Source organism: Furipterus horrens, unplaced genomic scaffold, assembly GCF_987537825.1.
Source record: "Furipterus horrens unplaced genomic scaffold, mFurHor1.1.pri manual_scaffold_5, whole genome shotgun sequence".
NCBI lineage: Eukaryota > Metazoa > Chordata > Mammalia > Chiroptera > Furipteridae > Furipterus > Furipterus horrens.
Window position 1 is genome coordinate 159,140,908 of NW_028327175.1, and position 275,076 is coordinate 159,415,983.

General features: G+C 40.3%; 6 protein-coding genes, 1 long non-coding RNA gene, 3 other non-coding genes and 4 pseudogenes across 15 annotated transcripts; 12 read left to right on the plus strand and 2 right to left on the minus strand.

The window, feature by feature from the left end:
* The first annotated feature begins 15,146 nt into the window (after nt 1–15,146).
* On the plus strand, nt 15,147–76,132 carry STOX1 (storkhead box 1). 3 transcript variants are annotated; one of them, XM_090279429.1, is made up of 4 exons: nt 15,147–15,544; nt 67,600–67,752; nt 69,744–69,940; nt 75,747–75,833. In XM_090279429.1, the coding sequence occupies exons 1-4, from the start codon at nt 15,235–15,237 to the stop codon at nt 75,765–75,767; spliced, it is 681 nt and encodes a 226-aa protein (XP_090135555.1). In that variant the 5' UTR covers nt 15,147–15,234; the 3' UTR covers nt 75,768–75,833. The 3 variants fall into 3 exon arrangements, with proteins under 3 accessions (XP_090135555.1, XP_090135557.1, XP_090135556.1); XM_090279431.1 differs by having other exon boundaries at nt 15,199–15,544; nt 69,744–72,108; nt 75,747–76,132; XM_090279430.1 differs by lacking the exon at nt 69,744–69,940 and having other exon boundaries at nt 15,199–15,544; nt 75,747–75,801.
* Nucleotides 49,690–51,241, plus strand: LOC150010193 (L-lactate dehydrogenase A chain pseudogene; annotated as a pseudogene).
* LOC150010194 (interferon-inducible double-stranded RNA-dependent protein kinase activator A pseudogene) lies at nt 65,210–66,340 on the minus strand (annotated as a pseudogene).
* Nucleotides 76,133–83,416: 7,284 nt separating the features above from the next.
* DDX50 (DExD-box helicase 50) lies at nt 83,417–114,733 on the plus strand. 2 transcript variants are annotated; one of them, XM_090278114.1, is made up of 16 exons: nt 83,417–83,589; nt 87,704–87,757; nt 88,104–88,400; nt 90,708–90,783; nt 91,138–91,316; nt 93,246–93,363; nt 93,482–93,667; nt 94,137–94,282; nt 98,074–98,223; nt 106,405–106,566; nt 107,015–107,134; nt 107,882–107,955; nt 108,175–108,334; nt 110,300–110,434; nt 112,364–112,408; nt 114,237–114,733. In XM_090278114.1, the coding sequence occupies exons 1-16, from the start codon at nt 83,503–83,505 to the stop codon at nt 114,513–114,515; spliced, it is 2,268 nt and encodes a 755-aa protein (XP_090134240.1). In that variant the 5' UTR covers nt 83,417–83,502; the 3' UTR covers nt 114,516–114,733. The 2 variants fall into 2 exon arrangements, with proteins under 2 accessions (XP_090134240.1, XP_090134241.1); XM_090278115.1 differs by lacking the exon at nt 87,704–87,757.
* A 1,234-nt stretch (nt 114,734–115,967) lies between these two features.
* On the plus strand, nt 115,968–116,103 carry LOC150010196 (U8 small nucleolar RNA). Its single transcript, XR_016511538.1, has one exon. It is a non-coding gene; the product is annotated as a U8 small nucleolar RNA (small nucleolar RNA).
* A 7,543-nt stretch (nt 116,104–123,646) lies between these two features.
* Nucleotides 123,647–147,732, plus strand: DDX21 (DExD-box helicase 21). Its single transcript, XM_090278116.1, has 15 exons — nt 123,647–123,817; nt 125,739–126,188; nt 127,637–127,712; nt 129,068–129,246; nt 130,630–130,747; nt 132,822–133,007; nt 133,951–134,096; nt 135,200–135,349; nt 136,354–136,515; nt 137,706–137,825; nt 138,941–139,014; nt 140,978–141,137; nt 142,720–142,854; nt 145,388–145,432; nt 146,058–147,732. Exons 1-15 carry the CDS (start codon nt 123,731–123,733, stop codon nt 146,325–146,327), a joined length of 2,358 nt encoding a protein of 785 aa, XP_090134242.1. The 5' UTR covers nt 123,647–123,730; the 3' UTR covers nt 146,328–147,732.
* LOC150010198 (small nucleolar RNA SNORD79) lies at nt 138,627–138,716 on the plus strand. The gene has a single exon (XR_016511430.1). It is a non-coding gene; the product is annotated as a small nucleolar RNA SNORD79 (small nucleolar RNA).
* Nucleotides 147,733–162,189: 14,457 nt separating the features above from the next.
* On the plus strand, nt 162,190–191,222 carry KIFBP (kinesin family binding protein). The gene is made up of 7 exons (XM_090279440.1): nt 162,190–162,661; nt 171,080–171,178; nt 173,618–173,697; nt 174,002–174,185; nt 176,793–176,877; nt 185,398–185,513; nt 189,784–191,222. The coding sequence occupies exons 1-7, from the start codon at nt 162,236–162,238 to the stop codon at nt 190,657–190,659; spliced, it is 1,866 nt and encodes a 621-aa protein (XP_090135566.1). The 5' UTR covers nt 162,190–162,235; the 3' UTR covers nt 190,660–191,222.
* Nucleotides 191,223–192,332: 1,110 nt separating this feature from the next.
* Nucleotides 192,333–192,462, minus strand: LOC150010200 (small nucleolar RNA SNORA33). The gene has a single exon (XR_016511578.1). It is a non-coding gene; the product is annotated as a small nucleolar RNA SNORA33 (small nucleolar RNA).
* Nucleotides 192,463–197,321: 4,859 nt separating this feature from the next.
* LOC150010201 (DNA-directed RNA polymerases I, II, and III subunit RPABC4 pseudogene) lies at nt 197,322–198,380 on the plus strand (annotated as a pseudogene).
* A 12,415-nt stretch (nt 198,381–210,795) lies between these two features.
* Nucleotides 210,796–222,299, plus strand: LOC150010202 (uncharacterized). Of its 3 annotated transcripts, XR_016511388.1 has the most exons (4): nt 210,796–210,875; nt 216,971–217,304; nt 217,993–218,082; nt 221,890–222,299. It is a non-coding gene; the product is annotated as an uncharacterized LOC150010202 (long non-coding RNA). The 3 variants fall into 3 exon arrangements; XR_016511387.1 differs by lacking the exon at nt 216,971–217,304; XR_016511389.1 differs by lacking the exons at nt 216,971–217,304; nt 221,890–222,299 and adding an exon at nt 218,762–219,179.
* LOC150010203 (large ribosomal subunit protein uL1 pseudogene) lies at nt 219,344–220,564 on the plus strand (annotated as a pseudogene).
* Nucleotides 222,300–234,150: 11,851 nt separating the features above from the next.
* LOC150010204 (NADH dehydrogenase [ubiquinone] 1 beta subcomplex subunit 1) lies at nt 234,151–234,416 on the plus strand. Its single transcript, XM_090279447.1, has one exon. It carries the CDS (start codon nt 234,174–234,176, stop codon nt 234,345–234,347), a length of 174 nt encoding a protein of 57 aa, XP_090135573.1. The 5' UTR covers nt 234,151–234,173; the 3' UTR covers nt 234,348–234,416.
* A 22,137-nt stretch (nt 234,417–256,553) lies between these two features.
* SRGN (serglycin) lies at nt 256,554–271,164 on the plus strand. The gene is made up of 3 exons (XM_090279448.1): nt 256,554–256,700; nt 266,255–266,402; nt 270,228–271,164. The coding sequence occupies exons 1-3, from the start codon at nt 256,625–256,627 to the stop codon at nt 270,451–270,453; spliced, it is 450 nt and encodes a 149-aa protein (XP_090135574.1). The 5' UTR covers nt 256,554–256,624; the 3' UTR covers nt 270,454–271,164.
* The last annotated feature ends 3,912 nt before the right edge of the window (nt 271,165–275,076 follow it).

Consider the following 275,076-nt stretch of genomic DNA (forward strand, 5'->3'; position numbering starts at 1 on the left):
GTCTTTCATTTTGTTTATGTGGTGTATTACGTTTATTGATTTACGAATGTTAAACCATCCTTGCATCCCTGGGATGAATCCTACTTGATCGTGGTGTATGATCTTTCTAATGTGTTGCTGGATCCGGTTTGCCAATATTTTGTTGAGGATTTTGGCATCTATGTTCATCAGTGATATTGGCCTGTAGTTTTCTTTCTTTGTTGTGTCTTGACCTGGTTTTGGAATTAGGGTTATACTGGCTTCATAGAATGAGTTTGGCAGTCTTCCCTCTTCTTGTATCTTTTGGAATAGTCTGAGAAGGATAGGAGTTAGTTCTTTCCTAAATGTTTTGTAGAATTCACTTGTGAAGCCATCCGGTCCAGGGCTTTTGTGTGCTAGGAGTTTTTTGATTACTGCTTCAATTTCACTAGCTGTTATTGGTCTATTCAGACTTTCTGCTTCTTCTTGATTCAGTTTGGGAAGACTATAGGTTTCCAGGAATCTGTCCATTTCCTCTAGGTTGTCAAATTTCTTGCCATACAGTTGTTCATAATAATTTCTTATAATCCTTTGTATTTCTGTGGTATCAGTTGTGATTTCTCCTCTTTCATTTCTGATTTTATTTATTTGGGTCCTCTCTCTTTTTTTCTTGATGAGCCTGCTTAAAGGCTTGTCAATTTTGTTTATTTTTTCAAAGAACCAGCTCCTACTTTTGTTGATCTTTTGAATTGTTAGTTTAGACTCTATGTCATTTAATTCTGCTCTGATCTTGATGATTTCCTTCCTTCTACTTGATCTGGGCTTTGCTTGTTGTTCTTCCTCTAGATCTTGTAGCTGTAGGGTTAAATTTTTTATTAGATATTCCTCTAGCTTTTTTAGGTAGGCCTGTATTGCTATGAACTTTCCTCTTAGGACTGCTTTCGCTGTATCCCATAGGTTTTGGGTTGTTGTGTGTTCATTATCATTAGTTTCCAGAAACTTTTTGATTTCTTCCTTGATGTCATTGTTAACCCATTCATTATTTAATAGCATGTTATTCATTCTCCATGAGTTTGAATGTTTTTGAGTTTTTTCCTTGAGGTTGATTTCCAATTTTAAGCCATTGTGATCTGAGAAGATGCTTGATATAATTTCAATTTTCTTGAATTTGTTAAGGCTTGTTTTGTGTCCTACCATGTGGTCTATCTTTGAAAATGTTCCATGTGCACTTGAGAAGTATGTATATTTTGCTTCTTTGGGGTGAAAACTTCTATATATATCGACTAAGTCCATTTGATCTAGAGTGTTGTTCAGTGCCTCCATATCTTTGGTGTTTCTTTGCTTCGAAGATCTGTCCATTGTTGACAATGGGGTGTTAAAGTCCCCTACTATGAGTGTGTTGTTGTCTATATCTTTCTTGGAGTCTTTCAAAAGTTTCCTTACATATTTGGGTGCTCCTAAGTTTGGTGCATATATATTTATAAGGGTTATATCTTCTTGATGGATTTTTCCCTTAAGTATTATGAAATGCCCTTCTTTGTCTCTTTTTATGGACTTTGCTGTGAAATCTGTTTTGTCTGATATAAGTATTGCTACCCCAGCTTTTTTTTCATGTCCATTTGCTTGGAATACATTTTTCCATCCCTTTACTTTCAGTCTGTGTAGATCTTTTGTTCTAAGGTGGGTCTCTTGTAGACAGCATATATGTGGGTCATTCTTTCTAATCCATTCAGCTACCCTATGTCTTTTAATTGGAGCGTTTAATCCATTTACATTTAAGGTTATTACCGATAAGTACTTATTCATTGTCATTTTTCCCCTTTGTACTCGTGTTCTTCTCTGTCTCTCTCTGTTTCTTTATCTTCTTAGAGCAGACCTTTTAGCATCTCTTGCATTGCTGGTTTGGTGGAGATGTATTCTTTTAGCCTTCTTTTGTCTTGGAAGCTCCTTATTTCACCCTCCATTTTGAATGAGAGCTTTGCTGGGTATAGTATTCTAGGTTGTAGGCCTTTGTTTTTCATTGCTTGGAATACTTTTTGCCATTCCCTTCTGGCTTGTAGTGTTTCTGCTGAGAAATCTGATGATAGCCTTATTGGAGTACCCTTGTATGTTATTAGTTGTTTTTCTCTTGCTGCTTTTAGGATCCTCTCTTTGTCTTTGAATGTTGCCATTTTAATTATGATGTGTCTTGAGGTGGGCCTGTTGGGGTTCATCTTCATTGGGACCCTCTGTGCTTCCTGGACTTGCGTGACTCTTTCTCTCGTCATGTTAGGAAAGTTTTCTGTCATTAGTTTTTCAAAGAGGTTTTCTATCCCTTGCTCTTCTTCTTCTCCTTCTGGAATTCCTATGATACGGATATTATTACGTTTCATGTTGTCCTGCAGCTGTCTTAGAACCTCTTCAGTCTTGTTCAGTCTTTTTTCATTTTGTTGCATTGTCTGGGAGTTTTTGTGTAGGTTGTCCTCCAGCTCGCTGATCCGATCTTCTGCTTCCTCTAGCCTGCTTTTAATTCCTTCTACTGTGTTCTTCAATTCAGAGATCGTATTTTTCATTTCCTCCTGGCTCTTATTGATAGCTTCTATGTCCTTTTTCATGCTCACGTAATTTTCTGTGAGTTCCTTGTAGTTTTTCTGGAGTTCTTTGTAGTTTCCGCTGAGCTCATTCAGCTTCTCCATAATCCATGTTTTGAATTCCATATCTGATAGTTCGCTCCCCTCTATTTCATTTAGCACTCTTTCTGGGGATTCTACCTTTCCTTTTGATGGGAGGTTGTTTCTCTGTCTCCCCATTTTTTTGACTCCTATTGTTTGTTGGTGCTTCTTGGAATGATCTGCACTTCCTGGATCTGCCTCTGGTGGCGTCAGATCATGTACCAGTCTGGCCCTAGGCAGCCTGTTGGAGACTTCCAGGGATCTACTGCTGTTGTCTGTCTTCTTTGATTGTTAATCTATTCAATCTGTGATTAGCTGTCAGGCTTAAGGACTGTGGGTGTGGCAGCTTAATTCCTGTAGGCAGGGCTTTTGCTTCCCCTCAGGCTGACGCCACTTGGAGGGGAATGGTCTACCCGCAGTACTGGGGATGAGTCAGCACTGGGACCCAATCAGCTGCTCCTCCAGTTCTCCCCTCAAAGCCACCGTGCCAAATTCTCCCCAAGTGTCTCCAGTCCTCTCTGCCTTCCCTCTGCTTGAGCCCAGGGTAAGTGGTGGCCAAAATATTTTCGTATGTGATCCACTTAAGAGCTCTTTTTCTCCTGCTGTTTCTCTCCGGCTAGCAAGAAAGCCTGTGGCTTTTCGCTTTTCACAGCTGATACTATTTTATTTTCCACTCTGTTGCTGTAGGCTGGGAAGCCCAGCTGGGGGTTTAGACCCTGCCCTTCTCAGGGGGAAACCCTGGCTGCTGAGCTGTTTCTCAGTCCCTTCAGCAGCCACCCGTGTGAGCCCAGCCAGCCCTTCGGTGTCTCCGCACTCCCTACCGGTCACGTTGTGATGTAGCGGCCTTTTCTGTCTCTCCGTGGTTATAAGACTTCTTTCCAGCTAGTGTTCCGTTGGTTATTCCAGATGATTTCTCCAAAATTAAGTTGTAAATCCAGACTGGTCCTGGGAGGAGGTTAGTGTAGCTTCCACTTACTCCTCCGCCATCTTGGATCTCCCCTATGTTTCAATTCATTAATTTGAACACTGGCTTTCTTCCATTCACTATTGGTTCCTTGTGAATTTTTCTTTATTTCACTTAGTGTAGCCTTCATTTCTTTCCTTATGTATTTGCCATACTAAATGAGTTCTCTGAGCATCCTGATCACCAGTGTTTTGAACTCTGTGTCTGATAGGTGGGCTATCTCCATTTCACTTAGTTTTTTTTCTGGAGTTTTGATCTGTTCTTTTCTTCGGGCCATATTTCTTTGTTTCTTCAATTTGGCAGCCTCTCTGTGTTTGTTTCTGTGTATTAGGTAGGGCTGCTTTGACTCCCATCTGGGTGCACCTGTTATATTGTAAGGGGTGGAGCCCTAGGTATTCATCAGTGCAGGGCAACCTGTTTCACCGCTTTGTCACACTATATGTGGTGGAGGGGTCGGAGAGAGAACAATGAGGCTTTCTCTGCACTTTCCCCTTTTCCAGTCACTTTACCCACTTCCTGTATGTGACTTGTACCCCTCTAGTTGCTGCTGTGATTGTGATTCCCAGAGTGAATGGGCTTACATATGTTCTAGGACCATGGGGGCCCACCAAACAGACTCTCCTGAGACAGGCAGTTTCTTCTGCTTCCCCAACCCCCACTGGTTTTCACAGCCAGAAACTGAAGCTTTATTTTTCCGGCGCTAGAACCCTGGATTGCTGACCTGGGGCTTAGATCACTCCCCAGGTGTCTCTCCCAGCTTTTATCTGCAATACATGAATGTGGGACTTCCCATTCCACTGGCCACTGCCTTGCCACTGCCACACTGTGTCCTCTCTGCCCCAGCTCCCTGTGTCTGCCCCTCTTACCCTTCTGGTAGAATATTTCTTCTTTAAATACTTGGTTGTCATATTCAATACAGTTTGATTTTCTGGCAGTTCTGGTGGCTCTTTTGTTTTGAGATTAGTCCTGATCCTTCTTATGATTTGGCAAGGAGGCAAAGCATGTCTACCTACGCCTCCATCTTGGCCAGAAGTGAGGAAATAAGATTTTGGCCTAAAATGAGGAACAATGTCACAACTCTGACAGCAACCAAAATTGGTAGTTTCCTAACTGTATTTGAAGTCTCAGAACACTTCCTTGTGTTTTCTAAGGCTCTATTTTTCTTTCTTGGGTGATTGTTTATTTGTTTTAGTTTTTATGGGTGGGGAGAGTATAATTCCACAGTTTATTAAAAAAACAGATATTTTTCTCCTTCAAAGATGTTGTTTTAAAATATTAATGTTTCTCTGTTTCTGGCAAGTATATTTTATAAGTTCTCTCCTACCCAGATGTACCTTATTATAAGAGGTGATGACTGAGGGTCAGTAATCATTTTTATGAAGAGCAGAAAAGAAAATTACCAACTTATCTAACACACTGATATATATATTTTAAAGGTTGAGGTATTTTGTGGGGTTGTTGGGAGGAGGACAGAAGATGAAGGAGGAAAGTGGAGGTATTTTAAGAGCATATTTAGACTTCTAGTCAAGATGAATGTGTAGGTAGGCCACTTCACCTCCTTGTACAACAACAAAAAGAATTACAACTAAGTCTCAAGACAAATAAAACTCATAACTGTCAGAAAATCAAACGAAGGATTTAAAGAAGCCACATTCATCCTGACGGTTAGGAGGAGTGGGGATGGGTAGAGAGGTGCAGGGTGAGACTGACAGGAAATGGCTGTGCCGGGACAGGCACAGGCAGTCCCACATTCATGTGTGCTGGATAAAAGTTGGGAAGGATATCTCGGGATCAAGTGATCTGAGACCCAGGTCAGATTGCACAGCCCAGGGTTCCAGTGTCAGGAAGGTAAATCCCCATAATTCCTGGCTGTAAAAACAAGTGGGGGTTAGGGCAGTGGAAGAAACTGCCAGATTTTCAGAAAACCCTGCTTAAAGGACCTGCATGGTCTTAAAACATATGCAAACCTACTCACTCTGGGATTCAACACAGGGCAACAGCTGGAAGGGGACCAGTCACATACGGGGAGTGGATGAAGTGACTGAAACAGGGTGAGTGCTGGGAAAACCTCCAGAAGCCAGGCAGTGGTACAGTCCCCTCCCCCCACACAGAGCCACAAAACAGTGAAGCAGGTTGCCCAACCCTGGTGATTACCTAAGTCTCCAACCCACACGATTTCCTGGTACCTTTTCAACAATAGGCCGTGCTACCAAGACAGGGAGTTAAAGCAACTCTATGTATATAGAAACAAACACAGGGAGGCTCCCAATTTGAGGAGACAAAGAAACACGGCCCAAATCAAAGAACAGATTAAAACTCCAGAAAAAGAACTAAGCAAAATGGAGATAGCTAACCTATCAGATGCAGAGCTTGAAACACTGGTGATCAGAATGCTCAGAGAACTCATTGAGTATGGCAACAACATAAAGGAAGTAATGAAGGTGGCACTAAGTGAAATAAAGAAAAATCTACAGTGAACCAATAATGAAAAGAAGGAGGCCAGGATTCAAAGCAAAGATCTGGAACATAAGGAAGAAATAAACATTCAACCAGAACAGAAAGAAGAAACAAGAATTCAAAAAAATGAGGATAGTAAAAGAAGACTCTAGGACATCTCCAAACACGCTAAAATCGGAATCAGAGATGATGAATGAGAAGAGTAAGAGCAAGAAATTGAAAACTTACTTGAAAATATAATAAAACTTCCCTAATTTGGTGAAGGAAATAGACATACAAGTCCAGGAAGCACAGAGTCCCAAACAAGTTGGACCCAGAGGGGACCACACCAAGGCACATCATAATTAAAATGCCAAAGTTTAAGACTAAGAGAGAATCTTAAAAGCAGCAAGAGAAAAGCAGACAGTTACCTACAAAGGAGTTCCCTAAGACTGTCAGCTGCTTTTTCAAAAGAAATTTTGCTGGCAAGAAGGGACTGGAAAGAAGTATTCAAAGTGATGTAAAGCAAGGACCTACAACCAAGATTACTCTATCCAGCAAAGCTATCATTTAGAATGGAAGGGCAGATAAAGTGCTTCCTCGACAAGGTAAAGCTAAAGGAGTTCATCACCACCAAGCCATTATTACATGAAATGTAAAAGGGACTCATTTAAGAAAAAAATCAAAATGATGAACAGTAAAAAGGCAACAAATTCACAACCATCAGCAACTGAATCTAAAACAAAACAAAACAAAACAAAAACCAAGCAAACAACCAGAATAGGAACAGAATCATAGGTATGGAGATCATTTGGAGGGTTATCAGCTGGAAGGGGAGAGGTGGAGAATGGGGGGAATGGGGGGAATGGGGGAAAAGGTACAGGGATTAGGAAGCATAATTGTGGGTACAAATAAGACAGGGGGATATTAAGAACAGTATAGAAAATAGAGAAGCCAAGGAACTTACATGCATAATGCTGCACATGAACTAAGGAGGGGTAGGATTGCTGGAGGAAAGGGGATGGCTGGAGGGACAAAGAGAAAAAAATTGGGACAATTGTAATAGCATAACCAAGAAAATATACTTTAAAAAGTAAAGTAGAGCCTATTTATTTCTTCATAAATTATATTTCATGCATTCCTTTGTTTTTCCTTTCATCTTTATATCAAATATCCATTCAATGTTCAAATTTCTAATAAATTGTTTTACATTTCGTTTGTTCAAATTGGGATCCAAATAAGGTCCACACTTTCCATTGCGTTGGTTGACATGCCTCTCAGTCTCTTTTAAGTTCCCTCTTCCCCTGCTTTGTTTTTCTTGTCATGAATTTGTTATGAAGGCTCTGATATTTTGAAAAACACTAGCTTGGCCCTGGTTGGTTCACTCGGTTAGAGCATCAGAGCGTCGTTCCAATATGCCAAGGTTGTAGGTTCAATCTCAGGTCAGGACACATACAAGAATCAACCAATGAATGAATAAATGGGTGGCACAACAGATCAGTGTTTCTCAAAGAAAGAAAAAAACAAAACTACTAGCTTGTAAGCTATTTGAACTAATGAAAATGCTTATCTTTGTGTCTTCCTTTTTATTACCCAAAGCAGTACCTGAAATTTAGCAGGCTTAATAAATATTTCTACAAAGTCTCATATTTCCTTTGGATCCTCTGTAGAATGCTGAATGAACTACATCTGTTTAGTACTAAGCCAGGTTTGGTTGGTACTAACTTGAAGGGCTAGGGCTCCCCTCTCACTCTTTTGTTCTTTACCATTTTAGTAAGGGGGCCATTTCCTTGCTTTTGAGCAGAGCTCTGTGGAGGCATTCTGGAGCATGTATGTGGATGAACAAGAGGTAATCCTGGATTCCTGCTGTTAAGCTTAAACAACTGGTAACAGGTGGATTGTGAGAACAGGGAAAGCAACAGTTTGTTTCCCAAACTCTGAGAATTTCAGTGCTTGAGTGAGATGCCTTAGTATCTTTTCTTCCCTCCCTTCATAAGAACACAGAGGAAAGAGACTTGTAGCTAGAAGGCAGTGGCCTTCTGGAAACAGTTCCTTTGAGATCTGAGCACCTGGAGCTGGGCCAACTCATTTTTTTAAATCTGATTTGCATGTAAATAGTGGAGTTTGAGGCCCAGCTTTACCCCCTTGGCTGTAATAAAACTGAAGAGAAGTGGTTTCTCCTTTAAAATCCTGGGACTGGTTTTGGCATCTTGCCTCAGACCTCCATACTTTATTCCTTTTGGGGGGTGTAAAGGGTGCTGTCAGGAAAGAGTTAATCTGATTTTCCCTGTTTCCAATTTTGCTGACTTGCTCTGGCTCCAGGGCACTTAGTTGCATGCTTTTTTGACAGGCTGGTGCTCCAACTTTCTTTCCGGAAGTAATTTTTTCCACCTCTGAGATCTGCCCTCTGACCCTGAGTTTAATGGGGAAGTAGAGTGATGGAGTCTCTTCATTTTGGTTAGAAAGTTTATTGGCTTTGACGGCCCCAGTGTAGGAGAGCCAGCTGCCTTAACTTCTTTTCAACCGAAGTTATTGGGGCTTTCGTTTATTATAAAATTTTTGGAAAGTATAGAAATAAACTCGAGTAAAAATTGCTTGTAATCCCACTATCTAGATAAAATTTCTGTTAATATAATAATAATTATCCCAGTTCCCTACTTCTCAAACAAAAATGGGATTATGGGATGTTTTATTTATTTTTTCCTTTTTATTGAATTTATTGGAGTGACCCTGGTTTACAAAATTAAACAGGTTTTGAGTGCACAACTCTGCAGCACATCATCTGTACCCTACACTGTGTGTTCATCATCCGAAGTCAAGTCTCCCTCCATCACCATTTATCCCCTCTATATCCTCCTCCACCTCCCCCCAACCTATGGGAAGTTTTTAATTTTTTTTAGGTATTAATTCTTTAATATAATGGGGAGGGGCAGAGTAACAAGAAGTTTTTAAAGGCTCCCAACAAAGGCTCTTGACCATACTTTGGTCAGGTTCCTATGAGGCTTTGGCCTTGGGCCCCATCCTGTCTTCTGCCTGCCCAGCCAGTCTTATCAAGAATCCTGCTAAATCAATTTAATTGAGATCCTCCACCCTTGATATCTGATCAGTTCATCCCCCACTTTTGATGTATAAATCCTTGATCTGCCATTAGCAAGATTTCTGTTAGGTCAGTTTAGCAAGAATACACCTACTCTTTAAGGTCTTCCATTAGTAATTTTCTATTCACTAATGCACTCATTCTGCTCATTGGCAAAAATCCCCTGCTCTTTGCTGTATTTGTTTTATAGCTGTCTGCTGTCTAGACTTCGTAATAATTATTTTATTTTTTTATTATTTTTCTATTATAGCTGTCGCATCTTTTAGCCCATTGCTCTCCCCTACTCTGCCCCACTCCCACAGTCAATCCCCAACCCCGTTGCCCACGTCCATGGGTCATTTATACATGTTCCTTGACTAGACCCTACCCCTTCTATCCCCCCTTTTCCTACCCCCCCTCCCTCTAGACTTTGCAATAATCTTGAATAAAGTCTTCCTTACCATTTTAACAAATGTCAGAATAAAATTTTTTTTCTTTTCTAAAAAATATTTTGTTTATTTTTAGAGCGGGGGAAGAGAGGGAGAAACATCGGTGTGGGAAAAAAACATCTATCAGTTGCCTCTGGTACATGCCCCAACTGGGGATTGACCTGTAACCCAGGCATATGCCCTGTTTGCAGGACAATGCTCAACCAACTGAGCCCCCCCGGTCAGGGAAGAATAATTTTTCTTTAACACTTGTCGCATCAGAACCATGGGATTCCTAGTATTCTTAGCCTTTTCCAAGCTAAGAACCTTTTTTTCTCCAATACTATTTTCTTTTTTGGCCTTTTGCCATTGGAAAGATAAAGAAGTGAATTGTTTAAGGCAAATCAGAGTCAGCTTGGGGGGTACCTAGCTCTTACTACCTCATTGGATTCAATGACTATTTGAAATACATTAGGTTTCTATCTTTGGGTGTGAAAGTGGAGCTGTAGAATCCTGAGCCTGGAAGGGACCCTAAGAAATCCTTCAGGTCAGCCAAATATTTTTACTCCCATTTTACAGATAAAGCTAGTGTGGTCCAGAGTCCTATCTAAGTTAAGCATATAAAAAGGTTAATAATAAAAAGAAAATTTTTTTAAAGAAATGGCATTAATTGTCATCTCCTGCCCTCACCTCCTTTTTTCTGCCCTTTGAATCAACACAGTTGCTTAGCAAAATCTCACTTTTTCATTTGAGAAATAGAAACAAAAGCCTCCAGGGCTTTTTTTTTTTTTTTCTTTTTTCTTTTTTTTTCCTGATAAAGGAAAGAAAGGTGTCAGAGAAGTGGAAATGATTATAATAAGGAGAATCCAAATAGGAAGTGCTTTCTAAAGCAGCCTTAGTGTTAAGGCTTAATTTTTCCAAATTAAGGCATAGGAACTTCAGTCTGATGAATTTGATGTGGAAAAAATTTTAAGGTGATTAATCCAAACATCATCCTCAGTGTAACATGTGTGTTGTGAGCAGACTCCAGACAAGTCACTGAAATCAAGGTGCCCGGGGGTGTGAGTCCTGGGTGTGCCTGTCCTTGAGACTTTGCCCTGGGCATTGAGTGTTGAACAACCAGATCTTCCTGTGATTCACCCTGAAACCAGAAATGTGTTTGTGTGTAGTGACACCAGACCAGTGAGAAAGCAGCAAGGGCACAGTTATCCTGGAAAAAGCATTAGTTAAATTAGATTTGACTTAGGTGGAATGAATCTATAGCCCAGCCATGGGGCTATGTGTTGGGTCACAGAGATGAATCAGGCAGGAGCCTGGCCCTCAAGGACTCTCAGGTTGACCGATGGGACAGGTAACTAAATCTTATAGTCCTCAACACATGTGTTAGCAATGTACTCCAAGAATAGATGAAATCTTTCTGGATGTGTCACAGGCTTTATAAGCTAGGCTTTGTAGGATACTACCTGGTAGAAAGAGAAAAGGCCTTCTAGGCCGATGGAATTGTGTAAGCAAAGACATGGGAGCATCTGCTTGGGAAGGTGTGTAATTTTGGGTTGCTGGATCACAAGATTCTTGGTGAGTAATAAGAAAGGAGGGCAGGAATGGAAATGGAGAAGCTAGGAAGACAGGCTGGAGTCAGGGTGTGAAGAGCGTTGAATGTTCTGCTTAGGAAAGGCACCAGGCACAGGTGAGCATCAGTGATCCAATTTACCTTCTATAGCAATTATAATGTACAAGTGTGAACTTCTTTTTCAGGCCCAGTTTTCTAAACCAAATAAAATCAATTTCCAAATACCATTTGCCAGACTTGGCCAAAGATTGACTCTTAATCATGTTTTGGGGTTGTCAAGAAACAAAAACAAATACAAATACAAAAACACAATGTTGGGATTTGTAGGGTATGCAGAAACTGGGGAAAGGGGCCTGGTCTTTTCCCAGGATGCTCATTATAGTTACCTTGGCACATACTGCCACATTGTACTGATGTCAAGGGCTGCTCCTTCACCTCCACTGACTACCAAGCTCTGAAGATCTGTGTTTGCTCCGAGAGGGCCACACAATGGTTTATGGTATTGCTTCAGAGACCCTTTCATTGTTGTTCTCATGGCCAACCCCTTGGTCTAGTCTCCGAAAAAGTATCAGCAAGTACTCGTTCATATGGGCTAGTCTTTAGAAAAGTATTTCCCAGCAATGTCACTACATAATTCAATTAAAGGCACTAGCTTCCCATTCCCTCCTCTCTAGGACAAGCCATGTTAATCTTCCTCAAAGGTACTGAAGCCCCAAAGCTCTTTACAGATCCTGTGTCCTGTCCCATGCAAGGCCACTGTCCTTTTAAAATCAACAGCGAGACCTGATGGGTGTGGCTTAGTGGATTGAGCGCCAGCCTGTGAACTGAAAGATCACTGGTTCAAATCCCTGAAGGGGCACATGTCTAGGTTGCAGGACAGGTCCCTGGTTGGGGGCGTATGAGAGGCAACCAATTTGATGTATCTCTCACACACCAATGTTTTTCTTCCTCTCTTTCTCCCTCCCTTCCCATCTCTCTAAAAATAAATAAGATCTTTTTTAAAAAAAGATTGAAAAGGAGAATAGTTAAAAAAAAAAAAAGAAAGAAAGAAAGTAATGAACAGCAAATTGGATGAGCTAAAAGAATCTTCACAGAAATGTGATAATGGGATGTGCCTTATCAGTGAATCTGGAGACACGTCTTCCTAGGTTGGGATTATCTGGACAGGAATTTCAGACATGATAAGGGGGACAAGAAAAGGATCATCTGGAAATAGGAGAGGAGAAAAGTGAAGTAAATTGTGAGTTGTTAAAATTCCCATTTGCCAAAATGACCAGAGATAATATCTTAATGTCCTGATATGTATTTCTGAAAGTATTTTTTGAACAAGTATTTACACATGGTAATTAATGCACAGTGAAAAAAAGCTTCCCTTTACCCTATTCTCTGTTCCTTTCTCTAGAGGTAACCATTGTTATCACCAGCTTCTAATGCACCCTTACCCTTCTACAGATTTTCCAGCTACAGTACATGAATATATGTGCCCATTTTTTCTTAAAAAAAAAACACAACTTTTATTATTTTTATTTCTTGATTTTTAGAGAGAGGAAGGGGAAAAGAGAGAGAGAGAGAGAGAGAGAGAGAGAGAGAGAGAGAGAGAAACATTGATTTGTTGTTCTACTTATTTATGCATTCACTGGTTGATTCTTTTATGTGCCCTGACTGGGGATCGCACTCACAACCTTGGTGTAATAGGATGATGCTCTAACCAGCTGAGCTACCTGACCAAGATAAGCTATTTTTTATTTTTTTAACACAGTAGTTGGTCTAGCATACTAGACCTACTATTCTATTTGCATTTTTTTTTTGCTAAAAATATATTTGAGATATTGTCTTGTGTAAGTATATAAATTTCTGTCAACTTTTTAAATGACTTGCCTAGCATACCATTTTGATTTGTATGTAGTGTTAGTATTATTTTGTCCTTTCTCAAGCATGGAGTCCATTGAAATTGTAAAAAAATTAAAAATCCCCCTATTCTGAGAATTTTTAGTTTAGTTAACTAGTCTGTGCCTCTTAAAGTGGAGAACGAATGTTTCTGCATCTTGTGTGCAAGGACCACAAAGATGGAAGGTCCCTGAGAAGTTCCATTTCTCTACTTTCACCATGTAATACAGGCCATTTAGGTTGGAGGCCTGTAGTTTTCCTTTTAACATTTAAGACATGTTCCATTTTGTGGGAGTTTGAGAATTTGGGGATGGATAGGTAGCTGATCCTTAGAAAAAATGAGTGGATACATATTTGGCTGTACAGTTTAAATTTTTTATTTTAACTTCCTTTCCCCCTTCTTTATTAACTGGACTAGATTAAATAAAATAAGGGAAAAATTTGAACATTTGAACAAAAGTTTCCACAGCTTAGGACAATTCTATCTCATAACTTCAGGCCATGAAACTTCATAGCTGGGTCTACCTTGGGGCATCCTTGCAGCTACAGGTCCTTCTAACAAGGGTCTGATTGTCTCTGGGTATTTCCAGTTAAAATTCTTGGGCAAGAGAATCAAGTTCAGAACAATTTTTTCACACCAGGCAGGTCCAGTGAATCAGGGTGACGTCTTCCGACCTCCCCTTCAAGCCAGGTGAGTGGGTAGGGAGATATTGGGATCTCTGTTTCACCATCTGTTAGTTGTGTGCCTCAATTTTCTACACTTTTGTTTTTCTTGTGGAAGATGAGGCTTAATAATATTACCCCCTTTCAGAGGGTTAATTTTGAAAATAAACTTATATCCCACATGTAAAACCCTAGGCAGAGAGTAAGCTGAAAGTAAATGGGAATCACCATTGTCATAATTATTATGTAGAAAACACTATACTGGATGCTACTCTATGGAGTTCAAAGTCGTAGTTACTCATGATGAGAGAATTCTGAGGAGGAGCTTTTGTTCTCCCTGTGGATTATACAGACTGAGGAGTTTAGTTCATTTGGGCTCTGTGCTGTATTTATCCATCCATCCATCCATCTTAGAGTCAGAATTCAGATGTAAAAGTGTTCTCTCAGGCTTGCATGCTTATTTGAACTGAAAATTTTGTCATATTTATTTGTCAGAGGGAACCTTGGTTTGGCAGTTTCCTGACCCCATTTCTTACTACCTTCGTGACTGGGATACACATCTTGCTCGAACCTAGCTGCAGTTTCCTCATTTGTAAATCATAGATGCTAACAGAAGTTAATACGGAGTTGTGACATTAATGCCCCAGTATACAGTGTTCAATAAATGTTAGTGATTGTTATTTAATAACTTCATCTATAATTTATTGTGATAATGGCTTACTAGGGACCAGGTATAATGACCTCAGATTACTACAGTTGTAATTGGTGATGGGTAGTGAGGGAGTGGGGCGTCTGCAATGAGGCCCAGGTCTTGCCAAGCACCTCTGCGCCCTCTTCTACTGCCCGTTTGTAAAGTAGTAATGCCCTTCCTCTCTGCCTATTCTTCCTCACCGAGCCCCCACTCAGTGCATCTGGATTGTCTCTCATTGCTCTGACGCACTGGCTACAGCGCTCTGTCAGATCACAAGTATCCCCAGATCCAACCCAGGGCACCTCTGGAACACTTTATTTTCCTTATTTCCAATGTCCCAGGGGCGGGATCAGATCCTAGAACCTTAGAAAGTTGGGCGAAAAGGTCTTTAGGCTAGAATCCCAACTCAACATTTTACAGGACAGTACGCCGAAGCTTAGAGAGAGGGTAAGTAAAATGCCGTTGGAGGCGGCTCAGCTCTCTGGGGGCTGCGGGGCTCCTGTAGGACTTGGCACAGGTCCAGTGCAGGCCCATGGGAGCAAGGGGAGCTCCGGGCTGCTGGGAAGTTGGGAAGTAAGGGGAGTCGCGGGGCGGGGAGGGCAGAGCCCTGGCTAGGGTGTGGAGAGTGACCTGGTAACTAGGTACTGGGAAACCCTTATTGGGCGCCTCGTGGGTGAGAGCAGCAGCCAGCCCTACGGCCACACGTCCCGCCCCACCCCCTGCCCCGCGGAGCATCGCTGACCCCGCCCCCTCGAGCCCAGTTCTCTGGACAGCAGGCGCCGCGCGCAGTAAACCGATCTCTCCCGCCAGGCGTGCGACGCTTCAGTCGCTAGGGCTGCCCGCCCTGCATGCCCGCTGGCCCGCCAGCCTGCCGATGCGCTAGGCTGCAGGCGGCGACCGCCCTTTCAGCATGGCCCAGCCCGTGCAGCTGGCGCCGGGTTCGCTGGCGTTGGTGCTATGCAGGTTGGAGGCGCCCAAGGCGCCGGGGGTCGCGGAGGACCCCGGTGGGCGCGCGGTGTTCTGCGCCTTTCGCCGCGCCAACTCGCGCTGCTTCTGGAACTCGAGGCTGGCGCGCGCCGCCTCGCGGCTGACCTTCCAGGGCTGGCTGCGCCGAGGGGTGCTGCTGGTGCACGCGCCCCCCGCCAGCCTGCAGGTGCTGCGCGACGCCTGGTGCCGTCGGGCGCTGCGCCCGCCCAGCGGCTTCTGCATCAGGGCGGTGGGTGAGTGCGGGGCCAGGAGGGGAGGGGCGCCCCGCGAGATCTGTGGGGACCGAGCCATGGTTACCGGGGCGCGCGTAACTGCCGGCTTAACTCTAAGGGAGCGGGAGCGGGGCGGGGGTGGGGGGAATGAGGGATGAGAAAACAGGCCCGGTTAGCTGGAGGAGGACTGTCATCCCAAGGCATTCGCTCCAACAGGGACACTGAAGCTGTGCCCTCTGAGCTACTCCTGGCCGCTGCCCTGGGCCAACTCCAGGAGGCCTCCATTCTTTCAATCTTTTCAGCCAGGGGCGCTCACAGGTTCCTGGCCAAAGGAACTTTCTACTTAGAAAAGCGGTGCTTTGCGGAGAAAGACTTTGTGTTTGAGGAGCCAGAGGTTCGGTCAGGAAATAGGGACCTCTGTCTTTGCCCCATGGGGAGCCCTAAGGGTTGACCAGAATTTACCGATTGTAAACTGACTGCCTTTTTTGTTTGTTTGTTTTTGTTTTAAATTTTATTACAGACTTGGAGCAAAGTTTGTGGTTTTCATATACTGCTGTATGGGATGGTGTGCTGGTCTTGGATCAGGGCCTAGCAGAAGGTTTGGGGGTGTTAATTGCTTGGGTAACAGAAATGACAAATGGCTCTCTGGACACATCCCATCGACTAAATAGAATTCCTCCTTTCCAGTCTTTTCAGAGAGCCCATTTGTTCAAAGACAGACAGCAGCTTTTTGCCCGTGAAAATAGCTTCTCATTTGAGAAACTAAACCACTCTACCTTTGAATGAGTGTTCTCTGGCACCGTCCACCAAACTCAGGCAGGCTGTCAGCTCCCTGTCACAGCCTGGTTCTGTCCACCTGCATTTATGTGGGCTTGTGACAACGATTTGGTGGTGTGCTGTTGACAAGTCACCAGTTGTTCCAGCCCAGAATTTTGACTCCTACCAAGGAACCCCACTCTCAGTCCATAAATCCTCCTCCTCAGAGGAGGAGCAGCAAATAAAAAACATTTGTTTTAGTCCCCAGGGGTAAGAGGCACTTGATGTTGTGCATCAGCTACTCAGAGATGATGTCTCTACACCCCAGGTCAGTGAGGTTAAACCTGGGCTTGTCACCTCCTCCATGCTTTACCATTCTGTCTGGTATCACCCCACCCCCACCCCACCACACAGCCTTTTTCTTCCCTTATGAGCAAAAAAAGAGCTCATTTGCAAAGCCACATAACATTTCATCTTTTACTTGCAGGACTGAGTGAAGAAAATAGGTTTTTGGCTCTGAAAGCCAACATTCTCACTGGGAAAGGGGTCTTTCAGACAGGCTGAATGAAAAACTCTTTTCAGTTCTGTGTTCTCGGTTTTTCTGGTTTGAATTAGCAGTTGCATTCTCTGGTTCCCCCACCCCCTTTCGGAGGATAAGCATGCATGTATTGCAGAAAGGGGGTAGGTGGAGTTGGGGTCTAGACCTGAGGGTGAAATAGAGAGGGCTTGTGCGGAGCGAGAGGCAGCCATGTTGCCACTACCTGGGGTCCAAGGAGCAGTGGTGAATGCTGGGTCCTGGGTTGGCCCTGTTTGCTGTCATCTGAAAGATGCAGTGGACAAAGTGAATGCATCACCAAATGCTCCAATTCTCCACTGACTAGGTAATGCTACCTCATTGCATAACTATGGATGCAGTGGGCACTGTACTCTATGGAATGTACAATAATACAGTGGTATTTATGCTGGGTCATCACCCCTGACTTGGGTGTCTTGGCAGAAATGATTTTGAGGTTTTTAACAGAGTCCTGATTAGAAATAAGACATTTAGCTGGAATTGTACAAAACCACCTATTGGGACATTTTGAGGAGCAAAATAGGGAAAGAACTTTATTTGGTGAAGGTCAGTGGATTCACATGGGGAGAGGTTGTTTTGAATAGAATGGCTAATTACTAATCTAACTTGGGGTCCTTGGGTCAGGGCAGAAGAGAGAAGGCATCAACGCAGCTCTTGGGCCATCGCAGAGCCCCAGAAGGTCGTGAAGGCAGGAGGAGCTGCCTTGCCCAGAAGAACTTGGGAGTTTCAGTCCACTTGCTCTCCTGAATCTGGCAGCATTCGCTTCCAGAAGCTAAAATGGGTTTCCAGGGATGCAAGGGAAGAGCAGCTGTGCACTATTCCAGCTTGTTATTTTGTGGGAACCAGCAGAATACTAGAAAAAGACATGAAAGATCAGTTTGGTTAGATCAATGTGGTCTCTTTGATATATTTTTTTAAGGTGTACTTACTCCTTCATAAAAGTATTTGGACATAAGGAATATTCCCTGAGACAAAATGCTGGCAGGGAAAGAAGTATGGCCATGAGATTTATAAACCCACTGTGCTCCCAGGGTTCTTCTGGACCTGAGGCTCATGGGACCTCATAAGATATGATGACCAAACAGACAGAAGTGACCCCAGCTGCAGATGCAGACCTGATTCTGAGTTCTGTAGGAGTTTGTTTTATCCATGTTTTGTGCATTTTCTTTCCCTCTTCACTTTCTCTACCTCATCTTCCCGCTGGTAAGAAAATATTTCCCAGGCTGAGAGCATTTCCCTAAACAGAAGGAAATAGGATCTTTATTTTTTATATTATTTTCAATTACAGTTGACATTCAGTATTATTTTATATTGTTTCAGGTGTACAGCATAGGACCTTTAGCATGGTAACCTGGAGCTAACTGTTCTTTTGTGCTCAAGTGTTTTCTTTTTTATTTCTTTCCCTTTTCTTTCTTTTAAATTAGCAAATGACATTAGCAGATGAAAGAGGTGAGCTCTGGAAGCTGGAGGGAAACACATCTGTTTACCTAGCTGAGCCACTGCAGGTGGTAGGGGTGGAGGACACCTGTATTTGTTTGGGTGAATCAGTTGTTACTCTGGATCCATACATACTAGGTAAGTGAAAGATTGATGATGGCTTCCCAGGGTAAGGGAGGGGAAGGCCACTTGGCCAAACAAGTTTGTTCCCTTCTCCTGAAATTTATAGCTGAGGTATCTACTCTTTCATCCCCATTATGGCCTTCCATCTTTCCTCATTGAATAAGAATGCCTATGGCTCTTAAAATACTTGCTTCATTAATTTGTTGTCTCATTAATTCATTGTTTCTATGTTTTTATGTATCTTTCATTCAGAGTTGCATGTTCTCAAGGAGGAAATGGAATCAATTTGTTTCTTCCACATTCATTTCAAGGTGGGGTAGTTGGCCCTGACCTGTGTGTCTCACTTGGTTTGATTCCCAGTCAGGGTGCATACCTGGGTTGTGGTTCCGTCCCCGGTTGGGGCACATGTAAGAGGCAGCCAATTGATATTTCTCTCTCACATTGATGTTTCTCTGTCTCTTCCTCTCTTCCTCTTCCTCTAAAGGCAATGGGAAAAATATCCTTGGGTGAGGAAAAAAAGGAAAAAAAAGAGGGGATGGCAGAGAGGGAAGCTATGTTCAGGAAGCTGGCTGGTTCACAGTCTTCTCCATTGCACAGAGATGTGTGGGCAGTACAGGCTCTGCCTCTGGTTTAGTTAGGCCAGAGTTTCCTGATGTGCACTTTGGAAGCTGGATACTACAGATCAGGCAAAACTGCAAGTGCCCTTGAAGAGTAGAGACCAGTACTCTTTCCTGATGGCACCAAACATCCAAAATGTTGTCTGACTTATTCTGTGACTTAGGGAATGGCATAGGGAGTGCGCAGAGATAGTAAAGAGAGAGAGTGGTCCAGCTCCTATTCTGTCTTGTTTCTGAGGTCCTGCCTTGAATGGCAGGCAGTAGAGCATCTTGTAGGTTTTAGTAGCCGATTCAGTTTTTAAGATGAAATTTATATTTAATGAAATGCACAAATCATAAGTGTAGTATTTGATGCATTTTTCAAATATATAAATAAATGAGTGTAACCCAAACTTTTTTTTTTTTTTAAGATTTTATTTATTTATGTTCACAGAGAGGGGGAGGGAGGGAGAAAGAAAGGAAGAGAAACATCAATGGGTGGTTGCCTCTCACAACCAGGGACCCTGCCCACAACGCAGGCATGTGTCCTGACTAGAACCAAACCAAAGACCTTTTGGTTTGCAGGCTGGTGCTCAATCCACTGAGGTATACCAGCCAGGGCTAACCCAAACTTTAAGCAGGATTTAGAACACTATCATTACCCAAGAAAGTTCTCTTTTGCCCCTTCCCAGTCACCTCTGCTCCTGCTCTCATAAGTAACCACTCTTCTGATTTTTTTTAACCATAAATTTTGCCTGTTCAATAACTTCATGTAAATGAAATCATTAGTATGTACTCTTATGTGAGGATTCTTTTATTCAGCTTTATGTTCCTGAGAGTCATCTTTCTTGTATTGCTAGTTTGTTCCTTTTTATTGCTGAGAAGAATTCCATTTTATGAATATACCACAGTTTATCCATTTTCCCTTCAGTGGACACCTGGGATATTCCCGGTTTATGGCTATTATTAATAAAGCTTTTGTGAATATTAATGTACAAGTTTTTTTATGCTTCTGTTTTTCTTGGGCTCTTACCTAGCAGAACTTACTGAGTAGGTTATGTTTTTTGTTTTTTTTAAATTGATTTTGTGGGAGGGGGAACATCTATTTGTTGTTCCCTTTATTTATGCCTTCATTGGTTGATTCTTGTATGTGTCCTGACAAAGTATCAAACCCACAACCTTAGCATATCAGGACAATGCTCTAACCAACTGAGTTACCTAGCCAGGGCTGAACACTTTTCGTGTGCTTATCAATTTCCATTGTGAAATGCCTGTCCAAGTCTTTTTCTTTCTTACTGGATTGTTTGTCTTTTTACTAATATTTATTATTATTTGTTATTATCATCAAATTGTATGAGTTCTTTATATATCCTAAATACCAGTCCTTTGTTAGAGATATGCTTTGTGACTGCATTCTAGCCAGTGGCTTGTTTATTCAGTTTTACTGTGGTATCTTTTGGAGTTCTAAATTTCGATTGTCTGAGTGATGTATTTACTCCTTTATGGGTTGTACTTTTGCTTCCTCTATAAAGAAATTTTGCCTAACCCAATAATTTTCTTCTAGAAGTTTTATGGTTTTACATTTAGGTCTCTGACCCATGTTGAGTTAATGTTTGTCAATGATATGAGGTCTAGGTTGAGGTTTTTGTTTGTTTGTTTGCATATAGGTGTCTGATTGTTCAAGGATAGTTTGCTGAAAAGACTAGCCTTTCTTACTAAATTGCCTTTGCAAATTTTTTGAAAATCAGTTGACTGTATCAGGGTCTGTTTCCATTGAACTTGAGTCTATTCTTTCACCGATACCATACTGTCTTATTGTACCTACTATAGTAAGACTTGAAATCAGATTTTGTGAGTCTTCCAACTTTCTTCTTCCTAAAAAATTGTTTTGGTTACTCTAGGTTCTTTGTTTTCCCTATATATTTTAGAATCAGCTTACCAGTTTCTTTAAAAAAATCCAGCTGTGATTTTATTTGGGATTGTATTGAAACAGTAGATCAATATGAAGTTAGACGAGAAACTCATCCTGGTTTGCCTGAGATTGCCCTGGTTTTAGAAGTTATAGTCTTGCCATCTTGAGAACTCCTTCATCCCAGGCAGACTGTGAGAACTGGTCACCCTAATTTTGGGAGAATTGACATCTTAATATTTCATGAATGTGGTATATCTCTGTTTGAGTGTCCTTAATATACTTTTTAGTGTACAGGTCTTGAATATATTTTGTTGTTTATATTCCTAAGAACTTTATAAATGGTATTATTTTAAAATAAATTGTATTTTGGAATAATTTTAGATTTATAGAAAAAGTGCAAAGATATTAGAGTTCTATATTCAGCACCCAGTTTCCCATAATATTTTACCTCACCTTTAAAAAAAAATTGAAATATAATTCACATAGCATAACATTTACCATTTAAAAGTGCATAATTCAATGGGTTTCAGGATATTCACAATGTTGTACAACCATCACCATTATCTAATTCCAGAGCTAGCAATCCCTTTCTATTCCGCTCCATAACTGCTGTCCACCACTAATCTACCTTCTGTTCTGTCTCTATTACTTTGCCTGTTCTAGATATTCTGTTTAAATGGAATCACAATATGTGGTTTTTTTGTGCTTGGTTTCTTTCACTTAGCATAATGTTTTTAAGGTTTATCCATGTTGTATCATGTATTAGAACTTCATTCATTTTTATGACTGAGTAATAAAAATCCATTGTGTAGATATACCACATTTTGTTTATCCATTTATCAGTGGATGCGTATTTAGGTTGTTTCCACTTTTTGGCCATGAATAATGCTGCTGTGAACATCTCTGTGCAAATCTTTGTATGGACTTATATTTTTATTTTTGGGTAGATCCCATTTGGTTATCTTAAAATAAATATCTTAAAATCTCTCATGGTATTTCCAATTTGTTCATTACCAGCATATCTGATCTCTCAGCATAGTTATATCAGTTCCTTTAAAATACTTATAATTCTAACAGCTGGGTCATCTCAGGGTTAGTCAGTCTCATTGGTTGCCTTTTCTTTGAACAGGTCACATTTTCCTGTCTCTGTATTGTCTAGTACTGTGGATTATACCTCTGGCATTATGAGTGATGTGTTGTAGAGACTCTGGATTGTATGTCCCTCTATATGGTATTGTTTTTTGTTTGTTTATTTTACGGGGTACTACATTTGGCTGGACTCCAAACTTTGAACACTATCTCCCCTGCAGTAAATGGCAGCTAAAATCTCTTATGGTGGGCTCCTGGTGCCCATTGCATATGTAGTTCATATTTTAGCTATAAAGTCAGGCTGAATTTTTTTTTTTGTATTTTTATATTTTTTTACACATTTTTAAAAAGATCATTTATTTATTTATTTATTTATTTATTAGTAGAGAGAGGGGAAGGGAATGAAAAAGAGAGGGAGAGAAACATCAATGTGTGGTTGCCTATTGCACACCCCTAGCCATGAACCCGGCCTGCAACCCAGGCATGTGCCCTGATTGGGAATCAAACTGGCGACCCTTTGGTTCGCAGGCTGACACTCAATCCACTGAGCTACACCAGCCAGAGCCAGGCTGAATTTTTATGCAAAATTTGGGGTTTCATATCTGTGATTCAGTCTTTTCCAACACTACTTTCCTTCTGCTGTAGCCACTCCAAACTGTGTCCTTAGATTCTTTAAGTTAATAAGACTGTGGGTTTCTATCAAAGTTTTAGCCTCCTGGCCTGGCTCCTGATGGGGCCTGCATTTAGGTGAAGAGCTGTAAAAAATGAAAACGTATCCAGTGCCATTTCTTTTCAGGAGGACCTCTTCAGTTTCTACCTGGTTTTTGTTGCTCTTTAGTACCTTCAGGTAAAGGTTTTCATATTTTGTCCAGAGTTATAGTTGTTATTGGCAAAAGGGTTGGTCTAACAGGATCTCGTTCACCATTACTGGAAGCAAAACCCTAGTAATGAATGTTTTTAATTCCTGTCTTTTCTCCCCTTCTAAAATGTCATTCTGTTAATGAGCAATGTCTAGGTTGTAGAGAAGCTCCTGGTCATGACAAGATCGTTTAGATAGTCATCAAGAACAAATGCCTATGTTCCATTTCTACCCTCTCCAGACAGTTCTTGGTTTCTCCCCCATCTTTTCTAGCTTGATTATCCCTTTTCTTCTGTTAGGTGGTAAACTGGAAAAATTCTGCCCATTTTGCAGACAGGAAACAGAATGAAGGCTGTGATTTGACTGGTGTTGCTAGGGTTTCTTGCCTTTCCTTCTATTCACCACCAGCCCTCCCAGGGTTCCTGTAAAGGCCCTGGTTTTTTTCACCAGCACTCATGCTCCCTGAGAGGCTATCAGATTCCCACCAGGCTTTTTAGTCCACTCCAAGGCCCAGAAAAGGGCAGAAACAGCTGCTCTGACCATGCCCCTGCTCTCACCTCCCTCCTTCCCACCCACGATCTTTCCAGCCATATTTTTCTGGCTTTGTTCTGCCAGATGTTGCCTTTTACCTTATTCCGTGCAGGGGCAGTTGAAGGGTTCAGTTTTAAAAAGCCAGAGGGCTCACACCAGGGTGTCTTGTAGAATATTGTTGTTATCAAGCTGGATGATCTATATTAGCATCTGTGTAGTTAATGAGAATCTCCGGCTCCATGTTTTGATTAAGCAACTGGTAGGTAAGAGAAGACACCTCTAGTTGCTACCATGTAGTATTGAGGTCTAGTGGGATAAAAAGAGCCATTCACCTGAAAATCAGCTTGGATTACTCTACCTTGTTTCTGTTGCCCCAGGCCAGTAGGTCACCAGGTTGCATGAGGTTCAGTCCTCAGTGTCCTTCAGATCCATCCCCTTTTCTCCATTTCCACTACTGGGCTTTTGTCCACCCAAGATCACACCGTTTCCTATGTGAATTATGGCTCCAGCTTCCTCCCTTTCTGTGGTGCCATCTCCTGTGTGACCCTGTACGCTCTTGTTCATTCTCCATCCTGCAGGTAGACAGGCTCATGATGCTCTGAAAGACAGATCTAATTCTGCTCTTTATTTGCTCAGATCCCATCTGCTGCTTCCCTTAGTCTTTCAGGAAAAGTCCAGAGCCTTTAACATGTACTGCGAGGCTCTCTAAGACATTTCCACCCTAAGCCTCCTCTTTCTTTCCACCTTCTAGAAAGATGCCTGCCTTCCTATATCAGTCAAGGTTCAATCAGAGAAACAGAACCTACTGATTACCAGGAATTGACTCTGTGTGATTGTGGGGGCTGGCAAAGCAAGTCTGAAATCTGTAGGTCTGGCCATCATGAAGGGCAGGCTGGAAATCTCAGGCACAAGCCAAAGATGCTACTCATAGGTAGAATTCTTCAGTTCTGCTCTTAAGGCCTTTCAATTGATTGAAACTTAGATTAGATTATGTAGAGTAATCTCCCTTACTAATCACATCTATAAAATAGCTTCACGGCAATGCCTGGGTTACCGTTTAAAAAACAAGGCTGTAGCTTATGTAGGCTAACATGTAAAACTGACTATCACATTTTCCCTTCCGCCAAAGGTGGGTGCTGTCCTCTTAACAAGCTGGGCTCTCATGTAGGTTGTTTTTGCATGCTGTTCCTTCTGCTGGGTGCCTGAGTTGGGTCCTCTTTGGTTTTCCCCATGCCTGTCAGTAGTAGTGTCTCTTACCACTGGTGTACTTACATGTCTGTTGCTCTTCAAGGAAAAGGAAAGTATTGAGTCATTCTTGAGTTTTAGCAAGACTTTTTTTTTTTTTTTTGAGAGAGAGAGAAACAAACATTGATTTGTTGTCCCATTTATTTATACACTTACTGGTTGATGCCTACATGTGCCCTGACTGGGGATTGAAACCACAACTGTGGCACATTGAGACAATGTTCCAACCAACTTAGCTACTTGGCCAGGGCTCATTCCTGAGTTTTAGACATTTTCATTATTTCTTCTGCTGCTGACTGAGAGGTGAATGTTCTAGAAAGTTTGTTGGTCAGCTCCATGCTTTTGTTTGTTTTCAAACATGGTCGTCTTCCTTCTCTCATTGTACCAGGCATGGAACTTTTGAAATACCCTTGTGAATCTCATGTGCATTACTACTGAAGAACACCAATGCAAAATTATTTTCAGGTGCAGATGGCAAAATTGAGACTTGAAGTGTCACTAAAAGCTATAGTTTAAAATTTTCACATAACCCAGAACCACTCTGGTTAGTGGAGAAAACCTGGGTTCAAATGCCTGTGCTGCCACTTAAGCTATGGGACCTTGAGCTACTTACTTCATGTTTCTCAGCTCTATTGACTTCATGGTACAAATGAGGATATAATAGCTACTTTGCAGGTTGTTTTGAAAATAAGATACCCAAGAATTCTCAGCTTGGGCCTTGTCCAGAGTCAAAGTCTGGAAAATAAACACATGGTATCTCCAGCATGGAGAAAATAGAAAACGTGCCTCTAAGTTCTTGTTCTCTAGATCGCCTGTCTTCTCTGGGATCTGTGCTAATTATTGCTAGTCTGGCACATGTTTATTTTCAAGATCTCTGTCTTTTTGTCCTGTCCTTCCTGTTATATTCTAGACTCCTTGGTGCTGGTCAGGTACACAGCTCTCTTTTGTCCTGTGCCTCAGCACAGGTCCCAAAGGGTGCCTGGTGCTGCAGGAGGAGGCCTGAACTGGGAATCCAGTGCCCAAGTGTGGAACTAAACCTGTTGCTAAGTTGCTGGGAATCTTCAGGTCAGTTAGCTCACTTCTCTGGACCTCTGAGTCTAAAGTTGAGAACAGGTTACTGCTCACTTTGGCTCTGTTGACTGGATGAGGCTTCCCTGCTCCTGGCTTTGCAGCAGCCTGTGGCTGGATCAACCTCCTTGTCACCTGTATCAGGAGGTCAAGGGAAGAACAGATGAAAGCTCACATTGAAGTCACTTAAGATATCTTCCACAAGCAGGGAAATTGTACCTTCCCCTTAGTCCTGCCCAGACAGTTTGATTCTGTAATACTGTTCCCCCTTTTGAAGCATCTGTAGTATTGCATCTGTTGGAGCAACGGAGCAACAACATCATCCTGGGCCTCCCTTGCTCTCACATTTGTTAGGTATGCATCAAACATTTACTCTGTGCCTGGTCCTGCACTGGTCAATGCAGAGGGGGAAAGGGCTCATGTCCTGACCTCAAGGAGCTCATAGTCTAGGGGTCAGATGGACGAATAAGTGATACAGAGTTATAGGGAGCAATAGAAGCTGACCAAGAGTTGTGTGTGTGTGTGTGTATATACACACCTGTTTTCAGGAAAGACTTTCTGGAGGAAGTGATGCCTAAACTAAGAACTAGTAGATGTTAGCTTGATGAGAAGTGCATTAAAAAACTTTTTAAAATTAATTATTTAGTTTATTGATTTTTTAGAGAGAGAGGAAGGGAGAGAGAGAGAGAAAGAAAAACACTGATTCATTGTTCCACTTATCTATGCATTCATTGGTTGATTTTTGTTGTGCCCTGACCAGGGATCAGATTGGGAATCTAACTGGCAATCTTGGTGTATCAGAACCATGCTCTAAGCAACTGAGCTACCCAATCAGAACAAGAAATACATATTAAACAAAGAGGGAGGATAAGTGTCCCAGGTAATGACCCACATGGGGAACCATAGCAGCTGAGCACAGTCAATGCATGGAGTGGGAGGTAGGCAGTGGCACGAGGGCCTGGAGAGGGACTGGCCTGTGACAGGCCTTGACTGCTATACTGAGGGGTGTGGATTTGAGCCTGAGGCCACTGAAGAGTATTTAGTAGTAGAGTGTACATCTGTGTATATGATTAAATTTATAATCTGTTTAACATGAGCCATAGAAAATACAGGGCAGGGCAAAAGTAGGTTTACAGTGGTGAGTACATGAAAGAGTTTATTCTTTTTTTAAAAAAAATAATTTATTTGTTTGCTCATTTATTTTATTTTTAGAGAGAGGGGAAAAGAGAAAGAGAGGGAGAGAAGCATCACTGTGTGGTTGCCTCTCACTTGTGCCCCCAACTGGGGACCTGACGTGCAACCTAGTAATGTGCCCTGACTGGGAATCGAACCAGTGACACTTGGCTCACAGGACGACGCTCAATCCACTGAGCCACAGCAGCCAGGGCTTATGAAAGAGTTTATTCTTGTATTATTTTTTATTAATTATGATATTATTTTCCATACGAATAACTGTAAACCTACTTTTGCCCCACCCTGTATTTCCCAGCCTTGTGTGGGCATTATCTTCCATCAGGATTGTTGCCTGCAGTGGCGGTACCTTTGAGGGGTTATATAACCCCTATGGACCTGCTGTGCTCTATGCCATTGGTGCTCATTAAGTGGTGGTCTGTCATCTGAGTAAGACCATAGAAAGAAACTGAGGGCTGTGCAGATCTAATCCTCTGTCATTGATCAGTTGAGTGACCAGCCTCTCATCCAGACCTATTGAGGCTTTGGATTCCTTGTCTTTTGGTGAGCATTTATCTGCCCTTTCTACTTCACAGAGTTGGCATCAGGCTGGATGAGATACTTATCTGTGAAAACACATTGAAAAGTACAAAGTACAAGCACCAAGATGTCTGTCCATTTATTTATTGTGTCTGCTTTATCTTTCATCAGTGTTTTATAGTTTTCAGTTTATAGGTTCTTTCATTTCCTTAACTTTATTCCAAAAGATTTTATTCTTTTTGATGCTATAGTAAATGGGATTCTTTTCTTAATTTTCTTTTTGGATAGTATATAGAAATGTAACTGATTTTTTGTATGTTGATTTTGTATCCTGCAACTTTACTGAATTTGTTGATTATTTGTAAAAATAGTTTTGTGGAGTCTCTAGTGTTTTCTCTACATATGATCATGTAATCTGCAAATAGATAAATTTACTTCTTTTTTAATTTGGATGCCTTTTATTTCTTTTTCTTGCCTAATTGTTCTGGCTAGGACTTTCAGGACTGTTAAATAGACATGGTGAGAATGGACATCCTTGTTTTATTCCTGATCTTAGAGGAAAAGCTTTTCAGTTTTTCCCCATTGATTACTATGTTAGCAGTGGGCTTTTCATATATGACCTGTATTATCTAATTTAATTAAGGTTAATTTAAGGTTATTTTATCTTATTCTTATGGAATAAAAGACTTGATATTTTAAAAATGTCTATGTTACCCAAAGTGATCTACAGATTTAGTGTAATCCCTATCAAAATCTCAATGACATTTTTTTACAGAAACAGAAAAAAACAACAAAATTTATATGGGATTGCAAAAGAACCTGAAAATCCAAAACAACCTTGAGCAAGGAAAGCAAATCTGCAGGCATTGCACTTTCTGTTTTTAATGTTACAATGCTACAGTGATTGAAACAGTAGGATACTGGCATGAAGACAGACATAGACACCAATGCAGCAGAATAGAAAGTCCAGAAATAAACCCATATACAGTCAACTGATTTTTGATTAGGGTGTCAAGAATACACTACAGGGAAATGATAGCTTCAACAAATGGTGCTGGGAAAACTGGATATATCCACGTGCAAAAGAATGAAATTGGACCCTTGCCTTACACCACCATACACAGAAATCAATTCAAAATGGATTAAGAGCTTAATGTAGTACCTGAAACTGTAAAATTCCTTAAACAAAATAGAAAAAGACCCTAATGACGTAGGTCTTGGCAATGATTTCTTGACTATGACACCAAAATCATGGGCAACTAAAGCAAAAATAGACAAGTGAGACTGAAGTACAACACCAAATATTAACAGTGGTTATGATATCTCTGGTGTTGATTATGGCTGGTATGTGTGCGTGCATGTGTGTGTGTGCATGTGCGTGCACATGCACTTGTGAATGTTTTTATATATTTTAAAGTATCACTATTTTTAGTACCTGTTTTATTTTATTTTTTATTGCCTTGAGAGAGAGTGGAAGGGAGAGAGAGAGAAACATCAATTTGTTTTTCCACTTATTTATGCATTCACTGGTTGATTCTTGTATGTGCTCTGATCTGGGATCAAACCCACAACCCTGGTGTATCAGGACAATGCTCTAACCAACCCAGCTACCCATTCAGGGCAGTACCTATTATTTTAATTTGATTTTAACTTAATGGGTTGCTAGGTAACATATCCTCATGATACAAAATGGTACACAGTAAAAAGTCTCCCTTTCCCCTGACCCGAGCCACCCATTTCCCTTCTCTAGAAACAGCTACAGTGACCAGTTAGTTCCCTAAATCGTTCCAGAGATAGTTTATACATCTACAATCAATATGTATAGAAGTATCCTCTCCTACTTTTTACATAAATGCTAGCATATTACATGAATATTTTTCTCTTAGAAATAAAAAGTTCCCTTTTTATTTAAAAAGGAAAACTATAAATGCAAGGAAGTTAATAGCACTGACCTAAATGTGTATAGAAACACTAGCTCCATGACATGTAAATAGGTATTACATGAAAGAAAGTTTCCTAGCTAAGTGAGTTTGGAAACCACTCTTAAACAGGTTTCTTTACTGAAATATTTCTGGGCGACCTTGGTTTGCTGATTGTCTACATCCAGGATGCAGGAAAAAAATCCAGTGCTTCACGCTTATTCTACCATGGAAACCCCTCTTCCCTAACTCCTCCTTCTGGGGCAGATGTTTGAGGCATTCTTGGGAAGTTCTGGGTTCCTATGGAGCATCTGCCTATGGAAGGAGTTGATCAGCACATAGAGCGGACCCAGAGGCCTGCCCTACAGAGGGCCACAATCTCAGAGCATCTGTGATGGTGGGATGGAGAGAGAAAGTAAAAACTGCCGAAGTGTCTCTCCCCCAGGGAGGTAAGTGTGTTGAAGGATGGAGGTGGGGGGAGGCTGGGCTATGGGAGCAGCGGACAGAGTCCGGGTGGTTTGAAGAGTATTAATCATGTGACCTGGGGCAGAGTTTTCCCAGCACTCTGATCCTGCAGCCCTCCCCATCTGAATGACCATTGCCATGCTTGCCCCTGCTCCCAACACACACGTACACACACACACACACACACACACACACACACAAAACTATGGAGGTGACAGGAAAGGGTAGAGTTTGACTTCCTTTGAATTCACAGGTTTCATAGATCAGAGGATTTTCAAAGGCCCCCTGGAGGTTCAGCTAAGTTGTGCTAGTAGGGAAGTCAGACTTTAAGCTTTTACAATATAGAGAACTCTTTAACTTTTTACAGATGAGGAAACCGAAACTGCTTGCCCAAGATCATTTGTAATATTGATCATTGACTTAAAAATTTTATCTGTTGGCAACTCTCCGCTTCTCTCTTGCTGCTTTTAGGATTCTCTCTTTATCTTTCACCTTTGGCATTTTAATCATGGTGTGTCTTGGTGTGGTCCCCTCTGGGTCCAGCTCGCCCGGGACTCTTTCTAGACTTGTATGTCTTTTTCCTTCACAACATTTGGGAAGTCTTCCTCCATTATTTTTTCACATAAGTTTTCAATTTCTTGCTCTTCCTCTTCTCCTTCTGGCACCCCCATGATTCGGATGTTGGCACTTTTAAAGTTGTCCCAGAGGTTCCCAAGCCTCTCCTCATTTTCTTCAATTCTTGTTTCCTCATTCTGTACTGGTCGACTGTTTTTTTCTTTCTTATGGTCCAAATCATTGATTTGAACCCCGGTTTCCTTCCCTTCACCATTGGTTTTGTGTGGATTTTCCTTTGTTTCACTTAGCATAGCCTTCACTTCTTCTCTTATGTGTTTGCTGTACTCAAGCATGTGTGTCAAGCCTGTGAGCATCTTTATCACACGTGTTTGGAATTCTGCGTCTGTCAGGTTGGCTATCTCCATATCACTTAGTTCTCCCACTGGGACCTTGATCTATTCCCTCCTTTGGGTCATTCTTCTCTGTCGTCTCATCTTGACAGGCTGCTGGGTTTGTTTGCCTCTATGTCTTAGGTAGAGCTGTTGCTCCTGTTATGTTATACTGGGTGGAGCCTTAGGGATTCGTTACTACAGGGCGACCCATTTCACCACCTTGTGGTGCTGTATGTGGGGGAGGGGTCTGAGAAGGAACAATGCTGCTTGCCCAGCACTTGCCACTTTTCCAGGCACCTCTCCCACTTCCGCATGGGACTGGTGCCCCTCTAGTGTTGCCTTGGCTGTCATTCCCAGAGTGAGGCAAATAAATAAATAAATAAATAAAATGGAGAAAAGATTTTAGTACACACTTCAAAGAAGATACAAGTGGTAAACAAGAACATGAAAAGAGGCTCTACTCACTAAGCTTTGGGGAAATGCAAATTAAAACCACAATGAAGCCCTGATGGGTGTGGCTCAGTTGATTGGGTACTGTCCCCTGCAAAGGGAGAAAGTACAGGTCTGATTCCTGGTCAGGGCACATGCCTGGGCTATGGGTTCATTCTGTCCCTATAGTTTTGCCTTTTCTGGAATGTCATATGAATCACATAGTATGTCATCTTTTATGTCTGGTGTCTTTCACTTTGGATAATGCTTTTGAGATTCATTACCATGTGTATCAGTAATTCATTCTTTTTTGTTGCTGAGTGGTAGCTGGTTATGAGGACAGTCCACAATATGTTCATCCGTTCACCTAGCTGATGGACATTTAGCTTGCTTACTGATTTTGGTGATTATGAATAAAGCTGCAATAAACAGTTACTAACAGGTCTTGGTGTGACTATATGTTTTTATCTCTCTTGGGTAAATACTTGGATGTGGGATGAAAGGGCTGTTTTCCAGAGGACTGTACCATTTCACATTCCCACCAGCAATGTATTCCAGTTAAGCATTTGATATTTTATTTCTTAGCTATTCTAATAGGTGGATAATGGTATTTCATTGTGTTTTCTTTTTTTAAGACTTTATTTATTTATTTTTAGAGCGAAGGGATGGGAGGGAGAAAGAGAGAGAGAAGCATCGATGTGCGAGAGATCCATTGATCTCTTGCCTCCTGCATGCTGCCGTACTGGGGAACGAACCCACAACCCAGGCATGTGCCCTGTCTGGGGATTAGCCTTGTAACCTCTCCCTTTGGGGTGACAATACTCAGTTAACTGAGCCACACCCATGACTCTTTTCATTATTATTCTTACCAGTGGCTTGCAAGTAAGAGTTTTTAATTTTTAATGGTCTAATTTATGAGTTTTTTCTTAATCATTTGTGTGTTTGTCAGGTACCAAGAATTCTTCGACTAATCAAGGTCACAAAGATTTTTTTCCTATGTTATCTTTAAAAATTTTTTGTAGGTTTATATTTAGATCAATGATGCATTTTATGTAAATTTTTGTATATGGTGTGAGTTTTGGGCCTATGTTCATATTTTTCTTGAAGGTGTATGTCCAATTTTGTGAGAACCATTTGTTAAAGAGACTGTCCTTTTCTTCATTGAGTAACCTTGGCCCTTTGTCAAATATAAATTGACTGTGTATATGTTGGTCTATTTCTGGACTCCATTCTCTTCCTTTGATTTATATACCTATCTTTTCACCATTACTGCACTGTCTTGATTACTGTAGCTATATAGGAAGTCTTTAAATTAGGTATTGTAAGACCTCTAACTTTGTTTCTTTGTTTTTGGCAACTATAGGTCCTTTGCTTTTCCTTATGAACTTGAGAATCAATTTGTTAATTTACAAAGGAAAATAATTTTTAGGCTTTTTATTAGGATTGTGTTAAATCTATAGATCAGTTTCAAGACATTTCACACCTTAATATCCAGTCTTCTGATGTAGGTACACAATAGATCTATTAAATCTTCTTTGTTTTTGACTGTGTGTTACAAATGTAAATTTTGGCCTTTGACTTCTGAAGTCCTTGAAAGGCTTCTCTGAAAGCAAATGCTTTCCAGACACCAAGGAGTAAGCAATGCAGGTGCCTGAGGAATTAGACAAAAGGGAGCCCTCAGAAGATCCATTTAAATTCTCAGGAGGCTGAGGGACACAGAGGATAACACATCCCTTGGGTAGAATTAGGACATTCATATCCACTGAGGGGGCAAATATTTTGAAACGCAACAAAAGATGGCCCCAGGCTTAAGTCTTAAGAGCATCAGCGGGTACATGTTTATGGTGATGGCTTGGGTTGCTGGGGAGTATGTTTTGTCAGGTTGGGTGTGGGCTTGGAGAGGGAAAGAGAAGTATTTTCACAGTTTATCTTTCCCTGCCTGCACCTTGTCTAGAAAGGATTGTGGTCTTTTTTTAGTTGTTGATCAAGGACCACACTAGGCCACCTCTGACCTGGGTGCCAGGCAGGACACAGTGAGGGATTCTGGGTCTCCCTGCCACATGGGCATAGGCTGAAGGGCATTTCCACCACACTGAAGAAAGCATATATATTATATTTCTTTTCATCTTCATCAGGTTAGAGGCAAGAAGCCTGTCTCTAGTCTGTGCTAATTGACCATAACTGAAGGTGATAATTCTGGCCAGACCTCAGCCAGGTCAGGCCCAACCCAACTTCACTGGCTGCCTTCCTTCTGAGCTCCAGTGGTCCAAAAGGCTTTTCACCCAGCCTTTGATGGGCTGTTGAGGGGACTATGGTGCCACTGTTCAGGGCTGATATTTAAGAAGGAGGAAGAGGTAATTTTAGAGCATAGTGCTCAATAAATGTCAGTAGTCAAGAGCACCAGCTCTGGATCTAAACTGCCTGGCTTCAAGTCTGTTAGGGCTACTAACCGAGACAGTAGGCAATTGTCTTCATGCCCCTGCTTCCTCTCTGTAAAATTTAGATAATACAACTACATTGGGTTGTTGGAGGATCGCATGAAATATATAAGTAAAGTACTTGAGTACCCAGCAACAGTGAAGTCTTAATAAGTGTTAGCAATTCATTATAATTGTGCACCTCGTGGGGTGCCAGGCCAGGCAAAGGACTGGCCTGACATCTGAGACTGTCCTGGAGGCCTCTTCCTGTCACTCAGAATGTGTGCTTTGGCTCTCTTCATTCCATGTGCTGAAAAATCACTACATTGTGAAAACAGACATAGAAAGAACTTTTATCTTTATTAGGACTCTATTAGTGTGGCCCAGGCTTTGCTTTTTCATATTCAACCAGGCATTATTGGCATATGAGGCTGTGAGACCTGAATTCCAGTCCTAACTCCTCCCCTAAATGGCCAGTCCCTGACTGTCTGGACTTTACCTTCAGTCTGCAGATGTATTCCATACAGCAATGTACTGTTCTCATCCCATTGAATAACTGGATGATTCTCATAGGCCAGTAATTCCTGCCTCTTCCTATTGCTTAATTTATAAATCAGTATTTTCTAAAATATGGAATACAAATTATATTTTGAAAGACTGAAAATTGTGTGATTTCCGACCATTCCCCACCCAGCAGAGGCACTTTCAACCTCTGAGAGCAGCGGAAGAAGTCCGCAACCAGGGGAAGTTCACCTCTGGATCAGACTGAAGAGAACCAGGGCACCAAAGCTGTGTCTTCTGTGTGAGGCCTCTGCCATCCGATTGGTCCCTAGGACCTCTCACACAGAAACAGAAAGCTAGGAGGGGTGGGACCTCAGCAGGACAAGATCTGTGTGTTTGACCCTCAAATTCTTTTCATGAATGTTCTTTTATCCATGTTTCAATTTTTGATTCTTATTGGAATACAGGTAAAAAAAAAATGTACACACAAGGAACAGTTTTGGTGTTCATTTTGTTTTTTGTTTTTATCCCAGCCTTTGCCAGAATCTGTTTCTCTCCACAACCCTAAGAAAGGGAATAAAGGAATGGTGTGCCCTTTAAATGGTAATAGTGTCACATAAAACGGGCCACCTTTGGAGAGCAATAGCATTAGGCATGGTGCTTTTCAGAAAGCGCAGGGCTATATGTGTTTTTAAACTGGGCTTAATTGTCTAGCCCTGCAGTGGTCTATAGTTGTATTTGCTGATTGAAAGCCTTGGCAATAACTTCTTTTTAGTGTTCTAACTGAATCAAAGCACTGTGGTGGAGGTGAGTGGTTACTTGATGTGCCTTTAAAAAGAAAGTAAGTTGAAGACAATTTTCTGAGAAGGAAGCCTGGTTCTCAAACCCAGGGCATTTCATGAGACAGTGCCTTCTGTTTCTGTTCTTACTCTTTCATTCCACACAATGGAGAAGTGCATTATTTCCAATGTGTTCTATGCATAGTATTGACACAAGCTGATTCAGGTATACATTTAATTGTTAATTTCTTTAAGACAAACTAAGAAATGCCTTCTATTTAGCACATGGTACAGATTTTCCACTTAAAGTAAGGACATAAAGTTCCTTCAGTAATGATTTAATTTATTTTTGTTTTTAAAGTATATTTTATTGATTATGTTGTTACAGTAGTCCCATTTTTTTTCCCTTTGCTCCCCTCTGCCCAGTACCCCCATTCCCTCCAGCAATCCCAACCCTTTTAGTTCATGTCCATGGATTGTGCATATAAGTTCTTTGGCTTCACCCTTTCCTATGTTATTCTTAACTTCCCCCTGTCTATTTAGTACCAACAAATTATGCTTCTTAATCCCTGCACCATTTCCCAATTTCTCCCCCTTCCCCCTCCAAATGATCCCCATACCTATGATTCTGTTCCTGTTCTGGTTTGCTAAGTCGGATTTTGTTTTTATTTTTTAGATGCAGTTGTTGATAGTTGTGAGTTTATTGTCATTTTAATGTTCATAGTTTTGATCTTCTTTTCCTTAAATAAGTCCCTTTAACATTTCATGTAATAATGGCTTGGTGATGATGAACTCCTTTAGCTTTACCTTGTCTGGGAAGCACTTTATCTGCCCTTCCATTCTAAATGATAGCTGTGCTGGATAGAGTAATCTTGGTTGTAGGTCCTTACTTTTCATCACATTGATTACTTCTTGCGTGCCCTTCTTGCCTGCAAAGTGTCTTTTGACAAATCAGCTGATAGCTTATAGGCACCCCTTTGTAGGCGACTCTCTGCTTTTCTCCTGATGCTTTTAAGATTCTCTCTTTATCTTTAACATTTGGCATTTTAATTATGATGTGTCTTGGTGTGGTCCTCCTTGGGTCTAGTTTGTTTGGGACTCTCTATGCTTCCTGGACTTGTATGTCTATTTCCTTCACTTAATTTGGGAAGTTTTCCTTCATTATTTTTTCACATAAGTTTTCAATTTCTTGCTCTTCCTCTTCGCCTTCCGGCACCCCTATGATTTGGATGTTGGCACGTTTAAAGTTGTCCCAGAGGTTCCTAAGTCTCTCCTTTTTCTTTTTCAATTCTTGTTCCTTCATTCTGTACTGGTTGACTGTTTTTTCTTCCTTATGTTCTAAATCATTGAGTTGAACCCCGGTTTCCTTCCCTTCACCATTGGTTTTGTGTGGATTTTCCTTTGTTTTACTTAGCATAGCCTTCATTTCTTCCCTTATGCATTTGCTGTACTTACATATATCTGTCAAGCCTGTATCTTTATCACCAGTGTTTTGAACTCTATGTCTGTTAGGTTGGCTATCTCCTTGTCACTTAGTTCTTCTACTGGAACCTTGATCCGTTCCCTCTTTTGGGCCATACTTCTCTGTCTCCTCATCTTGACAGGCTCCTGTGTTTGTTTGCCTCTGTGTCCTAGGTGGAACTGTCTCACCTGTTACATTGTAAGGTGCAGAACCTTAGGTGTTCATCAGTACAGGCGACCTATTTCACCACATTGTGGTGCTGTGTGTGGGGGAGAGGTCTGAGAGGGAACAATGCCGCTTGCTCAGCACTTGCCCCCTTTTCAGGCACTTCTCCCACTTCCGTATGGACTGGTGCCTCTCTAACTGTTGCCCTGGCCATCGTTCCCAGAGTGTGTGGGTCTGCGGATGTTCTAGGACTGTAGGGGCGCTTTAAATAAGTGGACTCTGCTAAGAGACTGGCAGTTTCTTTCTCTGCCCCAAGCCCCATTAGTTTGCACAGTCAGAAGCAGTGAGGCTTTGTTTTCCCCGGCACTGGAACCATGAGCTGTGCAGTATGGTCTGGAGCTGGGAGCACTCCCCAGGTGTCCCTCTCCATTTTTTAAAATGTGTGACTGTGCTTTCCGCTGGCCTGCCACTGCCGCCACCACCACCGCCACCGCCACTGCCACTGCTGCCACTGCCACCACACTTCATCCTCTCTGCTCCGGCTCCTCCCCTCCTACCTGTCTGGATGAGTATTTCTTCTTTATATATTTGTTGGACTTCCATGCAGCTTGATTTTCTGGAACTTCTGGTTGTCTCTAGTCTTGAGGTAGTTGTATTTCTTCTTAGTTCTGGAGGGAGATGCACCGTGTCTGTCTACGCCTCCATCTTGGCCAGAAGTCCCTCAGTAATGATTTTAAAACAACTGATTTAAGATAAAGGTATATGTGGATAGTCCTAAATCCCAAAGGTGACCCAAATGGTTTATGTCTAGGAAACAATGGACTAAGGTCTCTAAGATACCAACTTTTCAAGTTCCTTCAACTATAAGGTAACCTCTGGGGGGTTTTCTATTACAGGTTTCCTTGGAATTGAATACTGTGTTACAACTAATTTTAAAGTTGACACTTTGTCAGTAGCTGAGATCCCATGACATCTTGTTTATTTATACTTGTGTGGGTTCACCAGACCTCTTGGAGTATGGGGGCAGTAGCAACAGAAGCAGTGACTTGGACCACCAGCCTTAAGTACAGAGTGGAGGCATATAGAATGAGGGGAAAACAGGAAGCGTGAATTCTCTAATTTATCTACTCATTCTCTCATTCTCTGCAGATGCCAGCTAGGTGTCCTGCAATTCAATCCTAACACTACCTGGAGTTAGCATCCAACTCACAGGTCTGAGGTTCAGTCCCACAACTCTCCCTACTTCAGATGCCAGTTGAAAGTATTGGGTCCTCCCTGTACTCAGGGACCTATGCTCCTTCAGGCGGAGTTCTTCCTCTCATCTTCCCCCACTTTTCTAGGACTCGCCCTGAGTACATCTCCTACACCTCCATTCTCTTGCCCTTCTGGGGGCACCTGGTCCCAGGAAATACGCTGCGCTGCTCCCTCATAGGTCTCTTTCTTCATTTTTCTCTGTGGGGTAAAATGCTGCCTCGGCTCTTGATTTAGTTTCGCCCACGGGCATCTGGGCCCTGGGAAGGGGCTCTAGGCTGCAGTTGCCAACGTGGCTGCCTGCTGGGTAGCCCCGGGAAGCCATTCCCATTACCTGGCACTCCTTGTGCTTCTCTCACAAACTCCATTTCTGTCACATTTTTTATAAGAATTTCCCTCATTCTATGGGGCCATAAGCCTATTTAGTTTGGAGCGAAAGGGATGCCCTATCTGAAGGAAAAGGGTGTGGAGTCCGGTCAAAACTTGTTTTTTTCCAGTGGTTTTCTTTGCTGGCTCGGAGCGGTGGTTGATGCCCTGGAGCTGGGAGGGAGAGACTGGGTCTCTTATCTCTTAAAACTCCTCACTTCCTACCACTTGGATTTGAAATTCAGTCCTGCACTTTTCTTCAAAGCGAACCTTTCTTTAAAAAAAAAAAAGAGGGAGAGACTTTGAGTTTGATATTAATATTTTAAACTTAAAATTGGCTGGATGTGCCCCATGATTGGGGAATGGAGGTATTGTCTGTCCTTCCTCAGCTTCCTCTCCAGCTCCAAGGATCATAAATTTTCCCTTTTGCTGACTCATTCTATAACTGGAGAAAGAAGTTCCATTCATTGAAACCATAGGGCAGCAAGGAAGTTTAAACTTTTCTTTTAAATTAAAAATGCTAAGGATAAAGCTGGCTGCTGTGGGGAGGGGCTAGGGAAGTGGAGAACAGGAGTGGACTTCTCCAGATGAATGCACCATAGATGCATTACTGGCCTTTTGCCTGTAACACTTTATTTTGACCCTCTATGCTCCCAGTTTAAAGAGGACTATGTATTTTACCCACTTTCCAGATGTCCTGTATCTCCTCCTCTCTCTGGAATTGTATTTTCTAATAAGTGACATTTGAGGGGGGAAAAAAAATGTATTGGGTTCTCAGCTTTTGTCCAACCTGTCTACAGCCGCTCTCCTCAGGTTCAATAATTTGCTAGAGCAACTCACAGAACCCAGGAAAATGCTTTACTTAATGTTACCAGTTTATTATAAAGGATACAGCTCAGGAACAGACATGAAAGGGTTGCAGAGGGCAGGGTAAAGGGGAGAAGGAAGGGTTCAGAGCTTCCATGTCCTTTTCAGTACCTTGATGTATTCAATACCAACCCAGAAGCTCTCCTACTTCATTGTTTAGTTTTTATGGAGGTTTAATTATAATGACATGATTTATTACATTATCGGCCATTGGTGATCAGTGCAATGTCCAGCCGCTCACCCATCCCCAGAAGTTAGGAAGTGGGGCTGAAGGTTCCAAGCTTCTAATCAAAGCTCAGTCTTTCTGGCAACCAGCGCCCATCCTGAGGCTGGCTCAGGGCTCACCAATGACCCTTACCACTCAGGAAATTCCACGGGTTTTAGGAGCTCTGTGCCAGGAACTGGGACAAAGACCTCATATCTTTCCTGATTTGATAAGGGGAAGCATGTCTCCACATGAAGTCACACACAACTCCATCTTGCAAAAAATGGGAGGAGGAGCCTCAGCATTGTGGGAAGTTTGAATGTTCCATGATTAAACAACCATGTGAGTCTTAACTCAATTTCTAATATAATCGTCCTCCAATTGTGTCAGTGAAAAGTTATTAAATTTATATATCTTTTAATTAGAGCATTGTTGGCTTTTAATATTCATCTTTATTAATTTAATCTGGAATGCACACATGAGGTATTTTGGATAGAGACAGATTATTCTTTCATCACTTTAAATATGTTATCACACTGCTTTCTGGCCTCTGTTATTTCTGGTGAGAAGTCAGCTGTTAATCTATTTGGAGCTTCTTTGTATGTATTGAGTTGTTTTTTTGTTGCTGCTTTAAAGATATTTGTGTGTGTGTGTGTGTGTGTGTGTGTGTCTTTGGCTTTCAGTGTTTTCATCCTCTGATGTGTGTGTGTAACATTCTCACACTTGGAAGTTCTTTGAGGTTTTTGGATGTATAGATTGTTTTTCAGCAACTTTGGGAAGATTTTACTAAAATTTCTTCAAATATTTTTTTTCTTCTCCTTTCCCTTTCTCCTGTCCTCCTGTTATTCCTCCCTACACACAGACTGGTGCACTTAAAGGAGTCTTGCATTTCTCTGAGGTTCTGTTTTTCTTCATTCTATTTTCTTTTTGCTCTTTGGATTGCTTATATAATCTCTGTTGACCTATCTTCAGGCTCATTGATTCTCCTGACAGTTCAAATCTAATGTTGAACCCCTCTAATGAATTTTTAATTTTGGTTATTGTACTTTTCAACTCCAGAATTTTTATTTTTAAAAAAATAATTTCTCTTTATTGATATTCTCTGTTTGGTGAGAGACTGTATTCATACTTTTCTGTGCTTTTGAAAGAATGGTTTTCTTAAGTTCTTAGAACATATAATGGCTATGTTGAAGTCTTTAAATCTGATATCTGGTCCCTCTCACAGGCAATTTCTGCTTTCTGCTTTTCTCCCTGCATATGTGTCACGGGTTCCAGGTTCTTTGCATGTCTTGTGATGTTGAAAAGTGGACCTTTCAGGTGATATATATTATAGCAACTCTGCATGCAGATTTCTCTTTCCCTTTTCTGGGACTTGTATTTGTTTGCTTTTGTAACTTGACTAGGCTACTGTAGCAAAGTCTATTTCCCCAGCAGCATGAAGCCTTTGGTGTTTGTCTTCAGAGAATGCAGCCTAGGTCTTCACACAGTCACCCTGGGATGATAGTGGTTTTTAGCAGGGCTCTCTTTGACTCTTTGTTAAAACATCTGCTTCATTTGGTATTATACCACTCCTCTGAGGTTCTAATAATTACTAGCTGATTGCGCTATTGTTTTTAACAGTGCTCTCTCTGGGCCAGAATTGCTCAGCAGTCTGATTCAATGAAATTCTGGCAGGGATCATTTCTGAGGTCAGCCTTTGAGGTTTTATCTGACCCCAGGAGTGTTCTCCTTAGCAGTCTCCTTTTCTGGTTCTCTCTGGTGCACACACTGGTCTATAGTTTACCTCATTGTTCCTAAGAGGAGGTAGTTTTTTAGAAGTACTCTTAGGCTTGAACTTTCCTGCACACTTTTTCAAATAGTCAGTTCCTTTGGGGAGTGTTTTATTTATTTATAAAGATTTTATTTATTTTCAGAGAGAGGGGAAGGGAGGGGGAAAGAGAGGGAGAGAAGCATCAATGAATGAGAAATATCAATTGGTTGATTGGTTGCGTCTCACACTCACTCAGCTGGGGACCTGGCCCACAGCCAGGCATGTGTCCTGACTGGGAATCGAACTGGAGACCTTTCAGCTCACAGCTGCCACTCAGTCCACTGAGCCACACCAGTCAGGGCTGGGGAGTGTTTTAGAACTCTTTCTGATGGACTGCCTCTCCCCCTGGGCAAACTGGGCGACTGTTCTGGTGCTGGGCGCCATGGTAGCCTATATAGTCTTCTCAGCCTGCTCTACCAGGATGGAACCTATGCCCTATGAATGAGCTGAGGTGAAGGTGGTTGAGGTCCAGTATTCTTGGCCTGCTGCTCCTGGGGTAGAGCCAGGACTAGGTGGGTAGGGACTGGGTAGAGGAAGGGAACCCCCAATTTCTTGGCCATATTCTTCAGTAATTTAATGTAGCTTATTCATTTTGGAGTAGGAAGGATGGGAAATGCAACAGCCTGACTCTCCTAATGAGACATAGTAAACCTTGATCAGGAACTGAGAGAGAGGGAGCCCTGGAGTCTTGGCCATATTCACCTGGACTGGAGCTTTAATCAAACTGAGCTGGAGTTGGGGGAAAGGGCAGGGGATAAAGCATGTGGTGGCTCAGTTGCCATAGAGACATTGTCCTTAACAAGCGTTACTAGATTTTCTTTCTTTTTTTTTCAGGGTCATTTTATTTTTGCATATTTTTAATTTATTTTTTATTGTATTTTTTTCCATTGCTATTTATCCCCCCTTACACCCTCCTCCCTCCCGCAATCACCACACTGTTGTCCCTGCCCATGAGTCCTTTTTCCTTTTTTCTTGATCGCTCCACCCCCTAACCTACCCCCCTGCCTTAGCTGTCATCCTGCTCTCTATCTATGAGTTTGTCTCTATTTTGCTTGTTAGTTCAGTTTGTTCATTAGATTCCACATATGGGTGAAACTATATGGTATTTGTCTTTCTCTGACTGGCTTATGTCACTAGATTTTCTTGAATAAATGTTTCCTCATTTGGTGTATGCCCTTAGAACAATTTCCAGAGACTTTGAGTGGTGGTTTTTTTAATAGTATCCACCAACTTTGTTTTGGTAGGAGGTGGTCCATGGAGTCCCTCACACTAACCAGATTAATTATTACTTCTGTAACAACTACATCAGTCCTGAGGGGACGCCATGAGAAGCAACTGGAAAAACCTCCCACACAAAATGGTGGAATATTCCATAGGCATGCAATTGAGAACAATTGATTTTCTCTGCTTATACACAGGAGAAAGGCAATAGCCTCCCCTTCTTCAGAAAGGAGAAAAACCTTTGCTACTTAGAGTCAAGATAGAAAGCATTCTGGCTTCTCTAACCTTTTGCAATGTAAACACATCTCTCCAGGGGTCAGATAAGCTTCAGCTTTTTGACCTAGCCATGTACCCAAGGTCCTGGGCCTCATTTTCCCTTGAAATATAAACACATACCTCCTGAGTTAGGTAAATCTATCTGGAGTGCTCTATTTATACAGTTGCAAATTACTTTTCCAAGACTTGCTCTTAACCCAGGATCCCAAGTTTTCAACAAATTTATTTAGAAAACTCCAAACACAGAACTATTTTTTCTCTACCCCATGATTCCGCCTCTCACGTTTCTCCTTAGTTGTCTACTGGTAAAATTTTCCATAATATGCCACTCCATTGTCATTTTGTTTTAATCTGACCAGAAGGAGCTAGAACAAAATCCACTGGGTTTGTTTTAAGCACCCAGCTATTGCCAGCAATACTCTAAGGACAGGATGAGGTCAATCCCACTGTATCAGTCTTAGTATTGGCCTTCAAGGCTCCTCCTCGTTTTAATCAGTTGAACAAATTTTATTTACCATAAAGGTCTACCTTAGAATGCCTAGTGGCTTCCTCAGGTTTCTGTATTAACCTGACCTACATGGCCCGAAGCATATACTCAGGCCCAGCTGGATATGTTAATACTTTGCACAGACTTTGCCATGGCCTGCAAGAAAGAAATCTATGGAAAATTCTGTCGTATATTTTGTCTGAGTAAGTTGAGGCTAACTTGAATGCCTTTGAGCCTGAGCTAAAGTGAGAAATAAATTTCTTCCTGCATTTCTAATGGAATAACTCACATTGTAGATAAGCTGCTCACAGAGTTCATGTCTGAGGGCAACTTGGCCTACGTGGGATGTTTCCTTAAACACTTGCAAGTTTCTTATAATACCTCTAGGTGTAAACCAGTGTTTTCACCATAGTTAAGTTCATGCCTGCCTTTCATAAACACAGCCCCAAAAGCCACATGTGGACCCCCCCCCCAGAACAAAGTTTACAATTGTTGGGGCCCCCAAGTGGGTCTATACATCATTTAGGCAGCAAAAATGGGTAGAATCCCTAATGTGACCTCCCACCTCCCACCAGTTAATAAGTTTGGGCGCTTCCTACCTCAGCCTAAGTAACGCAGGTCACTGCAGTTCTTGTTTTCAGAGGGACTGCCTGCAGGCAGTTTCAAGCAGTCCTACTTACTTAGGACACCAGCTCATCTTTTTCCAAGGTTTGGACAACACCTGGAGGTGGTCTGCGTGGAAAAATGCAGGAGCTTGGACCATCCCCTCCGGCCTGTGGTCAGCTGTCAGGCAGCAAGAGTGTGCTCAGAGCTCAGTTTGAATTCAAAGTGCTCACAGCATCAGGGAAGGCAATTAGGAACTCGGCACAGGACAACAGGTGGAGAGAGCAGCATGCGAGGCCCTCCTTTTCCCAGGAGGGCTCCAGGAGCAGACGCTAATGAACAGAGTCTCTGCAGTCTAACGTTTTCTCTTCCCTGGTGCTTTGCTTTTTGCTTTTCTTTCGTTGTTAAACAATCAGTGTGTCTCACTGCTATGACTTCTCAGGTTTTTTCCATCACCCTCTCCTCTCACCCAGATCTTTCTTACCCAGGTCTTTCTTCCAGAAGGGTTGGGTGCAAGGGAGACAGAAAACCTCTTCTCAGAATATTTCCCACACAATTCAGACAGACTTAATTAAATCTAAATCTCCTAAAACCCCTTCCTGGCAAGCTGATCTAGGATTCTTGTTAGGGGAGGGAGAGAAAGATACATCATCATGTTTAGGAGAATGGCCAGGGCAGAATTCTGAAGTTCTGCTGACAGAGCAGGACAACCACATGTTTTCAGCTTAACAAAGCTGAAAACCCCAACAGGCACGAGTGAGCCTGGCCCCCCAGCGATGGAGGGAAACTTTGTGAACCTAGGACTCCCTCTGATTTTCCCTAACGCCAGCCAGCGGCTTCTTCCTGCTTGTGGCAGCAGAAGGGAATAGCTGCCCCTTTCTCATGCAAACCTAAACTGCTGCCTGGCTAACAGGGCCTTTCTTGCAAGGACTTTTTTTTAAAAAGCTCCTCTCCGAATCTATTTGTATCTGTCAGTTGTAGAGTTGAGTTGACCCATTCTGCACATAGGCACATCTGATTTCCACAAGAGCCCATTAGCAAGCTTCAAAGGTTGCTTTTCCAAAAGGCACATGTTTCGTAACCGTGGCTGGAAACGACCTCCCTTCTAGTGTTCTCGTGGCACCCTGCTTTCCTACGACAAACATCACAGCAAGAATTCTGCACTTGTTCTGTCTCCCACACCTAGAGGCCGAGAAGATTTCAGACTTCCAATCTGATGGCAAGAAGCCAACAGTTTTCTCCTCTTTGCCAGAACCTCAGGGTTAAGAAGCATCTGTTTTGCCCACAGGTGGCAAAAAACAAGGGAGTCCCACCCACACTTTTCTTTGTAGCTTTTCCTGATCAAGACAACCATCTCTAGCCCTGGCTGGTGTGGCTCAGTGGATTGAGCGCCAGCCTGCAAACTGAAGGGTTGCAGGTTTGATTCCCTGCCGAGGCACATGTCTGTGGTGTGGGCCTGGTCTTCAGTTGGGGGGCATGTGAGAGACAACGGATTCGATGTATCTCTCACACATTGATGTTTTTCTCTCTCTCTCCTTCTTCCTTCCCGTCTCTCTTAAAAAAAAATAAATAAATAAATAAAGAACTGTCTCCAGAACTTAAGATAAGCATGTAACATTCAGATTAGTTTCTGCCATAAATTCTGATGTAATAGCACAGAAAACAATGCAAAGTCATTTAAAAACTTTTTTCCCCACTGCAGAGTTTTGCATGAACTCCTAGTAGCTCAGGTTAGCCTTTACAGGGATAAAAATCACAGCCGCAGGAGAAGCTGTAGCCGTTTCCTCCCCTGTGGCGAGTGCATCAGTGAGGCACAGTGCAGGCAGCAGGGTGGCATTTTGAACAGCCCTCTCCTTTCCCCGTCCATCCCTGGCCTCTGTGAGAAGGCCCCAGCACTCTTTCTGCTCACTCACGGAAGTTTCACTCTGCCTTCCGTGGCATATCCATCTACGCCAGGCCCCCTCTAGTATCCGACAGGGTGATCAACATTAAAAATCTCCCACCTAATCCCTGTTTCCACCTGTGTAATGGGACTAGTGGTGTGTTTCTTGAAACAGGAAGACCAGCTCGGGTAGAAAGGGAGCTAAGGGTCAGAGGGGAGCAGAGAAGTGCCCCAATGTAGCCAGCTAGACACTGCCCTGAGGCCTCAAGCAGTTTAGCTCTGCAATCCTCATAGACTTACTCTGGCTGAAGGAACTGATTAACGCTCTCTCCTCTCACCTGTAGGAGAGAGCAACATAAGCTTCTCTTGTCCCACCTTCATCCCATCTGTAAGAGTTTCTAGGAGGAGATAAGAGAGCAAAATCCAAAAGTGCCAACCCTTTCAACAGTTCTGCTGCTGGTTCCCATGGGTGTACTTCAAATCCTGCTAACCAGCCTCAGGGCTCTCATCTATCTCTCCTAGTAAAGGATGTGACAAATGGGATCCCATCATCCTTGCTGCCATAACTTTTGGGCTCCATTTATATTATTTTTTACATAGTTTAGTTGTAAATTAACTTAGCTGAGGATCAGAAGATTTCAGCCTCACCCAAGGACACATTCATTGATTTTTAGAGACGGGGGAGAGAGAGAGAGACAGAGAGACAGAGACAGAGAAACATCAATGTGAGAGAGAAACATTGGTTGCCTCCTGTATACAACTTGGCCTGGATCAAACCCACAACCTAGGCATGTGCCCAGACCAGGAATCGAACCCACAACCTTTAGGTATATGGACGCTTCACTCAACTGAGCCACAATGGCCAGAGTAAGATTCAGCAACATTTACCAGAAAGCCCCAACTCTTCAAAGCCAAACATTCTGTTTCTCTTGTTAACAGTTTGCTCCATTGGGCCACATTGGAAGCAAAATGGATGCGTGACTTTCTTAACCCAGCAGTCTGTCTTGCTCCAGGCAATTCTGCTTTTTGTCTTTACTTTCCTACATCTGAGTTGAGGCATCATGACTGGGCTGCCAGGCGTACAGCCTGAAGTGGCAGTGGGAAGGTGGGGTGGCTTGGGCAGGAGGGTTGGTGAAGTAAGCAGGAGTACCAGCTATGCAACACTTGGGAGCGGGGATATTACATGAAAAATGGAGAATGTCAGTCTTAGACTAATTTAAAAAAAGAGGGTATTAGGGAAGAAATAAGCCAGGAAACAAGTGTACAGTAGTCCCTCTCTATATCGCAGTTCACTTATCACAGTCTCACTGTATCGCGGGATTTTAAAAAATATTATATTTAATTATTTATCGCGGATTTTTCGCTGTATCGCGGGATTTTGCGGTACTGTATACGTATGTTGTTAAAGTTACGTAGGTTTAAGAGTGTAGAATATGTTTAAGAACATAAGCAGTGTTTATAAAAGTGTGGAAAAGGTTAATAAGGGAGTGGGAAAGGTTAATAAGGGACTGGGAATGGTTTATAAGTGTGTGGGAAGCGTTTATAAAGCCTTAAAATATATATAAATACTAAAATAAATGTAAGGTTCCTACTTCGTGGATTTTCACCTATCGTGGGGGGGTCTAGAACGTAATAACCACAATAAGTGAGGGAATACTGTATTTGGAAGATATGTTGGGAGCACCTTCTCTGGGTTGAAACCCACGAGAGTGAGGAACAGAATATTTGCTTTTGTTTTGCGTGGGATTGGGGAGCCATATATCTGTGTGAAAGCCAGAGAGAGAGGTCAGATGACCTCTGCAGATGGACCCTGGTGGTTTCTGCCTGGACACACAACATGATGGGCATAAACCCACACACTTTCTACCACCATGTAATCTGAGAAAACGTCTGGCTGCTTTGGGTCAACGTTACAGTGATGGATGGCTTAGGCTGAAGTAAGTAGGTGGTCGGCTCCTAGAAGCAGTGATCAGATGACCCTCATGTGTAGAAACCAGAGCCATTGATATTAAGCAAGACCTACAGCTTTTTAAAAGATTTCTCAGGGTGGAGAACTTTGTATTTCATTTCTAAGGCAATGACCTTGTGAAAATTTGCTGAAGTCCTGCTGAGGCACAGTCACATCTGCCCAGATTTAACATGAAGCCTTCTGTGCTGAAGAAAAGGGAATTCACAATCTTAAAATTGAAAAGTTTGTCTTTAAAGTTTCTAACAGCCTAGAAATACTTCTCAGTAAAACTACACTTACGTGAATTGTATCCCTAGAGTGGCTTTTATCTTTTAAAAGTTAATATTTCAGGAGGCCAAAAGAGTCTGTAATCAACTTGAAAGCAGCTGGAGCATAGCAGACCGTCTGGGAGAAGTGAAAGGGACCATTGATGCAGAAACTCAGCGATGCTTTCCAGATTGGTGCAAGAGCAGTTCAGGGTGGGAGGCAGGATGGCTGACTGGGCCAAGCAGCATTGCTGAGGGGGCACCTCTGGGCATGGATTCTGGGGAGGACCCTGTTCATTATTCTGGGCCCCCAACCCCCACCTTCATCAGTAGGAGAGGAGCAGGCAAGGCTGCAGTTTTGGTGATGCTTCTGGTTAAGTATGTATGTATGTATGTGTATGTATGGTCTGGGGTAAAAGTGTGTTGATCTCATGATGTAATAAAGTAGAGCTTTCTCCCAGCTTCTGTCACTACGGAACCCTCCTGTTGTTGGCACAGGAGGCCACTGCTGGGCTCACTCCACCACCACACAGACCCAGCCATGGAGACCTGGGGCCTGGGTGGATCCAGGCTCTTTCAGGACCAAACACTCCTTCCTTCAACAAATGGCAGGAGGGATTCCCTGCCCCTGAAATATAAGTGGGGTTATTCATTATTTGTCTCTTTAAATCCCGAGTTAATCTTACATTGATGTTAACAGTGATATTGACTTTTGGCTCCATTTCACAGGACTTCCTTTCAGGAGAGATCGAAAGGCATCCCGTTCTCAGGGCTGTAACTGTAGATTCCCATTCTGAGCATGGGCTGTACAGCTGTGACAGTTCTTATCTTCCCCTCTGGTTTCTACATGCAATAAGAAAGGGCTGCCTACTGGAGCCCTTTTAGTACAAATTTTCCCCAGCAGTTAAAAATAAGCAAAACTGGCTAAAGCTTCTTTCTGCATCTCCTTCTTCTCAAGGCATGTCTCAGACTTGACATGGTCAAGCAGCAGCAGCCCTGACATCTTTTCTGTAATTACTCGTCAGTATGTCATTCCAGCTTCACAGCAGTTAAGGTGCTAGACTAAAAGCATTGGCTGGTATAAAATCCAGAAGCTTTAATCAAGGCTTTATGAAGACAAAGATTTTGCTAACGGCAGAAAATATGAGGAGGAAGTAAATGTCAGATGTCTCTGCCTAAGTATTTTGGTTAGAGATGTGTTTTACTGCGGCATGAACAAATGGGGGTTAGATTGGTCTCATGACAAGTTTGAAGGTAGTGAGCCTGGGGCCAGCACAGCAGATCAACTAGGCTTCCGGACACCTGGGCTCGCTCTTTTTCTGCTTTGCCTTCCTTAGTGGGTGGTTTTTTTCACATCGTGTTTGTCACTTCACAGTCACAAGATGATTGCATCCTCTTCAAGATCCAGGCTGGAAGAGAGGATCAAGAATGTAAGGGTAAAAGATAAAGGAAGGGCCTTTTCCTTGAGAGGCCTCTCCTGGCAGGGCCAGCCAGATGCCTTAATCTCATTGACCATGGTGATTCCACTAGTTTCAGCTGAGGCTGGGCCCTGGCTGGTGTGGCTTTTTTTTTTTTTTTCAGTGGATTGAGCACCCCTGCCTGTGAACCAAAGGGTCACTGGTTCAGTGTCCCCAGTTGGGGGCATGTGAGAAGCAACCAATTGATATTTTTCTCCCTCTCTCCCTCTCTTTCTCCCTCCCTTTCCCTCTCTCTAAAAAGAAATAAAATATTTTTAAAAAAATTTTAGAAAAAGAAGTTTTTTTTTTTTTTTTTAAGTGAGGCTGGGAAGTCCGGTAACTTGCTCTCCTGCATCCACACTAGAGGAAGGCAAGGAAAAAAATTATTGGGAACACATGTTGAAAGTGCCAATCCTAAAATATCTGCCACAAGGGTAACAATAAGATGTCACCAAATAGGGTAGTACCCGCACTGCTGCTGCCAAGTCCGGAACCATCTCTGCGCGCCACTGACGCCATCCCGCCGTGCACACCCGATTCCTTTTGGTTCTAAGTCCAATATGGCAACTCTCAAGGATCAGCTGATTGTGAATCTTCTTAAGGAAGAACAAACCCCCCAGAATAAGATTACAGTCGTTGGGGTTGGTGCTGTTGGCATGGCCTGTGCCATCAGTATCTTAATGAAGGACTTGGCAGATGAACTTGCTCTTGTTGATGTCATGGAAGACAAATTAAAGGGAGAGATGATGGATCTCCAATATGGCAGCCTTCTCCTTAGAACACCAAAAATTGTCTCTGGCAAAGACTATACTGTAACTGCAGATTCCAAGCTGGTTATTGTCACAGCTGGGGCACGTCAACAAGAGGGAGAAAGCCGTCTGAATTTGGTCCAGCGTAACGTGAACATCTTTAAATTCATCATTCCTAATGTTGTAAAATACAGTCCCAACTGCAAATTGCTCATCGTTTCCAATCCAGTGGATATCTTGACCTATGTGGCTTGGAAGATAAGCGGCTTTCCCAAAAACCGTGTTATTGGAAGTGGTTGCAACCTGGATTCAGCCCGGTTCCGTTACCTAATGGAGGAAAGGCTGGAAGTTCACCCATTAAGCTGTCACGGGTGGGTCCTTGGGGAGCATGGAGACTCTAGTGTGCCTGTGTGGAGTGGCGTGAATGTTGCCGGTGTTGCCCTAAAGACTCTGCACCCTGATTTAGGCACTGATGCAGATAAGGAACAGTGGAAACAAGTTCACAAACAGGTGGTTGACAGTGCTTATGAGGTGATCAAACTGAAAGGCTACACATCCTGGGCCATTGGACTATCTGTGGCAGATTTGGCAGAAAGTATAATGAAGAATCTTAGGCGGGTGCATCCAATTTCCACAATGATCAAGGGTTTCTATGGAATAAAAGAAGATGTCTTCCTTAGTGTTCCTTGCATCTTGGGGCAGAATGGAATCTCAGATGTTGTGAAGGTGACTCTGACATCTGAGGAAGAGGCCCGTTTGAAGAAGAGTGCAGATACCCTTTGGGGGATCCAGAAGGAGCTGCAGTTTTAAAGTCTTCTAATGTCGTACCACCTCACTGACTGGGCTACAACAGGATTTTAGTTGGTGATTGTGCATATTGTCCCTTTTATCTGATCTGTGATTAAAAACATCAATTTCCTAAAGATAGAAGATAGAAATGATAATGGTCCATAAAACCCTGCATCTGTATCCTGATGCTGGAAGGTATTTATCTTGTGTAGCCCTAACCTGTTTAGTGTGAAATTGTTCCACCTCCTCAAAGGCACCACTGCCAGTGTTGCACACACTACAGTTGCCCTTCAAACGGGGTGTGTATTCACTCTGTGCTATATAACTTGTGGTTCCTTTACCCAATGTGCCTAGTCCAGCTTTTTTTCTCCAGTCAATCCCATCCTGGGATCCAATGTATAAATCTAATATTGCATGTCTTGTGCATAACTGTTCTCAAGGATCTTATTTTGTGTACCATATGAATCAGACTAGTGTACATTGCCATATAATGTAAAATGAAAAGTCTACATATAAATAATGCAACCAACGATCCAAGTGTCATACCAACTAAAACACCAAGTAAACCTTGAACAGTGAAAAAAAAAAAAAGATGTTACCAAAAAGAACAAAGCAGGACTAGCTGTAAGCTTTACCAACATAAATTGTCATTTTCCAGGTTTTCTCCAGATCATGGTCAGGACTGGTTTCTGGTCAATTAGGCTGTGGGAGTTGGGAAAAGTCAGAATTGGCTAAGAAATCCATCCATGTGCAGGACCACTGCCTTACAAGAAAAATAATGACATGGAGCAAGGGATGGTCGAGTTTCATATCCATATTTTGAGAAGAAAGCTAAAGAGTTCCAATATTGATAGAAAAACTATGTGTCAAATCTTATCCCAGGTACTTTTGGTGATGTTTTCCCACAATAACGTTTTGGCTAGATACTGTTAATCATATTGAAAAGTTATGGTCACATAACAAAAGTTATGGGCACACAGTCTGGAAGTAGAAGTGGATGATTTGGGTCCAGGTCTGCCTGACCAATTCCAGGGCTCCCTCTGTTATCCTGTGCCTAGGTACCCCAGGGCCCCAGAGGGACAGACCTGACTCTTCTTCCTTATGAAAGTCCTCCCCAGACATCCACACTCTTCTGAAAATGGCATTCAGCAGAGGGACCCAGGAACACTGAGTCCCAGTCTTACCAATTATAACTCTCATGTTTGGTTACGATTGCCTCACACCACTGCTCTTCCACTAGAATTGGAGCCCCTTGAGGGCAAAGACTGTCCTGTGTCCCCAGTAACTGGCATATGGTAGGTACTCAATAAATATTTGCTGGATAAGGGAAGGATTGTTCTCTTACTGTCAGTGTGTGTGTGTACGTGTGTGTACGTGTGTGTGTGTTGTTGATTTTAGAGAGAGGGAGAAGCATAGATTTCTTGCTCCATTTATTTATGCATTCATTTTGATTCTTGTATGTGCCCTAACTGGGAATCAAACCCACAACCTTGACTTATCGGAATGATGCTCTACACAATTTATCCGTGTTTTCTTAGTACCTAATGCTACACTATAGTAGTCACTTGTTAAGTTTTTCTTAATTGATCCATGTAGGAAGGAGAATATATCTATATTTGATGGACTCAGAGAATAATTCATGGGAGAGCCTGTCAGCATTTGAGCCACTCATCATGAGAGAGTTTTTAAACACTTTGGTGTGGGGAAGAGTGATCTAGGAGGAGGAAATAAGGACATGGCTGCTGAGATGAGAAAGTACAGATTATGGGGGGGGAGCAGTTAAAATGGACAGAAATCACAGCAGTTATAGGTATTGCAGAAAAGGGATTGTTGCCAAATATAACTGGAAAACATTGGGGTAAACTAGGTTGTCCATTACAGTTCTCAGAGCCTTTAACAATGCCCCTGTGACTCCAAGCAGTATTTCTCAAAGATGTGATCTTGGGACCTCTTTCTTGCAGAGCATTTCATAGAATAACTTTTCCACAGAACACATTTTAGGAAATGCTAATCTAGCTCAGTCCCACATTTATAGACAAGGAATCTGGGACCCAGAGAGGTGACTTACTCAGAGCCACATAGCTCTGGATTAGAACTCCTATCAGATTACTTGATCTCCAGTGTAATGCTCATTTGTAATGTAAGACTATGTGTATATAAAGGACAGCTTCTTCACTGCAGGAAACTTTTATTTATCTTTATTCAAATAACAGCCTTGGGCTAAAATTTCCCCCCAGTTTTATACACTGTTTTTTTTTTGTTTTGTTTTGTTTTATTTATTTATTTATTTATTTATTTATTTTGGTCATTTTTACTTTGATTAGCATTGATTTTTATGCTAAATTTACTTCTGGGTCCTAAGATTTATTTTTCTTCTTAGATATCTTTTTCTCCTGTACAACCTCTTCTGGTTTAGGAACAACCTGCTCTTTTTCAGGAAGGACCCTCTCAGTGGGGCAGGAAGAGCTCGTGTGTGGGTGAAGCCGCCCACGGGCTCTGTAAATTCTGGGCTGCACCTGGGGAGCTTTGTTACCTGGATGTGCTCAATGACCAGGAATCTGCATCTAAACCCTTAAGTTCAGCATTACTCTCTGCATTTTTAAGCATGTGCAGCAAAAACTCCGCACTCTTGTTGAGCCACCCACCCTTTGTCCAGTCCCCCTGTTTGGCCTGGGCACACCTATCAACTCCATTGTAAGGATGGAATGGCACACACTGCTTCTGTAAAGTGACATTTTTCATATACTTGGCGGCTTTTTGGGTGTGCTACCCTTGATGGCCTGGGCAGTTTCACACATATTCTTAAAGTGAACAGGAAAATTTGAACATCTTGATTTGTGTGGTTTTGTGGGCTTTTTTTTTTTTTTTTTTTTTGGTTAGTTGAATAGTGAACCATTTTCAGAGGTCACCTCAGGCTGCTTATGGGAAGAGGTGTACAGTGGTATTTTATATCCACCACCATGGCTCTGAACAAAGGTGACTGCCACCGCCTGTGTGGCCTCCAGAATCTTGGAAAGAAGGTTCACCTTAAATCAGTCCCAGGCTTGCCTGGAGGGCAAAGAAAGGATGGTCTCCTGCACAGCCATTTCTAGGGAGACACTGCAGCAGTTTACAGTTTGTGCCTTTTTCCACAGCTACTCCTCGCCCCCAACCCTTATACCTAGTGTGGTAGGCAGAATGGCCCCCCAAAGATGTCCATATCTGAATCCCTGGAATATGTGAAATATTCCCTTAGGTGGCAAAAGGGACTTTTCAGATATAATTAGGTTATAGACTCTAGGGAGATTATCCTAGATTATCTGGGTAGCCCCAATCTCATCACATGAGCCCTTAAAAGCAGAGAACTTTCTCTGGCTGAAAGAAGAAGCAAAGCAACTAAGCAATAGGAAGAGCTAATCTGAGCATGAAGATGATGCCGTCTTTGAAGACTAAGAGGACAACATGACAAGAAATGCGTGTCGCCGCTTTAAGTTGCTGAGAAGAGGTTCCCCCCTGACAGCCATCAAAGGGACAGGGACCTCAGTCCTCTGTCCTATGACCACAAGGAACTAAATTCTGCTAGAAATCTGAATGAGCGTGGAAGCAGAGTCTTCCCCAGAGCCTCCGATTATAGCCCAGGCAATGAGACCCAGAGCAGAGGAGCCCACCAGATTTCTGACCTATGGACAGTGAGATAGTAAATTGGTGTTGTTTTAAGACGCCTCGTTTATAGTAATTTATTTTGACAGCCTTAGAAAACGAACACACTTGGGTAATATCCAAAATGGAAGCCTTGAAGGGAAGAGAAGTTAGAAAGCACACCCCCTTCCCCCCACGCCCCACCTCAGGGCTTTGAAACTGAATGAGTTTTAATGTTTTTAAAAAACCAAAGGGGTTGAGTCATTCACATCCATCCCTCTCAGTCTGTGGTCCCTCTATCTCTACCCAAAGTGAAAGTAGTGGCCATGGGGGAGGCTGCTAGAGGTTCAAAGGGCTCCCTGAGGTAGGACCACCCCTGTGTCTCTCCTGTGACAACCAAACTGTGGTGCCTCCAAGTCATAAGTGGCCCACGGGCTCTGCACCTCAACTGATAGTGGGTATTAATGAATATATCACTTGATGGTTATTAAAGAAGATAGTATTAAGGGCCCCTGCTGTTGAACAGCCCAGCCTTCTCAGGGAAGCTTTTAGCTTTTCAATAGAGGGCATTTCCCAGAGGGGGACCATTTGTCTAGAAGTCCAAAATAAACATCATCGTGCTTGAGAAAGAATTTCAGCTGCCATGGTAGATAAACCTACTACCCCCTTAGACTACAGCCAATTTCTGAGTCTTGGTACTCTTTTGTTTCTAAATGTGGAGGAAAGTGTTTGCATTCTTTTATTTTACTAAAATAAAAGGGCGGCAGGGATAGGGGCTTGGTTTTGCTGGCCTGAAATCTTTCTTTTTGTTCCCATTTTGTTTGATTTTTTGAACCTATTTAGAGTTATAACACAATAGGTCTAATTATTTAAAGCCATAGAAATTTTTGCACAGCATCTTATCTCTGATGAGATGCACATTGTTACAAAATACTTTCATTTTTTAAAAGGTCAGGATTAATTTTAATGTTAAAGAAATTTGGAAATTCTGTATTGGATAAAAGTACAGTTTAAAATCAGGGAAGCTTCTTGGATTACTTAGAACAAAACATCCTTTTTTATTAAACTCGAGTGTATCTGCAGGCTGTTTTATTCATGCTCTATTGTCATCTCTAATGCACATAGAAGATACCTTTCCCACAGTGTGATTCAATACAGGCGCCCAAAAAAGATGGTCTCAGATTTCATGTGTCCAGGTAATTAGCATAGTTTGAGTAGCTCAGTTTAACCGTTTGAAGGTCAATATTGCATGAATTTTTGGCAGACTGCCTAGCACAGAGTTCACAAACACATTTGTATAAACTAAATATTTTTATACTAGAGAAAAGTTTGTGTTTTGAATATGAAACAAGGCAAGTTAGGATTTGTTTTGCCTAGAATTTAATTTTATGACAAATTCATGTTTTAGTATGACACAAAAAAGTTCTGATGTGAATGTTTCCCAAATTTCCAAAGAACTTTGTTTTGCATATTTGGTAGTGCAGTCTCTTATGGACCTTAAAATCAAATGCAAGCATCCCCGATTAAAGTGTCAGAATTTCATTCCCATAAGGAGACCCTTTGGCAATTTGCTTAGATGCTTTAAAATATAAGATAAATGTAAATATAAGATAAAATGTAAATATTACCTTTCCCTAAAGGTAAAGATCTTTTTGTATTTAATTTAACTTTATTATTTTTTAAATTTCTTTTTTTTTATTATTGTTCTATTACAGTTGTCCCATTTTTTCCCCTCGTTGCTCTCTAAAGGTAACATTTTTGTGTAAAACTAATTTGTCCCTGAAATTTAACTAGAGTATCAGATATCAAAAGAAACACACTCAAAGAAAGATGGCGGCTACAGTGTGGAAAAGAACTCAGCTCAGTGATTCTGGCAGCTGTCCCTTCAGCGCTTTCCCCAGAGCCACGAACCCCAGTCTCTGCTCATACACCTCTAGTCTGCTCTGCCCTCTCTTTGCGGGAGCCCAGTAACCAGAATCTGGTGCAGCTCCCATGATGCCTCGCAGCCCAGGAAGTCCTTCCCCTTTTAAGGCAGTGGATGAGAGCAAGAAATTCTAAAATGCCAAAGTAATTAAATGACAAAAGGAGAATCTTTCAACAAATGATGCTGCAAAGAAGGACACTATTTGCACAAAAATAAACTCATCCTTTACCATTCAGTTTTTACAAAATTTTATTCAAATTTAATCATAGACTGAAATGTAAAACACAAAACTGACATCTTTATTGGTAATATACAAATTATTTGTGATAAGCTGGATACAAAAATATAACAACTATTTCTCTTATACTTTCTACTGTAACAAAACTACTATCGGAGGAACACTGGTCTGGAAATAGGTTCTTGCGATGTCAGGGGAAACGCAGGATTTGAATGATAGTGGCAAGATTTATTAGAGCACAAGAGTATAGCTGGATACGCCATGCCCGATGTCTCATCCATGATCAGGTGGTTTAGCTCCGTCTTACTGAAGAAGGAGTCCAGCTTCCAGAGCTGCAGGCCTGCACTTGTGCCCACCAGGCCCAGGAGGGCAGCGCCCAGAGCTGCAATGCCTTCACTGCCTCCCTCCCTCCCCCGAGGCTCCAGTAATCCAGCTCAGTCTCTGTTCCCCTGGCATCAAAATTCTTAGCTGTGTGATCTTAGCAAGTTACTTAACTTCTCAGTAAGTAACATTTCCTCATCTGTACATCTGCTGCCAAGGCTCAATGGCACCTGGGCAGTAAACTGCACTAAACCCTGGCCCCCATGGCTACCACCCCATATGGACCTTTGCTTAGCTTTAATTAATTACCTTGGGTTTGAGAAGGGGTAGGATTTCCTTCAAACTATCCAGTCTCTTTTCTGGTTTTTCCTGGGACTGTGCTAGTGCCCTCCCCTTAATCTAATCCTTTTTCTGGATCTTCTGGGGTTTTGTGCCCTTATCCTATCCAGTCTTTTCCCCAGATGTTCCTAGGGAAGTCTCCTCCCCTTTATGGGCACCATTTTGGCTCCTACTGCACATGGACTTAGTAAAGAAACTGCCACCTTCACTGTTTCTCCTCCTTCTTTAATCTGGGAGAACAGGCAGGTTGTTGTGATGGAAAAGCCAGTCTTTCCTGCCCTCCAGCTATTCCCTAGAGTGTCTGTGAAGCTGTCATTTCCCAACTTAATCAGGCTCAGCCTGTTTTCTCCCTTTTGTTAATACCTAACGAACTGCCTTACACTAACAAAACCTCATTCTTTTTTTTTCTTCATTTTTTAATTTATTGATTTCAGAGTGAGAGAGGAAGCGAAGGAGGGAATGAGAGAGGGAGGGAGAGAGAAAGAAACGTTGACTTATTGTTTCACTTATTTGTGCATTCATTGGTTTGTTCCTGTATGTGCCCTGACCAACGGTTGAACCCACAGCCTTGGTGTATCAGGCTGACACTTTAACTAACTGAGCTACCAGGCCAGAGCAAAACCTCATTCTTTTAATAACAGTTGCATAGCAACAGTGTGCCTGATACTGGAAAGAGCATGTGGAGGGGAAAAAAAAGTATCTTTGCTTATATGGAGTTTACAATTTAGGGAACTGTAACATTAATCAAACATTAATCAAATAATCAAAAAGTTAATTATAATAAATAAAGTAAATCTATTGAAATCTCATATTCATTTTCATTTGACTCACAATCTCAGGAATGTATCCCAAAGATACACTGACAATAACCAGAACTTCCACCTTCCATCTTACAGTTGAACCAGTACTCCAGAAGATAATAGTTATAAAACCTGTACATAAAAATATTTTAATTACTTGGGAGAACTATAGGGTGACTCAAACTAGCCAGATATTGGGTATCATACAGAGATTGTTCTCATTTGTTTTAAAGACTATTTATTTATTTTTAGAGATGGGGAAAGGGATGGAGAAAGGGAGAGAAACATCAATGTGAAAGAGAAACTGATCGGTTGCCTCTCATACATGCCCCAATTGGGAACCAAACTTGCAAACCAGGCATGTGCCCTGACTAGGAATCGAACCGGTGGCTTCTCACTTTGTGGAACAACGCCCAACCCACTGAGCCACACCAGTCTCGTTATTTTTTATACCTCCACAGCACACCACTGTGTTTGCCATTGCTCAATTCACCAGCCGCCTCTTTATAAACAAATGTTTTATTTTTCCCTTTAGTCTTTTGCTATAATGACAACAAAAATGCAACAATAAATAGCCTTGTGCATGTCATTTGAAAGAAAAAAAGAAACACACTCAATTTTGCTAAAGATAGTTCACTTCAAGAGTTTTCTCAGTGGACAAAGCAAACACAGGTGATTGAGCCAGGCTGACTGTAAATTGATTTGGGTTCTGCCTTTCTCACTTGGAGACCTGAGGTCACATGTCTTTTTGCATCCGGCTGTTGCCTCTCAAATGCTCATGGTACAAAACCTTGCCTTAAACTAATTGATAATCAATCACCTTTGAGATGTGGAGAGATGTTGTTTGAACCGTGGGAATGCTTTACACTTCTTTTGACTTGTGCTCCCTCCTCACCAGCCCTGAGGAAAATAACCTGCGGGACAAGCCACTATGCTGACACCAGTGCTTCCCATTAATGAGGGTGAAAAGTTGAGGCTTGCTTTAATTTTACTAAAGCTTCCAACTGATGATCTGTAACTGGCAGGTTTAGGAGTCCAGTATCCCTGGTTGGAGATTTCCCCAGTACTACGGCTAAGGGAGGGTTTGCTCGGGCTCCTTCAGCTGCTTTCTCTGGGTCTGGTGAAAGGCAGCCTTGCTGTGTCCCTCTTTGTCATGAATGTACCTCTTGCTGTTCTACCTTGGGGCATGAGTTTTCACACCTCTTGAACTGGCCAGGAAATGGCTCTTTCAGCCCTTTTCTTTGCTGTTAGAGAACAGCCAGGATAGGATATTCATCTAGGGGCTTCCACCTGAGGCATAATGGGGTGGAGTGGGGGGGGGGGGCAGCGGCGTTGTGTCCTGACATAAACCATCCCCCTTTCCTTAGAAATCTGATGAGATCTTTGACTGCACCAGATTATTATGGAACTATTGTCACCAACTCCAGGAGCAAGCCACACTTTTCCAGGGCTCTGCTCCTATTGGCCAGGGGCTTCCTAGGCCATTGTCATTAGGCACCAGGGGGCAGGGACTGCTTGCCTAGGTTCACATGAATTTATGCCCACACAGGACGCTGACTACTCACAGTTTTAGGATCCCAAGCTATAACAGGCTTGTCCTGGACTTTACTGGATATCATAAGTTTTGATAGTTAAAGAGTTCTGTGTTTTCACTTGCTGATTGGGCATCTACATGCTGAATACATTTAATCTGCCTTGCACTATTTTCCCCCAAAACAAGACTTACAAAAAGTAATTGTTTTAAAATTCATAACTTGCCTTATCACAACTTAGAAATTTAAACAAATTTTTTATACCAACTAAATCCTTTGGAAGTCCAGCGAGGTATCAATAAGTTAATAAAGATGTTCTTTGCAGCAAATGTGTCATTAAATGTAGCAGGTACTAACCTAGATGATTCTCCTTTGTGCTATTTTTTGTGAAACCAGTCTTTCAGCCTAAACACTTTTCCCATTTCCGGAAAACCCAGAATACAACTGTGTAAACAGAGGCATTGCTGTGAACTGTTTACTCTGCCCCACAGCCTCTCCTGGCCTTCTGATCCCTGCTCCTTCTCAAGGGTCAGGGGTCCACAGCAGGCCTGAACTTAAGGGTGCTCTTCAATTCTCAACAGTAGTTGAGGGTAAAGCTACAGGGCTGGCCTTCTCTTATTGTGAAATCTATAAGTGGGATCTTATACACAAAAAATTAATTTTCATGTTTTAGTTATTGTATCCTAAAACCCCAAGAAATGCAGAAGTAACCAAAACAAACTGGCTGTAGTTTGAAAATGATTGCCGCATTCGTCACAGATGTTCCCATGTCAGGGTTCACTCCGCTTTCCTGCACAAGAAACTCTTGATTTATGCACCTGCAGACGTATCTTAGCAACGGCTGTGAAGGAAATGTACTGAGAAACTTCTGAGTTTTGTCTAGAAGGGGGTTCCAAAGCAGAGGTTAACTGTGATTTAGCATGTTCTCTAAACTGCAGCTGACTTACAGCTGTTTAATTTTAAGGAGGAAAAAAAGGTAAATTGTGTTCCTAGTTGGTAGTAGATTTGTTTACACTTGTGATGATCACTTCATAAGGTGTATAAATGTTGAATCCGTGTGATGACACCTGAAGCTAATATTGAATGTCAACTATAATTAAAAATAAATTTTAAAAATTAAAAACATAAAGTTAAAAAATGAAATACACATTCCCCACCCCAGTAGGATTATGAATAGTTCCTAAGAGTGTTTTTGGATTTACCAAGCAGTGTTAGGATTATTTTTAAGAAGCTTTTTTGGGTTTTAAAAAGAAAAGAAAAAGGTTCTATTTCTCATACATTTCTGCTTGTCAACCAAAAGTACTGCTTTCTGAAAAATCTATTTTTTAACTTTTATTTTGAAATAATTGTAGATATATAGGAGGTTGCGAAGAAATGTATAGGAACATTCCATGCACCCCTGCCCCTAGCCCCATAGAAACTATTTTGACTATAAGTTTTCCTACAAAAAGAGGACAAGCTTAAGGATTGAACTAGAAAATGGGCTGCTTCAGATCTAGCCCAAATAATGGACCCCAGTAACAACTTCCTTGTTTCATTTGCACAGAAACGAAGGAACTGCCACTGGTATTCCCCCCCCCCCCCCATCTCAAAGTTCAAAGTGCCTAGGGTTAGGGTAGGGGTGAAGTGAGCCTTGAAAGTGTATTGTGTGCTTGAGCAAGAAGGCCTTCTTAGGTGTTGCCCTCTGCTCCAGTAATTCAGCCCATATCTCTCCAAGAGAGGAGACCTTTTCTCCCTTCTGTTTGAATTAAGGATTTCTAGTCCACATGAAGTCGGGGCAGGCGATCAATTTAAGATCACATACAAGAAGAAAGTCACAGCGTTTGGGAGATGAGGAAGAGAAATATATAAAAGTTTAGTCACTTATTTTAAATAAGCACATAGAGTTATGTTAAAGAAGTATACAAATATGTGAAATTGTACTTTAATTTTATGTTTGTCTGGTTGAGGAGGGAGGTGAAAGAGAAGAAAATAAATCTCAGATGTGGAGGGGGAAAAGAAAGGCGGAGAGGAAATGAAGTTAAGGGGAGAGGCTTATTACCGTTAGTTTAGAGGTAGAGTTTCTAGGAGGATTTTGAGTTTCGGGCAATTACTGTCCCACTTGGACAGTTTCAGAGCACCCCCGCCCCCATCACTGCCCTTTGAAATTCTAATTGCTTAGCCATTCATCCTAGCTACTCAGAACCCAATGGGATAGCCACAAGCACACATAGAGGAGGTCCTTCCCTAGCTGTCAAAGCAGCAGTGCTGCCCTGTGTTGTGACCTTCCAAGGCTAAAGTGCCCCAGCGTGCCAGACAGAGAAGCTTAAGTAAACAAGAAAGCAGACCAGTGTGAGCTATAACAGCAAACTGCTTTCAGTTTCCTTAAGGAATTCCTTTATCTTAGTGCAGATACGATAGGTATTATGGGCTGCTCGCCAGTTTTGGTTGCAACCCTTCCCACCTCGCCAGTCCTCACCACCTTCCTTCCCCCTCAGCAACCAGCGCAGGGTACCTGCTTCTGGACTGTCACTGCAGGATATGTACCGCCAAGTTTTCTCAGTTCTTTGGCTTCCTTCTGGCTACACTTGACTCCCCCTGTCATCCCAGGGCCATGTTTATTTTTTGAATGGTTAGCTACTTTAACATTGCTGTCGTTAACACCCTAGCCCCTATTGCTCCAAAGAATGGACATCGCCCTGGGAGGTTGTAAGAAAGGCAGAATCACAAGTTCCGCTTCAGACCGTCTGAATCAAAATCTGCACATTAGCACAATCCCCTGGTGATTCTCATATACCCATTAAACTTTTAGAAGCACTGCTGGCCTCTCGGACTCTCACCACACTTAATTCACCTTGAGACTCGGGGCTCCTTCATAATCTTCATATTGGTTTTTAAAATTTCCTAATATACTCCGAGAACAGCTCCTCAAACTTCCTTTCCACCCTTCATGTTGTCATTCCCATTTTTTCCTCATCCCATTCCCATCCACTCTCTCCCGATCTAACTTTACAGGGATCAGAAAACCTTGCTGTGCTCATTTTTTCCCCTTCTATGCCCTGACATATTTTTGGTCTTCTGCCACCCTCGTTTTTTTCCCTTGGGTCTCAGGTGAAGTAGTATCTTCCTCATTTCTAAGCTAGTCCTTCTACCTGTGCCTTTAATCTCCCGGATATTTGGCAATGCAGACATTTTTGGTTGCTGCAAATGTAGGAGATACTTCTGGCACCTTGTGGGTAGAGGCCAAGGGTGCTACTAAACATCCTACAATGCACATGACAGTCCCGCACAACAAAATAATTATCTGGCTAGGGTGACCTGTTTGCCTTCGACTTTCTCAGGTATAGCACTGAAAATCCTACATCCCAAGAAATCTCTCAATCCTGGGCATATTGGGGTAGTTGGTCACCCTGTATCTCTGGCCCAGAATGTTAAGAAACCCTGCCCTACAAGGAAATCCATTTACTTCACTTTTTCCTCCAACTCCCTTCCCTTCAACCTATATTTCATTTGTGTTCTTTTCTATGGAAGCAGTTTTTGTGAAAGTCCCTATTGGTCATCTTTCAATCAAGAAATCCCATGACCCTTTCCCCTCCTCAACCATTTTGATCTCTTTCAAACATTTGACACTGTTGTTTTGCTATTCATTTTGCAGTGCTTTTTTCCCCCTCATATTTTTTGTTCGCTCCCTCCTACCCTCATTACTGCAGTTTCTCTCTTTTGTGGGTTACTATTTCTACTATCTCTTAAATGTAGATTAGTTTCTTAGTTAAGTGTTCCTTGGCTCTCTTCTTTACTCTTCTATTAAAGAATTGATTCTGCTACTTAGCTTCCAATCTCATCTCTGTTAGATGATTCCCAAATTTCTTTCCCGAGTCCAGTCTTTTATTTCCAATGAATTGAGGGGTTCCCTTGGATATCCAGCAGAATCTAAAGCTCAGCCTGAGTAATGGAAAGGTAAGAAGAACATATAATAAGCTGGCAAGGAGGAAAGTCAATATAGTATAGCTTACATTTCCAGCCTTATCTTCCATTTTGTTCAGATGTAACTGTTAAACTGTGTCAAACCGAGGATAACTCTACCCATGCTCTTAAATACTTTGTGTATTTTTCCTTCCATAGTTTTACTCCATGTCTTCTTGCTAATTGGAAAATACTTCTGCCCTTCCTTTTTAAAAAGATTTTATTTATTTGTTTTTAGAGAGAGGGGAAGGGAGGGAGAAAGAGAAACAGCAATGTGTGGTTTTCCTCTCGCGCGCCCCCAACTGGGGACCTGACCCACAACCCAGGCATGTTCCCTGACTGGGAATCAAACTGGTGACCCTTTGGTTGGCAGGCCAGTGCTCACTCCACTGAGCCACACCAGCCAGGGCTGCCCTTTCCTTTCTAAAGTCTTTTTTTCCTCTCTTTTCCCCAATACATTTATTCCATTTAAAAAATATCACAAATACGTTTGAGGAATCATCTGGCATCTTTCTGTTTCTGTAGCTGGACAGCTTAGATCCTATTCCTCAGCCTGCTGAACTATTCCTTTTTCAGAAACAGCTACCATCCAAAAATTTTCTGATATCCTTGTTTTTAACTGTTGTGGCTTGCTGCATTTGATACAAGTTCAATGTCATTTCTTTCAAGAATCAACTCATCTTTCTGGGCTTCAGATACTGAACAAGTAATGCTTGACCTCATCCAAATCTCTTGGATATATTTTCTACCCAAGAAATTTCTGATTTCAACAAGGGAACCATTCTCCTGAATAATGACATTGTGAGTGTACACAGACCTCATCTTGTAACGGAAGCCCACGGTCACTAACACCCTGGATCATGTTCTGTACATGACTGCAGATAGTGCAAATGTTGGCCACTTCCTTTCTATTTGCCTGCCATTTGTCAACCCACAGTCTCTTCTTTTTCTTTCCAAGGAGTCTGAGTTCTACACTGATGTGTTTGAAGTCCTCTACAGGGTGCCTCTGGGGCCCTTCACAGTAACTGTGTGTCCCTTCAGAGTGATGTCGACATTCCACAGAATGTCGACAGTCTGACTGCTGAGAATGGTCTTCATTCTTGCAGTAGATGTGGCAAAGAGTTCAAGTGTTTTTAGTCATTCCAACCAGGAAAAGTGTAGAATGATGAAAATACTGGATTAGGCATTAGAAGACCTATTTCTGTCACTTGCTTTTAGACCTTAGGACAATTATTTGAGCTTTTATGGCTTGATATATTTTATTTTCATGGCTTTATATATTTTATTTTATATTTTGACTGCTGTTAGCAGTTTTATTTCATCATCGTCATCATCATCATCATCAATAGACATGGAGTTTCTTCCTTGTACATGGCTACATTCTGTCTGTGGTACAAGATTTATAAATACAATATATGAATACAAAGTTGAAGCCATTAAGAGTTTAATGTCAACTAAGACATAAATGTGTAGTGTTGATGGAATCTGTGAAAGATTTATAAACAACACACAATCTCAAATATTACAGTAAATGTTTTACTTGGGAAGGGGTAAAAGAGGAACTTCTTATGTGCTGCTGAAGAGTTTTCTAAGTTGCTCCAAGTTTATTTTCTGCTATTTTTTAAAACAAATATTTTATTTATTTGTTTGTTTATTTATTTATTAGAGGCGAAGGGAGGGTAAAGAAAGGGAGAGAAACATCAATGTGTGGTTGTCCCTTGTGCGCCCCCAACTGGGGACCCAGCCCGCAAGCCACGCATGTGCCCTGACTGGTAATCAAACCAGTGACCCTTTGGTTCACAGGCTGGCACTCAACCCACTGAGCCACACCAGCCCAGGGCTCTGTTATTAATTATCTTTAAATACCACAAAGCATTGTGAGTGGCATTGTTCTGTGCATTGTCACAGGAGATCCCAAAGCCATGACAGTGATGGGACTTGTGGACAATTCGGCGAGACACTGATACTGTCCATTGGCACTCGGTTCTTCTATATCCAAATATGCTGTATTGAAACCTTGGTGCTTGGCGATTTCCCCAAGCATTTGGATGTAATCTGTATTTGGAATACTGAAGAGGCTTCTTTTGAGTAGGTTGGTCTTTTCACCAGGAGAATTCCTCAAGGAATGCCAAGTACATCCTAAAGAATGTTGTACTGCCCTGATTGGTGTGGATTCATTGGTTGGGTGTTGCTCAGAAACAAAGGGTCATTGATTGTTTCCCAGTTGGGGTACATGTCTCGGTTGCAGGTTCGGTCCGCAGTCAGGGTGCATGTGGGGGATCACCGATGATGTTTCTCTCACAATATTTTTATTCCTCCCGTCCCCTCTCTCTAAAAATAAAAATAAATAAATAAATTCTTTAAAAAAAAAAGAATGTCCTGCATTTGTTAGAGAAATGTGGTTCTCTGGAGAAATATTACTGAACTTGGCAAGAAATTTCTCAGCAGCATTTCTCTTGGCTTGTTTTTTTGATGCCCCCTTTCCAGTTTCCACACATGACTGTATCCTGTACCTTGTGGTGTATTCTCTCTTATGAGCAGGTCCTCTCTCCTGGGGAGGGGTATATGCAGGAAGTCTCTAGCCACGATGAATGGCCAGTTCCTGACATGAACCAATAGAATTAAGCTGGTTCTTTGGTTGCTTGGAAGGGTCAGGCATTAAGGGGTCAGGCATTGCAATGCAAATACTTGCATTGGCTTTCAAAATGCTTCTGGCAGCCTCTGCAGCTCTGTATTTCCCCAGCTTCTTGTACCTTCACCTATGCACGTTATGTCACCACCAGTTACTCTGAACGTAAAAGTGGACACGTGTATTTGCACATAGGATCTTTTGCATTCCTAAACCAGGATGTTCTTGGTCTTCATTTGGTATTTGTGTAATATTGAATCAGTGTTTTTCCTGCTTTAGCAGTAATCATTTTCGCCAAACTGAAAGTCCCACAGTCCTTGCCACTGCCCCGCGCAGTGCGGGCTCTGGGACTAGGGGAGAAGGCGAGGGGAGAGGAAGAGCGGTACAGATCCATGTTTTCCTTGCTCCTCTGGGCGGAGATCCCGGGAGGAGTGCTCCAGCGCTGCCGCCACCCCCTCCTTCCCTCTTCCTGCCGCCTCCTGGGTCTGCCTTTATATAGTTTAAAGAAATAATCCCATCCCTGTCTGTCTCACGTAGCTAATATTAAAAAATGCTTTTTAATTAATCTTTTATCCTCACCAGAGGACTTTTTTTTTATTGCTTTTAGAGAGAGGGGAAAAGGGAGAGAGACAGACATTGATTCTTTGCCTTCTCATACTCATCCCTACCGGAGATTGAACCCACAGCCTAGGTGTGTGCCCTGGTAATCAAACCTGTGACTTTTCTGTCTACCAGATTATGCTCCAACGAACTGAGCCACACCAACCAGGGCTGAAAAACACTTAAAAAAAAAAAAAACACACAAAAAAAACACCTCACCCAAGGACATGCTTTTTGATTTCAGTGAGTGTGGAAGGGAGGGGGAGAGAGAGAGGGAGAGAAACAACCATGTGAGAGAGAAATATTGATCAGTTGCCTCTTGTACTCACCCTGACCGGGGATTGGACCCACAACCTAGGTTTGTGCCCCAACTGAGAATCGAACCCACAGCCTTTCAATTCACAGGACAAGGCTCCAACCAAGTGAGCCACACCAGCCAGGGCTGAAAATGATTAAAAAAAAAAAAATTATTAACTGATTTTTAGAGAGAGAGGAAAGAAGAGAGAGAGAAACATCAATTTGTTGTTCCACTTATTTATGCATTCCTTGGTTGAATTCTTGTAGGTGCCCTGACCAGGATTGAATTCACAGTCTTGATGTATCAGGATGATGCTCTAACCAACTGAGCTACGCGGCCAGGGCAAAAAGTGCTTTGAAATAGTGAATTGTCATATAAGTATTGTCTGATCTGAACTATGATAGCACTTTGTGCCTTTCATATGGAAACTTTTTCTTGTACTGACAAATACTACAAACTTCTTAAAAGTAAGGACTATAATGTAAACCTTTTCCTTCTACAATTTATATTCTTCTGCATGTCATGTTAACAGATTCTGAGTACTGAGGAAAGAATAGCACTTCCACCTGCTGCTGTTCAGTCTTTATAAATATTCTTGATTCACTAATTCCAAATGTTTTACATTTTGTCAAATTTATCACCATTTCTTTTCTTTTTTTAAATCTCCAATTTAGGTGATGTCTTTCCAGTGCAGATGAACCCAATAGCCCAATCACAGTTTATACCTTTGGCTGAAGTTCTTTGCTGTGCTATATCTGACATGAATGCTGCTCAGATTGTAGTAACACAGGAATCACTGTTGGAGCATTTGATGAAACATTACCCAGGTAGAGTAACAAGTTTTTCTCTATTAGTTTGGTGGTTTCTATTTATAAATCATCTTAAACACAAATTGGGTGATATCTATTTTTAAGATTTTGTTCATTTTTAGAGAGAGGGGAAAGAGAAAGGGAGGAAGAGAAGCATCAATGTGTGAGAGATATATGGATCTGTTGCCTCTCACTCACTCTCCAACTGGGGAACCAGCCTGCAACACAGGCATGTGCCCTGACTGGGAATTGAACTAGTGACCTCTTGGCTTGCAAGCCAGCGCTCAATCCATTGAACCACACCTGCCAGGGCCTTTTTTTTTTTTCTCTCTTATAGAATCTTATATTAAAGCCCTGCCAGAAAAAGGCCTACATCAACAGATTTGATAAGGGTATTTATTTTATGTTCCAATAAACTTTTTAAAAAACAATGCTAAAAAAACCCCAAAACAATGCTTATGGCAATAAATAAATCAGATTGTGGAGAAAGGAGTGCAGAGGAGAAAAAGTTCTTCTCCCCCCACTCCTATTTTTCCATTGACACTTCCCAGAGGAGATTATCTATTTATTATTTATTTTTAGAGAGAGAGAGAAAAAAAGGGAGAAAGGGAGAGTCCCCAATCAATGAGGACCAAAACTGCAGCCTAGGTATGTGCCATGACTGGGAATTGAACCGGTGACCTTTTGGTTTGTGGACAACATTCAATCAACTGAGCCACACCAGCCAGGGCCAGGATGTGATCATTTCTATTGTCTATAGTTTCTTATGTATTCTTTCATAAATTGTATTCTAGTATATGTATTCTTTTTTAAGATTTTATTTTATTTTATTTTTTTATTTTTAGAGAGAGGGAAAGGGAGGGAGAGAAGCACTGAATGGGGATCAGTCGCCTCCATTCTCCACCCCATCCCATCTCCCAGGCTGGGGATCTGGCCCGCAAGCCAGGCATGTGCCCTGATTAGGAATTGAACTGACAGCCTTTCAGTTTTGCAGGCTGGTGCTCAGTACACTGAACCACATCAGCCAGAGCTGATCTCATTTTTTTCATAGCTGCATGATATCACAATGTGTGAATGTAGGAGAGTATTTTTTTATTTTTCTCAGTATAAAATGAATATGCTTATTATAGAAAAATCTAGAAAATATAGAAAAGTAACCACTTACAGTGTCACTGGCCAAAAAAAATCAAGGTTAACATACTGATATATTTTCTTCCAGTGTTTATACTTACACAAACATTTTGAACATTCTTTTCACCATATAAATATAATTTTGAACCCTGCTATTTGGAAAAGGAAATTTCTTTTAAAATTATCAGTTACCTTTCCAGTTTGAAAAACCACCATAATCCAGATCTTAGGTAGTTTGCCCTCACCCAAGCACGAACTGGTTTTCATTTTCTCCTTAGATTCTTAAGAGTTAAGCTACGAGTCTGTTTTCATTCTTTTTTGGAAAAGAGATTCTATTTATTTTCAGAGAAAGAGGAAGGGAGAGGGAAGGAGGAGGAAAGAAACACCCAATGTGTGAGAGAAACATCCATCTGTTGCCTCTTGCACGCCTCCAGCCGGGGACCTGGCCTGTGCTCTGACTGAGTATTGAACCAGTTACCTTTTGGTTTGTGGGAGGATGCCCAAGCCACTGGGCTACTCTAGTCATGGCTGAGACTGGTTTTCAGAAACTCCCATGTTTGCATTTACAAATGCTTCTCTTAGGCAAAATTGAATTTATAACAGGCGTATAACTTAGTGTTTTATTTGAGTGAACTCATATTATTTTTCTCTACTTAAGTATTAGCCTAGCCATATGCCTTTGTGTGGACCACATTGTATTCCTAATACTCAATTAAATGATGATTGTTAATGCTTCTTTGGCATTTTAATTATGTATATAAATTGTGTTATAATTAGCTCTAGGTTCATCAAATGTATGCTCATTTCTGTGTTACTGACTTTACTCATTAAAATGTTTCTTATTCAAAATCTATCAGTGTATAATGTTTTTGTTTTAGGCATTGCAATTCCATCTCAAGATATCCTCTATACCACTCTGGGAACTCTGATTAAAGAAAGGAAGATTTATCACACTGGAGAAGGGTATTTCATAGTTACTCCTCAGACTTACTTCATCACAAATACAACCCTCCAAGAAAATAAGAGAGTCCAGTCAGATGAAAGGCATGCGATGCCAACTTGCATCACATATCTGGTGAGCATGGAGAGCTGTGCAGAGTTTGCAGAGTTAGCCAAAGAAAATGCTGTCCCTGTTTCCCATTGTCAGTCTTGCCAGTGTTTCCCTGATGTGTGCACTCAGGATCTACGGGAACCACCAGCTGCTCCAGAAGTGACTAGAAAAGGCCAGAAAGGTCTTGGGGAATCCAAACCTTTGGTACAGAATCAAGCAGTTTCTGTGTCTGAGGAGAATCATGTCTCTGAGAGCACCAAACCTTTGTCATACATAAAAGATAGAGAAAAAGGCAAGAAGTTTGGCTTTAGCCTCTTCTGGCGCAATATATCCAGAAAGGAGAAGTCCAGAACAGAACACAGGAGTTTCTCTGCCCAATTCCCACCAGAAGAATGGCCTGTCCGAGATGAAGATAATTTGGACAATATCCCTCGAGACATTGAACATGAGATAATCAAACGAATTAATCCCATTCTTACTGTTGACAACTTAATCAAACATACTGTCCTAATGCAAAAATATGAACAACAGAAAAAATACAATAGCCAGGGCACTTCCACTGATGTGCTGACAGTCAGGCATAAATATCCTTCAAGAGAAGGAGTTAAGAAAAGGCAGGGCCGGTCTGCAAAGCCTCGAAGGCGGGGCCATTCTTATAGGGATAGACTCAAAGTCAGGAGTCAGGAAAGTGAGCCTCAGCCAGCAAGCATGAGACTGGAGAAACACCCCAAGCTCCCTGCTACACAGCCCACCCCCAGAATTAAAAGCTCAAATGAAACAGTAGTTCAGAAACCACTTGGTGAGAACTCATCAGAGCTAGGTTCCCATTTGATTTACAAAAAACGAATCAGTAATCCTTTCCAGGGTTTGTCTCACCGAAGGAGCCCAATAACCAAAGGGCACAACATCCAGAAGACCACTGATCTCAATCCCAGTCAGATCAGACCAAAGGGGAAGTCTTTCCAAAGGTCAAGATCTTTAGATTCCTCACGAATCTTTGAGAGGGAGGCCACACAGCCATATGCTGAACAATGTAATGAAAAACTGAGGGCAGAACCCATTTATATGAATAATTCTACTGTCAAAGCTATCAGTGATGACTTTAGAGATCACCTCTTAAATTACTCTCAATGTAGTGTTTTGCAAAATGATAGTCAATGCTGTTTCTTTAGGGAAAGCATGTTGACATATGATGCGTATGACAGAGAAAACAAAGTAATCCCTGAGGTCTTGAAGAAAAGTTATTCTCATTTTGACACACGAGGGGAGGCAAAAGAAACACAGAATGTCCTTCCATCATCAGGTTCCTTCTCTTTAGACCAAGCATCCTCTGCTTGTAAATTAGTTGACAAAACAGCACGTCAGTTCCAAAATCTTGGTCTTTTGGATTATCCACTTGGTGTGAACCATTTGAGACAATCCGAGAGAAAAGACAGAGACTCAGAGGAAACGCTAATGAGAATGGCATTTGTGCAGGAAGCAGAGACTGTGAGTCTAGAAAATGAAGTCCTTTCTGACGATGACCAAGCCTTATTTCAAAATAAAGTGGAAGATGATGATGGTGCCTGCAGTTCATTATGTCTAGATGAAGATGACTTTTCTGAGAATGATTTGTGTCAAATGCTGCCTGGCCACATTCAATATTCCTTTACTGGGGGAGGCAAATGGAATCCTTTAGGAAAACAAAAGGTCACTGAAAGATCTCTGACTGAGTACAGCAACAGCAAAATACAGAGTTTTGAGCCTCGTGTGCTTATTAAAGAAAATGAATGTTACAAACCCTCTGGGTTGCTCACTAACCCCGGTGAAAGCCAAAAACCTAATCTCTCTGCTGAAAGCTGTGGCCTCAATTCAGGGACCCAGTCTAGTTTTAACTATAAAGAGGAACCCAGTGTTGCTGAAGGTACACAGGCCTCAGCATCTGCTGATGGAAGTATATTTGATTACTACAGCACAAGGAAAGCCGGCTCTGAGGCTGAAACCCCACAACACTCTGTTAGTGACACCGAAAAGCAATCAGCTAGCTGGACTCAGAGTACTCAGGCAATGAGAAAACAGTTCTCACAAAAGTTAGAACCTTTCAGCACTCCACGGATGCCAGTGATGACTCAGGATATCCAACATGAACACAGTCACTTGGAAGGAACAGAAAATCAGAGCATGGCAGGAGATAGTGGAATAGATTCTCCACGGTAAGTGCACATAAAGTGATTAGCCACTATCCCACTAGAATTATTAAAATCAAGGGCATATTGAGTTACCTAGTGGGAAACTCCTGAGTAAACTTTTTATAATGATATGATTCTGCCAGCTTTTATTTTACTGAAAAAAATTGTATAACAGTACAATGAAATCTCTTATATAATAAGATATAGTTCATTAAAAAAAAAACTTCACCCAAGGACATGCTTATTGATTTCAGAGAGAGGGGAAGGGTGGGAAGGAGCAAGGGAGAGAAACACTGATGTGAGAGGGAAACATTGACTGGTTGCCTTTTGTATATGCCTTGACCAGGGACTGAACCCTCAACCTAGGCAAGTGCCCTGACTGAGAATCAGACCCACAAACTGTCAATTTACAGGATGACACTCCATCCAACTAAGTCACACCAGTCAGGGCTGATATAGTTCATTTTTAATGGGGGCCAAAATTTGACTGTGCCACTACTACTAAATCTTGAATTATTTCTAAAAATAGGAAGTAACTGCTATAACCCAAGAAGCACTGCCTGAACTAAGGGTTGGACGTTTTCACTTATATTCCTGGTTCTACACAGGTTAAGAAAGAGATGTGGCTACTTTCCACTAATATTTCCAGACCAATTTGTATAAATAATACTGTTCAGATTATAAAATAGAATATTTGAGAAGTATTGAAAAGTATTTTTTTTAAATACCTAACATCACCCTATCATCTACATACTTTAAAAAGTCCTTTTATATTTAGTATATTTATAATGCTTCAGTTTGAATATATCAATCTATATATTTTGTCTTTTGGGCTCATATTGTAGTTACTATTTTGCATGTTGCTTTGTTCAATTAATAGTATATCATGAACATTCCTCTCATGTTATTAAACGGTTTTCTAAAGGTCATATTAAAATTTGCCATATATCTTTATTAGCTTTTCCATTATATGAAAATATTGTGCACCTCTTGCCCTGACCAGTGTGGCTCACTTGGTTGGGCATCCTTCCGCAAAGCCAAGGGTCACCAGTTCATATTCCCAGTCAGGACATGTGCCTGGCTTGTGGGTTCAGTCCTCATCTGAGGTGTGTATGAGAGCAACCAATTGATGTTTCTCTCTCACATTAATGTCTCTCTTTCTCTCTTTCTCCCTCCTTTCTGCTCTCCCTAAAAAAACATAAAAAATTTAAAAAAATTATTGTGTACCTCTTTTAGAAAGGGTAGACTAATACAGAAATGTAAAAGTAAAACTGGAGGTCTCCATTCCTCAACCTTTCTATTCCTATTCCATAGAGGTTATTTAACTATTGTTAGTAGTTTGGTATATATTCTTTTAGACTTTTTCCTATGCATTTGTAAATATAATTATTTTAAACAACAAATCATATGGAGCTGTGGCTTTCTTTTTTTACCTACCTTATCATGGCTATCTTTCAATCAAAACATATATACCCAACTCTTTCTTTTTAATGGCTGCTTAGTATGCCATTATGTAGACTCCATTATGTATATAACCATTATTTCCCTTCCTTTGACTTTTTGATTATTCTAATTTTTTTGCTATAATAAATCTGCAGTGAATGTTTTTACATAAAAATGTTTGCAGACATTTTTGATTATGTATAAGAGGCTAAGTATCTGGAAATCCGCATTATTTTTATTTTTAAAAATTTTTTAGCAAGGTTACTTTATTTTATTTTATTTATCTGTTTTTAGAGAGAGGGGAAAGGAGAAAGAGAGGGAGAGAAACCTCAATGTGCAGTTGCCTCTCATGTGCCCTGGGGACCTGGTGTGCAACCTAGTCATGTACCCTGACTGGGAATCGAACCAGCGATACTTGGTTCGCAGGCTGATGCTCAATCCACTGAGCCACAGCAGCCATGGCTGGAAACCTGCATTTTTAAAAATGTTTTTACTTCTTTATTGGGGAACATATCTTTTCTGCTTGAAACAATACCTTGATTCATATTAAGTCTTTAATTTATCAAAATATATTGCCTCCAAAGTAGACAGTGGTAGTGGTAGTGAATAAACCATTGCTTTCCTGTTTTTCTCTGTCAAAAGCTAAACAAAATAAAAAACAAACCCAAAACAGATAAGAGAAATTATTTCTTGACATGCAATTGAGAGTTTAAATTTGTGAAATCTTGAGAAATTTAATTTCTTAAAAATTGCTTATGGTTTAAAAAGAGAACTTGTAACTATAGTCCTTAAAGACATGTAGAGAATAAAGGAGGGAAGATAGCATTTGAAATCCAACTATGTGCCATATTGTTATAAGGATTGGGGAGACAGAGATGAACAAGATACTGTTGCTACCTGAAGGAAGCTTACAATTTAATTTAGTTATGGAGATCAACAAACAATAAACAGGCAAACTGAACTCAAAACAAAGCATAAGCTCTTCATAACTGCCAAAGAGATGTGGGATTAAAAGTGATGGGCTGTTTGGGAGACATATTGGAGGACACATTTTAAAAAAGATTTTATTTATTTATTTTTAGAGAGAGGGGAAGGGAGGGAGAGAGGGAAGAACCACAGTCAGTTGCCTCTTACAAGCCCCCAACCAGGGACCTGGCCCACAAGCCAGGCATGTGCCCTGACCTGAATGGAAGCGGTGAACTCTAGGTTTGCGGGATGACGCCCAGCCCACCGAGCCACACCAGTCAAGCCTGGAGGGACACATTTTTGAGACATATCTTAATGTGGTGGAGATGTGATAAAGAGGAGGCAAAGTAGAAAAAGGGGAATGTCAAAAGCAAAATGCCCAGTGTGGCGGAAGCAAGGTAGATGTGTTAGATAAGGGACTGACATAGCTTACAGCTCCAAGGCAGGGAACGTTTTCAATATGAAAAATATTGTAGTTAGCCCTTACCTTCCATATGACTTCTCAGAAAATAAATTACACAGGATTATGTTGGTTACTTCAGTAGTATAGAAGAGTTTTTCAGGAACTTCTTTTTCTTTATTGACTGATTTTTAGGGAGAGCGAAAGAGATAGAAATATTGATTTGTGTTCCACTTATTTATGCATGCATTGGTTGATTCTTATATGTGCCCTGAGTGGGGATTGAACCCCTCAATCTTGGTGTATTGGGGCGATGCTCTAACCAACTAGTTACCCAGCCAGGGAAGGAACTTATTTTTGACTAGAATATGCTTGATATTGGCTCTGAAAACAGATGTTGTTGAGAAAATATGAACTTCTTGGAAAGCAGCTGTCAAATAATTGAGGTGCTATTGTAAAGCATTTAAAATATAAACAATAAAATAAAATAAAATATAATATAAAGAATACTTTAGCACTGGCTGGTGTGACTCAGTGGATTGAGTATAGGCCTGTGAACCAAAGGGTCACCGGTTCAATTTCCAGTCAGGACACATGCCTGGGTTGCTGGCCAGGTCCCCAGTTGGGGGCGTGTGAGAAGCAACCATACATGATGTTTCTCTCCCTCTCTTTCTCTCTCCCTTTCCCTCTTATTAAAAATAAATAAAATCTTAAAATATATATATAAAGAGTACTTTAATTTTTAAGAAGTTAACTTATTTGATAAGTGCACCTTAGTATTAGTAAATGTTATATTGCTACAAAGAAATTCAGCCCCCTTTGAAGGTAATAATTCTATTTTTAATATTTTTAGGACACAGAGTCTGGCATCTAATAATTCAGTCATTCTGGATGGACTAAAAAGAAGACAGAATTTTCTGCAGAACTTTGAAGGCACAAAGAGCAGTCAAACACTCACACCCAGTTCCTTACTACAACTAACTCCAGTTATAAATGTTTAATAGTTATTTTTCTTTTGGTAACATTTTTTCTCTAAAAATGTACAGCATCATATAGGATGTTTTAATCAACTGAGTATATAACAATTCTCTAAAGACAAGTCTGTATTTTATTAACCTCATTACATATTTTGAAGCAGTTACTGGCTTTTTTCCTTTTTTGACATTTTGAAGCTTTTTTAAAGCTTATTTTACTATGAATTTGTTTGCAATTAAAAAAATGGACTTCTTTGTCCTCTTCCAATTAAATGTAATCACCTTTAATTTTCATTAGTTTCTCAAATACATAGGATGCTAACTTACTACCCAGTGTGATATTCTCTACCCACACTAATAGTGGGTCCTTCTGTTAAGTTGAAAAGTGGATCTCACTAGATTCCAATAGAAAAATCCAGAAAATAGTGTTTTAGGGTTGCAAAGATACTTGTTTACAACTCAAGACTTTTATTGTTATTAGAAAGAATTTTTATAGGTGTGTTGGGTACTTTGCAACAAGAATTCCTCATGTCCTATCATTACTGCTTATGATCTTTGTGATCAGCTTGAACAATAACAGATGGTTCCACATTGTGATTGGCCATGTCCAAAATACCTGTGGCAGTAAACATCTGGCTCTATTATTTCTCTGGTTCCTCCCCACATTTGAGGCTCTTTCTATAGCATGGCAGTGGGAAGTCAGTCTGTTCTCAGAAGGTGTTGAGATAGAAGGGAAGCAACGTGGTTGCAATGGTTTGTGAGTAAAAGAGAGGTTCTGAATTAGAGATTTAGAGAAGAGAAACCATTTGATTCATTTCCACTCATGGTAAGGCCTACATAACTTTGCCAGAATTTTTTCTGGCAGGCCTTTTCAGACCAAACAGTGGAATAGTCAGTTCTCTTGGGTTTAAGGAACGTGGATGAGTTAAGAGAGGTTTTATGTAGATGCTATACTGACGTATGGTTGAGGAATGTTTCTTTTAAGAGGTTTCTAAAGGTTGTTAAGGACTTAGATCTCAAGGATAATTGAATAATTGGAGTGTGCCTCTCCAACTCTCACTAGCAGGGAACAGTGAAGGCCAGGTGAAGCTCAGCACTGTAGAGAGCTGCCTCCAAGTTCTGTGGGAATGCAGAAGAGGGAAAATCAGATACATTGCTTTGGTTTGCAATGGGTGGACCACTCAGTACTGACTTGGTTTTCAGTGGCCCTCACCAACCTATCCAAGAAGATTAGCTATGGTGACAAGGACGTTCGAAACCATGGGCAAAGTACTAAGAAGGGTAATCTGTGTAGAAAAACCTTTGGGGGAGGCATTGTTTAGGGGTCTTGTAGCTTGGAATTAGCATCAGTGAATAGAATTTAGGAGACTCAGCTCAGTAGGAAGAATGTTCCATTACTCAAAACTATCTGTAGATGAAATAAGCAGCTTTGTAAATGAATGAATTTCCCATTATTTAGAGCACTCAAGTAGAGGCCTGGTGATCCATGGACTGACATTGCAGAGATATTTCTAGTACTTCGTTTAGCAGGATGGCTGAACTAAATGATCTTGAAGATTTCTTTCAACAGTAAGGTTTGGCGCTTCAATGAGGGTTACATGTCAAATATATCTCAGTTTAAAAAAAAAGATTCCGTGAAATACTGAACTCATGTAAGATTCTTGATTATTGCTTTCAGTTCTCCATTCCTGCACCTATCCCTGCCAATCCTTGGAAAAAGGAGCACCAACTGTGTTTTATCTGATTTTTTTTGGATCTGGACAAGTTTCTTAAGAGAGTGAGAAATCCGAAGTTTTTTGTGGCTTTAGCCACATCTAGGGATCAATGAAAGCCATCTAATTTTCCCACTGGATGCATTATTACACTCTAAATGTATTAAATGGAGCCTGTTATGAAACCAATAAACCTCCATTCTATTAAACACAACATATGACTACAGATTAAAGGTGAGTTTATGTGTTATTAAATTGTTGTTCGGGAGATTATTCTCTAAAATAGGTGACTTGCATTTTTCCCCAATATTAATTTTTATATGTGGAAATTTTAGTTCTTGATTTCTCTTCCCCATTACAGCCTATCCTCTAATGAGAAAACTGGTCTCTTGAGGCAGCATGATGACCTGAGCTTAGGAGAAAGACAGGTTTGAATCTCAATTCCAATACTTGGTAACTCTGTAATGCAGAAAGTTGCCAGGCTTTCTCACCTGTAAAAGAAAGATAGTAACAATATCTATGTTGTAGATTAAGATTTGAAGATAATTTACTGAAAATACCAGTGCAGGAGGCACGTAATACAGTATATGTGTGTGTAATTCTATACATTCAAAAAACTTGTGTGATAAATAAATACATGGACTACTATACAGGTCTCCTGTTTTTGCCCAGGTTGTCTGGAGTTCCTCCATTTAGAGTTCAATTTATTTAAAGATTACAGAAAGTATTGTCAATCAAAATTTAGATATGCCTGGGGAAGTTATGCTTCTGGCATAACTATTGATGCTATCAATAGGAATAAATTATACAAAGCAGGGGCTTATTGTAGACATTCATACAATGTGAGATCCTGTTTGCTCTCTCAATCTTGGAACTCACACCCCTAGGAATCCTCAGAGAGCAGCTGGCTTCTGTAAGCTATTTTTTAAATTTATTTTTCAATTACAGTTTACATTCAATATTATTTTGCATTAGTTTCAGGTGTATAGCACAGTGATTAGACAATCTTATATTTTACAAAGTGTTCCCCCCCAATATTTCCAGTAGCCACCTGGCACCATACATAGTTATTACAATATTATTGATATTCCCTATGCTATATACTTTACATCCCCGTGACTATTTTGTAACTACCAATTTGAGTGTAAGCTATTTTCAATATTTCAAAAATACTAACAGAAATTGTACATTTCCTTTGCCTAACTCCTTGTTAACTAAAATGTTAGTTCTGTCAATGGCTCAAATGATACTAGCTCAATAATACAACACTATCATATGCTGGTGTGACACTGTAAAATTGCATTTGTATTTTACTTATAGACTAGAAGGATGATTATGAATCAATTATTACTAAATGAAATTTAGCATACAGAATTTCTCAAAATGTCAGATCCGTGAGATAAAAACAATGGAAAGAGCTGTAGTAGTGAAAAGATTGGGAACCACTCCTTTTTGAAAAACCCATCCTCATGTTCTCTCTTTAATCAGTAGCAGCTTCCATTTCTTGGGTAATGGTGCCCTCTTCTGGGGTAAATGATATGACTACTCCCATCACTTGATTCAAAATATGTATAAAGTAATTAACCAAAGAAACAGGTTAGACCTTTCTCCATATTTAAAACTCTTTTCAACTAGTTTGGACTACCGGCCAAGATGAAGGCTTAGACCGACAGGCTCCGTCTCCCTCCACAACTCAGAATACAACTACTGCAAAACCAGAAATAACCAGAAGCTCCAGAAAATAAAGCTACATGGAAGTCCAAAGTATGAAGTTATAAACAAGTGGTGCTCATCTGGATGGGTAGGAGGGCGCGAAGCTGGGGCAGAGAGGTCAAGCTGTGCTGGCAGTGACAATGGCGGGACGGCGGTAAGCACAGACACCCATATTTAAGGGGAGGTGAGAAGCGCCTGGGGAGCACCCTCAGCTGCAGACCAAATCCATCAGCTCATGATTCCAATGCTGGGGAAGGCAGACTCCCATTGCCTCGGACTGTGAGGGCAGGAGGACATGGGGACGGAGGAGGAGGCTCCCGGTCTCTCAGCAGAGAGTGAACAGCAGAAATCCATCTTGAACCCCCACCCCCACACAAAACGCCACAGTGTGGTGAGAAGGGTTGCCCTGTAGTGATAAGTGCATGGGACTCCGCCCCCTATAGTGTAGGAGGTGTGATAGCCCCACACAGGAAGCAAAGTAAACACAGATCTAACAGCAGATCTTAAGATGGGGAAGGCATGAAGGCTAGTCCTGCTGAAATGAATGAAAACACATACAAAACTAGTGGTGAGGGAAAGAAAACCAGGGATCAAATCAACAAATCGGAACATAGGGAAGGAACAAACAGTCAACCAGTGCAGAAAGAGGAAATGAAAAGTGAGGAAAATGAGAGGCTCAGAAACCTACGGGACAGCTATAAGTGAGCCAACATCCAAATCATAGGGTTGCCAGAAGGTGAAGAAGAACTAGAACATGAAAAATTATGTGGAAAAAAAATGAAGCAGAACTTCCCTAACTTGGAGAAGGAAATAGACTTACAGGTCCAGGAAGCACAGAGTGTTCCAAAAAAACTGGACCCAGGGAGAACCACACCAAGACACATAATCAAAATATCAAAAATTAAGGATAAAGAGAGAATCTTAAAAACAGAAAGAGAGAAGAAGAGAATTACATACAAAGGGGTCCCAATAAGACTGTCAGCTGATTTCTCAACAGAAACTGCAGGCAAGAAGGGACTGGCAAAAAACATTCAAAGTAATGAAAAGCAAAAACCTACAACCACGATTACTCTATCCAGCGAAGCTGTCATTCAGAATAGAAGGGCAGAGAAAGTGCTTCCAGGACAGAGTAAAACTAAAGGAGTTCATCAGATCCAAACCACTGTTATATGAAATGTTAAAGGGACTCGTTTAGGAGAAAGAGGATCAAAACTCTGAACATTAAAATGAAAACTGTATCACAACAACCAACAAGAGAAACTAGGGAATCCAAACAGAGGCAAACTAAGGCAATGACAGTGGGAAAAGAATTATAGGTATGGGGAACATTTTGCGGGGAGGTCAGCAGAAAGGGGGAAGGGAGAAAGGGAGGGAGATGGTACAGGAATTAAGCATAGTAGGAGGGAGTGGAGTAGACAGGAAGATGTTGAAAAGAACTATATGTACAACTAATGGGCATGGACTAAGGCGGGGGACAAATGGAGGGAGGGGGGTCACTGTGGGAGGGGAACAAACGGAAAAGAAATTGAGACAACTGTAATAGCATAATCAATAAAGCATATTTTTTAAAAAACTAGTTTGAATTAGGAGCTAAATACATACATAAATAGACATGTGCTAAATGTGTTCACAATGGTCCCCAATGCTTTCTTATCAGTACAGAGGTTACTTATTTATTTGTTTATTACACTTATCAGGTCATGAATTCATAGGGAATGGGTTCCAGCAGTTCAGGTCCCTTTCCATTGGTTCCCACAAAGTGTGCTTCTCTGAGTGGAGCAGGCTGATGCTTCAGTTGAACCCAGGTACCTTTCTCTTTGCCTTGCTTTTTTGATCATTTTCCTTCCTGTTTGAGGAACTATCTCAGCTCCTAGAGTGCTTACTATGCTCAATATATTCATTGATTCCCTTGGCAAGTTTCTTGCCCTTCACTTGTTTGTTTACAACAATGCCCACCGCATGCTGGGTGACATTGTAGACTCTTCCAGTTTTACCATGGTAACAATTGTGGGGCATCCCTTTTTGAACAGTGCCAATGCTACAATATCACCTTTCTTGTAGATTCACATGTATCTACAGGCTAAAGGAACCACTCTGTGTTTTCTAAAAGACTTAAGAGAACATATAGTGGGTGCCTCTCCTTTTTCCCTTCGCGTTAGTGATTTTGGCGAATTACTGGAAGATGGCAGTTATAGTCGAAAAGTTCCAATGCTACCCTGGCTGGTGTGCCTCTGTGGGTTGAGTGCTGGCCTGTGAACTGAAAGGTTGCCGGTTAGATTCCCGGTCAGGGCACATGCCTGGGTTGCAGACCAGATGTGCAAGAGGCAACCAATCAATGCTTCTCTCACACATCAATGTGTTTCTCTTTCTCCCTCCTTCTCCCCCTCCCTTCTAAAAAATAAAGGATTAAACGAATTTGGGGCTTAGAGTTAGGCAGTTTGTAGAGTGTCCTAAATCACAGAAGGTCGTTCTGAAAAACACTAATAGAAGTCTCTTGCATAGGAAGAATAGAAGTCTAGTCCTTTTTTTAATGGACGTGCTGTATGACCTTTGACATAAAAATGAATGCAAAGAATAGTCTAAAAAGTTCACTTCTGTTCCTTTTATCCCAATTTTGTGTGACATTATTAACCATATCCACTGTGTTCCTCTGCACATTATACCCTGTTGTAGGGCTATGAACTTCACCATGGTAGAATTGAGTGTAGGTGTTGAAAAAAGCAGATTTAGAGATGCATAGCTATTTTCGTCATCTAGGGAGATACATTTTTCTACAATCATTAGCTGAACACTCCTTTGATTCACAGTATTGAAACCACAAGGTAATAGCCCTTGACTTTAGGCCCTTTCGTAATTATGTAGAAGGCCTGTGGCAAGCAGATTTAACATTTGTGGTTTCAGTTACTCAGGACCAACCCCTAAATTCCATGACATGTAGCAATTTGTAATTTTGCTAAGAAGTTTGATGCTCAGGTTACAAGAGGTTTGTGAGGTGCTCCTGCACCTACATCTCAATTTGGCTTCTTGTTTTCCATTCAAGCATAGCCGGATTGAAGAGAATATTAAGAGAAAAGAAATGGCTCTGAAAAGAAAGCCAACCACCTAACATAGATGATGTAAGAAAAAGTATATGTTAAGGAATTAACCCTTTGTATTGTCAAACGGTTTCTAGTTTTGTGTAAGAATGTATGTAATTCAGGGACAGTAAAATAAAACCTTTTTATGCACTTAAAATACATAATGTATTGAAGACATTTCGGCTTGTTTTCTCTACAAGTTCTCCTACTTATTACTTATTCTGTTTCATGAGAGCAATCTTCCCCAAAATGCTTTGCTAAGAAACCCAAAGCTTTCAGGTTGGTGTGGCAGAAAAGGCACTGATCTTGGATTCAGGAGATGCGTTCTCTAGTCTTCACTGTCACTTAACTGATTGTGTGAGTTCAGACGAGTAAATTCCTTTCTAGGAGTTTAGTTTCCTCAACTTCAATGGGGAATGTGGGGAAGACCTAAAAGGAACCAACGACCAACTTCATAACAAAAAAAACCCTAAGCCTTGCGGGACCATTGTCCGGTCCCGGCCTTTAGGCCCGCTTAGCCCCTTCCCAGCAACGCAGAGCCGCAGGCATCGCGCGAAGCCGTTGGACGTCAAAACTTCACTCCCAATAGGCGGGCGGAGGCCTGCAGCTTCCGGCGGCGAATGGCGGGGCGGCACGTGACGCTCCCCATTGGCTCCGAAGTGGGCTGTCCATGCGCCAGCCCGCCGCGCGCCAGTAGGCCGTTTTAGCCGCCGTTGAGGGGCTTCCTAGTTCCCGCACTGAACGCTGGGAAGTCCAGAAGCGCCTTCGCGGCGCCGAGAAGTGTTTGGGCGGGGGATGAGAGCAACCCCCGGCCCTCACAAGCATTTTATGCTAATCAGCTCTCGTGTCCTTTATGGGGATTGGCCGTTTTTACTCTTAGAAGCCAATCACTTTAGAGCAAGGGTAGGCCAATCGAGCTCTCTCACACTCATTGGTTGGAGATTGTAACTCAAGGGAAGAATTTAAACCAAGAGTATCCGGGATTACTTTCTCCCGCCCCCACCGTGCGGTGCGTGTCCCGGAAGTGACGTATGGCTTTGACCGGGCGGCCGCCCTTCCCCCGCTTCCTTTCACGCTGTGGCTAGCTGTAGGTGGTTGTGTCCACCGTGACCAGAGGGAGGCGGCGGCTACCGATGATGCCTGGGAAACTCCTCTGGGGGGACATTATGGAGCTGGAAGCACCCTTGGAGGAGACTGAGAGCCAAAAGGAAAGGCAAAAGGTACGCTGAGGATGGGCCGCGCCTCCTTTTGGGCTGCGCCGGCTAGGGCGGGGAGGGGAGTTGTCCCTGATAGCCTGTCACTGCCGGGCCAAAGCATCCGAGGGCCGCCCTTCGCGCATCACTTGTTCCCCTGATGTTGTTCCAGGACCGTTCCTACCTCCACACCCCCAGCCTGGAGAAGGGCGGCACTGGGCTTTGGTCGGCGCCAACATGGTGGGTAGACTCAGGCTCGCGTCGACGCGTAATCTGTTCTTATTCCTTAAACAGCGAGGCCTGTCATTTGGTTCTTGGCCGTCTTAGAAAATGGTTAAGAAAACTAATTGCCTTGAATGTGTGTTACTTCTCCATTCACCCTGACTTTTGTGCGAGAATCTTGAGAGCGGCCCTAGGTTTAAAAACCTCAATAACCAGTCGTTAGAGGCTTAACCAAGAGTGCCATAGGCAGCGTTGCCAGGATTTGGCTGTGGCGGAGATCGTGTGGGTTGTATTAATAGACTTTATTGTTAGTATTTCCATTCAGTTCACAAGTATTTATTGAGCCTAACTTGTGCCTGACTCCTTGCATCAAGGAATTTAAGTTCCTGCTCTCAAGGAACCTGTAGAGTTGTAGAGTCTTCCCCTTTCACCCAGCCCCTCCAAAGAATGAGACCTGCAGAAAAAAGCTGAGAAGGGTAAGGAAGCGGTATTTGATGGCTGATATTTGACGAAAGAATGAAAATATTCTGTATAGTCCCCAGAGAGCAGAACCTTATCACTAGGTAAACTTACCAATCCAGCCAAGCAGTCTTTTCTAATTTATTTTTTTATTTAAAAAAATTTATTGATTTGAGAGAGAAAGAGAAAGGAAAACATCAATTTGTTGTTCTACTTTTTTATATATTCATTGGTTGGTTCTTGTATATGCCCCGACCTGGGCTCCAACCTGCAACCATGTCTGATCAGGACCATGCTCTAACCAAGCAGGCTTCCCCGCCAGGCCAGTTGGGGTTTTTTGTTGTTGTTGTTGTTACTAAAATATATATATGCAACATAACATTTACTATTTTAACCACAGTTTTTCCCTGGCCGAGTGGTTCAGTTAGTTGGAGCATCGATCAGTACACCAAAAGTTTACGGTTACATCCTGGGTCAGGGCACATTCCTAGGTTGCAGTTTGATCCCCGTCAGGGCGTGTACTCAGGCAACCATTTGATGTTTCTCTCACTGCCTCCATTCCTCTCTCTAAAATCAGTAAACATATTCTCAGGTAAGGATTAGAAATAATAAAACAAACTTTACAGTTTTGCAGCATTAAGTACATTTTTATTGTTCGGCATCTATCGCTGCCATTTATCTCCAGGACTTTTTCATCCTCCCAAAGTGAAACTGCTCATTAGACACTGGCGCCCCTTTGCCTCTTCTCCTCAGCCACTGGCAACCACCATTCTACTTTCTGTCTCTATGAATTTGATTACTCTAGATACATGTGTAAGTGGAATCATCTAGCAATTATTTTAATTTTGGCTCTTCCTGAAATACTTGTTTCTCTTTTCAAATTCAAATCCTATCCATTAAGGTTTAATATATGTTCTAACCACTCCGTTGTGTACACATAATCTCATTCCCCTTTGAAGTCTTGTTCCAGTGCTGTCTTTATCATTCGATTGACATATATTATGTACTTCCTTATAAAGTTAGCTCATTTTTTCCTGTGTATACCTTTTTTTAAAAGATTTTATTTATTTTTAGAAGGGAAGGATGGGAGAGGAAACATCAATGTGTGGTTGCCTCATGTGCCCCCAACTAGGGACCTGGCCCACAACCCAGGCATGTGCCCTGACTGGGAATTGAACTGGCAACTCTTCGGTTTGCAGGCTGGTGCTCAATTCACTAAGCCACACCAGCCACGGCTCCTGTGTATATATTTCCCAAATATTCTTGAGGGAAATGGCCATATATTTGTCCATTATTACATTTCACTGTATTCTTGTAAACTGTTGGTTTTCAGATTGTAGATTATCCAGAAGCACTTGCTGCAAAACTGTACAGTTTAAAATGGCTAAAATGGTAAGTTTTATGTTGTGTATATTTTAATATAATTAAACTGCGTGGCTGGAATGGCAGGTTTACCTTGGTGATACGGTCAGAAGGTGGTAAGGTTTCTGCTCTTGGGGGCTATACGGTTTGGAAACAGATCGGAGTACTAAAGGAAATAACTTGAAGAGAACTTTGGTTTTGGGTATGTTGAGCTATGGAGCTGGGCCTTAAGTTCTCAGAATTCAAGTGCAAGTGAGAAAGGAAGCCTGGCAGTGTACATGGAAGCCATGAAAATGTTATGAAAGTGTACATAGAGAACAGACTTAAAGAGCATCCACAGAAAGAGGAGGAAGAGGAACCACCACTGAAGGTGGAGGTAAGAGAATAAGGAGAGAACAGAGTGTTGTGGAAGCCAAGGAAATGGAGTGTCAAGCACTGTGGATCAGATGTGGAACAGTGTCTTTCATCACCTTGCGATATTGCTGGGCTTGGACCTAGAGGTCTCACTTTACCTTGCTTCATTTCTCTGAAGTGCATGGCCCAAGAGCAATTCAAACTCCAAGGCTGGCTCTGTAAATAACCTTGTATTTCTATAGAAGCTATTGATCTGGGGAGATGTGGGCTAGTTCACTTAATCAAAGATCAAATGCTGTGACATATAAATGTATAATTTAGGTTAATTTAAAGCTCTACTGTTTACAAAGCATTTTCATACGTTATTCTGTTTTCACTGCATCTCCTGTTTTATGGATGAGAAAATTGTATGTGAAAATACTCTAAAAATTGTATAAATTATGGTGGAATTTTTGATGGTAGTAGCTTTTACTATCACTAATCAGTACTAATTTATTTTGAACATTTGATCAAGTAATCATGAAGTCCTACATTTTCAAATCATTTATTGCTGTTTGCAGATATTAAAACACTGGCCACTAGTCTGATGTTTTAAAACTAAATTTGTGGAATAGTCCTTTAAAAAAGAAATGTTAACTAAATTTGTAAAACTTTAAAAACTTGCCAAGATTTCTAATATACTTGTCCTTCTATGGGAGTATAACAGTTGGAGTTTTACATGGATTATTTCCTATTCTGCAAAATTATAGTCCTAATTACTGGTACAGTATTCCCTCACTCCCTCCGCTGCCTTGCGGCATACCTCTTCAGGGGAAAGGCTAAGGGAGTAAACCCCGACAGAAAATCCGGAGCCGGAGTCCCTAAGGCGGTTTGACGTTATAGTCAACACCGGCAACTCCTGCGGCGCACCTGAAGCCAAGCTGTATTGACTCCGTCTTTCCCTTGGATCCTTCAGCTGCGAAGAGAGGGGGGTCTGCTGCATGGGCAACAGCAGACCCTCCATATTACCCTGCCCAGGCTCTGTAGCTTCAGCGTCATCGCAAGATGTCGATTCAACACGGGAGGAGACAGATACTATCATGTCACTCCCGAGTTGGACTGCACAGCCATTCTCGGCGGTGCAGATAGACTCTTAAGAGGCTACACCATCGTCTCTCGAGACGGACGGCTGCCGACGACGACGACGATAATTTTATTTGGTTTATTTTTTTATTAACCTATGTTTATCAAAATTCAGAGAGGAAGCATGGTGTAAAAAGATAATGGGTTTTGAAGTCAGATGGGTCTTGACTTCTAGCACTTCCACTTGACTTCCACTTGCAGGAAATTTAACATGTGGGTTTTTGGCAAGTTACTTACCTCTAAGTACTTTTGTTTCCTCATCTGTAGAATGGCAAAGGTAATACAGGTTCTCTATCCCTTATCCAAAATCCTTGGGGCTAGATGTGTTTTGGAATTCAGAAATCTGGGGATTTTTAGATGGTTAACACCCCAGTAGGGTTTTTGGGCCCCCAACCTATAATCAAACACCTTAGTATTGTTAAATATGAATATTTATACTAAGTATAATAAATAAGGATTATAAATAACCTCATATTAGTTCAAGTCAAATTTTGCTGCCAAATGAGTTCAGGTAAGGTAAGGTTTTGTCTCCAAATAAGTTACAAAAAAACTTTCGGTTTTCAGAGCTTTATGGATATCGGAATTTCGGATAAGGGATTATGGACCTGTACTTCCCTTATAGGGTTGTTATGAAGATTTAAACAAGATAAGCCGAAAACACATTACACAAATCTGGGTAGGTACTCAATAAGTATTAATATTTTTTTCTCTTGGAGATATTTGAAGTTTTTGTTTGTTTTTTAACTGATGAATCTTGGGTTTCTCATTCTTTTTCTGAAAATGAGCTATTTTAATTTCCTCTAAGTCTAATAATGGAATTTGAGAGGGGCTAGAAGCCAAGTCTTGAGAATATAAGAGATGAGAGAGGAAGCAATAAATGAGGCTAAGGCTTGGCATTAGAAACCAGTCTCCATTACTTTTCAAGATAATTGTAGATTGAGCTTTGCTGTTTGGGGAGTCATGCACTAACTTCTCTTAAAGGAGAGTTGTGACTCTTTCGCTGCTTCTTTGTTTTTTCACAGAGTGATAGAAGGAAGTCAAGGCACCATTATGACTCAGATGAGAAATCAGAAACAAGAGAAAATGGTGTTTCGGATGACCTGGATGCTCCCAAGTCCAAAAAAGCTAAAATGAAAGAGAAGCTAAATGGAGACACTGAAGAAGGATATAATAGACTTTCAAATGAATTTTCTAAATCTCATAAATCAAGACGAAAAGATCTGTCGAATGGAGATATTGATGAATATGAAAAAAAATCAAAGCGAATATCTTCCTTAGATAGTTCCACCCATAAATCAAGTGATAATAAACCAGAGGAGGTATGGATTTTTTTTTTTTTTTGCATTTGACATTATCCTTGAAATACAGGCAAACTTGATTGTTTAGACTTACTAGAATTAATTTTATAACATTTCCTTCTTAGTATCCAGTATTCTCATTTGGATCCTGGAATCTCTGCAGCCGAAACCTGAGCCTCTTTTTTTTTTTGTCCCTTGTTTCTTTTAAGGTATTATATTGCCCTTTCTTTGGGATGGAGGTGGGAGAGTCAGATTTAAACCTTTTCTATACATTTGTGTTCTTAAACATTTTTTCCAAATTGCTTATTGATGGTCACCTACTTGCATTCCTTACGGTTTTTTTGGTCCCTACCCACACTCATGAATTCACTTCTGACTTCCTGAAACAAGGTACATAAGCCCTCTTGACTTTGTGTTTTGCCTTCTGCTTTTTCTGCTTTTATAACAATAGGAACTTTAAATGATCTTTGTCTTTGTAACTCAATATTCAAGCTGCATTATGAAAATGAAACAAAAGTGATGTGAAAAAGTCTGTTCTCCTGGGTATTTGGGGGGAAGTGTAGAAAACATATGTAGTATAGAATTTTTGTTGCTTTTGCCCAGTACCTGTTAGAGTAGTTATTTTCTTGCACAGAATTTGTTCTGTTTTCTCAGAGTTCATAGGTTTTTCTAGGTATTACAAATTGTCCATAAATTATTTATGTCCTCAGAAAGAAACAGTGTTGATATTCTTAATAATTCTTGGTAATTAATAATTCTTTACATTTTAAAAATCTGGTAGTTGCTGATAATTTAAATACATTCAAGCTTAATTTAATGTGTAATCTTGGGGAGCTTTGGGAAAAGATGTTGAATCTTTGCCTTACAGTATGGTGTTTTTATATTTGTGAATTTGCTATTGGTCAGGAAGCACATATGTTAGAGAGTTTATCTAAATAAGGCCCTACAAATCTGTGTTTGGGTAAAGGACTGTACAGGTTGCTCTTGCTCTTTTAGGATTTTGCCTGATATAATGCTCTGTATTGTAATAGGCTTACCTGTTTATAATTTTATTTAGGTCATGTTAAATTCAGTAATTCTACTTCTAGAAATTTATCTTCCTAAGGAGATGAAAATGAGGTGTGCAAAAATGTATAAATAAGTACTCTTATCATAGTGACATTGTTGATAATAGCCAAAAATTTAAACATTCTAATTGTTTGGTAGTAAGCAGTTGGCTTAATAAAATATGCTATATCTATGCAATAGCATACATCTATCCTAAAGGTCATAGGAGAGTGTTAGGAAGGCATTCAGTGTCTCTTATTAAATGAACAAAGCAGATTACAAAACAGTATATACAGTGTTGTATTATTTTTACTTTAAAAATTTATATGTGCAGAGTGAGGACTGGGAGAATGTCTGTTTCAAATGAGGCTTTAGCTGACTAGATTATAGATGAATTTTTTTCTCTGTTTATATATCGTTTCTAAAATTTCTACAGTGAAAATATTACTTTTGATATATATATATATATTTTTAGTCTTAAAAACGTGATAGCATTGATGTTTGCTTAATGCCTTACAATTTGATTTTGCTATTAATGTCTTTTATCTGATTCCCTATTTGAAAATTGCTATTGTGTGTGGTTCTGGAACTACTTTCTTTAAACACAGTAATAATAAAGTTTGTGGATAGTTATATTGTCTTTGTTCTATATGCACATTGACTACCGGTACAAAAGTTTTTAATAATTGTTAAATGATAATGTCATGCTAACATATATATATATATATATGTTAAAGAAATGTTCAAGCTTATGGGAACTGTTCTTTGTGACCTAAAAAATGCTTTGTAGGGCTGTAGAACGACTTCCTTTTTTTTTTTTTTATAATGGAACATTTTGAAAACGATTTACATTGCTCTGTGTATAATTTCTTTTAGGGTTGTTTTATTAGCTAGTGTTAATCCTCATAATATTGTTTGTATTTGTGAATATGATTTAGATGATTAAATAGCTCTTTTGTAATATCTTAAAGGGCACTATAATTTGGTTTATGTAGTAGATGTATTTCTAAACAGAATTTTATGTGTGAATTAATTATTTTTAAATGTATTATGGGAAAATGTATTAAGTAAGCTTGCTACAATATTTAAAGGGATACTTTTGAAATTAAAAGAATTTCCCGCTAATTTATCTTGTAAATTAACCTCTATAGTTTTTGCAAGTACTAACTAAAGTTGATTTGTTAACTTATTTAGTAAAACTAAAAATAGTAAATGAGTAAAAGATTCTAAATACCTAGTCAGATATAAACTTTATTAGAACTTTTGATTTCATTTTGACAGACCCTAACACGTGAACAGAAAGAAGGAGCCTTCTCCAATTTCCCTATTTCTGAAGAGACTATAAAGCTTCTGAAAGGTACTATGAATTTTAATGGATATGCAGTTGAAAATCTAAATCTAAAAACTAGATTTTCTGAACAAAAGGAGAAGATAGAAAGCATAAATAGCTCTTCTTCAATTGCAGTTATTTCTACATCATCCTTTTTGGTATTCTGTTCTCTTTTTCAATCTAAAGAATCATATGTACTTGTCAAAAGTTTCGACCATTTTTAAAAAATAATTCCTCTTTGGGGTAGGAATAACTGTAAATGTCACTAGGTGGTATATCTTTAGACAGATGTTGACGAATCAGGATTATCATTTTCAAAGAAATATATTTTTTCCTAATTCTAGTTTTAAATAAATATTTCAATGAAATCTCATTTTACAGGTCGAGGGGTAACATATCTCTTTCCTATTCAAGTTAAAACCTTTGGTCCTGTATATGAAGGAAAAGATTTAATTGCTCAAGCACGGACAGGAACAGGAAAGACATTCTCTTTTGCCATTCCCTTGATTGAAAGACTCCAAAGAAATCAAGAGACTATTAAAAAAAGCCGCTCACCAAAGGTAACCATTATAGGGAGTAAAAGGTTTTAACGTTAATGAAAAGGGAAAAAAAGAGCGTACTGGTTTTAAGTTCAAGGCCTCCCAGGATAGAAAAGTTAGCCCTGTGGCATAAAGTAAAAATTTGGGTCCTAAAGCAAACATTTATTGAATTTTTCTTTTTTAAACAAAAAATATTTTATCCTGACCAGTGTGGCTCAGTTGTTTGGGGAAAGTCCCTCAAAGTGAAAGGTTGCTAGCTCCATTCCAGTCAGGTCACGTGCCTGGGTTGTGGGTTTGGCCTCCAGTCGGTTGGGACATGTATGAGGTGCAACCAACCAATTGGTTTCTCTCACATTGGTGTTTCTCTCCTCTTTCTTCCTCTCTCCCCGTCTCTAAAAAACAAATAAATACATCTTTAAAAGTAAAATCTCAAGTAAAGCTAAAGTGAAGTAGTTATCGTGTATGAATGTAATGTTTTTGGACCCATAGGTATTTTTGATAAATGTATAATTATTATGAAGCCAGCATATCTGACTTCAGGAGCAGTTATAGTTAGAATATTTAGTGAGCTTTCTCTTCTCTTTCTTTGTCATAACCTTTGCTTTTAAATAATGAATTTGCTAAAGAGGTGTTCATTTATTTGGTCATTCAGCAAATTATCAATTTTTTCATTGGTTGACTTTAAGAAGAGATTATAGAAATGATATTGCTGGTCTCTACATTATTGGGGTGTTGGAGATCTGTCTTAATGTATAAGTAGTAAAGAACAGAGGGGACCTAGTGAAATTTTAGCTTAAAATTTGACCTTTTTAGAACCCATGTTTATTTTAAGATTCCTAAAAGTTAAGAGCCCTGGCTGGTGTTGCTCAGTGCATTGAGCATTGGCCTGTGAACCAAAAGGTCACTGGTTTGATTCCCAGTCAGGATGCATACCTGGGTTGCGGGCCAGGTTCCTTGTTGGGGCTGAGCAACAGGCATCCAGTCGATGTATCTCTCCATACATCATGTTTCTTTCCCTCTCCCTTTTCCTTCCCCTCTCTAAAAGTAAATAAAAACTTTTTTTTAAAAAGTGAAGAAAAATCAGCATCATAATTTGAAAAGATAATGTAACTAAAAGTAATTTGCTCTTTGAGACTATTAAATGGTAATGCAGTCTGAAAATATCACATAAATGAATATACTTAAGTCATAATGGTCTTGGATCAGGTTGGCCAACAGAAAAAAGTCTTTTTCAGAGAGTTCTGCTTCTTAGGTGATATAAGGAAAGATTGCAAGTAATAGAAATAGGACACAGTCCCAGCACTGCCTTAAAATGCTTTTATGCTGAAAGGACATTACTAGAAATTCCAGCTCTATCACTTCTAGCTGTTTGAATTTGGGCAAGATTCTTAACTTCTCTAAGACTCAGGTTCTATATTTGTAAAATTGGGATAATCCACCTCACAGGGTTTTTGTGAAAGTCAAATTAGGTAATTCGTGTAAAGCACTAGTGCCTGGCACATGGTGAGCATTTATTCATTCAACAAATACTTTTTGAGTATCTGTTCTGTGCCAGGTACTGTTTGAAGAACAAGGCATGCAGTAATTCAAATGGACATAAATCCTTGCCTCATGGAGCTTACATTTTAGTGGGTGAGAGACAATAAGGAAATAAATAAAATATAAGTATTTTATATGGTATAAATGCTAAGGAGAAACTGAGGCAAAAGGATTTGAAAAGAGGATTAGGAAGCTCATTGAGAAAGTGAGTTTTGAAAAGGGACCTGAAGGAAGTAAGGGAGGATATAGTAATAAATATAAGCTATTGTTCTTGTTATTTGCGTTGTCTTTAAGTACCATGACATTAATGTTGAGATTCCTACTTTTAATTTTACCTTAAAAAAGTCTTCTCAATTTGAATTTTGACATCTTTAGAAAAGTATCTTTTTGTTTTTTAAACCTCTTGCTCAGGTACTTGTTTTGGCTCCTACAAGGGAACTGGCAAATCAAGTAGCCAAAGACTTCAAAGATATAACTAGGAAACTCAGCGTAGCATGTTTTTATGGTGGAACATCATATCAAAGCCAAAGTGAGTAACTATGTATGATAATAGCACAAAAATCTATTTGCTACTTTAAAAATCTAAAGAAATAATAGGAAAATATATATTTGATTTATAACTTGCTGATATTTCTCTCCTCTCACAGTTAATCATATTCGAAATGGTATTGACATCTTGGTTGGGACCCCTGGTCGTATCAAAGACCATCTGCAGAGTGGCCGATTAGATCTTTCTAAACTGCGCCATGTTGTCCTTGATGAAGTGGATCAGATGTTAGATTTGGGTTTTGCTGAGCAAGTTGAAGATATCATCCACAAGTCCTACAAAACTGGTATATCCTAATTCAAAATAAGCATATTAGCAATTATTCTCATCTAAAAACTTAGGAAATTTTTATTTTGTAATTCTTACTACATTGTACCCAGTGTTCTAACAAAACTGAAGTTATTTGGTATCTGTTCTTTTTATGAACAAGGAAATACAATAGCATACTTTAAATAACTATTTTCTTAGCTTTCTTCCATGTATTTTTTATAGTCAGTAGTTCAATTTACTAATTCATTTTATTGGCTTCTTTGGTCATTGTTCCTTCTTAAATTCTCACCTTCCTTCTGATTTCAGTTTTCTTTATATTTTTCCCTAGTTTTGACAGTTGAAAGTTTTAATAATTACAATGAAGTTTGTATGTTCGAAATTCACGTTTTAAAATTTTCACTTATTTCTTTGACGTTTGGGGGGATTTTTAAGAGCTCACTGCATCGTGGGGTATTAAAAAAGCATTTGAATTCTTTTTGTTTAAGATTCTGAAGACAATCCTCAAACTTTACTTTTTTCTGCAACTTGCCCACAGTGGGTATATAAAGTTGCAAAAAAATACATGAAATCCAGATATGAACAGGTTGACCTTGTTGGAAAAATGACTCAAAAGGCTGCAACTACTGTGGAAGTAAGTAGCTTTCCAGCAATGGTAGATTTTAACATATAGTTGGTATTTTGAAATTTGTTGAAGCTAACTTACGTTTTGGGTACCACTTCAGTCCGAATCTTTTTTGCCCTTAGTAATATACTATGTAATTCTATAGTCTGAGACTGAAGAGCCTAATAGAATAAGTAGTGGAAAAACGTGTGTGAATAGGCATACTCCAAGAGGTAAACAAGCAGCTGAGACAGACTTATAAGGTATGTAGAATGTGACTCAGTGGATTGATAGCCAGCCTGCGAACCAAAGCGTCCCTGGTTCAATTCCTAGTCAGGGCACATGCCTGATTTGCGGGCCAGGTCCCCAGTTGGGGGCACGTGAGAAGTGAACAGTTAAGGTGTCTCTCGCACATTTCTCCCTCTCTTCCCCTCTCTCTAAAAGTAAAATAAATAAAATCTTTAAAAAAGAAGAAATAAAAAGGTTGATAATTTTGACTCCATGAAAATTTAAACCAATGATATGTTTTTTAAAAAAGGTATTGAAAAGGAACATGTATAAATGACCTATGGACATGGGCAACAGGGTGGGGATTGACTGTGGGAGTGGGGGTTGGGCGGGGCAGGGGAGAGCAATGAGGGAAACATTGGGACAATTGTGAAAGAACAACAATTTAAAAAAAGAAAGAGAATGTCCCAGTATTTTCAATTACATGTCTCAGAAATTATTTTTTGTTTTTTGTAAAATTGTAAATTTGAATTATTTATTAAAATGAGTATTAATATAACTTAAAAAAATTAAAAATGCATTAAAGGTAATATTTGCATGACTTATAGCTATATACCATATATATAACTTTTTTATTTAATAGATGTACATATATGTGGTTGTAGATAAAAGCAGACTAAATGAGCAATAGCATAATCTGTAAATACAATGCAATGCTTAAAAAGAATAGATTTGAGCAGTAAAAACCAAATTATAAATGATATGTACAGAATTATACTATGAAAAAACATAAAAATGATAGACTTTTTAGATATATAAATGTACAAAGGTTGAAAGGATAAAAAATATTAATAGTTATTTCTAGGAAAGAGGACTTTTTATAGTATAGGATGGTCAGAAGAAGCTTTGTATGTTTTATAATAGCTGAAAGTTTTATGATAAGAAAGTAAAGTGTATCAGTGAAAATATTTTATTTTGGATGTTTTCAAACATTTACAAAAATTGAATAGTATAAAGGATTTGATGTACCAATACCAGGCTTTAAGAATGATCTTTTCTATACCCCCATACAGTCTTCATCCCTATATTTAAAGCAATCTACTGCCCTTGCCGGTGTAGCTCAGTGGATTAAGTGCCGGCCTGTGAACTAGAAGGTCACTGGTTCGAATTCCAGTCAGGGCACATGCCTGGATTGCAAGCCAGGTCTCCAGTTGGGAATGTGCGAGAGGCAAACCAATCGATGTTTCTCTTCCTCTCTTCCTCCCTTCCCTTGTTTCTAAAAATAAATAATCTTTAAAAAAAATAAAGCAAACAAATCTTATTATTTCATCTTCATGTAATTTAATATATTTTTAAAAGGATATTAAAAAAAACTCACAAAGTTATTATCACAGTAGAAGAAAACATTAATTCTTTAATATCATTAAATATCCAGTGTCCACATTACCCTGCTATGTCTTTTTTCTTTTTTTTTTAAGTAGTTTGAATCTAAATCCAATAAAATCCTTACATTGTACTAATTTGTTATGTCTTAAATCTTTCATAATCTGTAGATTTCTCTGTCCCTTTTTTTCCCTTGCAATAAATATTTTGTTGGAAAGAATTGGTCAGCCCTGGCTGGTGTGGCTCGGTGGATTTAGTGCAAACCAAAGGGTCGCCAGTTTGATTCCCAGTCAGGGCACATGCCTGGGTTGCGGGCCAGGTCCCCAGTTGGGGGCATGCGAGAGGCATCCACACATTGATGTTTCTTTCCCTCTCTTTCTCCTTCCCTCCCCTTCTAAAAATAAATAAATAAAACCTTTTAAAAAAGAGAAATTGTAAAATGTTACAGCTACTTATGAAAATAAAATTCTTAAAAAATTAAAAAAAAATAAAATTCATTGGTTGCCTTACAGAGTTTCCCATAGTCTCAGTTTTACTGATTTACAACCCTGTGGTGTTCTTTAACATGATCCTCTGCCTTCATTTCCTGTGAGTTAAGGTTAGATTAATGGTTAGGCTTGATGAGATACAGGTTTGGTTTTTTTTGAGAGTGGGGGAAGCAAGACTTTGTTGTAGATGGTAAAAATGATTTCTTCTGTGTGCTTTTCTCTGTTTTCCAAGTGTTCAGTAATTTATATATTACATTTTTAAGACAGTTTTGAGATATATGTTAAAATGCACATATTTAAAATGTACAGACTGTAAGTTCTTTAACCATGAACATTTCAAACAACAAAAAGTTGAATTTCACAGTGAACACCAGCTGGAGTCTGTCGTTAACATTTTACTATATTTGCTTTGTTACCTATCTACCCATCCCTATATCCATTTTATTTTTTGATGCATTTTGAATTGCAGAAATCAGTGTACTTCCCCCTAAGTATTTTAACATACATTGTTTTTAACTAGAGCTCAATATTTAGTTTTTTTATTGAGGTAAAATTCTAATAATTTAAACTTGTGAAATGTACAATTCAGTATCATTTAGTACACTTAACAGTGTTGTACAACCATCTCTTCTATTCCCAAAACACTTCATCATCCCAAAAGGAAACCCATAACCATTTAATAGTTGCTCTCTCCTTCCCTAGCAACTGCCAAGCTGCTCTTAGTCTCTGTGGATTTACCTGTTCAGCTATTTCATAGAAATGTAATCATAAAACCCATTCTTGTTGGGGTTTTCTGGACCCAGGGGTAGGTGGGACGACGGCCATGTCCAGCTTGGGGCAGCTGGAGGAGCTTGAGACCTTCGCCCGTTGTCCTTTGCAGGATTGCAGAGGGTCCTGGTGTTTGGGGGGGGGGGGATAGTTAATTTTTGTGAACCAGGGGTGTGGACTTGGGGGGGATTGCTGGGGGAGGGGGGTGCTGGGTGGAGGGGAGCAGGGGGGAGAGAATTGGAACTGTTGTGACAATATAATCAATAAAAAACATTATATAAAAAAAAAAGAAATGTAATCATAAAATATGTGACTTTTTTGTGTTTAGCTTCTGTCACTTAGCATGATGCTTTTGAAGTTTGTCCTTATAGTATTTACAGTTGTTAAAGATAAGATTTACATACAAAAAATGCAAAATTTTAAATCTGCATTCACTTAGTTTGACCAGTTCATACATGTCTGTAACCCAAACCCCTATCAAAATAAAGAATATTACCATTATCCCAGAAAGTTCCCTCATGCTTCTGCCTACTCAATTCCTCATACTTAGGCAACCACTGTTCTGATTTTTTTCTACCACAGATTAGTTTTTCCTGTTTTACAACTTAATATAAATGGAATCATACTATGTATACGCTTCTGTAAGACTTCATTCACCCAGTATATGTTTTGAGATTCATTGTAATGTTGCATGTGTCAATAATTGGTTTCTCTTTCTCTTAGCTAGTTCCTATTCATTACTCGGTAGTATTCCATTATATAAAGATACTATTTGTTTATTCTTTCACCTATTGAGAGCCATTTGTATATTGTGTTTAAATAGGATTGGGCAGAATCATTATTATAATGTCTCCCAGGAAGGCTAATTCTTGAATAATTAGAAAAAAATATACAAGAGAAATCATTCTGACTAATTTTAATGAAAAAGATATTTGACATTTTGTTTCCTTAAAGCATTTGGCCATCCAGTGCCATTGGTCTCAGAGGCCAGCAGTTATTGGAGATGTCCTTCAAGTCTACAGTGGATCTGAAGGGAGGGCTATTATCTTCTGTGAGACCAAGAAGAATGTAACTGAAATGGCCATGAATCCACACATAAAACAGGTAAGCCTTTTTTCATGGTTTCTCTAACTGAAATTATAGGGGTGGATGCAACAAAAAATTATATTGTCCTTTGTGGCCCAGGTTCAATAGTCATTTTAGAATTGAGTCTAATTCAGAAAGAAGTTGTAGCCAGCCTCCCATGATCTGATAAGTCAGGACAAAATTATACCCATTTTTCATCAGATTTGTTAAGATTTTGCAAATGTGAGCTTGAAAATACAGAGATGGAAACAGTTTCTCTGGGTAAGAGTGGGTAATACTTTAGAGTTTTGTTACAAAATGAATCACAAATACTTATTGAATGAATGAATCAGAGTACTAAGTCCATATCTTTTATTTCTGTTAATTTTTTATTGGAGAAAATTTCAAACATGCAAAAGTCAACAGTGTAATGAACCCCTATGTATTCATTCTCCAGCTGCAATAATTATCTTATTTCATCCAAATTCTCACTTCCTGCTCGTAAATGATTTTGATGCAAACTCTAGATAACATATGTCCATAAATATTTGGGAATATGTCTCTAAAAGGATATTTTAAAAAACCCACAATGCTGTTATTTAAACAATTAAGTGATTAATATCTCGAAATATCAGTTAGTGTTCAGATTCTCAGTTGCCTCATAAATGCTTTGCTTTGCCTATTATAGTTTTTTTCTTGAATCTGGATACAAATAAGATTCTTACATTGTATGATTTCTTTAAATTTCTAATATATGGATTCCTCCTATTTCTTTTCTTAAAGGTTTTTATTGTTTAAGAAGCCAAGTTTTAGAGTATTGCTTCCATGTGATATTGTTTCACATGTTCGTCTGTCTTCTGTATTCCCAGAAAATTTAGGTTCGTCTGCTTTTTTAGAGCAAAACTATTTTATAGGTGGTATACTTCCATCAGGAGGTGTGTAATGTCTAGTTCTTTTCTTTGTGATGTTAATTTACCATCCATTGATGATAATGCCATCAGTCTTTATGTCATCGTCTCTTTAGTTCCTTTTTTATTTTTAACTTCACCCTTTCCTATATTTTTCATAACTTCCCCCTGTCTGTTTTGTACCAACCAATTATGCTTCTTAATCCCTGCACCATTTCCCCATTTCTCCCCACTTCCCCCTAACAGTTGATAACCCTCCAAATGATCCCCATACCTATGATTCTTTTCCTATTCTGGTTTGCTTAGCTGGGTTTTGTTTTTATTCTTTAGATTCAGTTGTTGATAGTTGTGAGTTTGTTGTCATTTTAATGTTCATAGTTTTGATCTTCTTTTTCTTAAATAAGTCTCTCTGACATTTCATATAATAATGGCTTGGTGATGATGAACTCCTTTAGCTTTACCTTGTCTGGGAAGCACTTTATCTGCTCTTCCATTTAAATGATAGCTTTGCTGGGTAGAGTAATCTTGGTTGTAGGTCCTTGCTTTTCATCACTTTGAATACTTCTTGCCAGCCCCTTCTTGCCTGCAAAGTTTCTTTTGAGAAATCATCTGATAGTCTTATAGGCACCCCTTTGTAGGTAACTCTCTGCTTTTCTCTTGCTGCTTTTAAGTTTCTCTTTTTATCTTGAACCTTTGGCATTTTAATTATGATGTGTCTTGGTGTGGTCCTCTGGGTCTAGCTTGTTTGGGACTCTTTGCTTCCTGGACTTGTATGTCTATTTCCTTCGACAAATTTGGGAAGTTTTTCTTCATTATTTTTTCACATGAGCTTTCAATTTCTTGCTCTTCTTCTTCTGGCACCCCTATGATTTGGATGTTCGTACATTTAAAGTTCTCCCAGAAGTTCTTAAGTCTCTCCATTTCTTTCAATTCTTGTTTCCTCATTCTGGACTGGTTGACTTTTATTTCTTCCTTATGTTCCAAATTATTGATTCGAACCCCAGTTTCCTTCCCTTCACCATTGGCTTTGTGAGGATTTTCCTTCATTTCATTCAGCATAGACTTCAATTCTTTCCTTATGCGTTTGCCGTACTTAAGCATATCTGTCAAGTCTGTGAGCATCTTTATTACCAGTGTTTTGAATTCTGTGTCTGTTAGGTTGGTTATCTCCTCATCTTGTTAGGTTGGCTATCTCCTCATCGCTTAGTTTTCCCACTGGAACCTTGATCTGTTCCCTCTTTGGGGCCATGTTTCTCTGTCTCCTCATCTTTGCAGGCTCCTGTGTTTGTTTGCTCTGTGTGTTAGGTAGAGCTGTGGTACCTCTTAAGCTGTAAAGAGTAGAGCCTTAGTTCTCTTTAATAGTTTGTTTGTTGTTGTTTTGTCTGTGATTTGTTATCTAGTATATTCCTGAGGAAAGACTCGTGGAAACAGTATTGCCTGTTGATAATAGCTTGTTTGTAGCTTTATATCTAAAAACCATTTTGGCTGGATATAAAATTTTTGGTTCACATTTTTTTTTTTTATTGTTTTTTGAAATAAAGTATACCATAAAAAGTCTGATGCTAGTCTGATTTTTTTTTCCTTATAAGTGATTTTGGTCCTTTGTTTGAATGCAAAAGACATTTTTCTTTTTCTTCAAAAATCAACAGATTTCCTGGCCGGTGTGGCTTAGTGGATTGAGCGCTGGCCTGTGAATCCGGTCACAGCATATGCCTGGGTTGCGGGCCAGGTCTCTGGTTGGGGGCATGTGTGAGGCAACTGATTGAGATGTTTCTTCTTGGACATTGATGTTTTTCTCCCTCTCTTTATCCTTCCTTCCCCTCTCTAGAAATGAATAAATATCTTTAAAAAATAAATAAACATCAATGCTTAGAATATATTTTGGTGGTATTCTTGGTTACTTTTTCTGGGTACACAATGTACAGGTGCAGTTTCTAGTGTCAAATATATATGTTTTTAATTTCAACAAAATTTTCTTGAATTTTAAGTTGTTGGTATTTAGTTTGATTGCTTTGGGGTTTTTCTTTACCGACTCTTATTATATGTATGTTGATTCTTCTTTTATCTCCTTTTTCACTTAATCTCAAATCCTTTTCATCTTTTTCTTCAGTTTTCCAAAATTACTGTTTTTAAGGCATCATTTACTGCGTTTACTCAGTCTTGTATTCCTTCCAGTATAGTCTTCATTTGTATAGTGTTTATCTTTTATTTCTACTTCTGACTTGAGTAATGGAACCTCAGTTCTTAATTTTTCTCATTTTGATATTTCTTGTTCTTTCATATATCATTGAAAAAAATTTTTAGCTCATCCAGAAATATGCTATACTTTTCATCTGTTTGGTGTGCATGCCTTTCTAGAGCTCTTTCATTATTTCTGAGAATACTAGTCTGCATATTTTTTTCCCTTTCCTAGTTAACTTTTATGGAATTTAACCCTTATCTCTTCTGATACCAATTTTTAGATGAAATTAATCTTTCTAAAGCTGGGGAGGTGTGAGTTTTCTAATTCATAGCTCTAGAGCTGCTGCTTCTGTTATTTTTGTTAGTGTTTAAAAATTTGTTCTGTAAATTGTATTGCAATAAAGGTGTTTCAAAAAAACATATAAAGGTGTCCCACTTTCTCAACTTTGGTCGTCTTTTCCCTCACTTTTATCTGGATTCTCTCTCTCTCCTTCTGTGGTCTCTGGCATCCTCAGTTTGGATTCTAGGTCCAACAGTTTCTCCTCACTGTGGGGCTTTGTCCTGGCAAGGAAGCATTGGCTCATTCGTTTTGAAAGTCCTTGTAGGGTCCAGGCTGCTCCAGCCTCTTTCAGACCTTACCTCTGGCTCCTCAAAATCATCCTTGAATTTGTAAAAACTCCCACTTTCCTCTGTTAGTTTCAAATTGGCCTGTTATGCTTTCCAGGGAGTATCTGTTCTTAGGACTAGCAAATTCCTCACATATATACAGGTATTGTTTATCTGCTCATATTTTGGAAATCATGAAAATACCTCGTCACTTAGTTTTGTCATAGATGTTGTCCATGGATTTTTAATTTTGTTATCCTTTTTGCTGTTTGTTTTTATGTGGAAACGGGAAGTTCAAAGGTGCACTGTCACCATCTTTCCCAGTGTCATTTAAACTAATTGTATACCTTTAGGTTTATATCCAGTGTAAACAGATAGATGCTAAATAGTGTTGGAATGTAGTTGATTTACCTTTCCTGTTACTTTTTAAGAATACTCAGCAGCAGCTGTCTTGCAGAAGCTATTGCTTTATCTTACAGGGAGGAATTACCTTGCTGCAAAGATTGAGTGAGATCCCTTCTTACCAGATAATAATCATTTTCTGTGGTTGAGAATAATGCAGTTTCTCCTCCACTGGTTTGCTATGTAGGTAAAAAGCAGTATTAGCTTATCATTATGGATGATACAAGATTTTATGGACTAATGAAGAAACTTAAGTATTAATTATTTTTTTAATTTTAAAATTAAAATTTAATTTTTTAAGTCAGTTTTTACCAGAAGAATGTCTTCTAAATTCTAAACAATTACACACAGAAACACACACACATACGAGCACAAAATTTTGGTAAATAACTTACTCATAAATTGGAGACCTGGTAATCATTACTAATACCATGAATGTCTTATGTACCCCTTAGGACTAATTATCAAGTGAAAAATTAGTGTTGTATCAGATTTTTTTAAAGTGAATTTGAAAAATTTACTATGAAAAACTGTCCAACTTAAACTGTGTTTGCTTGTGGCTTTTTTAAAAAGTAAGAAAATAATGTTTCCTTTTAAAACATATACATGTAATTTTGAGAATTGAATAATAACACTGACCTTTTATTATGAGAAAAAAGAAACACATGTAATTTTGAGAATTGAATAATGAAATGACGTTTTTATTATGGGGGTGGGGGGGAAACCATTTAACTTTGGTTCTATGGGATACAGGTTTTTGTCCTTCTGGTGGATCTTTCCCAGTTTTGTTAAGGTCTTTCTGTATTCTTGCTGTGCTTTAAATATTGCATTTCTCACGTTTCTAACCTCTGTACTTGTTTCTTCTCAGTGCAGATATTCTTCCTGAGCATAGTTGGTTAATAGCACAGGCTTTGGAGTCACACAGATCACGGTTTAAATCCCACTTGTGTTACTAGCTGTGTAACCTTGAGCACGTCACTTTATGGTTTTGTGCCCATGTTTCCTTTTTTATTTCTTTTTAAAAATTTTTTAAAGATTTATTTATTTTTAAAGGGGAGGGGAGAGAGAAAGGGAGAGAAACATCCATCAGTTGCCTCTTGCAATCTAGGTATGTGCCCTGACTGGGAATTGAACCGGCCAGTGCTGAGCCAATCCACTGAGCCACACCAGCCAAGGCCATGTGTCATTTTTTAAGGTATTAAAAATAATTTTTTAGCCCTGGGTGGTGTGACTCAGTGGATTGGGCACACCAGCCTGCAAACTGAAAAGTAGTCAGTTTGATTCCTAATCAAGGCACGTGCCTGGGTTCTGGGCTAGGTCCTCGGTTGGGAACCTGTGAGAAGCAACCAATCAATGTTTCTCTCACACATTGATGTTTCTCTCCCTCTCTTTCTCCCTAGCTTCCTCCCCTCTCTGAAAATAAATAAAAATAAAATCTTAAAAAAAAAAATTTTTTTTTACACTTTTAGGATTTAAATAGTCATTTAAAACGTTTAGCGCAATACTTACAGCAAGCAGTTAAGTATAGAAGTACAGAAGTATAGCTATATGTATAGATTCATATATCTAATTACTCCTATAATGTTGTCTATATGCTGATGATGTCCAAATCTTTTTCCAGGTTAGTTTTGTCTCCATTATCTAGACCTGTATTTATCATACTGGCTGTAGACATTCTGATCTATTATGGGCCTAAAATTGAATTCATTCTCTTCTGTACTCCTATACCTACTCTCTCCAACATTCCCTATTGTTGAATGATATATCAGTTCATAAGCCAAAAATCTATCACCCTTGACTTTTCTTTCTTACCATTTGCCATCTAGTTAACTACAAAGTATTTTTTGGATTCTATCTCTTATTGCTGCAAAAATTCAAAATCTAGGAGTCATGTATAATGTTTTTTCCATTATACTCATTTCCACTCCCTTCACCAAGTCTTCCCAGTTTCATCTAATAGTTCTTGAATTCATTTATAGCGTAGCCTCTACTTACCTTTCCACCCTCATCTTATTATTACATTTTTCCCTAATTTCTGCACGCTCTCCTTATATGCCATGTTTTCTGTCACCACAGGGCTCTTGCCTAGCAACTCCTATTCATCCTTCAGATATCAGTGCAGAGCACCACTTTTCAGGGACTTTTTCCTTGTCCCAAACTAGGTCAGGTTGTCTGTTATAAATGGTCTTTGGTTCTATGACCTGTGAATCATCCATTACACTTGTTAGCCAAATTTATTTGTGTGCCTAATTATTTGATTTTTCCACACTAGAGGACTGAAGCAGTCTTAAATTTTTGTTTGCCATTTTACTCCTTGTGCCTGAAATGTTATATATTACAGGATAATTGTTGAATGAATAGATGGTCATTGTCACTGCCTTGGTGAGGCCAGGGATATCTCTTGAATTTCCGCAACAGCCTGCTACCTAGGTCTCCCTAGCTTTTGCTTCGCCCTTTCCTAATATGTTCTATACATTATAGCGAGAGAGTTCCTTTTACAATGCAAATATGTTAATGATAGTCTGCTTACAAACATTCAGTTGTTCCATATTGTCCTCAGGATAAAATTCGTATTCCTTTCACCCTCATCTCTCACCACTTCTCCTTTTCACTTTGTGCTTTAGCAATACTCAAATATTTGTAGTTCTCCAGATGCACTATGTATTTTTTCTGCCTGGAGCTCTCTAGCCTTCTGCTCTCCCTTTTACCTGACTACTAGTTCCTTATTAGATGTTAGGTCTCAGCTTCATTGCTACCTTCTCAAATAATATTGAGTTAGGTTTCCCTGTTAAGTAATTCTATGCACTCTGCCCTGGTTATATAGCACATGTCACACTACTGAAAATGCCTGTCAACTTGTCTGTTCCTGGACTGTTCCTTTATGTTTGTTCCAGAGCCTGGCAGAGTGCCTGGGGCATAGTAAGTACTCAATGAATTAATTCATGAATGCGTTAGGGTTAAATACTAAGGTTTAGACACTGCTGGGGTTAAATCATTGTTATAAACTTTTAAATTTTAATAGTGGCTTGGAATACTAGGAAGTTTATAATAGTGGGAAAATTATTTGCAGCCAAGTGGTAAATAAATATATAAATAGTATAAATAGGTTCAACTTCAGTAAAAATCATAGAAATGTAGATTGAAATAACATCAAGAAATCGTTTTTGCCTAATAGTGTCACAAGAATTATGATCCATAATATACAGGGTAGGTAGGGTATGGGAAAATAAATAACTCAATGTTGAAGAGTAAATGGGTATAGTCTCTTTGGTTAAATGTTTATAAATTTTGATCCAGAAATTAGGCTTCTAGATACATATCCTACTGAAATACGCACATAATGAGGTGTTTAGAGGTACAGGGTTGTTCACTCTAGCATTATTTCTGAAAGTGAAGATTTGTATATGACCCAGATGTTCATTACTAAACACAGAATATTGCTAAAAGAAATGATACTGCATCCATATGAAGGAATCATATATCCAGTTTTTAAAAAATAAGTAAGGTTATAATATAGATGTGGAAAAATGGCTAAGATTATTTAAGTAAATAAATAAAATTATATGCTAGTATATGTGAGAAGTGTGTGTGTTTTAAAAAATATATATATATATATATATATATTCCTGGCTGGTGTGGCTCAATGGATTGAGCGCTGGCCTGTGAACTGAAAGGCTGCTGGTTCTATTCCTAATCAGGGCTCGTGCCTGGATTGCAGGCCAGGTACCCAGTTGGGGGTGCGCAAGAGGCAGCCAACTGATGTTTCTTTCTCACATTGATCTTCTCTTTCCTTCTTTCTCCTTCCTTTCCCATCTCTCTAAAAAGAAAAAATCTAAAAAATAAATAAAAATAAATAAAAATGTATACACACACACACACACACACACATATATATATATATATATATCTGGAGGAAAATTTACCAAACTGCTAGCAATGAATTATTAGAAGGCTGATTTTAACAGAGCTTTTCTGTAATGTTTGATTTTTAAAAAAATAATAAGTATGCGTTATAATTATCAGAAAATAAAATTAAAAAACAAAAAACACAGAATGTATGGTATTAGGGTGCTATTGATTATAAGTATGAACTGTACACCTACTTTTCCCCCTTTTCCAATAGAATGCCCAGTGTTTACATGGGGACATTGCACAGTCACAAAGAGAAATTACACTGAAGGGCTTCAGAGAAGGTAGTTTTAAAGTTTTGGTTGCAACCAATGTGGCTGCCCGTGGTTTGGACATTCCTGAGGTTGACCTGGTGATTCAGAGTTCTCCTCCACAGGTAGGAAATGAGATTTGATATTGGGGAAGGAGGAACAGCTGTATAATTTACATTTTATTTATAAGATATTGCTTTGGATATGAAAAATGTTACATGTTCTTGCTCTTAGCCTTTTTTTTTTTTTTTTTTTTTTTTTGTCACTGTGGTACTTAAATTGACCAGAATCTAATTAATGCCCTTGCAAATTACTAACTTCATTATTTGGATTTGAAGCATGGATCCATGCATGGGAATTATAAAGAGTTGGGGTGAGGTAGACACTAAGGTTTTTAATCATATCCCCTTTGTCCCAAAGTACTGCATAAAAATTCTTTGGAATGTTGGAAAAAGCAACAGATTGAAATAAAAATATTAGTAGCAGTAGTTTTGTTACTAGCATTACTACTTGGATGCTGGAATGACTGTAACTTGCTAGATTTTTTAAAAGTATTACCTCTTTTATTTTTAGGATGTTGAGTCCTACATTCATCGCTCTGGACGCACAGGTAGAGCTGGCCGGACAGGGATTTGCATATGCTTTTATCAGCCAAGAGAAAGAGGTCAGCTAAGATACGTGGAACAAAAAGCAGTAAGTAGAGTTAAATTATTTCAGCTGTATTATCTAAATGGTACCTTAAAAAAGAGTTCTTTCTATATTTGTCCTCACAAATAGGTCTTTATTCTCAGTTTAATCTGCATTTGGATGTGAGGCATGTGGAAAGCTAAATATATTAGCTGCAAGACTTTGTTTTAATATAGCTCTTACTGTGAAGAGAGAAGAGCTGATTTTCATAATTTTCTCTTGAATTTCTCCCTTGATACTACAATCAGAAATGCATTGTGATTTCAGTAACTCTTAGTGTCCAGCATTGTAATGGTGATTATCACATTGCCTTGGTGTAGTAGTTAAGATAATATTGAGTAATGGTACAATAGCTAGTTCCTGTACGAAATTACACATTTTTTGTAGTCTGGATTTTTTGTGATGTTTGTCGTTTTTTATTTTTATAGTGTGTTTTTATATACTGTTTCATGTATTTTGAGATAGGGTAATAAGAAAAGAATTGATAGTGGTAAACCACATTTTTTTCTTCTTTTTGAATCAGTTTTATTTTGCAAGTGAAATTCCATGTTTGTAACTAAGGAACAATTCAAAAAAAATCTCTTTTCTTTCTAGATTTTGCAATTGGTTATTTATTAGAAAAAGCAGCTCTTTTGATCTGCTAGGGCTTGGAAATCTCTAAATCCAAGAAATGGAAATTCAACAAACTATATTAATTTAGGAGTTAATTGTAAAGACTTCCATTTTTCTTTAATGTAATTCTTTCATTTTCAGGGAATTACTTTTAAACGTGTAGGTGTTCCTTCTACAATGGATTTAGTTAAATCTAAAAGCATGGATGCCATCAGGTATGCTTTCTGACCTTGCTGAATAAGTTTTTCTTTTGTATTAGGCTATTCATCTTTAAGCTCTCCTAGTTCAAATATCAGAAAATTTAATCACCAGTTTTACCAGCAGATACTTAGTTATAATAAAATATAAAAGCATTGCTCTTTCTTTTCCCATTCATTCTCCTTAAATATTTCCCTTTGCCTTGACCAAGAAAATTTGCTATTTTTAAACCATAGGTCTCTGGCTTCCGTGTCTTATGCTGCTGTTGATTTTTTCCGACCGTCAGCTCAGAGACTGATAGAAGAGAAAGGGGCAGTGGATGCATTGGCTGCAGCATTAGCCCATATCTCTGGTGCATCAAGTTTTGAACCACGATCTTTGATCACCTCTGATAAGGTAGAAATCTGTGACAAAATTGTATGCGCTTGGAAAAAGAGATTAAACATAGCTATCTATCTGGAGAGAAATACAGGAAACCTTCACTTTGCACAGCACTGTGTTAACTGAAACTTGCATACTAAAACCTATTCTTCATGTTTTAAGTTGCCTTGGAACCATGCCAGTCAAGAAATACTGTGAAGTTGGCATAGCACCGTGCAGAGTAAGGTTGTCTGTGTATGTGGAGGGTGTGAGGGTGTGTGTGTGTGTGTGTGTGTGTGTGTGTGTAACATCATCTGGCCTGCTCCACTGCCATGTCAGTTTTACATGTCAAACACCACAGGCATTGCTTGCAAGTACTTCATAGATTTATTACTCACTGTGGTATAAGTGAGGGGAGTCACTGGGTGAGGGGCCCCATCAGAAAAAGAGCTCTTGCCTGAGGGGAGGGGAAGTGGGAGGAGTGGGGGAAGAAGGGGAAGAGTCTAGTCAAGGAACTAATATAAATGACCCACGGACATGGACAACGGCATGGGGATTGAATGTGAGAGGGGGGAGGTGGGCGGGGCTGGGGGGAGCAATGGGAGAAAAATGAGACAACTGTATTAGAACAATTTTTAAAATGGGGAAAAAAAGATCTCATGTCTGGGTGGAGAGAGTCAAAGGGACATTGTGAGAGTTGGAGGGAGAGGGAACAAAAGGAGCAGGGAAGGTAACTGCATGTGACTTACTTGGTGTAGCATAAATGAGTACAGCTGGGTCATCTGATTTGCCCACTTGACAGGTGTTAGTGGTTTACTTTAGCCAAATGTCATTTTGCTGAGAGTGACTTTTTTTAATAGGAATTTTTATTTAATGAGATAACTTAGTTTTAATTTGTTAAATTAATATTTTAAAATTGATTTTAGAGGAAGAAGAACAGGGAGAGAGGGAGAGAGAAAGAGTGAGAAACATCTATTTGTCGTTTCGCTTATTTGTGCATCATTGGTTGATTCTTGTATGTGCCCTGCCTGGGGATCAAACCTGCAACCCTGGTGTATTTTGGTACTCTAATCAACAGAGCTGTCCAGCCAAGGCTGAGAGTGACTTAATGTCCAACTCTATCCCTCCCTTCCCCTCTCTCCATCCTCTCCCTCCCCCCAGATACATCTTTTATAAAAATTAGAATCCAATTAAAGTTTATATGTTATATTTGGTTATTATGTCTTTTAATTTGGGACTGTTTGCCCATCTTTTTTATTGATTTTTTTTTTTTTTTTGAAGAGTCTAAGTTGTCTAGATCCGTTGTCTAGATAAGAGTCTAGAATATCATAGAAACAGAGTGTTAGTGGTTTGAAATTTCTTTGTGGTTTAAATCAAATCCAAAGTCTTTACCATAAATGTCTTCCAGGGTGTCTTCCCCTTGCTCCCTCTTTGACTTCATCCCTTATCACTCTCCTCTTGCTTGTTTCAGCTACCCTAACATACTCACTATTGCTCAAATACAAACCTGCACCTACACAAGGCCATTGTACTCGCTTGCACTGTTCAAATATTATTTCCTTTTAATAACCACATGGCTTCCTCCTTCACTTCATTCTGATCTCCTCAAATATCACCATATCAGAGGTCTTTCTTGATCATCCTAAAATAGTTTACCTCTTTGTTACTCTCTGTTCCCTTGCTCTGCTTTTCTTCTTCATGATGCTTATTACTACCTGACATTCTATATACTTTTAAGTGGAACAACACAATCCATATTCCCCCCTCCCCCCGGTCTCTCAAATTAATAAATAAAAATTTTTTAAATGCTATCTTCAGTGGTCTCTAAACACTCATCTTCTCTCAGTATAGTTTCAGAGAAGTTATTTTTTAGCACTGATGTTATACTGTTGGCTCATAAGTTGGCATGTTTGTCATGAAGGGCTGTAGAATTGGAATTTCATTGCTGCTCTGCTGCAGCTGCTTTTTTCCCCAAACATAATGTGACTTTTATTCCTTAAGGGGTTTGTGACCATAACTCTGGAAAGCCCAGAAGAAATACAGGACGTCAGCTGTGCTTGGAAAGAACTTAACAGAAAGCTGAGTAGTAATGCTGTGTCCCAAATTACCAGAATGTGCCTCCTAAAAGGAAATATGGTAGGCTTTTCTAGATAAGTATAAAGCTTTTTAATAAACTACTGTAAATGTTTATAAAGACTAGCAGGTTTTGTTCCTTCTTTTTTTGAAGTCTAAAATGGGTCGAATAATTCTGTTTTCTCCATGTGTTAGTTTTTTCCAGTTATAAATGTTTGTGGGGTTATTTAAATAACCCATTACTATATAAAACTAAGTTATTCTGCTTAGTTTGACTATTAAGTTATTGAAGTTTCTGCCCTTATATAGTTATTGTATGGTGTATGTGTTTATTTTGTAAGACTGAGTATTGGGTTGGCCAAAAAGTCTGTTACGTCTTTTCCATAAAATAAAAGACACATTTTTCATTTTCACCGATAACTATTGATTTGGATATTTTGAGTATGCTGACTATCTTTTGCTATTGGCTTTTAGTGGGTAGAAGCCAAGGGTGCTGCTCAACATCTTTCAATGCATAAGATAGCCCCATCGCAAAGAATTAACTTGGCCAAAATGTCAAAAGTACCAAGAAATTTTGCAAACCACTTCTGACGCATTCCATCATTCACAGCACCTTCTCCATACACTGCACAAATCTTATTTTGCATTTCAGTTGAGTTTTTACTTTTCTTGAAATAATAAAACTTTTAATATGCCGAAAATGTTGTATATCTTCTTCCATCTTCAGTATTAAAATGGCTGCACAAAAATTCACCAATTTTTATGTTTCTTATTTTTTAATGCATGCTGATATAATAACTCTCACAATACACTAACAAAATTGTTTCAAATGAAGTTAAAGACAGCAAAGCACTACTAGAGCCATCATGTGGAAAAAACATAACATTCTTTTTGGCCAACCCAATAACTTATGATAGCAACAGCTAAACAACTCTGTTATTTAGGGAATATACAATATTGATTGTTGAATGGCCTGCTATTGGTTGTTAATGGGGATGATGAAGTGAATTAAGTATTTTAATACATTTATGAAATAGCAAAGTTAAAACTATCTGTAATCTTAGTGACTGTTGTCTTCTAATGGTTTTGAGAAAAGATGTTTTATTACTCATCTAATTTTACTACAAAGCTTCATTTTAGTCTAGATTTAATAACTTGATTCGCTATTGGAAATAATTATCTCAGAGTTTAATATTATTTACATTCAAGGAGATTTGCAGCAAGTAGGAGACAAATATACAGATTCAGGAAAAAAGTGGAGGGGAGGGAAAATATAACAAGATCCTTAAGGCTAAACTAGTTACTATATTTAAGTATTTAAGTTAACCTTCAATTTAATTGGCAACCAAGACCAAAGAGGAAACATCTTGGATTACTATCTGCTAAACACTGCAGCTCTTCAGGAGCGAAACTTTCTGGCATTACATTTTTTAAAATTTATTTGTTTGTTTGTTTATTTAAAGATTCTATTTATATTTAGAGAGAGGGGAAGGGAGGGAGAAAGAGCGGAGAGAAACATCAATGTGTAGTCGTCTCTTGCAGGCCCCATCCCGGGCATGTGTCCTGATGGGAATTGAACCGATAACCCTTTGGTTCTCAGGCCAGCATTCAGTCCACTGAGCCACACCAGCTATGGCTGGCATTAAATTTTTAAATGAATTTATTAGATCATTTTATCAAGGACATGGGACAACATTATGGTGTCTGCAAAAACTTTTCTAGAGAATGCTTTGTATTCTTAGTAGTAGTAGATTCTTGTTAGATACAGTGTTGAGTTACTTTTCAGATTTAGAAAGTACAATGAGCAGCCACTCTGTCATGCATTATTATATATATTAGCTGTTTTAATCCTATAAACAATCATGGAACACACTAATTTTTTTTTTTTTTGTAGCAAATATAAAGATTACCAGCAAGTATTAACATATTAGTGTAAAAAATAAAAGAATCAACTCATGCATCTAAATAAAAATGTTTTCATTTTGCCTTTAGGGTGTTTGCTTTGATGTTCCCACAACTGAGTCAGAAAGGTTACAGGTATTTAAAATCTTTTATCTGTTAAATAGTTGGGCATGTTTCTCTATAAGATAGGAATTAAGAACATAGTCACATCATTATCATGCCTAAGTCAGTTAATTCCTTAGTATAAAATATCCACTCTGTATAATTTGAAACATTTTTGTAAATAATATCAAACATAGAAAAAAATAGAATTGCATAAAAATTCTCATGTACCCATCATTCAGCTTCATCATTTATCAACTTTTCATATCTATCCCCATCTATTTCCCCACTCTTCTGTATTACACTTTTGAATCAAATTCTAGCTATTTTATAATTTCAACTACAAATATTTCTATATACTTAAATATTAAGGACACTTTATTTCTCTTGTGGTCTCCTAAGTATTTTTTAATATAAGGTCTGTAAGGTTCATACATCATAATTTTATGCTTCTTAAGTCTCTTTTTTTTTCTTTTTAAGTCTCTTTTAATCTATAGGTTCTCCCTCTTTTCTCTCTCCTTTTAAAAAACTTCCTTGTATTTTATCTGTTGAAGAAAGATTATCTACCAGGTTCCTAAAATATAGAATTTGTCTATTGCATTCCTATACATATTTATATACATAATTTGAAACAAGAGGGGATTGTTCTGTTTTTTAGGGCTTTTGAAAAGATTCAGATTCAGAACATATTGTGAATACATTTCTGTGTCAACTATACTGTTACTTATTTTTAATGGCTTCCTGACATTTGGCCATATGGGTGTCCAACTTTTCTTAATATCCTATTTTCTGACATTTAGATTATTTTCAGTAATACACTATTATAAACAGGTGAGCCCTGAACATTATTATAGCTGACTCTTTATACATTGCCATGTTTACCTCTTTAAGATGAATTTTTAAAAAGGTTTTATTTATTTTTAGAAAGGGGGAAGGGAGGGAGATGGAGAGGGGGGATAACGTCAATGTGAGAGAAACACTGATCAGCTGCCTCTCACATGTGCCCCAAACGGGGACTGAACCCACAACCTAGGCATATGCCCTAATCAGGAATCAAACCTGCAACCTTCTGCTTTGTGGAATGAAGCCACATCGGTGAGGGCTCTTTAAGATGAATTTTTAAAGGTGACTTCTTGGCCAAATGGTTTGTACATTTTTAAGGCTTTGGTTCATATATTGCCACCAATGTTGTATGTGGGTGTTTGTCTCTGCTCACTCTTACCAGCAAGATATTTTAATATTAATTTTGCTTCACAACTCATGATCACAATGAAAAATAGTTAATGTAGCAGGATATGACATAGCGATGCTCTTATGAGCTGCTGATTTGTCTGTGTTGTTTATCCCGATATCAAATTGTTTCCAATGGCTACAGTTTTTTTTTTGTCCCCAGCTGGTTTTAATTTTCATAATGAGCTCTCCTTGCTTCTGTCAATATACCTGCTGAAAGCCATGCACTACTTGTTAATGGCCTATTTGTTTTATGCAGAGAAATTAGTGCTCTCTTTTAGAATGTATAAAATTTTTAATAGTTTATTTTCTATTATTTTTTCTTTCATTACCATTTATCATCCTTATACCCTCTTCCACCTCCATCTACCCCCCTGGAATGTATACATTGAGTATGAATTGAGTCTCAAAATGGGCCTGAGAGTTTCACGAAACTAAGACTAAAACTTAGTAACTTTAGTGAGTGTGCTTTTAATAGGTCTTTTCCTGATTTTAAATTTTGTTCCATATACTTTTAATTTAATGGCCTTTATCTAATAGATAATAAGTATGAAAAAAGTGTCCTATACTCATGTGCTTGCTTATGGTTTCTATTTTGCATTTATATTAATCATATAAATTTGCCCAACAGGCAGAGTGGCATGATTCAGACTGGATGCTGTCAGTGCCAGCCAAGTTACCCGAAATTGAAGAATATTATGATGGAAACACATCTTCTAATTCCAGACAGAGGAGTGGCTGGTCAAGTGGCCGGTCAGGCCGGTCAGGTCGGTCAGGTGGTCGATCTGGAGGCCGGTCAGGTAGACAGAGTCGACAGGGTAGTCGGTCAGCAAGTCGACAAGATGGTAGAAGACGAGGTGGGAATAGAAATCGATCAAGAAGCGGAGGCCAGAAACGGAATTTTGAATGAGAATTTGATAATTAATCTACCAGTGTGAGCTTACCTATTTCTGCCTAATCATGTACATTATCCACCAAAAATTAGATCATCGTAGTTGCGGTATGTGTCTGCTATCTGCAAAGAACTTGGTTGTATTTTTTTAAAAACTATTTCACAAGAATGGATATAAACCTACTTATCCGGTTACACCTTTGAATAAAAAAACCTTCTTTTATTGTCTCTTTTCATTATGTGTTAGAATTTTCCTGAATGTAATCTTTTAAATTTTTTCTATAACATGGCATTCGAGTTAATCTTACTTAGGTTTACTTGCATTTTACAAAATGTGTATCTGTATTTAGATTATTCCTTCCATAGGATATAACAAGAGATCTCTTCCACATTAAAGGGCTATATAAATTGGTGACATGATTGGTTAGGTGTAGCATTTTAAATTCTAGGTGTAAAAGAAATTCTAGGCTTAGTTAATTAAAAGGGTGTACAAGGAGTCGTCGGCAGCCGTCCGTCTCGAGAGACGATGGTGTAGCTTCTTAAGAGTCTATCTGCACCGCCGAGAATGGCTGTGCAGTCCGACTCGGGAGTGACATGGTATCTGTCTCCTCCCGTGTTGAATCGACATCTTGCGATGACGCTGGAGTGTCCTCTCCAGTGAAGCTGAAGCTACAGAGCCTGGGCAGGGTGATATGGAGGGTCTGCTGTTGCCCATGCAGCAGACCCCCCCTCTCTTCGCAGCTGAAGGGTCCAAGGGAAAGACGGAGTCGATACAGCTTGGCTTCAGGTGCGCCGCAGGAGTTGCCGGTGTTGACTACAACGTCAAACCGCCTTAGGGACTCCGGCTCCGGATTTTCTGTCGGGGTTTACTCCCTTAGCCTTTCCCCTGAAGAGGTATGCCGCAAGGCAGCGGAGGTTTTTTGGAGTCAGAGTTTTCCTTCTCTGATGGTGCACCTTCAGTAATTTACACAACAGATATTGGTTGGACTGTCTACCATGTGCCCATTATTATAGTAGTTACTAGGGATAGTGGTGAACAAGGCATGGTCACTGTCCTCAATGACCTTATATTATAAAGACAAGTCATTGTGAATGAGATTAACACTTCTAAGATGAAGGGTAACACCTAATGGCTAAGGTGAAGGTAGGTATGAAATCTAAGGACCTGGTGGGGTGTGCCTAACCAGTTTTAGGAGTTAGGAAGACTTTCAGAAGTGATGCTCAAAAGAAGTAAAGCAGAAGTATCAGTTGATCTAGCCAGGTATGTGTATGGTGGGAAGAGGAATTTACAAGGGAGAGGCTTTGTAGGCAGAGAAAACACCATATACAGACACCCAGAGGCAAAGAATAGCATGGTGAGTCTGAGGACCTGCAATCACTTCAGTATGGTTTGCTTGTTACAAGTAGAGAAGTGGAAAAGGAGATGTAAGAAATTAATACTGGGACCAGATTTCAAAAGCTTCTGTGCAGTAGTCAGGAAGGATAATCCTTACCTGTTCCTCTTTTTGAAGGGCGGATTATAACATGATGATTGGAGTTCACATGATTACTGGTTAGCCTCTCTGCTTAAGTAGTACTCGTGACACCTTGATTGCTCCTGTCTGATTCTTTCTGGGACACACAAAAAAGCTTATGTGCATTGTGCATTGTTTAGGAGTTCAAACATTCCTTGGAAAACATGATGAGATTTGTGTTTGGAAAGATTACTGGCTGCACTGAAATTGGATTGCAGAAAGGCCAAACTGGAGGGCAGGAGACTTTTTTTTTTTTTTTTAATTGATTTTAGAGAGCGAGAGATATCAGTTTGTTCTATGCATTTAATCAGTTCTTTTATGTGCCCTGACCCGGCATTGAACCCTCAAACTTGGTGTATTGGGTTGATGCTCTAACCAACTGAGATACCTGGCCAGGGCTCAGGAGACCTCTGAGATATTGTTAGAGCAGTAATTTTCAACCGATGTGTTGCAAGAATTTTTAAAACATGCATTACTCGACTCTAATGAGTGACATTGACCTCTTTTTCCCTTAGATTGTCAAATTAAAAAATGACAACAGCCATCACAACAGTAGCCATCTGGTGTGAATGCCATCTTGAACCATAAATATATAGGTCATATAATAGAACTGCATCTTATTGGTCACATGGCATAATAAGGTTGCATCTGATTGGTTAATTCTTGGTATCAGAAATCCTTATATATAAGTATAGGTACCTGATTTTAAAAAGTCACTTTGGAGCAGTAAAAGGTTGGTTATTACTATTACTTTTTATAAATCAAAATTACACCTGTTTAATCAGATTGGCAAATAAATATTTCTTGATGTGCTACAGAATTTCAGTGATTATATGTGCCATAAGATGAAAAATACTGAAAATTGCTGTTAAGAGTAATCCAAGATATAGGTGATGATGGCCTTCACTAATGATAAGTAACATATTTTGAGTCATGAGAACTGAGACGCTTGAGAAGCTGTTGGTAGTCCAGAACCATGCAGCTGGATAACACATAGTGGAATGAGGATTTGAACCAAGGTAAATATAGCTTCTGAACCAACACTTAACTAAGCACTGTGCTAACTAGTGACAGTGGACATTGAGAAACATAGATTTCAGAGGTTTATAGAAAGTAAAAGTTTTAGGACATAAGTGCTTTGAATTGGAAGATGAGAGAGGAAGAATGAAAACAGGTTTTTGTCACTGAGATAAGCTACTAGGACAAAACCAGAAAAGCTATGTAGGGAGGGAGTGCGAATATGATTAGTTCAGGATTAGATATATTTTAGTATTGAGTAGCCCATGAGATATGGAAGAGGAGATAAACAGCATTGGGTTTATAGGTCTGAAGCAGAAGAGATGTGTTGTAAAGATTTGGGAATGGTAGCCCTGGCAGGTGTGGCTCAGTGGATTGAGTGCCGGCCTGTGAACTGAAAGGTCACCGATTCGATTCCCAGTCAGGGCACATGCCTGGGTTGCGGGCCCGGCCCCTGGTTGGGGGTGTGTGAAAGGCAGCCAACTGATGTTTCTCTCCCTCTCTTCCTCCCTTCCCCTCATTCTGAAAATAAATAAAATCTTTATTTAGTTAGTTAAGGTAGATGGGATTATCCAGGGAAAGTGCAGTTTTAAAAATAAAGGACTGAGAAGGGAACTCAGAGGCACACCAATTTAGTTACTGAGTATCAGAGGAAAGGGGATTCTGTTAAGGGCTAAGCAGAAGAAGGCAAAAAGCTCCAAGGTGTGAGTCTCAAAAGGAATCAGTAGATGAGCCTGAAATGCCCATTGGACTTTGCAAAAAAGACATTTGACTTGAACTATATTAATATACCGGTGAGAGTGGAAGCCATTTAGCAGTGGGTTCAGCAGGAAAGGGAAATAAGAGACAACAAAGATGAACATGTCTTACAGAAATTTGGCTGTGAATAGGAAAGAATAAAGCTGGACAGAGAAGAAAGGATATGAGATCACTGAGAATTGTGTGTCTTGTGTGTGTGGGGGGGTGTTGGGGATGAAGAGGCTTGAGCATATTGAAACACTAATATGGGTAGGAGCTAGAAAGTAGGGAGGAAGAGAGAATACATAATGGAGAAAAATCCCTATGAAGACCCAGTGGGATGAAATCAAGCACACATGAGATTTTAGCCTTAGATGATAAAAGCACATGTGTAACATTGTCAGGAAGAAAGTGATTAAAAAATTGAGAGTGCCTGCTTTGTGTCTTCTATTTTTTTTCTTGAATCAGCTACTGAAGGTGGAAAGGGAAGTACTGCCTAGGAGGTTTGAGGGAAGTGGAGAAATGTTGAAATATTAACTAGAACGAGATGGAGAACTCACCAGGCAAACCAGGGTCACAGTTAGCTTTGAGGGTCTAGTTGAGATTAGAGACTGAATTTGTAGTGGCAGCAATTAGAGTGGTGGAATGATTTCCTAAAGCAACACTCAGCATTCTGTTGTCGGAAGGGAAATGGGAGACAGTTGGACTGCTCCAGGATTGGGGTTTTGCTCCTTGAGCTGAAAGAACAACAAAGAAAATGTTAAGGACTTGCTCTGGTTGGGTAGCTCGGTTAGGGCATCATCCCAATACACTAAGGTTGCAGGTTCGATCTCTGGTCAGGGCACATGCAACCAATGAATGCATAAATAAGGAACAACAAGTGAATGGTTTTCTCTCCTTTTTTAAAAATTAATTTACAAAGTGTTTTTAAAAAATGTTAAGGACTCAGCAAAAGTGATTGGAGTAATGGTCCAGAGTCTAAACTGCCTAGAGATTGAAGTGAAGATGGTGTTTATAATAGAGAGTGTAAAAGGCCAAAGGACTGAAGATCAGTGAGGGATCCTGAATTTGAGGCTTCAAGAGTAGAGCAGTTGGGAAGACAAGTGCAGGGTGTGATAGTAGGCTTTTGGGGGACAAAGGTTGTTTCAGGTGAGTAGTCCCAAGAACTGAGAAGCTGCCCTGGCTGGTGTGGCTCAGTGGATTGATTGCCGGCCTGCAAACCAAAGGATCACTGGTTCGATTCTCAGCAGGGCACTTGCCTGGGTTGCGGGCCAGGTCCCCAGTTGGGGGCGTGTGAGAGGCAACCACACATTGATGTTTCTTTCCCTCTTTTCCTCCCTTCCCCACCTTCTAAAAATAAAATCTTTAAAACAAAACAAAACTGAGAAGTCTATATGGGTAGTTTTCATGGACAACGAAGTCTCTAGAATGAAGACAAACCAGGAGTGAGGAAGGGAGAAGCCGGGTGGGCCAAATTTAATGAATAGCGGAGGTTGTTAAATTACCTGAATTAGGTAATTCCTTCAAAGAGACAAGTGTATTTACATGAAAGTGAAGGAGTAATGGTTTGCAGGAGAGGACACTGACACTCCAGGCAGACAGGGTACATGGAATGTGAGGGAATGAGCAAGCAACATGTACATGAGAAAGCTACCAGGGGAGTATTTTTCAGGAAGAGCCAGATTTCAGTTAAACCAGATGTAGGAAAGGACTCAGTGCTAGACTGAGGAAAGAGGAAATTTTGACGATGGGGAACAGGGCTCCAGATAATTATGTCTGGGGGCAAAAATCTGAGTTAGATCTGATTTGAATAATTGTGAGCTCTGGATTTATACCCAAGATGAAATAAGATCTCTATTTCTAGGTGCACGAGTACTAGTTCTTGAGTCAGAATGCATTGTGTATGTATAATGTCTCAGGCACTACGTTTGAGGTACAAAGGCAAAGGAGTGCAGAGTCTTTGCCCTCAGGGGTTCAGAATCTAGTGACATAGTTAGGCACATAAACTTAGGTCCATGGCAATGACTATATGGAATGACTTGAGAGCTCTGCACAGGGCACCTAGCCCCAGAAAAAGATTTTGGACATGATGATTGCACATGAATTAAGTCAGGTAAAAGGAATGGGAAAATGGGCAAAGACAATAGCTACTAAACAATAAGGTCTAAATATGGCAAACAATAAATAGCTCCTATTGCTGAGAGCTTCACTATGAGGAAAGCAGTAATGAGAACACAGCAAGTCATGTTTTGGAATGGTTCAGAGGCCTTGTTTCAGCCCCTGAAGTGTTTCAGGAAAAAGTGAAAAAAGCACGTAGGTAAATGCCAGCAGGGTGGAAATGGATTTAAAGGGTCCCCTTGCTAAAGACTGGCTTCCCTATAAGTAAGGAAGGTAAAGCAGATCCTAAAGAGATTAAGTAATAGCTTTCCATATCTTCTGGAAGGAGGAGGAGGCAGGGCAAATTCCTTACCAAAATCTCAGCTTTGGACTGCATTCAGCCCCTTGCCTTTACTCTGCTCCTTCCTCATAGAGCCCAGCACCTCATGGTACTACTTTCTGGCCATTCAGAATCTCCAGTTTGGTACTCTGCCCAGCTATTTGAATTTGAATCAGCTGCTTTGTTCTTCAGTTTTTGAATTAGTAAATGCTTTATTACCTTCAGCATTAGACATTTGAATAACAAATTCACATTTAAAAAAAATTGATTAATTGATTTTAGAGAGAGCAGGAGAGAAACATTGATTTGTTGTTCCATTTATTTATTCATTGGTTGCTTCTTGTATGTTCTCTGACCGGCGATGGAACCTGAAACCTTGGTGTATCAGGATGACACTTAACTCAGTGGTCTCCAAATTTTTGCCACCATGGACCAGTTTTGTGGAAGACAATTTTCCATGGATGGGGGATGGGGAGGGATGGCTTTATAGCCTGCTACCAGATGCAGCTTAATTGTCACTTGCCACTCACTGGTAGGGTTTTGACATGAGTCTGCAAGCAGTTGATTTATTATGGTCTCAGTGCAGTCAAACCTCTCTGCTAATGATAATCTGTATTTGCAGCTGCTTACCAGTGCTAGCAGCACTGCCTCAGCTCCACCCCAGATCATCAGGCATTAGATTCTCATAAGGAGCACGCAGTCTAGATCCCTCACATCCCTACTGCAGTTCACAGTAGGGTTCACACTCTTATGAGAACCTAATGCCACTGCTGATCTGATAGGAGGTAGAGCTCAGGCGCTAATGCAAGTGATTGGGAGCAGCTGTAAATACAGATGAAGCTTTGCTTGCTCAGTCGTTGCTCACCTCCTGCTGTGCAGCCTGGCTCCTAATGGGCTACAGACCAACACTGGTCTGTGGCCCTGGGGTTAGGGACCACTGCTCTGACTGACTGAACTACCCAGCCAGGGCTTTAATTTTTACTGAATTTATTGGGGTAACCTTGGTTAATAAAATTATATAGGTTTCAGGGGTACAATTCTATACTACATCATCTGTATATTGTATTGTGTGTTCACTACACAAAGTCAAATCTCCTTCCATCACCATTATCCCCCATAACAAATTCACATTTAGATGTGACTGTCTGAGTACCTCCTCTCACAATGTTTTTGTTTCGTACATTTTGGGGTTATGCTTAATAAGTTTTAAATGCCAGATTTTTTTAATATTGTTAAAAATTTGAAAAAAGAGAAAAGAAAATGGAGTAAAAACCACCCATAATCATCACATCACTCAGAGATTATTACTGCAAACATTTTGTTGTGTAGACTTGAATTCACTGTGTGTGTACGTGTGTGTACACATACTTTTTGAAACAAATTATCCTCTTTATGAAAATATCATATATCACCTACATCAGAGGAAAGTAGTCTGGTGCAACCAATATTCAAGCAGAACTTCACATATCCTATCAGATGTATATAAAACTCAATTCTTCTACTTGTTACTAAATTTTATACTGATGACTAGATTCAATACAGTAATTTGGCCACCTTTGAGCCAAAAAGGGTCTTTGGCATGTTTCCTCTTACAATTTTGGCCTTGTGCCTATGTACAGGTATGTTACAAAGGAACTTAAATACTTTATAAGTCTTGACAAACTTTTTCCTTTAGTAGTGTCCTCAGCTCACTCTCCTGTTGCACATCTGTTAGTAATAAAAATATCCTTATACTATTTATAGCAGTATCACATAATTTTGTGGTTTATCAACCAGATGTGGTTTATCAACTTGAGTCAGGGAATGCTCTTTTACTCAAGTCCTCTATAGTCTGCAGTACAATCCCAAAATCCCAGATGTTAAGCATTTTGTTAGTCTGTTGGTTGACTGCACTTATGTTTGCTCCCCCTCTTCTCACACCTAATACCAGGATGATGGAATTGCTTTCCTGCCTGGGCATATAGCTAGAATTTATTTCAAGGGGTTTTCCCCCTATTGCACAATGTCCTTCTTTTAAAAAGATTTTATTTTTTTAGAGAGATGGGAAGGGAAGGAGAAAGAGAGGGAGAGAAACATCGATGTGAGAGAGAAGGGAAACTTGAATCAGCTGCCTCTCGCATGTGCCTCAACAGAGGACTGAATCTGCAACCCACGCATGTGTCCTGACTAGGAATTGGACTGGCGATCTTTTGGTTTGCAGGACAAGACTCAATCCACTGAGCCACACCAGTCAGGGTGACACGCCATTTTAATGATCAATCAACATTTCATGACAGGCTACTATGTACCAGGCACTGTCTGAAATCTTAAGGATACAAAGACGGATAAATCATGGCTCCTGGCTCAAGGATAACACAGAGTATTAGTTACATAAACTTATTTGTTAAAAATTTGAGACTGAAATGTCAAGTAATAGTTTATGTGGAACATGAAATTTTTTTCTTTAAACTGTCATTTTTTAAATGTACAGTTAAACTAATCTTATGAAATACAGAAATAAAACCTGCATTTTCTTTTGTCTAATATTATTAATTTTGAATTTCCTGAACATCTTGACACTGCTTCAAGTTTTAATAGCTTTCATTTATTGTGCTCTATATGCGAGGCATTGCTAAACCCTTTTCATTCATTGTCTTAATTTTCTCAAACGATGAGGTTGGCTTTGTTATACCCGTTTCATCCATGAAAAACTCAGGTAATGTGTCCAAAATCACAGAGCAAATAGTGCAGGTTTCAAAGGCATATTTTCAAAGCCAGCCATGATTTCAACCCATTTTTTAAATATTTATTGATTTTAGAGAGAGAAAAGAAGAGAAACATCAATCTGCTGTTCCACTCATTTATGTATTTACTGGTTGATTCTTTCATGTGACTTGATCCGGCATCGAACCCACAACGTTGGTGTATTGGGAAGGTTATCTAACCAAACGAGCTACCTGGCCAGGGTCTTAACCCATTTTTAAAAATATTTTTATGATGAATCGGCTCCCAATTCTTCGGATTACTAGTTCTTCAGAGGAATTTTAGGAAGTTTGTTGAGTGCATGAATAAATGACCAGACCCTACTGAGTTCTAATTATACACCAGACTTGAGTCTGGGCGCTTCTTTTCAGTGTGGACAAAATAATCAAAGTATACACGTACCGCGAGTCTCCTCGTGATCATATAGAGCACTTAAGAGGCGCCACTCAAAAGCAACTACAAGTTTGTCTTTAACGCACAGGGGCTAGCAAGAATCTGGCCAGTGTTTGAATACAAAGCTAACCTTTGTGGTTCCTTCCAGTTCTAGCCTACTGTAGATACACTCTAGTTCAGGGGCCGAGCAGTCGACTCACCAAACCCAGACACTAACAGCTGGTGCTTAGGAACTACCGCGTGTGCCTCGAACTGCCCGGGGCTTCCTTTTTCCGGGGGAAACGTTTTGCTACAGGAAGTGACGAAACTGGGTGGACCGAAGGGTTCCGACTGTCTCTTCCTCTCCACGCGGTAGTCGAGATCGGCAGGCCTAATACAGCTTGTGCTGAGTGATGCCGGGGAAACTCCTTTGTGACACGGATTTGGAATCAGACGCAGCCATGGGAAAAGTGGAGATACCGCGAAAACAAAATGAGAAGGTGCCGCCGAGGGCGGAGGGACGCGAAGCTGGGGTGCTGAGAGGCGCGGGGCCCCGGCTTGGGAGGGCTTGGAGCGTGGCGCGGCCCAGCTTGTCCGGAGATCCGCGTGGGTCTCGGCCAAGGGACGTCTGGGAGTATGTAGTGTCCTCCGCGGGTGGTGGGCGCGCCGCCGTGCTGCGGGAGCTTCCACGCCGGGACCCGGAGAACTCGGAACTGAAGGGAGCGCCAGGTGTCCCACGTGGCCCCGGAGTCTGGGTGGCCCGCAGCAGGTGCACAGAGTTGGATGTTCACGGTTAGGTCCCACGTTTTTGCTCAAGTTCAGACCTAAATCCCGGCGAGTGCGTGTGCGGGGGAAATTGTAAGGCAAGTCAAGTTAGGAACTGACAGACTGCACACGTGGGTGGTGTAAGCAGAGACATTTTTATCCTACTAAGGCAGGTATAGTTTTCTGGTAAGTAGCACTTAGAAAATGAAGTAATTCAGTTCCTCTTAATGTTTATTGACCAGATTACCCTTTGAAATGTAAAGCTGTTATGCTAACTGTACATCATGTTTTTGAGATAGCCCAGTAGAGTGCAGTAGTCTTGTTACCTTGACAGCTGTCTCCCTCCTTGCTGTTGCTTCTTTAAATAGTGATTTAACTGTGACTGAGTCTGTTCTGCGATACGGTCAGTGGGAACCAAGATTGTCCCTGCGCTTGTGTTGTATACGACTTTTCTTCCTCTGCTGTTTCTGGGTCCTTTTGTTGGGGAGCTTTACAACAGCAATATTTGGGCCTTGTAGGAAGCCGAGGGACCACAGACTTGTCTTCCCAGGTGGGGCGGACACTTCGCTGTCTTTACCTGCTCTGCATCAGTGAACGTGTTCAGTTGTGAGGTGCTCAAATTAGGAGGGACATGACCAAACTCCATTATATTAACAAAGGAGACCACCGGGATGGGAATCCACTCCACTCTTACTTGGTGGAACCAGGTGATGAAGGAGCTGAAGTCATGAGGGGGGTGGCGGAGGGGCGGGACAGGGTTATTTTTCAGATGTCTGAAGGTCGGTCACATGGGAGAGATTACCCTCATCCATGATTTGAGAGTAGAGGCCAGGCTTGAACTTTTAGAGGCAGATTTCAGCTTAATTGTATACTTTCTGTACTTATGGGATTGTGCTGGGGCTCTGTCAGAGAGGTTTTAACATGCTACACTTGTCTATAATTGTTTTCAGTAATAGTAAGTAATTAAGCTTTCAGTAATATGAAAAATTGGAGAAGGTAAAGCCTTTCAAGTAGGAGCCATAGTCTGGTTTGGTATTGAGATTTCACTCATTCCACACCCTCACCCCTTCTTTTAATTAGATTCATCTTTTTTATATGTGGGTTGATTGATTGTAAATTTTTATAGCTTTTTGATACAGGAAGTGTTCTGTAATTTCATTTGCACCTGTGAGATAGTCAAGGCAGATAATACGAATCCTTGTTCTACCTGTACAGGAATTCTAGGAAAGAAAAGTCTGCCCAACATCTTCCATCCGTGGACATATATATCCTTTCTCTTATCAGAATTAAACTGTACTTGATGACTTGCCATAGTGTATTTAGTTTAGAGCCTGGTGGGGCATCCCATGAGCCATCCCAAATCCTCTGTGAAAATTTGATTGTACTTATTTGACCAACATGAATTGAATAGTTACTAAGAGGCGTTCTCTTCCAAGCTAATAAAATTATTGATGTATACTTATCTCCACATAAAGTACTAAAAAGCATGTTGTTTGATTTTTGCCTTATTGCAAGGTAAAAGTACGAATGTTGAAAAATGCCCCCAAATTGTGTTCTTCATAATTGTGTTATCTTGAAGTAATGCAGAATTGATATATTATACAAATTTGTCAGATGTTTTGTTCAGTGTTTGTATTTTCTTTATTGATTTTTTAGAAAGGTAGAAAAGTGAAGCCAAAATCTAATAAGATTGAAGAGGCAGCAGAAGAAAAGGAAGAAACTATTTCCCCCAAAGCTAAAAAGGTTAAAAAGAAAGCAGGGCCTTCTGAGGTTGACATGAATTCTCCTAAATCCAAAAAGGAAAAAAATAAAGAGGAGCCATCTCAAGATGATGTGATTTCTCCTAAAATCAAAAGTGTAAAAAAACCCAAAGAGCCTATGGAAAAGAAAGATGTTTCTTCCAAAACCAAAAAAGTTAAAAAAAAGGAAGACCCTTCTGAAGAAGAAGTAGGTGCTCCTAAGCCCAAGAAGATGAAGAAAGAAAAGGAAATGAATGGAGACGTTGGGGAGAAAGCCCCCAAACTAAAGAATGGATTCTCTTATTCTGGACCTGACTCTAACTCCAATGAAGCTGCCAGTGAAGAAAGTAACAGTGAGTTGGAGCAGGTAAAGTTTAGATATATAGAATATATCTTTCATTGTTGTCACTTCAGATAAATAAGTGGGTAATTGCTACATATTATTTAATAAAGGGAGGAAATTTGATTTGTCAGCTCTTAATGGGGTCATTTGCATGCCTCCTTTTAGAGTAAACAGATCTGTTTAAGTTTGGGAAAATTCTTCTTTCCAGACAAAGTCAGCTTATTTGCAAGTCAGAAATCAACAGGAAGGATGCAATCATGCAAATAGGCCCTAGCTTCCTTCTGAGGGGTTTACCAAATAAATCACAATTAAGTAGGACCACTAAGTCTCTCTGTTTAGACATTTAATAACCTGAGTTGAACAATATGATTAAATAAATCTGTCTACTTGGAAGCTAATTTTGGTAGCTTTCAAAACCTCAAAAGAAAAATCCTAATTCTAATAAACAATTTTGTGTTTGATAGACATGATCAACATTTAAAAACTTTTTTGATTATAAAAAATAATACGTGATTTAGAGAATTTAGGAAATATAGAAATTTATTTTTAAAAAGGCTCCCTAGAATTTCTGCATTCAGTAATTCGGTGACTATTAAGCCGTTTTCAGGTACAGAGGTAACCTATTGACTTTTGATATTTCCTTGCTGTACTTTTATATATAGAACTTTTTTTTTTTTTAATCAGATTAGGATTGTATTATATGCAATCTTGTATCCTGACTTTTCCATTTTTATATAGCATGTCCCACACTTTTATTTAATTTTTTCTTTTACTCCTCACCTGAGGACATGTTTGTTTATTAAAATTGTGAGAGAGGAAGTGGGGGGAGAGAGAGAGAGATCAATATGAGAGAGAAACATCAATTGGTTGCCTGCCGGGAATAGAACCCGCAACCTTTTGTGCACGGGACAGCACTCCAACAAACTGATCCACCAAACCAGGGCTCCCCCACTTTTATTAGCTATTTAACTTATTTTAATTATTTTATTTATTATTATTGTTAAATAAAAATATTGTCTTCTTAATGGTTACATTATCCATCATATAAATGTTTAGATAGTCACATGGCTATTGTTGGGCATTCAGATTTTTTACTATTAAGTGATGTCACCATTTATTCCTTATTTTCTGTGGATGTATATGGGAGATGTTACTGTGGACAAGGGCTAGTGACCTGTGCAACATTATATTCATTTGGAATAACAATGGAATGGTTCTTAGTTGAGGCTGATTCTGCCTTCACTAGCTATATGTAGTGTATGTGTAGTAAATATTTGCAACAGATTTTTCTTTTAGGGTTTCATAGGTTATTTCCTTTTTTAGATCTTGATTTATCTACCGAGGATTTTATGGGGTTTTTGGTGGATTGAGAAGAGATATTTTGGAATAGGTTCTTTAGTTTATTTTCCAGACTTCTGTGTATTAACCTGTAGGGGTAAAATTATTTCTTTCTGTGGCCCTTTGCTTGACAGGAAATATCTGTGGAACAAAAAGAAGGAGCTTTCTCTAATTTCCCCATATCTGAAGAGACTATTAAACTTCTCAAAGGTAATATTCTTAGAAATATTGAATAAATTAGAACGTATTATTTGGAAGCACTCTGCTGTTTTTGTTGAGATGGACTGGGTGTGTATGTGTGTGTGTGTGAAGATTTAAAAAAAATTATTTTTTTGAATCGTAAGTCCCTTTTTCATATTTTTTTTTTAAAGATTTTATTTTATTAATTTTTTTAGAGAGAGGGTAAGGGAGAGAGGAAAGAAGAGAAACATTAATAGTGGTTGCTTCTTGCACACCCCCAGCTGGGATTCTGGCCTGCAGCCCAAGCATGTGCCCTGACTGGGAATCGAACTGCCGACCCTAAAAAATCTTTATTGAATTTTTTTCCCATTCCATTTAGTCCTCTTTTACCTCCTTCCCCCTTTTAAGATTTTACTTATTTATTTATTTATTTTTAAAAAGAGGGAAAGGGAGGGAGAAAAAGGGAGAGAAACATCAATCAGGTTGCCTCTTGTGTGTCCCCAACTGGGACCTGGCCTACAACCTAGGTATGTGTCCAGACCAGGAATTGAACTGCCCTAACTGGGAATTGAAGTGGCAGCCTTTTGGTTTGTGGACGATGCCCGACCCACTGAACTACACCAGTCAGGGCAGGATGTGTTCGTATATACAGCCATAAAATGAAGTAGATTCATATATTTCAACATAGGACTAAACTAGTGATGGCCTTTGTTGACTATTAAACAGGTGATTAAAATTTATTCAATACAATATGTATATTCAGAAGTGTAATGACGAGTGCTGCTGCAATTAAACAGTTGATGCCATGTTAATTTTTTTTTTTATCCTCTTCTACTTCTTTTTTCTTTAAAATTTTTTACTTATTGATTTTGGAGAGAGAGACATCGATTTGTTGCTCCTCTTATACATTCATTGTTTGATTCTCTTGTGTGTCCACACCTGGGATCAAACCCACAACCCCAGTGTATCAGAATGATGCTCTAACCAACTGAGCTACCTGGCCAGGGCTTTTCTACTTCTCGAGGTATATCTAGGTTATAATACCAACCTGGCTAAGAATTCATCTGAGTAGTGTGTCTGAACGAGCTATGTGGCCGCAGATGCTCAGCTAGATGTTTTCTAAACCAGATGTGGCACAGTCTAGACTTGGACTGAATGATTTTCAGGCTTATACTGACCCTGTGGATGAGATTTCATGACAAGCGACTTAATCTCTTAAAATAATAAATACTTATTATAATTTGGTGCTTTAAAGTTTGTTGATATTTTTCAGTCAGGTAGATTCTTTACTACCACAATATATTTGAATGTGACTTTGTAGATGTTGATCAAAAAGTAGAATTTCTCCTCCAGTCTGGTTGATAACACGGATGATTTGTTTACAGCCCGTGGGGTGACCTTCCTGTTCCCTATACAAGCAAAGACATTTCACCATGTGTATAGTGGAAAAGATGTAATTGCACAGGCACGGACAGGAACTGGGAAAACATTCTCCTTTGCCATCCCTTTGATTGAGAAGCTTCTGGGAGAATTGCAAGACCGGAAGAGAGGCCGTGCTCCTCAGGTACCTCTCATAGCTTTAACACAGACCTCGGGCTCCAAATCCACAACAGGAAAAAACATCTCTTGGGCATTGGTTACAAACCTACTGTTTTTAATTTGGTTTTCCTTAAAGCCTTTTTTGGGGTATTTACTGTGATCTGTATCTTCGGGTATACCAGGATCACTTTCAAAGTGTTGGCCACAAATCTATATGTTTAAATACTGTAATCCATCCCATGGTTGTGATCACTTGAATTATTTATTAATGCTCATCATGTTCCTTTCACACTGTTAGATGTCCTGGAGCTCACAGGTTTGGTCAAGTGTCTTTACCATTTTGGTTTTTAATATAGAGATGCATGAATATAAGGAGAGGCTAAGCCTACTTCCCTCACTGAGACGCCTCTGTTATCATGTTGGCTGGGGGTTCTTGTACCTGGATTCTTGGCTCCACCTCACTTGTTTGTTGGCTTTCTGTATCCATGCCACTGCCTCATTAGTTTATTTGTTTACTGCTGTTACCAAATACAGCAGTAAATGAATTATTCTGGAACCTAGAATACTGTCTGGCACATAGTGAATATTCAGTAGATACCTGTTAGATGAATGTATTAGGTTGTGGTTCTTATATTTGTGTCACATTGTTATCCTACTAGAGGCTCTGTAGTGGGTTTATGTTGTATGTCCTGTTGCATCAAACTCAGACTGCTCCAGGATTCAAAGACCCGCATGTTGGCCTTGTCCTTGTCTGTTATCCAGTCTCCTTGAAATTCACTGTGGTATAGAGGTTCAGACCACAGGTGTTGGAGCCTGACTCTGAAGTTAAATCCAACCTTGGCCTCTTATTAGCCTTTCGTTTTAGAAATCTCATATATTATTTATTGTAGGTATTAGTGTGAAATTGCATGATGTAATTGTAGATATTATAAATGAGTAACTTGTGAGAATTAAATGAGAGTGATGCATATTAAGCATTTAGTAGAACCCGAGATACAGTAAAAGCGCAAATAATAGCTAATGGTATTGGCAGTATTACTCCTTGCTCAAGTTGTTCCTTCCCTGGCATGCTGCTCTTTTAAGTAATAGCAGCCCCATGAAACTTTCCCCAGTTCCTTCAGCCTGCTCTGTGCAACCCTCCTGGAGCACCATACCTTTGGATACCTACTTTTCTTCTCATTGGTAAGATCATAACCTTCTGTGTAGGTTTGTCAGGAACTATATTTTATAATCCTTCCACATATACAGCACATTACAAAGCACATAATAGGTGTTTTGAAAATACTTGTTAGGATGAGGTGGACCTTCTGGTGAATTCCAAATTTATTAAGAAACGAATACTGAATAATGCTACGAATTTAGTTTAGGAGTTTTTATTTTATTTTATTTTATTTTACTTTATTTTCAGGTACTGGTTCTTGCACCCACAAGGGAATTGGCAAATCAAGTAAGCAAAGACTTCAGCGACATCACAAAAAAGTTGGCAGTGGCTTGTTTTTATGGCGGAACTCCCTATGGAGGTCAAAGTAAGTAAATCCAAAAGTGAGGGAAGGAAAATGCCATTTGTTGTTGGATGCCCTGCTTGGATCCACTCTTGACATCCGGCTTTACCTGGTCTCTAGTTCTTTGGTGGTTTTCTTTGTCACTATTTTTTTCTTTCTTTCTTTTTTTTTAAATATTTTATTTATTTATTTTTAGAAAGAGGGGAAGGGAGGGAGAATGAGAGAGAGAAAAACATCGATGTGTGAGAGAAACAATCAGTTGTCTCTTGCATGCCCCCAAATGGGGACCCGGCCCTCAACCCCGGCATGTGCCTTGACCGGGAATTGAACCAGCAACCTTTTGGTTCACAGGCTGGCACTCAGTCCACTGAGCCACACTAGCCAGGGCTCTTTGTTATTATTGTTTAAAGATGGTCAGTAACATGGTCCTGCATGATGATGTGTCAAGTCCTGTGTTCCTTTCTTAGGACTTTAGTGTTATCTATGTTTATCTAAACACTGCAGAGCTATATTACTGAACTCAAGGACCCTCGGAACTAGAAAGTCAGAATTCAAGGTTACTCTTTTTATCTGTCAAGGACCTTGGGTCTCTGCCTCTTCTTGCATTCTGGATTCTTTTTTGCTTGCTATATGCAGGCTTTCTTTTCCCTCAACCCAAGGGCCAAATGTTGCAGCCCAAGCTGTGGTATAGAATTACTTCCAGTTCATGACCTTGAAGCTTTATTATGCAGAGCAGATATATAATTCAGGAAAGGGATTCAAGGAATTTAAAAAGTCAGCATTGGCACACAGAGCTTAGTTCTGAAGTGGAATTAATGTAGGCTTTGGCATCAGAAAGACCTGAGTTTGAATATAGACTGCTCACAGAGTAGCTTTGTGATTTAATATCCAAGTTGCTTGATTTTTCTTACTTTAGTTTGCTCATGTATAAAATAATGTTGCTAAACTCACCCTGAAGTGGTATGTGAGGACTGAATGGGGTGAGGTGTGTAGAGTGCCTAGCATCCCGAGACTGCAGTAGCAGCACCATAAAAAGCTGCATTATTACCATCTCATCCCAGTTATAGTGAAACTCTTCTTTTCCCCTGAATGTCTCTATGTCTTCTTAAAATACTTGCCTTTCTAGCTTGTCTCATCCTGTCTAAATTTTAACCTTAAAAAAAGTTTCTTTTTCTTTAAGATTCTTGCTCTGGCCTGTGTGGCTCAGTGGATTGAGCGCCAACCTGTGAACCAAAAGGTCACCGGTTCAATTCCCAGTCAAGGCACATGCCTGGGTTGCGGGCCAGGTCCCCAGAGTTGGGGGCGTGTGAGAGGCAACTAATTGATGTATCACACATGGATGTTTCTCTCCCTCTCTTACTACCTCCATTCCTCTCTCTCTCAAAATAAATAAAATCTTGCCCTGGCTGGTGTGGCTCAGCGGATTGAGTGCCGGCCTGTGAGCCAAAGAGTCGCTGGTTTGATTCTCAGTCAGGGCACACACATTGATGTTTCACTCCCTCTCTTTCTCCTCCCTTCCCCTCTCTCTAGAAATAAATAAATAAATAATTTAAAAATAAATAAAATCTTAACACATTGTTGACCAGTTGTGAAAAAACTGGTGTGTTCAAGCTCAAGTGTTTTTGACTGAAACAAGTTAACTCGTGTTTGCACTTGCATTAGCTTATACAATTCTTAAAACTGAGGGTAATATAAAGCATATTGAAGTTTATTTAGATTGTTTCATTTTCATATTTAATTATGAAAAAGCGGTTGATGATATGGGATAGCTTTTGTAAAATTGCCAGTCAACAACAACAAAAGATTCTTACTCTCCCTTTGTGAAACCTTGACACTTTCCACCAGCTAAGGAAGTTGTTTCTTTCCTGCTGCTACCACCCCCCACCGGTACGTTTTTCTGTTATGTCACATAGTACACTGGACTGTCAATTCTCACGTGTTTCTCCCACTAGATTAAGGATTGTCTTGGTATCTTTCTCTTCAATACATAGCATATTATCTTGTACTTGTAAGTATTTTAGAATAAAAAATATTTTTGATTGGTACCCCAGCCTAATAAAGGACTTAAAAACCATTGTTACCATTATGTTCTTTATAGTTGAACGTATGCGGAATGGGATTGACATCCTGGTTGGAACACCAGGTCGTATCAAAGACCACCTGCAGAATGGCAAGCTGGATCTCACCAAACTTAAGCACGTTGTCTTGGATGAAGTTGACCAGATGTTGGATATGGGGTTTGCTGATCAAGTGGAAGAGATTTTAAGTGTGGCATACAAGAAAGGTAAACTCCAAGTTCAAGAAACTGGTAAAAGGGATCAGAAGGGTGGTGATTACGTAGTTTTCTAAGAGTTAAATGAAGCTTTCAGAAATTGAGAAGTGATTGATTATATCCAGGAAAACTTAAATTAACAATAAATCATGATTTATCAAACGTGGGAAATTTGAGAAACTAAAGAGGAAAATTTTGTGTCTACCAGTTTGGTGTACTTGACTTTTGTATATTTCTTTCTGACTTTGTGCTATTGTTTATAAGTATGTGTGTATGCATTAACATAACTTTACTGAACATATAAAAATTTGGCATAATAGGCCATGATGTGGTTGTACTATGGTTTAATTCCACCTATGTGTTTTAATTTTTAGGTAGTATAAGTAATTCTGCTTATAGGCAGAGACATCTTTATGCAGATAGCTTCCTTTCATATCACAGTATTGGGATTAGTTCTTTAGGATAGATTTCCAGAAGTGAAATTACTGAGTTGTAAGATAGGAATAGTTCATGCTCTTTAATATATATTGTCAAGTTGCTCTCCAAAAGAGTTCTACCAGCTTATATTGCCATTTGAAATATATGAAAGTGCGATGAATTGGTGTTTTCCAGTTGGTAGGATCTGTTATAATGGAAAGATTTTCCTTGTGGTTCATAAAGGCCAATGGTCAGAAAACAGAGTAAGTTTAAAGTGCTTTTGCTATTTTAAGGATCCTTTACATAAATTACTTAGGCAGTGTTTCTTTGCCTGTTGGGAACCTCTGGGTTTTTTGTTTGTTTGTTTGTTTGTTTGTTTGTTTTGTTTGTTTTTCATTTTTCATTTTTGTGCCTTCAATGCCTGGCTTGACCTAGTGTTTACTGTAGGGTGTTAATGGACCCAGGAGGAATTGGGTAAGGTGGAATACTCTGTAGGTTTGTTTGGGTTTTTCATATTAACTTTTCCCCCCCTCCAAAGATTCAGAAGACAATCCCCAAACACTGCTTTTTTCTGCAACTTGTCCTCATTGGGTATTTAATGTTGCTAAGAAATACATGAAATCTACATATGAACAGGTGGACCTGATTGGTAAAAGGACTCAGAAAACTGCAATAACTGTGGAGGTAAATGATTTATTTACTTTCTGGAATTAGTAATAAATTGTATATCATTTTTTTCTCTGATAGTTTTAAGCCTGGCAGATTTCTTTGTGAATACTAAATCCATGTGAAAAGCCAAGTAAAGATGTATTTCTGTTGGATTTGTTTATGATATTGATATTTTAAACGTCATCATCTTTTTGCCTGATTTCACAGTCTTTTGAAACCTAAATCTGTCTGAATTATCTAAACAGAAATTGCCCTTAGACGTTGAACACTAGAGGGCAGTGGAGAAATCTGGTGCTTTGTGTTGAAGCTGTTTTTTGTCTTAGGGTCTGGTGCCTACACACCTTCATTACACCCAAGGAATAGACGTGTATGGTGGACAGATTCCAATTTTTTTTTTTTATAGTATTTTATGTTTTTTTAGAGGTTTTCATTCATTTATTTATTTTAGAGAGAGGGGGAGGGAGAGAGAAAGCAAGGGAGAGAAACATCAATGTGTGGTTGCCTCTAGAGCGCCCCCAACTGAGGGCCTGGCCTGCAACCCAGGCATGTGCCCCAACTGGGAATCAAACCGGCGATCCTTTGGTTTGTAGGCCGATACTCAGTCCACTGAGCCACACCAACCAGGGTGGATTCCATTTTTTTTAAATCCTCACCTGAGGATATGCTTATTGATTTGAGAGGGAAGAACATCAATGTAAGAGAGAAACATTGGTCAGTTGCCTCCTGCATGTGCCTGAACTGAGGATTGAACCTGCAGCCTTTTTGGTGTACAGGACGATGCTCCAACCAACGGAGCCACCCAGCCAGGACCTGATTGCATTTTTAAGTGGATGAAAGGACAAAACATGCAGAAACGTTTCTCGTTGGTTATTTGCTTATTAGGAATCTGAATGATATTTCTTTTCCTACATTTTCATGATTTGGTCAGAAAATAAAGAAGTCACATGGTCTTTGGAAAAAGGGAAAAGGCTCTCTGCTTTCGTGGTTTAGTTTTTTCTCTCAACAGTGGTGGTGTAGTCTGACTTAAACAGCTGCTTCTAGTGCCATTAGTGGTGAGCAGGTAATTTCAGGTTCCAGCTGAGCTTTGTGAGATTGATCTTTTTCCTCCCTCTCTTAAGCACTTGGCTATCAAGTGCCACTGGACTCAGAGAGCAGCAGTTATTGGGGATGTGATCCGAGTGTACAGTGGTTTTCACGGGCGCACCATCATCTTCTGTGAAACCAAGAAAGAAGCCCAGGAATTGTCTCAGAATGGCTCCATACGGCAGGTGGGTCTTTCCTCTCCCTTTCCTTTAGGGAGGAAGCACCTTTTATTTTTCTAAATTTTATTTATTGTTTTTTAGAGAGAGAGAAACTGATTCGTTGTTCCACTACTTATGCATTCATTAGTAGACTCTTTATGTGCCCTGACCAGGTGTCAAACCCGCAACCTTGGCATATCAGGACAACACTAACCAACTGAGCCAGCCAGGGGAGAGGAAACATCTTGATAGAGTATACATGTTAGAGCTGTCAGTCTCATTTCAGAGATGAGGAAAGGTGGCTCAAAGCCAAGGAAGGTTACACCAGCAATATAGATTTGATCACTTAAAAAAAAAATTTTACTATCTTAACCATTAAAAAAAATAATTTTTAATTTTCTGTTGATTTTTAGAAAGCGAGACGAAGGGACAGGGAGAGAGAAAGGAACTTCAATTTTTTGTTTCACTTATTTATCTATTTATTGGTTGATTCTCTTATGTGTCCTGACTGGGGATTGAACTCGCAACCTTGTCATATTGGAATGATGCTCTAACCAAATGAGCTATCCAGACAGGGCAACTTTCTTTCTTTTCTTCTCTCTCTCTTTTTAAAGAGTATTGATTATTGATTGATTGATTGATTTGAGAGAGAGAGAGAAACATTTATTTGTTCAATTTACTTAATGCATTTATTGGTTGCTTCTTTTATGTGCCCTGACCAGGGATTGAATCTGTAACCTTGGTTAATCAGGTTGATGCTCCAACCAACTGAGCTACCCAGCCAGGGCCAGATTTGATCACTCTTATCTGGTGTTCTATACCTTGTAAGTATAGCTGGGTATAGTTTATTTAATGCCCAAGGATAGGAAATAGTTTTGAGGCTTGTCCACGGAAGGCGCTTGTTTTCTTTCCCCTTTGTATTACTTTCAGCAGAAGTATCACCAAAATACGAATGTCTTCTACAGGGCTCGTTGGTGAAGTATCAGTATTGTTGGATCTGGTATTCTTAAGCTAGTTTATTTCTTTGGCAGGATGCGCAGTCATTACACGGAGACATTCCACAGAAGCAAAGGGAAATCACCCTGAAAGGTTTTAGAAATGGTGATTTTGGAGTTTTGGTTGCAACCAATGTTGCTGCACGAGGGTTAGACATCCCTGAGGTTGATCTGGTTGTACAGAGCTCTCCACCAAAAGTAAGTGTTTTATATTTTGTTGTTTCTTGTGGGTACTAAACCAAAATGGACGTTGTATTGTTTACTTTCATGTGATTAATAATAGCTGTTTCTTGAGTGCTAGGGGTGGTTTTAAAATTAGTTGTGAGGCTTTCCCCTCAGAACTGGCAGTTGAATGCAAGTGTGATCACTGCTCAGAGGTTGGAAAGATAGTTTCTGAGTAGAGGGTGAGTGCTGGAAGGCTTCATGGAGGTAGAACAATTCTGAATGGGACTTTGGATATGACTTAGATGGGGTGGAGGTGGCTGGGATAAACTCAGGAGCTAGAGGATAGAGAAGGGAGAAAGGGCTGGTAGTTAACAGCCTTCGTGGTTGAAATTGCCGGGGTTTGTGGGAGATGGGAAGGGAACCAGCCTCTCAGGGAGGGCCCTGAAGCATAGTTTATGTGGCGTGGACAGTACTTCACATAAATAAAAGTTGGTCTGAAGGAACCTGTTTACGTATATCACTTCAAGCAAGAAGATCCTATAACCGCCCCCCAAATTGGCAAATCCGTCAGGATTAAATGTTGTTTACAATGATGAAAAAAATACCTGATTACTATGAAATCATCAGTTCTTATAAAGGAAATCCCATGTGTGGCATAGACATTGTTTAAATGAGCCTGCATACCTGTCTGTCTGGTATGATAGCCACAGCCATGTGTAGCTGTTGAACACTTGAACTGCACCTAGTCTGAATTGATGTGTGCGGTAAACATAAAACACATATTGGAATGTCTTTTATTTTAGACTTTATTATATGCACTGGATTTTGAAGACATGAAAAAAATTCAAAATACCTCATTTGATAACTTGTTTTAAGTAGATAACATTGAAATGGTAAAACTTTTAGGTATATTGAGTTAAGTAAAATAATATTAAAATTAATTTAACCTTTTTATTTTACTTTTTAGTGTGGTTATAGAAAATACAGGTTGAAATGACATATGATTCTGTTGGTCAGCACTGTGTAGACGATGCTTTGTGCATATTGGCCCACAGGCTAGGGACTCATTCTAGAGGTTTTGAAAAATTGTTACAATACCAAATATAAATTGAAATGCTAGTTTTCCCTCATACCTCCTCATATTACCACCACTCTTCCCTCTGTGTAGACTGCTCAGGTCTTTGTCTCTTTTTGTTCATGTCATTCATATTTTTCTTCAATAGGACGTAGAGTCGTACATTCATCGTTCTGGGCGAACCGGTAGAGCTGGAAGGACTGGAGTTTGCATCTGCTTTTTTCAGCACAAGGAAGAATATCAGTTAGCACAAGTGGAGCAAAAAGCGGTAAAACTATTTCTTTTAGCCTTATTCCACAAATATTGAGTTCTAAAATCAGTTCTTGATTTCTTTATTCAATTTTTATTAACATAAAATTAGTTTTAGTTCCAGCATGTGACCATGACTATTGTTAGATACATGTTTTATATATTGTCCTATAATATAAAGCCTGTTTTGAAATAATTTTGCAATTAAAAGCAGTGCTTCTGTTTTCATATTTACAATTATAAGGGGTGTTTTATGTTAGGAAGGCAGTTTTCAGACAATAACATAAGCACATCAGAAATACTTAAGCATGGATTAGGGAGTTATAAGAATTATTCTGTAAGGAAATTCGTATGTAGGAACTTCTCCAGGTGGTGGAACTTAAATCTCCCTCCTCCTTGAGTGGACTGCACTTAGTGACTTACTTACAAAGGCTAGAGTAGGAATGGAGGGGTAGAGGAGACTTCACAGTGCAGAAAGCAGCCAGGTGATCATCAGAGATAAGCATGTACCCCTGATAGGAAGTGATGAGGTGGCATTCACCTCTGGTCTTCTTCCCCAAAACCCATGACCCCAGTCTAAGCATGTGAAAAATATCAGACAGCCAAATTGAGGGACAGTCTACAAATACCTGACTAGGACTCCTTAAAACTGCCCAGGTCAAAAAAAACAAGGAAAAACAGACTGCCTCAGATCAGAAGAGACTTAAGGACATGATCATTCAATCCAGTATCCTGGATTGGATATTGGAACAGAGAAGGGATATTAGTAGAAAAACTAGTGAAATTCAAATGAAATATAGAGTTCAGTTAATAGTACAGTAGCTGTTAATGATGATTTTTGAAATTAAAAAACAGTTGAGAATCTCTCTGAAAAAGACTGAAGATAATTTTTTAAGTAACTGAAACAAACAAACAAAAATAGTACAGTAGCAATTGGGTTTCTTAGTTATGACAAACGTACCATAGTAATAACAATAAGAAAACTGGGACATGGTATATAGGAACTCTGTAAATCTAAAACCAAAGTTCATCTTACAAATATGTAATAACTATTGTAAATATAAAGAATTACTAATCTCAATGGAAACAGTTAATAACCAAGTTGTACATTAAACTATGGTTCATTTTCTTTAGGGAATTAAATTTAAACGAATAGGTGTTCCTTCTGCAACAGAGATTATAAAAGCTTCCAGCAAAGATGCCATCAGGTATGTTTCCTACTGCTGCTGGGGTTCTGTTCTAGTGCTTGCTATTTTTACTGCCTGTCTTTGTACAGCAGTGAGATTGGTCTTTTTTAAAATGAATTTTCTTTATTAATTATTTTTTTAAATATTTATTTATTTTTAGAAAGAGGAGAAAAACATCAGTGTGTGGTTGCCTCTTGCATGCCTCCAACTGGGGACCTGGTCCACATCCCAGGCATGTGCCCTGACCTGGAATCAACTGGCAGCCTTTCAGCCCCCAGGCTGGTGCTCAATCCACTGAGCCACACCAGCCAGGGCTTTAGTCTTTATTTTTAATAATTTATAACCCTCTTGTTATAAAAACACTCGGATGGTGCTGAAACAATTACGCCAAGCAGAAATCCTCATTTCTGCTCATCCCTGCCTCATCCTATTCACTAGTGGAAACCGCTATTTAATAGTGTGGTTTGCCCTGGACAGTGTGGCTCAGATGGTTGGAGTGTTGTCCTGTAACTGAAGGACTGTGGATTCAATTCCTGGTCAGGGCACACGCCTAGGTTATGGGTTCAATCCCCAGTCTGGGCGCGGGCTCGTGCAAAGCCCGGTCAGTGCTTCTCTTGGGTATTCATGTTTCTATGTCTCCCTTACTCTCCCTTCTCTCTCTAAAAAGCAGTGACAAAAATGTTCTCTCATGAGGGAAAAAATGGTTTGGTTTGTCTAGGCAGTTTAAGGAACTATATCTTATATAGTTCCCATCTGGAGACTGATTAGATCACAGATTATATTCCAAGTCTACATTAATCCAGTCCCCCACTTGATAGGAATGAGAGTTAATTATTTTAGTTATAGTAAATATCTAGATAAAATTAGATTAACAGTGTTTGTCTTTAGAGGTACTACTGTTAGGGGCAAGAAAATGTTTTATTGTGTGGGACTGATCTACAAATTGAAAGACGTTTGACTCTTTGGCATCCAGCTGTTCAGTGTATATACCTGGCAATGAGTGGGACTGGCATGAAAATGAAAACGGTCTTGTTTTCCAGATGTCCCTTGCTTAGGACCAGAGTCTGAGCATTATTTTGAGAATTCCACAATTACTTATAAACGTGTGACATGCTTATTTTAAAAATCGACAAGGGAGTTCATGATCAAAAGAAATGCTGGATATTAGCATATTAATAGCTTGGGAAAGTTATTAATGAAAAACTGCAAATGAAAAGACTAACTCAGCATTTTTCAAATTTATTTTAGTGTGCTTTTCTTTAAACATCCTGCAAACAGGATTTCCTATGACACCAGTTAAGGAAATTTGGTGTTAGATGGCCAGGAAGGAGAGCAGAGATAAGGTTGCTGGTGGCTGTGTGTGAGAGATGGCCTCAAGAGGGGCGGGCCTGCCAAAAGAGGCTGCCTCACGTAGCCTTGTTCATCCTTGTCCTGGATGATTCCTTTCAAATTTGAGGTGTGACATTTATTATCTCCAAGATGATAGTCACTCCCTGATAAAGGCCTATATCATTTTTAACCTAATTTGGGAGACTTTTTCTTTTATTTCAGAATGGAAATACCTAGAGTATTTTCTGATTCTAAAAGTAACACATGCTTATTGTAAAAATGTTCATCATTTATTAACACCAGGTTTAATGACAGTATGGCATTTCATTGTATCTATTTCATTTTTTAACTTGTTAATACACATTTTTAAAAATTTTACACTTTTTTCTATAACACTGATTAACATCTTAATATCTTATTAGGATAAAGCTTTTGGGGGGAGTTGGTTAGAATCATTTAGATACAATTAAAGGAAAAGGTTTATTACTATAGAAATGTGGTAGTTGTATACATTGAATCAAAAGGATATGTTAAATGTATGAAAGATTTGGGTTGAAAGTTATTGATTTATTTTGAGATGTTGCTGTCTTAAAAATGAAATCTGTCTACTTCTACTGTCCTTCTCCTAACAAATATATTCTCAACCAACCCATAGGCTTTTGGATTCTGTACCTCCCACTGCTATTACCCACTTTAAGCAATCAGCTGAGAAACTGATAGAGGAGAAGGGAGCCGTGGAAGCCCTGGCGGCAGCACTGGCCCATATTTCAGGTGCCACATCTGTAGACCAGCGCTCCTTGATAAACTCAGAAGCGGTAAGGGTCCCTATCCAATTTTTGATGCTTTGGCCCTGGCCAAGTAACTTGGTTAGAATATTGTCCTAATACACCAGGACTGGGGTTTTAGCCCCTGTCAGGGCACATAACAAGAATCAGCCAACAAAAGCATAAGTAAGTGGAACAACAAATCTATGTTTCTCTCTCTCAAATTAAAAAAATGAAAATAAAAAATATATATTTTTAAAAAGCAAATTTCTGGTGCTTGCGGCATACCTCTTCAGGGGAAAGGCTAAGGGAGTAAACCCCGACAGAAAATCCGGAGCCGGAGTCCCTAAGGCGGTTTGACGTTGTAGTCAACACCGGCAACTCCTGCGGCGCACCTGAAGCCAAGCTGTATTGACTCCGTCTTTCCCTTGGATCCTTCAGCTGCGAAGAGAGGGGGGGTCTGCTGCATGGGCAACAGCAGACCCTCCACATCACCCTGCCCAGGCTCTGTAGCTTCAGCTTCACTGGAGAGGACACTCCAGCGTCATCGCAAGATGTCGATTCAACACGAGAGGAGACAGATACCGTGTCACTCCCGAGTTGGACTGCACAGCCACTCTCGGCGGTGCAGATAGACTCTTAAGAAGCTACACCATCGTCTCTCGAGACGGACGGCTGCCGACGACGACGACGATAATTTGGAGTTTGAGCAGGATTTGAAAGTGTTTCATTTTAAACTTCCCAATTGTTTCAACTTTTTTTTCTTTTTCTTTTTTTAATTTTCAATTACAGTTAGCATTCAACTTTATTTTGTGTTAGTTTCAGGTATAAAGTATAGCAGTTAGACAATCATATACTTTACAATGATCCCCCCAGTAATTCAAGTACCCATGTGGCACCGTGCATACTTATTACGATGTTGTTGACTACCCCAGTTGTTTTACCTTTTGCAAGAAGGTAGATGCATATAAACAAATCCACAGAGACATAAAGTAGATTAGAGGTTGCCAGTGTACTGGAAAAGCGGGGGAATGGCAGTGCCTGCTAATGGGTGTGGGGACTCTAGTTCGGGTGATGAAATGTTCTGGAATTTTAGATGGTGTTGATGGTTGCAAGCTTTGTGAACATACTAAAAATCCCTGAATGGTACACTTTAAAATGGTGAATTTTGTGGTTATGTGAATTACATCTCATTTTTAAATTCCTAAAATATATGCACACATACAGTTACATATAATTCATTCAGTTAGCATACCTAGAAAGTTTAGAAGGTGTATGCCTTTTTATTTTTCTTTCTTTTCTTTTTTTTTGAAATTTTTAAGATAATGATAGGTTTGGTTTACATTTTGTTGTGAGAGGTAATGTAGTGAGATGCCTGTACACTTTGCCCAGTTTCCCCCAGTGGTAATAGTTTACAAAACTATAATGTCACAACTGGATTATTGACATCGGCACAATCCACCAATCTTATTTGGAGTTCCTCAGTTTTACTTGTGCTTGTTTGTGTGCGTGTGTGCAGGGTTGTATCTTTTTAGGGAGAACTTTTCCAGAAATATTTCAGACACATAAGGGCAGGTGCTTATCAGTTAGGTTTGGTTTTGAGGCTTTAATTTTGTTCCCCTTTCTTCCGTAGGGCTTTGTGACCATGATCTTGAAGTGCTCAATTGAAATGCCAAACATTAGCTATGCTTGGAAAGAACTGAAAGAACAACTGGGTGAGGGGATTGATTCCAAAGTGAAGGGGATGGTCTTTCTCAAAGGAAAGGAGGTAAAGAAGGCCAGAACCTCTTTTGTGACCTTGCTTTGTGGTTCAGTAGGCTTATGTGGGCACACGATACTGTGCGGTGGTTTCTCCCTATTCGATGGGGATGCTGCATCTTTTTACTCTGTAGTTTTCTCTGGGAAGTGCCACCCATGACTCTCAGTTCCACTTAGTCACTGACAACTCCCCTTTGTCTCTAGCCTGAGCCATCTGCATCCAGTGCTGGACTTAAAGATGCAGCTGCTTCCCTGCCCTTTCCCTTAAGATGGGGTTTGTTAAGCAACTTAAAACAAGCATTCAAAATTGAATTCATAATCTTTAATTCAAATTTTAAAATCTTGCCTTCCAAAACTGGTATTCTATCTTTTGAGTCCTGTTCTCAGTTAAGGGCATAGACCAGCATAGCAATTCTCAAACATTTTGGTCTCATGACCCCTTTAGATTCTTAACAAATGTTGGGGACACATTTGTTCATTGGGTTATAATCAATATCTATTGATATTTTCCATATTAGAAGTAAAAACTGGAATTCTAAAACATGAACATCGTGTTCAATTAGCCATCAGAGTAATGTCATCACATGCAGTGTAGTGTCTGGGAAACTCCACTGTACCCTCATGAAAGAATGAGCATGAAAAGGACAGACAACATTTTAGTATTTTTTTGAAAATAGTTTTGACTGTGAAACCTCCAAAAGGATCTCAGGATTCCAGGGTCGCGTGGACTATACTTGGAGACCCTCTGGCCTGGTGAGCCAAATCAGGCTTATTTTCAACTCATTGTATAATTGACCATGTTGGTTACCTCCTTAATTCACATACAATGTGCGATAAACTCCCAGCTTCCCCATGCAGGGTAAGATCCTAATCTCTGCCTCCTCACCACCAGCACTCTCCTCTACCCCAGTAATGCCAAGTTTACCTTGCTTTCTCTCATCCTAAATGCATGCTGAACCCACTGTTTATGATACTTCTTCCATGTTATGCTTTATGACTTGGCTTGGCCCTCTGTCTCCCTATGAAGCTTCCCTGAGCCATACAGCGGAGTTGGGGGCATCTTTACCTGTCCTGCAGAGTTCTTAGGGCACACGCTTATTCGGGTAAATTTTACTTCTTGTGCTTGCTGGCTGAGAGCCTCAAAAACACCAAGGGCAAAGACTGTTTTCTAGTTATCTCTATACCCCAGTCCCGGCATTGAGTACTTAGTAAACATGTAAATGAACATTCCCACAGACGACAAAGTGTATTGGTACCTGGTGCTCCCTGTGTTATAATTGGGTAAATTGGTGGGTAGACGGGAGAGGGGAGTGTTCCTCGTAAAATACTGCAATTAAACACAACCAGCGGAGAGAAGGGTGTCTATGTCAGTTGCTAGGGGTAGTTTGAATATAGTATTTGCAGAGACCAAAAACCAAAAGGACTTCTTTAATTAGAGATGATGTCTCTGCTAATTATCAAAGATAGTGTCCTATATTTAATATTTTAGAAGACTTTTTCATAGGAGGCTGAATTATGAAAAACTAGAAAGCTAACCATAGAAGATAGTTTATGTTTTCTCTTTTAGTATATTTTAATGGTTTTAGACCATAGGTTTTGGAGCGATACTGACCAGAATTTTAAAACCTACTCTATCAGCTGTGGGGCCTTAGACAAGTCAGTGGGCCTCTCCAATCTTCTGTTTCCATGGCCATAAATGTAGCTAATAGTTACTTGGGGATGAACACAGTGTGATAGCCAAAAATGATCTCTAGTAAGTTCTAAATCATTTTTAAGTTCTTTTATTTTATATCCTTTGCTTTTTGCTATTGTGCTTCTAGGAGGTACAGTGTGTTGGCCTTGGTCTAAAGTTTACCTAAAATTAATGCCTTATTTTGACTCAAGAATGATAGATTTATTCTTTTCCATGGGTTCATTTCTAATGGGCATTTATAAGAAAAGAGTCTAGTGCACTTCTAACCCTATGCATTTAATTTTTTTTTAAAGATTTTATTTATTTATTTTTACAGAGAGGGGAAGGGAAAGATAAAGAGTGGGAGAGAAACATCAATGTGTGGTTGCCTCTTGCATGCCCCCAACTGGGGACCTGGCCTCCAACCCAGGCATGCACCCTGACTGGGAATGGAACCAGCAACCCTTTAGTTTGCAGACCAGCGCTCAGTCCACTGAGCCACACCAGCCAGGGCTCATTTAATTTTTTTTTTCATACATTTAAAATTTATTACTAGCTACATAATACCCCTTCCACAGTTTTCCTTTCTGGTATTATGTTAGTAAGAAGGAAGAAATATGAAAAGTTAAAAAGAAAGAGAACAAAATGGAAATGAAAGACATAAGAAGCGTTTGACTAAGTTATTGATGACCAAAATAATAGAGGCTATTTTATAAACAGCATTTGCTGATTATGTAATTTTGAAATATCTTAATGTGAAATATAGCATTTCTTTTTGCCTAAATACCTGGTCATTTAAGAGTATCACTTAATGTGCATTTTATAATTCTAGTCAAAAGCTGGATTAACTTGTATTTGTTTTGATTTCTAGGGTGTTTGCTTTGATGTCCCTACTGCAGCAGTAACAGAAATACAGGTATTCTTTCTCTTGGAATTTGAAGTTAACATATCTAAATTGTAAAATGTTCATTATTGAAAATACAGAATAATAGAAAAGGAAACAACGGCTCTAGTCCCTTTACTAAAAGACAATTAAGAATTTTAGTATTTTTTTCTCCCCGAGTTTTAGCCTGATATTTTTTCTTGTTCAGCCTGCGTGTTTTTCTTTTTATAGGGTTGTGAACCATATCCAGCCTTTTGTCCCCATATATGTTGTATGGGTTTACATAAGCAGTTTTAATTTCTATATGTGTTTTTTTACTGAGTACTGCTGTGAGAAATGCTTTTGTATGGTATATTTATGTTTCACTACCTGACAGCTTTGGATATCATAGAGTACTGGAATTGAATAAATGATACTGTGATGATGATACACTGTGAGGGTACTTCTTACATTGAAACATATTTTTCCACACTTTGGTGACTAGCTTTTGGGCCATAAAAGTTAGTATTTTTGACCAGTGACTTTTTTAAGCACTTAGGTTATGAGTATGGTTTTTCTCTTTGAGAAAGGACAAAAATGTTGTCTTTCTCCTGCTTTTTTAAACCAAATTCAGTTTTTAAAAAATCAAAAAGGTAAAAACAAAAGTATCTCTCAACAGGAAAAATGGCATGATTCACGGCGCTGGCAACTCTCTGTAGCCACGGAGCAACCGGACCTGGAAGGACCACGGGAAGGATACCGAAACTTCAGGGGACAACGGGAAGGCAATCGAGGTTATAGGGGGCAGCGGGAAGGAAACAGAAACTTCAGGAGACAGCGGGAAGGAAATAGAAACTTCAGAGGACAGCGATCAGGAGGTGGCAACAGAAATAACAGATTCCAAAACAAAGGCCAGAAACGGAGCTTTAGTAAAGCGTTTGGTCAGTAATTGAAGTAGAAGATTTATATGGCAAAACAGAACTATGTTTGGCAACAGGGAACTGAACTTTTTTTCCCCCCATACAAAATTAAAAGCATATTGTTTCCTTCCTGACCACTTATTCAGGCCCACCTCTTCCAGAGACAGGCTTCATCCAAATTATTTTCTCTGATAATGATTGTCATTTATAACTTGATTGCTACTTCTATATTAGGCTTTCCTTTTGAGAAGGTATATAAATTCATTACATTTTTATTCTAATGCATTTTTTATGGATTATACGATAAAGTTAAGCATGTATTTGCCTACACTTTTAGGTCGACCTGTCTTTATACTTAAAAAGGTATCTCTTAACAGTATTCTTCCCTGAATACCTATGGGGAATGCAACAATCTCTGGAGAAGCACTTTGTTCTGTAATTGGCATTTCTCAGCCATCTGCCTGACAATGCCTCATGTGGTCCTATAACATGTCTTCTGAGAATTAATACTGAGCAATATTTTGAAGCAAGATTTCAAACTTAGCTTGGATATAATAAAGTTTATGCCAGCATATACTCTAGATTTGAAGGGTGGTGATGCATTTGATAGGAGACATTATGTGGATTAGCCATCGTTATGTGCATTTTGATACATTTTTAGCTTCTCAATATAAGGGGATTTATGCTTCAGTGAATTCTTCACAGATTTTATACATCTATATTATAACAAAATATTTTAATAGAAAGCAAGTATCTTTAAGGAATTCCAAATGTATGGGATGGCCCCATAACTTTCTTTGAAAGTAAGAAGGCTGGATAAATGGGGCTTGATGATAATGTATTCCACTTCCTATTGGAAGATAACATTATTTACCAAGAAGGAGTTAAGGGAGTTAGGGGGCAGAGATTTGCATTGCTGAAGAGTGAAAAAAACAAACAAACATTGAAAATACTTTTCATATGCGAGAAGGAAATATCTGTTGAGAGCAAAGAGAAGAAAAAGTGAAGATGCATGATAAAGCATTCTTTTAATGGTGAAAACTTAATGGGTCATTAATGTTTCTGGAGGTTAACATCTAATGGGCAAACTGAAATTTTTAGGTAAAATGATCTGGTTTAGTTTCTCAAAGACCTAGTTCCTATAGCCACACTATAGGAATCTTAGACTGCTATTCCATTGGGAGGTTTTAGCTACTTAGGAAACTTGTTTTTTTTTTAAGACAAATTCTGTGGTGGTTTTAAGTTGTTGCTTTAAGGGAACTGAAGAACTTGATATAGCCTCTGGCTAGGCAAGTCTGAGTTCTCAAACATTACTTCTCTGGGAAACTTTCTGTATGGCCCAGGAACTTAAGAGCGCCATTGTCTTCTCGCCTTAATTTCTAGAAATTCTGTACTGCGAATCTCAGGGAATAAACTATGATGGGAGAAGTTAAACTACATGGTCTGTTGTGTTTTTATTTAATTGACTGAAAATTTTCTAGGACCTGGTTTCTCTCACTTGGTTGAATCTTTATATCTAACTGCCTCTTTCTTACTTGACCACCTTGTGATAAGGGATTCAGATGGCTGATTCTTGAGGCAATGTCCTTTTTCTGTTTGGACTCAGTTCCATCTTTGAATCCTGACTGGTGTTTCTCTGTTCTCAGAAATTCTCTTGGGTTTTTGTTTTTCATTTCTTTTTTTAAAATTTTATTGTTGTTCAATTACAGTTGTCCCAATGTCCCCCCCCCCACCCGTTGCTCTCCCCTGCCCCACCCACCCCCCCTTACATTCTCTTGGTTTTTATTCGTTAATCCACTTGTCAATGTTGCCACTTTTCCTCCTGTTCCTCATGACTTCCTATCAAGCCACAGGGATTTAGGAGAAGGTGTTTCATGAAAAAACTGATCTTGTGGATTATAATTTGTTAGATTCTGGTTTTTCTCAAGGTTTTCATAACTACCAAAACATTTCAGTTTGGATAGAAATGGGTACCTTATCAAGCAGGTAAAAGGACATAATACCTGCCCTTCATTAAACCTTTATGTAGATTAATCTAAAGAAAAATAATCAGGGCTATCAAAAGTAAGAGGAAGATTATTGGATATTTCACTTTAGCAACTGCTTGATTGAAAGCGTATTGGGCTAGCCTGGGGAACGTTATCATTTTTACTATATTCTAAATTGGAGAATATTTTCCAATTTATGAACATAAAATACAGCTCATTTTTACATTGTTTATCTGTACAGTGGTTTCTTTATAATTGTACATAAAATTTTTACTATAAAACTGAATTAATGTATGAAATACTGCTTTATGTCATAATAAAAGTCTTAGTACTTTTTATGTTTTTGGTGACTTTTTTTCCTGAAATTAAAAATTAGCTTGAAATTTTTATTTTAAAAATAAATAATGGGTGGCCCTGACTGGGTAGGTTGTGGGTTTGATCCCTGGACAGGGTACATACAAGAATCAACCAATGAATGCATAAATTAGTAGAACAACAAATCGACGTTTGTTTCTCGCTCGCTCACTCTCAAATCAATAAAATTAAAATAAGTAACGTAATGGGTGTAAAGTCCAAACACTGGAGGGAAAAACCAACTAATTGTTCATAGTTTTGATCTTTTTCTTAAATCCCTTTAACGTTTCATATAATAATGGTTTGGTGATGATGAACTCCTTTAGTTTTTTCTTGTCTGGAAGGCTCTTTATCTGCCCTTCGATTCTAAATGATAGCATTGCTGGGTAGAGCAATCACGGCTGTTGGTCCCTGCTTTTCATGATTTTGAATATTTCTTGCCAATCCCTTCCAGCCTGCAAAGTTTCCTTTGGGAAATCAGCCGACAGTCTTATGGGTACTCCCCTGTAGGTAACTAACTGCTTTTCTCTTGCTTCTTTTAAGATTCTCTATGTTTAACCTTTGGCATTTAAAAAAAATATATATATATACATATATATATATACATATTATTTATTTATTTTTAGAGGGGAAGGGAGGGGAAAAAGGAGACAGAGAAATTAATGTGCAGTTGCCTCTCAAATGCCCCCAGCCACAACCCAGGCATGTGCCCTAAATGGGAATTGAATCGGTGACCCTTTGGTTTGTAGACTGGCGCTCAACCACTGAGCCACACCAGTCAGGACAACCTTTGGCATTTTAATTATGATGTGTCTTGGGGTGGGCCTCTTTGCATCCAACTTGTTTGGGACTCTCTGTATTTCCTGGACTTGCACGTCTATTTCCTTCAAATTAGAGAATTTTTTTTCATTATTTTTCCAAATAGATTTCCAATTTCTTGCTTTCTCTTCTCCTTCTGGTACCCCTAATATGCCAATGTTGGACCTCTTGAAGTTGTCCCTTAGGCCGTTTATACTATCCTCATTTTTTTGGATTCTTTTTTCTTCTTGTTATTCTGATTGGTTGTTCTTTGCTTCCTTATTTCCAAATCATTTATTTGATTCTCAGCTTCATCCCCTCTACTGTTGTTTCCCTGTCAATTGTTCTTTATTTCAAGTAATGTATCCTTCATTTCTGACTGGATCTTTTTTATGCTGCTGAGGTCCTCATTAAGTTCCTTGAGCATCCTTATAACCAGTGTTTTGAACTCTGCACCTGCTTTCTTATCTCCATTTCATTTAGCTATTTTTCTGGAGTTTTGATCTGTTCTTTCATTTGGGCCATGCTTCTTTGTCTCCTCATTTTGGCAGCCTCCCTGTGTTTGTTTCTATATGTTAGGTAGAGCTGCTTTGATTCTGTCTTGGTAGTGTTATGGTTTGTAGGATCCAGTGGCACAGCCTCCTCCTATCATCCAAGCTGGATACTCGAGGTGCGCCCTTTGTGTGGGCTGAGTACACCCTCCTCTTGTAGTTGAGCCTTGGTTGCTGTTGGCAGTTCAATGGGAGGGATTTACCCAGGCCAGTCAGCTGCAAGGATTGGCTGTGACCACTGACCACCAACCTCTGCTCTCCGTGGAGGATCACTGTGCAGGGGCAGGGTGGTGGTGTACCAGTGTGGTCTGTAGCTGTCCACTGGGTACACTGGCCCTGGGGTTTCCCAAGGTCAGTTCCCACCTGTGTTTTTCCCAAGACCACCCTGCCTGAGCTATAAAGCAATCTGAGGTAGCTGCCACTTGTGCTGGGCTTGAAGATTCCCAGGCAAAGCCAAGCTGTGAATCTAGGCTGTCTGCTGCTAGTGCTGGGCCTGGGGCTCACTGTGGCCAGCTGTTGCTTGTTTGATAGGATTTAGGAAGTTGTGAAGCATGAGCCAAGACCAGCCATTCATATGGAAAAGCACCTTGAGTGGGCCCATAAGTTGGGTGGGGCAGAGTCTCTGGGCAAGTCAAGTCCAAGGCAAGTCAAACAGTGTTAGCCCAGTTGATGGAGTCTCAGATATGGCACTAGCTTGCCAGCTCTGTGGTGGGAGGGTTTAGAAAAGAGTAATAGCCTCTCCTTGCCTTGATGCCAGATACTTCAGTTCTTCCCTTTATGCCACTGGTGCCTTTCAAGCTGCTACCCCAGTGCTGGTGCTCAAAGGGAGTGAATCTGAGTAGGTGAGTGTGTGAGGATGATTTAGGAGGAATTCATTGTGGCTTTAGCAGTTTCTTCCACTAAGTTAATCCTTGCTGGTTTTTGCAGCCAGAATTTGTGATTTACCTTCCTGGCACTGGAGCCCTGGGCTGAGGGGCCTGGTGTGTGGCTGGGACTCCTTACTCCCTAATTTTTATCCACCACAAACGTGTGGTTGAGGTACCAGCCGATTCTGCACTGTGCCCATCCTACCAGTCTGGATGGATGTGGCTTCTTTAATTCTATAGTTGTCAGACTTCCATTCAACTCGATTTCTGATGGTTCTGAGTGATGGTTGTTCTATATTTTAGTTGTAATTTTGATGTGGTTGTGCAAAGAGGCGAGCCATGTCTGCCTATGTCACCATGTTAACCAGATGTCCTGTGTGGGATATTTTGACAAAGTGTTAGTTTTTATGCAGTTGTAGCTATTATAAGAATCAAGGAAATAGTGACTCCCAAACCAGTAGAAAGTCATCACCAGACAAAGGGAAAATCGGAGAAGGTAGTTGACAGTAGTAGCATATTTACAAATCACAAAAGGGGCATTTACATAATCGCGTTAGATTGTAACTCCGGAGTAACCAGTAATGGAGAACCGGGGGGAGAAGGAGAGGAGAGGGGAAAGCTAATCGCGTTAGGGAAGGGGAGCTAATCACATTACTATAAAACCAGTTTTCTTTGTCTACTTGGTGCGCACTTTCTCCTGGCTGAGGGTGCACCCGACTCTGCAGACTCCTGAATAAACGCCTCACTTTGCTGCTCAAGTCCCGTGTCCCGGTTTTTACTGTGAGCATTTATCACAATTTGGGAGCTCGTCCGGGATCCTCCGTCTGTGTGCGGGAAGGGGCTCTGAGCCAAGGTGGGGAGACGTGTTCTACCCTCTTTTGGGTGGCTCACTTGACCCAGGGCCCACCCGTATCACAGTGTCCAGAAATGACCCAAGACTTCTTGTTGGGACAGCAGTAGATCGATGCAAGGGGGAAACGAGCAAACACTGTGGCAACCAGGCAACCTCATGCATGGGCCAAGGTAAGAAAGTTGGACTTAAGTACTGCCTTGGTGGTTGGGCATCCTCGGGAAGCTGATTGTATGGCTGGGATGTGTCTCAAGACACGAAGCAAGTATGGAGCGCCCCTCCACGGTTCTGTTCTCCCGTGAGGGAAACGGCCGGAGACGGACGAAACATCTCAGGCTGTGTGTAAAGTCTGGTAAGAGGCTTGAGCACACAGGACTGTATGTAAGAAACTTCCAGTAAGGGAGGTTGAGTATACAGGGCATGGGTAGAAATTCTCCAGTATAGGGGGATTGAGCTCATGGGGTCTGTGTTCAATAAGTCTCTGGTAAAGGAGGTTGAGAACACAACTGGATTCAGCCACAGGAATCAGCTGAGGATGGGAAATAGAAATTCTAGGCCTAGGGAAGTTAAAAGGGGTGGGGCCAAGGAAGGCCCCATAGACATTCCACCCAACAGTTCATTAGGGATAATGTTAGAGCACTGGGGAGAGGATCCCCGGACCAAAAGTAAGGAAAAACAGGCAATGGTAAAATATTGTTGTCTCCTGATGCTGGAAATCAAGGTTCCTAAACTGAGGCATGCTCTCATGCCTCTCGGTCTGGGTGCTCTATGACTTGAGCTAGTAAGCTGGACTCGCTGGCGCCAACAGTCTTTGACTGCTCAGGCTAAGGGTTTCAAGACATTCTGTGACTTAAAAGGAATCTTGCAGAGTACTCCATCCTCCCTGATGTTGCCAAGGAAACCAAACCAAGCCAAGAACAGGTGGTGTTTAACCCTGTGTGCTTTCTGTTAAAGTTTAAGGAACAGTGTGGCCGTTCCCATAATCTTAAAAGAATAGATCATTGAATTCCTATTTTTTTGCTTTTGATAGAAATCATTCTTCATAGTTTATATATTAACCTCCCATTGTTTTAATCCCAAGTAAGTAATTGTATATTGTAATCATTATTGGAATGTACCTGTGAGCTCATTCTTCACCCTCCCTGTTGATTTCTATACTTGCAAAACTCAATAAAAGGAAAAGTCTCTGCACAGCTCTTCGCTGACCTGCCAGAGCGTGCGGCAGCCCTCCATCCGACCCATTCTCCTTGCTGGAATTACTTCCGCGCCCTCGCCACATTTAATACAACAGTCTCCTTTAGCCAAAGGAACCCATTAAGGGGAAATCTGTCTTCTGGCCCTAATTTGGATCTGATTAATGTTGGGTTTCTCAAGCCCTGGTCTTAAATGTGAGTGATCAGGCATCAGCTTCTAAGGAAGAGAAGGAGTATACTCTCCACCGGTTACAACCTACCAGCAGGTCTACAGGTCTCTTCCCTGTAAACGAAAAAAAAAAAAAAAAAAGATAAAGCCTGGGACCCTCTGTCCTGTCTCCCGCCACCTATGGCCCTGGCCAGCTGGCAGCCTACTGGGCAGAGGCACCGGGGACAGACAGTACAGACGGAAGAGGCCAGGAACACCTAGCAGATACCCCACCAGTATCCGCCCCCATGACACCTACGTGGCAGGTGGGAACTTATTCTAGATTAAGAAAGGAATTAGAACAATGTAAACAAGACCTAAAGAACTTCCCCATTCCCTCAGAGCAGCCGTTGTTTCCCCTCAGGGAGGTCCCCATAGGTCCAGGGCAAATTGGATGTGTCAGTGCTCCTTTAACCAGCTAGACCAGTTCCTTGGACCCTGCACATACACATGGACAGAATTAATGTCTGTTCTAGACATCCTTTTCAGTGGACAGGAGAGGGGAGTGATCAGACAGGCTGCTATGGGGATATGGGAAAGGGAACATCCTCGGGGTCAGGTAATTGTCCCGGCCTAACAAAAGTTTCCCAGTATAGACCCTGAATGGGATAACAGGCCAGAGGATAGGGCTCAGATGAGAGACCTTAGGAGCCTCATCATTAGGGGAATCAAGGAGTCCATTCCCCAAGCACAGAATGTCTCCAAGGCATTCGAGATACAGCTCCAAAAGCATTCCTACAGAAGCTCAGGGACCAGATGAGGAAGTATTCTGGTCTAAATACAGAGAATGCTGTAGGGCAGGGACTCTTTAAAAGTCACCATTGTAAAGAAACTGGCCAGATATTTGTAAGAAATTGCAGAAGGTAGATGAATGGGCCAGATAGAACAATTGAAAAACTCCCAGGAAAGCTCAGGAAGTGTATGTTAGAAGAGAAGAGGAGAAGCAGGAACTTCAAAAAGCTGCAGGATATCTCTGCAAATCTAGGAACTTTTAGCTGCCAGATACTGAGTTTGAGTATAGTCCTTCACCATGTGGAAAAGAACAAGGATTGGAAGCATGTTATGGTTAAATCTAAAGAAGTAAAGGGTATTTAGAAAGTTTGTGAATGTTGCAGAAGGTCTGAGGAAAGTTGTAATGATAAAAAGGAAAGTTATGGAAGTTTTTTTTAAACCTGGGAAAAGGAAACCTCAGCTGCTTATGTTCTGATTTATAAAAGTGTACCTTGGTCTGTTCTGCTGTGGAATTCTCTGTATCTGTTTTTGACCAATGAGACCTAGATAAGGTTGTCTGTGAACCAGTTGGCAAAAATTCCTTTTGCCACCCAGGACCCAGGAAGGGTCATTCAGGGCTGCTGGGTGCTCCAGCCTGGGCAAGTGAGCATGTCTCTGCCAAGGGCACGTCTCTCTAGGAGGCCAGTGGACATACTGGAGAGAGAGGGCCTAGCTATCTGCGTTTTGAATTATTGCTCTGTTTATACTTTGAAAGAAAAAATTGAGGTTTCCAAGGGAAATTTAAAACTTCACATAAAAGAAAGGGAACCAGGAAAGTGTAAGGCATGTAAATGAAAAGGTCTGTTAGAAATTTATAAAGGTTTTGAAAAGAAATTGTATGGTTTTAGTAATGGAAGGTATAATGCATGGAAATGCAGTTTTGAAGGACAAGGATTTTCCTTCAGGCCTTTATATTTTTCTCCCTACCTAAACCCTCCAGTATTTAGCATTCTAAAGAAGTAAGAAGTGACATAAGGTTCCTTTGCATAAAACTAATAAGACCAGTTGCTAATGGTAATTTTGTCAGCTGAGGCTTTGACTGGGATGTCATGCCCGAAGGAGTCATGCCTAGGCTCTGGTTGTTACCAGAAAACCCTGAGAAATGGGAGTTGACTTCCAAGGCTAATGAAAGCCAAGGAGGAAAAAGCCTGATATTCTGGTTGGTTTTGCGCTTCATGGCAATCTTTCTAGGGAACAAAGGTTGCTTCCCTGATAGATGGCTCAGAGGAACCTTGAGGCACAATGGAAAACTTGAAGGACTTGTAAAAAGCATGCATTTTACAGGCAAGACCAGATGGCAGATGTGTGGCTCAGCTTCTGTGCCCAGAGGGCAGACTGAAGGTCAACCTGAAGGTTCTTTGTGTGAGTTCCAGCAAAGCAGACTTAAAAGATTTATGTGATCAATTGCTGCTCTTGTTATGTTTATGCAAATAAACAGGCTAAATTAAAACTGGACTTAATGCAGTCCTTTTAACAACAAGGAGGATAATCTTAAAGAGAAAAATCATGATTTGAGGAAAATCACAATGCTCAGTGGTAGACAATAAACTAGTACAGCTAACTGTGTTTATAAAATTTATTTTCATTAAAAGTTTGTTTTCAGTTGAAAGTTAAACCAGGTCTGTGACATTATCAAAGATGCTTAATTTACAGGCAAGAAGAATGTCAAATGCCTTGCAGCTGGATGTCTTCCCAATAAGACAGTCTCGCAGATTTAGAGACTGGTTTGTGAATTGTGTTGTGTGAATTAACATGTGTGTTCTTTCTGTTTTCATAGGGCATAAGCCTATGATCTCATTACCTGAGTGATTGTCTGTACATACAGGCCTCACTTAAGAAGCCCATCTGCATTGCCGCCTCCTGAGACTGAACAGTTTGTCTGAACTAAGTGGCTGGGTTGGTGAAGAATGGGGTGGTCTGTGGGCTTCACTTTAAAACTGATCTCTCTTTTCTATCCTAAAGGCTTGGACAAAAAGGGCCCAAAGGTCTGAGAGGGGGGGAAATCCTAAAATATTTCCCTCAGCCCAAACTAGGTATAGTGGGCAAAAGGGTTTTGGACAGGTGTGACATGCCCTGCACACCTTCCCCCAAAGAAGCCATTTCTTTTCCTAATGTAGGACATTGAGAAATTAACCCCTGCCTTTTGTCATCTAGTGGTTATGGTTTTAATGATGCCTTTTAACCCTGTTGCCAAATCTGTTGCCCCCAGAATACAACAAGGATGCCAGCTCTTGGAAACCGAGCATGCCGCTGTCCAGGATTTCTAGATCCAAGGGTAGGTAGGACGATGGCCATGTCCAGCTTGAAGCAGCTAGAGGAGCATGAGACCTTCGCCCATTGTCCTCTATAAGATTATAAAGGGTCTTGAGGAATTGTTACAGAGTAAGTTCCCCCCAAGTTCCCCAGAGCCTGTAGTTGGAGGATGGGGGAAGAGGACAGCCTTCAAGATACCTTTGTATAGCTATGGCTGGTAGCTAGAATCTTAGTTATACAAATGGTTTTGGTTCTTCCAAGGCCCCAAGGAGATGGGAGGGATTTTGACTATAAAATGGTGACGAAAAAGAGGTCAACGGCTCCTGGTGGATTATTCGATCCTCACATCTGTATCGATGCCACTGGGGTTCCTAAAGCAGTTCCAAATGAGTTTAAGGCTAGGAATCAAATAACGGCAGGGTTTGAGTCAGTCCTCTTCTGGTGGTCAACAATTAATAATAGTGTTAATTGGGTAAACTGTATTTATTATAATCAGCAAGAGATTTATTAATTATACCAGGGATGTTATATAAGAAATAGCTCTGTAGTCAGATGCCACCAGTCGAATGACTTGGGAGAATAGGATGACACTGGATATGATGCTAGCAGAAAAAGGAGGTGTATGTGTAATGCTCAGGGGACAGTGTTGCACTTTTATCCCCAATAATACAGCTCCTGATGAAACTATCACTAAGGCGCTACAGGGACTGAAAACCCTAGCAAATGAACTAGCAGAAAACTCAGGAATCAACAATCCTATAATAGGATGGTTTGGAAGCTGGTTTGGCAATTGGAAAGGAATGATCACGTCAGCTCTTGTCTCCCCTACCTCATAGTAGTAGCGGGTGTCCTTACCGCTTTAGGCTGCTGTATTATTCCATGCGTCAGAGGTTTAGTTCAGAGACTAATTGAGACTGCATTAACTAAACAAATGCCAACAACTTTTCATAATCTCCTCCTAGTGGCCAAAGGAAATCCTAACTATGAGGAAAAATGTTGAGACATCCTCCTTAGATTTGAAGGGATAAATAGAATGGTTTGAGTAGTCAATTTCCCAAGAGAAGACAGGGAGAATTGTAAGAAACAAGGAAATAGTGACTCCCAAACCAGTAGAAAGATAGTCATCACCAGACAAAGGGAAAATGGGAGAAGGTAGTTGACAGTAGTAGCATATTTACAAATCACAATAGGGGCATTTAGATAATCACATTAAATTGTAACTCCGGAGTAACCAGTAATGGAGAAACGGGGGAGAAGCAGAGGAGAGGGGGAGCTAATCGTGTTAGGGAGAGGAGCTAATCACATTACTATAAAACCAGTTTTCTTTGTCTACTTGGCACGCACATTCTCCTGACTGAGGGTGCTCCCGACTCTGCAGACTCATGAATAAACACCTCGCTTTGCTGCTCAAGTCCTGTGTCCCGGTTTTTATTGTGAGCATTTCTCACACTATCAATTTTTCACCATTTCTGGCTCTCTTATGCTTAGAAAAGTATTCCCCATCTCCAAGGTTATAAAATTTTCAGTCATTTTCTTTTAGAAATCTTGATTATATTTCAATTTTTAATTCATCTGAGATTTAGTGTAATGATCAAGTAGGGATCTAGCTTTATTTCCCCCTTCCTCCAGTGACTAATAATTTCACATCATTTATTGAATAATTCATCTTTCTCTCACTGATTTTTAAATATGATCTTAACTATATATTTTAATTGGAGACCTTAAAATATTTTCAGTTACAATTGACATTCAATATTATTTTATATACAGTTTCAAGTGTACAGCACAGTGCTTATACATTTATGCAATCTACAAAGTGATCCCCCGATAAGTCTAGTACCCACCTGGCACCACACATAGTTATTACAATATTATTGACTATATTCCCTGTGCTGTACTTTATGAAACAAGTCTCTTTTTAAAGGTAACTTTAAAACATTTTTATTATGTTTCATTGGAACTGCATAGAATTGGGAGTCTTCTCCAAGAGCTTCTTACTACTTACATGTTTTAAAAAGATCTTTTAATTTTCATTTTGAAATAATTTTAGAGCTACAGAAATGTTACACAAATAGTAGAGTTTTGTGTACTCTCCACCTAGTCCACCAATGTTCATATTTTATATAACTAGTACAATTATCAAAACCAGGGTATTAAAATGAAGACTGTCATTCTATAGATATTGCTTTGCTTTTTTTTTTTTTTTTTTCATTTTGCTTTTCCTACCTTAACAGAATATCCTGGAAATCCAGTCCACATTTATTCATAGAGAACTTTTTTTTTTTTTACCTCTGCATCATACTGCATTTGTGTGGGTATACCATAGTTTATTCAACCGTTTTCTTTTTCTTATGTAAGAGCACATAGGCTTCCTGTATATTTTTTAAAGGTTTGTTTTATTCTCATTTGAGAGAGAGGGGGTGGAAGAGAGAGAGGAACATCCATGTGAGGGAAACACCCATCTGCTGTCTCCTGCATGTGCCCCAAATGGGAGATGGAACCTGCAGCATGGGCATGTGCCCTGACCAGGAATCAAACTGGTGACTTTTCAGTTACTGGATGGATGACGCTCCAACCAATTGAGTCATGCTGGCCAATGTAGTTTCCTATAATTTGCAGTTACAAACAACACTCTGGTGAGAAATTTTGTGTCTATGTATTTCATATTGTTGGAGGTGTATCTTCAGAGTAGATTCCTAGAAGTGGGATGGCCTGGTCAAAAGGTAAGTGCATATGTAGTCTTTTACAAGTATTCCGTATGTATTGGCAAATTCCCCTCCAGAAGTGGGATTCTTTTTTTTTGCAATTTAGTTTTTGAAGAAGCCAGGCCATTTGTTTTTCATTGTTACTATTGATTATTTATAAACTTGTAGATTTTAACATATATAATATACTTTAACTTATTGCAGTTATTTATGCTCAAATTGTCCCCTCTTTGAACAGCAAAAGCCACTTTTTAAGCTGGCGCTTTCTCAGTCCTTTTGATCTGACTCTTCTAGTCTTTGATAGTTTCTTTGATTTCTGGTATGACAATACCCAGGTTCATCCTGTCCCAGAACCAGAATGGTTTTGAAGGAACTATATTTCCTTATAATAGGTAATGCTTGTTTAGGACCAATAATCTCAGAAATAAGACTGATGTCTTACATTCTCATTATTTTTATGTAGCTCATTAAATAGCTTAAGTTTATGATAGATTTTTGTTGTTGAGATCATGGAAGTGATCTTTTTCTCCATTGTATCTTTCCTCCAGTAAAAAAAGGTTGTTGATTTTTATACCTTTATTTGTGACTGGCCTACTTACTAAACTTTTAAACTTTTTCTGTGTTCAGTTTTACTTTGATTTTACAGGAAGACAATCATATCATCTATAAATAATTATAATTTTCCTATCTTCCCAATAACTATATCACTTACTTTGTTCAAAAGAATTTCCAGTTGCACTTTCTGGCACTTTCAGATTAATTTTATATACTACAGATGAGAGTCACCCTGCTCTTATTAATGAATTTTCCATTAACTTGGCTCCCTGATGTAAAAGACAAAGAAATTAGTACTCTTATTAGTGTGTTATTTTTACTGAATGAACATAAGTGATAGACATTAGCTGTGCTCCGACCAAACAAGTTAACTCCCCTTCTTCACAACATGCCTTAAATTGGATTGGCCAAAAAGTCTGTTTAGTTTTTTCCATAAAACAAAAGACGTTTTTCATTTTCACCAATAACTTTATTGACTCGGATATTTTGAGTATGTTGGCTGTCTCCTGCTATTGGCTTCTAGTGGATAGAGGCCAAGGATACTGCTAAACATCTTCCAATGCACAAGACAGCCCCACCTCAAAGAATTATTTGGCCACAATATCAGTACTACCAAGAAACTTTGCAAACCACTTTTGACACATTCCATCAGTCACAGCACCTTCTCCATACACTACATAAATCTTTTCTTTGCATTTGTTGTGTTTTTACCTTTCTTGAAATAATAAAGCATAATACACCAAAAATGTTGCATATATTTTTCCATCTTCAATATTAAAATGGATGCACAAAAATTCACCAATTTTGATGATTTTTTAAAATGCATGTTGATATGACAGCTGTCACAATACAATTTAACAAAATTGTTTTGAATCAAGTTAAAGCAACTAAGCACTACTAGAGCCATTGCACGGAAAAAAACAAATGAACTTTTTGGCCAACCCAATACTTTTGTCTCTTCTAATTGTTATCTTCCATGAGCTAGGTTTCAGGTCCCTGTACTCTCCACCACTCACTGGAGAAATTCCACAGGGGCTGCTTTATAAGATCTCACAGGAAATGCTCATCTCTCAAAATACTGGTATAACAAGATGGCCAAGAGAAGAAATACATTCCCCAGCTAGCGCTCTTCCATCTCAAGTTTCCTAGGCTGATGTCTTTATTAGGTGTGTCTGGGTAAAGATTTTTCAAAAATATTTTCATTTTCATCTGGCTGTTCTTCCAGCTGGATCTTTAAAGGTCAACAGCATGTGTCTTGGTGGTTTATTTATTGAACTCCTACTGCGAGACAATATGGCATAATGATTAAAAGTGTGTGCTCTGAAGCAAAACCGCCTACTTGTTGTATGTCATTTTTGGTAAATTATCTCTCTGGACCATAATTCCTAATCTAAAGAAAAGGAATAATAATAGTATCTCACAGAGTTGTTCTAAGGATTAGATGATTTTAATATATAGAATGTTATCTAGCTCATAGTAAATAATTAGCTGCCATTACTGTGTCAATCACTTTTCTATTCATGAACATATATATACTGAGCATCTATTATGTTTATTACAGTAGTTTCCTTACCAGTCTTCCTGCTTCTTCCCTGTCCCCTTTCAGTTTTCTGAATAATCCTATAAGTCAGATCTTGTCATTTCTTTCTTGGAAATCATCCATGACCTGGAGACCAAGTTTTGGAAATGAGCAGCACATGTAATGGGAATCCTAGAACTGCAGGTCTCTGGGACAAAAATTAGGATGGAATCCTGAAGAGCACTAACATTTTTAAAGGAAAGACATTTAATTTCTTCTATTCCTTAGAATAATTCTGTAGAGATAAGTAATATATTATCACTTATGTTTTCCTATGAGACATTTGAAGCTTAGAAAAGTTAACTTGTTGATTAGCATATCTACGCTTCCAAAATCAGTGCTCTTTTGTATAACTCAAGACACTTTACATAGCTAGAGCTTAATGGTTAAAACCTTCTCCCCCTCCCAACCCCGACCCGTATTTGACCTGGCTAATTTATGAAGGTATGTAATGGAAAAAATCGAACTTGTGGTGGCTTGTCACAGTTCTGGGATTTAACTCTTGTGTTACTTTGGGAATTTGTGTACATCCCTACAATCCATATGTCAGGGTCGAAGTGAAAATATTTGCTTATCATGGGATGCTTTTTACATTCATACCTTTCATTCCACAGTCCAAACAATTCGGTTCTCGACCAAGTTGCTGATGGAAAAAAATGTCTGGGAGGTCAAACAATACTTCACCCAACAATCATTTCTTGCTGATACCTATATGTTAGTCACTGTCTCTCAGGTGACAAAGGAGATTCCGCTTTCCAACAAGGCGCTTCTGGAACAGCCTTCCTGAACGAATTAAGCTTGAGAACCGTCGTTCCACTGTTTATTAATAATAATGGGATCCCTGTTACATTTTTATTGTGATGGGCTAATAATATCAAAAGAATAATGTCTTCCAGCTTCTGTAAATTAACAAGAGTAGGTTTGTTTGTAAACAATATTTCCATATGTTATATTAAGTCAGCCAGTAGTTTTGTAGATAGAACTTCACTGGGTCGAAGAAGAGATGAATTCATCAAAGTACAGCTTGGGGCCGCAGGTGGGGGCCTCCTTAGACAGCTTCGTTTCCATGACAGCGGTTGCTAAGGTAACCACCACGCCTTTCCATCGGTCACTGCCGAACAAACTGCGGTTCCCTTGGCGGACTTCATTGGTTACAGTTCTGCAGCGCACAGGCCCATTGGGGCCGTAAGTGAAGTGTCGCAAAGCAGAAGGAAGGCGGGAGTCCCGATTGAAAACACCAAGGAAAGCTGAGCTGCGGAGTTCACTATGGCAAGTGGTGCGTGGGCCGAGATTCGAGAGAAATTCCAGGCTGCGCTGGCCCTGTCGCGGGTAGAATTGCATAAAAACCCCGAGAAGGAACCTTACAAGTCCAAATACGGCGCCCGAGTTCTGCTGGAAGAAGTCAAAGCGCTGCTGGGCCCCGCGCCTGAGGATGAGGATGAGCGGCCTCAGGTCGAGGAGGGCTTGGGCGCGGGGGACCACGTCCTGGGGCTGCCGGCGGAGGTGGTGGAGGTTGAGGGGCCCCTCGCCCAGCAGGCAGTGAGGCTGGCGGTTATTGAATTCCATCTTGGGGTGAACCTCATCGACACCGAAGAGCTGTCGGCCGGGGAGGAGCATTTGGTGAAATGCCTGAGGCTGCTGCGCAAGTACCGGTTGTCGCAAGACTGCGTCTCTCTGTACGTCCAGGCGCAGGTGAGAGCGAGCCCGGCCTGCGGCAGTCGGCCAGAGGCGAGGTGCTGGAGAGGGTCCCCGACTCTTGCCAAGGCCAGAGTCAAGTGTTATAAGGCACAATTTGTCCCACGTGTTTGAAGCTTTGGGATAGCGTCTTGCCGCCCCCCTCTCCACCCTCGTCTCCCATTTCAGCATCGCTTGCTGCTTGGCTTAGTCCTGCTCCATTCCATTGTTTTCCCGGGACCCTCCTGCGATCGTCTGCCTTTCGCGGCTCTTCTCCACCAGTCCTAATCCTGTTCATTCCGTTAAGGAAACAGCAAAATAATTTTAATCTTAATTTAAGGTCTCAAGGAAATTACAAAGAATGTCCAGAGTTCATTCTTAATTTAAAACAAAATCTTAAAATTCTTCAGTTTCTACTATTGCTAGTCATTCGTTTGTTCTCCACGGAATTCCTTGTGCACAGTCTTTTTTTTCTTCTTCAATTTTTTATTTATTGTGTTTCTATTACAGTTGTCCCACTTTTCCCCATATTGCTCCCCCCACCCTGCTCACCCAGCCCCCACAGCTAATCCCCACACTGTTGTCCTTGTCCATGGGTCATTTATATTAGTTCCTTGACTAGACCCTTCCCCTTCTGCTCCTTGTTTACATGCCTCTCATTCTATTTTGCTCGTTTGTTTGTTTTGTTCATTGGTTTCCTGTATTAGGTGAGACCATGTGGTATTTGTCTTTCACTGTCTGCCTTATTTCATTTAGCATAATACTCTCCAGTTCCATCCATGTTGTTGCAAAAGGTAGGAGTTCCTTCTTTCTTCTGTATAGTACTGCATTGTGTAAACGTACCAGTTTTTTGATCCACTCACCTACTGATGGGCACTTAAGTTGTTTCCAGCACTTAGCTATTGTAAATAGCACTGCTATGAACATAGGGGTGCATAGGTTCTTTTGAATTGGTGTTTCAGGATTGTTAGGGTATAAATCTAGAAGTGGAATCACTGGCCCAAAAGACAGTTCCATTTTTAGTTTTTTGAGGTAATTCCATACTGTTTTCCACAGTGGCTGCACAGGTCTGCATTCCCACCAACAGTGCAGTAGGGTTCCCTTCTCTCCACATCCTCGCCAGCACAAGTTGTTTGTTGATTTGTTGATGATGGCCATTGTAACTGGTGAAAAGTGGTATCTCATTGTGGTTTTTATCTGCATCTCTCTGATGGCTAGTGATGTTGAGCATTCTTTCATATGCCTATGGACCCTCTGTGTGTCCTCTTTGCAGAAGTGTTTGTTCAGGTCCTTTGCCCATTTTTTAATTGGATTGTCTGCCTTTTTGGTGTTGAGTTGTATGAGGTCTTTATATATTTCGGAGATCAAACCCTTGTCCGCAGTATCATTGGCAAATATGTTTTCTCATACGGTTGGTTCCCTTTTCATCTTGCTAATGTTTTCTTTTGCTGAGCAGAAACTCTTTAATTTGATGTAGTCCCATTTGTTTAGTCTTTCCTTCATTTCCCTTGCCTTAGGAGATATATCGTTGAAAATATTGCTGTGTTAGATGTCTGAAATTTTCCTGCCTGTGTTTTCCTCTAGGACTTTTATGGTGTCACGGCTTACATTTAAGTCTTTGATCTATCTTGAGTTTATTCTGGTGGATGGTGTAAGTTGGTGGTCTAGTTTCATTTTTTTGCACGTCCCTGTCCAGTTCTCCCAGCACCATTTGTTGAAGAGGCTCTTCTCACTCCATTTTATGTTCCTTCCCCCTTTGTCAAATATTAGTTAACTAAATATACCTGGGTTTATTTCTGGGCGCTCTGTTCTGTTCCATTGAGCTATATGTCTGTGCTTATGCCAGTACCAGACTGTTTTGATTACAGCGGACTTGTAGTATAGTTTGATATCAGGTATTCTGATTCCTCTTACTGTGTTCTTCATGTGCCCATTCTTTAAAAGTCATCTTGAGGCTCACCTCATACTTCTAGTAAATTTATTTGGATCGTTTTGTTCCAAATTTATCTCTCCCCTCCTATCTTGAGTTCTTATTTCTCATCACTTATTGTTTCCCATTTATATGGTACCTGGTTTACTAAAACATCGACATTCTCGTCAGGAACATAAACACTTCAAAAGACAAATGTGTATGAACTCCTTGTATGTACCATTTACCAAAATTGATATTATGGTAAGTAGGCCTCAAAAACCTCAAAATTCAAAAGGAAATTGCATAGGTCATATTTTATGATCAGGGCCCAATAGTTAAAAGCTACATTATAACAGGAACTAGATCTCTTTTTGCTCTCTATTTGTAACCTTAGTATCTGGTACCTTGTAGGCCATTCTAAAAATTTGTTGAATAGATGAATGATCTAATGAAATTATAAGATATTAAATTCAAACAAAACCTCAATTATTTGAAATTTTTGTTAACCACATGTCTGCTTAATATCTTAAACATTTAAAAATTCAATATCTCAAAAATAGAAACTTTTTAGTGTATAGAATGTCCACTGTTTATTGTATTTTATTACTTTTAATATGCACATTCTTTCACATTTTAGTATTTTTGAAATCATTGTGTCTTTATAGCTGATGGATTTTGTGTTATAATTTACTTGTCAATGTTTTCTTTTTGGTACTTAAAGTGATTGTGTGTCTTACAAATTTTGACATCTTACCTTCAATGAAATACGATATTTCAAACAGCGAACCTTTTCTGAAGGGTGGTTGATTAGAAGTAGCCTTACTAAACCAGGAACAAAACCTTGATTAGACATTCTGTCCATTGTAATAATATAGAGAGCAAGTGCAAGTTATTTTGGAAACGAAAAATAATTTATAAAAATAAAAATCTTGTGTGATCCTTGGTATACCTAAAAAACCTGAAGTCATCAGCTGAGAAATTATTAGAATTATTGTTTATATAAAGCAGGAGGATATAAGGTAAATATATCAGTAATATTCCTGTATATAAGCAATAATTTGAAGAAAATATTATTTTTAGAAATTGCATTCACAATAGCAGTGTTAGGGGTAATAGAACTGATAATCTTAAAAGGAGAGATATACCATGTGCCAGGGAAGCAAAATTAAACATAATAGTATCATTATCCTGATATTTATTTGTATTCTGATGCAGTTCCTGCTGAAATCACAGTAGGTTTTTTTCTTGGAACCTGGCAAAATGAATACGTTTATCTGAAAGAGTAAAGAAAAGTGAATATAAAAATATGAAAAATAATGCACTAAAACTAGCCTACCAGGTACTAAAACAGTATAGCAATAGTAATTTAGTTAGATTCTGTTTGTGCTAGTCTGTTTCTTAACTCTGCTGTTCAGTTGATCTGTTTATTCCAGGGGCATTACCATACCATAGCATTTTATTACACTTAATATTTGTTATACATGATGAGAGATTTGACTTCACTAATAAAGCAAACTAAAAGAATGAAATTGAAAAATTATATCAGATTGGGAGAGAGTATTAAAAATATTGATTATATTGTTGGAGAGACTCAGAAAATGAATACTAGCAATTTGTATAATTGCTAGTGGAAATATAAATTTATCAAACTTTTCTGGAGATCAGTAGGTATCAGAACTTTTTTCCTTTTAATTTTATTTATTAAAAAAAATTTTTCAGTTGTATTTTTTTCCCCATTACCATTTAGCCCCCTAACACCCTCCTCCCACTCTCCCCAACCCCTTTGCATATCAGACCTCTTAAGATTTTGACTTAAAAATTTCATATCAAGCTCTGATTGGTGTGGCTGTGGACTGAGCGTTGGCCTGCAAACCAAAAGGTTGCTGGTTCAGTTCCCAGTTAGCGCACATGTCTGAGTTGGCGGCCAGGTCCCTGGTTAGGGGCGTGCGAAAGGCAACAAATTGATGTATATCTCACACATTGCTGTTTCTCTCCCTGTCTTTCCCTCTTTCTAAAAGTACGTAAATAAAATTAAAAAAAAAAATTAAAAAAGTTAAAGTTAAAAAAGAAAGTACTCTGTATCTTTAAAAAATTCCACATTAGTATTCTAAAATAATATTGGGATTTGTATGCACGTTAACATGGATGTTCACCGTGGCATTGTTAATTAAAAAAAAAAATGACAGAAGCCAACAGAGTAGCTGTCCAGTCTGAATAAAAATTATACCTATATTTTTTTGTTAAATCAGCAAAAATTTGAATATATATATTTAGTGTGCTGCGGAATTTTAGTAATTTGTTTATATATGCCATGAGATGAAAAAGGGTGAAAATCGTTGCTGTAGAAGAACAGTATGCAGTCATTAAAAATAATGATTGATATTTGTTAACCAAAAATACCAATGTTAAGAGGGAGAGGGTTGTTTAGAATTATGTAGAATGATTCTTTTTTGGTAAAAGACTGTTTAAAAAGTTTGAAAGTATCACTTTATGGGAACTGATGATATTTTGACTGCCACAATCTGGTGTCTTCTTCCTGGGAAATTATAGATATACAGAACCTGGACCCACATTATCAAAAGAAACTGTCCCCTCCTGTCTTTACCAGGTTCTTAGAGCCTTAGGAATGATTTTTCTTCTAATTTTTGCTGTCCACAATATACACTTGCATTATCATCTTGAGTGAAATTTATAACTATTGTACATTACTTTAGTAAAATTCCCTAACAAATTAGCAAATTGATATATTATCCTTCCCTCACCCCCATCTTTGCCAGGACATGTCTAAGGAGTAACTTTTATGTGTGTTGATGGCTTCATTGAGGTACAGTTTGATACATGATAAAACTACACATATCTAAAGTATACAATTTGATGAATTTTGACGTTGCATATACCCATGAAACGATCACTGCAGTCAAGGTAATGAAAATATCACTACTGAAAGTTTTCTTGTGTTCTTTTATAATCCCTCCCTCTCCTTTACTTTTCTCTCTTCCTTCTTTCCCTCCTGGCCCACATTTTCTAGAATTTCATACTGAAATCATATGGTGCATACGCTTCATTTGGTCTCACTTCTTTGACTCAGCATTTCTTTGCTGCATCTGAGGTGATCATGTTTTTTTATTTTGTAGTCTGTTAATATGGTGAATTTCATTGACTTTCCAATGTTAAACCAACCTTTTCTTCCTGTGATAAGCTCCACCTGGAGTTTTTAACCAAGTAAAACTTGGGTAAAGTATTACCCTTTCTATACACTGTCGGACTCAATTTGCTAAAATTTGATAACATTTTTTGTATCTATGCTCATGAAGGATATGTCTTTAGTTTTCTTATGTCTTCGATTTAGTATGAGATGGGAACTGTTCGTTTCTCTTCGCTTTTCTAGAAGAATTTATGCAGAGTTAGTATTACTTCTTCCTGACATGTTTGGTAGAATTCACTGCTAGTAGTGTTTTTTTACCTGTTTTTATTTTATATTTAACTTTTTCCCTTCCTAGTGTGGTGTCTTGAGGGCAAGAACATGATGATACTCTGTGAATGGTACAATGCTTTCTGGTGTATTATTGTAGGATTTACATTATATTTAAAAAACAATTCATGTGGAATGTCAGTAGCACTTACCTCTGTGGCGTTAACACTTAAAACATGAACACTATAATTTTGCCTGGTCCTTACCTTCAAGACCTTAATAGGTTATAGTTCAAAAGAAAAACTAGTTATTTGTAGGTTTCTACTTGGTTTAAGATTTATCACACACCAGAGTTGTTGCTTTGTGTGGCACAGCCTACCCTGGATCTAGCAGGCTAAGTGCATCAACAGACCATCAAAATAGCACAATTGCAGTTAACCAGTTCCTGGTACTAAATCTCTAGACTGCCTAAGCTAGGTACAGTATGCTGGGTTTGGGCTTACTGGTGTCATGGCCAAATGGAGTATCTCAAGGAAAAATAGATTGAACTAGGGAGTGAGAAAAGGTAATTGTGGATCCATGTCTAAGATCAGGTTATGAATGTTAAGAGAGATTATATCTGAGGCTGGGTGGGCAGAATAATTTGTAAGTTAGTAATGGGCCTTCAAGCTTCCGTGGCATCCTGCAAAGGACCTCATAAGTAATATAGAGGAGGAAACTGCCCAATCTCTCAGTATATTATCACTGTGATCTACGGTCCTAGGCACTGAGGACCAACCAAGTAACTTGAAAAAATTATAGAATAGATATTTTATGTGAAGCCAGACCAGAGAGGTCTTTGTTGCAGGGGAACACTCATCTTCAAACTGTAGGGTTTTCAAATATTTTTTTGTGCCATGTGCCCCTTTTACAGTCTAGTGGGGCCTCTATTTCATAAAACAGAGTAGTGATTTTAAATTTATATAATAAATAGTAAAGGATTGTAAAAAGAACCATAATATAGAAGTTATCAAAATATTTTTAAAACAAATGTATGATATAGTAATATATTAACTTTATTAATGTTAAGAATACCGATGATGTATCTAATGTCTATACATTTAAAGTAATAATGAATATAATTCTTACGATATCTGTAATATGTAGATTTTTTCACTTCTATAGGTCACAGAAATCTCAGCTGTGCAAAATATTGTTGCATTTTTTTTCCCATATTCATAATTAGAAGGTGCTAAATTTTAGTAGAATATAATGAAAATAAATTATAATGTTTTTTCCATCCACGTTCATAGACTGAATTCTATTCATGGATACCTTGTGCATTTGGACCCCAGGCTGAAAATCTGCATTAAAAACTTGTTTCCTTATCTTATTCCCTTCCCTAGGGAAGTTTAAAAAAAGGGGATGGGGGTATAGAAACCCTGCCTCAGAAGTTGCCTTGTGCCTGAAGGACTATCCAAAGGGGTGGGAGGCAGTCTTAACTTTATTTTCTAAAGGGGAACTGGCGTGCAGTCTTGAATTCTGACCATCTAAAAGGCCCTGATTTGCTCTGTACAGGGCCTGATAAAGAGTCATATGGCAGGGAACAAACTGTCTTGGTTTTAAAAATGTTATTTAGCATATAACCCCAAATCTAATCAACTTCTTAGCACCTTCATGGTAGCAGAAGGAAGTTGTGCTATGGAAATCAAAAGGAAGTGATCCGAGAAAAGACAATACTAATGAATAATTTTTAGTTGACTGGATACAATTACAAAGCTATATAATTTTTAATATTCCAGGAAATATAAGCATACGTTTTAGTGTTTGAAATGGTAAACATTAGGAATCCGACTTAACTGATGAATAAAGGTATATAGCATCTTCAGAGTTTCCATAACATAATTTGAATAATTGGAATTTGAGAGCTCATCTCCATTTCTTCAGGCTTTGAACCAAACAATAACTGTTGAGGCTGTTTCGCTTTGTTTTTTATGATTTTATTTATTTTTAGAGAGGGGGAAAGAAGGGAGAAAGAGAAGGAGAGAAACATCAATGTGTGATTGGATAATGTTTCATTTTTAAGAGGGCTCTGGAGATTGTAGATATTTGAAAACATGTTTCTGGCTCATCTTTATGTATATTATCTATTGCTATGTAAAATTTTACTCCAAATTTATCATCTTGAAAAAACAAACTTTTATTATATCAGGAGTCTAGTCATGGCTTTGCTGGTGGCCTGTGGCTCAAGGTGTCTCATCAGATTGTTGTCCTGTTGGGGCTTCAATTGAAGGCTCAGCTCAGGGAGGATCTTCTAAGCTCTCTCATGGGATTGTTGGCAGGATTCAGTTCCTTACAGGCTGTTGTTCTGAGGGCCTCAGTTGACCTCCCTCTGTTCTTGCCACGTCAGTGTGTACACAGGGTGACTCACACATGGCAGCTGGCTTCCCTCAAAGAGAACGGGAGAGGGAGCACCCAAAATGGAACCACAGTGTTCTGTAACCTAGTCTTGGAAGAGATGTTCTGTCATTTCTGCCATATTTTGTTTGTTAAAAGCAAGCCATGTCCTGACCAGTATGGCTCGGTTGGTTGGGTGTCATCTCACAAAGTGAAGGGTCTCCAGGGCACATGTGTGGGTTGCAGGTTCAGTCCCCAGTTGCAGCTGATCAGTGTTTCTCTCGCACATCGAGAGAAACATCCTTCTGTTGCCACTCAAAACGCCCCCAACCCAAAGCCTGGCCCTCAACTCAGGCATGTGTCCTGGCTGGGAATTAAACTTGCAAACCAACAACCTTTCAGTTTATGAGACATGTCCAGTCTGCTGAGCCACACCAGTCAGGGCAATAAATTAAATCTTTAAAAAAAAAAAAGAAGAAGCAAATCACTAAAAATCACTAAATCCTGCCCATACTTCAGAGGAAGAGATTATACAAGGTCATGAATACCAAAAGGCAGAGATCGTTAGGGACCCATCTGCAGCTGCTTGCCACTACATAAGGGCAATATTATTATGAGTAATTCATTGTTAGTAAGACCCTAGTACTATTTGATAAGTAAATATTGATTTTGAAACTATGAAACTTACTGTAATTAGAAGTTTATATTGTCATTGCTTCTCTTCTTTATTTTCCAGAATAATCTGGGTATCTTATGGTCTGAAAGAGAAGAAATTGAAACAGCACAAGCCTACCTAGAATCATCAGAAGCACTATATAATCAGTACATGAAAGAGGTATGTTGCATGTCAGATAAATTTTAAGATTTGATTGAAACTAAGTCAAGAATTGATTTTAAGAATTTCTCACTCATAATCTTAGTATATGACTCTAGTATACATAGGGACCTCCCTATAGAGCTGTTTAAGTGATCACCTAATAGCGTACTTGCCAGCACTATTATAAGTGATTTACAAATTTTAACTCATTTAATCCTCATGACAATGTAGGAGGTGGATGCTTTTATTATCCTTATTTTAGAGATTAGAAAACAGCACAAGGATTAAGTGACTTGCCTCCGCACACTAGTGAGTGGTGAAGCTGGTGTTCCAACCCGCAGGATGTGGCTCCAGAACCCATACTTTTAACCAGTATGCTGCCCGACTTAGTAGTTGAACTTAGAGTAAGCTACAAGTGCGAGGTGCTCCTTTAAGAACAGTGTAATGTCAAATGATGATAGCAGATAGAAGGAATGTGCTATAAGCAGAATGCACAGACTGAACAGTCCTGTTTGCTTTGTGAATTTAATTCATTAGACGTTTACTGTTTTTACTATGTGCCAAGTACTATGCAAATATGCTGGAGAATCAAAATATGATCTCTACCTATACCTGGAGGATAAAGATTGGAACAAATCAACATTTAATTATACCCACAAGAAATTTTAGAATGTATATTTAGAATATATGTTTATAGGCCCTTAACACTTATTTTTTCATGAGGAATATACCCCCAAATTGGAGAATTTTAAAAGTCATGGCTCTTCTACCTTGATGTTACTACTTTTCTCCTGAAGTACTAAGGAGAGCAGAGCACCACAAAGACATGAGATGTTGGTCTTTTATGATTTTAGGCTCTTGCTCTTAATACATGAACTTATTAAATTAAAATATGTAGATACCAGATACCTATCATATTTCATTTAAAAATAGTACTGCCCTGGCTGGTGTGGCTCAGTGGATTGAGTCCCGGCTTGCGAACCAAGGGGTCTCTAGTTGATACCCTATCAGGGGACATGCCTGCGTTACAGGCCAGGTCCCTGATTGGGGGCGTGGGAGAGGTAACTGATTGATGTTTCTCTCCCTGTCTTTCTCCCTCCCTTCCCCTCTCTCTGTTTAAAAAAAAAAAAAAAAGTATTAATAAGAAACATAAAACACATAACAAAATTCTGTATACTTTTATACCTCTATTTTGGTTAAGAGAGTGATTTAACTGTTAGTGTCACACACAAAGTGTGATAGTCATAACAATAAAGTATATATGTAAAATAAAACAGATTAATTCCCCTCATCAATACAGGGGTAAGCGTACTAAATAGCCCTCAAAATTGTTGATGTGGTCTCTGAAGAATTACTTATGTATTGTGTTTGCCTTGCTTCTTGACTTTGTCATTTTTACTTTCTGTGAATTCTAGAAGCCCAAGTCATGATTTTCAGGTTTGCATCCAGAATGTAAGATCACTTTTTTTTTTTAATGGGAAACATTATTGCTATTTGGTGATTAGTGAATTCAGTTTAAAGCAAACCTGGGCATATAGATGTGACTTTCTCAAAGAGGTAGAATGAGGCAGAGGTTAAGTACTATTCTTTTGGAAGACTTGAAATACATATATTAACTCATTGAATCCTCGTAGCATCCTTATGAGATATATACTCTTATTATTCTCATTTTATAGATGAGGAAACAGAAGCACAAGGCAATACAATGGATTGACTGGTTTTAATGTTCCTCTATTGAAAGAGGGTAATATATACTTGTTTCCTTGAGGAAAAAATGCTAGAAAAATTATTTAAAATTTGATTTTTCATTACTGGTCAGTTTAGAACAGTATCACTCTAAGGATGTATACATTTTTCCTATTTGTCATGCTTATGTAGGTGTTTTTTTTTCTTTTAGGATTTTATTTATTTTTAGAAAGAGAGTAAGGGAGGGAGAAAGAGAGGGCGAGAAACATATTGTGCGAGAGATACACGGATTGGTTGCCTCTTGCCCGCCCCCAACTGGGGACCTGGCCCACAACCCAGGCATGTGCCCTGACTGGGAATCAAACTGGCAATCCTTCAGTTTGCAGGCCAGCGCTCAGTCCACTGAGCCACACCTGCCAGGGCTTATGTAGGTTTTTAAAAGAACTTTTTTATCATAACAGACTTAAGACTTAACATAGTTAAAAAAGCAACGTGTTTTTCTTTTATTTTGTTTTTTACTGTATTTGAATTTCACCTGAAACAGCAGTTAAAATCTTGTCAAGTGTGAGTTTGTAGGAAATCTTTTATTTCTTTGACTCTTTCATATATTATGGTTAAGAAAATTACTTCTTGGGTAACATGAACTGGTAAAAAGTATATTGGGCTTTTAAATTTGATCGGGCTTTTAAATTTTTGATTTCTCCAGTTTCTCCAGAAGAGGGCGCTTGGTGTTTACAGTAAAATTTTAGAGTTTCGTTTTTCTAATTGTAGATTGGTAGTCCTCCTCTTGATCCTACTGAGCATTTTCTCCCTGAAGAAGAGAAGCTGACTGAACAAGAGAGATCAAAAAGGTGAGAAATGCCCTCACGGGTATTTCTACATAGTGGTAGGTGATTGTTCAAAAAAAAGCATGTTTTCTCCTTCAAGGCACTCTTTAAAAGTCTAGAGTGTAGATTCTGATACAAATTAAAACCTTCATTTGCCATTTACAAATATGTGACCCTGTTCAAACCTAAGGCTCAGTTTCCTTATCTGTCAGGTAGATGCACTAGCCGTACCCAATTCAAGAGTTGGTGAGAGGATCAATGTAAATATATGTGAATGTTCTGCCTACGTTGTAAATCATTACGTGAATACGGGTTTTTTTCTTCATAGATTTGAGAAGGTTTATACTCATAACCTATATTACCTGGCTCAAGTCTACCAGCACATGGAAATGTTTGAGAAGGCTGCTCATTATTGCCACAGCACTCTAAAACGCCAGCTTGAGCACAGTGCCTACCATCCTGTAGAGTGGGCGATCAATGCTGCTACCTTGTCACAGTTTTACATCAATAAGGTAGGCTTCTTGGAGTGGTTATCTAACAAAGTTACTGATAGAGTATATGAATATAGACCAAATAGTATCTTGAAAATATCATCTTTTAAAAATAGGTAGCTTGTATTTTATGATATAAACTCGATAGAAAAGTGCATCCTAATTTGGCAGTATACTAAAATTTTGTAGCTTTGTTGCATTAATCTACTGAATCTTAAAATACTGAGTTTTATCATTGTCTAACATGTTCCTAGTTTCTAAAATTACATGTTACCTAAGACCAATTATTTTTTGATAAAAGCATGCTGTCTCAATTCATTTTAGTGAGATGTTACCTTAAATTGCAGATTTTATCTTGTAGATATAATTTTATCTTTAGGCAGTGGTAATCTGGTAGTTACGAGAATTTGTCTGAGGAAGTTGACTGTTAAATGTGGGCTTTGATAAAAGCATGTGATGCATTTCAGTTATTCTTTAGAATTAATTCCTTTATAATAAAATTTTTTTATGTTGGAAAGATCTCTGCTCAGTTCCAGAGTTCCAGGTCTTTATTATCAATATATACTTCACTGGAGTTTTGCACAGGGACGAATTTGAGCTTTTTAGTTGTTTATCAAAATTATTCAGAATCATGTTGGTATATTCTTAATTGACTTATTTGTTCCTCTAGTCCTAAGAGTTTTTAATGTTGAAACACTTTTAAGCCACCTTTCCCAGCTAGATTTTCTGATAATCCTCAATAAGATATCTCAGCAATAGAAATTACTTTTATTTGTATTTCTGATTCAGAAGCCTCTGTGAAATCTCAATAATTTTTTGCTTATCAGAGTTCCTTCTTAGATCTCTCTGCTTACGTGCTGCTGTATCCTTACTGGGCCTTTATCCTTTCTAAAATTTTTGTTAGTGCTGGTTCTGTAAATACGCCCTTTTTTAAAGTATTGCCCCACAGAATTTCATTCAGAAAAGCTATTAGCAGGAGAGAAAGGGCTGTGGCGACTGCAGCATCACTTCTAGGACTTTGGTCTAAGATCAAGCATGTAAGTAATGCTACTGCGTATTTCAGAGCGTTCAGCTAAATCTAACTCATGCATCCATTTCATTGTGGCCATCATCAAAAAGTGGTACCTGGTGCCTCTGCTTGTGGCACCATTGTTATAGCTTCTGGAGGCCCCTTATTTGTTTTGTTTAGCAACTTTAAAATTACATGTTCACTGTGATTTTAATTAATACTTAAAACAACATTGATGTTAATAATGCTTAGATATCTAGATATTAATTTAAAGTAATTTAACATTTAAAGTTGTTAAGCATTGCTTATGTGGAGCATGCAGTAATTTTCATCAGTATCTCCCCTACCTTGTGCTTTTATGTTTTTTTACCAAGATGTTTTACAAGTTTTTGTTACAAGTAGCTAAGATATATTGCAAAAAGAGATTTGAACCATGTTTTTAAAAATAGAATTGTCATTTATATCATCCTCATCTTCATCTAGTTCCAGTGATGAGGTTTTGCTACTTGGTGAGTGCCTACCTGGCAAGTGCTAAAGTCCCACATTTACCAGCCACCTAGAGGGTACAAGGGCACTGTTCTAGTAGTGGCTGCTCACAGGGAACCAATCTGGAAAAAGCCGAAGTGATAATGATGGGTAAGGGATTGTGGAGGAACAATTAAAGTTGTTTATGTAAACTGCCACTTTTTGGTTTTTGAGGTTTAATACCAACACTGATCTGTAGATGTTGCTGGACTAATGCTATACATGGTCGGTCCCCAGCTATTCTCAAGGTGGCTTCTGAATTTGCCGTAATGGAGAGCTACATTTAATGCTGACATTTTAAAGTCATAGTTAACCATGAAAAATTTCCTTAGCAAAATCAGGTATATCTAATATGAAGTAGGCAATTATATTTAAGAAAGTGGCTTCCAACTAAAAGTTGGACTTGCATGATAAATGCAAAATGTTTATATTAACAAGGAGATCTTTTCCAAGTGTTTGAGAAGTTTACTATGCCCAAATTTGAATTACAAAGTCTTCCAAGTGTGTTGCTAAAGCAGTTTCATAAAGTTGTCTGTGAAAATCTTTTGACTTGAAAACTTTGTGGAAAGCCTCATTATAAATTATAAAGGTTTTAGAAGACAGGAATCTGTTCCTATCAAAATTGATTCTTTTTTACTTTGAATGGTAGGATATAAAAGGGATCTTTAATCCTAAAAAAATTAAATCTGTAAATCCTTTGACACAATGTAAATGGTCTAAGAATTTATCATGCATGGAACTTTGACTATCTGGAATGAACCTAAAGACTATCTGAGGCCTGTTGGGTCTATGATAATAGTTATTGTTGCATACTTACTGATTACCTGAGGAGCGCTACCTCAGTCAGCAGCTGTCTTCCAGCCAGTTTGGAGTATTAAGAGTTTAGGGGCATTATACTTTGATGTAGCTTTTTAACCTGGTAATACTATAATATGTCTTATATACCTTCTTAATGTTCAGCAATTTTCCAGGGTCTCCTTAGTGGTTTTTGCCTGGTTTTAATAGCTTTTCCCATATCAAAAGACATGATGCAATATCAATTGTAAATAAGGCTGTGGGACAGTTGCATTTACTCATGTTTATTTCCTTAACAGCTATGCTTTATGGAGGCTAGGCACTGTTTATCAGCTGCTAATGTCATTTTTGGTCAAATTGGAAAGAACCCAACCACAGAAGACGGTAAGTTTATGTGTGCATGTTTTATTATATATAGCTTTTTAAAAATATTATTTTGAAATATTTTTAAACTTGAGAAAATTTAAGAACAAAACAAAAAACTACCTACCATATCCCCTTCTAAATTCACCGGTTTTTAATATTTCCCTCATTTGAAGTCATATTTTATTTTTCTTTCTGAACTAGTTGAGAGAAAATTACATACATTATACCCCTTTACCCCTAAATACTTCAGTGTGTTTTTCCTAAGAATAAGAATGTTTTCTTATGTAATCATAGAATGGGAACTATACAATTCTTTTATTTATAGTGCATATTTCTATTTCATTAATTGTCCTCATAATGTCCTTTATAGCAGTTCTTTTCTAATACCAGAATATCCAGTTCAAGACTGCATATTACATTTAGTTGTCACACCTCTTTAGTCTTTTTTAATCTGGAATGTTCCTCAGCCTCTTTCTCATTTATCACATAGACACTTTTTAAAAATATAGTCCTATCATGTCATAGAATTTCCATTAGTTGGTGATTCAGTGTTTTCTTATGCAAAGATTCAGAGTACAGTAGTGCCCCCTTACCTGCAGGGGATACGTTCCAAGACCCCTGGTGGATACCTGAAACTGTGGATAGTACTGAACCCTTATATATACTATGTTCTGTTGGGGCAAAACAAGAAAAAACAAATTTACTTATTAAAAAATTGTGTATTTATTCTTACATGTTGAAACTTCTGTTACCTTCAAAGTACTCTCCATTTGATGCAATACACCTATTGAGACTTTCTTTCTACTGCTCTAAACAATTTTTGAACTCATCAGTTTTGATGTCTTTTAGTGTTTCTGCCGTTTTTTGTTTCACTTCTTCCAGGTCAGCAAATGTTTCCCTTTGAGGACTTTTTAAATCCAGGAAAAAAAAAAAAAGTCACTCAGGTTGAGATCAGGTGAACAGGGAGGGTGGGTCACAGGGGTCATGCTGTTTTTGGTCAAAAACTGCTAAACACTCAGGACATTGTAAGCAGATGCACTTGTAAATCACCCATCATGAGATGGGCAAATTGGTTAAAAGAATCTTAAAAAGAAAATTTACCGAAGCCAAGTGCAGCCTCTCACAGCAACGCCAGCTGGTACACGGATGCAGACAAGTTACTAGAACATTCAAGTAGCAGGGGAAACCTGTATTACAAGAGGCCTGCCCTCCAGAAGATAATTCCAGGTTTTTTGGGTCGCTCCTTGTATATACGTACCTACTATAAAGTTTAAACCACTCCTGTGCTTTGGGGCTATTATTAAGTAAAATAAGGATTACTTGAACACAAGCACTGTGATACCGCAGCAGTCACTCTAGATGACTACTTAGTGTCTGAGAGCAAGTAGCATGTATACAGCGTGGACAAAAGGGTGGGGCAGGACAGCATGAGCTATCATCACACTACTCAGAATGGCATGCAATTTAAAATTTATTAAGTATGCCATGGCTGGTATGGCTCTGTGGATTGAGAGCTGGCCTTTGTATTGAAAGGTCGCCGGTTCAATTCCCAGTCAGGGCACATACCTGGGTTGCAGGCCAGCTCCCCAGTTGGGGGTTGTGTGAGAGGAGCCAATATGTGTCTCTCGCATATTGATGTTTCTCTCCTGTTTTCCTCCCTCCCTTACCCTCTATAAAAAATAATAAATAATTTTTAAAAATCAAACTTATGAATTATTTCTGGAATTTTTCATTGAATATTTCCAGACCATTATTTACCTAGGGGAGCTGAAGCCACAAAAAGCGAAACCACAGAAAAGGGGGTACTATTGTATACATTTTTGGTTGAACTACTAAAGAAGTGACGTGTCAAAATACCCATTTTTTTTAAATTACAGTGTTTTATTTAGTCTCAAAAATCACAGTTAACATTTATATTTGAGCAAATCAAAACCACATTGAGATATCACCTCACACTAGTTAGATTGGCTAGTATCAGAAAGTCAAGAAATAAGTGTTGGTGAAGATGTAGAGAAAAGGGAACTCTTATGTACTTTTGGTGGGAATAAATTGGTGCAGTCACTGTGGCAAATAGTATGGATGTTTCTCAAAAAATAGAAATAGAGCGACCTCATGACTAGCAATTCCACTTCTGGGTATATGTCCAAAGGAAAGGAAAACACTAACGAAAAGATACCAGCACCCCCATGTTCATTGCAGCATTATGTACAATAGCTAAGATGTGGAGCAACCTAAGTAGCAGTTGATGGATAAGTGGATAATGAAATTGTTTATATACAATAGAGTATTATTTAGAAGGAAATCTTTTTAAGAGGAAGGTACAAACTTCATTATACAATAATTAAGTCATGGGATTTACAGCATAATACTGTATCGCATATTTGAAAGTTGCTAAGAGAGTAAATCTTAAAAGTGTTCAAGAAAAAAAATTTGCCTATATGATGACGGATGTGAACTAGACTTATTTTCTTAATCATTTTGCAATATGCAAATATTGACTCATAGATCTGAAGCTAATGTTATATGTCAACTACAATTAAAAAATACTTTCCAAGATGGTAGCATAGGCAGACATGGCTCACCTCTTTCCACAACCACATCAAATCTACAAATATAGACAACCATCACTCAGAACCATCAGAAATCAAGTTGAATGGAGCCTGGCAGCTATGGAATTAAAGAAACCACATCCATCCAGACTGGTAGGAGGGATGCAGATGCAGAACAAGCTGGTCCCTCACCCACATGTGGTGGATAAAAAATTCAAGACAGATATCTCAGGACTGAGGAGTCCCAACCCCACACCAGGGTCCCCCACCCAGGGTTCTAGTGCCAGGAAGCTAAGTCCCCACAAATTCTGGCTGCAAAATCCAGCAGAGATTGACTCAGTGGAAGAAACTGCTGGGGCCCCAACCAATTCTTCCTGAAGAACCCACACACAGACTCTGCTACTCAGACTCACTCCCTCTGAGCTCCAGCACCAGGGTAGCAGCTTGAAAGGCACCAGTGGCATAAAGGGGGGAACTGAAGTGTCTGGCATCAAGGCCAGCAGTGGCCATTGTCTCTTTCTAAACTCTCCCTCCACGTGGCTGTTGCCATATCTGAGACTCCACCAACCGGGCTAACACTGTTTGATTTACCTTGGAGATCCCCAGAGACTGCCCCACCTAACTTATGGGCCCACCCAAGGTGCTCTTCCATGTGAATGGCTGGTCTTGGCTCATGCTTCACAACTTCCTAAATCCTCTCAAAAAAGCAACAGCTGGCCTCACTGAACCCCAGGCCCAGCACTACCAGCAGACAGCCTAGATTCACAGCTTGCCTTTGCCCGGGAATCTTCAAGCCCAGCACAAGAGGCAGCTACCTCAGATTGCTTTATAGCTCAGGCAGGGTGGTCCTAGGCAGAACACAGGAAGGGGCTGACCTTGGCCTGTACCACCTGGGAAATCCCAGGGCCAGTGCACTCAGTGGACAGCTACAGACCACATAGGAACACCACCACCCTGTCCCTGAACAGCTGATCCTCCATGGAGGTTGATAGTGGTCACAGCCAGTCCTTGCAGCTGACTGGCCTGGGTAAAATCCCTCCCATTGAACTGCCAACAGCAACCAAGGCTCAACTACAAGAGGAGGGTGTACTCAGCCCACATGAGGGGCGCACCTGGAGTACCCAGCTTGGTTAATAGGGGGAGGCTGTGCCACTGGATCCTACAAGCTATCCACACTATGAAGACACAGAGTCAAAGCTCTACCTACACATAGAAACAAACACAGGGGTCTGCCGAAATGAGACAAAGAAGCATAGCCCAAATGAAAGAACAGATCAAAACTCCAGAAAAAGAGCTAAACGAAGTGGAGATAAAAAATCAGGTGCAGAGTTCAAAACACTGGTTATAAGGATGCTCAAGGAACTTAGTGAGGACCTCATTTATTTACAGGTATGATTCATGCATTGGTAATGAAGCAACAGTATTGATTGCTTTATTGTAGTCCATTGTAATTGATAATGATTGCTTCACAGTAGCCTAACATATGTTAATGAATGAACCATTACAGAATTTCCACAGCCTATAGTATTACAGTTATAGTCATAATTCAGTATTGAAAACATTATATGTCTTTGAGAAACCACTTACCTGTGATGATAAGGTAATATGTACCTCGTTTCTTTAATTATGAGGGATAGAGGCATAATGTATGGTAATGTAATTCTTTGAAAGCAAAGTTATGAAACAGTATGAAAATAAAAACCTTATTAATTTTACATTAAATATCATTCACCTTATGCCTATGTAAGGGTAGGCTATCCACTTCAGTACAGGTCTTGCAAATGATGTTCTTACACGATGAATACTTAGATGATGATGACAAGGATGTTTGATACAGGTTTTGCCATACAGTTATTAGATTATCACATTAAGACACGTACTCAACAGATAAGTTCATTAACTATACGGCATGATGATGATTTACTGTTCATTAAGTGTCAGTGGATCGTCAAAGAAGTCTTCATCTGGTTGTCTTCATGCTGAGTAGGCTGAGGAGGAAGAGCAGGGGGGGTTGGTCTCACTGTCTCGGGTGGCAGAGGCAGAAGAGGTGGAAGCGGAGGCAGGAGAGGCAGGCACACTCGAACTATACAGAAATATGTTTTAATTTCTGTCTGACTTGTCTGCTCTTTCATTTCTCTAAAAATGTTTTTATACAGCACCAATCCTTCCACTATTTGCTTTACGTGCCCGTTATCAGAGAAGGGTTCAGGTAATAAAGCAAGGCAAAAGCAGTCTTGAACGATCAGAACCCTTCTGCCAGACTGATGAGTGTCCGTTTGTTTTCTCGCGCTGCTTCTCCCACCTTTTCTCCCTCATCCTCTGCCTCTGGTTTGGAAGCGCTCCGCCCCCTCAAGTCGCCTTCCGGCATGGTGTCTCTGATTTCTTGAATTGCTCCAAGCTTCTTAAAACCCTCGCCCCCACTACTGTTTTTGCAATAGCCACACTCTCTTACGATTTCCTTGATTGGTTGTGTCGTAAATCCTCTGAAGTCACGCACATCATCTGGACAAGGTTTTCCCCAGCAGGGTTTTATTGTTTGGGCTTGATGCCTTCGCAGTGATGGCTCTTGGATGTTGTAATCCTTCTAGACTTTTATGGTGTTCTGTCTGTCAGGGTTCACTTCCATAGCATTGACAATACTTGCCGTAGAGTACTGTGTATAATGAGCCTTACAGGTCTTTATGACCCCCTGACCTATAGGCTGAATTAGAGGCGTAGTGTTTGGAGCAAGTAGATCACTTAGCCACCTTTGGCGATGAACTCATGGGGTCTGGGTGGCCAGGGGCATTGTAATATTTCAAAAAAGAACTTTAAAAGGCAGCTCTTTACTGGCAATGTACTTCCTGACTTTAGGGACAAAGCACCAATGGAACCAGTCCAGGCTTTCTTGTTGTATAGCCGGAAGATTGGCAGCTGGTATTTATCTTTTCCTTTCAAGGCTCAGGGGTTAGCAGCTTATAGATAAGGGCACTGCTGATCATAAACCCGACTGCATTTGCACAGAACAGCAGTTAGGCTATCCCTTCCTGTCTTAAGTCATGCTGCGGGCTTTCTTCCTTAATAAATGTACTTTGTGGCACGTTCCACAAACTGAAAGATCACCAGTTTGATTCCCACTCAGGGCAGATGCATGGATTGTGGGCCAGGTCCTGATTGGGGGTTGAGAGAGGCAACTGCTCGATGTTTTCTTTCTCACATCAATGTTTTTATTCTCTCTCTCTCTCCCTCCCTCTTTTCCCTTATCTAAAAATAAATAAACAAAATCTTTAAAAACAAAACAAAACCAAAAAAAGACCCAGTTCAGGCAGATATTCTTTCTCCACAATGATTTTCTTAATGGCATCTGGGAACTTGTCTGCTGCCTCTTGGTCTACCAACAGTGCTGTTTCTGTTACCGTGACATGTTAAAGCCAAACTTCTTTCTAAAAGTAACCATCCATCGCTGGCATTAACTTCTCCAGCTTTTAGGTCCTTCACCTTCCTTTTGCTTTAAATTGTCATATAATGACCTTACTTTTTCTTGAATCATATTCGGTATGCTTTGAATCTATAGATATGCCTTTTTTTTTTTTAAGATTTTATTTATTTAGAAAGAGGGAAAGGGAGAGAGAAAGAGAAGGAGAAAAACATCAATGTGGGAGAGATACATAGATCTATGGTCAATTGCTTGTCACATGCCTCCAACTGGGGACCCAGACTGCAACCCAGGCATGTGCCCTGACTGGGAATTGAACCAGCCACCTTTTGGTTCACAGGCCAGCGTTCATTCCACTGAGCCACACCAGCCAGGTCTACGTATGCATTTCTTAGGCAATCCTGCACTCACATAAAAGCTGCATCTTTAATGAGATTAAAAGGTTATTTCACGAGAAGTTCAGAGTTTTCGTGCCTGCTGATAGAGCTACAGTGATGGCTTCACAAATTTCCTTTTCCCTTTTTACAGTGATCTTTATGCTGGATTCATCTATCTTGAAATGGCAGGCAGTTGCTGCTGCAGTACTCAGTCTCTGATACATATCCAGCAATTCAGCTTATTCTTGTAATGACTTTGACTTTTCTCTGCTTCTTGGGAGCACTTCCAGCATCACCAGAGGCACTTTGTATGGGTCCCATGGTGTTATTCAATGATCATGGTATTGCACTAAACACGATGAAAAATACATGAGCACCATGAGAGATCACTTTTTACTGCAATATGCAACTTACTGGAGAGATGAACTGCTCAGAGATTATTAGCATTTACATAGCATTTTGGGCAGATACAACACTTGAGCTCACCATATTAGCAACAGGAGGTGGCTACGAAATTATTAGAGTACTACAGTATGTATGACAGTTAATTTACAGTTATAATCATAATTTACAGTTGCGATTTAATACTGCATCTTTATGTTCACTTTTCTCAACTGCGAACGGTGTGCTATGTATAGTTTGTGTTTGTGCATAAGTTTTGATAAATTTGAACTTTGTATAACAGATTTGTAATATTTTATGGTAGTAATGCTTTCTGCATAAAATATGTGTACATACTAGTTATTTTATTTTTCTTGGTTTTTTAAAAATATTTCTAGGCTATATGATTTTTCTGGGAGTTTTTTGAATTGTTGCAAATCTTCAAAAATTTTTCCAATATATTTACTGAAAGAAATGCACATATAAATGGATTCATGCAGTTCAAATCCATATTGTTCAAAGGTTCACTGTAGTTCTTTTTTACCCCCTTAATTTCTTACAATGAATTAATTGTAGATTGGTTGAAATCTAAGAGGCATTTGTCCCCCCAAAATCAATAAAAATTAAACCACCAGTAAGATTTGTTTTTTTAGTGTTTAGTCTTTTTTAAGTTAAATTTATTGGGGTGACATTGGTTAATAAGACTATAGAGGTTTTAAGTGTACATTTTTATGATATGTGATCTGTACATTGCATTGTGTGCCCACCACCCAAAGTCAAATCATCTACTGTCATCATATATTTATCTCCTCTTTACCCTTTACTTTTTCCCTCAACCCCCCATTGTTTTACTCTTCAAAATAGGAAGGTTAAAAAAGTGACAATGTCAAATGCTTTCATTGAGTAGCTGGATATATTATTGTTGGTTAGAGTATTTGTTGAAAATAATTTGATAGTATGTATCAAGAACATTGAAAATGATGTAAACTCTGACCCAGTGAACTCCACTTATAGGAATCTGTCCTAAGGAAATAATCCCAAATTCAGTCAGATTTATGCACAGAAATCTTGTGTTTGAGTTGTTTGTAATAGAAGAAATAGGAAATGACAAATGCCCAACATTAGAAGACTGGTTAGATAAAGTATGGCATATTTATTTAATTGTATATAATGCTATACTTAAAAATGATGTTAAAGGGTTGAAGATAACATGGGTAAAAAAGTTAGTGGTATAATACAGGAAGAAAAAGCTATATTCAAAACAGTGTATATCATGGCCTTTGTTTTCACCTAGAGATAATACATAAGAAAAAACTACCTGGCTGCTGTGGCTCAGTGGATTGAGTGTTGGCCTGTGAACTAAGTGTTGCTGGTTCGATTCCCAGTCAGAGCACATGTCTAGGTTGCACACCAGGTCCCCAGTTGGGGGTGCATGAGAGGCAACCACACATTGATGTTTCTCTTCCTCTCTTTCTCCTTTCCTCTCTCTCTAAAAACAAATATAATAAAAAATAATATAATTTAAAAATGTATAGTTATAACATAAATAAGTCATGGGGTTGTAAATCACAGCAGAAGAAATACAGTTGATATGATAATTAAAAAAAAAGAAAACTAGAAAGAACTATGCAAAAACAATAGAAGTGGATGCCTCTGGTAGAGGGGATGTGGAGTGGAGTTTTCCCCTTCAGTGCTTCAATGAAGATCTGTTATTTTTATAACAGGAAAAAGTGATATAACAAAGAATGCAGTACAATACACAATGAAAATTACTATTATGACCATTAATTTAAACAAATCATGTTTGTAATTTTAGCTACTGAAGCTGAAGGAGATGTGCCAGAGCTTTATCATCAAAGAAAAGGGGAAATAGCAAGATGCTGGATCAAATACTGTTTGACTCTCATGCAGAATGCCCAACTTTCAATGCAGGTAATACAGTCAAAAGCCGCCTTTTCTTTCTAAATGAGCAAGACATAAGTGCAAGCTTAAAATTGGAATTATGCTTATTGGGCTCACTGTATGTTTATTATGCATGACATGTAGAATGCTCTCATAAATATCTCTGACTCTCCATCTCTACCTTTTAAAATATTACTTATCATTCAAGGCCTATTTCAGATACCACTTCTTCCTGAAGACTTTTCTTTGGATAGAATATGATTTCCTGAGAAGTGGGGTCTACATCATATTTATATCATCTCCAGGTATAATAGGTTCTCAATAAATAATTATGAAATGCATAGTTCTTCAACTCCTACAGATACCTCCTTCCTTTAAGCTCCATAGAACTTTTCTTACCTCTTCCTAAGTCACTTAAATTCTGCTTTGGATTGTCCCTGTTCATGTTCCATTACTTCTTGTTAGACTATAAGCAACTTGAGGTCAGGAAACAGTTCTTACTAATCTTTATATAATTTATGCAGTATATACAGTATATACAAGCAGTTCTGGGCAAGTCCCTGATGGCAGCCCACTGGAGAGAATTTTGGAAAATTGGGATATGTACTATCGTTATCCTATGACTACCCTGGCTGGTTTGGCTCAGTGGATTGAGCGTCGGCCTGCGAGCTAAGTGTCGCTGGTTCGATCTTCCAGTCAGGGCACATCAGAGAAGGAAAACTCTGATTCCAAAAAACCTCCGCTGCCTTGCGGCATACCTCTTCAGGGGAAAGGCTAAGGGAGTAAACCCCGACAGAAAATCCGGAGCCGGAGTCCCTAAGGCGGTTTGACGTTGTAGTCAACACCGGCAACTCCTGCGGCGCACCTGAAGCCAAGCTGTATGGACTCCGTCTTTCCCTTGGACCCTTCAGCTGCGAAGAGAGGGGGGGTCTGCTGCATGGGCAACAGCAGACCCTCCATATCACCCTGCCCAGGCTCTGTAGCTTCAGCTCCACTGGAGAGCACACTCCAGCGTCATCGCAAGATGTCGATTCAACACGGGAGGAGACAGATACCGCGTCACTCCCGAGTCGGACTGCACAGCCATTCTCGGCGGTGCAGATAGACTCTTAAGAAGCTACACCATCGTCTCTCGAGACGGACGGCTGCCGACGACGATACAGGGTAGGACAAAAGGTTTATAGTTTGTATGGAAAATAATACAATAATTAATACATAATAATATCAGAATATACTGTTTTGCATACTCACAACTCTAAACCTACTTTTGCCCCAACCTGTAAAAAACATACTTTAATAAATATAAATACAAATATAAATATATCTGGAAAAAGCCCTGCCAGTTTGTAGCTATGTGTTCTTGGCAATTTACTCAATTTCCTCACCGGTAATAATACTACGTACTTAACAGTGTTGTTATGAGAGTGTGTGTGTGTGTGTGTGTGTCTCCGAAAAGTACCTGAGACATACCAAGTCTTCAGTAAATGTTGATCACCATCATTATTATTACTGATCCAGACTAGAGTCTAGTTTCTAACCACTAAAGAGGAAAGAAAATAAGTTATTTGTATGCAATATACTAAGTGTAGATACATAGGCTTTCCTGGAGGAGCTATTGTGCTTTATTTTTTCTATTTTTATTTATTAAAGTAAAATAATTTTTTACTAGTAAATAATACAGAACCTGGTAAAATTGTTAAACAAAATAAAACTACAAAACCCCAGGAGCATTTTGGAGATGGAGGGTAGGGAAATAGGGAAAAGAACTAGGGAGTTTAATAGTTAGAGAAATTAGAGCCAGGAAAAACTCCACTTTCTTTTGCTCTAAAAGCAGCGTAGAAAGAATGCAAACAGACAAGCAGCCAGGAAGCAAGTAAGTAAACAAGATTTAGAGACTTACAGCCTGCATTTGAAGGTATTGTGTTGAGCAAAATACGTGGTTTAACGCTTACCCTTCAGTTAGTTGATGTTTTCCAGGCTGGGCACTAGAATCTGTAACCTGACTGCCATGCATCAAAAATTATTCAGATTTTCCTTAATCTGACCTTTTTTGTTACTTTAACGTCATCATTTGATCATCTGCTTATTTCAAAAGGCTTCTTCAATTAGACTTAAACATGCACAAATTTATTTAATTAAATATTTATGCCAGGTCTATGCTAGTCACTGTACTCTGATGAACAAAAAAACCTGGTTTTTGACTTCATGTAATAGTGCAACTTTGATAAGTTCCACAAAGACACATGATATGAGAAGACATAATAGGAGAAAGTAACATTTGAAGGATGCTCTGGGACTGGTAGGAATTACCTAGACTGGAGAAATGGGGCACCACCATTCCAAGGAGCGGAAGCAGCATGTTTTAAAGTTCTAGGGCATAAGAGCCTGGTATTAGAAGGGATGGAACAAAGAAAGGCCTGTGAGGCTGGAAGAGAGTGAGAGAGCACGTGATGTAAGAGAGTTAGAAAGGGGCTAGAACATGAAGGGCCTTCAAGGAATGGAAGCCTTGAAGGGTTTTGGAACAATCACTTAGGTAGCAGATTGGAGAGTAGAGGGAAAGCAAGAGTGGATGGGGGAGATAAGTTAGAAGAGCACTGCAGCGGTCCAGGTGAGATGTGAAGAAGAAAACAGATTGGATGCAAGTGGTACTTTGAAAGCAAAACATTAAGGACTTGGTGACAGATTGGAAGTGTGGGGTAAAGGGAGAGGAGAGGAAATTCTCAAGGATCCTAGGTTGCTGGCTGTCCCCATTGAGAAAGTGTTCTTCCCTAAAATAACACTAGGATAGGAACCTGTTTGCTGAAGAAGAATAGGAGTTCCGCTGTGTACATGTTGAAGGTGAGATGCCTCTGAATCTTCTGAGAGATGTCATAAAGGGGCTGTAGTTCCGGGTCTGGAGCTTGAAAAGGGGTCTGGGCTGTAGCTGTAGACTTGTGAGTCATCCTCCCACGAATGGCGATTGCGGCTGTGCGTGTGGACGGAGTCACCTGTTTGGAGCAGTGCTGTCCAGTAAAATAGAATACCAGCTACGTATGTAATTTTACATTTTCTAGTGGCCACATCAGAAAAGGAAAAAAAGAAGCAGGTGAAATTAATTTTAATTATTTTTTAACCCAGAACATAAAAAAATTTGTTGTTTCTATATGTCATCAGTATTTAAAAATTAAGAGGTTCCAACTGGAGCTTTATTCATACAAGAATTTCTTGGAGCCCTGGCCAGTGTGGCTTAGGTAGTTGGAGCATTGTCCCATGGACCAATGGGTCATGGGTTCTATTCCCAGTCAGGGCACATTCCTGGGTGGCAGGTTCCGTCCTCTGTTGTGGCGCGTACTACTGGAGGCAGCTAATCGCTGTTCCTCTCCCGCATCAGTGTTTCTCTCCCTCTCTCCCTCCCTTGTCTCTAAAATCAATAAGCATGTCCTCCTCGGGCGAGGATAAAACAATTTTCTGTTCTTGGAGATTGGATAGTTATTATTTTACACAGCCCACATCTCAGTTTGGACTCATGCATTTCAGGCAGTAGTCATCCACACATGTCTCTTTTTTTGAACAAGGTAGGTCTAGAGAGACAAAATCAGGAGAAAAAAAGAAAAGATCTTGAGTCTGAGCAATAAGGGATCTGATGATTAATTTTATTGGCCAGGAAGAGGAGGGTAAGCTTACTCTATTTCTTAACCATCTTAGCTATCTATATAGCTATATCTATATACTTACATATGTCTATATATACATCTATATATGTGTGTGTGTGTGTATTTTTTGTCCCAGGAGGCAGGAGGGATAACTTTAACTACAAAGGTAGATTTAACTCTTTATCTTTACTTTCATGTCTTTAAAGGGCCTAGAGCATTTCTCTGTAAGATATTTCACTAAATAACTTAGAGCATAAACATTGTATCATTAATCTTAATGGAATATCTGAAATATTTTTAGGATTTATATTGCAGTTTTACTTTAATGCTAATAATAACATATTACATGTATATAATGTTTCACATTTTTTAATGTTTTTTTATATGATTTATCTTATCTGAGTAACTATAAATTAGTTTGAGTTCCCTAAAGAGGAATAAATAAAGTATGTAAGTGGTTTATCTATTTAAATGCTTCTTCCTAATTTCTTATATTTTGGAATATAGTTAGAAGGAAAACGTTTTAAAAGATGTTTAAGATTGTAATACCTCCCTAAGTCAGTCTGGGAAGTAAGAGGATTTTCTCTTTTTAACTCTGCAGTTGCTTTAATATTATTTGACAGCAGGAGGTCAGTGTCCTACTTAACCATAATTATTTTTTCTTTCAGGACAATATAGGAGAGCTTGATCTTGATAAACAATCTGAACTCAGAGCTTTAAGGAAAAAAGAACTAGATGAAGAAGAAAGTGTTAGGAAAAAAGCTGTGCAGTTTGGAACCGGTGAACTCTGTGATGCCATCTCTGCAGTAGAAGAGAAAGTGAGCTATTTGAGACCTTTAGATTTTGAAGAAGCCAGAGAACTTTTCTTGTTGGGTCAGCACTATGTCTGTGAGGCAAAAGAGTTCTTTCAGATTGACGGTTATGTCACTGACCATATTGAAGTGGTCCAAGACCACAGTGCTCTGTTTAAGGTGCTTGCATTCTTTGAAACTGACATGGAGAGACGGTGCAAGATGCATAAACGTAGAATAGCCATGCTAGAGCCCCTAATTGTGGACCTGAATCCACAGTATTATCTGTTGGTCAACAGACAGATTCAGTTTGAAATTGCACATGCTTACTATGATATGATGGATTTGAAGGTTGCCATTGCTGACAAGCTGAGGGATCCTGATTCACACATCATAAAAAAAATAAATAATCTTAATAAATCAGCATTGAAGTACTACCAGCTCTTCCTAGACTCACTAAGAGACCCAAATAAAGTATTTCCTGAGCATATAGGGGAAGATGTTCTTCGCCCTGCCATGTTAGCTAAATTTCGAGTTGCCCGTCTCTATGGCAGAATCATCACTTCAGATCCCAAGAAAGAGCTAGAAAATTTGGCAACATCATTGGAACATTACAAATTTATTGTTGATTACTGTGAAAAGCACCCTGAGGCTGCCCAGGAAATAGAAGTTGAGCTAGAACTTAGTAAAGAGATGGTGAGTCTTCTTCCAACAAAAATGGAGAGATTCAGAACCAAGATGGCCCTGACTTAATAATCCTCATTTTTAATGAAAGAACATGTGCAATATTGAAGATATTTTTTTCCCTTAGTGAAATGGGCCCTAGTCCATTGTGTTACTTACTTTTATAGCCAGATGCATGCAGTTTGAACTTGAGATAGACCAATTGAATCTTAATAGGACTTTAATCAACAAAAAGATAGTAAGTTGACACCTGATTATGTAAATTGCCTTGTTAAAGTGACATGTGATTGGTATTTTAGATTGCTTGTTTCCTATTTAAATATAAACCTTTCCTGCCTCATTTTCTAAAGATAGGTTCTTTGTTGTGTGGTACTTGATGGATTCTTTAAGAGGAAAAGTGCTGAGTAACATACCTGGTAGAGAAGCCTGTTATTATATTAAAATTGAAAAAGTAACTTCCTGTAGTTATTCTTTCCCAAGTATTTACTTTCTTAAATTCCCAAAGAAACATTTTCTTTTTGAAAATATTAAAACACTTAAGTTATGTTGTTGTAAAGTATTGTAAAATAGTTTGTCTTGTTTATGGAAAAAGGCCTTGTTGGAAATATAATAAATTGACTTGTTTCAATAATTCATTTACTCGTTTTTTCTAAGAATTGATGTATTATTATTTTTATTTATTTATAAAGAGAGGGGAAGGGAGGGAGAAAGAGAAGGAGAGAAACATTGCCTCTTGCCCTCCCCCAACTGGGGACCTGGGCTGCAACCCAGACATGTGCCCTGACTGGGAATCGAACCAGCAACCTTTTGATTCATAGGCTGGCACTGAATCCACTGATCTACACCAGCTAGGGCAAGAATTGATTTTTGATACTTTGGAGGTATTACCTTATTTGATGCCAGAGAAGAATATTTCTTCAGTAACATTGCACAGATAGAAAACATTAAAATCTCATTTATTGGATAAATATTGAGATATGTTTTGTGCCAGAAAAATCTTAATTGGCTGCTGTTTCTCATCAGAGGATCCTGGTATATTTTATAAATCTTTAAAAACTGTTGGAAAAAGATATGTACTTCACAATACATTGTTAATATATGTTAGTCATTTTAAGAAATGCAAAAATTGAGATGGGGTCCCTTTCCAGTGCAAAAATCAAGATCAGTTGTAACGTGATACAGAGAATAAATAGCTCTGTATGTTGACTTGCCTATTAATTTGTTTCAGAATGCTTAGGTCTGGGTCACCCCAAAGAGTCTGTAGCACTTATATAGTGTGATAAACACCTTGTTTCTTGTTAGAGGTCAGTCTGCCAGGAAAAAAATTTTTCTGAGAGTAATAGCAATGTTTAGTGCATTCAATATTTAATTTTTATGAAATATACACTGTGGGTCAGGCACTTGTTTCCACTTTTCTAAGTATAGAGTGATGAATGAGATAAGCACGGTCCTGCTCTCCTGGAGAACGTAAATAAGCAAGATAATGTCAGGTTATGAGTGTTGTTTTGAAAGGAACCAGAGTGATATCGTAAACATTTAATGGGAAGGGGTGCTTTTTTAGCTCCAGTGATCCGAAAAGGCCCGTGAAAAGGTGGGAGTTTACACTGAGCTGAGAACTAGTGGGGGAAAAGGAAGCAAAGTAGAGATTCCTTGGTAGAGTATTCCAGGGAATGCTAGGTCCTCAGGCTGGAACAAGCTTTGGAAGGTACTGGACATTTTATTTATTTTCATTTTTTATTTTTTCTTATAGCTATTTTCAGGGACCTTAATGACTCCAGCGTCTTTAAGGCTCGTAACATGGTTTTACTATTGCCAGCTTCCTCTAAATTTCTGCAGAAATGCATTCAGGTGAGCAGACTCATTGGCTGGCTTGGCCTTAGACATTTTAGAAGATGGGACAGGCCAGTGTGGCAGGTGCAGAAGAGGATGGGGAGTGGGAGGGAGTGGGGCAGGGACGGGATAAGCAGTCCTGATGAAAAGGCTTTGTAGGTGAGGGAGAGGAGTTTGGATTTATTGTAGGTACAGTGGAAAGCTTCATAGAATTGTTAAGAGGAGAGTGGCATGGTCTGATTGGCATTTTGAGGAAACCACTCTGGCTCCTGAGGGGAGAATAGTTTGTAGGGGAAGGGAGTGGCACCAGAGGGGAAGCAGGGAGGTAAATTAGATTCAAATAAGATTAATCCAAGCGGCTTGGATAAATACAGTTTGTGCTTTGGAAGTAGAATCACAGGACATGCTAAAGGATTACATGTGAGGCATGAGGGGGGAAAGAATCAAAAACCATGTTAAGCTGAAATATGTAGGAGAAACATGTTTTTATGAGGGAGATGTAGGGTTAAAAATTAAGAGTTCTGGTTAGGTCATAGAAGGAGTTTATTTTTTTAAATCCTCACCTGAGGACATGTTTACCAATCTTTTTTAGAGAGAGAAGAAGGGAGAGAGAAACACCCATCAGTTGTCTCTTGTATGCGCCCTGAACGGGGATCGAACCCACAACCTAGGTATGTGCCCTGACTGGGGGTTGAACCCACAATCTTTTGGTGTAAGGGATGATGCGCAACCAACTGAGCCCCTGGCCAGTGCAGGTCATGTTGAGTTTAGATGCTTGAATTGAAATGATTGATAATAACATCCCTTAATCAGACTTTAAAAGGAAAATAAAGAGGATCAGGAGGAGGCAAAGAAGGTGACTTCTTAGGCATAGTGATAACAGCCCTGCACCTCAGTTACTGTCATTATAAGCCTTTCCTGATAGAGCGATTTTTCTACCAACTTATTCAACTTCATGACTTCATTTATATAGTCACTCACTCATTTTAACAAGTAACTTGCTGAGCTCTTCCTGTGTGCTAGTCATTGTGCTAAGCTCCAAGAATATGGACTGTAAGTCACAGCCTCTAAAATCTTGATAGCTTTTCTTCTTTCCAACAGATTCAGGTTGAGTTCAAAAGATAAAATTCACGTATAACAGACACTGGTCTGAAAACCAGTCTTTATCCTAATACCCATCAACACACTCTGCTGTTTGTCATTTACTTTTTGTAGTGATTTTTCACATTTTAAGACTTTGTCTTTAGTTAGCAGCAGCAACTCTCACTGACTGCTTTGCAGTCTTGCACGGTACTCGCGTAACCTATTCCACAAACTGCTTTCCCTGAGCATGGCTTCCCAAAGACAGCTGCCCTCTAAGAATTCATCATTTCTCTAGATTTTAGTAATTGTCAGACATTTTGGTCTCAAAGCTCCTTTGCACTTATGATTGAGGATGCCGTCCTGGTCGGGTAACTCAGAGCATCATCCTGATACTCCAAGGTTGTGGGTTCGATCCCCAGTCAATGCACATACAAGACTCACCAATGAATGCATAAATAAGTGAAACAACAAATCTGTGTTTCTCTTTTTCTCTCTCCCTTTCTCTATAAAGTGAATAAATTTTAAAACAAAATAAAATAAAATCGAGGATGCGAAAGAGTTTTTGCTTATATAGTTTATATCTTTTTATGTTTACCCTATTTGAAATTCAAATTAAGAAAAGATTAACAATTTATGTTAAAGTGATAATACACTCATTGGATTTAAACAGAATGGTTTATGAAAAGAATTATTTTCCAAAAAAATGGCAAATTTACATTTTTGCAAGTATTTTTAACGTTTAGCTTAATAGTAAAGATTGATTTTTGTAACATATCATGTAGCCTTTGGCAAACTCCACTGCACTACATTTGTGAAAGGGTGAAGTTGAAAAGGTCATGTCTTCTGATTCTGAAGTAGTTTCATTGGAATCACCTGCCCCACCCGGAGGTTCCCTAGAGCGGAGCCCTTTGAGAACTAGTACCCTAGCCTGTTCTGTGCTGGGCACTGTGCAGACAGAGTGGGTGTTGAAGATAGGTTTCAGAAACTTAAAACAGGGGTCTAGGTCTCACATCCGAAGGAAAACTTGAATCCCTCCATTATTTAGTACACATTGGTTTGGGTTGAATCTGGAGTCCTGGCAATGGTGTGTCTTTAATTGTTATTTTATTATGGAATTTATTGGATTTTTTGGTAACACTGGATTCTTTTAATATTGTTTTGGAGCATTTGAGATCATACTCCCTGACATATGTCATCAGTTTAACTTAAATAAACATAAAAATTTTTTTAAATACTGGTTTATTTGCTTGAACTCTGACAAAGCTTTGTCATTGTTTATGTTTGTTTGTTTTTTTTAATACCTGTTACTATATAGAATCACTAATGTGTAGTAGAGGCCCTTCGTTACTTACACACTTGGTTGTAATTCTGAACTAATTTTGTAAAATCTTACATGAAATGCATATGCCCAGAACCCTTAGAAGTGTTGCGATCATGATAGAATTTGGCTAGAGTAATGACCTACCACAGCCATAGATTTCAAATAACCTTTTCTCCTCTTTTTCCTTACCCCAAAACCAATTATTAGGGCAAAGACTAAATACTGAGCTAATAAAAAAATGATTAAAAAATATTTTTTAAATTTATTTTTAGGGAGAGGGGAAGGGAGAGAGGAAGAGAGGGAGAGAAACATCAGTGTGTGAGATTGCTTGCCTCTTGCACGTCCCCAACTGGGGACCTGGTCTGCAACCCAGGCATGTACCCCAACCAGGAGTCAAACCAGCAACCCCTCGGTTTGCAGGACAATGCCTAGCCCACTGAGCCACACCAATCAGGGCTAAAAAAATGATTTTTGACATAAAATTCCTTTGCAATTTGTTTCCATCTTGCTAGATTTAGACAATTATAGGCTTAAAGGCATCACTCACTTCACTTATTCACTTATTCAATAAATATATATAGAATGCCTACCTATCATAAGACTACATAATAGCTGAGCAGTTGTCTGAGAAAAACATTGAAATTTGTATGTATGTGAATTTTAGGGTCTTATGGTATGGACTATCTTTTGGGGGAAATCTTAGTTATTAATAACAGGTTTATTTAAATGCCGATCTCACTTCTTTGCTGTTATTTTGGGGGGACCACTGGATGAAGGAGAGACTTTTCCTTTTCCCTTGCAGTTCCTCTGGGAAAGTTGTTGCAATTGCCTACAACTCAGTGGACTCTTCTAGGTTATCTACATCTTGTTCATCTCTGCTCCTCAGCTCTCAGTTTGAACCAAAGCTGTCAGCTTCTCCCTGAATCATGTGAGAGGAAGGGCTTGATAGATATGCATTTTCCTTTTTTTCATTTTTGTGTATGATTAGAAAATATACGTGTCTACATTTCAAGTGCTATTTGTTATGGCCAATTAAATTTCTTCCGACACTCGGTGGTTGATACACTTTCTGTAAAGAGCCAGATGGTAAATATTTTGGACTTTTCAGGCCATACAGTCTTGCAGCTATTCAATGCTGCTGTGAAAGCAGCTGTAGGCAATGTGTAAATGAAGGAATGTGGCTACGTTATAACAACACTTTATACACGAGACCTGACATGGTAGCTCAGTTGGTTAGAGCATCATCCTGATGTGCCAAGGTTCTGGGTTCGATCCCCAATCAAGGCACATGTAAGAAGCATCATTCAACCAATGAATGCATAAATAAGTGGGAACTACAAATTAATGTTTCTGAAATTAATAAGTAAAAATAATAATAATAAAAAAGAACTACTCATGAGGACAGGTAGTTTGCTCATGAAAACAGGTGGTGGGCCAGATTTGGCCTGTAAGCAGTTTTGCCAGCTCTTGCCTTTTCTGGTTTACTTTTAGAGTTTCTTTATACCTTATACATAATGTAGTTATAAAAGCTAATGTTACCGAGCACTATCTAATCTATCCCACACGCTCTGCTAAGTATTTTACATGTATTATTTCATATAATTGTCTCAAAAACTTTGACATGGATACTATAATCCTCCTTTTACAGAATGTGAAACAGGCTTATCAAGAGCTTCAGTGACTTGCCCAAAGTCACATATGAGTACCTTTTACAAAGTTAACAAGTTGGTTCTATCAATTTTAGTTTGAATGGACGGTAAGAAGAGACAACAACACCTAAAGGGAGAACTCAAGTAAAATTGTTGAGAAGCCATTAAGCCTGACAGAAACTATAATATGGGAAGATTAACCTAATATCATACATTGCCCAAACCATACTTATAAATATGGCTATATAGATATACATAGATTATTTGAAAATTATTTGTAGCAAAGTACCTGTTGCAGTATTTCCAAGTTTGGTTTTTTAAAGCTCCAATTTCTTTTTAAAAATATTTTTTTTATTTATTTTTAGAGAGCAGGAAGAGAGGGAGAGAGGGACAGAAACATTGATGTGAGAAAGGAGCATTGATCAGTTGCCTCTTGTATGTGCCCCGACCAGGGATTGAACCTGTAACCCAGGCATGTGCCCTGGAATGGAACCTGCGACCTTTTGGTTTGCAGGACAACGCCCAACTAACTGAGCCACACTGGTCAGGGCTCCACATTTGTTTTTGAGTATCAGAATAAGTTACTAACCATGAGATATGAAGAGAGAAAACACAAGTATGTATGTTAGGGCAATGACATTTATTATTAATTTTTAAACATTTCTTAAATGGCTCAGTGTATATAGATGCGTTCACAGTGTAAGGGGCAGTACACAAACGGGCCTTTTAATCACTTTATACCTCAGAAGGATGTAACCTTTCAGGGAAAGAAAAATCAAGTGGGGATCATAATGGCAATTCCCATTGTTTTAATCGTTTATTATTATTGGACTTTGAAAAAACCTAGAATGGGGAAGAAAATTCAGGAAAGCAACCAGGAACTATGCATCAAGGAGAAATCCCAGAGAAAGTATAGCTCACATAAAATCTCACCCATGTAACCTATTCAACCATGTAATCCAACCAGACTTTTTAAGCCAGTAACTTTTTTTCCCAGGAAGGTCATGACCCAGTATTAATTTTTCAACTACAGGAAATAATAAGAAAGCCTTATACATGCTCTATATGAAAGTAGGGTCCAAAAATAGTTAAGAAAAACAAACTAGAAAACCTGGTAAATGATAATGAGTTTCTGAACGTGTCATGACCTGCGGCAGCTGCATACCAACTTGATCAGTACAGAGTACTCCCCGCCCCCCCCCCCTTTCTTCCGAATTATCTCACTCACTTTTTCTCCACTGGTTATCTTAATCAATTTGCCTTTCCTGTTACTGCCCTGAAGTCATCTGTAATCTTATATGGATGATTTTTTTGCTTTTAATTTTCACCTAAAAGCTATTTCTTAGACACTAAGAAAATCGTACAATCATCTAAAAAACTATAAAAATGAAAACAGAATAATTATCAATTTGCTCTATTGATTATGCAAAAATAGAATGGCTTTATGTTACAAACTTACTGTTCTTATAGGCTCAATAGTTTTGAACTCTGCTTCTGAATATTTAATCCTTCATTTATTATAGAGTCCATAAAATCAAATTGCATTCCACTTAAAAATAAGAAATGATTCCCAACCTCCTCTGAAAGGGTAGCTTAAATTTCACTCATTGGGCATGTGCCAGAATGTTCCAAATTGTAATTAAATTCCATGCTCCTGGGCTGCAACACGACGAGGAGCCGCGGCCCGTTTGGAAGTGGTGAGTGAGAAGCTTCTGTAAACTAAAGACTAAAACGGACACCCAGCAGGACGTCCAACCCCCAACGCAGCAGCCGATGATATATATCTGTGGAGACTGTCATAGAGAAAATGAAATTAAATCCAGGGATCCAATCAGATGCAGAGAATGTGGACACAGAATAATGTACAAGAAAAGGACTAAAAGTTGGTGGTTTTTGATGCTCGATGAAACATGGAATTCAAAGAAATATCTTTGTCTGCATTTGAATTTGCTGCTAATGTTTAGCTTTTGAATAGTGTACTTATCTTCGTGAATGCAACTATACACATAACAATTTCATTTTAAAAACCATATTGTATTTAGGTATCAATAGTTTATGTAAGAAAATTTTCTGTTCAATTACATTATTTGTAATTTAATTTTATTGTATGTGTCATCTGGTACAATGAAGGTTAGAAGTGCTTCCCCAAATCACACTCTTAATCAAAACCTGAAATCGTTGGGCCTCTTGTTAAAAATAAAGGTTTATATTATCAACTGTTAAAAAAAAAAGAATTCCATAGGCCTGCTTTTACCTTCTTAATTTGAAAACAATGTATCTTATCACATGAATTTAATAGAGTATGTATACCAAATATAGAGGTATGTTTGAAATGATCCTACTTGACACGTGCTTTGCATTATAAATGAAAGTCACTTTTAGATTCCTTGGGGTGCTTAGAGAACTGACACCTTCTAAGAGCAGCTGATAAGAAGGTATGTGCTTACATGACCAGTCTTCCACAGAGGTGGTACCAAGCTGCCATGTGGGCAACTCTGTTGTTTCAGGGTTACCAGCAGGAATTTTCTTTTATATAATTATTGAATGATTGTTAATGACTATTAAAGAATTGGGATAATTATACCTAAGGTCCTATTTTCAATAATAGCTTTAGGGAATTGTTTTCTAGAGTCAAGTCCCAGGACCACCTGCATCAGGATCATGGAGAGGAATTTGTTAAAATGCTGACTCCCAGGAATTAGCCCAGAACTAATCAGAAACTCTGAAGTTGAGTTCCAGGAATCTACATTTTAGTAGAACCACATGTGATTCTTATATACATTAAGTTCAAGGACCTCTGCTCTTAGAATTAAGAGAAGGAAGCTAGAGCTAGAGTGTATTGGAACACCTTTTATAGGGAGAAGCATCCTGAACCAGAAGGTTATTCTGAGTTATTCTGTGCCTTTGGTTTCCAAGGAGAACCCAGCGTGGGGACAGAGGGACAAAAATGAACATTCCCAGCAGCTTTAGGTAGTCTAGGAGCTACAAGTGTCTCCTCCTAATTCTTTCAGGACCTCCTGTACTAGGAGGAGAATTCTGCTGGGTGCGTGCCAGTGTGCAGCTGAGACTGGTAACCACAGCACTAGGTCTCTAAGGGCCCAAGGGGAAGCCTTCTAGATGAAAGCTAGAGACTCCCTAATGACCCCTGCAGAATATTTTAGAATGCCTCAAGGGAGGTGAGGAAAAGGAAAGAGAGGCTATTTGACAAGGAATATAGACTGGGCAAGCAGCAATTCTTGGGGGACTTGAAATATCCATGTGGTTGTCCTGGTGGCCTGATGTTAACTACTCTGCATATAAAGCCAGGACTCTCTCAGGAACCTGACAAGTTTGGGGCACAGCAAATATTCAGATTCCCCCACTCTCACACCCCAAGAAGGGCTGTGTTCTGGTGACATCTGATTAAAATGAAAGTGAGTGTCTGCTTATGGGGATGCAATTCTTTCTCCTATAGTACACAGAACATCTTAGGGAAATCCACAAACTGCAGGACAGACATGTGTTTGTAACTTGGACTTGCATTTAATACCATCTACATTTGGAGGGAATGAGAGTCACATGCCAAGTGAATAAGAGCTTGGACCTCTGAATGAGAAAAATGCTACCCTACCCTCCTATTTCTGTAGCCAGGCAGTCCAAGACACCTATGTATACACATACAGTGCATAGTCCAATAAACCAATATATGTGCATACAACATATGATGGACTTGGGCCATTGACCAGAAGTCCAGGGACCTCCATATCATTAAACCTAATGGAAAATTTTCAGTCATCATTCCTAACCTTCTGATAGCATGGTGTTTGGCAGACTGATGCTTCCTCCTTCTTTCCTCATTCTTTCACAACACTGCACTTTCACACGCTTTTACCTTGCCAGGCATTTCTTGTGTTTCCTTTAAGAGCTTTTAAAATCCATCACTTAAATAAATATGATCCTTAGGATTCTGATCTAGGTTCTTAGTCTCTCTAGGCTCCCAGGGGCAAACTCACCCTTTCTTAAAGATCTTGGTTATCATCAATATCTCCAAGTTGGAATTTGTTGCATGTTACTTACACTCCCACACAAAACTGCATTTATTTCCTTTTTTAAAAAGTTAAAGAATCTTAAAAGCAGCAAGACAAAAGCAATTAGTTACCTACAAAGGAGCTCCCATAAGACTGTCAGCTGATTTTTCAAAAGAAACTGCAGGCTAGAAGGGATTGGCATGAAATATTCAAAGTGATGAAAAAAGCAAGAGCCTATAACCAAGATTAGTTTACCCAGCAAGGCTATCTACCATTTAGAATTGAAGGACAGATAAAGAGGGTCCCAGACAAGAAAAAGCTGAAGGAGTTCATCACCACCAAACCAGTATTACATGATATGTTAAAGGGTCTTCTTTAAGAAGAAAAAAAGATAAAAAATATGAACAACAAAATGGTAATTTATACATATCTATCAACAACTGAATCTAAAAAACAAAATGGGAGGCGGGTTAGGGGTTGGTGGGAAAGGTGAAGGGATTAAGAAGTACAAATTGGTTGTTCCAGAATAGTAATGGGGACATAAAGTACAGCAGAGAGAACATAGTCAATAATATTCTAATAACTGTGTATGGTGTCAGATGGGTACTAGATTTATCAGGATCACTTAGTAAGTTATGTAATATTTAATCACTGGGTATACACCTGAAACTAATGTATGTCAATTGTAATTGAAAAAATAAATACTCTTAGCTGAAAAAAAATAGTTTCAAAGAGTTCAAAATGAAAAGTAGCAGCCCTGAGTACTATCCTTTCCTATACACCCCCCTCAACAACTCCCAGGATGGAGCCTATTTAACTTTCTTCTGGTGGTTACCTGGATATGTGATAGTAACATGTTCATATCACTACTTCTTAATTTATCAGTTTAAAAGATTATTGATTGACTTCTTACAATGACAGTAGAGAATTTAGCTCACTTAAAATACCCTACTTCCCCTCCTCACCTCTTTCAATATAGCTCCCAATATTAAATCTGTTTTTGGTTATATGTTGTATATAATAATATGTAACAAATGTGTATATATGTATATACATATGTAAATATATATGCATATACATGTGTATTATTCTATTTATTGACCATTCACTAAGGTAAGGTAATTAGTTCCCTTTTAACTTCCTTTCTTCAACCTCACAAATCATCTACCTTTTCATTTATACATTGCATTCTGGAGAAATACACATTCTTATATATACATTTTACTCTGTCATAATCAATTTCTTGTTTTTTTGTAGGATTCTAAAAGTATATAATGAATAATGAACTATATTTATATTGCAATGATTATATAAATATCACCATTGCAGCATTAAGTAAAATATACTATGATTATATTTATTTCTTGCACAGATTTATGTTCTTCTTAGAGTTTCTAACTGCCTTTTCCCCGCTCAGTGTTTCCCTTTGTATTTTGAATGTCAGATTCACTGTCAGTCATGTATTCATCCCTTCCCCCCAAAGACCTCCCTCCAGGAGCCTTGCCCTCCTGCTCTGTCCACATGGACTGTTCTCCAGATCTGATGCTCGGGTGTTCTCCTGGGGCAGCCCTTCACTTCTCCCCAGGGGGCAGCACCCTTACCTGGATCCCCTACCTTCCCTTTTCTTGGTTTATTAAAATTTTAAATTAAAAAGTTAGTATATGCTTGTTATAACAATTCAAGTATAGATGAGACAGGATAGTAAGAAGTTAGGAAAATTTCTTGGCAAATGGAACAGGGAAAGTTAAGACAGTTAGATGAATACAATAGCCAAGCAATTTACAGCCAGCTATTGGTCACCAGGGTGGAAGGCTTGGCAGGGGCAAAACTGGGAAAACAATGGCCTCACCCTTTGGGTAACCTCTTCCCTCCTGGCCTTTCCTCCCTGGAGATAACATCTGGGCCTCAGTTGTATTTCAGCTCCAGGACCAGAAAAGCAGCAAAACCAGGTGGGCAGCACCAGAACCAACTGCAATGACTAGACCCCTGCCCTGTCACTGACCAATCAGAGGAGACCATGACCCTGAAAGGGCACACCTGGAGAACTGATGAATATTCTGCTGAAACCCTCCCCTGAGACTTCCCTAAGGTTCCTGCCTGCAAGACAGAGATAAAAGCCCCAAGATAAAGGATCCAGCACTCACATTCTCCCTCTGGGGAGCAGCTTACACCATTTCCTTTCCCTTCTTCTTCCCCCACTTCTTTCCCCACAGGCACGTGTCTCCTAGACTCTAAGGCAATGGGCAGCTGGCAGCATGTCCCAAGCTAATCCCCTGAACCTGTTCCCAAAGCCTCCTTTCCTCTGACTTCCCAGTGAGCTAAGGCAGCCCAGCCCAGGCTCTCTTGTTGCTTCTTCTATGCTAAGCCCTTCCTAGTTTCACTGTCCCCAGTTTTAATAAACATATCCTCATAGTTACTGGGACTCATATTGTGAAATCTTTCCTACACAAAGTCAAGAACCCACACACTACAGCTGGCCCTAGGCAGACCTGCTCAGGGACAGGCCCCTGTCCAGTAACAGAAACATAAAAATCTCCCTCATTTTCCTCCAGCCTTGCATTCCTGAGGGAATCTAAATGAACAGTGTGATGGGTGCCCTTCTATAATTTTATCTGTGCTCAGGTACATATACAGTTATATTCAAACATATGACTACTGGTTCTGAAAGGGGGTACAGAGTGAGAGGTCCCCAACAGATATTCCCCACAGTCCATGGTTTGCAGGAGGAGAAATGAGATGATATGACTTAAGATACTTTTCTTAACAATGGCAAGGTAATAGCCATGCCTTTCCTGAAGGGAAACTGTGCTGCCTCCCAGGTAAAATGTGTGACTTTCAGTACATATAGTGCCGAGTAGGAGGGTACATAGGAAACTCCAGATCAGCATTTAAAAATTGGGGCATCCAGCCATGACAGGGAGCGATGAGAGAGGGAGCCATGTGGTTTTAAAGCATATAGAAGGCCCCCTCGCCCCTCTACCACGAGATCTGGTGTGAATGGAGGTGCCATGTGGTTTTGGATTAAGAGCTGGAGTAAGAAAGAGGAGACCCACTGGGAAACCTGCCAGGTGAACACAGTAGCTCAGCTGATGAGGCTGGAATTGCGGTGACCTGCCTAACCAAGCACGGATTAGTGGGGAGGTCTCTGGAATGCTGAATTGTGACTGGGAATATGGAGCCGTGGACTTCTGCTTTTCTGAAAACAGTACCTATGACTGGAGTATTCTGAAACTGGCCTGGTTTGGCAGGGGGAGGCAGTACTAAGTGGTTTTGGGTGTTTTAAAGGGAGTGGGACTTAACGGCAGAAATCAGCCGTTATCCTGAATCTGTATAACCTTTAAATAACCCCCCTTTCCTTTTCCACCAAACTTTTGTATTGGCGATGGGCATTCGGACCCCACAGCTATTCCAGAACAGCACAGGCTGGGGTTCTGTAACAGTTCCTTCAAGTTTGTTCTTGTACAAAAATGGAATCTTATTGTTAGATTCATGTGAGGAAGAAGGGAGGAGACGTGTAAACCAGTTCAAAGTCTTTATTGGGGAGGTGCAAGCAGGAGGGCTGAGTCTGGAGTGACTGCAGCCCTGGGCAGAAACAGAGCTGGGAGGGTGTTTAAGGAGTGGGTGAGTTGGCAGGACTTCCAAAAGTCCAAATGGAGCTAGTGATAGGGAAGTAGGGGCTAAGAACAGGGAAGTTACTAAAATCTTGTTAGCAGAAAAATATATCTTTGTTAAACAGGATAACCGCAGGGCAAACAAAGGCAGTTACTGGCATCAGCAGTCACTGGGGGCAGCAGATTTATTGCAGGCTTGCTGAAATTAGACCTGAATTCCTGGAACCCAGGTCTTATGCCTAAGACTTACTATACATCTTACTCTGTAACTTTTTACCCCCACTTAGTAATTTGCCATAAACCTTCCTCCAGCTCAATACAGATTGATATAATGTTTTTTATAAGCTGCTTCTAATTCCATAGCATGGATATACCCTATTTATTCACCTGTCCCTTATAATGAACAGTCAGGTTATTTTGAATTTTCATGTTACTGTAAACCAAGAAACATAGTTGTAAATAAATCTCTACATATTGATGTTTTTTAAAAAATAGGATAGATTTCTAAAAGTGGAATTATTGGATCACAGAACATGCATATATTATTTTAACTTTCTAGTGGAGTATAAATACATACCAAAAAGAGCATTCATCATAAAAGTACAGTTTAATGAATCTCACAAGCAGAACACACAGTGTGACCAGTACCCAGAACAGGAAATAGAATGTGGCCAACACCTGAGGAGCCCACTTCATGCTCCCTTTGGATCAATCCGCCCCTCCCAAGAATACCCACCCTCTATCCTGACCTCTAACAATGTGCATAATTTTCATTTTAAAATATGTCCACATTATTCTCCCTAAGATTTGTATCAACTCATGTTCCCTTAGTTAACGCACAAATGTATGCTTCCCCACATCCTCTTTAACATTAAAACTTTGCTTTCCTGGTGGGTGAAAATGGTATCCATTATTATTTTATTTTACCCAGTAACCAGTGAGGTTGAGCATGATGGCCCAGACTCCTTAATTTACAGATAAGAAAACCAAGGCTCAGAGAAGAGCACGGATCTCACCGCCAAGTCACTTAACAGTTGCTTCATTTCTGTGGTTCGCTCAGTGAAGCAGGGCTTGCAAGGACCACAGATCACTCCACAGAGTGGAGTTCCCTACACAGACCTCATTCACGATGTAAAGGAGGGTAGGAAAAGAAGGACACACACAGGTCTTGTTATTGAGCTGGGCCTGGGAGACAATCTTGGTTTTGCTCAAACAAACCTTTGTGACTTTATAGACTCAGCTCAAAGACAGGTTCGGGGGCAATGAGGGAGGGAAGCCATGCTGAATGCAGGCAGAGATGGCTGGCTATGGAAAGAGCAAGTACAGTATTCCCTCACTTATTGCAGGTTTTACGTTCTAGACCCACACGATAGGTGAAAATCCGCAAAGTAGGAACCTTACATTTATTTTAGTATTTATATATATTTTAAGGCTTTATAAACCCTTCCCACACACCTATAAACCATTCCCAGCCCCTTATTAACCTTACAGTGAAAAATCCACAATAAATAATTAAATATAATATTTTTTAAAATCCCGCAATACAATGAGGCCGCAATAAGTGAACCGCGACATAGAGAGGGACTGCTGTAATCCAGCCTCACTGAGGAAACAAGCAACGACAAGTGCAACAACTCTCCAGTGAGGGCCTGGAGGCTGTGGGGGAAGTGGGAAGATCGGTGGACTGAAAGCCAAGAGGCTATCGCTTACTCTCCCAGAGTCTGTTTTCTCCCCTCTAGGAAGAGGGGCTTGAAGATGCTGAGATCCACAGCCTGGGAAAGAGGCAGGCCCTGGTGAATCTGCAGTCCAAAGCCAGGCACGACACATGTCCTTACTCATTTGAAACAGTGACAGCACAGGCAGAAGTGGTCCATGCCCCAATGAGAGAGAGAGAGAGAGAGAGAGAGAGAGAGTGTGTGTGTGTGTGTGTGTGTGTGTCTGTGGAGGCTGAGGATGAAGGTGATCTAGGAGAGGTGGGACTAGAGCTGAGCTCTGAGGGGTGGTGGGATTACACTGGGCAGAAGCAAGAGCATGGTGGAACCTGTGGGGGAAGAGATGGAAAGGGCAGTTGGGTCAGTGTTTTTAAATTTTTTTTTTCAATCCTTACGCAAGGATATGCTTTTATTGATTTTGAGAGAGAGAGAGGAGGAGAGAGAGAGAGAGAGAGAGAGAGAGAGAGAGAGAGAGAGAGAGAGAGAGAGAGAGAGAGAGAGAGAAACATTGATCAGTTGCCTCTGTTTGCACCCTGCCCAGGGATCAAACTGCAACCTAGGTATGTGCCCTCACTGGGGATTGAACCTGCAACATTTTGCTCCAATCAACTGAGTCACTCAGCCAGGGTGGGCTTGAGTCATTTTAATACCAAAGGCCCAGAGAGGAAAATGAGAAGAATAGCTATGACTGAAGAAGATACTGAAAAAAGCACTTAGGGAAACATGAGGCTGGACAGAGAGGCTTAGGCCAGACTGGGTGGTCCATGAAGGACCTGACTGTGGACAGGTGCAGTCAGTGGCTGTGATTTAACAGGGCATTGTTAGGAGGCAAGTGGTAAAATACAGGACATTTTCATTTTCTAAACTAAACTGTAACAAACTACCGCAAACTTAGTGGCTGCTGTAACAAATTACCAAATAGTTGGTGGCTTAAAACTACACAAATTTATTATCCCAGAGTTCTACAGGTTAGAAGTCTGATATGGGTCTCACTGGGCTAAAACTAAAGTGTTGGCAGGGCTCCGTTCCTTTCTGGAGACTCTAGATGAGAATCTGTTTTCTTACCTTTTCTAGCTTCTAGATGCTTTCTGCATTCCTTGGCCTGTGGCCCCCTCCTCCATCTTGAAAGCCAGCAAAGGCAATTCATGTTCTTCTCACATCACATAACCCTGATCTTTTCTTTTGGCTCCCGCTTCCATTTCTAAGGACTCCTGTGATTACACTGGTGCTACCTAGATAATCCAGGATTGTCCTATTTTACAGTCATCTGATTAGCAGCATTAATTCCATCAGCAAATTTAAGTTCCCTCTGACATATAAGGTAACTTAGTCTCAGGTTCCAGGAATTAGGATTACCAGAACGCGGACATCTTTGGGGATGGGGGTCAGGGGATCAATATTCTGCCTACCATCCTGTGTTATCTGGGACTCTGCAAGAAAAAACAAATAAGCCCTGGCTGCTGTGGCTCAGTGGATTGAGCGTCGGCCTGTGAGCCAAGTGTCACTGGTTCGATTCCCAGTCAGGGCACATGACTAGGTTGCACGTCAGGTCTCCAGTTGGGGGCATGAGTGAGAGGCAACCACACAGTGATGTTTCTCTCCCTCTCTTTCTCCTTTCCCCTCTCTCTAAAAATAAATAAATAAATAAACAAAACAAAATCAATCAATAATAAATTATTTTAAAAAAAAGAAAAAACAAATAGAAGGCAATATATTGACTTAAATAACTGAGGCCTCTGTATCTTTATTTCTTCACCTCTGGATCTGTTTGCCTCTCTTTTGGTTTTCAGGCAGTCTCCTGAAACTTGTTGGGGATGCCAACTCTTAGGCCCCACCCCAGACCTATGAACTCTGGGGTGGAGCTAGCAATCTAGGTTTTAACTAGCCCTCCCAGTGACTGAGGCAAACTCAAGTTTGAGAACCACTGTTTCCAAATGGTTCTTTTTTTTCTAGTTCTGAATATTTTAAACCTGAGTCTCTTTGAACAAACAGATTTTAACTGTGGATTTTCAAGGGATACAAATCATTGCTAAAGTGATACATGATACACATGGGAACCCATGTCATATTAAATTATTGGCCCTAAAATGTTAAAAATAAAAATAATATATAATTATAATTTAAAATCCATAGAAGGACAAGGAATCTTGGGTAGAAAACAGCAAGAGAAATCCACAAATAGCAGCTGCAGGACAAGGGGAATCAAGGACAGCCTGGAAGCCAGAAAACATCTGAAGGTTCTTCAACAAATTTAGATACGAGGTGTTGAGGAAACCAAAGGAAAGACAGTAAGAGAAGCTTTAAATCAGTGGGCCTCAGACTTGTTGGTCTTAAGACCACTGGCAGCAGTGAGAATGGCACCAGGTGCGAGACTGGTGGGTTGGGCAGACCCTGGCTCAGCAACCTCGGTGCTTGAGTTCTCACTGAGAAGGAGCTCAGAGTCAAGGTTCAAAATGTAAGAGAAAATTTATTTGGAAAGTCACAGAGGTAGAAGAAGTGACCCGCAGAAGAAACGGGTTCCGGAAACACGTTGCAGAAGAAGGACCCTTGGAGCTTAGGAAAGAAGGAGGCAAGGAAAACCTGCTTGGGGGGGAAGAAGAAGGAGGAAAAAGAGAAGGGCAGGCTGCTCCTGGGAGGGAGAGCCTGCTGGGTCCCCCCATCCTAAGGCCTTTTAATGGTGGGGGTTTTAGGGGAGTTCCCAGCTTTCCAGGTGTGTCCTTTCAGGGTTGTGGTCTCCATTAACTGGTTGGCTCCAGGGCAGGGGGACATTAGTCAATGCATCTGGTCCTGAGGTCAGCCATGGCATCACTTGCCTGGTTTGGCTGCTTTTCCGGGCCTGGAGCTGAATCACAACTGAGGCCTAGATGTTATTTCTAGGGAGGAAAGGTCGGGGAATTCAAACTACATGATTAGCAATATACTAGGGGAGGAAAGTTTACCCTGGGGTCCAAGTCCTTGTTTACTCAGTCTTGCCCATTGTTAGGCACCCAAGGCTTTCCACCCTGGTGACCTTCTGTGCCTGGCCCATCCTCCTTGCTCTGCTCCTGTCTGTCTGCCTGCCTACCACAGACCACTTTATATATTTTTAAATTATTGAATCTTGTTGCCATAGGTTATATTCATTGATGTTTATCATATTAGACATTAAAACTAAGAAAAAATCTAAATAAAAATAAACCCATTACACATTAACATATTTTATGATAACTATATATGCCAAAATAAAGAAAAACCAGTGAGAAGAGTGACATTATTTTACATTTTTTCAAATCACTTTGATGTCCAGCTTATGAGAAAAACAACTTGTTGAATTCTTATATCTATCTCTGCATTCAGTCTACTGTGATACAACATATCATGTAGCTTCTGAAAACCCATGGTACCCTTGTAAGAGCATGAGAGTTAAGGCAAATAACATGTTAATATTATTGTGAAAATAGTTTTGACCTCACAGATCCTTGAAAAGTTCTCAGGGTTCCTCAGGGGTTTTTGGACACACTTAAAAAGAGAAAGAAAATACCCTGCTGCTCATTGGAAACAGACCTGGATTTAAGTTCAGGCTATGCTACTTCTTAGCTGTGCAAATGTGGGGTCAATGGACGTGGCCCTTCCCTTCCTCTTCCCGGGACTGAGGACCGAGGGCCCCTGTCAGAACGAATGTGCATTGTTTTGGGAATGGATTGTAACTCCCCCCTTATCTTCCTTTGGGAGAGGCTCCTTGTCCTGTGACTGCTTCTTGACCCTTTTACACACTGAGGTAATGTAGGTTAGTCACACGTAGGACACGTGCCTCCTTTTTTCTGGGACCCCTTATAACAATCCTCAGACTGGAGGAGGTGCGGTCTCTCTTGCACCCACCCGCAGCCGTCCGTGCGCTCACCTGTAATGGGAGGAATAAATGGCACGTCCACATCGGCTAGTCCTTCAGGTGGTTTTTCATGGAATATCATGAACAATTAAGCAGCTCCCCTGCTTGAGTTTGGAGCTCCTGTGCTACAGTGACCGTGAGCAAATTCACCTTTCTGAGCTTCCCTTTCCTCATCTGAGTTCACCTCATGGCTTTGTGTTGAAGGTTAAATTAGATAACGATGTGCGTGGAACATATTCATTACTCAGTAAATGAGACCCATTTCTATTGTCACTGAATGGGTATGTGAAGGGCAAGAGGAGGCTGGTAAGCAAATTCGATGAGTCATGGCATATCTGAGTTGATGACGGGCAGCCCAGATGAATCAGCCACGCTGGAGCCCTGGGGTCAGGTCCCAGCTGGAGGTCACAATTTGTGAGTGTGGCAGGTTCACAGGAGGAAACGGAAGATGGAAAGGCCACAAATGCCGGCTGCGTGAGGGCAGGAACAGTGTCATGGAGCCCAGCTCTGAGAACAGTGCCAGGCACACAGTAATATTTGTTGATGTGGTTGAATACACTCTGGGGGAGATCCAGCGTTCAGGAGTGGAAGTGGAAATGAACCAGGGAAGAAAGGACAACTAGTCCTGGACTGTGGCGATGAAGGAGTGACTCTGTTCTGGCTGCCCTGAGATGGACAGGGGTTGCCAGTCTCCCCGGGGAACGTTTGCTTTTATCAACAAGGGGATCCTTCCTGGAGCTTTGGTTGGGACACACACCATTTTAATTGGAACCTAGGCTTAAGATCTGGACAAACAGGGGTCAGAAAGGGGTCTTTGCTTTACTCAGGTCCTTTGGGTGTCACTTCACACTTACTTGCACATTCATTTACATAGGTTACTTTGCCTCCAGGTTGTCTTATTTCATGCTGCGGAAGAGAGGGAAGCTGTGTTTTCAGGTGATTCTTGAAGGCAGAGTTTATAGCAGAAGGTCATCGACACTCCAGTCCTTAACTCTCACAGAAGAATGAAGAGAAGTGGCAAGACAATCTGCGTCCGTCCTGCCCGGATGTGCAGGGAGTGCCCAGGATGGGGACCCTCCCGTCCCACCCTCCCCTTGGCCCAGGACTCTCCCTTTCCAGGATGTACATGCAGGCCATTGTCTTGGAGGCAGCAGTTCTGTGTCCCCATAATTTTTCCACCAAGCCTGGGATGAACATTTTTAAGGTCAGTATGATTTCAACAATCATTCTTTCTTAATTTTCAATTTTATTTTAGGCATCTTAGGGCAGTGTCAATGGCTGAAAACTACTGGATAGTGGGGATCTGGGAGCCCGTCTTGACCTTGCGTTACTGGACAGGGGCCTGGCACTGAACGGGTCTGCCTAGGGCCATCTGTAGCATGTGGGTTCTTGACTTCATGTAGGAAATGACTTCATGTAGGAAAGATTTCACAATGTGTCCAGGTGACTATGTGGATGAGTTTATTGAAGCTGGGGACAATGAAACTAGGAAGGGCTTAGCATAGAAGAAGCATCAAGAGAGCCTGGGCTGGGCTGCCTTCGCTCACTGGGAAGTCAGAGGAAAGGGAGCTTTGGGGATCAGCCAAGGACAAGCTGCCAGCTGCCCACTGCCTTAGACTTTAGGAGAAAGAGGCATGCCTGTGAAGAAAGAAGTGGCGTGTGGGGAAGAAAGGAGAGGGAATGGCGCAGGGTGCTCCCCAGAGGGCGCATTGGGTCCTTTGTCTTGAGGCTTTTATCTCTCTCTTGCAAGCAGGTATCTTAAGGGAGTTCTCAGGGGAGGGTTTCAGTAGAATATCCATCAGTTCTCCAGGTGTGCCCTTTCAGGGTCATGGTCTCCTCTGATTGGTCAGTGATAGGGGGCTCTTTGGTCATTGCAGTTGGTCCTGGAGCTGAAATATGACTGAGGCTTAGAAGTTATCTCCAGGGAGGGGAGGTTACCCTGGAGGTGAGGCCGTTGTTTTCCCAGTTTTGCCCCTGCCAGGCACTCCAGGCCTTGCACGTGGTGACCATCAACTGGCTGTAAATTGCTCAGCCACTGTGTTCAGCCATCTGTCTCAGTTTCCCTGTTCCATTGGCCAAGGAATTTTCCTAGCTTCACTTAGGGAAATAATTTCCTTTTATATGTTCTTTTGCCATAAGTTGTGTATTTTTAGACTTAACTTTAACATGCAAAAACAAAAACAAAAAACCCCACTTTACCATGCAAGGTGAACTCTCTGTGGAGGGCTTCTTGGTGATCCTTTCTTGAATGGATATATCTGCTGGCCTAATGCTTCCTGTAGGGTGCCAAAAACCACAGACAGGTCACTGGGCTGGCCCTTGGGATGGGGTTTGGTCTCCCTTCAGCTGGTGCATTAGTAGCATCACTGTTCAAAAGACCCCCTGGTCAGGCCATCTAGAGAGGCAGCTGACACCTGTGGCTTCTGTGTTCCCAGAGGAATGGGTCATGAGGATGTGTCTCGGCTCCCATGTGGCTCTCAGAGCTGGCGGAATGCATTTCCCTGGCTGGTAAGGCGGCTCCGCTACCACTGACACTGGTGTGGAAGACCGGAGGCCTGGCCCCTTTATACTCTGCTGCCAGGGGCCCCACTTTGACCTGACCCTGCTCACCATGTGCCAGACACTGAGCAAAGCACTCATGTGTGCACCTTGTCTGACCCATCCCAACAACTTTATGAAGCATGTATTGTCACTGAGGCCAAGTCACAAAGCTAGTTAAGTGCCCAACATAGTAAATTTTATGTGTCAGCTTGGCTGGTCAAACAGCAGTCTAGATATCGTTGGGAAGGTATTTTTTAGATGTCTTAGACTGTCCGGGCTGCTCTGAGAGAGTACCATAACTGACTGGCTTAAAAACAATAGAAATGCATTGTTCCCAGTTCTGGAGGCCGGCAGGCTGAGGTCCGGACACAGCTAGAATGGTTTCTGGTGAGAACCCTCTTCCAACTGCAGACACCTATCTTCTGTCCGTGCCTTCATATGGTGGAAAGAATGTGCTAGCTCTCTGGCCTCTTCTTATAAGGACACTAGTCCCATTCATGAGGGGTCTGCCTTCATGATCTAATTATCTCTCAAAGGCCCCACCTGCTAACACCTTAGGGCTTCAACATATGAATTTTGGGAGGACACAGTCGGTTCCATGCAGATGAAATTAACGTTTAAATCAGACTTTGAATAAAGCAGATTATCTCTCATAGTGTGGGTGGGCAACATTCAATCAGTTGAAGGCCTTGAAAGAAAATTGTCTTCTCCCAGGAGGAAGGAATTCTGTTTCCAGACTGCCCTTGAACTAAGACCGCAACATCAGCTCCTGTCGTCTTCCAGCCTACTGCCTTTCCTACAGTTTTCAGATTTGCCCCCACAATTCAGTTAGACAATTCCTTAAAATAAACCAATTGTAACATGGGAAGGCTTTTTGTAGGCAGAAGCTGGGTGGGACAAGAAAGGTAGTAGCAAAAGAAAAGAAAGCATTGTTTCAGGCCAGCAGACCTTTTGCAGGGGAGGGCAGCGGGGGTCTTATCAGGTAGAGTACCTAGTGTTGACCAGGAAATTCCAGACGGGTTGAGACTGAAACTACTTTTAGATTAGGTATTAAGTCTTGCTGGGGCTTGAACATCCAAACCGATAGAGAATTTTTATTTATTTATTTATTTATTTATTTATTTATTTAGAAAGGCAGAGGGAGTAGAGAGAAAGAGAGAGACATCGATTTATTGTTCCACTTACTTATGCATTCATTGGTTGATTCTTATATGTGCCCTGACCGGGTATCAAACTCACAACCTTGGTATATCTGGAAAACACTCCAACCAATTGAGCTATGTGGCCAGGGCTATGGAGAATTTTCATAAGAGTTTGAGCCAAAACTGATGATAATGCCCAGAAGCCAGATCTGAAACACTTTGCAGAACAATTCTGCAGTTTCTTTTATGCATTTGGAATTAAGGATGGGAATTTAAGGAAGACTATGTGAAGGTAGGAGAAAGCTAGGTGGGATTAGATTATAGGATAGTTAACAAGATTATGTGCCCTTTTGAGGGTGGTTGTGCCTTTGAGAGGTGTTACTTCTTATATTTCAAAGGTGTGCTAAACCTAGAGGCACCAGAACAATGGATAGAGCTGGCTTAAAACCTCTCACTAAGGAAGTTATAGGCCTAGGACATAACTACCTACCATGACCTGCCCAATTACGGGTTTGTGATTTATTACAGCACCGCTTTTTTTTAGGGGGGGGGGGTGTGAAGCAAACACCTCAGGGGGCTGACCCCACTTCTTGCTAATTCTGCATCAGCACTGGCAGACATTAATGTCCCACAGATCTAAGTATAAACTGCTATTTAGTGCCCTGAATCCTCTTTTATACTCTGGATGCAAGCTTGTTTTTAATTTGTTATTTCTGTATATAAAGTAGCCAGCTTACTATTTTTTTCCTTTTCATTGAAATTTGATAAACTGTACATCCTTCTGTGAGCAATGCTATAAGGAAAAAGGCAGGTGCCTCTATAGGAATCTGTGGAGTCTGAATGTGTCTGTGTGTGTTATGAACGTGACAAGAATACATTCTAGGTTTGGGTATAGATGTCTTCTTCTGCACAGTGTCAACAATAAGACACAGTCCTTGTCCTCAGGGGTGTGCAGTCCAAATGTTCTCCCTGAGGCCTGGATTTGAGGGGAAGTTGGGAGCGTAGTGTTGGGACCCTCAAGCTCTTTACTTTCTTAGCTATTTGTTATTACAACCAAGGTACTATGAACTTAGTAAAAATATTCTCTGTTTGAGTCAAAGACATTGGCATTTTTTAGAGCAGGCTAGCCAGAAGTTACTACTGTTACTTCCAGACTCTACGAAACCCACTATAGCACTTTCAGTTTTTGCCCCTAACATTTGATTGTGTATATCATGCCTCTGAGCCCAAGCTTTGTTATCACCCATACTTGGGCTTGGGTCCCAACCATACCATTCAGTAGCTGTGTGATCTTGGCCTCATGAGTTAACCTCTCTTGACTTCTCTTTCCCCACCTATAATACTAATTTTGATAGGGGAACTCAAGAGTTAAAGATTATAGCTCCAGTCAGAGTTGATAGGCTTAGGTGCTTAATGCATATGGAAAGCTGTTACTCCAGGAACTAGAGTGCATGGCCTACGTGACTCTAGGAGGTCAACAAGTAATTCAACTTTTGTGGCCCATCGGGTCTAAAAGCAATGGAGATGGTTTCTGAGCCATTGTGTTCCAGGAAAGGAAGTGACTCAGGTAAAGAATTCTTGATCAGCTCAGTGAATTGAATGCTGGCCTGCAAACCAAACTGTTGCCAGTTAGAGTCCCAGTCAGGGCACATGCCTGGATTGCAGGCCAGGTCCCCAGTTGGGGGTGTAACAGAACCCACGGGCTGTCCGGATTGAAATAGAACCCACAGACTGTTCAGTTATTAGGGGCCCGATTGCCTGCCACCAGAAGCATAACTCTCAATACCAGAGTTAGGTGAAAAGAAAAAGAATTGTTTATTTAATAGTTATATAGATTTAGATTATTTGCGGATTTCTGCTGTTAAGTCTTATTTTCTTTAAAACACCCACAAACACAGTTCTGCCTCCCCCTACCAAACCAGGCTAGTTTTAGAAAAATCAGAGATACAGTCTTCCTACTTCCCAGACACAGTTCAGTTTTACCAGCAGCTCCCAATCATTCAGTCCTGATTGGGGAGGTTTGCCTGTGCTGTGGTGCTCTCCAGCTTTTAATGCAGAACCACGTGGAGTTTCCAGCCTCCTTGTCAACTGCATGGAGTTCCTTTCCTTTCCAAGCCGCATGGGGTTCTCCGCTGCCCTCTTTGCAAACCGCATGGATCTCCTCTCCTCCTCTCAAAGCGACATGGAGATTCTAGCTAAAATGTCTGCCGCCTATTTTTGAATCCCTGACTTCGTCCTGTGATGCAGTGGGCGTGGTGACCAGTTCTGATCATTCACAGAACCTTGCGCAGGCTCTGTGTGCTCTCTGTACCATTCCATGGTCAAAACCCCTCCCATCTTCTTGGGGCCTTGGAAGAACCAAAACCATTTCCATAGCTGAGACACTAAACTACTAGCCATAGTCATGCAAAGGCATCTTAAAAGCTGTTCCCTTTTCCCCATTCCCCAACCCACAGGCTCTGGGGATTTTTGGAGACCCCTACTCTGTAACAGGGATGTGTGAGAGGCATCCACACATTGATGTCTCTCTCTCTCTCTTCCCCCCACCCTTCCTCCCGCTCTAAAAATAAATAAATAAAATCTTTTTAAAAATTATGGATCAGCAGATAAAGAAATACTAGGAAAATTGCCATAGGACTGCATTAACCTCTTTCCAAACCCATTACCTACCCTTTCCTTCTCCTTATAAAAACGTTTGGCTTGAGATGAGCTGTTAAGATGGTTTTTGAGGGTACATAACTCACTGTCTCCTCAGATCGCTAGCATCTGAATAAAGCACTCATAAAGATTCAATTCTTGTCTCTACTTATTGGTTTTTATAGTGAGAGGCAGCACAAAAGTGGAAAAGTGACTTTTCCACTTTCAATTTGTGGAAAAAACAATTCTATACTTATTACCTGGTGAGCCTTTTGGAGAATTTAGTGAGATGATATACCATACTTCTTAGCATAAGTGCTAAATAAATGTTAAATCCCATTATTGTTCCTTATCTCCTTACTTATCTATTCTTGATTCCTCAAGGGCAAGGACCACTTTTTTCCTTCTCTTACCCACCTCCTTGTTCTAAATAGGACTTAAGACAAGTTTCAGCAGGTTGATGATAAAAATAAGGAAAAAGTGAAGATGCAAACATAAAATGGATCCAGTGAAGAAGCTAATGCAGAAATGGACATCCTCATTTTGAAGTGTCACAGGATTGACTCTGAGCTTCCTAGCTACCAATGAGAAAAGGGAAACTGGATTTAGTTACACAACTCAACAATGTGCTTATGAAATAAAACAAGCTAATGACTCAGGAAAAACATACTCTGGGCAGCATTTTTCCTTCTCAATATGCTTTCTCTTTGATTTTATATTTCGTTTTGTTGAAAAGAAGCCCATTTATGAAAAAGTTTTTCTGAAAGTGACAGAGGTCCTAACCCTGAGTAGAGGCTCATCCCTCATGTCTCCAGCTGATCTCATAGCGAAGATCTAGTTCCTGGACCAGAAAACTAATCTTGCAATAGGCCTATGTGTCTGAAACCAAAAGCGTCAGTGCAGATAACAAACAAGATATGTGCACACTGTGGTTAGGCTATTTTGTACAAACATTGTTTCCTCTCTTTTGCAACTTCAGGTTCTACCGGGACTTGACCTAAGCATGAGTCATGCGGGTCTCAGGCTGATATAATTTAGACTAACCCCTAAATTAATTTGAATTTCCACTTCTACCCCTTGGAGGGCGTATCGAATCCAGCAATCAGCAAAGCTTTATCAAACACTTCTTTTGTGTGAGACCCTGCACTGGCCCCTGCCTGAGAATCCAAGCTTCCAGCTCCCAGTAAAGAGGTCAAAGAGGAAGTGCAGGTAACTAAGGCTCTGGGAACTCAGAAGAAGGAGCCTGCAAACTGGGGGACCTGGAGAGACCTGGAAATTTCTTGGAGAAAGTGGAACTTGAAGGATGAGAAAGGGTGAGGAGTTCAAGACGGCACATGTGGAGATGAGGACTCAGGCTAGGATGGTTCAGTGGAGTTGAGGCACCAGGAGGAGCCTGGCCTTCATGGAGTGGAGGTGCATGGGGTGGGGAGGGGAAGAGAGTGTAGGTGTGAGGATGCGCTGGGAGGCCAAGGCTGCTGGAGCTGCTCCAGCCCTCTCAGGGGGCCTCTGAGAGTAATCTCATATGCAACTTTCTGAAACCATTTCTTCCTTGGGCATTTATGGACTTAAAAAAATACATAATCTGTAAGTGAGTCAACATTAACATTTCTGTCAAAGAAAATTGTAGGATTCCAGCCACTGACTGTGGAAAATCTGTAATGTTGCTTGGGATCATGTCAAGACTCTGAAATAGATTTCGGGAATATTCTTTATCCATCCTTTGAGGGAAAATAACTGGTTATCTTTATTTTGATGACTTGGGAGGAACTCAGGGAAGTGTCTTCACCCTAAATATGCTGGAGTCTGGAACATCTGGTTCTTCAAGCCACTAGATATTTTCTTGAAAGAAACTTCCCTGTTATATGGGGGAGAATGGGAAGTTGATGTGGGGGCGAGAGAGAGGGCGAGGGGGAGGCCCAGGAGGCTGGCACCTGCGAGGAACGAAAGCAGGTCTCTTAACAGCTGTGAGTGGTTTAATATCATGTTCTCTCCATTCTGTAGGTGAGGAGATGGAGACTCAGAGAGGTTAAAACAAAAATTACCCAAAGTCTCAGAGCTAGAAAGTGACAGGAAGCCAGCTTCAAAATTCAGGTAATGGCAAAGGCCAATTCTCACTCTGCCACGTCACCTTCCTTAGGAAAAAGAAACAAATCCAAAGGCAAACACTAACAGAATCATCTATTCCTGCGCCCTTTTCCTAGAGATTCAGGTGTAATGGGTCTGAGTCCCACCCCCCCCCTTCCCGCTCCCCTCCTCCCCAGGTGATTCTGATGAGCAGTCAGATTTGGGGACTCCCATTATAAAGGAGTCTTCACTATAGGTCTGCCCGAGGATGGGGGTGCAGGGCTTCTACTGGGAGCGTCCCTCTGAGAGGCAGGGTGGAGATCCCTCTGAGTGGCAGGGTGAAGACTCATAGATGCTGGGCTTTTGATGAGGAAGATGGGACAAGAACAAAAATGAAAAATAAAAAGAGGAAGTTGTTCTTTCTGTGGAAACTTGTATGAGAAAAAAGATACGTGTAGAAGAACGTGTCACACTTGTAGGCGCAAGAAGCTGTGGAAACTGCTGCATGCTGACTTCAGTTCCCACCCCCACACCCTCCCTACTGCTGATGTCACACCAAGGATCCCAGTTGCCCTGGAGGGCTGGGGGCAGAGGCAGTGGTTGTGGTGGGGGGAGCCAACAGGGCCTTGAACCATGGCTTTTAGTCTGAACTGTATCACAAGGCAATAAGTTCCCTTGAATAAGGCACCCCCTTCTCTGTCCACAGGCTCCTGGACTGGAAAAGGGGAGCTGGGCTCTGTCCTCAGCCTGTAAGTCTACAACCACTCCAGGGGCTCTTAACGCTTTGGAAAAGTCCAGACTCCTTTGAAAATCTAGTAAAACTATCAACTCTCTTCTGAGGAAAAAGCACATGGACTTGAATTTTAGCTTGTAGTCTCAGGGAAATTAATGGACTTCCCAAAGCTCATTGATGAAGCCCTGGAGGTCCACGGGCCTATGTTAAGCTCAGCTAGTATGCCTGGAAGCCTCCACGACTATGTTGTCTAGTGCGGCTTCCTCTAGATGGCTGGTGGGAATTGTGATGTGCTGTGCACATCTGGATTTTGAAGACTTAGCATGAAAGAATAAGTCTACCTCAATAATTTTTACATTGATTATAAATATATGAAAAGATAAGTTGGATATTTGGGGTCAAATAAAATATTTTATTAAAATAAATTTTACCTCTTTCTTTTGCTTTTTGAATATGTGCTTAGAACCTTTGAGGTGAACATACGTGACTGACATTATGTGTGCATTGGTCAGTGCTGTTCTGTGACAACATCCTGCTGGTGGGGACTTTTCACTCAGCATATCCATCTTCACAATGTCCGCTTGCTTCACTGCAGCTCCATCACTTCCTCTTCCTGGAAGACACAGTTTCGAGAATGGGCAGGGAAATCTTTGCAAGCTGTAAATAAGCTGTAAATCACGTCTTCCCCACCAGCTCCTTGAGAGCAGGGATGTGTCTACTGCATCTGGGACCCTCCATGGATGGGCACCCAGCAAGTGGAGTGATCCATCTTTGGTCACGTATGAGACTGGAGTTCCAGATAACAGTTCCTATGGCTGCCCTAATGAAGCCCCACAAACTGGCCGGCTTGAGACAAAAGTTTTTCTGTTCAGTTTTGGAGACTAGAAGTCAGAACTTAGGTGTCACAGTGCCACGCTCCCTTTGAAGATTGTGGGAGAGGATCATTCTCTTTTCCTAGCTTCTGGTGGGGGCCTGCCACCCTTGGCTTGTAAGTCACCCCAATCCCTGCCTCCATGGTTACATGGTCTTCTCCTGTCTCACACCTTCTTCCCCCTGTGTCCAAGTTTTTTCTTCTTGTAAAGACAGTTGGAGCTCTTTTCCGGGTTTTGCGGCACGAGGAATCACAAACAGCAAAGTCTCCTGCGACACCCTCCATGAGGCGGTGTGGGAAGTCCTGCAAGGGACCAGCGCAAGCGCTGAAAGTTTTGGGAGACTGTGGAGCTGCAGATCAGCTTGAAGAACTATGACCTCAGAGAAGGACAAACGTTTCTTAGGCACCTTTAGGCTTAAGTCTACTCCCTGCCCCAAGTTCTCCGTGTGTGTTCTGGGGGACCAGCAGCACTGTGGTGAGGCCAAGGCTGTGGACATCCCCCACATGGATATCAAGGTGCTGAAGGAACTCAGCAAGAATAAGAAACTGATCAAGAAGCTGGCCAAGAAGCATGATGCCTTTTTATCTTCAGAGTCTCTCTCTGATCAAGCAGATCCCATGAAACCTGGGCCCATGCCTGAATAAGGCTGGGACATTCCCTTCCACAATGAGAACATGGTGGCCAAAGTCAATGAAATGAAACCTACAATTAGTTCCAGATGGAGAAGGTGCTGTGTCTAGCAGTGGCTGTTGGCCATGTGAAGGTGACAGATGATGAACATGAGCTTGTGTAAAACATCCACTTCTCTGTCAACTTCCTGGTGTCACTGCTCAAAAAGAACTGGCAGAGTGTCTGGGCTTTATGCATTAAGAGTGCCATAGGTAAGCCCCAGCGCCTGTACTAAGGCACAGCTTAAAAAACCATACTGCTACCATTAAAAAAAAAAAAAAAAAAAAAAAAGACAATTGGATTAGGGCCATAAGAAATGTCCAAACCTGTGAGAACTTTTATGAGTTTATTTGAGTCAAACTGACAATTGACAGGAAGCGAAACCTCAAGAGGCTGACAAAATGCTCCAGAAAATGGCAGTTTTGCATCTTATTTTATACATTACAATCAAAAGAGGTGGTATAAGGGGGTTACAAGAAATCCATTGGTGATAGATTAGGGAGGTGGAAAAAAGCAAAGCAGGAAAGGAGGACCTCTGGGACTGGATAAAATAGTAAAATGATAGACACATACTTCTTTCAGACAGGTGGGTACAGGACAGTTAACAGTCAACAATTAACGTGATAACAATAACAATGAGGGGATTTATGGTCTCCGCTCTGGTGCCCTCCTTGTGCTTTCAGGAGTCTGAAAAAAGGAAATTATGTTGACATTCCAAAGGTGTGTTATCATAGATACAAAAAGACAGTAGACAGGCCCAATCAAGGTAAAGATTGACTTTCGTTAGGGAAGATTCTAGCCTAGCAAAGGACACAACCTGCTTTTAGTTAGACAATTTTAATTCCAGGCCATCTTACCTGGTTACTTTAGGTCTCTGAGTTTGTAAGGCCACCATGCAGGCCTTCCCTGAGCTTGTCAGTTCTAATCTGTGGCCCCTTTTTGTCCACACAATGATGAATATGACACAGTCTTTGGCCCCATGGAGCTCACTTTCTACTGCCCTAAGAACAAGCAGTACATTGATGTATAACGTGATATCGGATTGTGGCAATCAGGGTAGGGGAACGGGGTGGTAGAGGTGGTGAGCTATTTTAATAGTACAGGATGGGCAGGGAAGACCACTGAGGTGCCAGTGAGTGGCAGAAATATCTGGTGGCAAAAATGTAGGCAGAGACAAGAGCAAATGCTAAGCTCCTGAGATTGGACTGTGCTTGATGAGTTCAAGGAATACAGGGAGAAGGCAGGTGATATGGGTGGCCCAGGGTGGAGCGGTGGCGAAGGCCTGGGCTCGGGGCTGGGCATCTGGCTGTCCAGAGCTGCTGTGCTTGGGTGGGGAGAGCCTTCCAAGGCTCCTGGCTCATGAGTTTCACTTCCTCCAGCCCCACTTCCCCCATTGTTTGGCTGGGTGGAGGCTGGTTATCCCTGGCTCTCTCTAGAGCAGTCCAATGCCATTTTCATGTTGTCTTTTCCAGACAATAAGAGTGGAATTTTCTTTCCTACTAGCTCTTGAAGTTCAAGTTCCTAAAACCCCTTCTTCCATTTCTTCCTTGTTTTCCCCAGGGACAGGCTGGCCTCCGTTTTCTTCTGGAAGGAGGCAAGCGGCCTCCAGGCTCCTGCGTGGCTGAGCTCTCCATGTGGCTCACTTCTTCACCTCCTTCAAGTCTTCACTCTGATGTCACCTTCCCAGATGAGCACCCTTGACCACATTATTTAAAAAAAAATGCATCTCGCTTCCAACCACCTGACCTCTTTACTTTGTCCCTTCCCCCTCAGCACACTGTATAATTTCCTTAGGCATGAGTGTTCGTGTCTCCCCCATGCCCCATCCCCAGCCTGCCAATGTGTAAACTCCGTGAGGGCAAAGATTGTACCTTTTCTTCCCTGACACAGCTCAAGCACCTAGAACAGATCATAGGTACTCAAATACTTGTGGATTGAACTGAATAAACAAGTGAATGGGTTGTGAAGAATGGAAGAGTCCAGAATGATTACTCCCCTGCACCTTCCTCTACAAGGGAACTGAGACACAGAGAACAGAAAGGAATTCTTTAGAATACGCGCAGTGTGTGCCAGAGTCAGTGCGAGAAGCAGAGGGGCAGCGGGGAGTAGAGCTGGACACAGAGACGCCCTCGAGGAATTTGCATTCTAATCAGAACGGGCAGTTCCCCTCTTCGTACAACCTCAAGGGGCACCGTTTTCATAGAACCCAATATAAGTGGTGTCCTTGGAGTTCTTCAAGGCAGTTGCCTGTGGGTGAGGTAGTTTGGGAGAGGCTGTGGACGGGCCATGGTGTGGGGCTCAGAAGAGACAGTAGGTACAGCTGTGCAGGGTGCGATAGCTTGGCCTTACTCAAGAAAGAGCATCACCAGCCCAAGGCCAGAAGGAATGCGGATTGAGGATGGCCTCCACTATGGTGTTCTCTGTGCCCAGCACAAGGCCCGACCTGGGATCAGCTCCCTGTGGGTGAAGGCTTGATGAATGGGCAGTGATGCCCAGGCTCCAGTCTTGCGAGGAGAGTTCAGGCTTGCTCTTGTGCCCAGCCCTCTAACATAGTGAGGCTCACTTGCCTTGGTTCTGTCCCTCTAGCTGGTGGCTCTTCACTCTGGCCACACAGTAGAATCTAAAATCCCCTGGAGAGTTAAAAAACAAAAACAAAAAACGCTGGATGCCAGGGTGCCATCCTCAGGGATTCCACTTAGGTGGGGCCAGTATCACCTCACCAGGTGATTCTTTCATGTCGCGGTGTGAGAGCCACTGCCCTGGAAGTCCTGCTGTTGTCCCATGACGGTGAAAGGATCCAGGTTAAGGATTCTTAATACTGTAGCCCCACAGACAGAATTCCAAGGAGTCTGTGAACTTGAGTGGGAATAAATTACACCTTAATTTCCACTAACCTCCAGCTGAAATTGAGCATTTTCTTCCACTATGACTGTGGGTGTCAAACCACAGTAGTTCCTGTGACTTTGTCACCCATAGAAATCACAGATATTTTCATATCATTTTATGATTGTTGTGGGGTACCTTGGAATATCATTTTGAGTTCATCCCTACTTCAAAATTAAGGTAAGTAAAGATTTACGCCTAGATTTTGTTATTTAATGCATTCATAAGATGCACATGTATCACTTTATTATACTTTTTAAAATATTTTGATTACTAGTATTAAATATGATTGTTTTCATTGAAATTCTATGTATCTTATATGTATTTTAAAACAGCATTCTGAGAAGGGGTGTATAGGCTTCCGCAGATGGCCAGAGGGGTTCCTGACCCGGGTGAAGATGCACCTTCAGAGAAGGCTTGCTCTCTTGTCCTTTGTGACCTTTGGGCAAAGGTCACATCATTCATGGTTAGAGCTACCTGACCTTCCCCTTGGGATGGGCGCCCCTGGCTCACTCACCCCATTTCCCATCTTTTGGTAAAAGTACCCCTTCATCCTCCCTCCTGTTGGTGACCAGCTGGGGCTTCCCTTTCTGTCATGTCAGCCCCTCAGGAGGGGGTGACCCAGAGAAAGGAAAACAAGAGCTTGCACTGGAGGAGAGTGACAGTTCCCCGAGCCTCTGTGGACTGTGGGCTCCAGCTGCCTTCCCACCATTCCACCCGTCCCTGTGATTGGCAGTCAGCAGACGGAGGAAAGGGGCATCCCGTGGATTTCCGCAGATGGCCCTCTAGAGCCCTTCTTCAATGTAGTGGATGCAGGGGCATTGGACCCTAATCCAGACACAGTCCCTGCCCTCAAGAACTCAGAGCCCGGTGAGCAAAGCGGGGCCAAGAACTCAGAGTAGTAAGAGATTACAGCTGTACAAGGTTTGGCGCTGAGGGCAAGTATAGATTTGTAGAGCAAACCAGAAACAAATGAGTTAATTATGCATGCTGCCTCCGCACTCTCACACCCATTCCTAGCTGTCTTGGGTTGCTCGGTGTGCCCACAGCTGTTTAGTGGAACAGGCGGGCAGCGGAGGCTCAGGGAGGCGTTGGAGCAGTCTGCGTCCACTTCCTGGGCTGCTGAGCTCACGATGAGAAGACATCATTTCCAGGCAGCCTGGATGCAAAAGCCTTTGGCCTACTTTCCTTTCAGATTTCAGTGAGGGCGAACACTCTGGGTCACTGGGTCACCGTGGTTTGGTTCTTGTTAAGATCCCGAACCTTTTCTCTGCTTGAGGACTGCCTTGGATGGAGAAGAGGCTAGAGTGTCAGCTGCCAGGTTCACAACAGAGTCCTTGAGGTCCATTCTCCCCTTGCCCTGGTGAACATGTGCCCTGTAAAAGGCAAGCACACCAGTGACCAGCAGGAGAGAGGTGGCAGTGTCACTATGGGGAACTTGTCCTCTTGGTTCCACAACACAAACAAGACTTGGTTAAATAAAAGGAATCATGGTAGCCCTGGCTGGTGTGGCTCTGTGGGTTGAGTGCCGGGCTGAGAACTGAAAGGTCACAGGATCGATTCTCAGTCAGGGCACATGCCTAGGTTGCGAGCCAGGTCCCCAGTTGGGGGCATGTGAGAGGTAACTGATGGATCGATGTATCTCTTGCACATCAATGTTTCTCTCCCTCTCTTTCTCCCTCCCTTCCCCTCGCTCTAAAAATAAATAAATAAAAATCTTAAAAAAAAGGAATCATGGTTGTGGATGGCAGGAGTCCCGGAGGATCATCAAAGAGCTCTGGCAATGTCTGAGCTGCGGGTAAAAGGTCACTGAGGGGAGAGCCTGCATAATACCCTGTCAAATGGCCACCATGTCACCGAGAGTCAGAGGACAGGACCCTCAGTCATGACCTTTTATCCTCATGAGGTCGGTGAACTCTTTCAGACCCTGGTGAAAGCACAGGCACTTTTATCATTTGAATACTGCACCCCATTCTGGAAGTTCTCACCCAAAGTGTGGAAACCCCATGTTTGAAGGAGAAAGAAATAAAGCTAGAGACATGGAATGAATTCCCCACGACCCACTGTACAGCTGGTGGCAGGACCAGGCCCCCAGGTTCCTGCTGCCTTAATCTGTTGCCGTTTACCCTCCAGTCCCCATCTCCCCTGGGAAGGAGGAAGTGGGTTGGAGGGTAGGCTGCACTTCTGGTTCCACACCGTACTGGGGAAACTAGCCGGTAGAGATAAACGCAGGATACCACGTGTACCAAAGGTGGCAGAGGCCTCTAGTTCTCCCCAGGTCTCACCCTCCCTCCGAATTCTTGATTCCAGTGCTGAAGACCACTAGGTTTTCTCCCTGAGGCATGACTTGGGGAAGTTACACAGTCTTCTAGCTTTTACTAGATCCGAGACTCTCTCCTCAAGCAGAGAAGGGTTTCAGGATTTTAACAAGAACCAAACCACGGTGACCACACAATCTCTACCGGACTGAAATCTTAAAGGAAGGTGGGCCAAAAGCTTTCCTTGCCTGGGCTGCCTGGAAATGTCTTCTCAGCATGAGCTGGGCAGCCCAGGACAGACTCCTCTTCCCAGACACCTCTTGGCAATGGTGAAGGGGCTATTAGTGACAAAAGGAACCTACTGGAAATAAGTAGAGGATCACCCACACTCTCCCAACTGCCTCCACCTAAAAACAAGGAGGAAAGGGAGGGGACTGTGCTTTCTAGTGCGCTGATCCCCTCCCAAGGGTAATTCAGGCTACAGGTATCTGAGGTCGAGTTTTAAGAGAGTTGGATTTTCTGAGTCAGATATGCTATTTCCCTTCAGTTGTGTGCCCTGGTTATTGATTCAGAAACTCTGTCATTACAAAGGGTTTGGGGCAAAGCCCTGCGATGCCTGGTGTGGGTGGGGCTCTGTGGTGTCTAGGAGTTTGTGGATTTGGGTACTGTCCCCAGCTTTCACGCTCCAAGGTCTGATTGGTGTCTGTTAAATGCCAGTTCAGCATGGGCCTGTTCAGACCTCTTCTCTGTTTTCTCTCCTTTTCTTCTGTATTGCCTGATTTTAGTCACCACCAACCTATTATTTTATTTTATTTTTCAATTACGGTTCACATTTAATATTATTTTGTATTAGTTTCAAGTGTATAGTGGTTAGATAATCACATGTACTACAAAGTGTTCCTTGATATTTCAAGCACCCAATTGGCACCTTACATAGTTATTACAGTATTATTGACTGTATTCCCTCTGCTGTATGTCTTCAATCTATGTTTGATTTTACAATCAAATTTAAGACTAATTGATGAAAAGTCTGTCTTAGAGAATATTTGAAAAAGGGAATCTAGATAAGAATGGTTTATACTTAGCATGTCCCTTGACTAAACTGGGGTCTTAGCAGAATTTGTTCTCTTACCTTTCTTTTTTTTTTTTTAAGATTTTTATTTATTTATTTTCAGAGAGGGGAAGGGAGGGAGAAAGAGAGTGAGAAAAACATCAACATGTGGTTGCCTCTCTCGTGCCCCCAACTGGGGACCTGGCCCACAACCTAGGCACATGCTCTGACTGGGAATTGAACCGACAACTCTTTGGTTTGCAGGCCAGTACTCAGTCCACTGAGCCACATCAGCCAGGGCTCTCTTATGTTTTCTTAAATCATTAATGCACAGTTCACTTGCCCTAATAAGGGTAAAAGTCCAGCTCCACCCCTGCCAAAATGAGTGAGACTTTTCTGAATTTAGAATTATATTTGGGGGCTCCTTTTGGGCAAAATTTCTCTGGTTTATAAGTGCCTCTGAATACAAAATGGACAGAAAGCAGGAGCTTTTTGACACCCCAGTGAGCTCAGGTACCACGATGAGATTTGCAGGGACAATAACCCTCCCCCCACATAGCTTCTGCCCCTCAGAATTGCAACAGAAAAGAAATTGGAAAGCCACTTAAAAATATATATGTATGTATGTATATATATGTGTGGCTTTTATTTTTATTTTTGGATTCTTTATCATTGCAATAGAAAAATTCTGTTTCTCCTTTTGATAGAAATAAGTAGTTCATCCTTAATGAAGCCCACTTGAAGAAAATGCACCTTTCAAAGGCAAAGATGTTATTTATTATTCCTCATGAACTTCTGAAGATTAAATATGGGACATGCACTACCAATGTGTGATCACCTTTGCATCCTTGAGTGGGAAGAAATTTTTTTTTAAATTTTTATTTGTTTGTTTGTTTATTTGTTTGTTTTTAGAGAGAGGGGAAAGGAGAAAGAGAGGGAGAGAAACATCACTGTGTGGTTGCCTCTCACACGCCCCCAACTGGGGACCTGATGTGCAACCTAGTCATGTGCCCTGACTGGGAATCGAGGGAAGAATTTTTTAATAGCCTCTGTCCTAACTCTTAAGCAAGTGTTGAAGCCAACCCAGGAAACTTCTCAGGGACAGAGTGTCGTTTTGGAGTTAGAGTATTCCTCCAACTACTGGGCTGATGATGCAGATGGCAGTTTGGGAATTACACAATTTCTTCATAACTCACTGGATGTCAGCTAAATGAACACTTTCTGTTCCTGTTTTGTTTAATAAAAATAGAAAAGGAAGCATCCATGAGGTCAGGAGAGGAAAAAAACCCAAACAGCAAATTCTGTTCCATTCGACCCAATTGATGTGCACGATAGTATCAAAGGACATCTCGGAGAGCTCGCTTTTCCTTTTGACCTTGCGTACTTCCTGTACTTGGCCGCCTCTGCTTGTCGTGCTGCCCAGACAGTGCCCCGCTCCTCTGCAGCACTGCCATGACGAGGCTGGTGACAACCCTGGGCTGTGGGTGTCACTCTGTGTGGGCAGGGCACTGAGCTCACAGCAGATCCCGCCATGGCTCTAAGAGGCAGCCGCCCCTACCCACATTGCACAGGCCAGAAAGGAGCTCCGAGGGTCTCAGCAACCTGCCCAGGTCAGGTGGCTGTAGGTGCTAGGTAGAGCGGGACTTAAGACCCAGGTCTGTCTGGTTCCAGAGCCTGTGGCCCTACCATCCACTCTATTATTGCCTCCACTTGTTTTTCTCGCCATTTTTTGTTTGTTTGTTTTTTAGCAGTGTAAGAGTGAGAAAGTCTGGCTTCTAGGAACTCACGATCTAGTTAAGAAGAACAAATAGATAAAAAGCATTTCCTTCTTTGTTAAACGAGGAGACTGGCATTCAGGGGTTCTAACTGGAGCATCAGACCAAATGAGCTGAATTGCAGTTGCTGGAACAGAGAGCACTGTGGGGATTTGAGTTAATTCCAGCCAGAGCTGCATAGGGGGCAGGAGGGGCAGTGGTGGGGAGACATGTGGGAAGTCAGAAGGACCAGGATTCATTTCCCTGAATGCGGGGTAAGGTGTACACAGTGCAATGGCAGCCTCAGCAGCTAATATTTATTTGAGGTTTACCTAGGCTAGGTTTTAAGTGCTTTACAGGTTTCGATGCATCAAATCCACCTTACACATCCCTCAGATTAGGTACTACTGCTCTGCCTGTTTTTTGTATGAGGAATAGAGACATAGGGAGGGTGTTAGAGGGCTCGCCGGGCTAATCCCGTAGCTAGTACTTGGGGTGCAGGGATTTGAACCTGGGCAGGCTGGCTCCAAGCCCAAACTTACTACACAAAGGACAGGACAGGTTACACTATGTCCTCTTGTAGACCACCATTACATTATCAAAACAGTCATCATTGCCTACTGTCTGTTTTCCCCACCAGACTGTGCCTCTGGGAGGGCAAAGATGTTTATCTCCATCTCAGAGGTCATTCTAGCACCTTGCACAGAGAAGTCACTTGGAAGTTTTAAAAATGGACAAACAGCATTGCAGGGAAGCAGAGGATTCCTTTTCAGGAGCAAGCCCATTAGTTCCCTGTGGTCCGCCATTCAATAGCTGGTGAATATGAGCAAATCTCCTCACTTCCTCTTCACCTCAGCTTCCTCATCAGCAAAGAGAGGATGGTAACAGTGGTGAAATTTTAGAAAACAGTCTGGCAATTCCTCACAGAGTTCAATGTAGAGTTATCATCTGACCTGGCAATTCTACTCCTGAGTATTTACCCTAGAGAACTGAAAATATAGTATATGTTCACACAGAGATTGTATGTGCATGTTCATAGCAGCATTACCATAACAGTCAAAACATGGAAACAACCCAAATGCCCATCACCGGATGAATGGATAAACAAATGAGGTATATCCATACTTGCTAAGTAAAGAAGCCAGTCACAAAGACCACATATTGTATGATTCAATTTACATGAAATGTCCAGAATAGACAAGTCCATGGAGGCAGACATGGATTAGTGGTCCCCAGGGCCAGGTGGGGGGAGGAATGGGGAGTGTTGGAGAGGGGGAGAATTAACCCTCGGCCCTATTTTAGTTCTTATGGCTGGACTATTTACAAAGTAATAAAATTGGCACAGGCTAGGTTAACAAGAGAAAAACCAAGTTAATATGTGCACACAGGAGAATCCCAGTATAGTAATCAGATCATAAAATGAGGCTGAAAGAAATAATCAAGCTAGGCATCTTTTAATTCTTTTTAGACAAAGAAACAATGAATTTGTGAGAAATAGAACAAAGAAAGTTAGTACTCATTAGCAAGGACTCTAAACAAGATTTGGGCTTGGGTGGTAAATCAGTGAAGAAGCTGCAAGGTTAGTTTACACAGGCTTTTTCATCTCTGGGGTTTATATCTCTTGCGATAAAGTTGTCCCTCAGCCTTCAGGAGCAGGGAGGGCTCCCATCACGTGGAGATTTATGTCCTGCACTTAGAGAGACTGAGGAGCGTCAGGGAACTCTTTCTGCTCCTGCTGCTTCTCAAGTGATTTTAATATTAAATAATTAATATGCCATTGTGAGATACCTTACAAGAGTGACTACTAATGGGTACAGGTTTCCTTTTGGGAGTGACCCAAATGTTCTGGAATTAGATACTAGTGGCGAGGGTTACTAAAACACTAAAACGCCCCCACTGAAATGTATGCTTTAAAATGGTGAATATTATGTCATGTAAATTATATCTAAAAAAACAGAATGCAAGTGAAAACAGTATGTTAAGTTCTGCATAAATTTAGGTTAGCTACTTATTTACATTTTGTAGAGGATTTTGGAGGTCTGGGCATAGTGTCAAGAACAAGGGGTTTTTTGGCCCCTGATCTTGTTCAGACGTCGATGCTAAAAAGAAAGGCAAGGAGGAGGGAGGAGACACTTAGGTCTGAGGATCCCAGTGTTTGTGGCTCCACAGGCTAATGTGTGGGGGGTAGGGCAGAGCACTTGGGCTGGGAACCAGCCAGCTCTAGACTTGCTTGGCCTAACATTCCAGAATTCTCCCTGCACTTTGCCTTCATCCACTCTGCCACCATCCGTTTATAAGCCACTGTTAATTTGTGTCTGAGCTACTGCAATTGTCTCTCAAGTGCTTCATTCATTCCTGAAATACTGACTGAACACCTCCTAGTGCTGGGCACTGTTCTGGGTACTGGGGATCAGCAGTGAACAAAGCACAATCCCAGCTCTCATGGAGCTGACATTCCAGCAGAGTCAGGCAATAAACAGATAAATAGGCAAACTGTTTGATGTGTTAGAAAATGGTAAGTACTCTGGAGATAAATAAAACAGAGGAATGAGGTAGTGAATGCTGGTTAAGGAGTTGCAATTATAAATTTGGAGGTGGAGACGGCCTCATTGAGAGGGTGTAATTTGAGCAAGGATTAACAGATGAGGAGGTGAACCATGTGGCTATCTGGGGGAAAAGTGTTCTAGGGAGAGGGAATAGCCATTGCAAAGGACTCAAGGTGACTCGCCTGGAGTGGTCCTGTTTGTGGAAAAGCCAGGAGGTCAGTGTGGGAAAGAGGGAAGATATGAGATCAAAGAGGTAAGGAGAGGGGACACCCCCTAGGGTCTTAAAGTCATTTATTCTTTCTTTGGAAAACCTTCCAGTGACTTCTAGCTCCTTCTCACCTACAAGGTTCCACATGGTGTAACCCACTGCCTCTCAGACATCAGTGCCTCCTGTTGTCCCCTTACTGCTTTGCGAAGTTCTTTCCCACCACAGGACCTTTTCCCTTGCTGGTCCCTTCTTCTCCTGGTTGGCAAGTTATTGTCATTCTAATCTCAAACTTCACCTTTTCTGTGGACCCTATGTAAAGTAGCCCCTGCCCCTAATTATCCCATCACTGGTTTCATTTTCTTCTTGCTTTATGACTACCTAAAATGCCCTTGTTTGTTTTACATGTGTTTGCCCCCCTAGAAAGGAAGCCCATGAGGTCAGCGCTGTCCTCTGGGTCATTTACCTGGTATCCCTGGAGCCTTCCTCAGTAATTATTTATTGAACGCACAGATGAATTTGATGACCTCAACCTTCTGCAAATTCCTCTGATTGAAGGGGTGGCTTCTGGGTGTCAACAAAGCTAAGCTTTCCGGAGGGGCTTATCACCGCACTATCCAGCACCTTTGCCCTAGGAGAAGACTATGTGCACCTTGGGCTGGGACCCAGAATTCTTTCCCTCTGTCTCTGTTAAAGAGAATGCTTTATGTCCTCCTCCGTATGTTTGCCCTCAGGACTTCCAAGGTCCTATCTGCTTTCCTCCTAATCTCACTTCAGCTGGCCAGCTCTCTGAAAACAGGGGGCAGGAGGAACTTCTGAAATGACTTATGTCTAAGATCTGAGAGTACATCAGGGACTATCTGGTCAAAAGAGTCTAGAAAATTCATGTTACAGATGGAGACACTGTGGCCTATAGTAGGGAATGAATGTGTCCAGGAGAATTGGTGGAAGACCCTAGGTAGAAGACAGTGAGGTCTAACTCTGGGTGTTTATTAAAACCTTTAAAATACACGGCGGTGCCCCGGGTGGACTCAGCGCTCCACCAGGGACGACCAGGCCCTAGGGGTAAGTTCGAAAATGGTGGAGGGGAAGAAGGAGGGGCTCTGCATGGTGGGAGGCTGGCCACCAGGGCGGGGGAGGCAGGAAGGGAAAAAAAAAAAACCTTTAAAATTATGTGTATAATTTTATGGTTCTGTCATTTTTCTGAGACGAGGATTCATCAATGTCTTAGGGGTATATGTAATGGCCTTGGGAGTTAAGAACTTCGAGGGACATGAACTCCTTTGAGAAAATCATAAATGAACCCCTTGGGGTGTTACCTTACTATTCTCCTTATAAAGAGCAGTGCCAGGCTCATAGCCCATGCCCCCAACTATCTATTGAATGAGTGAATAAATGAATGAATAAGGAGTGAATAAATAGATTAATGGGTTGATAGGTGAAAACATCTTTTCCATTTAATTTCAGTGCTTTTTTTTTTTACCAAGCCACAAATGTAAGAAATTAACTCTTGCCCAAAAAGGACTGAGGACCTTGGATTCTCATCACCTCATCCTGGACTGCCCCACCCCTCCAGGATGATCCTGGGGGCTGGCTGCCTATCTGTGCCTTTGGGGTTGGGCAGACCTTGAGAAATAATCTCTGAGCCCTCTGTTTGACCAGACTGTCAGCTAATCTGAAGATGGTCCCATTGTATGCAAAAGACTCAAACTGTCCCTGACTTTGCCAGGTATTAAGAAACCCAACCTCCTGCTCAGTTTGTCTTTGGTAGCAGCTCCAACTGGGACAGGGACAGGGACTGGGACAGGAGCCAGAGAGGTGAGTGCCTAGAGGTCCAAAGTTTCCTTCCTTTCCCTCGCATAGGCTAGTGATTCTCCCGAGGGGTCGAGGGGTCGTTTGGTTTGGGACACAATAAGGTCCATTAAAAAAAAAAATCACCAGGCCAATCCTTGTGTTTTAGACCTCAGTCATATTGGCCCAGAAATACCCAGACCAAGGGTCTGGGAACAGTTGAGAGAAGGAGAGTTGGACTCAAGGCTGGGAAGGCTGAGAGGTGGAGAGTGTGTGGTGCCAGGGCAGCCTTGCTCTGAGAAATCACCCGGAGACCACTGTGGGATCTGGCAACAGGTTTATTGAGGGAAAAAAGGGAAGCGGGTGCAGGGGAGAGGTAGCTACCAGACCTACTCAAGGGCCCCTAGGAGCAAGGGGAAAGGGGAGCAAGAAAACAGGGGAATGGGGATGGGGACTCCTTGTCCTCCTCATGGGCCCGTAGGAGTCCCATTCGCATTTCTGCGGGCACATTTTTTCTGTCAGCCACACATTTCGGTGAGGGTGAGTTTGCTTATCAGCATTTTCGGTAGGCCATTTACATCTCATTGCTTCCCTCCCCACAGCAGGTTAGTTAACGTTGGGCTAGGTCCATTACCATTTCCCCTGGGAACGGGTTCAGTCTATCAGCATATCCTTTGAGAACCGCTAAATCCTGGGCCAGGGTGATTAGCATATACCAGAAGTCCAGGTGTGCATTCTAGCTGCTTCCATGTTCTGACCCGTGGGGGCTGGAGGCTGGGGGTTGGAGACCGCAAACTTGGTTTCACTGTCAGTGCCCCTATTGTAAGAAGGGCTTTGGACTATGACTTTTGTTAGGAACTCTGAGACCTTCCTGCATTATCTCACAATGGCTGCTGGGAAAGAGCACTGGACTTGAAGTCTGGTCTTATCCCAGCTACTTTAAGCTGAAAAAGCTGGGTCTTTGGAGACAGAGGGGTCTCTCTCTCTCTGCCTGGCACCTGACTTAGGACAACATGCTTCACATTCTGAGCCTTGGATTCCTCTTCTGTAAGATGGGGACCCTGACTCATTTTGATCCCCACCACCCTGTTAGCGCCTTGCCCTGGATTTGGTGACAAGCTTAGGAGAAGGGCATGTCCCATGTCCCACTGGATTTCCCTGAGGGCAGTGGATGTCCTTCATTGCTCCGGAATCAGGCCGGGCCCTTTTCCTATGCTAATGTTACAGAGCAGGGTACCCAAGAAGATGGGAGGGGCTTTCACAGTAGAACGGTGACAAAAAGCTTACGGGGCAGCTGCAGACAGGCATTTAAAAATAAGGAGGCAGTGGGGTCATTTCTGGCACTGAGACGGCAGGATGAATTTAATTCAGATTGTGCGTGACCACTGGGTACATGTACTTGTCCCTATGGGATTTGTCATTGGATATTACCTAGACAAAAAGAATGATGAAAAGCTAATTGCCTTCTGGAATAAGAGTTTGTTATTTAAAAGGGAGTTGAAACCCAATGAAGAAGTCACCTGGAAGTAAAGGCTGTGTCTGAAATACAGAATGTTCACATTATGAGAAAAATAAAAACATTTGACTACTTTAAAAAAAAAAAAAAAAAGGAGGCAGCCATTAATGAGGCGAAAGGCCACACAGTTTGCAAAGAGGCTGGGAAATCCACAAGGTTTGCAATGCGGTAGGAGGGGAGAACCACATGGTTCTGCATTAAGAGCGGGAGAGTACCACAGCACAAGCAAAACCTCCCCCATCGGACTCAAATGATTGGCAGCTGCTGGTAAAACTGAACTGTGTCTGGGAAGTAGGGAAACAGAATCTCTGACTTTTCTGTTCTAAAACTGGCCTGGTTTGGCAGGGGGAGGCAGAACTATGTGTCTTTGGGTGTTTTAAAGAAAATAAGACTTAACAGCAGAAATTCGCCCTTAATCTAAATCTGTATAATCTTTAAAAAAACAATTTCCTCCCTTTTCACCAAACTCTGGTATTGAGAATTATGCCTTTTTGGCAACGGGCCATCAAGCCCATCATAACTGAACAGCCCGTGGGTTCTGTTTCAGTTGGGGCAGCCGATGGGTTCTGTTACATTCATGTTGAGCCTCCTGCTTTGCACTTACTCTGCGGAACCTCTCCCCCCCAGAGCTTTCAGCCCTTCTACTGCCTCATTTTCTCCTCTGCCCCCTTTCCCAGTTGCCTCTCACAGTACTCATCACAGAGTCTCTTTAGACAAAGAAGGTGAAGAATTCCATGCCAGTCCCTTCTTTTAATGACTTCTCCAGGCTCCTTGGTGATTCCATGGCACCGAGGAAATGACACAGAGGTGCGGGGCGAGCTGACGGCAGAGAGCAGAAAGCTAGCTCTACTCCTCATGTTTGGGTTCCACAAAGGCAGCTGGTTCATGAAGTGGGTTGAGCAAAATTAGTGATTCTTAAGACAGCCACAGAATTCCCTTCTCATCTACTGGTCAGAGGCTGGGTGCAGGCCGGAGAGAGGGGGCGTTGCAGTAGCGATGGAATGATATGATACCAGAGGACGTTTCTTGTATCCTCCTTATTTCAGAGAAAGCTTTCTGGATTTTTTTTAAGGCTCCAGGTGATCCCAATGTGCAGCCAGGTTTGAGAAGTAGGAGGCTACAGCAAGGGAGCTGTAAGCCTGGGCTCCCGCAGGACCACCTGGCCTACATAAAGAATGAGCAGACACAGCGAGTGTGGAGAGCTGTGGAGTCAGGAGCCAGGTGACCGGGTCCTAATCTCCTCCTCCTCTGAATCTCTGTGAGCCTTGGCCATGGCGCAACCCTCTGGGGGGCTCAGCTGCAGACTGGCACGTGGAGGGGCTGGGCCCAAACCTCGGTTAATGTCAGGATCACCGGGGAACTTACAAAAAAGTATACAGTGGTGCTTCGGCACCCGTCATTAATTCATTCCGGAAATCCTGACGAGTGCCAAAACTGACGAATACCGAAAAAATTTTTCCCACACGAAATTTCCTCTTGTGGGGCAGCATTGGGAATCATACAGGTTCTAGCAAGTGTGACAAGTCCTGAGCAAGTACCAAGTGCTGAAACATTTTTTTCTTGTCAAAATGGGACTAGGACCAGGTTTGAAGAGGTCTGAAGCTGGCAAGTACTGAGGTATGACTGTATAGACGCCTAGGGCCTGATTTAGGAGGTCTGAGCCTGCTTCTGGAATCTTGTTTATTTATTTTTTTAAAAGATTTTGTTTATTTGTTTTTAGAAAGAGGGGAAGGGAGAGAGAAAGAGAGGGAGAGAAACATTGATTGGCTGACCCTCGCATGCACCCCAACCAGGGACCAAACTCGCAACCCAGGCATGTGCCCTGACAGGAATCTAACCGGTGACCCTTCGCTTTGTGGGATGATGCCACACAGTCAGGGCTTGTTTATCACCTCCCCCCGCCCCCACCCCCTGCGTTCCTCAGCCAAATTTAGGGACTTCTAACTTGAGCTAGCATGCACCAGAAGGCATTTGTTTGTTAAATACTGATTGATGGGTCTACCCCCAGAATTTCTGCTTCTATAGATCTGGGTTGGGACCCTGGAATTCACGTTTCTAATAAGTTTCCAGGCAGAGCTAATTTTGCTGACCTAAACCATACTTGACCCATATCAGAGCAAGGGGATTCAACCTTGGCTGCGTAGTAGAATCCACTTTGGAGCTCTTTCTACTGTTGACTCACAGGCTATACTAATCCAATCCATCTCTGGGGTGGGACCAGGCATTAGAATTTTCTTTCCAATATTGCTTCATGAAAACGTTCAAATATATAGCAAAATTCAAAGAGCTCTACAGTGAATGGCCAAATACTCACCACCTAGATTCTGCCATGGCCATCTGACTTTTCTTGAGTCACCCAGTCCTCTAACATCAGGGTTTCTTACAGCTGTAGCTCCCCAGGGTTCAGTCAAGTTTGAGAACCAGGTGCTCGTGTTTCTGGGCTTCTCCTGTGATAGGCTGTTTCTGGCTGTGGTTTACAGAATCTCTGCAGCTGCTCCTTATCCCCACCTCCTGGGCTTTGGCAAGAAAAAAAAAACATGCATTTCTTCAGCACCTACCGAGTACCTACCATTGGGGAACCCTTTTCCTTTAGCTGACTCTAGTGGGAGATTTCATTTTCTGAAATGTTCCAAAGTCAGAAATTCAAACCAAATTGTTTAGTGTACTTAGTATGTAGCCCTGTGCTGGTGGAGAGGCTCCTGCTGTCCTCCCCTCACCTGGACCTGACTGGATCTAGATGTGACTTGTCATGGATCCCCTAGCTAATAAAGACAAGGAGGGGATGAAGCTTCCAGAGAGGGTTCCTGATTCACTGACTCCAGGGTACTGACCAGGTTGTCGTGAGACCTGTGCCTGACCTCAGAGCTCAAGGCTCTGTGGGGGCAAGTACACTGCCCTTCAAAATGTAGTGTAATCCTATGTGGTAAGTGCTCTGCCAAGTTCCCCAACGGAAGCTAGCCCTGGAGGGGAAAACAATAAAGAATTCTGCTGTGTGGAAGCTTCCAGAAGGGCAAATTTGACCAGTAACCATCACTCCTATCATACCACCGGGCACACAGCTGGTCCTGTGGGGCCTAAGAGTGTAGAGGAAGACGGAGAACCCACAGCTTGCCCTAGGCTGCCTGAGACCTGGAGCTTCCAGCTGGGCTGTGCACCTTTGTTTTTTATTTTACGTTAAGTTTCTGGCAGCTGAGATAGGGGTTTTACGAGAGAATGGTGTTTTATGGGAGAGACCATCTTGGTGGGGTAGGGTAAGTGAATGTACATTCTTTTATTTCTAAGGAAGCAGTGGAAAACATAGTTAATGAGAAAATCCAAGCCACGGTTCCCCTTCTAGGCTCCTTTCCCACCCTGTTTGGAGTGAGAAGTGGAGGGGAGAAAGAAGGTCCAGAGAGGCCAGCTCACACGGTAACACAGGCCTGACCTCCCAGCAGGAGGGGAGTCTGGGATTTCCTGGTAGGCAGTAGGGTTATGGAGTACATTCTGAAATGAAGGGGATTTCCCTTAGTTGCCAATGAAATCAGAAGAGTTGCCATTTAGAAATACAACTTTGTGTGGAGGTAGTTTCAGCTCTGCTGGTGACAACTTGGGAGCTGGGACTTCCTCAAACACTTTACTACAGTCATTTTGAAAATGTAGAATTCTTTTGGGCCCCTCTGACTTGAGTCCCTTTTGCTGGGGCTTTTTAGTGTAGCTCACTTTTATGTCTTCCAAGGTATTCTTTCATTTTATTGAAATGGTTTGCTGATGTTCCTTGGGACTTTAAGGGCCAATAGGACCTTGATCTTTATGGTGATCCGAGTTGGTTGGTTGCCCCCTGGCCCCCTGGTGCTCCTGGCGCAGGCCCTGAGTGGGGCTCCAAAGTCATCGTTGAGTCAACGAACACACCTATTTTCCACAACTCCAAAAAGAAAAAGGTGAAGGTCCCACAATGGGGAAATAATTTGTAATTCTGGCACAGGAAGCAGGCTAGAATAGCAGGGAGCCTTTTGAAAAGCTAATTATGAAGACTGGGCAGAAATATATAAAAATGTAAATGGTAGGAAAATATTATTTGGTAGGTATGTTGGGATTGCTGCTGCTATTTGAAAGCATGATGTGTATATATGTTGTAGTTTGGAACCAGAGGAAGAGACAAATGGAAATCATTGTGCTAAGGCAATGAGGTTATGGGCAGGGACTATTCAAGGTTTTTCTTACATTTTAACTGTTACATCCTCATTACAAGCTAAAAACCCAACCTCTGCAGCACTGTTCCATGAGAGATATAACCAGGACTTAGGTGGCTGAAGTCCTTTGTTTGTCCTGGATAGATGAAGCTCTTCATGACCAGGACCCATTTTGTTCCTGCCTCTCACCCGGCCCCACACCTAGCACATAGTAAGTACTCAATAAATACTTGCTGAACAATTGCTCAATGGCTAGCTTACGCCTAAGGTTTAGCTCTATTTTGAAGATACTCATGGTATTTTGATAAGGGGACACAAAGCATTGGGAAAAGAATCAAATCTGATCTACAAACCACCAACCAAAGGAAAAGTTTAAGTACTGTGACCTCTTGTCTTAATAGTACATAAGTTGGTTCCTTTTAATTAAAGTGGTTTAGTAAATGTATAACCAAATAATTTAATTTTTACCTCTAAGCCTTTTTTGTGTGTAAGTCAAATATAAAAGGAAGTGAAAGCCCTTTGTCTACATGAGACCCCATTCTGGGTTCAGAGTCCAGCGAGGGTGATAAAGGCCACACTTGGGAGGAAGCTGCCACTTGACAGCCCCTTTGACCTGGAACTGAGCGTTCATAACTGCAGATTGATTTCCCTCTTGCTCAAAATGTGGGCCTCTTTGGAGCTGGGAGGGGGGCATTCGCTGCCATCTTTCCCTTCCTGGGGTCCTCTGCCAGCCTCACCAGGGCCTCACTGCCAGCATATGGAATGACTTGGCTTGTGGGCAAAGGAGCGAGTGGGGTGTTTTGGTTTGGTTTGGCATTTGCTAACTGGTGCAGGTCCTGCCTCCGAATATTCCCTCACTAATACCCTGTGTCTGAAATACCTCCGCTGGCTCCTCCTTGAAAGCAGGGTTTTGAAGGCTCCTGCTCAGGCACAGATCTGGAAGGGGAATTTCTCTGGACCGTTTCTCCAATGAAAACACAGCCATGGGTGACTCAACTTGGAGGGAGATTAAGCACAGAAACAAGCTGGGAGGTAACTGTCCTTAGCAAGGGAGGCTCAGAGCAATCAGTCTTTTCTGGAGTATGTACCTGGATTAACATTAATTCATGTATCTAGCCAGTTCATCACTCAACTAACAAGACCTGAAAGAATGGAATAAATCACAGTGAATAGTTGACTTCTTACTTCTTATCCATCTTTCCAAGATGTGCACTGAGTCCTTTGCTCAGTATTATGCAGCTAAATACAATAATGCTAATTAATGCTGTTTACTACTAGAGGACTCTCTTAATACCCATAACATCCTTGCGAAGGAGGTTATTACTCCATTTTAACAAGTGCAGAAACCAGGGTACAGGAAGGTTAAAGGGTTTCCGAGGGAGCAGATGTCAGAGCAGAGATGAGAACACAAGACAGCTCCTGTCAATTGTGTTCCCAGCCCCCACGCGGTATACGTACAGTAAGTGTAGGGTGCAGCTATGTCTGGTCCCCCAAAATGTACTAGAGCCTGCTGTGTGCCAGGCACATACAGCCCTCATGGAGATCCCATGATGGTGTCATGGCACCAGGACGGTCTGGAGACAAGCCAAAGTGCGGAAAGTGTTGGGATAGCCAGGAGTAGGACATCCAGAGGACAGTGGGCCCAGACAGGAAGTGGCCTTGCTTCTCGTCTCCCCTTGCTTGCGAAGGGCAGTCAGGGGTGAGCCTAACCTCATCCTTTGTGGCTACTCTGAGGTCATGATCATCCTCCATGGGTGACTAAAGCAAGAGGTCAGGTGTCTCCAAGGCCTGTTATCTCCAGGATGTGGACCTCTCTCTGCAGGGTCTTGGCTTGCACACCCATTATGAGTTTCCCCCATCTCTGCTTCACACACACCCACCACAGAATAGGAGATGCTGCCGATGAATCCTACCAGAGAAGTTCCTCCCAAGATTTTGAGGCCAGGAGTAGGGGTCGTAGATCAAAATTTCTGCCAGGGAGAGACTGTGCTTGGTTGGCTTCAGGGCTGTGCCTTTGGAGAGTCAGTAGGAGTGTGACATGACCTGGCTTGTGTTGTAACAAGCTGACTCTGGCAGCTGCCTGGGGACAGCATTGGCAGGGCCTGAGTTGGGACTCTTTCGCTAATAGAACCCACCTTGGGTTGGGAACGTCTCTTTGTCCTGCTCCCCTGGAGCTCAGCCTCAGCGGATCAGACTCTATCCTTAGTTTCCTTAGCAGTGCAATCCTCGGTGCACCGTGAGGGATTAAATGTATTAATGGGCGGTGCCTAGAGCCCTGCCTGCTCATACTTACAAGTGAACAATTATTGATATAATCACACCTGGGCTTATTAATAGAGATGAACCTGTGGGTTGTGGATACTTAGGTCAACCTGGTCAAGTTGTGTGAAGGTTGCATCTCCTACCCACGGCCTGTCTGGCACATAGTAAGTAGGCCCTTCCTCCTGAAAGATCAAAGAAAGTGGGTTTAAGATTTCTCAGGAAGCTTTTGCTCCTGCTTATTTTCCTTCCTCACTTCCCAGTTGTTCATCCTCTCGCAGCCACCTTCCACCAAGCTGCCCATCCTCTGGCTCCCACGTCTGTTGTCTCTCCCTGAGCTTCTGTCTCAACTAGGATTATTCTTTGGTCCCTACTGCAGCTGTCTACCTCTGAGAAATGGCATGTACCTTTAAGGACTTCTAACTTAACCACACCTGAATGGTAAGAGCGCTTACTTACTGGGTCTGACTCGGTGCCTGGCTTTGTTCTTTACTGCCGCCCCCCAGGTCTTCACACAGATGTGCTTGTTTGATCCCAAGTGTTCCTAGGAGATTGGTGTGATTACCACCCATTTAAAAGATAGAAACACTGAGGCACAAGTGGTTAAATGACTTGCCTGACACCACAACCAGGAAGTGACAGGTTTGAACTCAAGTAGTCTCTCTGTCTAAGCCTCCCAGCCACTTTATTTACTTACCACTGTGTGACCCTGTGTTTAGAATCTGTAAGAACTGGGGAAAGGAGCATCATCCTTGTCCTATCTAATGTCAGAACTTTATTTGCTTGCTTTTTTAAAATCAAAAGATATTTTACTCCAGGATTGGACATCTCTAATTTCCCCTGGTTATATTCTGCTGGTTTTTCATCTCCTAAGGAAGACATTCTTTCTAAATCTCACTAAACTCTTGTTATACTCAGAAACAGGCATATTTTCACTTGTTCTGTCACCTGTAGAGACGGAACACTGCCAATCAGCACATTCTTTCACACGCTCGAAAACAGTCTTATGATTTCCCCAAATCTCTCTGAGCCTATTCTTTTCTGAAGCAAGAGGGGCCTGGCTGGCTTCCTGTCTCCAGCCCTGAGTTTTCCAGGCTCTCTCCTTATACTGGTTATGCTCTGGACAGTGTCACACAGAGTCCAAAGCAAGCCATACCGGGGTCCTCTGCTACACTCAGAATTTTATTTTACAAGAGCTTAATTTATTTTCATATTCCAGAACATTTAGAAATGAAATAAAAGTGTAAAGAAGTAGCAAAAACAAGTTATCCTTAAGACCTCCTTCTCTGACATTTTATGCAGATTAGAGTTGACTTTGAACCTGAGGGCCTGCCTTTGTGCTGGGCACTGAATCATGGGCCTATGGCAGGGATACCATCCTTGCCCTGAGGTTCTTACAACCTGAGCTGCTGAGCATCTAGAACAGCTTTGAACAATTTCCATTTAAACCATCTACTGTGACCAGAGATTCTTCTGCACACTTGGGGAACACAAAGTAATGAAGGCAGACAGTGAGTTGATAAATGCTACAGCAAAAAGAAAAGGAAGGGGGCTGGGGTGCAGAGTGTGTTGGGGTAGACTGCAGTATTAAATGGGGATCAAGGCCTCATTAAGAAGGTCAGATTTGAGTCAAGACTTGAAATAGGTGAGGATTTAGCCTCGTGGGAATCTGGGAATAGTGAGTTTCAGGCAGCAGGAATAGTTAAGGCTTCAGAGGAACAAGATCCAACACAAACATCAGGAAGGGGCCAATGAAAGATAAGGACTCTGAGAAAGGCTAATGGGAGGGAGGAAGGAGGGCTTGCATGCCTGTGCTAATTGCATTGTGAGGCTGCCCTGTTGTGTGGGGTTATTTGCCCAACCCTGGAGACCAGCTCTGCCCAAACCTCTGGGTTAACGAAAATCAGCTCTGATCCAGGCTCTTTCGCAACCAAGATATGGCCTTGAGTAAGCCACATACTCCCTGGGCTTCAGTGGTCACATCTGTAAAAGAAGATAGCCAACATCTGGCCACGCTCTGGACTCCTGCCTGCCAGCTCTGAGTGCACTTTGTAATAGTAATAGTAATAATAATAGTAATGCTAATAATGTCACAAATGAGATGGCAATTGCAGCATCTTTAGAAGGTGAATAACTTATGTATTCTTATTATTGAGACTTTGTGAAATCAAAAGTAAAACCATCTAATTTCTGTGGTTCCTAAGGAAAAGAAAGGCAAAAGCATGACCTTTGGTCAGGGAAAAGAATTTGGTGAAAGAGGCAAAAGACTTCCTCTCACCAGCAATTAACTGTCTTTCCCTTGTAGGAACTTGCTCCGAGGGCCCCCCTTGGCTCCTTGAGAGTATTTCCTTAGCTGAGCTTCAGAACATCCGCAAGCAGCCAACGGTCAGTTCAGGAACGTTTGGGAAGTGTTATGCAAAAGGTGAAAAAACGGTCTTTGACAAATAAAAAAATTAAAACCTGGCAAAGTTTCCTACCCTTTAGGCTGTTGGGGCCAGAAATGCAAGATTGTGTTTTCACAATCCACTGAGTTGCTGAAAGGAGGGATTGAAAGCACCATACTGTTATTATCAGAGTTGGTTTTGCCCAAACTCCAGGATTCAGTGTCCTGTGACTCTAAGGAAGGGCTTTCCCTACAGACAGGATTGTTTGGTATTTTTAGTGCCAGGAGAGAGGTAGGATGGGTTGGTTGGGGAAACGGAACTAAAAAATAACACCCTCGCCCCACCCCAGGAAAGTTCATCCAGAAAGGAAAACTCAAGTGAGGGGTCACAGAACTGGTAAGAGTCAGGGTCAGAAGTCAGATTACCAAAAATCAAATCCCACTTGCATGTACACCTCTCTGTGCCTCAGTTTCTTCATCTGTATAATAGGTATAACTTCATAGGACAGTTATGAAGATGAAGTGAATTAATACACAGGAAGTCCTTGGAATGGTACCTATGTCCTAGTAAAACAGCCAACAGCGGGTGCTTTTGCCTTTGGTGACATGGGTTTTTCCTAACCAATACCTGAGTGTTTTTCATTGAGGTCTATGTAGTAGAGGACATTTTCAGTGCAAGCACACTTTCCACACTTTCAAGTCATGCATCTTTCTTCTTTCTATCTAAGGGTTTCCTCAGTCGTAAAGGAGCCATCATTTTCTTTTCTTTTTTAAAAAGTATATTTTATTGATTATGCTATTACAATTGTCCCAATTTTTCCCCCTTTGCCCCCCTCCACTGGGTATCCCTCTTCCCTCCAACAATCCCCTGACTTAGTTCATGTCCATCAGTCATTGCATATAAGTTCTCTGGCTTCTCCCTTTCCTATATTATTCTTAACAACCCTCTGTCTATTTTTTACCAACTGATTATGCTTCTTAATCCCTGCACCTTTTCACCATTTCTCCCCCTTCCCCTTCCCAGCTGATAACCCTCCAAATGCTCTCCATACCTTTGATTCTGTTCCTGTTCTGCTTGTTTGCTTGGTTTGTTTTTGTTTTTGTTTTTTCGATTCAGTTGTTGATAGTTGCAAGTTCGTTGTCCTTTTTTGTTGTTGTTGTTGTTGTCATTTTAATGTTCATAGTTTTGATCTTTTTTTCTTAAATAAGTCCCTTTAACATTTCATGTAATAATGTCTTGGTGATGATGAATTCCTTTAGCTTTACCTTGTCTGGGAAGCTCTTTATCTGCCCTTCAATTCTAAATGATAGCTTTGCTGGATAGAGTAATCTTGGTTGTCAGTCCTTCTTTTTCATCACTTTGAATACTTCTTGCCAGTCAGTCCCTTCTTGTTTGCCAAGTTTCTTTTGAAAAATCAGCTAATAATCTTATGAGAACTCTCTTCTTTTCTCTTGCTGCTTTTAAGATTCTCTCTTTATCCCTAACCTTTGGCATTTTAATTATGATGTGTCTTGGTGTGGTCCTCTTTAGGTCCAACTTGTTTGGGACTCACTGTACTTCCTGGACTTTATGTCTCTTTTATTGTATTACATTATTTTTTCACTTAAGTTTTCAATTTCTTGCTCTTCCTCTTCTCCTTCTGGCCTCCCTATGATTCAGGTGTTGGCACTTTTGGAGATGTCCCCGCGTCTTCTTATACTCTCCTTGTTTTTTCTTTGAGTTCTTGTTTCCTCATTCTGTACTGGTTGAATGTTTGTTTCTTCCTTATGTTCCAAATGATTGATTTGAACTCCAGCTTTGTTCTCTTCCCTGTTGGTTCCCTGTGGATTTTTCTTTATTTCACTTAGTGTAATTTTCATTTTTTCCCCTTGTGTTTTTGCCATACCCAGTGAGTTCTGTTAGCATCCTGATCACCAGTGTTTTGAACTCTGCATATGATAGGATTGCTATCTCTGTTTCATTTAGTTCTTTTTCTGGGGTTTTGTTCTGTTCTTTCATTTGGGCCATATTTAATTGTCTACTCAATTTGACAACATCCTTGCATTTGTTTTTGTGTATTAGGTAGAGCTGCTTTGACTCCCTGTCTTAGCTCACCTGTTAAGTTGTATGGAGTGGAGCCTTAGGTATTTGCCACTTTGTGGCTTTATATGTGGGGGTGCAGGGAGTTGGAGAGGAAATAATGCTGCTGCCCGGCTTCTGGAGGTTTTCCCAGCACTCGCCCCATTTCCAGTCACTTTACCTACTTCCTATATGCAACCGATGCCTTTGTTGCTGTTGCCCTGGTGATGGTTCCCAGAGTGGGTGGGTTTATATATGTTCTAAATCTATGATGGCACTTTGAAAGGACTCTCCTGAGAAACCAGCAGTTTCTTTCACCACCACAACTCCTACTGGTTTTTATAGCCAGAAGTTGTGAGGCTTTATCTGCCTGGCACTGGAGCCCTGGGTTGCGTGGTCTGGCCCGGGACTGGGATCGCTCGTTCACATGCTATCTCTGCTGATTTTTATCCACCACGCGTGAATGTGGGACTGCCTGTTCCACCGCTGCTGCCGACTTGCCACCACTCCATGCCACACCACGTCCTCTCTGCGTGGCTCCCCATTTCAGCCCCTCTTTAAATCCATGGTTGTTGGTTTTTCATACAGTCAATTTTCTGGTAGTTCTGGGTGTTTTTTATTTTGAGGTTTGTTATAATTCTCCTTGCAGTTGTGTGAGGAGGTGAAGTGTGTCTCTCTATGCCTCCATTTTGACCAGAAACAGGAGCCATCATTTTCTAAGCCAACACTGCAATAGAAATATAATGCAGGCCATGAATATAGACTGCCCTATGTGACTTCAAATTTCCTAGTAGCCACATTGGAAAAAGTAAAATGAAACAGGTGAAATTAATTTTAATAATGTTATTGACCCAATAGATCCAAAATATTATCATTTCAACATACATTCAATATAAAAATGGTTAGATTTATGTTCTTTGTTACCATACTGCAGTTTTGAAATCCAGTGTATGTATTACATATACAGCACATTTTAATTCAGACTAATGGTGATTCAAGTGTAATAGTCACATATGGCTGCCATGGTGAAATTATAAATGATAGGAGGATAGATCTTAGCTTGGGTGAGCTAGTCAGGCTGGGCTCTGACTCTCTCCCAATCACTACTATGATAACTAGAAAGGTCTGTGAGATGGGGAAGAGGGTCTTCTGGCCATATGAAAAAAGGAGGATCTTGATGCAAGCCCTACAAGTTCAAGAGTGTGGTTTTGAACTGAAACCTATTGAGTAAAGCCTTGTATGCCTGTAACAGTGTTTTCCTCCCTCCTCACTAACCTCAACCTCGATCTCTCCGTGTCTTGAGGATTAAATTCTGAAATCATCTTATTAATGATTATCATCCCCTATTAAGGTACAAATACTGGGATAATACCTTATTGAGTATCCACTGTGACTAAGGTAGTTGAGATGAAGATTAGGATGGGAAGTAGAATGCCTTTTTGGGTCCTATTTAAGATCTCTGAGAAGTGACATTGTTGAAGAGCTCTAGTGATAGGAAAGCCCTGCAGAGCTGAATCTGCAGGGTCCCAGCCTTTCACGAGCCCTTTCAACACAAGTCATTTAGCTCTAATGCGAACTTAATTAACTAAAGGCAGCAGCTGTGAGAGGAGGCGCGGATACCAACATTCCAGGCACCATGGGTCCGTATTTTTATAGGTGAATAAATATGAATCTGAAAACTATATGAGGCATTTCTTAAAATAGGAGTTTTCAGATTTGTCCTGCTAATCCATTCCCAGCAGCCCAGAAGAAGGAGAGGCCACTCCTTTCCTTCTGGGGAAATGCCCTTTGATCCTATTCAAGGAGATTTCAGTTTGGTCTTTAAAGTAGAATGTGCCACCCTGACTAGTGTGGCTCAGTGGGTTGGGGGTCCTCCCGCAAACAGAAAAGTCACCGGTTCAATTCCCATTGCATGCCTGGGTTGCAGGGCCAGATCCCTGGTTGGGGGTGTGCAGGAGGCAGCCCATCAATGTTTCTGTTGTACACTGATGTTTCTCTCCCTCTCTTTCTCCCTCCTTTCCCCTCTCTAAAAACAAATAAATAAAATATTTAAAAAAATAAAGTAGGGTGTGCCTTGGAGAAGGCTGACTTGATTTTGAGGATAGGAGTTTCTCACTTTATCTCTTCCTCATTTCATTCTGTTGTTTTAGGGTGAATTTGCAATTATTTCCTCCAGTTCATTATTATGAGTTTGCTTGAAGAGGGTCTCATTTCTCTGTTTCCAAGTTCTTGGGGAGAACGGAAGGGACCTCTTTTATACCCATATGTTAGCAGTAATTTTACCTCATGGATACTCTAAAATGTGAAAAGAAATTCTAAACTTACTTCATCTGTGATAAGATTGGACTATCTACTTAACGCACAAATGTTCTTTCCCTTCAGTCTTCCTGACTACTACTTTTCTCCAATCTGTGGTATTCCCAACTACATTGCCTTGAGGTTAACTATTTTTATCACGCAGTTCCTAAGTGCTGATCTCTGATCCAACTTCCTTAGTCTCACTGTGCCCACAGGGAGGTTATCAAAGAATGCTCTCCATTAATAGTGATTATTTAAGTTAAATTTTTGTCAACAATCAAAATATTTTTATTGAGTTGTTTTTTCTTGATTACTAATATATGTAATTTTCTATAAATTTGGCATAGTCCGGGAAAGATGAAGAAGAAATATTTTCATCCTCCTGTCTAGAAAACACCATTGCTAACTTTTTGGCAATCAACAGTTTTGGCCCTGGCTGGGTCGCTCAGTTGGTTAGAGCATTGTCCCAACACACCAGGGTTGCAGATTTGATCCCCAGCCAGGGCATATATATGAATCAACCAATGAATGCATAAATAAGTGGAACAAGACTGATGTGTTATACCTCTCTCAAATCAATAAATGTTTTAAAATTTGAGTTTATTATATTTTATACTGATCAAAGCTATATCTCTAGAGTAGTCTAGGTGTGAAGATAAGACTAGCACATGTGGAGCACGCCTGCACCTTTCTTCCCTCTCAGGCATGCATCTCTACTTTTTTACCTAAGCACTAAGGGTCCCCCAACCAGGGAAGCAATGGGCAGCGGCAGCTGCCCTGGGCTTACCCCTGGAACCTGTTACTCCAAGACCTTCTTTCCTCTGACTTTTCAGTGAGCTAACAGTAGCCCCACTCTGGCTCACTTTTTTCCTAGAATGTTTCTTCTACTCTAAGTCAGGGGTCCTCAACCTCCAGGCCATGGACTGGTACCACCCAGGCCTGTTAGGAACCAGGCCACACAGCAGGGGTTAAGCTTGAATGTAATGTGCTTGAATCATCCCCAAACCATCCCCCACCCCTAACCAGCCACAGAAAAATTGTCTTCCATGAAACAAATCCCTGGTGCCAAAACAGTTGGGAAATGCTGTCCTAAGTCCTTCCTTTGTTTCACTCTTCCCAGCTTTAATAAACATACCCTAAAAAAAAAAAAAAAAAAAAAAAGACTAACACATGCAACAAAATAGAAGTATTTGATACAGAATTCATTCATTTATTCATTGCCTTGGGGGAATGTACAGAAATGGACTAAACTAATCTAGAAGTTTAGTCCATTCAGGGATATCATCAAATAAAGGTCATCAAATGTAGACCATATTATCTAAGTCAGGAGAGCTACTGATTCTAGCAGTAGATACTATCTTTTTGGATTGAGGATAGGCAGTTCCTTTTATTCTTTGGGGGAGGGATTGGGTTAAAGTTAAGATTCCCCACGAGAAAAATTTTTCCTATCCCAATGTAGCAACTATGACCAAATGGTTAAGCTTCTAAATAGCATTTCACTAAGCTATTCTGTATGTTTTTTCATGTTTGTGACGAAGACCAAAAAAAAAAAAGGAGCCTAGAGTCTAGCAAAAAATAAGAACCAACTAAAGTGTAGTAACTACAGGTAAATGTGGTCAGCCTGGGAGGATTGAAACCAACAAGCTGTTGCAAACCTGCTTGATACTCTGGTAACAAACTAAGGGGCAAGAACTATTCTCTTCCTTAGTGACCAGTAACCTTAAGTATAATTGCAAATATATAAGTGGAATTTCAGTATGTGTTTTTGGAAACAGGAGTGCGGTTGGGTTGTGAAGCCTAGGAAATATTATCACTGAGTTTGGAAACTTGGATAGTTTGCTTTCTGCAGAGGTGATGAATTGATGGGTGGGTTATAGGTTGGCTGGAACCAACAACCAAGTTAGTTCTGGAGACATTTGTGGGGTGAAGTAGTGACACAGGGTAAGGTATAAAATAAAAGCAATAAGAGGAGATAAGAAGGAACCCATGTATGGCAAGTAGTATTTTCCACCTTGAATTACCAAAGGCATGATATGGCAGTAATAATCTTTGGATGGAAGGTGGTGAAGGATTTGTCTTTTAAGTCTCCCCTTGCCACTCGCCAATTGCCCACTTTTCCAGAGTAAGCATTATTAATTTTTTAAATTAGAAACTATATACAGCATAGTAAATGTAGTCAATAATATTGTAATAACTATATGTGGTATCTGGTGAGTACTGGAAATATCAGGGAGAATATTTTGTAAAGTATATGATTGTCTAACCACTATGCTGTACCCCTGAAATTAATACAAAATAATATTCAATGTATACTGTAATTGAAAAATTAAAAAATATAATTTACTAAAAATATAAAAAATAATTTAAAGTAGTATTGGTAGATAGTATGTCTTAGAAAAAAGATAAGACTTTAAGAAGTTGAATAAGGACCTCCTTTCATGATTTATTTTTAAAGGGTCTGATTATCCTTAACCTACATGTCCATCCCTGTTCCCTCACATCTAAAATTTTCCTTAAGAGATTTGTTTCCAATATTTTTATCCCTGTGAAAAATGTTCCCAAGAGAAGTAACACACGCTCCCGTTCCTAGTTATTTACATCAACGATATTCAGCATGTGGCTCTTCCATTGCAACTTTTGGTTTTTCAAAGACATATAATTTATGAATTGAAATGTCATATTTTACTAGACTTAAGGTAGCATTTCAGGACTCTTTATGTAGTTTTTTTAAAAATTATTTTTAGAGCAGTTTTAGGTTTACAACAAAATTGAGCAAAAGGTACAGAGAGTTCCTATATATCCTATGCCCCTACTTTTTATTCTTGTAAAATTGTAGACCCAAACTGTGGTGAAGGAGCTCTTTTTCTCCCGCATTCCCAATCCAAGATTAAAACAGTGAAATTCCCCATATTTTATGTACTTGGCATCACCTGAGGAGGCTTCTGGACTAGGTCCATGGAAACCTTCAACAAGAGGGGAATCCTGCTCTTGGGAAACTGGGTGTGTGGCTACAGTTATAAGAAAGGAGGAGCCAGGGATGGAGCCCTTGGCTCAGTTGGTGATGCTCAAGAGCCTGTGTCCACTCCCGTGGCCCCCATCCTGCAGGCACTCATCCATTGATACTCAGTGACGAGACTGAGAACACAACGGCAGCTGCTCCCTTGAGCCAGAAGCGTCAAGATGCTTTTCTGTCTTGGTCACAGTCTCCCCACCCACTAAGGGGGAGGAGGTAAGAATGAGAGTAAAAGTGGAAAAAAAAAAGTGGGAAAAATAAAGTTTTCCCTGCAAGGTCCCTTTTATAGTTAGATGTTTTCCTATTTATCTGGACTTCAAATAAGATAAGATACCCTTTTAAAAGGTTGATTTTTAAAAAGTGTTTACTATGGAAAATTCTCAAACATATATTAAAGTAGTGAGGCTAATATCATGAACCTCCATCTACCCATTGCTCAGCTTCAGCAATTAAATGTCCACTTTTATACCTCTCTTATCACTCTTCTTCATACTAAATTATTCAAAAGCAAGTCCAGCCATTTTATCATTTCAAATAGAAATACTTTGGTATTTACCCTAAAAAGAAAATGATTAAAAGGATTAATTCTGATGATTTATAAATCTTGTTTTCTCATCATTCTTCATGTGTCATTGAACTTTGAATTAAGTAACGTGAGTTCTAGACCTGGTTTTGCCTCTCACCAGCCATGTGACCAGCGGCAAGTCATGCATCTTTCTGGACTTGAATTTTTCCCATCTGGGTGGGTGAAGTAGATGATTTCTAATATCTCTTCCAGCTCTAGAAATAAAAAATTTTTGCAAGCATCATCCTTTAAGCCTCCAGAGACATATAGATTTGGTACAGGATCTATTTGCTGTTTGGTTTTTGGTGCAGTGCTCAGTTCACAGGCAAGACCTTCCCAGTCTTCACATCCCAGAGGCTGCTGAGTGGCAGAATCTTAAACTTGGAGCTTTAAAAAAAAGAAAAAGAGCCTTGAAGTCATTCCTTAGAGCAGTTTTTGCACAATCATTATCTCACAACCTCAATTCATGTTAACAAGTATTCTGCTGAGTTGCGATGCTGGGAAGGTTCAAGTGTTCCAAACAGATTCTTCTTTTAAAAAGACTACCCTGAAGTCAATAGCTGGTAAAAAGTGATGTTTAAGTGGTTTGGAGATAGAGGGGGTAAATAACTCTTACACAAAGAACTGATCAGTGTCCTGTTACATGGTAATTGTAAAGATATAAAGATGCCCATTTTACAGGCAGATCAATGGAATGTAAAGTAGGGTACACTTAAGTTGCCTGATAAATAAAGGATTAAGTCTAGAATAGAAGATGTCTTGAAATTATGGAGAACATGCTTATTGTAGAAGCTGGGGTTTAGAGAAAGACAGGGATCCTCTTTGGTTAATGGAGGAAACTTTCGGCAAGAAGATGGTACCCAGCCTGGAAGAACACTGCCAATGCGACCCTCACAGAGTATGCCACAAGCTTCTGTGGGCGTCCTCCATGGGTTTCTAACAGCATCGTTAGAGCCAGGTTGGGATTGTGAAGCACAGGTGGCTCAGCATGTCTCAGCTGGGAGGTGAGGTAGACAAGCTCTGATCCTGGGTTTCTGGCCACTGCTGGCATCTGTTCCATTCCACCACAGCTTGAAGTGAAACAGGGAAATCAAACTGGAGGAAAGCTGTTTGAGAAAAAGAAACTATTGGTTGTCAGTGTATTGGCTGAAGAGCAAATGCTTCTAAATACTGCAAAATTAAAAAAGAAATCACTAAATTGACTTCTGGCCAAGATGGAGATGTAGGTAGATATGCTTTGCCCCCTTGCACAGCCATAAGAAGAATTACATCTACCTCAAAACAAAAAGCAACCAGAACTACCAAAAAAATTGAACTGTATGGAAGTCCAACAAACAAAGATATAAAGAAGTAATACTCATCCAGGCAGGTGCAACAGCTCTACCTAAGACACAGAGAAAAACACAGGAGGCTGTCAAGTTGAGGAGAAAGAGAAGTATGGCTCAAAAGAGGGAGCAGATCAAGGATCCAGGGGGAGAACTAAGCAAGGAGGAGATAGCCAACCTAATAAACACAGAGTTCAAAACACTGGTGATAATGATGCTCATAGACATTATTGATTATGGAAAAAGCAGAAGGGAAGAAGGGAAGGCTATGCTGAATGAAATGAAGAAAAATCCACATGAAGCCAATGGTGAAGGGAAGGAAACCAGAGTTCAAATCAATGATTTGGAACACAAGGAAGAAATAAACAGTCAATGAGTACACAATGAAAAAAAGAATTGAAAAAAAAAATGAGAAGAGGCTTAGGAACCCCCAGAACAACTTTAAACATACCAACATTCAAGTCATCAAAGTGCCAGAAGAGGAAGAGCAAGAAGTTGAAAACTTATTTGAAAAAATAATGAAGGAAAACTTCCCAAATTTGGCAAAGGAAATAGACATATAAGTCCAGGAAGCACAGAGAGTCCCAAACAAGCTAGACCCAAAGAGGACTACACCAAGACACATTATAATTAAAATGCTAAAAGTTGGAGACTTCCTGCCAAGATGGAGGCATAAAACACATGCTGTGTCTCCTCACAACTAAGAGGGAATTTACAACCACTTCAAAACTAAAAAATAAACAAACAAACAAGAAAAAAAACCCAGAAAATCGAAACTACAGGGAAGGTCAGCAAAGAAATAAAGAAGAAATAATCAGCCAGAAAGGTAGGAGGGGTGGAGCAGGGATGGAGAGAAAGAGGAACAGAGCAGTGGCTGCGGGGACTGTGCTGGTGGGTGAGCAGCTGTCGGGTGCAGCTGGCAGAGCAGCTAGCAGTACAGAGACTGTAGCTGTGGTGAAAAACACAGTCATACAGTTTAAATCTGAGAAGCGATCCCAACCCCAGACCAGACTAGGTAGCTTGCAGTTCCAGTGCCAGGGAAAATAGAGCCGCATTGCTTCTGACTGTGAAAACCAACAGGGGTTGGGTGGAGGAAGAAGCTACCAGTCTTGGAAAGGAGGCAACTTGATTAGTACAGGAAGGGGGAGAAGTGCCTGGAAAAGTGGCGGCAACCGGCACTGTTCCTTCTCAGAACCCTTCCCCACATACAGCACCAAAATGCAGTGAAACGGTCACCAGTACTAAGGAATACTTAAGGCTCCGCCCCCCTATAACGTAAAAGGTGCAACAGCCTTTACACAAATCACAGAGGCAAACACAGAAAACTGTCATGATGAGGAGACAGAGAAGTACGGCCAAGAAGGGGCTGCTCATCAAGGTCCCAGTGACACAACTAAGCAACGAACAGATAAGGAACCTAACAGATGAGGAGATAGCAAATCTAACAGATGCACAATTTAAGGCATTGGTGATAAAGATGCTCACAGACTTGATAGAAAAGATTAAACAGGATGGGGAAAGAATGAAGACTATCCTGGGTGAAAAGAAGGAAAATCCACACAAAACAAGTGGTGAAGGAAAGTAAGCCAGGGTTCAAATCAACAAATTGGAACATAAGGAAGAAATAAACAGTCAACCAGTACAGAAGGCGGAAATGAGAATTGAAAAAAATGAGGAGAGGGTTAGAAAATTCTGGGATAGCTTTAAACATGCCAACATCCAAATCATAGTGTTGCCAGAAGGTGAAGGGGGAGAGCAAGAAATTGAAGAATTATGTGAAAAAATAATGAAGGAAAACTTCCCTAATTTGGTGAAGGAAATGGACATATGGGTCCAGGAAGCACAGAGAATCCCAAACAAACTAGACCCAGAGAGGACCACACCAAGACACATCATATTCAAAATGCGAGAGGTTAAGGATAGAGAGAGAATCTTAAAAGCAGCAAGAGAGAAGAAGAGAATTACGTACAAAGGGGTACCTATAAGGCTGTCTGCTGATTTCTCAAAAGAAATTTTGCAGGCAAGAAGGGACTGGCAAGAAGTATTCAAAATGATGAAAAGCAAGGACCTACAACCAAGATTACTCCAGCAAAGCTGTCATTCAGAATGAAAGGTCAGAGAAGGTGCTTCCCAGATGAGGTAAAGCTACAGGAGTTCATCATCACCAAGCCATTATTATATGAAATGTTAAAGGGACTTACTTAAGAAAAAGAGGATTAAAACTACGAATAGTAAAATGACAACAAACTCACAACTATCAACAAATGAATCTAAAAAACAAAAACAAACTAAGCAAACAACCAGAACAGGAACAGAATCATAATGGAGATCATATGGAGGGTTATCAGCAGATAGGTGGAAGGGAGAGAATGGGGGAAATGGTGCAGGAATCAAGAAGCATAACTGCTAGGTACAAAATAGACAGGGGGAAGTTAAGAATAATATATGAAACGGTGAAGCCAAAGAACTTATATGCATGACCCATGGACATGAACTAAGTGGGGATGGATTGCTAGAGGGAAGGGAGGTACTGGGCAGAGGAGGGCAAAGGGAAAAAAATTTGGGACAACTGTAATAGCATAATCAATAAAATATACTTAAAATGCAAAAATTAAAATAAAAAAATAAAATAAATAAACATCAGAAAAGAAATAAAAAAATAAAAAAATCATGACCCAAAGAAGGAAAAAAAATGAAGTACCCGAATGGAAAAAGCCTCCAAAATCCCCATTTGAAAGCACAAGTTCTAATTAGCTCTGACATTTTGCTGGGAATTAATTGAAGTTATTGACAGGGATTATCATTTTGGTGCCAGGGTTTTAAACTGGGGGATAAGATTAAAAGGGACCAAACATGAGCGCTGGTCTTTCAAGCTGACACCAGTGTTTCATAGTGGGAAATTCCTTGGGTCCGGGAGTTTGGGTTTATTACTGCACTCAGAGGAGCTCCTGGACACACTTGCAGCTGGCTCCGAGAAGGGTCAAATTTGTGCATTCTTGGTGACCCTGTGGACTTGCACCACAGCTACTCAGCGATTAGATGCTGAGGCCTGTCCTTAGCAGGAAATGGTAAAGGAATCAGCAGGAAGCCGAAGCCAAGGGAAGGGAAACTCCTCCCTCCTGTCAAAGGACAGGCCAGAGTGAGGTTGAGGCGGCAAGTGGGAGCTGTAGGCATTGAAAGGGAGCGTGGCTGAATCTTGAATGGAATTAGGAAAAAGCATGTGCCCCAAGGGCAAGAACATGTGATAGACTGTTGTGTTTACCTGAACCTGGTGTTGCTCAGTGCTGCTGAAGTCTGCACACCATCCCTGGGACCTGAGAAAATGCTTTTGCCTCATTCATAGGGGGCAGTGGATTGTATGTTTTCTGAGCTTCAGTAGCCCACTGAGGACGGCCTCCCCCTGTTTCTGATTTTCAGCTTATTCAAGGCTAGAGGACCTGAACCTCAAGTTGAAAATTTTTTCCAGGAGAAAAGAGGAAAGTATAAATGATATCAAGTCATAAGAAGTACTCAGTGTGAAGGAGCAGAGGAATGCAAAATCACTTCTGTTTTACCCAGTTCTTTGTAACAGAAAATACTCTGTTTTTGAGCTAGAGGGAGGGCCTGTGATTCAATGGGAGAAACTGAGTTCAAGTAGAAGAAACCGATTATCTGAAATCTGACAATACTTTCTTGTAGATTAGAACTCAGCTTTGAAGATTCACTCTTGAGCTTGGCTCAGTGAGTTCTGCTACTCCTGAAGAAAAAGAAAATTAAGAATATTTTATGTGGAAAGTATTCAGTGATGAAAAAGCAGTACCTACACCTCCCTTATCTCATCAGCAGGGCAGTAGACTCCAATGCTAGCAATTTCCTGTTTAGACTGTTACCTGAAGAAAGAGAAAACAAACTGTACTGAATGCTGGTTCTACTGTTTCAGTGGGAAAAAAATTTCTAACAGGCAAATGGCAAACAACAAAGCCTTTGAAAACCCAGACCTGGGAAGAGTAATGCAGTTTCATAATGGGTATGAAAAGTTATTTTGCTGCTTTTTTTTTTTAATCTTTGAATTTTTTTTTTTGATGTGGATCTCTTTCTATTTGTTCAGGAAATTGTGACGTGTGTTCTGGGCAGGGTCTGAGGTTTTAGAACCCTTTCTAAAAGGGACAGAGAACACCCTGCTACATTTCCTAATCGTGGCGTTGACGTGCAGGCGGTAGAGCTGAAGTGAGCTGGTCACGATGCTGGTGCTTCTCCGGTGCAGTCGGCTGGTCCTGGCTCTTGCCCTCATCCTGGTTTTGGATTCTTCAGTTCAAGGTAAGCCCCAGGACTCTGGTTCTCCTATTATCTTCTTTGGAAGCCCCGGGATCCACACAAATGAATATATTCACTTTAAGGTACAGAATATATTACATTGTGGGAAAGTAGGCAAAGGAGAAGAATTTGTGGTGACTGAACTTCGTGTGAATTTGGTTAAGTTTGATGCCAAGAAAAGTTAACCTCTCAGACAGACGCAGCCTTGTAAACTCTTACAATGATTGAAATGTACTACTTGATCTTTGGATGAAAATGTATGATTTATAAACTTTTTAAAGCTCAGGAAGGAATAACGACCTGCTGCTTGGAGGAGATGGCCCCTCTGAGTGTTTTGGAGCATCTACCTGCCCCACGTGTCTATACCTGTCCACATCCTAATGCATCACAGTGGCATCGTCATTATTGTAACACTGGGAAGTGCTAGTTTTTAATCAAAGGAAATTTTTTTTTAGTTTTTAAATGTAAAAATGTGTCTATTTACAATTTTTGAGATGCTATCATTCCTTCAAAAAATTCTTTATGAATAAAATGTTAAAAATTACAATAGTAGCTTCTGCCAAACCAAAAATATACCTCTGATCTAAACAAATTTTAAAAAGCATAGTCCAGGCACTATGAGTATATATTACTTTTAAAATATTTCCCATGACATAGCTACAGCTTAAATTATGTTAAGACAGACATTAATAACATTATCTAAAATGTTTACATATTTAAAGTATCATATTTATTTCTATGAGATTAAAAATATGAAACTATAGATGTCATTGCCTAGCAGTTCAAGTATTGATAGGACTACATGATTTTTTAAGTACAGCAAGAACTTTAAGTTACTGTTTATATCTGGACCTTCCTGTATTATTGAAAATATATACTGTCATTGTTGCAAGAAAAAGAAATTTAAAAAACACTAAGGAAAAAAATCAAAAGAGTGCTTAATGAAACCATACCAATCCTCAGCAAAATCAAGATGAGCAATTAGGGAGTGTCTTTATAATTGATACCTAAACTTTAGAGAAGAGAAGAATTCACTGTATATCACAAAAAGTAGTTATATATATTGATATATTTAGTTGTATCCCATTAATGCACCTTGTATTAAAAAGCAAAGGAAAGCTTAATAAAAATCAACAGGTCCTTTCACACGAGAAGGGATTTTATTTACTTTGAAATACCCATATTACCATTTTATTTCTCATTAAATCATGCACAGTGACTATGTTCTATGTAACATCTTTCTAAGAGCAGTCATTGGAAATATAAAGTTAAAAATAATGTCACCTAGAAATGTAATATATCAATTAACTTTAAAAGCAATATTCATTTAGAGTGCATGTAAAAGGAAGTGACTGTGTATTTTTTTCTTTTTTAACTTCGTTCTTAGTGAAAATTCAATTATGGTTAGGCATGGTTTATGAAAATCCTCTCAGATTTTAAAAAAAGACCAAAGAATTTTAGTATTTGTGCTGTTGTTGCTCAGAGAAACATCACATTTAGAAATTTCTTGTTAGGTTTCTCTGTCATTTAGGGTTGTTTAGTCAGACTGAAACAACTTAAAACCTTGAATAACTAAACAAACAGAAATGATCAATTTCTAAGAGATATACAATGTCTGCCCTTTTGGTAAATACAGGATCCTGTCTAAATAAGGCAGAAAGCCATGGCCTGATAAATAAATGGGAGAATTTATATTAGAAAAACATCTAAGTTACCCTAAATTGTAAAGGAAATATTGAGTCACGGTGACACACATGTCCCGCCCGATTTGTTTCTTTGAAGTAACTTATAGTTGTTTGGTTTTTACTTCTTGTGGAAATGAAATTGTACAGATGATATCAGATACATTAATTATGTATTAGAAACTTATAAAATTATTTTTCTTGTTGTGCAATTATTGAAGAACAAACAGCAAGTAATGTTGCTGAAACTTTTCCACTAGTCTAATTATTTTTTAAAGTATAAAACATTGTTAATTTTAGGGAACAGGATTTACTTGGCTCTTTTAGGGAATATGTTCAGCTTGATGAAATAATTCCATGTTTCTCACAAGATCGAGAGCAGAGAGGTGTATGTTTGTTGCACAGACTAGATTGACCAGTGGTGTGCTGGGTCTACCCTGCCAGAACTATATAAGTCTTTACATCATTCAAATTTCCCAGAAATGTCACATTCCCTACTAAGATTCGACAGATAACACTAGAATTAAAACAAAAGTGTTCCAACAGAGTAGGTATTCATCATAAGGAAGTGAAGCAAGAAAGAAACCATTATGAAATTGTATAACATACTAGCACTTATGTCATCACCTGGTAGGTTTAGCTACTGGTTGGAAAAGAAACCAAAAAAGAAAATGAATGGCCTGAAAAACTAGGGTGTTTCCAAAGGAGAAGTGCTCTTGGTGTAATTAAGGATTTGTGTCCATTTCTGAATAAGAAGGGAACTAGAGGCCCACGCACGCAGTGTGTGTGAGCGACTAGCTCAAGGCTGTAGTGCTAAGAGCCATACCACTATGTCACTGCACAGCTATATGGTGCCAGATGTGACTCGACAGCATTCTTTCCCCACCTTGAAAATTTTTTTACTTAACCCATTGGTTTGACTGAACTGGTCATATTTATTAGGCTTTTGGCTTGCTTTCACTGAATATATTCAAAACATCTTAGCTTATGGTATTAGTTTGCTAGGGCTGCCATAACAAAGTCCCACAGACTAATGACTTAAAAAAAAGAAATGTATTTCTCCATAGTTCTGGATGCTGGAAGTTCAAGATCAAGGTAGATGTCATTCTGAAATCTCTCTCCTTGACTGATGACTGACTGTCTTCTCTCTGTATCCTTACATGGTCCTTCCTCTATATATGTCTGTGTCCCAATCTCCTCTTCTTACGAGGACGCCAGCCATATTGGACTAGGGCTCATCCATGTGACCTCATTTTACTTTAATTACTTATTCTCTAAAGGCCTTATCTCTAAATGCAGTCCCATTCTGAGGTACTGGGAGTTACGACTTCAACATACAAATCGGGGGACATAATTCAGCTCATATCAGTTACTATAAGTTAAACCCAAGTAAAGACATGGTATAAAACTGGCTACCGAGTCAAAGCAATGGAAGCTTGGCGATGTGTGTGAGACCCTGGTGAGCACAGATGGCTAATCAGTTTAATGTAGAAAGCTCCAGGGGATTGATTATAGATGAGGCCTGTGAACCCTAAACTCTTTTGTTGCCTGTCTTTTTTGAAGATGCCCATAAAGAGAGAAACTGGAAAGCCCATGAGCAGGGATGGTCAAGGGTGTCAGGGCCAGAGCATGTGTCCATGCCACACTGTCTCCTAGGTCACAGTAATGATATCGATTACACCCATGTCTGCTGCTGTTTGATTGTAATGGGTTTTCACATCCATTCTCTGGTAAATGATCATCACATTCCCTGTGAGGAGGAATTAACACCAATTTAGAGAGGAGGAAACTGGATCATACACTCACCATCTCACTTGCTCTTTACATCAACCTTTTGCAAATAATTTATGAGACTTGCCCAAGGCCCATTACAACTAATTAATGACAGAGCTCGTTTGATTTCTCCTGCAATTTGGCTATCTTCTTGGTGAATTAGAGATTTTCTTTATTTGAAATAAAAAGACCTTGCTTTGACTAGAAATTGAAAGTAAACTTGATACTTTACATAGCTTGCAAACCATTCAGGGTGGGGACTGCTTTCCGTATTGTAGAATTGACTGGTCATTAGGAAGCAGCTTCAGCTTAGTGAGGTCTGTGTGAGTACTGTCAAACAGTGAATCAAAATGGTCTTTTTTTCCCCCTCCTCCCATGGCAGTTCCTGCTTAGGTTTCTCTAACACACCTGCAGCAAGTCTAATTAAGAACAGGAAATTAGTAAATCTTGATGATGTTGGGGCAAAATTGTACTACAATATAAAAAGATACAGAGCGCTTACTGGGGTAATTTATTTGCTCTCATAATGTTTATTTATAGAAAGTGTTTTGGTAAAGCATGACTAGTGGCAGAGAGAAGAGGGGTGGTGGGCGATGAGGGAAAAGGATTCTCAATAAAAACCATTCTTCGCTCTGGAATCCACAACAAAATCAACCAACAGCTCCAGTAAGTGGGGCCTTTTGAGAAGATAATCCATCTTCCTGTTCATGAGCATACTCCCTTTTATTTTTTAAAATATGGTAATCATAAAGTATTTCTCTTAAGCAAGATAGAGTCAATATACTTCCATAGCATCAGGGGCTGGAACTGTTGAATTTTCACATCCTGCCAACATCTGTGAATAGATAGGTCAGAAACTATGTGTTTGTGATCATTTTCTTTATTTTAAAATAGATTTAAAAGCATCAGTCCCAAATCAGAGGAACTTTTGGAGTGCGGGGTGACTTCTACCTTTAATTTCTTTATAAATTTTAAACAGGATTATTGAGATAGAGTTCACATACCATACAATTCACCCATTTAAAGTGTACAGTTCAATGGTTTTTAGTGTATTCACAGATACATGCAATTATAACCATCATCTATTTTAGAACATTTTGTCACCTCCCCCCAAAAGAAATGCCCTTTATAAATTTTAAAAGCTGGGATTCTGAACTCTGGGGAAAATTTTGTATTTTAGATTTTTAAAAATTAATTTATCAAAGTTGTATTTGTTATACCAGAAAAAAGATGTGGTCAATCATCTGGATTCTTCCTCACAAAGTATTAGATTTACTTTTCTGTTTAACTTTCTATCTCTGAAAATAGTTCTTTGGCTTGATATCCAGTGCATCAGCCTCACGTAGAGACTGCTTAGACCTACCTGATCTGTCCAGAATGGTAGTCACCAGCCACTTGTGACTACTGAGCACTTCAAATGTGTATAATGTGGCAAGTCCAAATTGAGGCGTGCTTTAACTACAAAATATACACCAGCTCTGAAGTCTTAGTATGAAAGAAATAATGTCAAAAATCCATTAATAACTTTTTTATTGATTATGTTAAATAACTATATTTGAATATGTTGGTTTAAATAAAATGAATTTCACTTGTTTCTTTTTACTTTTTAAATTATGGCTGCTATAACATTGAAGTCCATATGTGGTTTCATCCTCTGTTTCTATTGGACAGCGTTGGTCTAGATAAGTGATTTTAAACCATTTTCATCTCATGGCACACATAAACTAATTACTAAAATTTCGTGGCACACCAAAAAACATAGTTTTTGTCGATCTGACAAAAAATAGGTATAATTTTGATTCATTCACACTAGACGGCTATTGTTGTGTTGGTGTTGTCATTTTTTTTAAATTTGACAATCTAAGGGAAAAGAGGTCAGTGCCCCTGACTAAACACTCAGGTAATGCATGTTTTAAAAGTTCTTGCCGCACGCCCGTTGAAAATCGCTGGTCTAGAAAACACAAACATAGGGTGTGAATAGAGCGCCCTCTGCTGGAAGCAATGTTGCCGCCCCCGGCCCCCCCCCCCCCCACAAGATGAAGCTTTTAAGTAGAAATTAGATTCCAAATTTAGTCTGTTTCAGGAAAGAATCAGAGGAGAAAGAGCTAAAATGTATTAAATATCTACCATATGCAAAGGCTTGTGCTATATGTTTCACAAATGTATATCTTGCTTAAACAGGAACTCTTTGGAATATTATTATTCATACTTGAAAGATGAGAAATTGAGAATCAGAGAGAGGCATTAAATGGTAGAACAATAAATTGTGGTCTCTCTACAAGCTACTCTGTCAGAGATAGGTCTTTGTTCTCCTATACAGAGGAACTAACTCTTAAAGAGTTCTGATCATGGTGCTATCCTAAAAACCTAATATTTATATCTCATTATTAGATCTACTACTGTCCCCATTTTATGGATGAGGCAATTGAGGTACAGGGAGGGTAAGTAAGTTGGTCAAGGTCACACAGCTGGTAAGGGGCAGACATTGTGATGTCATCTTGCTATCTTATCCCCAGCCTCTAGGCAGTGACAGGGCTAACCCATTTTAAATGACTAGCTGTCCCAGACTAGACGTTGTATTCAGGAACCATGGGGAGGATTGTGATAGAATAGTAATTCCAAAGGAAGGAAAGAAGGAAGGAAGAAAGGAAGAACAGTGGAGAATATTTACCTTTTTCTACATTAGAATCTCGCTTTTGTTTATATTTTTAAAGAAATATTGTTTTTTATAGCAATTTAGAAAATTAAATGAGAAAAAATTACCAGTCTACTACTAGTTATTTTTGTGTATTTTCTCCCATTTCTGTTCATATCTGTTTGTGTAGTTAAACTATTATGCATACAGAGTGGTATTCTGCTTGTTTTCACTCATTTTAAAATATAGATTTTCCTATGATGTTACATAGTCTTTTTCCATAACCAATTACTTTTTTTTACCATTTGGTTAACATTCTCTCATATGAATGCACCATAATTTACTTGCATATTTTCTATTGTTTTGATTACTTATTATGAATAATACAAAGAACAGTTTCATGTATCTTTTATATTTTATCTATATATTTCTCTATAGATGCATATAAACATGTATCATGTATATCTTAATGATATGATAACTTGGCAATGTTGTATTTATAAAATTAATCAGAAATATTAGCTAGAAAAAAACTGAAGATAGAGATAATAGAGGATCACAAGGAAAAGGGATATAATGAGGAAAAATGACATTTTGAAAAAGTTCAGTGGTTCTGCAGTCTTTTAAGAACAAGTTATTGGCTGTCCCATTGAGATATAATGTGAACTTGACCTCAGAAGAGGCTCCACTTTTCAACCTCTGATAGTTGCTGTCTGTAGAGCAGGGGACACAACTTGTGCATACTCTCCTAGAAACACAGATACCAAGCGGGGAGAAAAGCAAAACTCCAAAATCCATGATCTCTAGGGAGATGGATAATGACATTAGAAGTAATTTTCCCTTTCTTTTGTTTGCTACATTTTCAAAGTTTTCTATAATGAACACATGTTTTTTTCTAACATGTTATTTTTAAAAATTGCAACAAAAGCAGTCTAGATGTAAGGAATATCTAAATAGACTCCATTTCCAGGAGAGAGTACTGTAAAAGGTGGAGACCCTTCTTGACTGGTCCCTGAGCTAAAACAAAGTCACAAAACCCTTTGACAAGTTGCTGTGTGGGTCCATTTATATAAAATTCTAGAAAATACAAACTAATATATGACAGAAAGCAGATTAATGGTTGTGGAGTGATGAGCTGGAATCATGAGGAATGAGGGAGAAGGGCAGGATTACAAAGGGCCTAAGGAAATTTTGGGGCGTGTTGGATATGTTCATAGTCCTGATTGTAGTGATGGCTCCATGGGAGTACACATAGATGAGGTCTGTCCAGAAAAAGTCCAGCCATTGTTAATATAACGAGAATGGTTTGCACAACATCAATGTAACCTGGCAGCCAAGGAGGGTGGAATGGAATGTGCATGTGTGAACAATGACAACTTCACTGTACTAGTCAGTGGAAGTGGTAAATGCTGGTGAGGAAGCATGTGTACTGTGTGGCTGTAGCATTCAAAATGACTGAACAAATAGAGCAACGAATCTGCATCAAATCTTGCGTTAAGCTGGAACATTCCTCTGTGGACACTATTCAGATGATTCAGAAGCCCACAGCTATGGGCAACAGGTGATTGGCAGCTTCATCATGACAATGCATCTGCTCATGCATCACATCTCCTGCAGAGTTTTTTTGGTGAAACATCAAATCAGTCAGATGACTCAGCCCCACCACAGCCAAGATTTGGTGCCCTGCAACTTCTGGCTGTTCCCCAAACTAAAACCACCTTTGAAAGCAAAGAGATTTCAGACCCTTGATGAGACTCAGGAAAATACGGTGGGGCAGCTGATGGCAATTGGGAGAACTGTGTGAGGTCCCAAGGTGTCTGCTTTGAAGGGGAATGAGGTGTCATTGTCCTATGTACAGTGTTTCTTGTATCTTGTATCTTCTTCAATAAATGTCTCTATTTTTTATATTACATCGCTGGATTCTTCTGAACAGATCTCATATGTCAAAATATTAAATAGTACACTTTAAATATATACAACTAATTGTCAGTTCCACCTTAATGAAGCTGTTAGAAATTTAAAAAGCAATTTTGAATAGACAGTGCATAAATGCAGCTCAAAAATTGAAAGGTTCACAAGGAGATGTGGTGAAAAGTCAGTGTTCTTCCTTCCATAGTCTTCTAGCCACACATTCCCTCCATGAAGGCAATCAGTTTGTGGTGTATCTTTTCAGAAGTGTTCCATGCATGTAAGCATATGTGTAAATACATTCTTAAAAACACAAAATCGTAAGTGGTAACATACACTGCATAGTGTTTCTTACTTTTCTTTTTTTTACTTAATAATATACCTTGGAGATTATTGTATATCAGTACCCAGAAAGCTGATCATTCTTTTCATAGCTGTTTAGTATTGTAGACTGTACCTTATTTTGTCAACATTTAATTTTCCAATCTTTTGCTATCGTAAAAAATGCTGCAGTGATTATCCATAGCGCTATGGATAAATTTTAGACATGCCCCTTCTCGCTAGGTGGTTATTAGTTGCACTTATGTGAATAAAGTGTGTGCTTGGGGTGAGGAGGAGATGACCCTTTTGAAGGATGAAACATTTCTTACCACCCGGCCTTTATCCTTGTTAAGTTGAGGAATGGGGAATTTAATGAATTAATTAGGGATCTCCTATATAATATCAAAATACCTGATTTGGAGCCTTTTGCACAGAAACTAAACTCAAAAGAAGCTATGAAAGACTAGGGTATTCCAACCTGTCTGTCCCCCTGTGAAGAGGAGCCTTGTTCTTCTGAAATCTCTGACTAGATTGGAGGACAAAAAAAGAGGCCAAGTTTTTATCTACTTTTCATTCCTAAGAACACTATATTGCCCTAAAGAATTAGGGCTCTGTAACATGCCAGGTACTTTTAGTATATTCCTTAACCTTTTTGAACAAGATTTGACTCATCTCTATAAGAACAGACATGTTTTGGGGTCAGATACAGGTTTGAATCCCAGGTCTTCTATTTAACACCTGTGTGGCCTCAGTTTTCCTTTGTGTAAAATGGAGATCATTGTGCAAACATAATAATAGTTAATATTATCAAGTGTTTACTGTGTGCCTGGCACTATGTTAAGGTCTTTACACATGCTTCTCATTTAATTTTTGTGACCAGTTTATGAAAAAGAGACACTATTAGTACTTTTGTTTTATAGTAAGAGCTCGGGGAAGTGAATGTTTCACAGGTCATCAGTAGCAGAGCTGGGACTTCACTCCAGGCAGCTGATAACCAAAGCCTATTCTAACCTTCACCTCTGGGCTACTTTATAAGGGTGTTGTGAGAAGGACAAATAACATATATGAACGGCTCATGCACAGTGGGTGCTCCTGTTTTACTAATGGTCATAAAACCTGTCTACACCTTACCTTCTACCACATTTAGGATCTGTTTAATTAAACATTTCTTAGAGACAGAGAGATTAGAAACTGTGTAAAAGATACTTATTAACCACGTGGGTTGCTTGTTTGGGCAGGTTTACCTGTGCAGAGAGCCAGATACCAGTGGGTCCGCTGTAATCCCAACAGTAATTCTGCAAACTGCATCGATGAACAGGGACCAGTGTTTGACTTACTTCCAGGTGACTCCAACAGAATCCTCCCTCCAAGGACTGACCCTTTTCCGTAAGTGGACTTGCTCTACTTTTACTTTCACTGATCTCTGTTGAGATGTTGCCATGCAGGTGGGAGAGCTGTCTATAAAGTGTTTCTTCATGCTCTTGCTTTGATGGTTTGGTTTTTCACTGCACAATACATGGTAAAACTACTATATTCACTGGTAGATGAGGTGTACAAGAATACATGGTTCAGGTATTCTTTTGCAAAGTCTCTTTATTGTGACAGACAAAAACTGAGTGAAACATTTGTGAAAATATTTTTCACCAATAGGTATTGAATATGAATGAACATTATTTTATTTTTGTAAATTGAGCATAATAAATGCTAAAATCTAATACAACTCCATCAACCTAATGGAAAACAAAATGTGGTATATCCCTAAAGTGTAATATTATTTAATCATAAGAAGGGCTGAAGTACTGATATATGCTACAATACAACCTGGATGAATCCTGAAAGCATTACACAAAATGAAAGAAACCAGGCACAAAAAGCCATATATTATATTGATTCCATTTATAGGAAATGTCCAAAATAGACAAATCCATTGAGGCAGAAAATAGATTAGTGGTTGCCAGGGGCTGGGGGGAAGGGAGGAATAAAGAGCAATTGCTAATTGTATTGGATTCTTGAGGGGATGATAAAAATGTCCTGGAATTAGGGGTGATTTTAAAAAAAGGAGAAATTAGGGAAAGGAAGAATAAATGGCCATCACATATAAAAAGAAAACAAAGCCTCTCTCCTCAATCAAATAAAACCTGCTTTAAACTTGCAAAAAAGATTCAGTAGGAACTCATAAGTAACAAAACAGTGAATTGCATTAGAATTCATTATTTCAATGAATATCAAAGTTACATAACATACAGCAAAAATGAATTATTTAAAGGATTACCAAAAGAGTTTTAATCCTCAGAGTTAAACCTAGGAAATTACTCTCCTGAAAGCCAGGTAAATCATCATGCCCAAATCAGGTAAGTCCATCATGACTGGAGATCATATCCTGGTGACCATCTTCATCACTGTATTCACTGTCTAAGAGAATCTATGATCACCATCCTCAAAGTGAAGCTCTGCAGTCCTGCCCCTGTACTTCTACTTTAAGTCCATGGCATTAACTTTGAACTGATATTACAGGATCCTCCATTACTTTAAGGCATAGGTTTCAATAGCGATTTGTTTATATCTAAAATGTTAGAGGAATAACCCAAATTCTCCAAAACAACTATATTACCCCATTTCTTCTTTCCTCAAATCTCAATGATTTTCCCTCTCCACAACCAGTCACTTTCCTTCTCACTCTGACACTCCTGTCACTGGATGAACAGTCCCTACTTCTGTGTAGACCCTTAGATCTATCTTGTTCCTCACCACGTCTGCTCTGTATTGAGCAGGGTGGTGAGGACTGATCCTGTGATCTGCATTTCTCAGGCTGCCAGAGCAGCGGCTGAGTTTGGCCAAATGGGGGGCACAGAAAGGAGACTGGGCAGCAGGGGAGGCAGAGAGGGATGAGGACGCTTCTTCTCACTCCCCACCTTCGGTGGCACCTCTGGCAGGGCTCTGTCTCATCCAAGGCTCCAGTTCCCACCAGATGCCCTTAGTCCCTGGGCTCAAGTAACACCACCTCCTTCCATTGATCATCTAACCCAGGGAGGGAAGTATTTTCTTGCTAATCTCTGAGTTTCCTCATTATCTTTTATTTGGCTTCACTTCTCTTCCATCACAGGTGTAAGCAGTTCCCTGTGTTAAATATTTAGATGTGTTTCCAATTGGACCCTGACTGTGGCAGCTTCTGAGGCCACTCCTCCTCTTCTGGGCACACTGTCCCCACACACCTGCTCCGGGACTTCAATTCTGCAGTTATCCCTCTGAACCCAGCATCTTCTTCCCATAAGCGTGCAGATATTCTTTAGTATCTCCTACATTTAGATAAAATCCCTTCCTTGGCTCTGCAACCTGTCCCCCTATTGCCCTATTCTCCGTTCCTCTTCCCAATAGCTTTTCTGAAAGGGTAGCCTGTGCTTGCTGTCTCCCCCTCCTCTCCTTAACCCCTTCTGCTTGGACTTCTCTTCCTACCTCCACCCAGTGTGCTTGTTAAGATCACAGTGACTCCTGACAAAGCCACTGGTTACTTCTCTATGTTTAGCTTACTTGACTTCATACATGCCTTCAAAAATAAGTTGATCACTCCTCCTTTGAAATACTTTCTTTGAGCTTCCATGGCCTCACCTTATCTTGGGTTTGCTTCTATGTCCCTGGCTGTTCTTTTCTCTTCTGCTCAATATTTAATATATTGTTGTAGCCCTGGCTCCTGGCTCTGTCCTGGGCCTCTTCTCTATCTGCATGCTTTCTTTAGGTGACCTTATCCTATTCCACTGCTCTTAATAGTGTGTGTGTGTGTGTGTGTGTGTGTGTGTGTGTGTGTGTGTGGTGTAAATAACTACCAAATCTGTGTTTCCAGCTCTGATCCCTTTTCCCTGACCCCACAGGCTAAACTAGCCACCTGATCACCCTCTATACATTACTATACTTCATTTTTCTGCAAAGCATTGAGTACCACCTAACATTTTTCTGATTTATTCACTTTTTAATGTCTGTCTTCCCCACTAAGTTATAAACTTCTTGAATAGGGATCTCATCTGTTGGTCCCCATTCTATCCCAGGCACTCAGAACAGAGATCGGATGTTCAGTAAATATTTATTGAATGCATGCATGAATGAAACTCTATAATCTGTTGCATGGCCTCTGGTTTATTATTTTTATTTAGAAAATGACCCATAGGCTCAATGAAACTCAATGTCTGTCTCTGAACTTTTTGCCTTCTTCTGCCACCAAGGGGCGGCACCATTGCTCTGAGCTTTTGATCCGAGTAGACTTCTAACCACCAAACAAACCCAGTTGAATGAATGCACTTACTTTTTTAGAGGAAATGGAATGTTAATACACTGGCAAATATAATGCTTAACTTGTTGCAAAGAATTTCTTATGAGTGGGCTTTGTTGAAGCACTATGAATTATTAGAAGTTTCATAGAAATTTTAAATTAGTAAAGAATGACATCAATCTAGGTTGATTTGCTTGTTCTTTCTTTAGTGGGATAAAATGGAAAAAAGAGTTTATTTTGAATAAAGGATCTCTTAAGTAAACTCCAAATGTAGGATTCTATGCTAGTGCTAAGAAATTAACACTGTTTATATGAATTTGCAATAGATAGATGTGGAATTGATAAATGCAATTAGTTACATAAAATAAATAGAGTATTCCCTCACTTATCGTGGGTATTACGTTCTAGACTGCCCCGCGATAGTAAGAACATTACATTTATTTTAGTATTTATATATATTTTAAGGCTTTATAAACCCTTCCCATACACTTATAAACCATTCCTGGTCCCTTATTAACCTTTCCCACTCCCTTATTAACCTTTTCCACACTTTTATAAACACTACTTATGTTCTTAAACATATTCTACACTCTTAAACCTACGTAACTTTAACAACATACATATACAGTACCGCAAAATCCCATGAGGTAGCGAAAAATCCGCAATAAATAACTAAATATAATATTTTTAAAAATCCCACGATACAGTGAGTTCGCGATAAGTGAACTGCGATATAGAGAGGGACTACTGTATAGGCAAACAGGTGAAAAGGTCTGACTTATTTTTTGTTCTAAAGCATTGAATAACTGGGGAATTTAAAAATTTTAATTTGATTAACCGGGTGGCTGAATTTATTTTCTTACCTTAAAAGATGTATCCAATTATCTTCCTTATATCTCCAACTTTACTGTGGTTTCTTTTTTTTTTTTTTTTTTTCTGTCTTACTTTAGAATGACAAGATTCCAGAACTTGAATGACGTCTTCCCTCTTTCTGAGGACTATTCTGGATCAGGCTCTGGCTTTGGCTCAGGATCTGGAAGTGGCTTCCTAACTGGAATGGAATATGACTATCAACCAGTCGATAAAAATGATGCTTCTTATTACGACTTTAAGCCTGTGCCCTCAGACAACCAGGACCTGGGTCAAGATGGACTAGAAGAGAATTTTATTATATAAAAGAGAGGGTTTCCCACCTTGACACCAGGCAATGCATTCAGTATATTTTGTGTACCATAGTTAAATGATTAATTTTGGTACAAAAAGTTTTAATAGAAATTTAAAAACATCTGACTTATTCACTTTGTATTGTCTATCTGAAAAGGAAGTTTGTGTTATCACCTTTTTTTCTCATGGATTATTAAAGCCTCCTTTATCTATATTATTTTCCTAGAAAAATACTTGCATTTCCTTATATCATATTCAACCAACATCACTATGAAATTAACTAGATTCCAAATGTCTACAAAATTGCTTTAAAGAATAAATTGTACTGTTTTCTTTTTAAAAAATCAGTTTGAGAAGCAAATTGATAGGCAGTATTTCATACCTAAGTCTACAGGAACATGACTCTGATTGTGAATTATAGATATGCCCCTTTTTAATGAAAACAAACAAACAAACAAACAGACGAAACACAGTGAATTTATAGAGTGGGTATCTGACATGTTTTACAGTGTAAAGTGTACAGCTCTAATAGTACCACTGGATGCGTTTGCAGAGCTACTGGACGTGGTTTGTTTAGAAGCATGATTGCTGTTACAATTACAGACTTAGGCCCAATTTAAAGCACAGTTGTGCTCTCTATACCTCACACTGCTTTACCTTTTTCCTGGATATCTGTTTATGTATTTTCAAATGTTATTCTATTAAAGCAGAAGTATAATCAAAGGGTTAAGCTGTTTGAAATTTTTTGTTCTAAACTCAGGATAATAATTATTTTTGTTTAAATGTTTTATTAACAAAATGGAAATCATTAACAAAATATCAATAAATTTTCTTATAGTGAGAATCTGTCAAGGCAGTCCTACTCTGAGAAATCTGTGGGATCAGGCAATGGTTTATTGAGGGAAAAAGGGGAAGGGACTGGAGGGGAGAGGCAACTCCCCGACCAACTCAGGGGCCCCGTAGGAGCAAGGGAATGGGGAATGGGGACTCCTGGTCCTCCTCGTGGGCCCGTAGGAGTCCCACCCACACTTCTGCAGGCACCTTTTTTATACTTACTTGTCAACCACACATTTTAGTGAGGGCGAGTTTGCTTATCAACATATTCAGTAGGTCATTTACATCTCATTGCTTCTCCCCCCTCCACCCACACACACCAGATTAGTTAACATATCGGGCTAGGTCCATTACCATTTCCCCTGGGAATGGGTTCAGTACAGCAGCATATTCTTTGGGAATGTCTAAGTCCAGAGCCAGGTTGATTAGCATATACCAGAAGTCCAGGTGCGCATTCTAGCTGTCTCCATGTTCTGACAAGATCAAACTTTGTAACTAGAATCAAATCCTTTCAACAGATGAAGAAAACAATCATACTATAGCAAGGGGGTTATTCTTGTCCAAGCACTGCCTCTTCTCGAAGGTTATTCCCATTTCTGTTCCCCTTAGTTCTGTAAAGCCTGCTGCTATCTTTGTCATGGATCCCATTCTGCACTGTCCAGAACTATTCAGAACTGAGGAATTAAATTAATCTCTGTTGAAGAGAGCCACCTGTCCAAGGCCACACCCTCTTCTTGGGGCAGCCTATACTCAGTGACTGGTTGCTGTAGGCTTATTAATATGAGGCTCCGCCCCTGAACTTGGGGGCTATCACGGATTCAGAGCTCCCTGAGGGGTCTGCTGAGGCTTTGGACTGCTTTGCAGCTCAGTTTCTTCCTTAGTTTTGCTTCCTTTCATTCCCCTCACAGCTATGCTCCCTAAGAAACTTTCAGCACAATAGTTTTCATCACAGAATTTGCTTCATGGAGAATCCAACCTGAGACAATTGGTGCCAAGACAGGTAGAAAGCAGGTGACAAAATAGGATTTTGGAGCTAAATTACCTGCTGCCTGGCTGTCAATGAGGACCTCGCTCTGGCCATAGATGCAACATAGGCACAAAATAACATTGCAATTGTTAAAACTTTCACTGAGGATGAACTGGGATGGTGTACCAGTGGAAGGAAGTGTGCAAGGGTGTGATGTATCAGGCATTTGAGAAATATGGGAAAGCAGGAATTATAAAGACAATGATACATAGCTATTGCTGGAGGCAATTAATGCTTTTAAAAGAGACAATAAAAGGCCAAGGGTGATTCATTAAAGGCTAAATGGGAAAACTAGTGGGCCTCCTTGGCAGCATATTAAACTCTTCTGCATTGGAAAGTTAGAGAAAACTGAGAACCAGGCCCAGGATCTAATCATAAAAATATCAGAGTTTAGAAATGTTTGTCAACCTAGTCAAGTCGATTATGCAAGGTCAGGACCCTCATTGGAAAAAAAAATGGGACCCTGAGAGATGAGGACATCCAAGTTGATATATTCAGATTTCAAATCCCCAGATTTCCTCAAACCTGACTCTACAGAGGACCACTCTTTAAGAACTAATGATTTCCTCTTGCTTGAAGGTGATTAAGAGACTTCTGCCCTTCAAGACCACATGCACAATCCCTCAAGGTCTGTCTGCACCTTCCCTCCTAGCCATTAGATCAATAACTAAAGTTACAATATAAACCAACAGGAAAGTGTTGGACCTGCTAAAGAGAAAAGGTAAATATACTCTGAAGGTTCTGCAGGACCTGCCATGTACCTCAGAAGCAAAGAAGAGTGTCTATGTGACTTTGGAGTGCTAGATAAGGGGAAGGAGATAAAACATAAAATTGAATAAGGGAGTGTTTACCAATATTACTAGACTAAAGGCGTTTGTCTGCCAGCATGCACCAAAGCCCAGTAAGACACAAACAGGAGCTTGCAGCAAATAAAGTAGGGGTTTATTAGTTGAGGAAATGGTTCACATCTGGAGTCACAGATGAGCTAATGCTCCAAGACCTGGCTCCCTTATGGCTCCTAGGGGATGGGTTATATAGGGGGGAAATCATTAATTATGGTGACTAATGGAGTTAGTGTTATGGTCAGGGTCGTGGTGTCTACTGATTGGTCAGCGCTAGGGTATGAGATAGTTGATCATTGCATCTGGTCCTGATGTCAGTTATGGCATTGGCTTCATCTGGTTTCACTGTTTTTCTGAGTCTGGAGCTGAAACACAACTGGCACCTAGATGTTATCTTTAGTTTTGCTTGAAATTCTGTCTCTGGTCCATATACCTGAGGCTTTGTTCCCAAGATTGTTTGATGCCACCTGGAGCTTGTTGTTCATGATTAAGGGAGTGGACATGCAAGGGAGAAGGAAGCAAGTGAGTCAGGGTGCTGAATGAGGCACTGAATCAAAAGGAAAGAAGGAGAAAGGTCATATTAAAGAAATAAAGTTTCTGCATGGTAACACCAATATGGAAGTACTCTTTTGGGATACAGGTTTTAACGCCCTGGCAAGAACCCCGGGAGAAGGTGCTGATATGCTGTTAGAATGGCTCTTAGAAGTTTGGAGAGAGTAATAGCCCCTCTTAAGTAAAGTAGAAATGCTAGAATTGCCATGGCAGGCAGTGGAAGAAGGGCTCAAAAGGTGTAAGGAAATGAGCATACCAGAATGAACAGACTTGAAAACCCTCTAGATGACTTTGTTCTTCAGGAAGGCCAAACCATGAAGATATGCTGGTGAAAGCGACAGCATCTCTGAGCTACCAGTATTAACTCCTTTGAAGGGCAGGGTTGATGGTAGTGATGTTACAGAACTGGATTTACTAATAGCAATGGGAATAATAAGGCCCCAGAATAATAGAGGCCAGGTGATAGCCTCAGCCATCAGAAGCCAGGTGGTACAATTATCTTAATGAGCTGCAAGGTTAGAATGAAATCCTGGAGAGCCTGATGGGCAAAGATTCAATAATTGAATCTAAATAACAAACTAAGCAAACAAGTACAACAGGAACAGAATCATAGATATGGAGATCATTTGGAGAGTTATCCATTGGGAGGGGGAAGGATGAGAATGGGGAAAAAGATATAGGGATTAAGAAGTACAAATTGATAGGTACAAAACAGGGGATTTAAGAATGGTATAGGAAAAGGAGTAGCCAAAGAACTTATATTCATGACCCGTGGATGTGAACTAAGGAGGCGGGATAGCTGGAGGGAATGGCAGTACCAGTTGGAAGGGGGCAAGTTGGGACAAGTATAATAGCATAATCAATAAAATATATTTTAAACAACTTAAATTTTTTAAGACTGTATTATTTCTTCCTTACATTTTGGTAGAATTCAGTGAACTCTATGGCCTATAAGTGTTTGGGAATGGGAAGGTCAGTTTAACTGATGTAGAATTGTTCAGATGTTCTATTTCCTCTTACGTTCATTTCAGGAAGTTTTGTTTTATGGAACTTTTCTATTTCCCGTAAGTCATCAAACTTAGGGGCATAAATGTTGTTCATATATTCTCTACTATTTTTTTGATGCCTGTAGGATCTTAAGTGATGTCCTCTTTTTCATTTCTAATATTGTTAATTTGCATTTTTTCCTTATTTTCTCTATCAGTATTGCTAGGGGCTTATCAATTATATTAACCTTTTCAAATAACCATCTTTTGGATTTCTTCATCTCCTGTGTTTGCCTATTTTCTAGTCTATTGACTTCTGTTCTTATTTTTGTTTTTCCTTCTTTCTACTCAAGATAAAATTTAACATCTTAACCATTTTTTAAGATTTTATTTT

Bases quoted from the DNA above. Each gene is read 5' to 3' on its own strand.
- STOX1 (XM_090279431.1), top strand. From the start codon at position 15,235: ATGGCCCAGCCCGTGCAGCTGGCGCCGGGTTCGCTGGCGTTGGTGCTA. The intron at 15,545-67,599 runs GTGAGTGCGGGG...TCTCCAATTTAG, and splicing joins CTTCTGCATCAGGGCGGTGG to GTGATGTCTTTCCAGTGCAG. The intron at 67,753-69,743 runs GTAGAGTAACAA...TTTTTGTTTTAG, and splicing joins TTTGATGAAACATTACCCAG to GCATTGCAATTCCATCTCAA.
- KIFBP (XM_090279440.1), top strand. From the start codon at position 162,236: ATGGCAAGTGGTGCGTGGGCCGAGATTCGAGAGAAATTCCAGGCTGCG. The intron at 162,662-171,079 runs GTGAGAGCGAGC...TTTATTTTCCAG, and splicing joins CTCTGTACGTCCAGGCGCAG to AATAATCTGGGTATCTTATG. The intron at 185,514-189,783 runs GTAATACAGTCA...TTTTTCTTTCAG, and splicing joins ATGCCCAACTTTCAATGCAG to GACAATATAGGAGAGCTTGA.
- LOC150010204 (XM_090279447.1), top strand. From the start codon at position 234,174: ATGAATTTAATTCAGATTGTGCGTGACCACTGGGTACATGTACTTGTC.
- DDX50 (XM_090278114.1), top strand. From the start codon at position 83,503: ATGATGCCTGGGAAACTCCTCTGGGGGGACATTATGGAGCTGGAAGCA. The intron at 90,784-91,137 runs GTACTATGAATT...CTCATTTTACAG, and splicing joins GACTATAAAGCTTCTGAAAG to GTCGAGGGGTAACATATCTC. The intron at 108,335-110,299 runs GTAGAAATCTGT...TTATTCCTTAAG, and splicing joins CTTTGATCACCTCTGATAAG to GGGTTTGTGACCATAACTCT.
- DDX21 (XM_090278116.1), top strand. From the start codon at position 123,731: ATGCCGGGGAAACTCCTTTGTGACACGGATTTGGAATCAGACGCAGCC. The intron at 127,713-129,067 runs GTAATATTCTTA...ATTTGTTTACAG, and splicing joins GACTATTAAACTTCTCAAAG to CCCGTGGGGTGACCTTCCTG. The intron at 137,826-138,940 runs GTAAAACTATTT...CATTTTCTTTAG, and splicing joins CACAAGTGGAGCAAAAAGCG to GGAATTAAATTTAAACGAAT.
- SRGN (XM_090279448.1), top strand. From the start codon at position 256,625: ATGCTGGTGCTTCTCCGGTGCAGTCGGCTGGTCCTGGCTCTTGCCCTC. The intron at 256,701-266,254 runs GTAAGCCCCAGG...TTGTTTGGGCAG, and splicing joins TTTGGATTCTTCAGTTCAAG to GTTTACCTGTGCAGAGAGCC. The intron at 266,403-270,227 runs GTAAGTGGACTT...GTCTTACTTTAG, and splicing joins CCAAGGACTGACCCTTTTCC to AATGACAAGATTCCAGAACT.